The 253470-nt window shown below is 47.2% G+C and overlaps 4 protein-coding genes, 1 long non-coding RNA gene and 1 other non-coding gene across 19 annotated transcripts; 4 read left to right on the forward strand and 2 right to left on the reverse strand.

Annotated features, from left to right (window-relative positions):
* Positions 1-1272: 1272 nt before the first annotated feature.
* On the forward strand, positions 1273-163548 carry enox2 (ecto-NOX disulfide-thiol exchanger 2). 4 transcript variants are annotated; one of them, XM_072717311.1, is made up of 16 exons: positions 1273-1403; positions 61480-61572; positions 97655-97798; positions 125043-125174; positions 133021-133176; positions 138031-138237; positions 139327-139560; positions 141032-141244; positions 146838-146944; positions 149368-149482; positions 151674-151867; positions 153569-153709; positions 155751-155807; positions 156543-156648; positions 158890-158975; positions 159846-163548. In XM_072717311.1, the coding sequence occupies exons 2-16, from the start codon at positions 61539-61541 to the stop codon at positions 159975-159977; spliced, it is 2058 nt and encodes a 685-aa protein (XP_072573412.1). In that variant the 5' UTR covers positions 1273-1403; positions 61480-61538; the 3' UTR covers positions 159978-163548. The 4 variants fall into 4 exon arrangements, with proteins under 4 accessions (XP_072573412.1, XP_023650645.1, XP_023650646.1 ...); XM_023794877.2 differs by lacking the exon at positions 1273-1403 and adding an exon at positions 27822-28157; XM_023794878.2 differs by lacking the exons at positions 1273-1403; positions 61480-61572 and adding an exon at positions 71658-71791.
* Positions 65155-72735, reverse strand: LOC111835006 (uncharacterized). Of its 5 annotated transcripts, XR_011993555.1 has the most exons (9): positions 71809-72735; positions 69091-71710; positions 68959-69011; positions 68614-68636; positions 67465-67615; positions 67150-67218; positions 66247-66320; positions 65872-66079; positions 65155-65655 (listed from the first exon to the last, which is right to left on the reverse strand). It is a non-coding gene; the product is annotated as an uncharacterized lncRNA (long non-coding RNA). The 5 variants fall into 5 exon arrangements; XR_002836132.2 differs by having other exon boundaries at positions 67465-71089; positions 71563-71710; XR_002836131.2 differs by having other exon boundaries at positions 67465-69214; positions 70740-71710.
* Positions 163549-167080: 3532 nt separating the features above from the next.
* On the forward strand, positions 167081-188430 carry LOC111835023 (ATP-binding cassette sub-family C member 5). Of its 4 annotated transcripts, none has more exons than XM_023794908.2 (29): positions 167081-167391; positions 168517-168702; positions 169405-169560; positions 171403-171550; positions 174331-174564; positions 174962-175135; positions 175366-175513; positions 175886-176034; positions 176134-176241; positions 176642-177001; positions 177084-177155; positions 177238-177362; positions 177506-177578; positions 178725-178928; positions 179066-179191; positions 179442-179592; positions 179900-180084; positions 180329-180475; positions 182265-182394; positions 182608-182761; positions 183789-183917; positions 184036-184222; positions 184525-184614; positions 185169-185361; positions 185442-185601; positions 185691-185769; positions 185857-185970; positions 186318-186482; positions 186587-188430. In XM_023794908.2, coding segments are annotated over exons 1-29 (4257 nt in total). In that variant the 5' UTR covers positions 167081-167389; the 3' UTR covers positions 186695-188430. The 4 variants fall into 4 exon arrangements, with proteins under 4 accessions (XP_023650676.2, XP_023650677.2, XP_023650679.2 ...); XM_023794909.2 differs by lacking the exon at positions 186587-188430 and adding an exon at positions 186194-186216 and having other exon boundaries at positions 186318-186452; XM_023794910.2 differs by lacking the exon at positions 167081-167391 and adding an exon at positions 170010-170049 and having other exon boundaries at positions 168564-168702.
* A 9573-nt stretch (positions 188431-198003) lies between these two features.
* mars2 (methionyl-tRNA synthetase 2, mitochondrial) lies at positions 198004-201462 on the reverse strand. Its single transcript, XM_023794853.2, has 3 exons — positions 200685-201462; positions 200086-200420; positions 198004-199669 (listed from the first exon to the last, which is right to left on the reverse strand). The coding sequence occupies exons 1-3, from the start codon at positions 200953-200955 to the stop codon at positions 198473-198475; spliced, it is 1803 nt and encodes a 600-aa protein (XP_023650621.1). The 5' UTR covers positions 200956-201462; the 3' UTR covers positions 198004-198472.
* A 2710-nt stretch (positions 201463-204172) lies between these two features.
* On the forward strand, positions 204173-204244 carry trnae-uuc (transfer RNA glutamic acid (anticodon UUC)). Its single transcript has one exon. It is a non-coding gene; the product is annotated as a tRNA-Glu (tRNA).
* Positions 204245-205380: 1136 nt separating this feature from the next.
* On the forward strand, positions 205381-243359 carry LOC111835029 (ETS-related transcription factor Elf-1-like). Of its 4 annotated transcripts, none has more exons than XM_023794921.2 (9): positions 205381-205535; positions 234240-234625; positions 236848-237019; positions 237159-237266; positions 237605-237763; positions 238104-238190; positions 238825-239017; positions 239108-239431; positions 240383-243359. In XM_023794921.2, exons 2-9 carry the CDS (start codon positions 234554-234556, stop codon positions 241107-241109), a joined length of 1842 nt encoding a protein of 613 aa, XP_023650689.1. In that variant the 5' UTR covers positions 205381-205535; positions 234240-234553; the 3' UTR covers positions 241110-243359. The 4 variants fall into 4 exon arrangements, with proteins under 4 accessions (XP_023650689.1, XP_023650690.1, XP_023650687.1 ...); XM_023794922.2 differs by having other exon boundaries at positions 205382-205535; positions 234243-234625; XM_023794919.2 differs by lacking the exon at positions 205381-205535 and adding an exon at positions 217727-218027.
* The last annotated feature ends 10111 nt before the right edge of the window (positions 243360-253470 follow it).

Here is a 253470-nt window from a genome sequence, read left to right on the forward strand (position 1 = left end):
CTTAAACTCTTCTTTTCATGTTCTGTAAACCATTCCTGAACAATTTTTGCAGTGTGACAGGGTCTATTATCCTGAAAGAGGCCACAGCAATTGTGGAATACTGTTGTGAAGAAGTGGTATACTTGGTCTGCAGCAATGTTTAGGTCAGTGGTACGCGTCAAAGTAACATCCACATGAATGCCAGGACCCCAGGTGGGATCAGGGCAGAAAGACTAATCTTCGCTCCCCACATGCATCAGTGAGCCTTGGGTGCCTATTACCCTGTCACTGGTTGACCAGTTGGCTTTCTTTAGATCACTTTTGGTAGGAACTGACCACAAGACCTGCCATTTCAGAAATGTTCTGACCCCCTTATCAAAATTGCTCAGATCCTTATACTTGCTCACTTTTCCTGCTTCCAAGAACTGACTTCACTTGCCTATCATATAATTGCACCCTTGACAGGTGTCATTTCAATGAGATAATCAGCATTATTCACTTATTCAACTGGTAGTCGTTTTAATATTATGGCTAATCAGTGTATGTAGTCAGGCTTAACTTTACAGCCCAAATACAGAAATTTTCCTGCCTTATTTTGTCTCTGATGATGACCTCGCTTACTGATTGATGATGGACTGGCGTATGTGATTTTCTTTTATCTCTCCCATTAATGTAGCGATGGTAAATCCCACTAACATGGGTTTTCTGGCATCTCATTGCTAATTTGATGTTTCATTTAGCTCATTTCATCAGGAGATAGGTTTTTGGGCAGCCATTTGACAATCGCAGCGTACTTGTTGGTGATTACAGGCAACTTTAATTTATAAACCTGTACTGTTTTACAAACTTTGCAGTGTATTTAAGGGTGCCTTTATGAGTGGCCTAGTTGGGAGTTACTGAATTGCTCTTTCCAAAATCTCTAACCAACTACATTTATTTGTGTATACAATTGAAAAACAAGTTTGGCAAGTCCCTGAAGCAGTTGGGGTTACGGGGAAATCTCTGTCAAGCAGATAATTTGAACTGGTGACCTTCTGTTCACTGGCATAGAGTCCAAATCCACTGAGGTCTTTGCATGCCCTATAATCTTTAACATGCGTGTCACAGATGCCTTCTTTAACTGAGCTCTCAGACGTGCCTGTCTGAACACCATCGCACCATCAGCACCGACCCCTGACTCTGAAAAGAAAACCGCGAGTAACGATTTAACTCGCCACTGGATGGCGCCAGGGTCCGCCGTACCAGGCGGAAGGTGCTTCGAGATCGTGACGTCCTCCAGTTTCCCACAATTCCGGAAGGGGCGCGCGCACGAGCTCGCTCTCGTTAGCGCCACTGCCGCCTCGTCGACCGATTGCTTAGTAACCGTCAAGGAGGCGGACGCAGTGGGAGAGAGAGAGAGATTCAGTCCCGGAGGAGTGGTCGGGGTAAGTAGTCCAGCATTTGGGGGTCCTTTGCCGGACAGCCGTCGCCGTGACGAGGTTGGAGGGGTTACAAAGTTTCATTTGGAAGGCTAGCCTGCTTTCGGGGAACAGACGTCGCTAAGTGGTTTGTGTGAGGTGCCGTGGTTGTGCTGACACTGTTTGGTTTTATTTTGATACACGAGTATGTACGTAACCTCATTGCCTCCAGAAAACTCCGACCGGTCCTCCGAGCAGCCGTTCGCCAGGTGTAACCCGCCGGTCCTCCGACGCTTCCCAGCTAGCTGTCACGGGGCGGCCGCCGCCAACTTTCTGTACGGCTCTCCGCTAGCGCGTGAAAACGTGATGAGGACTGTACGGCTGCACGCGACGGAGAACGAGTCAGTGCAGGAAGAGCCGCCGCCGCCGCGCGCCCTTCCAGAAGACGCAGTTTCGGGATCCAACTTCGGTGTTTTTAACATGCGCTTCCCGAGCTGACCGCGGAAGAGGGCGCCCAAGGTTCGCTTTTGAGGACCTGTCACTCCTGGATGAGAGGGCGGCCGAGTCTGTCCCTGGTCCGATCCGGTCCGTCTTTGGTGTGTGTGTGTGTGTGTGTGTGTGTGTGTGTGTGTGTGTTACGTCTCAGAATCTCAGTGCAGTTACAATGAACATCATCGTGTTGTTTAATTAACGTGCTTATTCGTCTTTCTATGTCATTTAACGCACTGGCTATGTCCGTTCTGCGTTTAACGCGACTAATTCACGGTTTTCTCTACTGTTTTAATTAATTGACTTTGGATAAAAGCTTTTGACGTGTAAATGTAACCTTTTGTAACTCTTTACCACGTTTTATTTGGTGAAAAAAAGCTGTAGTGTGATACATGTGATTTACCAGATGACCTGGTGGTCTAATTAAATTTAGAGTTTGCGTTTTGAACTGATGCTGTATGAAATCCTGAATGTTTTTCCCACTTTGGGATTTTCTTTCGGCGAACGTGCTTCAACCCGACGGTAATCACCGTCATCATCGTCAGATAACGGACCACGTTGGGTCGGTTGATCGTCCGCTAATCACAAATGTGCTGTGATACTAAAACCTTAGTGTAACCTAAATGCTGGAATGACATTTCTGACCCAGTGTTTGTGGTACTTAAAGCAGTCATACAAAATCTGAACGTTTCTTTTAGTTGTTTCAATTGACTTATTTTGTAAAATATTTTGCCCGAGTTTGACACCAAATCAAACATTATTTATTTTACCGAACACCCTAACGTATAATCGACACGTTAGCCGTCCAAAATACCAATTTTCTCAGTTCCCGCTGATTAATGGATCTATCGACGGCGCGAGTTCACTGTCGACGATACCTACGGTTTAACTGCAATGAAAATGACTCAAGCTACACCTTGCTTGATTTTGAGCCCGAACGCTTTAATATTGAAGGGCACTTGTATTTCATAATTCAGGATAATCAGCATATGCATTAGCAGGATTTAAATGTTTTGATAAGATCTATATTTTTGTATTTGCACCAGTACCCGGCGTAGTCTCTGTGCTCTAATAGTCGGAATACCGTCAGATTGAAATTTATTTCCCCCTCGATATGAAGTTGAATATAAGGGAAAGACAGCCTTGTCTTTTAGATGTGGGAGGGAGTACCAAAAATTAAACTTGGACTGTTCTCCTCAGATCTGTACTGTTTTTTTGAGTTTGGGTTTATGGCTAATCCAGATAATAAACATGTTATATTTACTTGTATACATATGTTTACACATATTTAAATGTGAGGCATTGAGCCAGAGAGTACCAGTATTAGACTGTTGAAGCTAGGTCACTAGGAGAAGATGTATCTCAGATGTGGGGTGGGGTGGGGGGCACTTATCCAAGCAAATAAATGATTACATGATTTGTCTCGTGAATTGTTGTTTTTTTTTTTTTAAATGGCAGTGAACTAACTTCATAGCTAGGGCCAGTCTTTCACTATGTGACAGTCTAGAAAATGGGACGCAGTAGAGGAAGAGCTGCCGGATTTTTGGAGGCTGCCATAAAATCAAAAACAATCAGATTTTCGTCTGTCGCAAGTAATACATTGGAAAAAAAAGTCAAAAAGTGTGAAATGAAGCCAACAAAAACCAACGAGGACCCTTGAACTTAAACTAGCTGGATTACTTCAGCATGGTGTCACGCTCAGAAGGCAGGCGAGCCGGGGGAAGCAGGCAAGATGAGCCAGTCAGACGGGAAACCGGGGTTTATTGAGGGATCCGGGCAGACATCGGACATGACAACATGACACTACACAATGACCGATCTGGGAGACAGTGGGAGACGCAGACTAATATACACAAGACTAGCCAGAAATAACAGGACACAGGTGATCACAATTAGGGATTAACATGAGGGTAATGAGGTGGGCGTGACACACACAAGGATCGTACGGAGCTGGGCGTGCCAGACCCCCCCCCCCCCCCCCAAAAGGCGGGCACGCCTGAGGGGAGGCGACGGACGAGACAAGGGAGCCAGACCTGAAAGACAAAAAAGGAGACCATCAACGAGGCACAGGAAACAGGACGGAGACACAAAACAGGCACAAAGGCCAGGACAAGACCCGACACAGAACGGGAAACGCCGACAGACGGACCAGGAAAGGAGAAGGGGAGAAAGGCGGAACAAAAGGGCCAGGAGTGAACGGAGGCACAACAGGAGGCGAAGGAGCAGAAACAGGAGGGACGAAGGGACGAGGAGCAGACAGGGGAGACCAGACAGGCACGGACGGGGGAGAAAGGGGAGCCCGAGGGAACCCAGACGGGCTGCGGCCGGATGGGCCGCAGGCGAGAGGTAGGAGGGAGCAGGAGGGGACCACACAGGGGCCAAGGGAACGGGTCGAGGGAGAGACGCAGGGGACACGGAGGGAGCAGGAGGGACCACCGGTGCAGGCAGGCAGGAGGGGGCAGCCGCGGCAGGGGGCAGCCGGGGAAGGCGCCGTCTGACGCCCCGCCGCAGCAGGGGAGCCCAGAGGCGGCCGACACGGAGGCGGGACCGAGGACCGGCACCGAGGCACCAGGGGGGGACCCGGAGGAGACCGCCGACCCAGAGCCGGAGGACCCGCAGGCAGCCACCGAGCGACGGCCAGGGGGCGCACGGGCGAGCCAGGGGGCAGGGCGGGCGGGATCTGGGCCCGACGCCTGTGTTCCCTCCCCTTACAGGACACGGAAAGGCGGGGTCCTGGGGGGTATCGGCCTCGCCGGGGCAAGGGCGAGGGAGTCATAAAGGAGGTCCCCGAGGGGTCGCACTCGAGCTCCTCCTCCTCCAAGGAGGAAGGAGCGGTGATCAGGCTGGCTGGGACCTCCTCGGGGACTGGGACTGGAGTCAGGGCCTCCAGTGAGGCAGCAGGCGTGGCCGCGGGTGGTGGCGCGGGCGTGGCGGGCGGTGCAGCCGGAGCCGCGGGCGTGGCGGGCGGTGCAGCCGGAGCCGCGGGCGTGGCGGGCGGTGCAGCCGGAGCCGCGGGCGTGGCGGGCGGTGCAGCCGGAGCCGCGGGCGAGCCGGGCAGGACGGGTGCCTCGGTGGGCACCTTGGGCGTGCGGCCAGCAGAGAGCGTCTCAGCGGGCGCCGCCGACACGTGGCCATCAGGAAGCGCCTCAGCGGGCGCCGCCGACACGTGGCCATCAGGGGGCACCGCAGCAGGGCAGAGCGGCGGCAGCTGCAGGGACCGCAGGCAGGTCCGGAGTTGCCCCTTTAAGGGTTTTAGGGATCCGGGGAATAGCGTCCCTTACTGCGCATATCCCGTCCTGGCCCAGGCGCGCCGACTGGTAGTGATAAGGAGGTCCACGCCCCGGTTGGCCAGAGCCATGGCTACGGGGTCCTCCTGGACCTTGGGCTGGGACCGCCAACACACGATCTCTTGCAGCAGACCGAGCCGGTGGTGCTCGGTCTGCTGCGTCGTGCCTTTGGGGAGATCGGTTATTATGTCACGTTCAGAAGGCAGGCGAGCCGGGGAAGCAGGCGAGATGAGCCAGTCAGACAGGAAACCGGGGTTTATTGAGGGATCCGGGCAGACATCGGACATGACAACATGACACTACACAATGACCGATCTGGGAGACAGTGGGAGACGCGGACTAATATACACAAGACTAGCCAGAAATAAGAGGACACAGGTGATCACAATCAGGGATTAACATGAGGTAATAAGGTGGGCGTGGCACACACGAGGATCGTACGGAGCTGGGTGTGACACATGGCTTGTATTGTTCAAATAAACAAAACTTGTAGACAGTTGAAGGCCTAGAAAGGTGAATGTTATTTTTTTGGCGATATTAAGCATTTATTGTTTCTGTATATATATACCTCGTTTGTGTGGCCATATTGATTACTAGCAGCACCTGACTGAAAATTTGCATGTGCTGCATCATGAAGGCTTCTCTTCTCGTTGCCCTCACGGACATTTTCATCCAGCCCAAGTCCAGACGATGATAAGCACCATTAAAGGCTCCCCGTGAAAATGACCTTAAAATAAGTGGGGAGACAGCCCGAATTGTCACGGAGGTGTCAGCCTTCAATGGCTGCGCTGCCTCTTAGCCTCACGTTCTCCATTAAAGCTGCCGCTGGAGCTGACTCTTTTGCATAATTTTCACCAGATATACTTCTCAAATTTTTATCTCAGGCTGAATGCATTCAGTTTCTTAGGTGACACAATTAGCTGTTCAGAGGCTGTCGTAACGTGCAAGCGTAGCATTTGTATGCCTCAAGTCCCCCAGGCTAGTTGCAGAAACCTTCTGTTTGGCTGGCCCCATGTTCTGCCATTTTTTGCTGCTTTGCCAGAATTTTCTACATAGGCAAAATGTTCAGGTATATCGGTCAGTTTTTCCTTTGTTGCCAAAATATCCTTCCCATAGTTTTGAATGGACATTGGATTTATTATATCAAAATAACGTTCCTGTATTATTAAAGATGGTAGCAGTTTTTTTTACATGTAGTTTTATGCTACCAGAAATTGCTCCCTATAGTTTTCAGTCTGGTAGCAGTTTTTTTTCCACACGTATTTATAGGCAGGAGATTCTGCCAGCATAAAAGTGCATGTGAAAAACTGCTAATCACACTGAAATCTATAGGCAGTAGATTCTGGCACCATAAGTTTTCAGTGAGGTAGCAGTTTTTTACACACAGTTTTATGCTGCCAGAATCTGCTACCGATAGTTTTCAGTTGGGTAGCAGTTTTTATAAGGAAATTTAACACCACGATAAGAATGTAATGTCATAAAATGATCATCGTTGGTGAAGTAGTTATTAGCTTCCTAAGCTTTTAAGTGTTGTTTTTGCTGAATTTTATATGCTGTAGTTTCAAGACTTGTCCAAAATATACAAGGATTAACTTCACAATATTGATATTGTGTCAAGAAGAGATATTAAGCTTACCAAATTATGTGTTTTGGGGCCAAAAATATTTTGCGTGTTTGTAAAATAGTAATGAAAGTAAAGTAACCTAAAAATGTTTTTCCTCTTGAAGCCAAGCTTCTATAGTTCCTATCAGTACCCCAAATATATAGCTGAATGGCTTTAATCATAACAGACTCTTAAGAAACAGACACATAAGAAATGTCAACTTTTTACCTCTTATATTTGGGTGTGGGCGACCTATTTTCAACATTAAAAAAAAAACTGTACAAATACTTATTTTTTTAAGCAGACTAACTTGCCTTCTCATTTTCTGTAAAAAGGTGAACAGGTGAAACTTAAGGTTCAATGTGTGCCTTCCTTATATGTGTGTGTCTGTGTGTTGTCTTGGAGTGTCTGTGTATGTGTATATATGGGTTGGTTTTTAGAATTTTAGAATTAGAATTAGGTGATCAGTGGTCATTGTTAACACACCACAGCACACAGTGCGCAACAACGAAATGTGTCCTCTGCATTTAACCCATATGTGACTTTCATGACATAGCAAGGGGCAGCTAATTCAGTGTCCGGGGAGCAGTGCTTGGGGGCGGTACCTTGCTCAGGGTACCTCAGTGATGCCTTGCTGGTCGGGGATTCGAACCTGCAATCTTTCAATTACAAGTGCGCTTCCTTAACCATGAAGCCACATTATGTGCACCATGTATCCTCGTAATGTGATAGAACGTCTTTCTTCCTCAATTTTATAAAAATCTTTGAATATTTTAAACAAAAAAACATGCAGGCAGGTTTAAATAAAAACTGAACAAAGTTTATTTTTCTCAACATTTGTCACAAAAAGTGGACAAGTGTTTCTTGTATTTGGCACATTTGAAATGTGCCCACCTACTCCAGAGGTCACCCTGCACGTAAAGGACAGTAAGAGTAATACATCATCTGAAACAATGAAACAAACCTTTATGACAATCTTTTGAGAAATGTAATATTTTTATCTATTTAAAAATAAGTGAGGTTGGGACAGACATTTTATGAAGTCATAATAAAGTGTGTAAACCGTTTGTGCCATTAAAATATTTTCATTACAAGGATCAGATACATTTTTAGGAGTTGTTAATGTGTAAATTAAATCAAGGCTGTAAGGTTTGGAAATCTTTGTTTAAAAAGCTTAAGATGTTTAAAGTAGGAACTGAATAATTTGTATGGGAATATGAGTTCTTACCATTTCAATCGTTTTCGTCAGCATTCCCTTCCAACACAGAGCAAACCACACAGTAGTCCTATTTATTCCCTAGGCTAGATAGTCGTGGAATAATAACTTTCTTTCACCAGTAAAAAAACAACTCTGCCTTGAACTTGTAAAACGTGGACACCTAGAATTCGCTGTCCAAGCACATTGTAATGTATGGGTCCAAGCAACTGGAGGAGGTCGGGCGAACCAATCAGATATCTTGATTCCGCCTCTAGTTGCTCTACAATGATGCATTATCTGGTTTTGTTAGTATGTTGAAACAGCCATTCAAACAAGCGCCACTATATTCACTTACCTGAGACTGCCTGGTCCTTTACTGGTCCACAGAACATGATTCAGAGAGAGAACCAATAATTGTTTCTTCTGCCCTCAGAACTTTATTGTGCAAGTAAAACTTCTATGAGCAAAACAAATGCACAAGTACCGACGGATTTAATGGTAAAATGTGGTTCCATATTTACAGACTTTGGAGTCTGTAAGAATATAAACACAAATACCAACAAAATATGAATAACGTTTATGATAATACTCGTTAAAACTAACATAGAAACCTCCACTTCTGCTAAACATTCAAGAGTAGCAAAAACTTTCAGCGTAATGTTCATTTACGCATGCGCTGTAATGTTTGGAAGCAGTTTTTGCCGGTTAGGAAAAATGGCAGAACACGCATACTGCACGTCTTAAAGAGCTATACATGATTATTACAAAAGCTCTCTACTGTGTGCATGTCAGTCCAATCGATATGCATTTTATTAAACTGCCTCCCCCACTGCCCTTGACAGAGAATCAGATATGCCCATTACAGGCTTGTTGGACCTGAAGATTTGACCTTGCTCACTTGTTCAGTATCTGCAGTTAACAAATTTTGTTTCTTACTTTGACCCTGATGCACGGCCCATCTCGGTATAACTTGTGTTTTGTGATGGCTTTTTTTCTCTCTCCGGGGAACTCTTTATCGCGGTCTTAAAGTAAAGTTGGAAGACTCCCATGTTTAGTTGTGACATTGTTTAGCGTCGTTGAATGAATATGGATGTGCTTCTGCGTTAATCCCGCTGCATTATGGTTGTTTACCCAGTTTTTAGATTACACTTTGAATGTTAGTCAAGTTTCCCAACAACCACTGTTCCGCATGTTAAATGGAAGTGTTTATATATCCTGTATATTAAATTGTGTTTCCTCGGATTATTTTTCTTCGGCACTGTGTACAGCGCGGCTTTAAACTTGTATTGAAAGTGAACGCTGCTTCCCCGTGTGCACTTTTTCTTATTTTTAAATGGTGATGTGTAGTTGTTTGTGTGTTCCTTTTTTTTGGTTGTTGTTGGTTATTATGTTACTCTTTAAAAATATGATATTTCACACGATCAATGTTTACAGTCAGATCTGACAAAATGTATATCTATAAATAAATGCACTGTCTAATTCTTTAAATAAATCTAAGCTTTAATGCTTACATGACTGATGTAGCCTGTCGGTATCACCTCTGCACTTGGCAAACACGGTCTGTACTAAAGCAGAGTGAATTAGATCCAGTCTTCCATTAATGCAAATAATTTTTATCAATTTGTGGGAGGGAAAGCGGGAGGGGGAGAGAGGGAGAGGGAGACCAAATTAAGAAATTGGATACCTGTCTCCTTTACCCATACTAGATTAGACGATCACTTGTAGGCGCAGCCCCTTCTCGGCTGTCCTGCCTGCAGACAGTTCCTCCAGGCAAAGTCCTCTTGTTTCTGTAGTCAGTAGTTCTTTTGGAAGGGATCAAATTTTAATTGTCTAATAACATACAGCTGCACTCAGCTATATGAAAAAACAGTGAAATAGAATTTAGCAAGCAAAGAGCTCTCTACCATCTTTTTGTGAATGGTAAATTAACTGTAAAATGACTACACTCAATTTATTACAATCTTAACATCTGTATTGTACATTGAGTGATTTTTAATATGGTTATACCCTCCTCCACCAATCACCACTTTACTGTGAGGGAGAGGTTTGTTTGGCACTGTGATCCAAGGAGCTATATTGTCAGGGACAGTTGCCCCTGGTAGGGTCTCCCAAGGCAAATTGGTCCTATGTGAGAGGCCAGAGTCAAGTCAAGTGGGTCTTTATTGTCATACAATCTATGTACAATCCATAGAATACAATGGCACAAAATTCAGATTCAGAAGACTCCTATGATGGAAAAGAATAAGGACGTACCATGCAACCTTGCCCGGATTAGGGAGACCAAGGCCTCTCCCTGGAGCCAGACCTGGGGGGAGCTCGCAGGCGAGTGCCTGTTGTTCAGCTCTCTACCCATGGACCCCAGCTGGGCAAAGCTCGAAAGAGTTTCCTGGGTCTGCCCTCCTGTGGACCCACCACTTAAAAGAGGGGGCCATGGGAGGTTGCATGCTACAGTAGGCAAAGGCCTGGGCAGACCAATCGTTGATCGTTGAAACTGGCTTTAGGAACATGGAATGTAAACTATCCGGTAGAAAAGGAGCCTGAACTAGTGTGGGAGGTAGAGTAATACCGTTTAGATCAGTGTCGGGTATTAATGAGGGCAAAGGGCAAAAATGCCGCAAGAAATCTCAGAATGCCCCTAAAAACTGTGATCAAGGGGCAAAAATTGCCCCAAGGTTTCAAGAGAAGAAAAATACATGTACAGTTACATTAAGCCATTATTTTATTTATATTAATTTAATTTATTTTCCATTTCTGCCTATAACACACATTTGTATTAAACAGTGCTGTTGTTCACCCCATGTAAGTACATAAGTTAATATAACATGTAGCAGTATCTCTGCACTGCTGTTTAATGTTCTTATGATACTTGGCTTTTTCCAGTTTTATTTTTTAATAAAGTTCATTCAAAAACAAATAAGCCAATCTTTGCTAGGGGAGTGGCTATGGATCATCTGATTATCCATGGCCTTGCCACCCATTCAACAACAACATTTTCAGTCACCCAAGTCTGGGCAGTATATCGAATTTTTGTGGTACATTGATATATTTTCAAAACTAGTTATATGATGACACCGTCCTGTTTATATCAATACACCCTTTATTGCATGTTAAAACCAATAGTATTGTTTCATGGGTGTAAAAAATGCAAGTGCTTTGTTGTATCGTTGTACAGACTCCCGAAATTCACAGCTAAAGTCAAACCATTCAGTAAGCATCTCAAGAGGTAGTTGGTGGAGTAAAAAAATAATTGGTACTTGTTTCATTTCATTTTAAAACATTGCCAAACGGCTCACAGTTTTAATATATCATAGTTTACAATATTTGATTTTTGTTGAAGGGACTGGTTTGCATTCACAGTTGTACAATGCTGCCTTTTATTTTCCCAAATATTTTTAATAAACCTTCAGCAGTTTCCATGATGGGTGTTATAAAATACACCGTTAAATAGTATTTCAAAGACTGTGATGAAGTTTTCACTTCATCTATAAATTAATTCATGATACATATACAAAGGCTCTTAAGAGCCTAAACAGAGCCTAAATAGAACTGTTTTCTGCTTTCTTTCACACATACAGATGACTGCACAGTTGTCTTTGAAACAGCAGTAGTATGCATTTTGTTTACTCATGATGGCACAAAGTAGTGATTGCTGTATGCATTTTAATCTGGGTGCATTTCACATTAAAAACAGAAACTTTATGCATTAATGACTATTTTTAAGTGCCCCCAAATTTTTGGAAATGCCCCCATATTTTAGACAGTGGGGAGCAAAAGTTGCCCCCTAAATATTTCTTTAATTTCCTACACTGGAGTAGAAATAGTTGGGTTCACCTCAACACATAGCACGGGAACCAAGCTTTTGGAATGGGGCTGGACTTGCCCTAGGTGGAGGTACCGGGCAGGTGTGAGTCTACTCATAGCCCCCTGGTTTGGTGCCAGTATCTTGGAGTTCACCCCAGTGAAGGATTGCATCCCTTTGACTTTGTTTGGGGACAGGATCTGACTGTTTTCTATGCTTATGCACTGAACATTTGTTCAGAGTATTGACCGCCTTGGATACTTTGGGTGGGGTCCTGAAAGGTACCCCCTGTGGGCACTCCATTGTTCTTTTGAGAGACTTCAATGCTTATGTGGGTAATGACCGTGAAACCTGGAGGCGTGTAAGTGGGCAGGACATTCCGCCCAATCATCTGACCTTGAGTGGTGCTTTGTTATCAGACTTCTGTGCTAGTCAGTTTGACCATTTTCAAGCATAAGGGTGTTCATAAGTGCACCTGGGACCATGATACCCTAGGCTATAGATAAATGTTTGATTTTGTAGTCGTATTATCAGATTTGTGGCCGTATTTATGGTACTCTGGGGAAGAAAAGAACCGAGCTGTCATCTGATCACCATTTGATGGCGAGTTGGATCAGATGATGGGGAAAAATGCCAGACAGGCCTGGCAGACCAAAACATATAGTGTGGGTGTGCTGGGAGCAATCTGACAGAGGCTCCTGTCTGAGAGATCTTTAACTCGCATCCTGGCAGAACTTCTTACATTTTGAGGGAGACTAGAGTCATTAAGCCCAGGTGGCTCATATTCCGTGCCTCCATTGCTGAGGCGGTTATGGCCATAAGGTTGTTGGTGCCTATTGTGGCGGCAGTCCCTGAACTAGGTGATGGACACCAGCAGTAAATGGAGCTGTCAGGCTGAAAAAGGAGGCCTTCCGAGCTTGGTTAGCTTGTGGAACTCCAGAGGCAGCTGACAGGTACTGGCAGACCAAGCTTAGTGTAGCATTGACAGTTCCAGAAGCATAAACTTCAGTGTCAGTGGAGTTTGGTGAAGCCATAGAAACTTTCAGTGACTTTGAAGAAATTCTGTCAGGTGACTCAGGAGGGGGAAGCAGGGTTTTCCCCTTGCTGTTTACACAGGGATGGAGTGTTGATGAACTCAATTGGTGTATATAGTCAGATGGTAAAAGGAACACTTTGAGGACCTACTGAATCCTGCTGACATGCCCTTCTGGTAGGAAATAGAATCATTGCCCATTTCTAAGTAGGGATGGCTGATTCCAACACACAACTGCCGATACAGATTCTGATACAAGAGCTCTTTTTACTTTAATATTTTAATATAAGTATATATTGTATATATAATTATTTTTAAACTAGTAAATACAGATGAAAAAATGTACAATTAAAAAATCTCTAATTAGGCTACTAGAAACATGTATTATGTTACTGTTCCACTTCATTTGTACATCTTGTTTTAAGCATTTTTAAGGCATTTGCAGTTCAATTTTAATATCTTCCATGCGAGTATTTGTATGGAGTATACGCAAGTGGCAAATACTTAAAATGCCCCACAATTTTTCTCCCACTGGCAACAGCGGAACACTCTGCTGCAATCACAGCCCATCCTGTATCACAAACTTTAGTGAATGCGCAAAACCACCCAAGCTAGCGTCTCCCAAATCATTCATTGCTTTTTTCATATTACTGGCATTGTCTTGTACAATTGTGCGCTCTGTGTTTATTGGGATTTTCCACTTGTCTGCGAATCGCTGTGCTACTAGTTGCTGTTAAAAGTGTAAAATACTTCCAGATTGTCACTCTCTTATTGATGTTCTTATGCTCCTCCTACTGCAAAGGATATGCGCATGATGACACAGCAGGCGGAAGTCACTGCACTCACACCAAAAGAGTGGCAGCATTAGCGTTCAGCTTGAATGCCACAAAAACACATCTAAATTGGGAGAGAGCTGCCATGCGATTGATTGTACAAATGGATTTGACATAACATGGGAGCTACTTTTTTGAGACTGCCAAAACCTAAATATGTAAGTATCGGACGTGGATGTCACGTATGGCTGGTACCCAATCCGTCCAATAGGTCTGGATCGGCTCCGATCTGAATATCGCATCAGTGCAACTCTATTACTAAGTCTGAAGTCACTGAAGTAGTAAAATTCCTCAGTGGTAAGGCCCCAGGGGTGGATGACATTCCTGAAGACTGGATGATGATGTGCTGTTTTTGGTGACACAGCACTTCAACATTGCTTGGAGAATGGGGGCAGTGCCTCTGGACTGGCAGACGTGCCATTAGGTCCCTGTATAACTGGAGCGAGAATTTGGTTTGCATTACCGGTAGTAAGTCAGGTTGTTCTTGGTGGGTGTTTGACTCTGCCAGGGCTACCCTTTGCCACCGATTCAGTTTTATAATTTTTATGGACAGAATTTTTAGCTGCACTGAAAGGATGGAGGGTGTCCAGTACGGTGACCTCAGGATAATATCTTTGCTTTTTTTGCATAGAATGTGGTCCTATGTGCTTCATCAAGTAGTGATGTCTAGCGTGCACTGAGGTGGTTTACAGCCAGGTGTGAAGTGGCCAGGATGAGGACCAAGACCTCTAATTTGGAGGCCATGGTTCTCAACCAGACAAGGATGGATTACTCCCTCTAGGATGGAGATTAGTTAGTGCTTCAAGTGGAGGAGTTTAAGTATCTTGAGGTCTTGTTTACAAGTGAGGGGAAAATGGAGCAGGAGATTGACAGGTGTGTCAGTGTAGCAGTTACAGTGCCTTTGTTTGGGACAAAGATACATTTTCCCATGATTTACCCCGCTGCTCCTCAGTTTAAAAGTTTACATTAAAGCAATTCTGACTAGATTAAAGTGCACATTCCTGACTTTAATATAAAGTTATTTGCATACATTTCTGTTTCACCATGTAGAAATTACATTTTTTTTTACATAGTCACCCTCATTTCAGGGCACCCTAATTTTTGGGACAACAAAAAGGTAGGTGTATTAAAGCAGTCATGTTTAGTACTTTGTTGCATATCTTTTGCATGCAATGACTGCTTGCAAAGTCTGCGATACTCAGCACCTGGTTACGTCTGTGTATCTTCTCTGGTGATGCTCTGCCAAGCCTATCCTGCACCACCTTCAGCTCCTGCTTGTTCCAGGGGCTTGTCCCTTTCAGTTTCTTCTTCAGCATATGGAAGACATGCTCAATTGCATTTAAATCAGGTGACTGGCTTGGCCATTCAAGAATTTTCCATTTTTTTTACTGCCTTAGCAGGATGTTTGGGATCATTATCTTGTTGCATGACAAAGTGCCATCCAATGAATTTGGAGGCATTTACTGGAATGTGATCAGATAAGATGTTTCTTTACACCTTAGAATTCATTGTGCAACTGCCATCAGCAGTTAAATCATCAATGAAGATAAGTGTGCCAGTACCTGTGGCAGCCATACTGTACATGCTCAAGCCACAACACCCCCACCACCATGTTTAACAGATGAGCTGGTATGCTTTGGATCTTGGACAGTTCCTTTTCGCCTCCACAGTTTCCTCTTGCCATCACTCTGATACAGGTTAATCTTGGTCTCGTCTGTCCATAAGACCTTTTTCCAGAATACTGCAGGCTCTTTTAAGTACTTTTCCCAAACTGTAATCTGGCCATCCTGTTTTTGTGGGTAACTAGTTGTTTTCATCTTGCAGTGTAGCCTCTGAATTTCTGTTCATGAAGTCATCTGTGGGTATTAGTCTCTGACAAAGACATACCTGCCTCCTGTTTCTGATCTGTTGGTCAGGCGTTTGGGGATTTTTCTTTAACATAGTGAGGATTCTTCTGCCATCAGCAGTGGAGGTCTTCCTTGGCCTATCAGTCCATTTGCGATTACTGTGCTCACCAGTGCATTCTCTCTTCTTATTGATATTCAAGACAGTTGATTTTGGTAATCCTAAAGTTTACCCAATGTCTCTAATGGTTTTATTCTTGTTTTTCTGCCTTATAATAGCTTCTTTGACTTTCATTGGCACAGCTCTTCTCTTCATGTTTAACAATGGCAACTACAGACTCCAAATGGTAGAAGCAAGCCTAAGTATCTTATGCCTCCTCTAATGAAGCAATGAAACACACCAGAGCAATCACAAACACATGTGAAGCCAATGGTCCCAAACGTTATGGTGCCCTGAAATGAGTGAGAATTTGTATAAAAAGTGTTATAAAAATATGGTGAAAATGAAATGTATGCAATTAACTTTTTATTAAAGTCTGGAATGTACACTTTAATCAAGTCAGAATTGTTTGATTTAAAATTTTAAACAGGAGCAGAGGGGTAAATCAAGGAAAAATGTATCTTTGTCCCAAACATTAGGGAGGGCACTGTATGTGGAAGTTGTACCAGTTTGTTATGGTGAAGAGAAAGCTGTTGGATTGCAAAACTTTAGATTTACTTGTCACCTATGATCATGACCTTTGGTATTGACAGAAAGAATGAGAATGCAGATATAAGGGGTGAGAATATGCTTCCTTGGTTTAGCCTTGGGGATAGGGTGAGGAGCTCACACATTTGGGATGGGCTCAGAGTAGAGTCGCTGTGCTCAGAATAGAGCTGCAGCTCTTGCACATTGAAAGGAACCAGCTGAATTGGTTTGTGCATCTGGTTAGGATGCTTCCTAAGTGCCTTCCTGGGCAGGTGTTTTGGGCATGTCCAAATGGGAGGAGACCCTGTGGCAGACCTAGGACACACTGGAGAGATTTTATCTCTTTGCTGACCTAAGAACACTTTGGTATCTCTCTGGAAGACGTGGCTGGAGAGGGAAGTCTAGAAACCTCTTCTTAGATTGCAGTTTCCGCAACCCAGGTACAGATGAGTGGAGGAGAATGGATGGATGGATGATTATACCTTGAGTTTGGAGCAGATTGTGCTATTGAAGTCAAATAGCTTAGTGGTTGAAGAACAGCTAATGTGTGGGCTCCAGATGAACATGCCTATGAGCTCTGAGTGTTTGCATGGGCCTGACAGTGGGTTTAGGTATTGCCTTCTGATTAGTGATGAGTCACTCCACATTTCAGGGTTGACCTCCTGAGGGAATATATATGAAAAACACATCCAAGGAATTTCAATAAGAACAGCCAAAACTAACTTTCTTTTATTCTTTAACTTTGAATTAAATTTTGGTTACATTTTCCCCTTTATAGATCCAGGTTTACAATGGTGCTTAAGGCTCAGATTAATAAATTGCTGTCCTAGTTGGAGGTCTATCAGTGCATGACTGTGATGTGGTTGCGGGGATTGTGTCCACTCACTAATTTTAGATGCACCCTAAGTCATTTTAACTTAAATATACCTGAAAAAAATTCATTACTGATAACTCCATGAAAGCTGCGTTTCCCTGCTACCGTTGCTGTCATCTTCATCATCAATGATGACAAGCTTTGTGATGTCTTGTGGTATGGCTTGTGTGACAGGCTACAGTGAGGTGAAATAAACAGATCAAAATCATCAGTAGTAATTTATTTCTAGGTATTCTGCTTCTGGCAATACTGTCTTGTGTCTTCTAATAAAGATATGACACCACAACACACATGCTGCAGTCACACAGAAGGGCACTGCTGGAAATCATTGGGTTGAGTGTGACCCACGCCAAATTTACCACTCTGCCGGGTATGCTGTCCCAGCTGTCAGATGCGGCATCCGTGGTTCACTGGGGACTCAGACAATGTTTCCCCCAAAAACTCGGCATGTTCTTCATTACAAGGGATTATGGGACGTGCCAGGCCAAGCGATGCCGTTTGTGTTCCCAAGTCATGTTCATTTTGGAAGGCTTTTTGTCATTTAGGCTGCCGGGGTCTGGTTGGAGGTTTCAGCTAACTGACAGCATCTGACAACCATCAATGCTCTTTTGTGGTCATTTTTGTTCTGATACATTTCAGATGGATGTTTTTGAAGAGAGAAAAAAATAATATGTATATATATTTATATATATTAATATATATATAAATATTTATATATATATAAATATAGCATCCTTGTTTTAACATCTGACACTGTTTCTGTACTAAACCCAGATCATGATATCACCAATATGATAAGAAATTATCACCATCCTAATTAGTAATTATAATCACATCTGTGAAATGTGGGATTTCTTGATTTTTTTTTTTTTTTGCTGATTAATACATTGGAAACAGGAATGCATGTTCAAGTGTTTCTTTTAAGTAGCAATCCCCGATTATTGATACCAGTCCTAACACACAGTAGCACATCAGTTCACAATTTGTCAGCCCCTTGAATTATAACCCTGCAAGTGAACATAATCTTTTTCAACTGCTTATAGTTGTCTCAAGTGATCTCAAGTTTATATTTATCTCAAGTGCCTTTCTTTTTAATGATATAACTGGTCTCTGTGAAAAATGTCTCGGATATTTTTTTTCCTTTCCCTTGCAATCACCAGATTCCCAGCTCGTGTAGGCATATTGCTTTTTGATTAAAAGTGTGTTCAGTCTGAGATTAAAGACTGCCAATTCGCTACACATCTGCTCCTCTGCACATCGGTTTGAGATGCATGCAGCAAAAACCCTCTTAATTATCGTGAGCGATGGCTGAGGAATGAGAGACTTTAAAGGTAAATTGGAGGCTAAATATTTTGAATCTTGAAACGTGGGTCCATTGGCTGTGTTAAATTTCTGTCCTCTTTTTTGAAAGAGAAATAAAAACTGATTCCAGTTGCTGCATTGGTGCAGTTCTTAAAAATATTTATTCACACATTTACAAAGTAAATTGGTTCATAGTAAACTAGGGGAACAATATGAACAATGTAAATGTTTTATAGTACTGAATGTTTAACTGCAACATTTCTTTGTTAAAAACCACATCCAGTGGCTACAAGAGGGAGCTTTTATTCTAGGATTTGAACCTGCAAGTCAACAGTCCAGGACTTTTTACGAATAGTATGCAAAGCAGCTAGGCTGAAGGAGGGTTTCTGTTCCCCAAACATTTATTCTGAAAGCTAGGGAAATGGGCTCATTAACAAACAACCCAAAAATATGCACTCGGATAGTGTGGTGAAGTGAACTCTGCAGGCTGCTATCTCCCCTAAATGAGCATGAGTTAAAAATATAATGTGCTAATGGAGTAAGTGATGCCTGAACGAGCCTTGCATCGATTTTAAATTCAAGTTACACGGACTGATGTAACCTTGATACAAAGATTAGCAGACCATTGGTTGGGTGAGCGGCATTGATTTTTTTTATTTTTTTTTTCCTTTTTATTTTGCACTTCTTTCGATGTCGGAAAGGCCCGTCCTCAGCAATTCCTTTCCTTTCTTGTCAATTTACTACAATTACCTTGACCTTTTTGTTCTGTGTCCAGGCTTTACGTTCTGATGATGAGTATAACTCTGAAAGGGTTATTGAATCTAAGAGGAGTGATTATGTGCTGTGTGGAATTCCTCCAAGCGTCTATCGACAAGACATGCCTTGAAGACAATGCAGGTATCGACGCTGCTGATTTGGACCCAAATGTGGGTGTCTGGTCCCCGTCAGGCATCCCATTAATCTCACTTCCTGCCATGCTGTTACGTGTTTTCACCTTCAAAACACTCCCTTTCCTCATTAGGTTTGCACTCTTCTGCCTGAGTCTTTTTGGAGTGGGGAGCTGCGTGAGAAGCAGTATGAATTACCAGAGTTTGGGGGGAAAAAAACCCACAACATATCTTTAGTGAATCAAGTGGAAAGTTTTGTCTCCTAGCAACAGGGAGAGAATGATATCGCCCTTGAGCAATATAGGCACTAGGCAGTGCAGAGGTCTCACTCCATGAACTGACAAGCACATGTTTACATGTAGTCAAAGTTTAAACAATTCAGACAGTCCCGAGTGAATTGAAGATGCAATTGCTCCTTTGTGGATATTTATTCTTTCCGTTACTGTTGTTGTTATTGCTCCAGTAGCCTGCTTCTTGTGTTTTTGTAATTTTATTTAGGTTTTTTAATTTATCATGGAAGGTGTCACTGTGTGTGATCTTAAGATTTTGTTTTGTTTGTGTTCTCATTCAGCTTCAGATTCAGTTTGTGTTCTCATTTTATCCCTGTTCAGTGGATCCTTGAAAGAGTCACTTATAGTCAATGGAATTTTGTCTGTGTCATTTTCAGAAGCGAATCCTTTCTTGGCGGCTTTGATCATTTCAAATGGGAGCCTTAACAAACACCTCTAAATGAGCTTGAAAGTCCAACTGATGGCCATAATACCCTATGGGAAGTGAAATACTCTATTTTTTTGTGAAACAAGCAGAAAACTGCAAGGAATGCTTCAGTCTGTCTAGAGAGTTGATTATGCTTCCCTCTGTACTTTCAGAGCTAAGGTCATTTTTTGCCAGATGTTTCCTAGCATGTATCTCCCTGTGTCCTCTTCTCTCGCAAGCAATGGTGTGCTGAAGGCTTAAGGGATTTGCAGGACTGGACACTGTTAGCAGCCATCCTTCCGAAGCCAGCTTCCTCTGTGTCCTACTGATGCTTGCTGCTCTCTCAAGCCATCGCTGTGCAGCCTTTCCTTGCTGGCTCCATCAGCATTCTTTCATCTCCTCCCCTCCATGTTTTTGTGTGGCTTAATTCACCCCATCCCCCACAGTTTTTTTTTTTTGTCTCTTGCCTAACTGCAAAAGGGTGGAGTACAAAGACCATTTTCCCAACCAGATGGAATGAACTGAAATCACCCCGCAGAGGAATGTAAATCAGGTCTATTACTAGGTGTGTTTGTGGGACATGGTTGCTGTGTAATTTGAGGAGTTCCATTTGCCCTTTGATTCTCAATATTAAACTCTCCACAGAGTATGTGTACTAATTCCTGTTACAGTATGTATCTTGGCAGTCTTTTCAGTAATTAGCAGAAGCACTTTCTTTCCTGTAATCTGGCTAATTATTTGATTGCACATTTAATCTTAGCATGAAAACACTTAATGTCTTACTCAGGTTTATTATTTTTCAGTTTTCGGACAGTATCAATGAAGATACGCAGAGCCCTAGCAGGGTTTTATCACATTTTCCCTCCTGGACTCTTAATCTGCAGATTGGGTTTGTTTGTTTCCAGGGAGGCACAAAGCAGTCATAATCCTTTGCCGCTGATGTTAAGGATTTCATCCTGTGGATTACACACATCGCTTGATGCTACTCTTGTGCTTTTGAGCAAGTTGCCAGCTAATGAATTTGGATCACAAACCATCGTCACATCAAGCGGTTAAACAAATGTATAGCTCTTCTGTTTTGCCTCCTTTCCCTGGCTGCAAGAAAATAGATGTAATATTTTCTGTCTGCGTGAAGAAGATAAGGTAATCACTGGAGTGTGGATGGTGTTGTGAGAGGGAAGGGGAGCGGCTGTAAATGGTGAGAGGCTTCTGCCATTGACAACACCCCCCACACAACCTGACCCACACACACACACACACACTCAGTGTGCCGTGCATGAGCTCTGAGATTCTTCTTGATGAATTAAAGAGTCTTCAGGCTGAAAGTAAAATCGGACAGCTTTATCTGAGTTCATAGCAAAGTGCTTTCATGGAGATGTTATGCTGATTTTATTGTTGCCATGGCTGGCAATTTGCTTCAGCTTTTTTTTTTTCTCTGAAGCTCACTTTTCTTGATGGAATTGCATGAGATACATCCTTATCCTTTCACTATTGTGTAAGCGCTTGAAAAGCATACAAAATGAAAACCCTGTTCACATTCTCTATTTGTGGTACAAAGACTCAAAACCTGTGCTTCGGCGCTCAGTTTGCTATAACTAATGCATTTTATCTCACGGGTTTTTTCAGGGCATGGAGTGTTTCTGAGTTAGCTGTAAAGTCCCAGAGGCATTCGGAACACCTCACCTTCAGATTAAGCATTCACCGCGTTGGCTACCATCTGTATTGTCACCTCGGCAACCTCCAGTTGGCTATACACACTGAAATAATTTGACCTTAAATTTCTCATTTCGGGATGTTCATGTCTTCTAATCAAACATTGTAGCTATGTGCTCCTCCATATCGTTTGAATGCTGTGTTCTGGGGATAGGCTGTGGCTGACCTGGTTATCCACATGGCCCCCTGTCATTCTGTCTCGTTAGAATTCAGGTGCCTTTAATGCTGAGATGTTTGCCACTGGCACATGCCTCCATGCTGGTATAATGGAATGTAAATGTCATTGAGACCCAGGGGAAAAGTTGTAGGAAAAGGTAACAATTTGATAGTAGTGGTTCAGCTGACCAACCCCCCCTCCCCTCTCTAAAACTGATGCCTCATACTTTGATGAGGACACCAAAGCACAAGTTGTGCCTGCAAGCTGAAATCTGGCAGCTTATTAGCCAGAGTGCTGTCTGTCCCCTAATAAATTTGAGCCGCAGCTGTGTAATTTTCCTTGAAATCACCTGCGTTTCCTGCCACAGTCTGGATTGGCCTTTTGATGCCAGTCATGGGAGAGAACATCAGTGCATTCTGAACTGAATCTGCGTGCTTTTTGGAGTTTAAAACCACCAGAGCAGTGGATACTTTTTTCTTTTTCCCCAGTCTCGTAACTATACCAAAATCCTGTTCCAAAAAGCATGGTTCTTGGGAGCTGATGGATATTTTGTTGCACTGGGGAAACTGAATCTTACCTCACTGCTTCCATGAGAAGCTGGACATTAGGAATGGTGAAACGAAGTGTTTGTCTGTTTTGTGTTTAGTGTTTGGTTTTTGAGTGCTGCCCAGAAGTGGCAGAGATCAAAATTGGTTCAACCTGGCCCTCAGCTGGGATGGGACTATGGAACCGAGCAGCAGTAATGAACTCATTACCAGACCTCGATTGGAGTCGTTTAATTTATAGATCAGACCCAGCAGTGTGCAGAAAGGCATTTTACTGTTTGTATTACCAATGAAAGATGAAGCGCTGCTTTGCAGCAGCCAGAAGCCAAGATGATTACATTTTTGACAGGTAAGGATCGTAAATAATGCTAGAATTAGGTTTTTGGACAATGGGAACTTCTGTGTTTGGTTAGAAATGCAAGCTTTTCTCTGGTTTGATTATGCTCTTATGTTGGATCTTCTGTTTCCCTGGAAACACTGGCGTTAGTGCCTTCCTTGTGGCATGGGGGGACGGCGAGAACGGTATGCTGGCCTGGCGGAGTGTTAATTTTCCTGTGCGCATGCTGTTCCTTGTTTGCGTATTCCCACGGAGTGAAATTTGAACCCACTGATCTCGCACAGCCTTAGCTGAGTTATGTCTGTCTTACTACAATTACTACAATTACCGTGACCTTTTTGTTCTGTGTCCTGCCAGTGAGTGGCTGTTGAGATTGTGGTGGTAGTTTCACCTGGAGAGAAGCCCAGCAGAGACTGGGCTCAGCTCAACAGGGCAGGCACCATAAGGTCAGCCTGAGTTGCGTGCATGCGCGTGAGTCTCACGCCTGCAGGTTCCGCTTCATTAGTCTGTCTGATTGATCCGTGCAGCAGCCCATGTTGATGACCTTGCTGTGCAGAAATAACGGACAGCTCTCCGAGGCCACATCTCTCTCCCTCTGTAAGGTTTTGCTCATTTGTAAGGACCAGGAACTGGAAATGTCACATTTTTATGGAGTCCACAGTTGCTCCACAAAATGCAGGGTCCAGAATGACCAAAAGCAGTGCTTTAGTAAGACTGTATTTCTGGAATTTAAAGGTGGTAGGGAGCATATCAATCCATTGATGATTTTAATCATTATTAATAAGTGCATGTGTGCCTGTTTTTTGTTTTTTTACAAGGACAACCTCAGATTTACAAAAATCTGTGAATGCAATCAAAAAAACTTAAAAAAGCCAAAAGGTTTCATATTTTGTTTGGTTACTTATGGCTAAGGTTAGGGCTGGGTTGTCATAGTTGGGATAGGGTTAAGCTCATAGAAATAAATAATAAATAGTAATAAATAATAATAGTCCCTATAAAGATATGAATATGTGGTCTTTGTGTGCATGTGTGTTGGGGGGTGGGGGGGGGGTGTACTTCTTAATTTGTGATTTGCAGTTTTATCGTTTCATTCTCTGAGTGGAGAATGTGAACCTAAGGACTGTTGGCTGAAGTCCAGGCTCACAACAGCTCTGGGCTGATGCCAGACCAGGGATGTAAAAGTACGGGCAGCAGTCACGCCTGAAAAGTCCTCAAAAGTAATACATGCCCTGAAAACATCCATTTTATAGCCTATTGAACAATTGTTTGGGGGGGGGGAGTTGTTGGTACACCATGCAACACTGTACTGCTCACTACTACTGTCACAGAAATGGCAATAACCCAAAACGAGTCAGTGTTTTTCCAGTCTGCTGCTCACTCGGCTCTCCCTCTGTGTGTTACCGATGGTAGGCATGACATTAAAATGACAATGGCCTAATTGTGTGCTGCCTCTATTTCCATTATAGCCTCTTGCTCGTGTATGTATGATATGGCAAAATAGCTTTCTAATTTAAATACTCCATGTTGCATAGTAGTTTCTGAAGCTGGCCTACGGACTGAGTCTGTATGATTGCAGGAATCCTGAGGCTTCAGGCCTCCTGAAGAACGAGTACATTTCTTTTTCTTTTTATGCTCTATTTTCACAAGCGATTAATACGGAAAATGGACAATTTTATGGTTTATTTTATTGCAAATTATGATTTTTACTATGCCCTTTCCTTTCATTATAGTAAACATGATTATACTGTTTACCACAGTGCTGCACTAAAGTCAGATTAACCCACCCCAACATCTGTCCGTTTACAGGAAGCAAAACTCAGCAGCCTTTCTGTGCCGCAGCAGGAATTATCTGTGACCAAGCAAAGCGGCCTGCGGGGTGGAGACTCTGGTTTTCTCCTCAGGAGCGTGCATGTGTATGCCGGCATTAAGTGGACATTTGCACTTAATGTGGGTGGAAGTTGAAGAACCACGGCATCCATCCTTCGCTTCCAAGGAGGATGGACCCTATTAGCTGGAGGAGTGGTCTGCAAGAGCAGGTTATACATTATAAATGATTTGATTTTTCACCATTGGGTGTGTCAGACCTTATGTCAGCCAGTGCTCCTAGAACCCCCTCCCCACCTCACACACATTTACACACAGCTTCTTTCATCTGAACCGTTATTCAGCACTTATCATTTTAAATATATCACTTTTTTTCTTTTTTTTACATTTTTCCCCTTCAGTGGCAGAGCTCTGTTATGCAGCAGGCTGATCAGACTGTTCAGTGATCGTTTCTGCTTCAGGCGCGTAACACACAGCAGAAAGTCTCAAACATGATTGTAATCGCAGACAGTGGCATCTGGAGATGCACAGAAAAGGTCAGGGGGGATGTGAGGGGGCCTCCTGTCTGGAAGGCGGTTAAGGAAAGTGCCCATTGTCGCAGGCATTTGCGAGAGAACGAGATGCCGGCCAAGACGGCATGCCGAACATTCTTCTTGAAGCTTGGACCCCTACTGTCGCTAAACGAATCTGAAGTCTGCACGAGCGCATCTGTGGCAACGCTGCGTGCAGCAGCTCGTCAAGAGACATGCTGCATGCGACGTGCTTGTGAGGTGGGAGCCTGCTCTGTCTGCTGCATCACGAGGCTGTCAGCGTGAAATCATCTCAGTGTTACCTTGGAAATGTTTTGCTTTTCTCCCTTCTTTTAAGAGACTTTTCTGCAGTAGGAATGTAAATAAATAAAAGTAAACATATTTTATTTGACTCTCAACAGTGTTCTCCTGGCCTAAAATGAATGGACAATTTGGATAGTCTGTCTGTGTGTATGGGAGTGTATTACGAAGACATTAGCATTACGCATTACTGTAGCATTACGCATTACTGTAGCATTACGCATTACTGTAGCATTACGCATTACTGTAGCATTATGCTTTTTATCTCTGTATGAAAGCCTGCTGACGTCTGTATCGCCTGTCCTAGCTGCCAGTCATACTTTTGTTGGCTTGTTTTAACATAAGCCCTGACATTAGAGGAAATCTCCTTCAATGGTGTGGTGCTGTCGGACCCAGTTAGGCCGCAGGCTTATCCTGCCTGCCCTGGTCTCTTGGAGCTCATTAGAGAGGCACTCCCCTCTTTGTCAGTGGTCGGGATATGATCATGCCATTTTAACTCCCCTGCAGTACTTGTGCATGCCAGTGCAATGACTGAAGCCTGTATCTGTCTCTTGGATCAGTCCTGTTCTTCTTGCATGCCTGCTGATGTTCCACATACTTGGTGAGGCGGGTGATGCACCTGCTACCGTGTCTGTTCCTTAATCCTACAAAATGCTAAATGCATATTACACCACCACCAAAGTCTGTTTTTTTTTCTTCTTGTAAATCAGGTGTTATTACACTGATAACAGATAATAACATGTTTTGGCTAATGGAGAGATTGTATTATTACTTTTGTTTGAGTTTCTCTGATGTGGGATGCAGTCGCTTTAAAAGGTAGCATTGGTGATTTTTAAAACCTACTGTTGTGATGTGATGTTGCTCTATCTGTGCCGTTGAGGCACCAGCTGTCAAAGTTTTAATGGTGATCGGTCTGCTTCTCTGTAGGATCTCATCAAAAGATCTGCAAATTTATAACCCATAGTTTGCTTCATCCCTATCTCTTGAAGTCTGATGACCGTGCCCCCTTAATCATTCATAAATGATTATAAATTAATTCCTAAATAATGAAGCTGAACTAATGATTTGAGTGTAAACATGCTTGTCCATTTTCAGTTTAGTGTAAATCCACGGCATCTTGTGCATGCACAGTGCTCAGCCTTGTCATTAAACCTGGTGACAAAGGTTGCTGGTTTATGCCCCTTGGTAGCACTGAGTTGAGCCAATGACTGATTGCTGCAGTAAACCCATTCATTAAACCAGTGTCCTCTTGAGTAAGAGGCTTAGCCAAACTAACTGGTGGACATAGAGGCAAGCTGATTGGTATGACTACATAGCAGCTCGAGTCAATGACTGCTTTCTCATCCAGTTGAGGTAGCCCTCCCCTCTGTTTTATTGATGGAGAGATTATGGGAGGCCAGCCTTGATTTATGTCGGGTCTTTTGGACTCGCTTTGAAAAAGGCAGTGTGTCCCACACCCTGGAATGTGGAAGAAGATGAGCTCAGCCCTGTATGGAAAGTTACCCTCTCTGTAAAGTGACACATAACCGAATGTAAGACTAGGTTACTCAGGTCCTTGCGATGCTGCTGATTTGTCAAATATCGTTCGCTCTCTCTCTCGGCTCCTGTCATAAAAATCATTGAAGAACATATATGGGAGCAGTTTGCTTTATGAACGACTGGGAGAAAACTCAAGCGTGCGTATGCTGCCTCCGCTCTTTCCATTTTGTCTCGAGTGTCATGGGCGCTTATGTAGCTGTCAAAAGGCCATCCAATGTCAGATGTCGGCTGGTTTGACCGCATGACCTTGGTAATTACAGCCAGAGCCTCAGGTCTGCGTTTGATGGATCTAAACAGAGCCACAAACTTACAGAGCAAACAAACTGCACAGCATTTACAGACCTCCCCCCTCTTGCAGTCTGACGTCCCCGCTAGACTGATGCAATAAGCTGTCCTATCAAAGCTGACTGGTTTCTGATTTGAGATGAAGCCTGAAAGCCGGTAAAGTAAATGAATTTCATGCCCCGGCAACCTTGAAATCGCAGGGCCTGCGTAGGCAGCTGCACCATCTGAGCCCCTTACCAGGGGTTAAATGGCACCACCCCCCCAGCATCACGTTAAGCCAAACCAACTGCTTTTGAACACTAAAGTGACATGACACGTGCCTCGGTTGGTCTGAAATGCGTACTGCGAGCATAAGAGTGTGGTAGCAGATCTTCCTGATGGAATGTACTATTGACGGTTTGTGTTTCTTGTGGACGCTGAGTCCACGGAGTCCCATGACAGCATGCATACTTTTGGAATTGGAACCATTTTACCGGGTCAAGTGCTGAGCCGTGCAATAAAAGCCTCCTGTCTTGGCAATGGGATCGCCCCTGGTCTCACATGTCCACGCTTCCTAGCTGACGAACAACTAACATGTCTGTACCGCTGTCCATAACCTGCATCCTCAGCTATCTGGCGTCACAAATTGATTTTCTTTCCAACTCAGGATTGGTGGCCTGTGGGGTGACAAACTGCAGAAGCATGTGGCAGAGTGTGGTCATGTTACAGCAAGGTGGTGTTTTTGCCTCCATGTTTTCAGCAAACTGGTTCCAGACCAGCCTGGCATGACACACCCATATGGTGGCTGAAAGGTAGATGGGGACAAAAAATCACATGAGCTCATGGAAGGGACTGCTTTCCTGCCTCCTCCTGAATCCCCTGAAACTCATTGCCTCCCCATTCTCATGGCCTTGCATATCCTCACCATCACCTGGTGTGTTTGGAAGTTAATTTTCTCAAGTTTTTATTTCTTGCATTACTCATGGATGTGCACTACCAATTTGGGACATCACTGTGGAGAGCACTGACATCCTGGAAGGTGGGTATGCTGGTAGAACTGTCTCTGTTCCTTCACCTAATGCCGATTTAATAGGTGTTGAATGCGATGGCTTTATCTCCTCTAGGGTTGTGTGATCCTTATTTAGATACTGTCACATGGTGGCTGTCCTTGGTCGTGTATTGACCATCATCGATTGGACAGGCTGCTTAAAGGGTAAATGAGGTGCTGGGAAATATGTGTCGCAGACGCAGACCATCAGAATTGTATGTGTTTTTCCATGCTAGTTGCTCACTCGCAAATTAAATTGTCACTTTTGGAAGCAAATAATGAAACGTGTATGACTATTCAAAACTCTTTCCATTCTTATTAAGGTGAATTTAAGAAAAGGCACAGTATACTTAGAAGACAAGTTTTGAATAAAAGAGAGATGGGTGATTCATATTCCTTGTGTATTTGTTTGAATCTATGTTCTCCTGGCACTGCAAGATGTCAGTGTTGTTTATGGGCACTGTAATTAGACATCAACACAACTGAAAAAACTGTACAAGGCAGCTGAATGTGTGTGTTCGTTTCTGCTGTGTTCTGCTTCTGTTGAAATCCTCAAGGTTTAATTTGTTGGAAATAAAATAATGTCATAGATCCCCAGCTGGACAAACCAATGAGGTTTTAATGATGGTGGCTTGGGGAGGCTGCTGGGCTGACCTAGGAGAGGATGCTGGCTAGGCTGAAGTGATGCTGCATAAGCATGCAGTGATTTTCATCTGGTAGTGCTGGTGTTCTTGACCTCGTGTTGCAGTCGATGCTGTGACTGATGTGAGTCCTTCTTGTTTGATATGTCCCTGCGACAGTGTTTTTTTTTTTTGTTACCCTTTCTCAATTAACTCTGAACAACTTGTGGGAATGAATAGTGTTCATCCCTTTCGCCCTTGGGGCAAGGACAGGTTCAGCTGATGTATGTGTGATTGTTTAGCCACTGTATAGATCCAGAGTGGGTATGAGGTCACCGGTGGGAGAGGATTGGGCTTCATGAATTTGGGCACAGCTGAAGCTGCTAATTGCTGGGGAAATTACTGCAAGGTCTCCCAGCCAGTACATCTCTGTGTAGGTGCATAATTTAAACCAGGGGTGGCCAGACTTATCCGCAAAGGGCCGGTGTGTATGTGGGTTTTCGCTGCAACTCCCTAATTAGATTACTAATTAGAGGACTGATTGGCTAAAGAGTCCTCACACCTGGGTTTGAACAGCTGACCTACAGGTTATCCCAAAAACCTGCATACACACCGGCCCTTTGCGGATAAGATTGGCCACCCCTGATTTAAACCAACCTCTAGGTCTCCATTCAGCATCTTTAAAACATAAAAAAGTGCTTGAACCTTAGAACAGGGGTTTTTAATCTGGGGTCTTTGGAGTAGAAGGGACACAAACCACTCGGGTCAGAACTGAAAAAAAAACTTGAGGAACCCACAGTTCTTATTTACGTAGTGGCATATTAGTGGTAGGGGTTCCTTAAATGTGGTCCCTTTTCATTTGGGGGTCCTTGGTTTATGAAAATGAAAATTCCTACCATAGATTAATCATACTGTTTTGTCTAAAACCTTTCTGGATGCGTTCTAGCTCAGACCAGTCTCAGCAAGGCCCAACGACATTTCGCCTACTGCGATGTGAGCCCCGGGTATCATTATGCCTGTCGCCCTGTCATGTTTAAAAGCTCGCGTCTGGCCTGAAACACATCCGCTGGACCCTCTGAGGATTCTCAGGCTCCGTCCTGTCAAGAAGCCCGCCCCAGCGTCTGGCTTTCTCCCCCCCACTCAGGGGGTGTTGTCCAGTGCTGCTCTTCAGCCCGCTAAGATAAACGAGTGGCACGTCGCCGCGGTCACTGCAGGCCATTGTGTCTCTGCTCAAACAGGGAAACATTGAGATGCCTCTTTAATCAACAATCTCACAGCCCTGTTGGTTAAATGGTTCTCTTTCCATTTAACTGTGGGCCCGAGGACATTGGAGCAACACTTTTCTAAAGTTTATTTTCCCTTTTTCATTTGCATATTAAGCCTTGTATTTTAAAGCATCTGTTGTCCCTGTTATGGGCACTGATTCTGTTTTTAATTCTGATTTAGTGTGGTGTAGCCATGGTATCATATTCGGGGCTCATCAGCTAGCTGGCCAGCAGTTAGGAGTTTGGGAGTCCAGGTTTGCTGGGTTGGTAGTAGTGAACACTGAGAGCCATGAATGGAGCTCTCTGCAGTTACCACTTCCCAAATGATATGGGCTTATGTGTATGATGAAGGAAATGGTGTGATAGCAACTGTGGTGCTGCATCACATGGACAGCATTAATATGCTATGTTACATCTGTAATTTGTATAAACTGCTGCACATAGATCATTACTAGGTGGACATGCTGTTTATGTTAGTCAGTGTGTTCTGACTGACATGATTTTCATGTGACTGCTGTATTTTGTGCATGAAGTTTAGCAAACATATCATTAATTTCATGAATCGGCAAAGGAATCTAGTGATCCAGGGTGCTAGGTAGGTTCTGGAGGCTGGGAGCACAGTCCAGCAATTGGATCCTCCTGAACACCATGTACACCTTGTCCATTCAAAAATCTCTGAAGACATTCTTGTGGTGTCCAAACCTTCCTGGTGTTATGGTGGCACTTGTTCATTCCAGCTTTTCTTCTCAGAGGCTCCACTTTCCCTTTTCCAGAGCAAAAAGCCAAGTTATTCAGTGTCTGCCTAGAAAGCATGAATAGGAATTGTAAAGCCTTGATTTGCTTCAAGAATCATAATGAAACACAGTCAGCACTTTGAATCCAGATATCGTCTTGCTGAACGTTTCTTATAGGTACCTTAACAATGCTAGAAATCTTTACAGATAGGAAGTTGTTCTGTGGCCATTTGCATTACATTGTCTCATTAGTACAGGTGTTGCTGCTCTTCCAGGCAGGATCACCTGCCCATTTGCCCGCTGTTTCAGAGCTGGCATCTAAATGCTGCCTGAATATCAGTCAGCGACGCCCCTCCATCTGTGGCTGCTGAAAGCTCGTAATGCATCTGCTGTCTCTTTTCAAAGCCAACATCATTTTTTGGTGTTTTAAAATGAATACAGTTTCATATAATTGGTTTGGTTGTCTAAATAAATTATTTTCTTTTATCAAAGTTATTTCTATTTAACTGTTAATTACATTGTTGGGGAAAATGGTATAAATTTCCCCTATTGAAGTTGATGAATATATTAATTACTCATTCCCAATAATTATTTCAATAGCACAAAGTCATTTATAAATTAGGTTCACTGTTGTAGCCATGCAGTACCTACTAAACCCATTACTGCTGGATCAATTAATGCTGAAATTTGAATGTGTGTGTGTGTCTATACAGTTTTCTGGGAGAGGCAGCTCCTCTGTAGCCGTCTTATCGATCAAGCTTTGCACCAGAAAATAACTTCTCTACAGCTGAGTTAAAGCGTGTAAATTATGTAGAAGGAAAAAGCTGTATTGTCCGCCAGCGCAGAGCTGAAATTGACTGTTGGAAGGGCCCCCCCCCCCCCCCCCCCCCCCCCCCCGCCCCGCACATTCATACACATGTTTATCTTGCCCAGCTGGAGTGATTTCATTAAGCAATTACACACACATGCAGGCCAGATGCCTGGCAGGGAAGGTGATCAGCAGCGCAAGGCCCTAATAAAAGGACGCTATGCTAATCAGCTAGGAAATGAAATCATCTTTCTTGTAGCATGCTTGTGCATTTTTGTGCTGTTTCATAAATGCGTGTGTGTCACGAGTCTGCCTGCCAGATGGATCGCTGGCTGACCTGGGGCCAGCATCTCCCATAGCCATCCTCCCCACACAGTTATTGGCATAGGAATCACCCTGTTTTCGATCAATGGTGGCAGCAGGTGTGTTTGTTCTGGGTGGATTCTCGAGAGAAACTCTTTAGGCCCAACTCAGGCTGTTTTCAACTCCCTGACCAGTTACTAAGAGGTTGTTTGAGCAGCCGAACTTACTGTCCTGCTACCTACATCTGAACAACCTTTATGAAAGTGCATTTATGTTATTTGTATTATATGCTTAGACACAGTTGACATCCTTTCAGTCTAGTTTTACAACCATATACTGTATGTTAGTGAAATGTAAAACTTAATGTAAGTGAAATGTTTTGACTTCAGCAGCCTTTCCCCAAAAATATGAACCACAGAGATTTGCTTCGTAAACATCTACAGCGAAGAATGATGTACAACAGTTTTGAGAGACTTGGCTGTCAGACTAAGTGACCCCAAGTGATACCAACACAGTTTTCCATATGCTCTCGTCCTGGGTGGTGAACTGGTGGCCATTTTGTCTGGGTGGGAGCAATCATCCATGTGGAAATCGCATGTATTTGTCCTCCGAGATCCACCCCTCATCCATGTGGAAATCGCATGTATTTGTCCTCTGAGATCCACCCCTCATGCATGTGGAAATCGCATGTATTTGTCCTCTGAGATTACCACCCCCCCAGGGTTGGGGTGGGAGGGGGGTATTATTGACACAGCACACACTGTGATGGAGAATCGTTGATTTATTATAATACTGACTGGAGCAATGGTGAAATTGAACTCCCCCTTCCTCTCTTCTTCTCCTCAGCCCTGGTGAATGTCTGGACTGGGCAGCCTACTTCCCACTGGTATTGGGGTTGGGGGGTTGAGGGTGGCTCATGGTTTCATATCAGCACAGGGTAAACGATCTGCTGCTGGATGAAATGGTAGACTCTGCCCCCACACTGCCTTCTCGCGTGCCGCAGGGGGGCAGGACAGAGCCACAGTACAACTGGATGTTTAAATTACCTGGCCTTTTCATCGTCTGAAGTAGGTTAGTTTTTCCTGCTCTCCGGTGTGCGTGGCTATATCCCGTGGCAGTGTATCTTAAAATTGTGTTTCTTATCTGTTGCATTCATGTCTTAGGCCAGCTCTGTGTAGCTGTGAGCTGTTAGCTGCTCCCATCTGATATTCTAGTCTGTTCTTCATCATGGTTTTTTTTTTTTTTGAGGGCAGGCTTAAAAAAATACCTCTTCTCATTTAAAGTTAACCTTATTCTTCAATAAATTTCTGTTCCATTCATTCCTTCTACCAGGAGTCATTTATTATGAATGGCTGAAGAACAGGGTCATTAAGGAATATTCCCATTGTAAATATGGGGGAATTTATTGTCATGTCTTGCTAAAATACATGCAGTGCCCTAAATGTTTCAGAGTTGTTGAACTGGTCCCCTTTGACTTTGATGGATGTTTGATGACATGCTGTTGTCTGTCATTATGGTGTATGTTAACAAACCAAGCAGGGAGCATTTATCCAAAGTTACCATCCATCTTTAGCTTTAAATGCTTAAATTTGAGCTTTTTAGGTTTCCGCAAAGGCCATTGCTTGGATGATGATTTTATTGACTTTGAAATGCCCATATAATGTTACCATATAACGGCCCCCGGGTTTGGTGGTTTTTAGTTTGATGGGCTTGTAAGTCGGGGTTTAATTCAGGGGAGCTCTGTTCTGGATTATAGGTGGGCCTGGTCTCAGACTTTGTCCCCCCCCTCTCCCACACCCCCCAATATGCACTTTGCATGTCTCACCAGTGAAATATGACCATATGAAAGACAACTTACTAGAATCTAAGTCTATTTGTTAATAAAACAGATCTAAGGATTATTATTTAATACTTCTGTGATGTTTAAGCCTTGTGAGAACAGCCTTGATCAGCAGAGCGAATTCTTGCTCATGTTTGTCATGTGGCTAATGAGTGAGAGCCTGTGAGGTGATTTGTTTGTGCCCCCGCCTTGCCATAATTAGGCCATTGGAAAAAAAGGAAAAATACTCCTTAAAAATTTAATTAAATTTCTTTTTTAAAATCCCATTTGATGGGGGTGGAGCAAATTGGCTTTCCTTTAAAATAAACCCATAAACTTACAATGCATAAATCAGCTTCTCTGATGAATTCCAGGCTGATGAATGCACTTAAAGGGACATGTAAATGTCAGGCACGTGAATGTGGAATGAGTCGTACAACAGAGAATTTGTAACATTTTGCATTGCTAACAAGTAAGTCCTTTTGTTGGCTGTTCTTTCTGCGATTAGAACCCGTCTTTCTTGATCTCTGTTAAAACAGTTAAGCAGAAGCATCATATTTTCTGATCATATTCTCTCACTGTCTTTTTTTTTCTCTCTTGTTGACGGGTGAAAAATGATATACTTGGAAACATTTGCAGTACTTGTGAATAGTACTTTCCAAATGGAGATGGACTGGGAGTGTTTGAAGTCAGGCTGGTGTTCCTGTATTGAGCCTTGCGCACTACTCTGGACTTGTTCGGGCCAAGCGAGATGTCAGTGATCTTGTGAGAAAGTGCTCAATAGCACTGCATGACGCATGTCACTGCCCAGTGTGGGTTAATCTTGAGAAATTTGTTAAATTCCATCTTACATATTGTCGCTGTGTTCCCCAGTTTTATAAATGGACATACTGCACAGCACTGTGATGCTTCTTTCCTTAACACATGCACTGATGCCTTCAAAGGATATCACTGGAATAAATTCCTGTTTCGTGATCGGGGCAAAAAAGGTATCACACTCAAGTCACTTTGGGTTTCTCCGCAGAAGGAGTTTAATATGTAAAGCATCGCATGTAATGTGTTATCAATTGATATTGCTAACTATGGCAATTAACCAGGCTAGAATTGGATTTCCTGATTAGTCGGATTATTTGTCGGATTTACGGTAGTTTGTAAGTGAACGAAGATAAAGACCATTTAAACTGAGGTACATTAAATACAACAAGTTGTCCAGCTAAGCAAAAAATCTTGCTTTTTGATAAGGGGCCATGGTATTGCACTTCTGTGGCAGATGGAATGCATCCGACTCGTGTTCAAGATCTTTAATAAACATGTTAAGTGCATATATATTCCCTTTTTTCTTGAGTTTGTTTGCTCATGCAAAGCGAAATGCGATTTATATAGATTAAAAATGAATGATATTTAATCGTGATTAATCGAAATTAATCCACAGCAACCCTGTGATTAATCTGATTACAAAATTTTATCGTTTGACAGCACTATTTTTTAGCAATGGAATATTTGTTGTAACCAATTTAAATTTCTTCAATGATACCAGATTTCTAACTGTGATGAAGCCTAAGGCAAACAGTAAAATGCATGCAAGTGCAGGATTGACTTTTCCCCCCAAGTTATGTTAAAGCAAATGTAACTGAAGCATCTTCCCCTTACACACCACACTGCAAAACTCCCCTTATCTTTCCTTTTTCACTGGCGCCAAGGGGTGAATGTGAGATCATTTCACTTGAATAACCATTCCATTTAGACCCCCAAACAGCCCCATGTGGCTAAATGTGTGGAGGCCATTTGTCATCAGGACAGTATTACTGTGGGATTTCATTTTTATTATTTTTTTAAACTCCCTGTTTCCTGTTCTGCATTCTGTCAGACCAACTGGATGTGCCTGTCTGGAATTTTGCTTTAAATGCAGGGTGCAGGGGCTGAAGATAAGGTACAGGTAGGTTTTTCTGGAGGCTGGTGAATTAGGTTTAGGTGATGCTGATGTATTGGATACAGGTGGGGCTGGCAGCTTGGGTATAGGCTGGTTTTTATGGGAGCTGGTGGATTGGGTACATGTGGGGCTGGCATCTTATGTATGGGTCGGTTTTGGAAGCAGAAGAGAGCAGTATAATGTAAGCGCTTCATGTCATTTAGGCCTGTTCATAGCATAAATGGACCCTTTTAGTATAATGATTTGGAGTGGTTGAGATGCATCTCATTGCAGTCGGATTGCCAGGTGTTATGTTGGCAAAGCTCTATCCATTGTAAAGCCGCTCGACTACAGATGTTGACACCTCAGCTGTCGTCGTCCTTCGTCCCTCGCTCACCCAGCAATGCTCTGACTGGGTTTTCTGGGGCGTTGTTTCTAAATGCCTCGTTGATGTTCTCACTTTCCAGACTGAGCGTGTCCATGTTACACGATAACACACATCTAACTCACGCACAGATTAAATTTTTCCCATCCTTGGATTACACCTCATTGTTTTGCTGATTTCATTTTCATTTCTACATTACATTTTTAGTGCCTTTTCCACCTGAAAACCTTATTTCTGTAATTGGGCTCTGGTACCATATGTTTTAACCTTACCTTTTGGTAAATTTTTTCTTGGACTTTTGCAGTGTGAAATCACTTGCAATGAGGTCTGAGGTGATATCCTAATTGTCTTATTTTCTTGGTTAATTCTGGCACTCTGATAGCCTTGCTGTCTTTGAAATATGTTTACAGAAATACATGGATTTGCATGGAAGAACATTCACAGTACACTACGATGCATTTTTTTCCCCTATTCTCATAGTTATGTTATGCTAATTGGATTCTAGCACCTCAAGCCTGAATTTAACTTCTTTCCACAGGGGGTTTGGGAGAACATGGTGTTTTATTCACAACTGTGGCCTGTACGATCGAATTTGGCCGCAGCATTTTGGAACATAAGCTCCTGGTGTGACTTGCCACGGTAGTGCAGGGGTGCTGGGAGTGACGTGTATGCCTGGAGTGCTTTCAGACTGTATGGGTTTTCAAATTTGAGAAGTGGAACAATGCTAGCTTTTGATTCAGAAAAACAATGAATGAAGTTTACAATTTCTTTTCCTCGCTTACAATGTCTTTGTTGGCAGAAGGAGGGGCAAGGCCTTTTGTAAAACTGGATCTCCATTCTGACTGCTTGAAATCCAATATTCCTTCCCTTGGATTAGAAAATAAACATGGTACCTCTCAAACAGAAGTTTGGCTTTTCAATAAGAGTGCTGTGGTTTGCCTGGAGGATTCATCTGGGTCTCTGCTTCAGGCGAATGAAAAATCAGTGTGTTATCTACCACCCAGGCACCGGGGGGCACTGGTGGACCTCCCGCCTGCTCCCTGGGCTTTGCCAATTGTCTCCTACTTAGTGGACCCCATCCCATGTTAGGATCTCTGAGCCTAGTGTTTTAGCAACAGATTGCCAAGCATTTCTTGGTCTGAAATGGATCAGCCATTCACACACCATTGACTGTGCCTGTGTCAGATCACATTTTGATTCAGTGACCAGTTAGCCGTCAGTCAGTCGAAAGTCAGTGTAGTGCCATGGAGTCTTATGGCCTGCTTTTTGCTGGGGTGCTTTTTTTATCTTTATTTAGAGTAAATTTTTCTTGCACCTAAACAGCATAAAGTCAGAACTTTATATTCAGTGAAAAATGCTTTGGAAGATGCAGAGTAGCTCTCAGGAGATGACCTACCTGTTGGTGTCTTCAAACAGGTTCTGCACTCATTCTCCAGCCTTGTTCTCTTCAAAGGAGTCTGAAAATGCAGGCAACTTAGGTGGGTGACAGTCGGTGTCGGTTTCATGGGCTTTTCTTCACTCGGGGTGTGAGGCATTAAACCGAGCTGGCGAGGCCTCGTCCTCCTCTCTGAGCTGGTTGCCCTCCGGAATTGGTTCCTCCGTGCGGTACCCTCAAGGGAGAAGAGAAAAATTGAATTTCTCCGCCGGTGCCGCTTGAGGCGGGTGAGCGGCTTCGTACTGCGAGATCTGTGATGCTAAAACTGAGGTAAAAATAAATAAATTAAAATTACGACGAAGTGCCAAGAAAGAGGTTTCGTCAAAGGTACATATATATTTTTGGTGAGGGGGGATGTGGTTTTCAGCTCTCTGCCGAGTTCTTCTGCTCTTGATTTCAGGCCTTTCTTGAAAGTGAGTAAATAACTATCTGAAAGTTTTGCTGCTTCTAAGAGAGAAACAATTAAGAACGGATGACATAATCCCTCCCACAGTTCTCACACAATCTGGGATGCATTGTTCAGCCTATTAGATCGCTTTCCTGGTGATGCTTGGCAAGGCACCGTGGCAGAGAAGCATCGATGCCAAACTTGTGAAGCGACTGCCTGCTCGGAGTGCATTCCAAACATTCCAGCTAAAGCAAAGAAATAGTCATGGTGAAACAGGCACAAGTCAAGGGTTCAGAGGATGGAGACGGGATGCTTACGGCTGCCGTTTCAGATGACATCCAAAGTAACATGGAAATAGACATTGCTACAAACAGGTTGGAATTTTATAGTGGACACCTAGGCTTATCAGCTCAGTTATTATGGCAAAATATGCCAAATATTGGAGTCTTTTTTTTTATCCTTAAAATTCTTGTTTGGGCTCATGTTCTTAAAAGGCAACATGCAAAATGGCATTAGTCCAGGTTCTGCACAGACCCCCAGCAGCAAGCTCGTCATCTGTGATTTACCGCCCTGGGTATAAATAGTCCGGCAGGAGTGTGGAGGCAGGTGATGTGCACACACTCAAACCCACCCCACCCCCATGTGCCCAGGAAGGAGGCCAATGTCACTGGCATTGGACTGCTCATGGAAAGGGCACCCAGGACTTTTCGAGCGTTTTGCCCCAGACCTGTGGGGCACCATGCACAATTCCTGAGTGAGTTAAGGAGCAATCCACAATACTTCAGGTTTGTTCCCTCCCTTCCTGGGATCTTTTCCCGTCAGGTTTGGAAAGACTGCTTGGTGCCATGTTAAAGGTCACTATAAGTAACCCGAGCCAGCCGTTTCAGTATATCGATTTGCTGTCCTTGCCATTTTGTTTGTGCATTTAATACTGCCCAAGGTGTCCGTGAGTGCTGTGGGAAAAAAAATGCTCTGAAAGCTGTTTGCTGTCATTTTTGTTTAATGTGTTTTTTTTCTTAAGCCGTTATTGCAGGCTACATAATCTGCATCATTTAATAAAAAGTTTGACTGATTTATGCAGCTTGGTATATCTCACACAGCTTGAGCAGCTGGTTAAATGTTTCATCAGCAGCCCCCATCCCTGATTTTGAACCTTAAGCTATTTGGTCAGAAGCACGGCTGGGCTGAATACTGTTGCCATGGGAAACCAGGAGAACAGGGAAGAATCATCCAGTTGGTGTCTGGATGTTCTGGAGGTTCTGGTGGAAGAGTGTCTGCAGGGTTCTGCTTGGTAGAGAAAAGGGCAGTAAGGATTCTGCAGTAGCCTGCCAGGTCACCACCTCAGCAGGGCAGCAGAGCATTAGGGATTTCCCATTTTGTTCATTGTCCCACCCCCCACCACCCATCCCCCTTAGTATTAGCAGGCCACACCATCACCTTGGCAACAGCGGCAGATCTTTGATTCCGACAGGCTGTGCCCACTGGACCAGGTGCTCATAAAACGATCTGGCCAAATGATGCTTTGCTTCAATCAAGGAGCTGAAAAGGCCTAAAGTGGCCAAGGCACAACATTTAAATGATTATTTTTAAATGTGCTGAGACTTCTGCTAAAACAGCTGTATGTGCAAGTGTGTCTGCTGGGGAGCTTCCCTGCAGAAGATTCCAGTATGTAGTTTTCACAACTAATTCTCTTTATGCAGACCACCAGCCTGCAAGTGCTTTATTTACTGACTCAATTGGGTTCTGCATCTTAAGTGAATATCTTCCTAAGTATAATGATTTAATGAGTCCTAATCACATTTTTAAAGAGAGGTGCGTTTTCTTCTTCACCACCACTCTGAACATCTGAATTATTGATGAAAATGAACAATTTCTTGTTAAACACTTTAGGATGAGAGGCAGGATTTGGGGGATGGAAGGAAATGCTCGGCCTGCAACGGCATGTATGGTAAGATATATATATATGTGAGGGTCTCTCATTCAGCTATACAGTTAGAAACCCCTGCCAGCTGAGTGTTGTGTTTCTTTGCAGTTAAGTTTACTATAAGCCGGACATACATAGAATAAACAGGTCATATAGATAGAATTTTATTTGTTTGTATGGGTACATTACCGTTCAAAGATGCCAGTGCGATAGACCCTAAAAAGGGAATGAATAAATGAATCACATGAAAGTGTATGACAGAGTGCTGGTTATACAAATGAGGGGAAAAAAAAAACCCTGTAAAAAATTAAAGAATTTAGTACAGGTGGGTCAGAATAGTCCCTGAGTGTTGAGGAGGTATTCTCCGAGCTAGGTGGGCTTAGGGAGATAGGTAACATGGAACAATCCATGGCAGCGGGCACAAGCAAGCATCTGACGCACATAGCTGAGTATCCTGGGAAGAGGAGCCTGCCTGGAGGTGAACCTCAGCTGTACTAGCTGTCTGCTGAGAGGAAAAGCTTCATTAATCAGAATGGAGCATAATTTGGATGCCTACAAGGAATCTGGACTTGTGCATATGACAGATCAAGCTTTGCTCAACTGCTTGATCAGTTTACCATTCTCCTCCACCTTGATATTATTCCCCCTGCCCCAGCAAACAGCACCAAAAAATAAGACACTGGTTACAGTAGACTGGTAAACTCTTTACTGGTTAGCAGCATGTGCCCGAGGGCTAGAAAATGATAGAGGCAAATAGGAGACAGCATATATGATTCAACAGCATGTACAGGCAACAAGCAAGGATTTCCCACATAGGGTTTCAGTTGGAGCTCTTCACAGCTTCACATGAAAAAGGTGAAGTGAAAAGCTAACAAGCAGCACTCCAAATGGGAAATTGTCATCCTCATTGGCCTCAGGGCGGTAGTTTGGAGTGGGGGGTGGGGGGCAAATTTAGTGTATGTATGCTGGCTCACACTGATCTGTAATGTGTCATACTATGCAGCTGGATTGCACACTGACCTGGGGGTCCATACAGCCGCAGGTGATGACTTACCGCTCGAGGTGTTCCTGTTCTAACCAGCGCTTGTAGCAAGAGAGAAGGCACTTTGCTGGAAGTCCCCCAGGAAATGCCCTGAAAAGGGAGGCTGTCGCTGGCATACAGACAGGGGAAGCTTGTTGGCTCTGTGATATGGCCTTGTTTTATAAGTATTTATTTACTGCTTGCTTTTGTGCCCATCAAATTAATCTAATCACCGTATGGCGAGGAGGCAGTGAGCAGGAGCTGTGGCTTCACTCGGAGCGCTGAGGGCGTTTCAGTCCACGGGCTGCTTAATGGCCTCGGACGGCGGTACCGTGGAGGTCCTCCAGCCAGCAGGCCCGGGCCACAATCTGGAGTGGGCTCACAGCCACGTCAGGCCCAAGGAAAGACAGGAGGGACGGATCAGAGAGGGCCTTCGCATATGCTTTTGGTCCGGTTCTTGCTGGTGATAAATCTGTTCGTGTGTGTGATGCCAGCAGCAGGCTTTTGTGTTATGAATTTCTTGCAGGCCTGTATGGTTTTACTCCATCTGACCATGGTTTTTCACAAAGGAGGCCGTGTTGAGGCTTTGTTGGAGAATGGGCCGCCATGAACGGCTCTGTCCTTGGATTTGCTGGGACAGTGTGGCATGACTAAAGACTGGTTTTCACTTCATACCATCCATGATCTTGAATGTTCTTACTTCATACCAACGCACCAGGCAACCACACACCTTGACACCAGGTCTGGGGTGGTGGTGTAGAGCAAAGAGGCTCTGAAAAGTCACATGTGTGATATGTAGAATGGATGTTATAGGTATGTTACAAAAAAATGAGACAGTAAAATCAGGGAGAGTGTAAAGAAACATAAATTTTGATACCAAAACCACCCCTCTATGTTCAGTATTAAGGAAGTTATGACAGTTTTAATATTCGGGGAATGGCTATACTTCCATGTATTGTCTTTGCATTAGAATAAAACAAAAGCTGTGATCAACAAAAGTGAATGTTCAATAACTTCCTTGTGGGTTGAGATAACTGAATTAAACTTTCAACACATACAGAGAAAGTTAAAGAGAATCAGATAAGACACTAAACAATTAAGTTGGATATCTATTTCTCCTTTTAATTAGTTAATTAGTGTGACGGACAAGGCTAAAGATGCAAAAACGCAGTGACCGCCATGACACTCAGTCAATCAGACAGGCGATTTTCGGAACGGTAACTCACTGTCTCGGATTCATTTGATTTTGATGAAACTTCACCAGTTAACAGAAAACACAATAGAAAGAGCGTCCAATTAGCTTTTGTTATTGTCCAAAGCATAGATTTTGGTTTAGAACAGGTTGAACTTGATGAAAATATTCGGCGCAAGCAAAAATGACAAACCATATGATCAAATTGAAAAATTCGAATTCGAGGCTGAAGAGGGGAATCCTAAGTATGTCATAACAAGGAATCTCGCAGAAATAGCCGATCACAGACAGCGCACTGCCCATTTTACCTTGGGGTTACCCTGTAATGCACCTATATCGCATAGCAGTGGCGATCGTACAAAATGGCGGCCGAGATTCCCGTGGATTGTAACATACCTAGATGTTATAAATCTGAATTTTACACAAAACTAATTGTGTACTATATACTTCGAGTGCGAGGACAGTGTTGTTATTAAAAATAAAAAATAAAAAAACATTTGTGGACTGAATATGAAAATAAAATAAGAACTAAAACTTAACATTGATTCCGAAACCAACTGAAATGAAATAAAAACAATTGTCAAATACTTCCCGTTACTGTTTTTAAATAATATTAGCTAAAGTAATGATTTGTTTGTTTTTGGCCCTCTCCTGCAATGCACTCGAACCACAGAAATAGCCAATGGCGTTACATTGTTACACTCTATAGAGGCCAAAGCCCTGCAAAGTTGCTTCTATCGCTAGAAATAAGATTACTTAAACCTAAAGTAACATATGCCAAAACATACATGGAGTGTTGCAGTACAAACATGTTTTATTTTAGTTTTTAGCCTTTATAATCCTGTAGAAAGGAATAATATAAATGTCATAATTTTTCAATAATATTTCCGGATTTTCTCAGTCAACCACGCTTCAAATCCGCTGGCCATTTTTGTCGTTATTCTGATAACAGAGTGTAGAAAAGGTGTTTGTATACTATTTTTGGTCTGATTACTTTCTCACTTCCTGCTATTTTATCTCTGACCAATGAGCCTTAGCAGAGCCATGGCGTTGTAATAATTTTCGAAGTGTTGTGTGGTGCCCAAGGCCAGCCCCTATTATACCACAGTTCCCACGCATGTAGTTACACTGCTATATGTGTGTGAAGTAAAAAACAGCCCTTAGTCTCACACTTAGTTCCTCTTTACCACATTTTCCTTAGTTTACCCCTAAGAAAGTTGTACAGAGACAACAATGGGAGAAAGATACAGTCATACCTTTCTGGACCGGGTACGCAGAGCATTGTTTTTAACTGGATAGTACATGAGAACTACATCAGCCTTGCTGCCTCTACACGGTGCTCTTCTAAGGTGAGATCAGGAGAATGGTTCTTCTTAACCTCTGATCTCTGCCTTGAGAGGTTTTTCAAGCCTCTTTCTTCAAAAGAAAGGCATTATTCATTATTAGACCTAAAATAAGCCTGGCTTCTACAGAACACGCCATCATAGAGTCTGCTTGTGCTCCGTGCTCCTACTGTGGTCCCACAGGAGGCTAACAGAACCTTTGGGAAATAGAGAATATTTTGTGGGAGACACGGTACTTTGCTCTCACGCCTTGGAGGGTGGAGCGAAGCTTGGCGGTGCAGAGGCCGAGGAGTGTGCATGTGCTCCTTGTTTCCGGGTGACTGTCTTCCCAGGCTAATGTTTGCTAGCAGGCCATGGCATGGAGCTGGGGAGCCAGCCTGATGTGAAAACAATCTGAAGTGCAGAGTGTGATTTTTCCCTTCTCTACATTCCGGTCCAGCGGCGCCCAGACAGGCAGACGGATTTGCTAACAGGTTGTTGTGTAACCTTGGTGTCAGCAGCCATGCTGCCCACTTTGCAACCGCAGGCACATCACTGTCGATGAAGTTAATGGCTGCAGGTACTGCAATCAGCCCCGGTGATTGCACTTTATAATGTGAGCAAATTTGTATTCCCTGTGTCAGCTCTAAACAATGAATAATTTATAGTTTACTTAAAGCAAAGGCTCCACTTTGAAAGGCCTGAAAATTTTGTGTAGGAATGAAGTTTGAGGTAGAGCGATGCCATTTAAAGTGACATTATTGGTGTACATAAGGGCCACTAGTATCATGGGGTATGTTATGAATGTATTTAAGCAGATATCAAGACATACTGGAATGGATTTAGGTGGAATATAATTGGTATGTATTTTTGTATATTGTATAATGCTTGAACACTTTTTATGTTCAAGCCAACTTCAGGCAACCATTTGACCAATACTAGAACATTTAGAAAGGGCAATTTGAGAGTTTGAAAATTCTTGTCTTTCTCTGGAAGTGCCACAGCTGTTGTACCCTTGAGTGTAGTGCTTGGCCCGGTAGGTTTTCAGCATGTGTAAATGGAGGCTCATATAGCTGGGTGGCCCTGTGATAAATCACTTTAACAGCTAATGGCAGCAAGCTTGACCCTGGACAAATCGCGTCTTTGTAATTGTGACTGGGCCCCCCCCCCCCCCGACAGACGAGGCCAGTCGCTAATGGCCAAAGCTGCTTTCAGTGCTGCTCTCCCGCAGTTTCTCTTCAGTAGCAAAAAAGTAGGCAGGGTGTCTCCATACAGACCTGCAACCTGTCTCAGGTCTCGAGTCTCTCTGCAGTGGCTTTAGTGAACCTGTCAGGGACTGCTAGTAAATATTGCTCATAAACCCAGCTGAGTAGATGAAGCTGGAGTGTGTAATGGCTGAGCAGGCTTCCACTAACACGCCTGCTTGCACAGGATGTGCTTTCTCTCCTTCGTCTGTCAAGGACGCTGACTTCTTGTTTCACAAGACTCGGTACAATTAAGCCGGAGCCTGGCAACGTCTGAAGTATGTCCAGAGTCGCTTTAGGAAGCGGCCAGGTCCGCCCCACCTGTCAAGCCGGAGAATTGAGCCTCGGCTCGCTGCTGCCCGCTTAAGTGGCCGTCGTTCCGCTGTGTAATGGGGTTATTGGTGCTGACGCCTCAGGCAACGTGCTTTACAGCAGAGTGGAGCTAGTGGGCAAATCGTTAAATCTCAGAGAGCACTGTTAGTCGGACCCGGGGTTCTGGTCTGCTCACCGGTTTACCGTGTGCCTCGTGCTGAGTCGTGTTGGCAGGTAGGGGTGAAGCCAGTCGTGCCCAAGTCCACACACTGCTGGTCTGTCTCTGTGGCAGCACATTGTACTGGGAGCAGAGCCTGACGTCGCCGAGACTCCCCTCTCCATACTGCATTAAGTGTCATGAAATAGTCATGCAGTACGCACTCCCACTGAATAAATAATTGATCTTGCCTTTGATTTAATTTTTAATTAATTGCTTTATATTTGTTACATGCAGCTGACCTGTGGACTCAGCAAAGTGTTTTTTTCTGTTGTGTTTGTCTTGCTTGTGTGTTTGATTGTCAGCACTTTGTGTTAATTTTGAGGAAAACATCCCTGCCAGATCCTTGATCTGCCTTATCCCAGGCTCATAACGGCTCTGATGCCTGTACATTTTATACTTATGCCATTCGAGAAGGAGGCACATTCCTGCTCAGCCTGGGACCCATCCGCTTCTCACACTTACCTTTTTTGTCTTTAATAATTTCTCTCGAGACCCCCCTTAAACCGTTTACATGCTTCTGCAAATTAGCAGCAAAATACCTTGTTCAACAGTCCGACACAACAGTTTTCTCAAGTTTGACTCAGCTGCCTGTTTGTTCATGGTGCCTTAAACAGCATGCCTACTATTGGTGGCCTTAGGTAGGACATGGAATCTTGAACGCTGTCATTGGAGGGCTGTAGTCACGGATACTGCTTTGTATACTAAGGAATGCAATTGTAACCATTTTCTGGGCCTGATGTATGTTTTCTGGGGATGTAGCTTGGGTTTAATTCATGGGCTGCACAATGGAGTCCTCCTTGTGGCCCTAAGTGGCAGTTTTGTGACGGCTATACTGTCTGCTGGCCTAATTTACAGCTGGCGCTCCACTCGAGTGGTTTAGCGTCGCTTTAATTTAGTTTAGTTCTTTATAATTCTTGCAGAGTTCTCTGTGAGTCACATCTCTAATGTGCTGCTGGCCGTGCTTGTGTGCTGGCATGCCTTGCCTTCTGCGTGTCAGTGGCTCAGCCAGGGATGCCGCTGATGGCACGCGGGGTCAGGATCCACCTCAGGGGCTCGCAAAAGCCTGCTCGCCCTCGTCGTGTTTTCTCTTTTCTTTGTGTGCTGATTCACCACGTGCCCCACTGACTGACCGATGGTTTTATTTTTAGCGACAATTCTGGTTTTGTAACCATTCCATCAAATTGCTCTGAATCCCGATTCTGTCCTTGAAGTTATGAAGAGCAAGAGGGAGACTGTTTGACACAGTAATTGGTTAATCCCCGTGGGCTAATTAGCTCAACGTAGGGCTGTTTATCCTGGCCGCTTCATCTGGCAAGTTCTGGAGGTAATGTCTCCCCTTTGTTAGGGTGTGAGTGGGAAGGGAGAGACGGACGGACGGACGGACGGACGGATGGATGGATGATTGATGGATGGATGGATACAGTATATAAGACTAGATTAGATTAAAATCTATTATATTAGATTAGATTAGATAGAAATCAAATAAATTTGCCTGTTATGCTGCCTCTTTTGACAAGCCTTGGGAGCGTGTTCCTCACTGTCCGCAGGGAGTGAGCTATGTTGCACAGAGGGCTGTGGTGTGATTTCGCCCATGCTATGAGACTTTATTTGTATTGATCTGAAACATAATCCAAACTGTTCTAACACGCATACAGACGATGTCGTTTTGGTGGTGTGGGCAGGCAGCCATGGAAAGCGGCAGTTAAACACCAGGCTGCGTCCCCTAATGGAGTCGGAATAGTTCCTTGTGCATCCCTGGCTTACAGCCTTCCAAGGATATTATGTCTCTCTGTTATTTCTGCCAAGAAGATTTATAGCAATTTATGGGATGCTTTTCGCTTTTATTATTCTACTTCTGCAGTGTCTGGGGCAGCACGTTTTGTGGCGATTAGCAAGGGCTCCTACTGCTGTACCCATGAGAACGGTACTTAAAATGAATAGTGCCACTGTAAGTGCTGGCCTTTTTGGATGGGTGAAGGGTACTCCTGTGTTGTCTAGCTATAGGATTGGGAGTGTTTTTGTCATTGGCCTAAGATTTTTCAACATTTCAGATCTAAAGTGTGAAACTCACCCTGCCAGAGATGGCCCTGTAGAAATGTGTCACATGACATCACACCTGAAGCTTATTGATTACCTGTAGGCTTGGTTCACAAATATCAGCATCTTTTCTCTGCTCAAAAAATCTTAACCTTTGTGAGAGGCCCTTTGATTTTCCAATTTAAACAGTCCTTGCGCCTGCCTAGATGTCAGCTGCCTTCCGAATGCCACCTTTCAGATGGATTTGCGGGTTTTCAGGGATTTTCCTATCTGTACTTGTATTTATGGCATCTTGCAGTTAGGTCTTGAAGTAACTCCAAACACATCTTTATTGTACTTGGGAAGGTCTTTCGTTTCCACGTAAATCAACCTGATTCCATAGAGTTGTTTTTCTGGACGTTTTCAGGGATGGCTTCACAGAAGCATTTCTATTATCTGCACTTCATTCAGAACGTGCGGCCTTGTCAGAATGGGGCACCGTGCACTTTGTTCCCATGGTGTTCCGCCTCTTCCTGTGCTAACAGGGCCCAGGTAATGGGCCTTGCTTACACTTCTGAGAATAGATGGATGGCGCATGGAAACTGGAAACCCTCATAATTAACCTTTTCCAGATTTAGCTGTTTCCCCCTCTCTTCTATTGGTTTGTGCCATGGGTATAATTATTGCTCTTACCTATCCAGTAATGGGTAATACAATTTCGTTTTTACCTTTAAATCATTTTTCATTTACAATTCAGTAGAGGGAGCATAAAATCAGCTCAGTATAGCATTGTAGCTTGGACTTTATCGCTGTATTTCCATCCCCTGGTCTGTCTTCCCACCAAACGTGTGTGTGTGTGTTTATTTTTTCCTGGGAGGATGTAATGAAGCTCTTCCCTGAAAGCCTTCCCTGAGCACACGCTACTCAGCATCACAAAGCCCTGTGATCTTCTGCCAGCTGAATAGCAGCAGATCTTGTTCAGATGCTTTTCAGCAACCCCCCCCCCCCATGTCACTGTGGGTCCTTGAGTGCCTTGCACCTTCGGTTCCTCCCGCTTTCATCTTATTCATTGGTTCTGATTTAATTACGGTGCGACTTACCCATTTCGCCTCATTGGAAACACACAGATTACACGCCTGTCAGAAGCCATGTAAACATTTTGCGCTTAAATATTATCAACAAATTGTCACATGGGGAATCCAAACAGGTTTGAGGGATAATATTGCTTATTGAACACGTCAATCTTCTCTACTAACCTTCTACCATCCCACTAATCTGCAGTCATCCTCTATTTGTCTCTGAGGGCCGTGTCCATGCACCTGGTTCCCAGGGCTTGGGTACACTGCTGTCCCGTTAAGACAGGCGATGGCAGCATCATCTGTGAGGTTATTCATTTGTAATTAGCATAAATGATCAGGGAAGTGTCTGGGTGGATATGTACGTGTGCTGTTTGCAGGAGTGAGCGGCAAATCAGCCGTAGAAAGCTAGCGTAACAGGCTTGTTGGCCGGTGGTGAATGAGCAGAGTCAGCGTGAACCACGAGTATCAAACAGTCTTCTGCATGTGGCCTGTACCCTCATCCGGTGGTAGTGTGTCATGGCAATGACAGTGACATACAGGGATAACACCTGTTAGAGTGGGAAGCTTTGCATGTGCCTGACGGCTTGCGTGTGTGTGTGTGTGTTTCTGTGTGTGTGTTGAAGAAACTCAATTTTATAAGAATCTGTGAATGTAATAAAAAAAAAAGGTTAGGGCTGGGTGTCAGGTAAGGTTGTCATAGCTGGGATTTTGGTTATAGAAATGAATGGACAGATAAACTGATTAGGTATCTGTGTGCGCGTGTGCATTAGGGTGGGGTGAAAACATCAACATTTTCAATAGCAATTTCCAATAGTGTGGAAAAGTTATCACTGGACCTCGTTATTAAACGTGCAAAATATCTTTGAAATAGGTTAATATTTTCAGGCTCCGCAACGCGATCAAAGATTTCACCTGTCACATCAATGCACAGATCCATGCTACGTATCATCCATATCATAATGCAATGTAAAACTGTTCCAATTTAATACAAGAACCTAACAATCGGTCAGTGACAATGAGTAAGTGAGAAACGACTCATTCAGAAATGTGGCGCTCAGGAGCATGTTTACACTGACATACTGGCAATATACACTATCCATTATCTATACCACAGGAGCATGCTTACACTGACATACTGGCAAGATACACTATCCATTATCTATACCACAGGAACATGCCTACACTGACATACTGGCAATATACACTATCCATTATCTATACCACAGGAACATGCCTACACTGACATACTGGCAATATACACTATCCATTATCTATACCACAGGAGCATGCTTACACTGACATACTGGCAATACACACTATCCATTATCTATACCACAGGAGCATGCCTACACTGACATACTGGCAATATACACTATCCATTATCTATACCACAGGAGCATGCTTACACTGACATACTGGCAATATACACTATCCATTATCTATACCACAGGAGCATGCTTACACTGACATACTGGCAATATACACTATCTATTATCTATACCACAGGAGCATGCTTCCACTGACATACCGGCAATATACACTATCCATTATCTATACCACAGGAGCATGCTTACACTGACATACTGGCAATATACACTATCCATTATCTATACCACAGGAGCATGCTTACACTGACATACCGGCAATATACACTATCTATTATCTATACCACAGGAGCATGCTTCCACTGACATACCGGCAATATACACTATCCATTATCTATACCACAGGAGCATGCTTACACTGACATACTGGCAATATACACTATCCATTATCTATACCACAGGAGCATGCTTACACTGACATACCGGCAATATACACTATCTATTATCTATACCACAGGAGCATGCTTCCACTGACATACCGGCAATATACACTATCCATTATCTATACCACAGGAGCATGCTTACACTGACATACTGGCAATATACACTATCCATTATCTATACCACAGGAGCATGCTTACACTGACATACTGGCAAGATACACTATCCATTATCTATACCACAGGAGCATGCCTACACTGACATACTGGCAATACACACTATCCATTATCTATACCACAGGAGCATGCCTACACTGACATACTGGCAATATACACTATCCTTTATCTATACCACAGGAACATGCCTACACTGACATACTGGCAAGATACACTATCCATTATCTATACCACAGGAGCATGCCTACACTGACATACTGGCAATACACACTATCCATTATCTATACCACAGGAGCATGCCTACACTGACATACTGGCAATATACACTATCCTTTATCTATACCACAGGAGCATGCCTACACTGACATACTGGCAATATACACTATCCATTATCTATACCACAGGAGCATGCTTACACTGACATACTGGCAAGATACACTATCCATTATCTATACCACAGGAGCATGCCTACACTGACATACTGGCAATATACACTATCCATTATCTATACCACAGGAGCATGCTTACACTGACATACTGGAAAGATACACTATCCATTATCTATACCACAGGAGCATGCCTACACTGACATACTGGCAATACACACTATCCATTATCTATACCACAGGAGCATGCCTACACTGACATACTGGCAATATACACTATCCTTTATCTATACCACAGGAGCATGCCTACACTGACATACTGGCAATATACACTATCCATTATCTATACCACAGGAGCATGCCTACACTGACATACTGGCAATATACACTATCCATTATCTATACCACAGGAACATGCCTACACTGACATACTGGCAATATACACTATCCATTATCTATACCACAGGAGCATGCTTACACTGACATACTGGCAATATACACTATCCATTATCTATACCACAGGAGCATGCCTACACTGACATACTGGCAATATACACTATCCATTATCTATACCACAGGAGCATGCCTACACTGACATACTGGCAATATACACTATCCATTATCTATACCACAGGAGCATGCCTACACTGACATACTGGGAATATACACTATCCATTATCTATACCACAGGAGCATGCTTACACTGACATACTGGCAAGATACACTATCCATTATCTATACCACAGGAGCATGCCTACACTGACATACTGGCAATACACACTATCCATTATCTATACCACAGGAGCATGCCTACACTGACATACTGGCAATATACACTATCCTTTATCTATACCACAGGAGCATGCCTACACTGACATACTGGCAAGATACACTATCCATTATCTATACCACAGGAGCATGCCTACACTGACATACTGGCAATACACACTATCCATTATCTATACCACAGGAGCATGCCTACACTGACATACTGGCAATATACACTATCCTTTATCTATACCACAGGAGCATGCCTACACTGACATACTGGCAATATACACTATCCATTATCTATACCACAGGAGCATGCTTACACTGACATACTGGCAAGATACACTATCCATTATCTATACCACAGGAGCATGCCTACACTGACATACTGGCAATATACACTATCCATTATCTATACCACAGGAGCATGCCTACACTGACATACTGGCAATATACACTATCCATTATCTATACCACAGGAGCATGCTTACACTGACATACTGGCAAGATACACTATCCATTATCTATACCACAGGAGCATGCCTACACTGACATACTGGCAATACACACTATCCATTATCTATACCACAGGAGCATGCCTACACTGACATACTGGCAATATACACTATCCTTTATCTATACCACAGGAGCATGCCTACACTGACATACTGGCAATATACACTATCTATTATCTATACCACAGGAGCATGCTTACACTGACATACTGGCAATATACACTATCCATTATCTATACCACAGGAGCATGCTTACACTGACATACTGGCAATATACACTATCCATTATCTATACCACAGGAACATGCCTACACTGACATACTGGCAATATACACTATCCATTATCTATACCGCTTTATCCATCTGGGTCTTACCAAAAATATTGGGACACCCCTCCAAATCATTGAATTCAGGTGTCCCAATATTTTTGGTAATATAGTGTATCTAACCATTTTGACTGTCATGCTTAATACTTTTCATTTTGGTGGCACTGAGGAACAATTTTACATTGCATTATGATATGGATGATACGTACTGTAGCGTGGATCTGCGCATTGATGTGACAGGTGATTAATCGTAATGCACGTAGAGCTGCAGAGCGATGTAATGTATGTGTATGGCTGATACCCAGTAAAAATCTGCGCTACCTGAACGTTGGTATTTTGTAGTGATTATCATGTTGTGAAAGTGCACAAACACAACACCGATGAGCATACAGTAGATAATGGATAGTGTATATTTCCCATTGATGTGACAGGTGAAAACTTCGATCGCATTGCGGAACCTGAAAATATTAACCTATTTTAAAGATATTTTGCACGTTTAATAACGAGATCCAGTGACAACTTTTCCGCACTATTGGAAATTTTGATTTTTTCACCCCACCCTAGTGTGCATGCATGAGTTCTCTGGTTGCATGTCAGTCACAATGGAGGACCAATGAGCAGACCTATCAGCCTTGAACTCACTCAGGTAGGGAGATTTGCAGTTGAGAATGAGGTGGATACATCTAGGATTAGTGGCTGTTGTCTGTGGTTTCACTGAGATTTGTGGCCTTGGAGCACGAGTGTAAGTGGAGATTTGGAGCTGGAGTTCCCCCAACCCACCTCCCAGTGGTGGCCAATGGCCAGCTTGGGGCTGTGTTGAAATGGCCATATTATCGGATGGCAGCAGATTCAGCTTTTTGGTGTCAGTGAGTTCAATACACATGGGTTTTTAAAGCCAGTGTATGTTTGAGACTGACAGTTTACTTGGGATCTATATTGAGAAAATGGTGCCTTTGCCATTGCAGGATTTTCTGCCTGCGTGAATATGGTTCTCATTAAAATAGATTTAATCAGTACTTATCCCTCATATGACATACATGCAGAGCTATTAACTAGCTGTGCAACATGCACTTAATAGTGTGATGAGTGTGAAATGTCACATGATGACTTATGGATGTTTTAGGATGGAAATCTCCATGCCTGTGTCACTATGAAGGATGTACACATAGAACTGGGTAAGGTCGTCACCATGGCTTTTCAGAGGCGCTAGGAAAAGTACATATCGAGGGGACTGCTTTGAGCCGTGTTTCTGTGTTCCTCCTCCCTTTTTGTTTGCACACCCGTCTAGGCTTGATCTGCTTGATACACCTGGACCTCATGCTATCGATTTTTCCGTACAGAGCACCCTGTGCCAGGTGTCAGCACAGCAGGGGCTTAATCGGATCTCATTTTATCTGGAACGGCCTGCTTTTGCCTGAGCAGTTTTGTGCAATTAATTAGAACAGAGTTGGGGAGACTTCTGATTAAATGTCCATAATTGTATTGATTGCCCCCCACCCCTCCCCCTTTAATTTCTTGTACTCCCTGGCAACATTGACAGCTGTCGCACGAGTACCAGGAACAAAGCAGGATGGCGGTGTGTGAGACAAACTCTCTGGGATGATAGGGATGGGTGACACCGGTGGCTATGGAAACTAAGAGCCTGTGATTGGCCGTGACGCCATCCCCTACCGAGGCCCAGCTGAGTGCCGTCAATGGAGCCAGCGACCAGATGGCCTTCACTCTCATTCTCTTTTTTGTCCAGTGGTTATTATCCAGCAACATTTGCTGTGGGCACTTGTTCATTCGGCACTGTGCATCCTGCACACACCTCCTCCCCCCCCTCAGTTGCACTTAGTAAGAATGGGGGAATGGATGCTGGAAGCATCTACCTTGTTCGGCTGATTATCTAAGGTGCTCCACGATAAGGGAGGTGCTCATTTACCCTGGCATGTGGTCGAAGTGGTGCCAGCAGAGGTGGGTTTTCTCTCTTCTCAGTTTCCCGCCACCGATGCTAGAGGTGCCCTTGTGTCTGTTCTGAAGGGGCCCCGCTTTGCACTCAAATGTTTTGTTTACTTTTTTTTTTTTTTTTAAACAACCACTAAATGTTGGTTGAAGTAAAAGCTAATTCTTAAGTCTTTCAGCTGTCTCCGCCGCTCTTTGCATTTGGAGAAACGCTCCCAGTGCCTGCTCACTGTTTTAGATTCAGAGTGCCAGCCCTGTTTGTTGTGGTATGCTATTACTGGGCTCGTCTCCACCTTCCTGTATATGCACTTTTTTTCCTGCTTTGAAAAATCAGATTCAACCTGGACTCAGTTTCTAATCTGACGCTTCGCTTAACAGAAGTGCCAGTTTCTCAGAAAGACAGAGGAATTACGCTGCGTCCTGGGAGTGAGCCTAGGCTTATGAAATCTTTCAGGGGCCGAACCAGCACGCTCCACTTCAGGCTTATCAATATGAGCTCACAATCTTTGCTGAGGAATTATATCATGAATAGAGTTCATAAAAAAAGAACTGCAAGGAAATGGCAGAAATTCATCAGCCATGCTTACCTTTTTGTGAGTAACGCTCATTCTGTCAGGCTCATGAGGTCATACTTCCTAAATAAATCTTTATGCAAGGTTGTCCTACTGACCCATAGTTCATTTCAGCTAGATAAGAAGTCTTACGCTTTATTTGTAGTTGGTGAACACCAGAGGTAATTTCTGGGCTTTATGTGTTAACGGGATTTATGCAGCACCTCATGCATCTCCTGTCATTAATAATAATTTGCATGTTTGTGGCTTCCTGGTTGGAATTTTGGGTAATTTGACCTCTGTAAGTTACCTGGCGGAGTGGTGGGGGTGATAAAGGCCCACCGCGATAATGAGTAAATAAGGACAGAAGGTGTTTAAGTCCCCTTCACTGCTGTTGTCCTCATCGCCCACGGTGGGTATGCAGCCTCGAGCCCCAGTCATGTGCCTCATTTGTCGACGTAAATTGTCTTAAAGCAGCGGTAATCATCTGTGGTCCTGGTGGGCCATGGCACACGCTAAATTGGCCCAGCTAATGTAATAATTAGCTCAATCGAGCACTTAAGTGCTGTAGAAGATGCCCGTGAGAATCAAGCGGGCATGAGAATCTCTGTACCAAAGCTTTTCTTCTGTCAGGCTGCCATGCGCCTGACTAAGTGTGTGTGCGTGTAGGTCTTTGACTGTGACTGGGTGTGTGAGTGTGTGTGCATGTGATAAAATCCTATTATTTTGGCCTTATGGGGACATTTTTTTGGTCAGTATTATAACAAATCTGACTGCAATCAAAAAACTAAAAATGCCAGAAGTTTTGCATTTTGTTTTGTTACTTATGGTTAAAGTTTGTGCTGGGTAGGGGTAGGTGATCATATTGAGGATTAGGATTATGCCCATGGAAATGAATGGTGAGTCCTCACAATGATAGGAATATATGAACTGTGCACAAGTGTGTGCCTGTATGTTTGTGTATGTACGAGTGTGTAAGACGGAGAGCAGCGCCTTTACCCGTATCGGTGTTTTATGACTGCTTTTCCCCCTGCCTGTAACAGCTCTGGAGGCAGCCTAAATTGAAGCCGGCTGTCTCTTACTCACAAGGAAGCAGTTTTGGCTCAGCTAGCAGCCGCCTTCCATTATGTGGCCTAGCAGTACCAGCTTTGGCACTTTGGCTTCTGTTACTTGCCGTTTTATTCTCTAAATAGGCTGCCCAAACCAAGCCTGGCTCTAAGTCGCAGATGCTGCTGTAAGTATGTGTGTGTGTGCATGTGTGTATTAAAATTCAACTGAATCTGATTTGGCTGTGTATAGTGTATATACACTTATACAATGCCCCGTATTTGTGTGTGTTTAAATATGCGTAACACACATTATAAGCCTCAGTACATCTGGTTCTTGGTCCTTCCAGAGATCCTGAGTCACAGCTGCTCGTCTTGTCATCACAGGCATAACATGCTCCTTCAGTAGCACATTGACATCAGGATGCTGATGCTGCCTGCTCACTAATTTGGGTTGTGGAGGAGAAAGGAGATATGGTCACGCAGCCCATAAATGGAGTGATGGAGATCTTATCCTGTATGAACCCCTGGTGTGCTTTTACTCAGCTATAGTCTTGGTGTTGTAGCATAAGGCTGGTTTGTGTGATTTCTCTGAAGTTCTCCTGAGAATCTGTGGGCCCTTTCCCTGCGTCACTGTCACATCTGACACTCTTTCCTCAGAATTTTTGTTGTAGTGGCCTTCTTAAGCAAATTAGTAATACAAAGTTAATTAGGCATGCCTTTAATCATTCTCTGGCCCTAAAGTAATTTGTTAATTGAAGCAACGAGTGTAGATGAATGCTAATTCATCTCACTAAATTAAGGGGCATGTCAGTGGATTGGAGTGCTGACAAAACACTGCTTTAATTTGATTTCTCTCTAGTGAAAAACAGACGTCTGGTGTCATTGGCTGAAGAAGTCACTCAGTAAGTGCTAATAAGAAATGAACTCAAAACGTTAAAACCAGTGCATTCACCTTACTTCTGGGAGGCTGGAAGTGTGGGGAGATATTGTGGTAAGTTGGGGGTGTACCAGCTAGTTAGGTACCTAGACCATTCATTTGCTTTAGGGAGAACTGGCTCTCACGCTTGATCCTAAACCCCATAAACTTTCTCATCAGTGGATGCCTGTTATACTTTCCTGTGTGTTACCCTTGTGTTGAGACCTACATGACTGTGTCTTTTTTTTCATTTCCCTCATGATTTGTTAAGACCATCTCTGCTCTCAGCCCCCTTCCCCATGTCACATGGGTCTGTTCACCATCCTCACTGAAGGTCGTGTGCCGTTGAGTAAATGCATGTTGTCCACTTTCTCACGTGGTACCACCTTTAAATGTTTTGTTCTCTTTGGTTAACAAAAATGGTGCCCAGTTGACATAGACCTTTCAGTTAGGCCCTCAATTGTTTTACTTCTCGTCCAATCACCTTGGTTCAGAGGTGCTTGTCTAATTAGCTGGAGCATTCTTGATGCATCAGAACTCATTTGGTTGGTGCTGCTGATTCGATGATTGAGTTGCATAATTGCGCTCAAACAGCACTTTCCATTTATCTCAGACATACATATAAATGCACATAATTATCAAGCAAGCCTTTTGACAAAATGAAGCAGGGATTACATCATGGAAATACATTCAGTTACCATGACACTCGCAGAAAGGTGTTCTTCACCCAATTAAAGCTGAGTGAACTGTGGTGTTTTTTTTATTACAGGACAGGCTCAGGGTAAATTTCAGGAACCTACAATCCATTTTCAAATTGAAAGGTCAAGCATGTGTTACTAAAAAGTAATGTTACAGTGTCTAGGGTGTCACATTTAATAAAGCTATGTGTGCACATTTTCGAGGCCTGGCTGGAATGGCAATGAGGTGCTGTTGACAGCGGTAAAGCAAAGTCATAGCGGCAGGGGCAGCAGCTCTTCACAGCGGGAGAATTGTACAACCCCTGCACCTCCTGACCTGAGATGGTGGAGTCCAGCATCTCATAAGTTTACTTGATCAGTAGCCAATGCACACAGAATCATGGTGATTTCACCCATGTCCAGGGTGACAGAAGACTTACATTTGTGCTAACACCTTTCTGCTCACCTGGAGCTCAAATTTATTTTTTGAAACATTTTTTTAATAGCAGAAGCTAAGTAAATTGTGGAATGTATGTTTTTTATTTAACAGGCTGCCATGGATTGAGAAGACAGTTATTAGAAGATGTCATCCCATGACTAGTTAGGGTGCATTTGCCAAGCAGTGGAGAGCAGCCTTGCTTCCCACTGTACTCACAGTCCTGACCCAGTCTGAACTAGTCTGACCTCGACTACAGTGCCAGACATGATTCTGACCATGGTCTTGTGCATCTCCTGCACAAGGGTAGATCTAAGGGGTGGCCATGTCTACCTACTAAATACGTGGCCATCCCAGTTGCTACTCTACACCAGAAAATAAAAATGAAATCTGGAGCACTTAATTCTGTAAATCAGAGCTTCCAAACCACAACGTGTCTCCCTCTCCCAGGTAGTAAAGTATTACCCAATTGTCACCCCTGTTAAACCTTTGGGTCTATTTGTCCACCGTATTATACCAGGTCCTGCACATAGCTCAGTCTTTCTGTGCATATTGCATTGCATCTGTGCAGAAGGTGGCCGTGTTGGGTCAAAACAACCTGACCAGTGGAACACACTGTCGAGGTGTTGGCAGGCTTTTCATCAGATTTTACAATATAGGAGCTTTAAACAGGTCAACACGCTGTTGAAATCCTGACAGACATCGTATTTTACTTAGAGCTTGTCCTTGCATAAAATCAGATGGGAGGTGTTGTCGCACTTTGTGAAAATGAATCAGACAGGGTGAAAATGTATTCCTTTCTCATGATGATAATCGTATGTATTGAAAAATGTGCAATGGACTGATCTGGCATTTGCAGTGATTTATGATAATGCTCTCCTCTAAAGTCTGCCTCAGACCGCTACAAACATTTTTACAGCTTACGTCTTAAAGGTCTGGCCCACCCACTCACACGCAGGAAATGCAGAGAAGTTGCCAGAATGATGGCATACGTGCTTGAAGTTAGGTTATTGCTATCTGCTCACCCTCACGCTGAAATAAAGAGGGATTCGTGCTGTTTGGTTGTGCAGTAAGTGCAGGTCTCTTTTAATCTTCCATTCTGAGCGTCTTTATTGCCGCCTAGCCAGCTACCTTTATTTCAGAGTCATTTTAACAGTGCGGGGAATTTGAGGGTCAGACAGCTTATGTTTGGGCTGGTTCCTGCTGGCAATATCTTACCTTGTACCGCAGCTTTCTTTGCAAGGCACACACTTTCCAAAGGGTTGAGTGCCGGGTCGCACTGCAGCATGAGCCATTTCCAATCTTGTTTTCTAGCTTTATATTAAAAGGATCACAGAGTAAATCTGTTATGTGTGACTGACTGGCTTGCTAGTCAGCCAAGCCGCAGTGCTGTTTTTGTTTTAGAGCATCCATTGAATAATCCTATTATTAATTAACTGTTTAATCTTGAAAGTATTATGCATTGATACAGTTCAGCTCTGTGCCTCTGAAATATACGATGGCTCATCCTCTATTGAATTATCTCGAACATGGTTTTGGTTGATCAGGTACGTTTGGATGACAGATGATCTGGCCTGTTCTACCGGTTTTCATCTTCCAGGATGAACTAGACAATGCAGCTAAATTTTAACTGGATCTTCATCTGTTTCATTGATTGACTTGCTGTGCCATTTAGCTGTTGTGAAATGTAAATACAATCAGAGTGTTATTTTCCACACTTTCAGGCTACATTAGTGACTCAGTCTCTCAACTCGGTTTGTTTTTAGTTTTTCTTCTGAATAACGGTGCTGATAGAATCTAGCAATGGCATGACAGATTGACTTGAACCAATTAACACTACAATTAACACTACAAACATTACTTGTAGGAATGTATATTCACAGGGTGCTGTGTTTGTGTGCACTGAAACCGAGCTCAACAGTCTATAATGCTCAGCTCTTCAAGGAATTTTCTAGATCACCTGTTTTTTGCATTTACTGTATAACTTGCATGGCAGGTGAGATTCTGTGGTCAGCTATCTAACCCTAAGTGTTCTTCCTGACCTGGATGACTCTGCTCCTCTTGTTAAGGCCATTTAAAGGCACCAGACAACCAGGAAGAGGTCAGGGGTCCTCAGACCACAGCTGTGATGCTGACGCTCTTCAGCTGGGGGTCACAGAAGGCGAAGCTTTGCCAAACTTATTTTCCCTCTCCACCTCAGGGGGGCAGTTATGTGAAATGGGGGGAGACAGTGTGCCGGCTTGGGTCACAGAGGGTGGTCACACTAAAGGTGGCTGGAATGGTGTAGCTCTTCACAGCCTACCTTAGACATTCTCATGCTTGCAGGAACTGCTGTGGTTGGTGGAAGACATAGGGTGCATCCTAAATCCCCGACTTACTCGACCGTGAATGCGGTGTGTACTATATGTATGTATGAGAATAGTATGCACACACTTCGACACACTGCAGGCACCATTTTACATATTACTTGACCCAGATGTTTTCCAATGATGTAGCCTGACCTCTGCAAAAGTTAAACTGTTTAAAAACTATCAATGAAAAAAATACATATTTATGTCAGCTAATGTAACTGGGCATTGTTTTCTACTTAAATTTGTACAGAGATGCCATTTTCCCTACTATCTTTCTGAGCAAGTGATGCTCTTCACTGCATCAGTGGCCTTGTGGGATAGCGTAGCGTCCATTGATTGCACACTTTATTTCACGTCACTCAGGTACTGTTGGCTACTGTCTGACTCATACTGAGGATTCGGACATACTGGTCATGTCACATACTGTATTTTACCTACTACGTAGAAAACAAGTATGTGATTTCTGACGTACCCCTAGGCTTTATTCTGAGGTCACAGCAGGCGTTCCATTACAGCAGAAACGTTAAGCTTTCAGCAAGGATCGATTTAAAATGTAAGGTTTTAATAATTAATGATCAACCCTGTCACTAAGAATCTGTATTAATAAGAAGCCTCTGGCAAGTGTGATTCAGTCTGTCCCAGTGCTGTTGAGATGACAGTTGGACAGGAAACATCTCTCTTGTTGTGAACCACGGCAGTCATTGTCAGTATAGGAAGAATCCATCACTTCTTTTCTGGTAAGCTCTGCTTTTTAAAACCACAGGCAGGTCTGGACCATTTGATTGAAGAGGTAAAGCACTTGTCTCCTCCTCGACGCTGATTAGCAGACTGACATTTCATGCTCTACCCTGTGGTGCCTGAGTACGGAGTAGAGAGTTCCAAATCTGCTCAACCCTCCCAGCAAGGCTGCCACAGCACACCAGAGACACGTTTTCAGGATGCTTCAAAGGACCAGTTAGATCTGCTTTGGTTTACAGCTCTTTAGGATTTTGAACTTCTGTGTAATGCATTTTGGTGTCCTTTATGTGCCTGTATTTACCATCCCTGTTTTTTTGCATTTTGTTTTTCCCTCAAAGGCATCCCTCCAAACAGGGCTGCTAATTGTACAGCTAATGAAACCCACCTCCTTATCCACAAAGCTACTGCTTATGATGTTCTTCTGTTTATGTCTCTGGAGCCCTTTCGGTTACCTTTCCGTTAGTGGCTTATTTACACCTTCAATTGCATCATAATAACAGCTACTCCAGATAGAGTAGCTGTGATAGAGTGAAACATTCTTCATCTTCTGATTGGCTGGGATTCACCAAAGCTGGTTAAGCTGATATACAGATATAAGGGTCCCCTCACATAGAGCGGAGATGCTGAGGTGGAGTCGATGAGGAGCAGGACCCTCCCCGTCATGGTTGCGTGGTTGATAAGATCAGTTTGTTCTCTTTCTATTTCCTCCTGGCAGAGCTCAGACGTTCAGAGGAGCCAGGAGCAGGCACCACGCCATCTCCAACACCACTGCCGATGTACAAGGACTACAGACCAGGCCGTGGTGGAGGTAAGTATATTTTTTCCTTTTCTTCTTCTGGGTGTGGGAGGGCAGTCTTTGCTTGGTCTCAGTGGCTGCCAGTTGGGGTCTTTGGCATCTTCACTTGATACATGTGCTGCTCTTGATAAAGCTGTTGAGGTAAGCTGGCATTCCTTCTCCCAAAATGTCACTTCATGACACTCAACGGCTGTCAAGCCATAGCAGAGCACCGCCTTTGTCTTGTTTACTGACCTTCTACCTCATTTGGGCTTGAAGGAGGTCTGAGTGGTTTGTTTCAAGTCTCCACCCACCCACCACTGGCCTATTAATGTCACAGACGCCCTTCGTCCTCTTTCCTTGACTCATTATGGATCCTTTCCAAGCAGCGCTCCACCTGCCCACAAGACCATGTTCTGTGCATCTCAATACCCTTGGGGGGTCGGGTGCTGTAGGTTTCAGGCACTGAGAGAGAGATAAAGTCACTGTTTCTAGTAATTTTTTATTTACAGGGAACCATGTTCTTGTTGATAGGGCAAAGATAACTCGTAGAGTACGCCCATGTCTGTCATGTGACATCGGAGGGAATGTTTGCATCCTCGAGCTATCAGCACGCCCTCACATTCAAGCAGGAGGAATTATTGTGTTTTGGATGCTGTATGTCATTTCCAGTGCTCGTGCCATTCTCTCGTCTGCCTGGGTTCAGACTGGGGGGGGGGGGGGGTAGGGGCTTTAGTGGTGCAGGTTGGCGAACCAGTGAAATGAGCATGGTTCATTCTGAGGTCAGTAGAATAACACTCATACGGTCCTTTGTGGGTCAGGGCCTGCAAAATGATTTTACAGTCAGGTGTTCTCTCTCTTGACCTGGTGTGCAACTAAGGTTGCTTGCCCACAGGTGCCCTCATTGACTGGCGCAGCCCGAGGTGGTCCACCTTCACCGCCAGAGCATCTGGGAATGGTGTACCATGTCTAGAGTGCCAACAAATTATGGGCACTATGTGACATCCAGTTGCCTCTCCATGTGTGGAGTAATTACGGTCATTGACAAACGAGGACGCTCATCGACAAGGTCTAGCACAGGGGTGGCCAATCTTATCCGCAAAGGGCCGCTGTGTATGCGGGTTTTCGCTGAAACTCCCTAATTAGATTACTAATTAGAGGACTGATTGGCTGAAGAGTCCTCACACCTGGGTTTGAACAGCTGACCTAAAGGTTATCCCAAAAACCATACACACACCGACCCTTTCCGGATAAGATTGGCCACCCTTGGTCTAGCAGAAGCACGCTATCTTCATGACCTTAGGCTTTCTGCTTAATAACCGTACTATAATCTCCTTCCTCAAATACCAGAGGCCCTTCACGCTTCCAGTCAACTGCACTGACGATTTTGTATCTGAGCAGGGAGCAAAAGACCCGATCCTTAATGAATCTGGAGTGTTTGGTCCAAGATCAGCGTATGGAGCTTTGAGGAAGGAGCAAGACTCGCCTGGAAACAGAACAACTTTTTTTTTTTTTTTTTATTAAATCTCAAGCCTGAAAGCTTGTAAATGAATCATTTTCTGTTATCAGATATGATGGCTGTTTGCAAGACCTGATCCCCAGACACATGCCAGGCTGTTCTTTGCTTTTCGTAATTCGGTTGTAACTTCTCTGAAGAGGCATTTGTTTTCCTGCGGTACTTGTGGTAAGTGGGCAGATTAGGCTACCTCCAGTAAGATCTGAGAATAGCCGTATTTCGGCTCTTGGGGCCCTTTGAAAGGCAGGCTCTCCATTTGTCGGTGCATATGGCACAGGTGTGGTTGGGAACAAGGCTTCCACGCAGCCCGGTGCAGCCAACTGGCTGCCAGCCATGTGATTTGATGGGCGACACGTGCAATCCTGCTTCCTGTCTTTAGCTAGCGTTAGCACTGACCCCACCTTTCTCTTGCCTTTCCTTACCATGTGGTTTCCCAGCCTCCTGTCTTTGGCTATCACTGACCCCGCCTTTCTCTCACCCTTCCTTACCATGTGGTTTCCCAGCCTCCTGTCTTTGGCTATCACTGACCCCGCCTTTCTCTTGCCTTTCCTTACCATGTGGTTTCCCAGCCTCCTGTCTTTGGCTATCACTGACCCCGCCTTTCTCTTGCCTTTCCTTACCATGTGGTTTCCCAGCCTCCTGTCTTTGGCTATCACTGACCCCGCCTTTCTCTTGCCTTTCCTTACCATGTGGTTTCCCAGCCTCCTGTCTTTGGCTATCACTGACCCCGCCTTTCTCTCACCCTTCCTGACTATGTGGTGTCCCAGGTTCAGTGAGTTTACAATATCCTGCAGACAGTATGTAGAGAACCTGTATGAATATTCAGAATCATTGACCTCCCTGAGGACCAGCTTGCCTGGGCTGCCTCTGTTCCTGGGTCATTCAGGGGACACTGGAGAGGACCTGTTCGAAGTCCTGTTCCACAAGATCCCCCCCCCCCCTCCTCCCACCCCCTCACCCCAGACATTAGTATTAGACATTTTTAGTATTTAAGTTGACAAAACATGAGGTACTGGGTCCAAGGAAAGTAGAGTTAATGAGAAACAGCCTGTATGGGAAAAACTGAGTGATGATGTTCCACATACTCATGTGATATGTCTGCTTCCTGTCTGATGGCTTGTTCTATACAGTACATACAGCCTCAAGCTGCACCATTATTCGATTTTCCTATCAGGAAAATTGTCAAACAGAAGATGGTGTGTGCGTGTGTGTGTGTGATTTGACACCTCCGTGTTAATCTAAAATTACAATCATGTCTGTTTAAACTGTTTAAATGGTTTACCTGTTTTACTGGGTTAAAGTGTTGTTTGGACTGTTTCACTTTGTACAAGTTTTTTCCCCTCATTTTGAACAATGGCAACATCTGTTGTTCATAATGCAGTGTGATTATCATGCTTCTCATAACTGGCAGTCTGTGTTATTCTGAAGTGAGAATGAGTGATGTTCACACACGTTTCACTGGCTTTCAGATGACTCGCCACTGTGCCGTAGTTGGCCGATGCTTGTCAGTGGTGGTTGAAGACGCCAAGATGGAAAACATACTTGCTTACGTTTTTTGGATGCTCCCTGTAGTGTTTTTATGTAAAGCAACATTTCGTCTTGTCATCTCGGTCAACCAGAGGAAGTAGTGTGTGCATGTATGCGTGAGTTATGTATATATTACATTGTGGGGACTAAATGTCCCTACAATGTGATAAAAAGCTGTTATTTTGATGTTATGGAACCATTCTTCAGTCCCTACAAGGGGAAACTCAATTTTATATAAAATCTGTGACTTCAATCAAAAACTTAATTTATGGATAAGGTTAGGGCTGGGTAGGGGCAAAGGTTGTCATTGTCACGATTAGGGTTTTTCCCTTAGAAATCATTGGACAGTCCCCACAAAGATATGAATACAATCGCATGTGCGTGCGTGTGTGTTGTGTGTTGTGTGTTACATCATTAGGTCTTCCCTAGAATGAAGACGGCCCAGGATATACATTGTATATTGCTATTTGTGTTTAACTTGAGACATCTACATTTTCCACTTGTGTCTTCAACATTGAGAGCTTGTGAAGCACAGAAATAGATGAAAAATGTATCAGACAGGCAGGAAGCGTGTAAATAATGCTTGGTACCACTTCTTGAATTGGGTTGCGCACATCAGCCTGCGCCCAAGCCGCTCCGTGCCCGATATGCCACCACGCCTGCTCCGCTCTGCGGTTTTTCTCATTTGTGAGCCTAATCTCTTATTTAATATCTCAGGAAGTTTAATAAATTCCCCGTAGTGAATAATAAATGCATTGAGCAGCATCTCCAAGTCAGAATGACTCTGTTTTCAGAATACCATCAGTGAACCCACCGGCCACACGACATGATATTTATTAATGGCGTTATCGTCATCATATCATACACAGTTCAGAGGGAAGGGCCCTGCTGACCTCTGTTGATGGTGCTCCGGAGGGGGAACCGGTCTGTTTCAAACACGTCAGCATCCTGAGGAGACTCCCATTAAGCAGAGAGAGAAACGTGAGCTCCTTTGCGTCTCCCATCTGTCTCCAATCTCCTTTTCTGACATTGGGAGCGTTGTGAGATTGGTGAGGGGAGCAGTGCCTGGCATACTGAGAGACAGAAGTAAATCAGAATGAAACACACACTTGAGATAAAGGTCCAGAGCCTTTTATGTAATTAACAGAAGGATTTTAACATTTTTTCCCCTCCAGCTATGCTAAATTATTAAATGTTGTGTAATTGTGTTTAAACACTCATCTTCACGCAATGACAAGTAACTTGTCTTGTGAGAAGTTTTTTGCGCAGGATTGTTAAAAATAGCTTACCGCTGAGGGCCCTTGGAGTTGATTTGCAGCGTGGAAATCCACCCTGCTGTTCCTCCGTGTTAAAAGTCGGTGTTGTTTCGTTACTCCTCCTTTGTGGGAGCTGCTAGTGACGGGTTTGAAGAGTTCTTGCATTCAAAGTTATGCTTTGCCTCAGGGTCCAGAGCTCAGACATGTAAGTCACATGTTTCGGTGCCTCGAGGAGCGATCTCTGTATGCATGGTGGGGGGGGGGGGGGTGTTTGCACGGCTGTCATTCACTCTCTACCAAGTTTTCCGCTCTGCTGATGACGCGCTTTAGGCTGCCGTTTGCATTTCGTATTGTTAGGCTGCGGGGTGCAGGGTGGGAGGTTTAAACTGGCAGAAGAAATACACATACTCAAAGGAAGACCTCTGGCTTGCCTGTAGAAGAAGGGAGCGTCTGTATGCTGTCGCTCAGGGATGTGGAAAGACCTGCAGTGGGTTGATATTAAAAAGAAAATATGCACACATTTGTACATTTGTGAACTATGTTCTACCTACACACATATACACTCACCTAAAGGATTATTATGAACACCATACTAATACGGTGTTTGACCCCCTTTCACCTTCAGAACTGCCTGTGTGTATACACACACTCACCTAAAGGATTATTAGGAACACCTGTTCAATTTCTCATTAATGCAATTATCTAATCAACCAATCACATGGCAGTTGCTTCAATGCATTTAGGGGTGTGGTCCTGGTCAAGACAATCTCCTGAACTGAATATATATATATTACTGCCTTACATAGGACATAAACAACCACGAAGCATTTGCACAATGTGAGAATTTGTGATAGCACTATTTGTATAGAGGTGTCCAGAGCTTGGCCAGATAGAGGGTGATACTTATCCACTGTTAGGTCTTCAGAAACCCCATTAGCTATCCGTCAAGACCAAGAAAGACAAATGACACAGAATCAATGGCCTTCGATGGACAACATTCTGCCCACGGAAAGCAAAGGGAGTTCATTAAGCAGCCCCAGACCCTTTAGCCCTGGCATTTATACTCGATCTCTGCTCAAATAGTAAGTTTATATTGATTTCGCAGTGGAACTTTACAAATACCATAGCAGTTCATCGAAACCCTTGCCAGTTTTCTGGCCAGTTGAACCTTTAAATACCAGCTCCTCTCAATCTTTGACAGCATGATTTCTGAGTCTGATGTTCTTGGACAATGCCCAGATTTCACCCCAGATAATTACAGGATCTCCTTGTCTTTCAACATTCACTTCAGTACACCACGCAAACCGTCACCTCCACAGTTGAAGCTGCTTGATCCCCATATGGACCGATTTCCAGGTACCTTCTGCTACTTCTTAGTGCCTGTGTGTGAAACGTTTCCAGGGGGAGCAAATCAGGGATGCAAAATAGGACACAGTGTAGAGTTGATGCTCAAGGTACCCATCCCCCCCTCCCCCGCCCCGTTTCCAGCAGAGTCTTCCCAAATTAGCAAGCTTCACAAGGACGAGCAGTTTTCCCAGGGGAGTCTCTGAAAGCTGCTCCTGAACCCAGTGGACATCCTGTCAAATTTGCGAACGCTCGTTTCCCAGGCTTTGTCCCCGGATTTACCTGCCATCTTGCTGTCCATTTCATCTGGGTTCAAGCTTGGAGCACCTTGCGGGTAGCGGCTGATGAATCCATCACTCGTGTGGAGCTGATTGCTTCTGGCCTGTGATTGAAGGCCAACCCTTCGGCTGGACTCAGGCCTGGATTTCATGCTCTGGGAAGAAGAGGTGGTGCAGTATGAGAGGAAAATACATATTAATAATTATTTTATGTGATTAAAGCTCAAATTTACTTCATGCTTCATGCTTGTTTTGAAGCCGCCTTGGTCTTCTGCTCCCAAAAGCAATTTGTCATCACTTACCAGAAGTAGTTTTCCATCATCTGCTAGTGAATCAAGTGAAATTAGTCTTCAGTTTATAAGTCCTTTCTTAACACGCATGTCTTTTAGCAGCAGAAGCCATTGTAGCATGTAGAAATAGATAAGGCAAGTATCTCCTCTCAGCCAGGCATGAACTGAATGGGAGTTCAGGGTGACTTTGTATCTAATTCATTCTGCTTCACCAAAACTGACAATCAGAATCAGTCTCAAATGCATGAGCTTTATTTATGAGCAATCTCCAAACTGTGTCGATGGAGAGACCGTCCTGCCAGCCATTTCTGTGACTGTGGCATGGCACTCATTGCTAAATAGATATTATGTAGTAATCCTCCAGAGTTCCATCTGATAGCATGGGGCAGCAGTGGTTACCTAGGCATGGTTGAGGAGGTGCATCCTTAGAACCAGAGCTCACAGCAGCACACAACTCTGCTCCTGTTTTTTTTTTCTTGCTTCTTTCTGGTTTCTGTCATGCTCAGATGTGCTAACATTGGCGTGGCTGTTCTGTGTGAGAGTACATGTATGCGTGCCATGTGCTAGTCTCACACGCTCTGTGACTTGCTGCTGTACGTGTGTTGCTATGATTTCCATTAGCTCCTTCCTAAGACAAGCTGCCAGTTCCCCTGTTTGTTCAGTGGTGTTGGAGTATGAAATCTCCCACAATTCAGTGGCTGACTATAAACATGCCAGTTGGATGTTCAAGGACATGTTTTTTTTTATTGAGCAAGCAGGGCTAGCAGGCATGTGTGACATATTTAGCTATTTTAATAGCTTTAGGCTTTAAAAAATCAGTGCAGGGAATGTTGTAATGGCAGTGACAGAGAGAAGGTGCTCACCTTTCATTGCTTGCTGGTCTTTACTGTAAAACACAACCACAATAACATTTTTAAAAAGGCAGAAGTGTTTGACTTTATGCAAGCTGCATTCCTCACGAGATTCTCGTGATCGGTTGCTCTATGGCTGGCAAGGGCTTTTGTGTTAATGAGGTTACGAGTGAATAGCTCCACTGCCTACTGTAACTGCGCGTTTTATGGGCACGGCCTGGCCTCTCAGGTGCCTTGCTTGTACAGCCAGCACGACTCAAGCCCAGTGCCACCGGATTCCTGTTGGCCATCCTTTAATTATCTCACAAGCAGGCGCAGAGCTGGCCTCTGGTTAGGGATGAGTCTCATTTCTCTTACGCTTTTGCTGTTAGAGATCGTCTTCAGCTCAGGAGGAACCCAAGTTGTTTTTCCTGCACGTAACAAAAAGCTAAACAATACAAGTCGAGAGGCTTAACAGCAGCAGACAGTTTCTCTGACATCATGTCTTACAGAGCAGAGGTGCTTGTTGGTGTTGGGTGATGCCGATGTCAAATATCATATGTCTTTCCTCTCCAGGCCTGGGGTAAGACTTTCATAGGGGAACATCAATTCGAATGTTTCATTGTCTTCATCTCTGCAGATTGATGGACATTTAATATGCTGTCAAGTTCGTTTTTCTTTTTCCCTGCCATGTTTTACAGTCTTTATCAAATGTATAAGAGAAAACATTATCTTCAATTTGTCATAGATATAGTATTTGGATTGTATGGAAATAATTTCCTATTTTATGGATGGATGGTGAATCAATCAAGCCATACATAATCTTGGAATACTGTGTAGTTAATGTTTTATCGAGCATGCAAGCAGAATTACAATTACAGTAAACAGGCTTCATAGTAATGGTTTATAAATACATAGTAACTTAGTGACAGCACTTAAAATATTTTTACCAATTTACACATGTAGCTCCCAGCACTGTGCATTTTCATAGTCTTATCTCCATAATCCTGCACTAAACCCAAGTCAGTGGGATTGAGATTGTATCCAATCATAATTGGATAACTTTTTTCCTAAAGTGAGCACTTTACAAACAAAAAAAGAAAATGGAGGAAAAAAACATCCTTGCCACTGGGAAAGACCAAGAGCAGAGCGATCTGATTGGATTATATATGATATGCGTCCAATGGATGGAGGAGAGGCCTTTGAGGGCCTTGTGTCAGAAGATATGCTTTCATACTGGCTTGGTAAAGTAACAGGGCCAAGGTGCGTCAGATATGCAGACAGTCTGTCCAGTGCAGATTTAATGCAACCAGGTGTATGTATGTTGGTAAAAGTCACCGGTCACTGAGGTTAATGATACTTAATGAGGTTGCTTGAGCTGCATGATAGCAGGTAGCTGCAAAGACCAAGCAGTGACTGGGTTTTAGTTCCTAAAAAAGAAGGGGGGGTTCAAACTGTTCCCTGAGCCTAAAAAAGCAATTGTTTGATAATCCTTAATATAGAAAATGCCTTATTTAATCATTTAATTGAACAAAGTGTCATCCGTTGGATATATAAAACAAGTACAGCAATATCTTTCTCAGAAGGTAAGCAGCCATGCTTATGAGTGTTGGACCTTTTAAGACCTGACCACAGGCCTGACTGGATTTTTTCATAGTCCTTTTTCAAACTTGCAAATGAAAATGATGTTGATAGATGTCCATTTGGCATTATAAAAGTGAAGGTGCACACTGAATCACTGAGTTTTACTATCATGTTTTTTCTGATAAAGAATAATTTGAGCCTTCTTGCTACTGACCCCCATCGGCTAAAACCAGGCAGCATATGATAGACCTTAGTACTCAAATGCAAAATGATCTACTTTTGACTTGAGTTCAATATGAATGTATTGAAATAATTTCCCACTTGCACAGCTTTATCTTTGCGGATTCGTGTATTTTTAAAGGTACTGTAATCTACACCGGACTGTCGCTCAGGGAACTGAACTGTGATTGAGAGTCGTCAGTCGGTCACTAGCATCATAATCGCCCTCTGCTGGTAGCTCCCGGAACTCTGACCCATGTTTTGTGCCAAGCACTGCGGTGTGGGTATTGTTGCTCGTCTGACTAACTGCCTCGGTCTGAATCTACCACTGTCTAGTAGGGTTATATTAGTCTCACCTCTCAGCTCTTTCCTTTGTGCGCATTATACCGCATCCCGATTTCCTTTCAAGTGGTAGAAATAAGAGATGAGAATGCACCGTTACCCCACCGGTTCATTTTCAGTCAGATCAGCGATTATCTTGGAGTTCAACAACTATCTCCTTGTTTGGTTCCACATCAGCGGCTGCTGGTTTCTCAGTTAAACTTAGAAATGGGTCTGGGACGATTCTGCGAATGACTTTTTTTCCTCCGAAAGTCAAATCGCGAGGGCTGCCAGGCAGGAGAACAGGGTATTTTCTTTATAATATCCTTCGTTGTTCCCTCAGGTAATTTCTCTTGCATCTCTGTGGATTTTTTCAGCGTTGCCTCTGCAAACAATGCAGCAGAATCCTTTAGTCTAATACGGAGAATTCAATAAATCATCAGTGATTCCTCTATTCTGTAGTCTTATTCGGGGTTTCTAGGTAATTAAGCTGTATTTTATTGCACTATTATGACGTTCATTAGATGACGGTGAAGTTCACATCTCAGTTGTATGTGAGGTTCTGCACAATGTGTACCCCTTTCTGTCGGAATTTCTCGTAATTATTGCCGTCTAACATATGCACACTACTAGAGCTGAGATTTGCAGGAAGCTTTTGGCCACACTTACTCCCGAGTGGTCACAGATCAACTCCCTGCTAATTACTTAAGCCAGCGTCAATCTCGGTCCCCTCGGAGTCTGGCCTCGGAACAGCACCTCGGTGACTGTGACGGCGATAGCGCACACGTGTGTCCCCGCAAAGATATACGTACCTAATCTGTGTGTGTGTGTGTGTGTGTGCGTGTACACGATTATTACTGAGCCGGTCCCTCCTCCATCCGTCCTGCCTGATGTAGCTCAGAGCGCAGGAGGAACGGGCGGCAGCACAACTCTCGACGTCTTCGGGACTCTCTCTCTCTCGCTCGCTTCCCCCCTCGCTCCCTCCTTCCTCCTCCGACGGCTGGCACTGCATTCACATTGGTGGGATTACAGAAGGCAGGAGTTAATCTTTCGGATCCGAGGACAATGTTTGTCGTGCAGTACACAGGTATGGGATAACTTTACCGCACGGCGTCTCGCTTCCAGTTGCTTCACCGTCGTCTTTGTCTCGATCCCTCACCCTCTTTCGCCTCCTTTTTTATTTTTATTTTTTACTGATGACTCGGTTTCAAAGCTATCTAGTCCACCTTCGTGGACCAATGGGACCACTACTCATGAATAGTTAATTGTCCTGGCAGAAGCAGTTACTTTATTTATTCATCGGTGCGGATCGGATGTCGCCGTGTGGAGCGGAACCAGCGGTGGTTCCAGTTATCGTGTTAAGATACCGTGCGCTGTAATGCGCCTCAGTATCACTCCGAAAATTAAACCCTTCAAAGTACGAGAGGTTTGCACGGTTTACAAAGACAGTATGTAGAGCCCACGGACAGTCTTCCTAAATAATCCGACAGACGTTATTCAGTGATACGGTGTCTTGTGTTTCATGTGGATCTGGCTTGAAAGCGGTCCGCCGCCCGCTGTGTTTACAGGGTGCCATGCACGCCTCTGCTCCAGCCTCGCTCTATTTTCAGTTTAATCGCTTCTTTCCAACACCCAATCGATCACCTGGAGGCCATCCGATCTTCGGTTTGGTTTTCTTGCGTTTATCTTTCCTGTCGTCAAGCGCTGGATGAGCTGCTCCTCTGGTAGCAGGACCTCGTCGGTGGCCGTAGCCCCGAGGAGCCGCGCCGGGTCCCTTTTTAATGTGTCCGGCAGAGACTCCGGTGAATCACCGCTTTATCCGCTTGGCTTGCCGTTTTATGAATGCCGGCTTTGAAGCTCCCTCACCCACTGACCGCGGCTGACAGCATTTCCACGCCGGTCATGGAATGAAGTTTCACTGCTGTCACTGTGTCCCGCTGTCCTCTTTACTTTCCTTTGTGTGTGTGTGTGTGTATGTTATTAAAAACTGCGTACATGCTCTAATTTGTTGTATCAACTGTCTGGTTTTTAATTCTGTGTTTGCTTTTAAAGGATGTGTGTGTAATTTATTTTTAAAAGGTTGTCCCCTCTAATGTGAGTTTTTTTGTGTGTGCTGGTTTATGTACACTGTGTGTTTGTCAGTTTTCCCATTTGCTTTCACCCCCCCCCCCAAAAAAAAGTAAATGTCATAAATATCATCCACAATTGGCACTAGCTGAACAGTACATTTATTCACAATCAAAGGATAGTTAACAGAATTTATGTGAATTTAATGACAAGGTTCCAGACATTGTTATGATGTGCTAAAATGAACAGTGGTAGTGGTCTGAATGTAGAGGGATAATCATCTTATTAAAATGCCCACTGATTACCCAGCAGGATATTTTAATCCAATATTTTGAGGGGAAATAGTGGAGCTAATGGGCCCACCTTGAGCTATCGCTGCACATTCATGACCCTGGAATCCTCTGTAATTGGGTGTCTTAAATTTGCTTGAACAGAGCTTCACACAGAGCTTTCTATGATTACAAGGGTGCTGCAGTTTCAGCTGTTGTTTATTTTTTGTCTCCGCTTTGTTTTTAAACCCACAGGGATGAATAAAGTACAACTTGTACTATTTCAGTGCTGTTTATTCCTGGCTGTTTGTGGCATGTCGCATTCTGCCCCCCTTCAGCCATTAGCACAGCCTTGCTGTTACAGAGCTGTCTCTACACCTCTCTGCTGTCCCCTAATCTTTTCCCGAGGGTGGGAGTCCTGGGAACCCGGTCGGGCCTGTCTCCCTGTTCTTGGGGAGGGGTCACTGTGGGGTGGCTGTTGGACTGACAGACGGCAGTGGGGGTACCCCTGTGGAGCAGATGCTGGTGTGTTGGTTATTATTATTATTATTATTATTATTATTATTATTATTATTATTATTATTATTATAGCCAGCTAGCTGAGTAGTGTAAATTCCAGTCAGCCCGGTTTAGGGTTTGGCACTGCTAACTTACTTAGAGAGCTAGTTATCGGCACTCACATGACTGGTGTAGTGCAGCTGGCATTAAAGAGCGCTCAGCAGCCTTAACCCTGGCATGTGGTGGCGCTCCAGCAGTAAGCCGAGCCACGGGTCACTCTCACGGCCCCGGAAGGCACACGCGGGCAAGCATGTCACCCGGGGCTTTTATTCATTTACAGGTACGCCTTGAGTTTCCTTGGTTACGGGTTCCTCGGTCCTCGTCATATCTCAGTTCTGAATGTGTGGTCATTAGCTGGCTTTACTGCTGGGGGTGGTAAAAGGAGAGGGAGGGCTAATAATGCACTGCTTTCGCCAGCAGCTCAGGGGATGGGAAAAAACAGCAACTGACATCTCATCAATACTAGCCATGCCTTTCTGGAGACTAATTACCAGCAGATAACCAGAGATTGGATTGCTTCACTGATACCTGTTCAGGACGAGTTGCCTTTTTCAGTCTGCTTTGTTGTTCTAGTAGCCCTCTGGTACTAACAGAGCTCTGTCTTCACTGTCAAATCAGCTTGACCAAATGGGCAGGGCTGGCTGCTTCATGGCCGTTTACGGCTCCTCAGTACTGGCGCCACTGCTGAGAGGGCCACTTTGGCATCAGGCTTCCGGGATGCGATGCCCAAACCATCCAGTCCCCACCTCCGAGGTCAGCCCTGAACACTGCAGTTAGCGTCTTTAAATGTCCACTGTGCCTTCAGGCCTGTCCGAGCCTGTCACGCTAATGTTTAATTGCCGGATAAAGTGCTTTTTTATAGGATTATGTCTGTTAAGGGTATTCCAGCATCAGGCTGTGCCGTGCTGGCTGGCTGTGAGCGTCAAGCACGCTCTGCTGGTTTCTCTGAAAGCCGTTTTCTGATTGTCACTTAACGTTTGTCGTTTTCATTACACCATATTGTCAGTCCTCTTATTTGTTTTTTCCCTTCGTGGCAAAGTGACGGCTTTGGCTCCGCGCTCACCTCCAGCTTCCTGGACCGAGCACATCTGAAGTCACTGGGTAGAACGAGTTGGTTTTGGCCTGGGCGTCTGAGGGTTGGCGTCCAGAGCCGGGTTTACTGCCTCCACGCAGAGCCGCCTGCGATGAGAGCCGCGTTGTCCCAGCCTGGGGAAAGAGAACAAGCACCGTTTTATCCCTCACAAGAAGAGAGCCATTTGGGCTCTGCCAAGCCTTTTTCTGTCCTGGGTTTATCCAGAACCAATTAAAGCTTGCTGTGGGTAAAGGAGGCAGAAGAGCTGGGTGGGGGGGTTATGACATTCTGTTAATTTCCTATCTGCTACGTGGTCGCTGGTCGTCAAGAGTTACCCAGTTATTCAGTTTTACTTCCTATGTTGCAAACAGCCCAGTGATTCTATGTTTGTATCTGGTTTCCCAATATAAATGCTTATTTATATTTCCCCTTCTGACTTTGGCCGGAGATTGAGTGGTTGGTCATTATAGGAGCTGAAAAGGAACAAATTGCTAGTTTTATTTCCAAAAGTTTCCCAGTAAAGGCGAACAAGTGGAAGCGCCCAGCAGCCAGTGGGGTTTGGCGGCCTTGAGTGCAGTCTGGTGGCTTGAGATTATGACTGGGAATCAAGTGGCCGTGACATCTGGGGACAGCAGAAGGATGAGAAGCCGCCGCATGCACCCATCCGCTGTCACCCTCCGGGTCATGGGATGGGGCAAAGGCACAGTTTGGGGCAGCATGCCAACTGATGGTGGTGGAACTGCTCTATTTCCCACACGGTTGCCAGCCTCCAGGCAGGGTTCTCCTGTTGAACCTTTGAATGCAATGTTTAACCTGAATTTCACAGTAAATAAGTCCAGCTGTCTGCAGGGCCGGGTGGGCCGGCTCCAATGGTACCGTGACAGTTGGCGTCCTGGCTAGAATACCAGCTCCTCTCCCGTAGGCTGCCGCACCAGATTTTCCCTCTGACCAAAGATCCCATGCCATCCTCTAAATTTGTCAGCTGCAAGCCACATCTGTGGAAAGTTCTGGTGATGCTGCCCCTGGCATTACAGGCAGACAGCAGAAAGCGCAGTAACCACCGCCTGCATTCCAGTGGGTTTTTTGATGGGGAAGCCTGAGCTTCCAGCACGCAGGCTGCAGGGATCCCCGAGGAGGGGGGGGACTCCTCCGTTGGAATCGGGCCGTAATTTAGTGCATCGCTTGCAGAGCATGCAGGCCCCCGGGGAGATGAAGTCAAACAGCCATTTTTATTGTTATACACACACACACACACACACACACACACACACACACATACACATACACACACACACACACTTCCTGGAAGCTGCCGTACACAGGGTGTGATGAATCACTGCGGGGGTGCTGGGTCTCTCCTTCCTTAGGGCAGAAGGTCTGGAACGCTGTGTTTTTACCAGGAGCTGTGGAAGTGGAGCGTCGAGGGCCCGGGTTTGGGATATCCCCTATCGGATCCTGGCTTCGAATGCGCAGCCACACGCATGCATGCAAGCTTACAGCCTTCACCCCGGCTCCCCGTACCCAGCGGAATGGCGGGCTCCTTCAGCGAATGCCAAATCCCAAACTGTGGGAAACCAGAGCATGGGGCCCAGTCTCATCCTGGGGGAATATGGGTACTGGGAGCCACACGTGGCCAGTCTGTCTGAGTTTGCTTTTCCACCCTGTCAAGCAGCACCCAGCAAAGGGCAGTTGTGTCCCCCCAGGGGCCCGAAGATCCTGCTTCTCAGATTCTGTGAACCCCATGTCTTTTGGGTGTTTCACAGGCGTCCAGTTCTGGGCCAGCCACAGGGCGGGGATGGTAATTTTCCATCTGTGCTGGGAGGGTTGCAGGCCTTTGAGTCCCTTCCGTGGGTTTCCGTACCTATTTGGCACACAAACACGCACATAAGGCCTCATAGTTCTCCCAGGACGCCTCCGCTTCCGTAAATATCGAGGGCCAGTATAAGCTGTCCAGTATGCGATCGGAACCACACCTGCGTCAAAAGCGGCATTGTCCCCGCCAAGCGGCTCAGACCAGGCCCAGCCTCCCACGGTCCACACAGCCGGCCGCTGTGCCGAGAGGCCACCATAAACAGCTGGCCTGCCTTCAGAGTTTCAGCATTCGCCTCCAGCACAGACCCACCCCTCTCATTATGTAGCCTCACGTCACTGAGGACGTCTGTTAGCTGAAGTTCAACGACTCAGAGAGGTTCTTTAGGTTTGGTTCTCCAGTGTCTCCTGAAATGTATTTTATTGTAAATGTAATTAAACCGTCTCTACCCTTGGTTTCTTTGGGGGCCGTAAGAGGTGCATGAACTCTGTAGCAAAACCTAGGGGAATGCCAGCTGGGCATCAGGAATGGCACAAGAGGTCCGGGCACTGCCATCCTCCTCCTCTACCCCTAACTGCAGGGGGTGTCTCAACATAGAAAGCTAATAAAGACCAGAGATAGAGAAGCTGTGGAGGAGACTTAAGGAGGAGGGCAGGTAGGAGGACAGGCAGACTTTTTCTCTCTCTGATGGCTCCTGGTGTCCAGTGCTGCTCCACACACTTCCTCCAAGTCTCACTTTGGTGATCCGCAGATGGGGGGAGCAGTCAAATTGGAGAAAGGCTTTTGCAGCAGTGATTACTCCTACAGGCTGCTTCCTGTGCCTTCCCCCTCCCCCCCTTGGCCTGTTCGCAGGGCTCCGTCTGCATGCTCGCGTCACGCACTGCCTTACTGCGGTGCGACAAGCTACCTCTTCGGCAGGTGAGGGGGCATAAACAGATGAGCTGAGGGCTCCCCGGCCCCCCCGCAGGTCCGCCATGGGATTTCACAGTAACCCAGCTGGTCATCGGCTTTCCCGCTGCCCCGGGAAGCCAACCTGGTGGTCTGGTGCAGACCTGGCGGCAGTGTGTCTGTTGGACCCAAACCTTGATGTGGTTTATCAAAGTTCTTCTGAAGATGAGCAGATCTAAGGTGGAGTCCAGCAGAAGTGGCCAGCAGAAGTGGCCAGCAGCAGGTGACCTTCCTGTCCTGGGGACAGTGGACGCCTGCTCTCCCCGCCTACGGGGGGCTCTGCACCCCCAGAGAGGAACTTGTCTGCTTGGTTGACCAAGGCCCGTGATGGTGGTGTCCGCCGGAGAGCCCCCACCGCCTCCTGATCTGCACCACGACCAATATTTAGCTGGATTATGGTGCCCTTGTGTTGCATGCCTTCCTGGTCACATGACAGGTGAACAAATGGACAATAATGTGGAATTTAACACACCTCCCAAGACAATCTCTGCTGTATTAAATCACCACATTACTCTAACGGCCGTGTGTTATTATTACCATTTACTGAAATAGTGTTATCAGGTCACTATTTATAATAAAACATTTTTATGTCCGGTATTTATTGCTGATATGAGCCGTCTGCCTTTGTTCTCAGCCCACCGCTTTGTATTTAAATATTTCTTTACTTTGGAGACACATTTTCTTTATTCCTCTGTAATTTTATTGTCCCAAGACATGCAGGCTGTTTGCCAGCCACAGGGGGCTGCTGTCACTGTCAGCCTATGGCTTTCCTCATTGGCATTGTGGGCGGGGCAGAGGCGGGGTCTAAGCCGCTACGATCGGCAAGCGCTACTTCACATCATCGCATTGAACACAACCATTACAGAGGGGAAATAATTGGATCCACAAATCAGTGCCTGGATACAGGTTTACGGCTTCCTGCTGCTTTATGGCTCCGTATTTCATGGTCCGCTGGGGCAGCTGTTGGGCGGCTTTTGATGCTCTTGCCGCAGGCGTGGACCGGCAGGGGGGCAGCCCCCGATCTGAAGGGCCGGCGGTAAAATAAATCGCCATTATGTGCCGAGTCCAAGTGACGTGCATCTGCGTGTCCGATGGAGTGTGCACATGCTCACTCTGCACCTGTGCTGTCACGTCTGTAGATCACACGTGCCTCTCTTGCCATTTGGTTTTTTGGCTCATTTGGCGCGTTCATACCCCAGTGGATCTCATTGAGTCGAAAAGGTCCCAAAAATGAATGAACTGTCAATGGGGGGGCAAACTGGGGGCAAAGAGGAACAGCCAATTGATGGGCCCAAATCGCGACTTGCAGAGGCCTCTCTGTGCGCAAGATGCAGGCGTGCTCTGGGTGTAAGAGTGCACTGCACCTCCCTCTCCACCTTGATTTCTGAAGGATGTGGTAATTTCTCCTGGATTTCTGCCTTTAGCCCTCCTCCTCTCTGCAGAGCGCACAGTGGGGATGTGGGGGCAGGATAGATTTTCCGCAGCTGAGGAGGGCATATCCTGCTGCCCTGCTACCCGCTGCCTGCTGAGCCGCCATATGCAGGACGTCCAGCGGTGTATGGCAGCCGTGCCGGGCTCGGGTCCAGGATAGCTGGTGCGCTTTGTGACCCGCCGGTGCCTCCAGGCCCCGCGGCCTCCCTGAGCCCATCCGTCAGGCTGGTGCGGCCCGTCTCCGAGAAGCATAACACGGCCCACCAGTTGCCCCTCCCCCACATCGTGAATAAGAGCAGTGATGGTCCTAGACAAAAGCCACTGAGTGTGGAGAGGTGATGTGGGGCAAGTGATGTAGAGCCCCACCGATTGCAGGTACACCAAGTGCCTTATCTGACACTCTACTGGGGGGGTGGCGTGAGTCCCAGAGGGACAGCGGAAGGGGAAACACGGAATTCCCATTCGTTTGTTTACTTACGGACTACATGGCCGTTCCACTGTCTGACACATTAAATTAGTTTTTTCCCCCTTCAAAGGAATGAGAACCGTGTCGGTCACGCCTGTGGGGGGGCAGTAATATATGGATTAATGTCAATAGAAGGGAGCGGCGTTTCATGTTGGTAAATCCTCCAACATCCTGGTAATTTAGTTTTCCTCTTGTGTCAGAGAAGCTTTATACAGCTAAACTAAGGTCACCGTTCCTTGCGGTTTTGTTCATGGACTATGCCAGCATATGTGTGGAGTGGAGTGTGCTCTGTTTGGGGGAGAAAGAAAGAAAGTGAAAGCAAGGTCATTAACTCAATCCCTGTAATCGTACACCCCAAATCGGTGAGAGTCAGCTGTGTATTGCCCTGTGCGGTCCAGAGTTATTAAACTCGCGAGCTTCCTGACAATGTTCGGCATGACGCCCAAATAAAATATTTAAGCAAGCCTCTACGCATTAGGGGTACATCAAGACATGGGGATTTTAATTTTATTTTCACTGTCGCCACTCATGATAGATCAAAGGAGCCCTTAAAGGCTGTGACTTGTGCCAGGCCGTGGAGATCTGCGTGGCGGGCGTGTGGGAATCCTCTCTTTATCTTTGATTAGCGGTATGATTCTACCTCATGGCTGTTTCTGCTAACGAGGTGCCATTTTTAATGTTGAGAACATCTGGCTTTGCCATAAAACGGGCTGTACCATAAAAAGACGGTCTGCTCTATCTGGACTCCCCGGCTCGTCCAACTGGTCTTCCTGAGGCTCTGATTGGGGCTTAATTAAACATCCAGGTTGGAAGCATCTGGACTTGAGATAACTGATAGACACCCCCACTACTCCCCAGGAGGTACATCTCTTTGTTTTTGGTTGTTAAGGGCACCCACCAGGTCACTGGTTCAGCTAACATCCTGCAGGTCTCTTAGCAGCTGGAGCTTTTGCTCTCTCATGGTTCACTTGACTCCTCAGGGCGAGAAATGCACGGACCCCTTGGCAAGAACCAGTGAGCTGCAGCGCACACTCCAGACCTGCAGCCCCAGTGAGTGGTGGGCCCATAGGACGAGAGAGTCACGCTGATGCTTCCTGGAGTGCAGTTTTAAATGGGGTTTGCGCTGGTAAGTTTCTGGATGCACAAATGGATGTGGCATTCTGTCTGAGGACGGAAGGCGGCTTAATGGAGGCAGGGTGAGGCATCCGTCAAGGCTGGGGGCTTGGAGACAGAGTGCTGTTTCTTCCCTGCAAAAGAGGAGGAGAGGGAAGAAAAATGCATTAAGCTTCTCAGAGCTTTTACTACCACGCCACTCACGCCAGCCCCCGCCGCCGCCGACCTCCAGCGCAAGTCCGCAGCCGGCCAGGCTGCTGGGGCAGCCGCAGCCCCATGTCACTCTCCACCCTCCCACCGTAGCAGTCTTCCTGTCCCGCTTAAAGGAATTAAACTGTAATGTGGGACAGCAGGAGACACTGTGCCACCTCTGCATCCCCTGTACCTGCCCTGTCAGCGTGGGTGGTGTGTGACGTGTCAGGACGTGGGGGGGGGGGGGGTACTAACAGGCCTGCAGTCTTAGCGTAGTTCGCTCATGCTTGCTGTCCCGGCAGATTGCCCCCGCACGTCTCAGATCTGCCCCATGGACTACGCGTTGGGGGTGCGGTGGGGGGGGGTTACAGCTGTCAGGCGGTGAAAGGCTTCAGCTGCCGCTCCCCCTCAATTCCTGTCCGACGTGCGGCTGAGCTGCAGAGCCCAACACAGATTATTCACTGCGTCGTCCTGTACGACACCATTATTAATGGGCGGTCCATGGAGTAGCTGCAGGCCGCCCCGTTAACGGACAGTACCCTCTGTCTGAACCCGGCCAGGCATCTACTCCGCATAGCTGCAAGCCTCCTTTTTTTATTTTTAATTTTTTTTATTTTTCCTGGGTCTCCTATATGCGGGTGTGGCGCAGAATCTTGCGACCGATGGGTCCAGATCCTCCCGATGCAGAGATAAGCCAGCAAAAGGGGGCTGCTTTCCTGTCCATGAAAGCTTATGATAACAGCACTGCTGACATGATTATGAATGATTATGTGATTCCACACTGGCTACGGGCTGCAGACCAAACTGGTAAATTGTCACAGAAGGAAATTAAGGCCAAGTAAAGCGGCTGTTTCTGGTATAATTACCCAACTGTATCTCACTTATGTTTGTTTATGCCACGTTATAAATGAATTACTACAGTATCAGTTCTGGGTGATTTAAAAGAGCCATGTTAAAACACGAGTAGGCTGGCTCCGGAGAAGCTCGCTAATTTCCATTATGATCTGCCTCACATTGAAGCTGTTGAAAGACCATTTCAGTTGTGTTGTGGCTAAACATAGAGTGTTTTTTTCAGTCTCCCCAAGCTGCAGGAAAAGAAATGAGAACAGAGATGATGATGATGTGGAAGGTTCTTTCATAATGTATATAATCCCATTTCTTTTCTCCTTTCTTTTGTGATGATTTGTGTGTGTGTGTGTGTGTGTGTGTGTGTGTGCGTGCGTGCGTGCGTTTGTATTTACCACATTGTGGGGACACTGTGGCAAAGCCTGTTACTTTTTAGTATCTGGGGATGTTTTTTTCCGGTCCCTCTGTGCGTGTGTGTGCTCCAAGGGCCTCTGTGTGGAAGTCACACAAACAGAGCTCGTTTAAAGCCATGAGTCAGTGTGTCTTCTCTAAGCGGAATAGAGCTCATTGCACGCTTCCCATCCCAATCTCAGGCAGCCATCGTGAGTCGTGGGATAGAGTCAGTCAGCTGCGGGTGGCGGTGCTGCACCTTGCAGTTCCCATACCCGTCACCTCCTGTCAGGGCCCCTGAGTGGCTACGCAAGTGCAGCATTTGACCACCGAGAGAAGGCCACTCCCACTCCTCAGCTTCATGTCCAAGTGCTCCTTCCCACCTTCAAGCATGCGATATTTGGAGCCGCTTTGTGGGGCCGATGAGTGACACCTCGGTAATGGGCCCCTGGGGCGTAGGGCCCCCCATATGGACCGGGCCAGGTGGCCGTCAGATTGGCAGCAGCTGGCCCGGAGATGGGAGAGGTGGCACCTCTCACCCATCCCTGCCATGCTGCGTGGTCTCGAAGACAGAGCAGAATGTCCATGCCGCCAGCCTTTGGAGTAGTTGCTCTTTCTGGGAGTAGGGTCTGGAGACAGGCTTCTTGGCATGGCCCCTCACCCCCACCCCAAGTGAAGACCTCGCCCAGCAGTCTGTGCAAACTCAACAGGCGTCTGCGGCGTCTGCTTTTCTAAGCAGCCCGTTTGTCATTGCTAATTATCTTATGGAGCTTATGCTGGCATCAGTGTTGAAAGCAAAGCTGAGGAGGAGCTCGCTGCTGAAGTCCTTCCCCATCAGCGGTTAATGCAAAGGCTACAAGGAGCTTGTTTTTAAAGTCACTGCTCTCAGGTGTTCTGATTTGATGCCGATTAGTATATCCATCCCCCAGAATTACATGGGGCAAAGGAGTCCATAATGGTCCCTGATTGGGAACATTTTGTAATTCCCCCACAGGCAGAAATGCTCTAGAAATCGACCCCCCCCCATCGGTAACAGATGACCCTTACGCTTGAAACTGCGCTCCCTGCGTGGGGCTGCCATGCCTGATGCGGTTGCCCAGTGCTCGCCGTGCCCCTTCCCTACTGTCTGCACACTGGAGCGACCTGCTCTTTTACCCACTTCCTCCTCTCCCCCTCCAGGTTACAGTTGACTTTTGCTCTTCTGAGATGATTTTGCTTTCTGTTGCCTTCCATTAACTTGCCGAGCCACGTTTCCTACGCAGCAGCCTGCCGCACACCCCTCTCCGGTTGCCTTGTCGCCCCACCGTAGGCACACATACGGTTCGAAAGTTTCCTGTTTGTGCATTAGCTGCTGGTGTTTTAATTTATGGGCAGCCAAAGGTGCCATTGCCCCGGCCTATTTATGGAAAGTCATGCTGGCTCTGTGAAATTTCTGGGCCCGTGCCCACCTTTGTAAGCCATGCGACCCGTGGCAGGCTGTGATGGAGCCGCGCTCGTACTCCCTCAGGCTCACTGCTGGTTTAGTCATTATCTGTAACTAAATAGTTTTGAAACTTATATGGTTTGTGGTTAAGTCCGGATATTAATCCATGACATGGAGGAGTTGTGGAACACCCATCTCGCTATGGCTTAAAAAGGTATTAAACACCATGCAGGGTGCGTTTGGCAGAGCGCATGCCTGCAGCCGCCCTTCTGAGGAGGCTCCACAGCTGGGAAAATCAATTAGAGGAGACGCGGGTCTCCATCTCCTTTCCTTCTAAAGAGGCGAGTCGGGAGAGCTGACCATTGGCTGTTAATCTCCGCACGATGCCGGCTGTCTTGTCAGACAGCTGCCGCCGTGGTGGACAGCAGCCGCATTTTATTACCCCATAAAGCTCGGGGAGAAACAGGCCTTACATTTGCATAGCGAGCCGCATTGATCTGAGCAGACTAATTTCCACGCCGCACTCGCTGGAAAGCAAGGGAGAGGACTCTGCAGCTTTGCCCGGGGACTGTTCAGACTTTTCGAATCACCTGTCATTCCCTCCGTACTGCAGCTCAGTGCCGCGAAGGGAACGGGATTCATTTGTACTGAACCAGCTGTCACTGAGGGAATTAAGGAGGCTTTAAAAGAATATCAATGCACTTTGTAATTTAGTTGGGCCTTTTGCTGGCTGATAGCAGTCTTCAGGCAGGTAGACATCAATCAGGACTGGAAAGGTAATCTCGTGCTCTCCCTTCTTTACCGTCGTCACCGTGCTGATTTGCAGGACGAAAATCTCAGCTTTAGCAATTTCTGTCATTTGGAGAATCACGATTTTTATCCCATGTTTCAGCACAGGTTTTCTTCAAGCAGCGGCCCTGGTGGGGGTCGTCACAAGCATTCCCCACTGGCTGATAAGTTAGGAGTTAGGGGCAGGCATTCTGATGATTTTATATCATGATTGATCTTGAAGATGTCCACGATCTAATTTTTATGCAATTTCATTTCATGCATGATCTTTTATATCCTCCTAATGCTTCCAAACTGGACGTAAAACGATGTCCAGTAGTAATGTCACTACCTGGCCCGTACCACACTTCCTCATCCGCCATCCCAATAGCTGACATTGAGTTGCTTTTGAAATATGTCACACATGAAAGAGACCCTGTGATAGACACACATGATAACACATGATATAACATGGCCAATCAGCACAGCCATCTAGTAGGAAGTCATTCTGTTGGTTTGTGAACGTAGCATGGGTCCAGGGTGACTGCCTGATCCATTTTCTTAGCTTGTCATTTTAAGTGTTATCTCTGGTTGTCCATTTCCAGTTTTTGGGTCAGCACTATTACCTAGGTATCCCATAAGCATGCACTCAGACACAAGTGCAGGTGCTATGCAGAACTTTTAAAAAACAAACAGAGAGCACAAAGAATCCAAAATCAGAATATCTGGCTGAATCCCATTCTGGGCTGACAAGCAGTCCGTAAGATGAAAGTGATGGAGTGAAAAGAGATATTAACAGGATCAGGATGGGTCGTGAAAATAAACAAAGTTGTACCGAATCGGCACCATCGTAAAAAATGCTGTGAAGTGTAAATGCTGTGCATGCGTAGACGTGCGAGGTGCAAATTGCACAGTCAGATATTTCACAAAACAAAGTTATCTGTAAACTTCGTCAGGCCACAGTCAGCACTTCCAGAGGCTCCCCATTGCTTCTGTGAAGAGCTTTGGATGTCTTGAAAAGCACTATGAAAATGCACCTTTCATTTATTCATAACACTACAGATCTATTCAACCACCTTAAAAGGATGCATCCAGCATAACATAAAATTTAACTCAGGATTTAATTCTCATTTTGAAAACAGTGTCTTTAACTCAATATAGTGTTTTAAATGGTACTAATAGATAAGTCATTAGGCTTGTTTGAGTCTGGGTCTTGACAGTGCTTTTCTCGATTGGGAAGAAAAATTGTAATTTAAATTGAGATTTGTGATTTTGTGTTATAAAGGTCACAATATGATTTTTTTTGGGGGGAAATCCGCCACCCTAGAGGTGACCTGGGGCTCCTTGTGTATTAAGGGGAGACCAGCAGTGAGAGTGGTGGTGGAGACCTGGGGCTCCTTGTGTATGAAGGAGAGACCAGCAGTGACAGTGCTGGAGGAGACCTGGGGCTCCTGAAGGAGAGACCAGCAGTGACAGTGCTGGAGGAGACCTGGGGCTCCTGAAGGAGAGACCAGCAGTGAGAGTGGTTTTGTTGTAAAATGAAAAGAACTTGAAACCTTTCTTCTAGCCAGCCAAGAGTGGCATGGCCTCGCTGTGGGGGAGGGTGGAGGGTCTTGGGAAATGAGGGGTCAGTAACTGGTTATCATCTATTCCGAAAGACAAAAGAATATCCCAAGCACATAAAACTCCCAAATTGCTTCAGACAACGGCTTGCGGTAATCCACAAGACATTCCCGGTTGCACAACACCTCTGCCCTTTGCATTTCATTTTCAGCGCCTGTATTTGCTTGCTGTTGAGTCTTTGGTACCAGTGTCTAAGCCGACCCTGAAAGTGTCCAAAGCCTTAGTCTACTTTTTTGCATTGTCTTTGCTCTCCCATAATCTTTATCTAATCACACTTTTGATACTCTTTTTCTAGGAGCATGTCTTGTTGTTCGCCTCCCTCTCAAGGCAGAACTTGTCCATGGTCTAGGAAGGGGTTGTAGCCAAACCTACCTTTACTTGTTTTAATATTTTTCCCCTCTTTAACAAGGCCGTCTTGCGACAAGGAGACAAAGTGCCAACAGCTGGGAATTCAGCACTGCTTTATCTGAGCTAACAGATGGTCATCTGACCTTGGGAAGCCCATGCTCTGTGCTCCTGCCTGTGATCTGTTCCTCTGGGTGAAGGAGGTGTGTGCGGGGTGGCAGGGCATCTGGGTGCTCAGGAGCTGCAGCTGGATTTGTTTGGCTGCTGGATCTCCTGAACCCTGATTATGTTTCATTTGCCAAGACATTGTTCAGCGTGTCTTTAAAGCTTGTGTTGTTATCTCCTCTGGCTTACAGCAACAAGCACCAGTTTTTTAGCAGACTATAGAATGAATATCCATCTAACCGACACTGTTTTTATGACATTTCATTAGAGAATGTAGACTAGACATGATTAAAGCATCCTCCATCTTCAAACTCTGGATTAGCCACTGTCTAGCCTCATGCAACATTTTGATCCTCTGATGAGGTGCAGAGTGAAGACCATGTTTGTTCAAAGCAGCTGTGCTCCGTTTTCTCTGCAGTGTCCCAGACTCACCTACTTGTGGCCTCCTAGTTGTCCAAGCCTTCCACAAAACCGGTCCCCATCTCCTCTCTGTGGACTGAGCGGTCTTTAAGGCATTTTGTCTTTTTTACTACTTACTGTTACTTGGTTTTTACTGTTAATTTTCTCTGCCCCAAGTGATGTGCTTTAATACTGAGTTCTTAACAAGTTTGCTGCTTTGGTCTAATCAGTCATCTGTTGTTCTGTCATGACTGTTAACAGCCAAACTAACACTCTTCATATGTTTGTATGTTTGGGTCCCCTGTCTGACAGAACCACAAATTAATACTTGGTGTTGAGTAAGTGATGTGGGAGTAGAGTGACCAGGAGAGATGTTGCGCCCATCATTTGTGGAATAACCCCCAGGAGTACACAGTATGTTTGGCATACCCCCTGCTAGCAGTTTGCCGTCTGTCTGTCAGGTCTTGTGGCCTCTTCAGCTAGTCTGATCGGTGCCACTAAGCCAGCGCTGTGGAAGACTGCCAAAAAACATGTCCCCTACCGTTAGCCGGACGCATCCCATGATGAAGGAATGTGACAGCAGCCATCGATTGATGCCTGCGTGCGCTGTGAGTGCTCACGCTGTACCACCGGGAACAGAATGCCCGGGTAAATATAGACAGAAATTAGGCGTTTGGCAGCACCGTCTTGCCTTTCCAGGCTTTCAGCTGCATCTTGAAATAGCTTTAAAACCGAACACCATTTCGAACAGTTGAGTGCCTACTGAATGCTCTTCACTGCGCATTCACTAGGGTGTGCTTTGCCATCTAGAGGTTTTTGCAGTTGTTCTCGCTGCTTCTTGACATGGAATGATTACGTGTTGATGGGCGGCTAACACCTACACTGGGGGTCACATAGGTGCAAGGTACATAAGTACACAAGGCAAATGGATTCCAGACCGAAATATACTCCAGCGTGTGTCTTCTGTCTCTGTTAGGGAAGACTCTGTGTGATACTTGGCCTTCCTTGTAAACTGTCCCCTAACTCCCTCTGATCTGACGTTTGTCACAGAAGGCACGGTACATTTCTGGCCTCTTTATTAGAGCCATGTTGTCCTGAAAATTAAACTTCCTTGCTTGTCTCCCAGATTTGTCAAGCCACAGTTTCAAACTGTGCTACAAAGGGGGAACTGAACACCAGCATCTCTCAATCTGGCGCAGATACCGGCGCAGAATGAGTGGAGCAGCGGCCCACGCTGATGCAAGGCCGGCAAGAATCTTTGCAAGGCTCTGCCTGACTAAAGATCCTCATTTGTCGCCCATTCATCCTTCCGTCTTCTGAGTCACATGTGTGGGATTAGTAGAGATTAATTAGAGTAAACGCTAATCACGTTTCCTCGCCGTTTGTGACACCGACAATGGCTGCGGAAATCTGGCGGCTTTTCGTATCATAGCCCCGACCCAGATCCGCTTTTTAGTTTTTTTATTCGTCTGTCGGGGAGGAAAATGCATTTTAAGAAAACAGATCAATGGGATAAATAGACCATGAAATTTTTGTAGGGTAAGAAGGAACACCAGCGCTCGTCGTTTTTGAAGGATTCAAACTCGCCGAGGAGGCCTAATGGTTCTTGGGCTGCTGGTAGGAGAGAGGAAGGGCAATTCAAGGGAATGGTGCTTCAGGGAAAGTTCCATATCCAGGGCAGCATGAGACAGATGCGGCCCACAGCTCAAGCCAGCACTCCTTTGCATCTAAACGCCGATTCCCACAATGCCTGTGCGACATAAAAGTGGCGTGTTCTCTCTAAGTGGAAATGCTTTCTGGGTGTTTCTCTATTCGTCTTGTCTCTTCCAGTCTTTCTGGGCTAAATGAAGGTAGCATTTAGGTCATATTTCATTTACGCAGCACAGTTCACCAGGGGGCACAGCCAAGCTGTCGGGGAAATTTTGGTCTCCTTTTTATATGAGGCTCTGGTAACTTAGAGCATCTGGACCTAAACTCACAACCAACAAAGCAATAGAGCAAAGGTGTCACTTAGCTTAACGGTTAGGAAGTTGTGAGGAAGAAGGGGTATGGCAGGTGTTCTTTTGTGAGAAGTTCTTACGTATGCTGTGTATCTCATTTTAAACAAGAACAAAGGGGGAGCATTGAGACCAGCCCTTCTCTGGTCTTTCAAAGTTCAGTTTCAGGAAGACAGGTCATCATGATCTTGACAAGAAGGCCATCAAAATACACAGTTGGCCAGTATGTTTTTATTTCCTCTCCACGTCCTTGCTAATGTTCCTATATTAATTTCTTGTCACTTTCACTTTGTCCCCTTTTCACTCTAACCAGATTCAAAATGATTACATTAACAATAAAACCAGCTCTCGTCCATGTTTCGTAATTGAGCTGATGTGATTTTTTTTTCTGTGGGTGTAATAAATAAATGTCGCTTGTGTTTACACCCGAGGCACTTCCAGCTCCTGGGCGAGAAGGCGCTGTGCGGGTCGTCACATGGGACACACAGTGTTCAGCGGTGCACCCTGGGAAATGACACTCAAGGAAAACGGATTTTACGGCAGCCTGTGGCGCGTGGGGGCTCTCGAATTCAATCAGTCCAATTTATTTAGTGTGTTTTTCCAAGCAAGTTTGTTGCAAAGTACTTCACAGTTATTTACAATAAATCTTTGGTAGGGAGTTAAATGGGAAGAAAAGGCACTCTAAATATGTGATTTTCTGTCATTCTTTGAATAGGAATCTTGGAAAATAGTGTCTGCAAAAAGTGAATGAATAAGAATAACAAATGGGAAAGGGTGTATGAATACATGTTACTTGAGAGAGAGGGTGATGGGAGATGGGATGGTGCCCTGGTCTGGTGCGGGGAGCCATTTATACCCTTCTGAAGGCTGGGTGCCTGGGTCCAGCTCAGGGCCAGAGACCCCCACCAGTAGGTGGTATGGAGAGCAGAACGAAGAGCCTGATGTTGAGTGCGGTGTGGATAAATGGATTATATGGGGGTGGGGTCATGGCAGCAAAATGAAAGGTGAGGGGCGGGAGACACACACAGCCATGAGGGAGAGCTGAAGCGGGCAATTTGCAGAGGAGCTAATAGGGCACAGACCTACTGTAACTGCTTAGCTCTCACCTGGCTGTGCTGAGGTCCATTCCCCACTGTGCAAGAGAGTGAATAGGCAGCGTTTAAACCCAGAGTGCGGCTGACCGCTTGGTCCTCACCTGGCTGTGCTGAGGTCCATTCCCTACCGTATGAGAGAGACAATGGGCAGCGGTTAAACACAGAGTATGGCTGACCGCTTAGCTCTGACACGGCTGTGCTGAGGTCTGTTCCCCACTGTGCGAGATAGTGAATGGACAGAGGATAAACATGGAGTGCCTAACTTGAGCAGCTGGACTGCGATATAAAACAGAAGCTGTGTGTCGCAAGCCTCCTCCTCTTATTGCATTTTTAATTTTTTGCGGTGAGATGAACCTGTAATTAAACAATCATGCTGGAGTATGTGGGAGACACTAATCCCTGGGATATGTTAGAAGGAGACTCTTTAAGGCTCCAAAGGTGAGCAGCAGTGTTTTATCTTATAAAATCCAGAATCTGGGGCAGCCTGACAGTGATCACATTCTGTCCACTCAAAGAAGTGACATGTGTGCGCTTGGGTCACAGGAATGGCACTGCACAGAGGCTGCGGTGACCTTTTCCCTCTTCCAGCCTTTGTGAGTGGAAGCTGGAAGTTTCCTCTTACTCCCCGGCTGTTGTGTTCCTGGAAAGATCTGGGGACTTTGACAGTGTAAGCTGATTAGACTGCAAACGAAAGATTCATTAGTTTTGTTTAATGGAATTGAAATGAGTGGTCGGGAGATTTAAATAAATTAACCTTCACCAAATCCCTGCGGGGCTGCAGGGGGTGACAGACGGGGTGAGCTGGAATTTTCTCCTTGTCACTGATATAATGAATACCGATTACATTATTTTCACACGGCCCGCGTTGTCATTTAACCCCGGGCTCCCACCAGAGCGTGATGCTGCCGGATCATCGCTGACGGGGCTGCATTGCTCGCATTTCCTGCGCCCGTGAGGCATATGCGTTTACCGCAACATTGCCATCTGTGCCGTACAGCAAGAAATATGGATAAGTTTTCCACAGTTTTGGGTTAGGATGAGCACTTATTAGTCCCGAGGGAATCACATTTGGCTAAGTTGAGGGGATGTAGAAATAAATTCCTTTGCAGTGGGAATTGCTATGTGTGTGTGTGTATGTGTGTGTGTGTGTGCGCGAGCGAGCGAGCGGGTTTACCTATGTTTACCCTACATGTGCGTGTGTGTGTGTGTGTGTCTGGATTATATTTATATTACATTGTGGGGACCAAATATTCCCCACAGTGTGATTAAAAACCTCTTAATTTGACATTGTTGGGACCATTTTTCAAGTCCCCACAAAGATCTGTGAATGCAATCAAAAACCTAAAAATGCCAAAAGTCTCATATTTGGGTTGGTTACTTGTGGTTAAGGTTAGGGCTGGGTAGGGGTTAAGGGTGTCATGTTGGGATTAGAGTTTTCCCCTTAGAAATTATTGGAGAGTCCCCACAAAGATATAATTACAAACCTGTGTGTGTGTGTGCACGCGTCCGTGCGCACTTGTAGTTATGTACGCGTTTATTCTGTGAATTGTTTCCTCCAAGGACCATTTGTTTCAGGTCAAATGAGATGTAATCACTCTTGCTTATACCTGTCTTAGTTTGCTGCCTGTTTTTTTTTTTTTGTGTTTGTGTTTGTGTGTGTGTGTGTGTCTGTGTGTGTGCGTGCGTGCGTGTGTGCGCGTGTGCGAGCGCGTGTTTGGTGGGGGCTTGGTGAACCTAGCGGGAGTGTTTGCATGCCCTCATTCATCCTCGCTTCACGGGGCTGCCACGTGGCTCTCGACACGTAGCAATATACTGGCATCTGCACCATTTGCCTGTGAGCCGGGGTGGGTGGGGCAAGCTGGGGCTGGTTGGTGCCATGATGCCACACATGGCTATCTGTCTGTCCACAGTGACAGCAGCAAGGCCTGTCCTGAGCCTCTCTGGCTGCCCCGGCACACCTACAGGCTCTCAAACCTAGGAGCTGAGGTAGCCCGGGGACACATCAGAATTCATGTCCTTCCAAAGGGCGGTTTCCGTTCCTGCCCCCTTCTGGTACAGTCCTGCTGGGTATATGCCAGACACTCTGCAGCACATATTGTCCATACATGAGAATGTCAACCTGGGATCTCTAGTTAGCATTGGTAAATACTTCTTGGAGGGCACTGCCTTTCTCCTGGGCCCCCAAGACCTGAGACCATTGTCTTTTGCCTTCTTTGAGGGCACCTCCTTTCTCCTGGACCCCAAGACTGGAGACTGCTGTCTTTTGCCTCCTTTGAGGGCACCTCTATTCCCTAGGGCCCCTGAGACCAGAAACCGCTGTCATGCACCTCCTTTCCCCAGGGCCTCTGAGGCGACCGCTGTCCAGCGCCTCCTTTCCCCGGGGTGTCGCTGGACCAATCCCCTCCCCTTCCCGCTATGTTTGCCCCTTTAATGGGGATTCCTCTCTGTCTGCTTATTCATCTATGTGAAAAGCCTCCCGTAATTTCAGTAAGCCTGGCCGAATTGGGTGCTAAACCCCAGCTTATCTCACGTCTGCCTGAGGGTGATGGATGGCAGGAGACAAGGGGACATGCTTCAGCTGCACTCTGTCCGTGTGTGTGGCGGGGGGGAGGGGGGCTACTTCTGCCCACGTGTCCCAGGGCAGGTGTTCTGAAGTCCCTCCTGGGGTCTGCCTGTGTGAAGTCGCCTTGTTCTGCTCACCTAGGTTAGACTCCGCTGCTGATTAACATGTGGCATTTTATCGGGAGTCTCCTTCTGCCTGGAGGCAGTGGCTGGACCCCCCTCGCCACCGGCAGCCTTGGGGGCCCATGCCAGTTCGGTGTCTCGGCTTAAATGTGCCTTTATATTTGCTCATTAACATTCAGCACGTTCCCCAAGAGGTGGAGTGCCCCCCCACCTGGCACAAACGGAGTTGTGCCGGCATCCCAGCCAGCATGCCGCACGCCATTTAAATTTATCCTGCTATAAATATGCCCATATAGAGTGAGAAGCCAGGCTAGGGGGACACTCCAGGTCTTGGACTGTTTGGCATAAGTCTGCTTACGCGATAAGCCGTCACCTGTCTTGGGGGGGGGGGGGGTTCACGTGCCTGCCCCACTATTCCGTGCCCTGCCCCACTATTCCGTGCCCTGCCCCCTCACCACCTTTTGCAGCCTGTGTGCTCAGGCTTCTTTGCCGCCTCCACAGGCATTTACGGAATACAAATTGTCACCTTGGCTAATTTTGGAATGAGCACTGCCAGCATGCCGGATGAGGAGGTCATTGCAGTCGGATGGGGGTGGGGGTGTTATCTGACCTTGGGGACGTGTCAAGTAGCGCGGCATCATGGGGGTGAAGTTTGGGTGGGGGAGACACCAGGGAGGGCACTGGCTGGTTGGTGTGCTGGCTGGCTGGTTCATCAGTTGCATGGACTGTTGGTGTGTCCTCCTCCCACCTGGCTTTGCCGTAAAGCTCTAGTGCTCCAGGCAGCCATTTCTCCAGCCTGGTTTCAGCTTAGCAGATACTGCAGTCATATATAACAGCAGGAAATTCCTGCATCTGGACTGAGTCAATTCCGGAAGGTGCTTCTTCTCCAGCGCAGTGCTGAAAATCCAGCCCGCATTATTTTGTCATATCTGCTCATAGACGTTATTTCTCAGTGTCACCAGCATAAACCCGTTACTTGGCGAAGACCCCCAAATCCCCTCCCCAGGACAGTTGCAGCCCTCACATGATAGGAGGAGCAGGTAAGGGTGTTGACACATTCACTGTCAGAGAGGCTGGAAAAATGTGGTCTGAACCAATGGCAGTGCACACCCTGGTGGCCTTTTGAGGGGTAACTTTGGCAGCATCTGTAGACAGGAATTCGGAATCTGTGGGAGGATGCGAGGGGGGGGGGGGCGGGACTTTGGAGATGGGGGCTTTCTGTGGTCCACACTGGGCAGTGGAACAGAGCGCTGGGGCGGCTGGATGCTCCCACGCTCAAGTTTTCTAAGAGGAACACAGAACGGGGATTTAAGGTCTCCCTTGGTGCATGCTGCACGGCTTTAATGCTTAACTTTGACTTAGTGTTTCTGGTTTGCACAGCCTTTATTTAATGAAGGTGGTGGTTAAGGAACTTTCTGGACCAGGCCGCTCTGATGCTTTAGAATGTTGCATGTGCAGGGGCACGCGAGCCCTGCCATTGCAGTAACGGAAAGTAATGGAGACACCACAGACATCCTGCCTGTTGGATTGATTTTAGATTCTTTGGATGTTTGTGTGTGAAAGAGGGTAGGCGGTATTCTCTGTGTACACATAACCTTTTGTATGCTTGTGTGTGTTGTCCACTATATTCTTTCGGTAATGAGACAGATTCATAGAGCAAGAGGGGGCCTCCTCACTCCCCATTGTCAATGGTGGTCATTGGATATCAGTTAATCTCCCTGCGCAAGGTGCTGTCACACACAGATGCTTCTTTCTGGACTGTGTTTGAGATCACGGGCTCAGTGAGTCATAGAGTGCATGTGCTGTTTCATGGCAATGCAGAGGTTGGAGGAGGAAGGTAAATGTGCCAGTCAGGGTCCAGCTGGGGCCTGTCTTCACCAATCAGAAGCCAGCTGGGCCTCGTGACTTACGAGATTAATATAAACCTCGACCTTCTTTCCAGGGTAGCATTTTCCTGGGCTTATGGCCACATCAAACCCGCCACTCCCATTTTCGGGGTTCCCCCTGACCCACACAGGCTTCTTGTTTCCTCTGGGCTGGGACCAGCCTTGGTACCATCTGCCCTGCATGGGAAGCATCCAGCATCTTCCAGCTGGCTGTAGCGTGTGTTTCCCTGACCTTTGGGGCATGCTTGGATGCTCCTGAACTTAGTTTGGTAGGGTCTCGGTTGGTGGTGTGTGTTCTGGTGTCCAGGTGCTCCTCAGCCCATAGACAGGGCCCATAGAATCCCTGGACCCCAGAGCTCTGTCCTGTAGCTATAACAGTATGGAGCAGGGGCACCTTTGGGCAGGTGCAGAGGTCTCTGGATAGGAGCGGGGTGAAACTCAAAGCGTTATTAGCTCTGTGCGGTCCCAAGTACGCAGCATGCACGATGCTACGGTAACCATATTAATTACAGCATTGTGCGTAGGAAGCCGGCCTTCCCATCTGAGATATCCTGCATTGCCCCCACATCCCATCCCTTCATGTATGTGCATACTAAGCCACGATTCCTTCCACATTCTCCTGCACACACATTCGCTGTGTACCTACCCCCATGCCATCCCTGCCTCTATGCCTTCACCACCCCTTTGCCATCCCAGCTCTGCCCTGATCCCTAAGGTTCCGTTTAATGGCCACCGTCTTGCATATCTGTTTATTTTCTGCCCATCTGGGGACTCTCAGCTCAGTGCAAACGTACTGTGCTTTCCTGCCCCAGGCCTGAACAGATGTGGTGAGACTCTCCCAGTTGCCCGTTGGATCGGCCAAGCGGATCTGCCACCCTGTGTGCTGGGTTTTTGTGTCCTCTGATTCCTCCCAGGCAGCGGCAGAGCATTTAGGGTTCACGTCCCAAGAAGCAGCAGCTGTAGTGCTGTGAGGTACCCAACAGCCATAGACACAGGACAGTAAGCGGAGGGCATGTGTGTGAGTCACAAACCCATGATGACAGGGTTTCTGTTCCCTGGCACTGAGGGCATCGCCTCTCTTCACCTTTCGCATTTTGTCACCTTGAATTATTCACGCTTCCAAATGTGACGCATTATGACATTTTCTCGTTTATCCAGCTGAAGTTCAGGTCGGGATATTGCAACAACCATCCTGGGACGCGAACCAGCGGCCTTTAGGTTACAGACATGCTCCCCCAGCTGCCCCACCACCATCATAACAGATAAGCATGCTGCGGTATTATGTGCTCAGATGTCACGGTGGGTCTGCTGGGAGGAAGGCGTGTTTTGGGGGGGGGGGGGGGGGGGGGATGGCTGTCCTCTGTGTCAGGAATGAGGGGGTAGGGGGGTGGGTGAGTGTGCGTGGGAGGACACCCAGCGCTGTAAGGAGAGGAGGCTCAGTCCCAGATGCACACTCCTGCTTTCTTAGCCTGGGGGCAAAGGCTCATGTGACTGGCTCTCCTTCAGCCAGACTGTGGCCTCTTGGTTAGGGGGGGGGGGGGGTTTTAGAAGGTCCCTGAAAAATAAAGTCTTTTTAGCACCCAGTTTAAAATCCCTGGATTTTGGCCGGCAGTCTGACGTGGGAGAAACTGTGTCCCAGGTTCCCTTGGCAGGGTTGATGCCATTTAGAATTCCAGGCGGCGTCGGCTTGCGGTGGCGGGGCAGCGGGAAACGGAGACGCTATATCGTGCTGTGATGAAAGTGTGGTGGAGGCATGGAGTGAGGGAGACGGCACAGCTCGCCGATGCAAACGTAGGAGGCTTCTCCTAATGGTCGAGTGTGGGGAAGGCATCCGGGAGAGAGCCAGCCAGCCGGCTGCCGTCAGAGCCCCGCCCGGCACGGCACGGCCGCGTAGCCATGGCTCCCGTCACTGCTGCCATGCAGTGGTGCAGTAAATCCCGCCCCTTTACCTCAAAGAGCTTTTTTTTTTTAAAACTGCGATCCTCTGGAGGATGTCTGACCAGCTTAGCGGTGGTCCAGTTAACGAGCTCCGTGCAGGTGTACAGATGTGAAACTACTGACGTAAGTCAACCAGCCTCAGAGTCTAAGATGGCTGTGTCGCCGATGGCCCAGAATTCCCCCAGTGCTTTTCTGTTCCTGATCAGCCTGACATTGAGGTATATTTTGAATATTTAATCTAGTAGCTAAATGTCAATGACTGCTGTGTCCTTATAAATCTGGCCATCCAGTTCACAGCCGCTTTGTCTGGCCATATTTTCTGGAGGAAGAATATTCATAATTATGCCAAGCTTATTTTTGCTTTGTCCCTCGCAGTGGTGTCAGGTGAGATGTTTCCGGACTGCTTACGGCCTCTGTCCGCCTCTCTCAGGTCATTGGATGGCTTTGTCTCCCAGGGTTTACAGGTCACTCATATTCTGCTGGCAGCCAGAGCTATCAGACGATGGTCTCAATGTCCCCGATAAACACAAATCCCTGGGGTCCTGATCACCTACAGGGTAGGATATCTTATTTGGATCAGCCTGAGAGCACCTGTACCATGTGACCACGTTTGGGGGGAAGTCCCCTCAGCTGAAGCTGTGGGGTGGGGGAGCCCTGCCCTGAGGGCTGCAATCTGTGAGACTCCTGAGAATGAGGAGATCTCCACTCCGGTGATGTGGGGGGGAGGGGTTTCAGTGACATTTTGTGAATCCATTGTTGTGTTTCCCTTAGAAAAATAAACAGAAGGAAAACAAGCATAAATGTGGAGGAGTGATGAATATTTTATTAGCCTGGGCTGGCTGATTCCCCACCCTTTTCTGAATTATAAATAACACTTCTCTTCAGGAGCTGAAAATGACTGATATGTGAGGCTTAACATGCCTTTAATTTGTTCATTATTTCCGGGGACTTTTGGGCGATATCCACAATATTGTTATTATATTCATAATTCATAGTGTTCTGTCTTTATTACTTTACGTTGTAGAGGAGTGTATATTCCGGGTGCAGGAATAAGCGCACTCTCAGAAATTGATTGTTGGCTAGGAGCAGTTCGGCAGTCCCGCCCGTTTCGGCGGCAGAGCCTGCAGGCAGTTTAGATGGCGGGATTTTATTAACTCTGTGTAGGGGCTTAATGGGGAGAGTTTCGGCTCATGATCTCGTCATTTTGTGCTTTTCCCAGGCTCTATATTCCAGGCTGAGATTGTTGCATTTTAACCATATCACCAATAAATGCTCGTTCATCCAGCCCTATCAAATTACTCCTCTGTCCTGCTCCAGCCCAGAGACCTGCATAGAAACACTGCACATTCGCCTCCACCGGGCTGCCGGCCATCTCCTCCTGTGCAGCACCGTGTTCTGTGCCGTTATTCCTTTCTCTTATGTGCTGGTCCCATCTGACACGTGATCCCTCGTGTTCACCCTGCAGGATTGAACCCGCTGTCGTTCGACCCAGCCACCAACAATGAGCCCCTGCAGTTCAGCGGCTCTGGCGGGCCCCTGGTGACCGACTGTCCGCTGGAGAACGGCACCGAGAATGGCAAGAAGAGGAAGAGACCCAGCCTGGCCACAGGTAAGATGGGCAGACTGACCCGCACAGTTAAAGGCACGGCTTATGTGGCACTAACATTATTACAGTCCCCCACCCAAAGAAAAGTTTTCTTGATTAATTTACTGTAGATGAGCAGCCAATTACAGACTGATATTCTCCAGGGTGATGAATGTCCCTCATGGTCATGGGTCCATACATGGATGATAATGATGGAGAAATATACTGTAATTAAGAGCACATTAAGGGGAGCAGCTATTCCACTGACAGGGGGTGATGTCCCCTACGTCCTTGCTATAATGATATGCCATTAATTGTTGGTGTTATTGAACCTCCGACAGCCCACTTCAGGTCACGCCTTTTTTTATTTTGATATCTTTTCTGCCGTCAATTTCTGTGTCCTCTCTCTGCCTTGGACTCAGTGAGTAAGGTCTGAAGATGGGAAACAGGCTGCTTTGTGGGGTCCCCTTTAGTCAGGCCAAGACTGGCCACGATCTGACCTTCATTATAGCCATGATCTTTTTTTGATCTTCTTTTGCTTAGCCAATGCTATATTTCAGGCTAATTTTACAGGAGTTGGAGGATTCTGCATTTCCCCCACTAACTGTGGCACTGTGTGATTACTGAAGCAGTTTTGGTAAATTCCCTGTCAGAGTGTGTTATGGTGTCGCTTTTTACAGGGCAGGGAATGATTAAACCGCAGCAGTGATACTAATAATAGGGCTGTCAGTTTGGGCAAACTGTCATAAGCCATCAGTGATCAGCCACACTGTCAGGGAGGTGGGAGCTGGGGTGTAATTTGCTCGGCTGTGATTGGCCAGATGGACGTAGGGGGCGGTGAGGGTGGGGTAGCATTACTTGTTACAGGTGTTTTAAATGCGCCGAGAGCAGCTGGCACCTCAGCGGGTGACTGTGCAGCAGAGGCCGCTGCAGACAGGTCATGGGCGTCGCCGTGGCCCTGTTGAATCACAGACGTGTGCACATGAAAGAGGTGTAGGGTTTGGAGGTGGAGACAGAGCGCACGCTCGCGTGTGGATCAAAGCCAGCCGCCTGGCAGATATCATCCTGTCATGAAGAAAACAGCAAGAGGCCTTAGCGGGGGGTGGATGGAGGCCTGCACGCCGTGTCGTGTTAATATCCACGTCGACCGTTACGTACATGCAGCTGTCACATCGCAAGGACCATCAATAAGTCTGAAACATTTTTACTCCATCTTCGGAAACAAGCTTTGCAATTTTAATGATTGGGGAGAGAACCGAACAAGAACTGGTCATCAAAAAACATTCTTCTTCCGCTGTATGGAAACATTTTGGATTCCACAGAGACCAAAGCAAGTGATTTGTCGACACTACTCGAGGCAGCAAGCGAAAGATATTCTATTTATGCTGTTGCGAATAATTTAATATCTACACTTAGGTTGTCAGGGTCGTTGTTAAAAATGTTCTTGAAATTCATGTTCTGTGAAATTCGTTCTTATTAAAATTCCTAATAAAAACTTGTATTTTTTTTTGTTTTTTTTTTACTTTGCCAGGAGGGACGTCTTGATTTTCGGCCGAGTCTTAAAGTTCAGCTGTTAGTTAAGCGGAATGTGAAGGAACTACTGACTTGCCTTCCCCACTCTGTCGACGAATAAGATACTCTGTTGGCAGATAAGTTTTATTTGGCTATAGTTTATTTTGGGTATATTACTCCTTTTTTGTTTTTAAAATTTTGCAATGTTTATATCAAAAATGTCAAATATCATAATGTGAAGTTTTACTATATTGTGAAACCCTAGATGGAGCCCAGTGTTATGGCTGTTTCCTGACACTGCTGCCACCATCCCCCCCCCCCCCCCCCAACCAAAGAAATATAACTGCCAGAAGGCATGATGGGAAAAGGTACCCTCCCTACAGCTCTTTTGAAGATGGTGCTCGCGCTGCTACTAGCGAAGAGGAGCCGTGTATGAAAATAACATCTTCATTAAGGATTTATTCTCTGCCGAAAGTGGCGGAGACTCCGGATTGCAAACACACGGCGTATCATAACTCAGAGCGGCTCTGTGTCTTTGTTAAGGTGCTGGGAAATATCCCATTACTGGTCCGTAAAATTCATCTCCCTTAATGGAAAAAAGACCGTTTTTAGCATCTGGTAAACAACACATTACTACATCTTAATGTACCTCTTAATGTACGGCAATGCAAGACATCGTACAGCTCCTGCAAGCGGGTAGGAGGGTGAGCGGGCGGGCACAGGGGCATTGACTAATTAAGAGCTGCCGATTTACCCTCGTTAAGGAAACTTAATGAATGGACTCATCTCATTATGTTTGCAGCTCAATTAGCTTCTCTCCTCTCCCACCCCCAAACTGCAGATCCCACCTCCTGCTGTTGGCTGAGCCTATAACGTGGACCGTAGTGAGCAGGCTGGCTTTGCTATTGGCCTAGAGGCCTGGACGCATTTCCTCTGTGAGCAACGCACACAACGACACTGATCGGTGCCTATTAACTTGACAGCCCCTGAACAATTATTTGCTGGAGCAAATAATTTAAATTGCCCTGGCAAGTTGCGAATGGGCCCACGTTGTTTAACATATGGGAATTGTTCACATGATTAGATTTCTGCCCCCTCCCCGTGCCATCGGAGCAGCAGTCCCCAAACCAACGACTCATGTTGGCCCATTTGCATGGGTGAAACAAAATCTTAATAAAATTGTAAATGCAAAATTAATGCACTGTTATCCCACAGCCTGAGGCTGCATGGAATATTCTGGAATGCTGCCCCTTTTAGATTAGCGTCAAGGCCCACGTTTCTCTGTTATCCCCCCGATAACAGTGACAAAGCCACATGTCGGAGCTCCACCTTCCTGCCCCCAACCCCCTGCTGAGTGGCATCATCCAGCATGACAGTTACAGGCACCATCAACAATGAAATCATGTAGAACCTTCTGAGGGTGGGGGCTGTCAGCGCCTGCCGACTAAGGCTTCTGATCCATCCCGGCTGGACCTCCCTGCCCTTGTCACGGGTCATGTGCGTGTGCAAGATCACCAATATTAGCGAGACTGGCTAATGGGTCACTGCTGTCTGAAAGAAGGGGGTGATGTGACCCCGGGGGCAGTTTCCTCCATTTTCCATCTCAGACGCAAACCTCAGCTTCTCCTCTTGAGGTCTTCAGTTCAGAAACCATTTGGTGATGAGGCAGGGTGCCGGGTTGAGCAGCACGTCACACGGCCTCCCACTCAGCTGAGGTGCACAGGGCTGAGCCGCGGGCGGCTCGGCTGTGGTGATTTCCCAGGTGGGCGGCGACGGCTGGGGATGATTTGATTGTGCTCGCACATGCAGAGTATGCAGAAAGTCTGCTGGTGAAGGCCCTGCGCTTGTGGGAAGGCATTGGGTGTGTAAAGTCCCAAATAAATAAAAAAAAACACGATGGAATCCGCTTCTCCGGCACTCAGCCACAGAGATGAAGATGAGAAGCGACCAAGCCTGCAAACGAGGGTAAGCAGTTCCTAAAAAAGCGCCTCGTTAACAGAGCACATTTAGGGTCCCTGCAGCTGCTGTCACCAGGCCATCATTTGGGGGGGGGGGCACTTGGGAGGGGTGTAGCAGGCAGGGTGTTGACCTTCTGCAGCCGCTGTGTGTGTTTTCCCCTCCTGTTTATGATACTGGGGAGTAAAGCCTGAAAAACAGATTCATCCATAAGGGATGCCAGCTTTCGAAATGAAAGTGGCTGTTTGCTCTAAACTTCCCCATGTTGTGTTTGAATATTTTTGATAGGGTGGAGCCATGCATATGTGTTTATGAGTGTTTGTTTAGAACAGATGTTGTGGGAAAGTACACACAAGGAAAATGACCTGAGATTTAAAACAAAATCTTCTTTAGAATACACATAACATGCAGTGTTATGCTTTCATTTGTTTCTGAGTTCAGGGTCAGTGATTCTAGTAAAATGAAAGTGGAGTCAGATAGACGATTCTGCAAGGTAGTTGTGTGGAGTGGGGTGGGGTGGAGGGGGTACACATTAATTTAGTCCCTGGTAGAAAACTGTGCTTCGACATGGTGTTTTGTCTCACAGGAGGGTTTGGGGGTTGGATGGGGGGCTTTTACACAGTCATGCCAGCCCATTTGGAGTTATTCGGCCCTGTTAGACTGACGGCTTAATGATGGCTTGCTGCCCCCATTTCTCCTGATTCTGAGGAGGGGGACAGCTTGGTGAGGCAGGGAGCTGGAGGATTATATCACTCCTCTCTGCTTGGGGGCAGGATGCTCCAAGCTTCAGCTGACTGCGTCTCTGAGAGTGTGCCCCAACCAGGTTTGGCTGCACTCGTGAGGTTTCTAAAAATGTCGTATCTGAGCTGCACATGTGCGCACGCATGCACGTCTATACACTCATAGCCTTGTCTTGGTCATATCTGCCAACATTTAGGGTTCAAAATATGGGATTAAGTTGATAACCAGATTTGTTTATGCAGCCTTCCATCAACTTGCATTCGCATTTGCGACTAAGACCACTGGATGCAAGTCAGTTTGGGAGTATCTCTCCAACACATATACATTCCTGTACACATACTGTGTTACGAGTTCGATATGGACAGTGGGTGATTATACGGCTGGCAGTGCTGCCCGTTCTCCTGCACTTATTACACTAAGTGATACACCCGCTAACGTCCCATCTCATCCGTATTCTGGCATCTCCCAATCTGTGTACAGTGGTACCTCAGAACTCGAACCTAATCCGTTCAGAACTCGGGTTCGAATCCTAAAAAGTTCGAGTTATGATTGAATTTTCCCCATAAGAAATAATGGAAAACCAATTCATTGGCCAGCCGTATAATTTTGTCACACCGCATGCAGGACGAACAAGCAGGGAGCGCAGAATCAGGGTCAGGCAGACGGAAATCCAAGAACAGGGTTTACTGCTGGCAAACAAGGCACAACACGGAGTAGACTTCAATGACAGGACTGGGGGAACATACTTTAATGCGGACTTAAATACACATGACTAATTAGAAATAACAAGAAACAGTTGATGACATCGGGATATCACATGAGGTTAACGAGGGGGGCGTGGCAGATAGGAGGATCGTACGAGCCGGGCGTGACAAATTTGTATAGTAAGAAAATAAATTTATCCAAACAATTTGCAATGGCTACCAAAATGATATAAAGTACAGTGTATTACCTGATATTTTCAATAAAAAGCACTATCACCAACAAACGATGCTATCACAGCGAATGCGAGGCTGAGACTGAAGCATTACCCTTTGTTTACGCTGAGAGATGTGCCGCGTGACTCATTTCCCAAGACCATCTGTTTCGAGATCAAGACAAGAGCAAGACTCATCCAACCCAAGACCAAGTCAAGACCAAGATTCATCCCAACCAAGACCAAGACACAATCAGAATTTAGATTTTTTTTTTGATAGAGTGGACCCTTATTGGTGCTATATTTTCACCTATTGTTGAAAAAAATTAATGTTCACATACTCTAAACAATAATGCATAAAAAACACACATAATATAACAATATCACATACACAAAGCCCTCCCCCAGCTCCCTGACAGCAATAGTAAATTACAGCCCTAACAGTCAACACTAAACAAACACTACCAACAATGTCCAAAACAGTCCAGTATAACAGGGGCAGCTGATGATGGATGAGTGATGGAAATACCTGGTGGTCAGCTCTCCGAAAGGAACGTATCAGTTCTTGATGCAGCGTGAGATGACTGGGAGCAGGGCCGTAGCCAGGGTTTGAAAAATGGTGAGTGGGTTGGGGGGGTGGGTCTCATCAATCACATATTACATACAGGAGGCTTTTTTTTCTCGGGAAGGGTTCATATCAGTTAATGATAGTTTAGGTTATAGCAAGTTATATGGAGCTATTATATGAATGTGCTTTACTGGATGAATTTAGGTCTATATCATAAGAACTTTTCAGAGCAGTAAAATATTATTGGTATGACGCGTGTAATTTTAAGGATATTTGTAACCATATATATAAAAATAGAAATGAAAGTGAAATATCTTAATATCAACACACCATTACAAGTAAACATCAAATGCACTTGCTTTGATATCCAAATTTGGCTTTGACATGTTTCTATGACAGTATTATTGATTCCATCCCCTTCACAAGATGTTTATTTTTTATTATTATTACTGTTATTAGTGACATCATGTCAAATGTTAGTTACCCTAATCTATTAGGTATAATGCGAAAGAATTCCATCCTTTAACATGGCCAGAGTAGCCTAGCCTACGTTTATATTTAACATGTTTAATACAATTATTTTTACTCCACATGCTATAGCAGCTCTCTGTTTTGGAATTTTTTTTTACAGATTATGATCGTTGTTTTGTCTTACCGAATGATATACAGCCTGCACACCCTCCCTCACAATCCTGCATGATCACGCACACAATGTGAATTCAAACTGCACGTGTGCGGCTCAGGAGTCAGCATCCTCTATCATGCTGATACTGAATGCTCTAGCTCTCTGTCACACACACACAGCAGACACTATTAATATCACATTCGAACTGAATTAAGAATACATTTGGCCTGCAGACATTTTCAGCTGCTGATTTTTTTTTATTCAGGTGAATATTTAGCTTCAAATTTTATAATTAGCTGTTTAAAAAATTACATACTACATCCCTGATTGGGAGTGCTTCCCAGACCAAGACATATCCACTCAAGAGAAACTCAAACGGACAAGCAGGCACATGACAGCACATACATCTCGATGGAAACTGTAACCCAAGGTCGTCGAGTTGTAATCCAATTGAGAGGGAGTGGAGGACGAACGCGACCTTCCCGGCATCTTTAAAGGGCCCGCTTACTCAAAATCTCTTCCCAGCAGCCCCAGTGGCCTCTGAAGCTGTCCAATAGCGTTATCCCGCCAGGGCAGCTGGGAGATGTGGTACATTTTAAGTAGCGCCGCTACAAGAGCACAGCGCGGGAAAATTAATTTCCGCTTAGTGAGGGGAAAGAAGTATATTTGCATATTGATTCATATAATATGTTTTGTAATATTTCGAGACCTATGGCCAATACCAAGGCAAGATCAAGACAAAATGGGCCAAGACCGAGCTGAGGCCGAGATCAGGTCAAGCGGTCTCGGGACCAAGACCGGATCATCGAGAACTACAACTCTGCTATGGACCTCGGATATAAATATGATCAGACTTGACTTAATCATTTTTAGTTCTTTTTTTGTTGTGACACACCATTCAGCAATCAATTGGCCTGCCAGCCAGCACAGAGAGCAGCTGCGCACACCCCTTGAATTGGGTTGTGGGTTGCCAGATGGGTTGAAATGCAGTGAGTGCATGTGTGTCTGGATTGTGTTTTATACACAATCTGGCAACTTGGGTAATGTCAGACAAGCATAAAAAATCCGTGTATGACGATTATTTATAATGAAGTTTGCGAGACATGCAAATTACAGGAGTTTCCCGGGAGAAACAACAAAACAGGAGGGTGCTGGGAGATGGCCTTGGAATATAGGAGAATCCTGGGAAAGACGGGAGTGTTGGCAGGTGTGGTCTCACTGGCTTAATGGACAACATCCCAGCATGGCCCCAGGCCTATAGCTATTGGACAAAGTCTCCGGCCAGCCACCATCTTGCCTGCCGGATCCCTCTGGCCTTGTCTGTGGAGCCCGTGGGCAACGTCTCTGTCATGCCGGAAATACTTGGAGCGTTTAGACCAAGACGGGCGGGGATCCCATTTCATCCCGGGGGCACCAGGGTTGCTTCCACCTCATGCTTCACTTCCCTTCTCATCTGGACCTGCATCATGTTCATTAAAACCAGCAGGGGTACCCCCCCCCCCCCCCACAAGCACACTCCCTTAATCTCGTTCCACTCTTGATGCACATTCTGTGCTTGGGGCCTGACGCCCCCCCCCCCCCAACACCGCGCCGTGTGAGCACGCTCTGACCTGAATATCTGAGCGTCTGATCCGAGCCCGCCAGAGGCCACGCCGGCTTTTCATTCGACAAGCCCTCCCCCACTGCCGCCTCCACCCCCACTGTTGCTGGATCGTGTCTTATGGGACAAAGATAGGCTCCTGTTTTCTTTCCACCCTTTGTTTCGCAGCACAATGAGTGCAGGCGGTGTTGCAAACAGCCGCACAGGCCGTACTTCTGCCAGGTAAACAGTTAGTCTTCTGCAGACACCCTGCCCCCCTGCCCAGCTAGCCTCTGCCCCCCTGCCCAGCTAGCCCCTGCCCCCCTGCCCAGCTAGCCTCTGCCCCCCTGCCCAGCTAGCCTCTGCCCCCCTGCCCAGCTAGCCTCTGCCCCCCTGCCCAGCTAGCCTCTGCCCCCCTGCCCAGCTAGCCTCTGCCCCCCTGCCCAGCTAGCCTCTGCCCCCCTGCCCAGCTAGCCTCTGCCCCCCTGCCCAGCTAGCCCCTGCCCCCCTGCCCAGCTAGCCTCTGCCCCCCTGCCCAGCTAGCCCCTGCCCCCCTGCCCAGCTAGCCTCTGCCCCCCTGCCCAGCTAGCCTCTGCCCCCCTGCCCAGCTAGCCTCTGCCCCCCTGCCCCCCTGCCCAGCTAGCCTCTGCCCCCCTGCCCCCCTGCCCAGCTAGCCTCTGCCCCCCTGCCCCCCTGCCCAGCTAGCCTCTGCCCTCTGCGTCTCTCCTCACACTCTGCTTCTCTTTGGATTCGGCCTCAAGCACGTCTGCCTATAGACGATCCTCTAAGCTTTGTTTGTGGAGACACCAATGATTGTGCAGCATCGGGGAGAAGAATACGACCAGGGACGTGGGCGCGGGGGACGTGGTGGGATGTGGCAGGATGTTCCAGGATGTTCTGATGCTTCTCAAAAGGCACTTTGAAATGTGGTCTGTTAAGCGCTCTTCCTGTTATTATAATGTATTACAGTGAAATTGCCTTCGCTTTCTCCCCACTTTCCATTCCTACTGTTTTTCTGCTCCTGTGTTGTTAGTGTCCAGCTCCGGGCTGATTTTGCTGGTGCGGCAAGACAGAGGAGCGAATTGCACTCCAGGAATATACTGATGTAGTGTGTGTGTGCGTGTGTGTGTGTGTGTGTGTGCGTGTGCGTGTGTGTGTGTGCGTGTGTGCACGTGTGTATTTGTGGGCAGGTATATATTTCATTTTGGGAAGCAAATGTGCCCACTATTAAAAACCTGTTATTTTGACCTTTTGGGGACATTTTTCTGCTGCCAACAAAGGGAAACTTAGTTTTTTTTTTTAAATCTGTGACTGCGTTAAAAAAGCTAAAAATATCAGAAGTCTTGTATTTTGTCCAATCATTTATGGTCAAGGTTAGGGTGGGTAGGGGTTAAGGTTGTCATTATTGGGATTGGGGTATGCCCATAGAATTGAATGGACAGTCCACACAAAGATATCAGTGCAAATTTGTGTGTGTGTTTGTGTGTGTGTACGCGTGCATGTGCATGCAAATTGTGTGTACACGTGTGTATATGTTTGTGTGGGTAGGCAAACTACTTCTGAGCAGTGCATCTCCTGAGAGCAGCTGTGTTAATGTTAGCTTTAGTAAACCATGTGAGAGTTACTCCATGCTGGATTATTGCATGATGGCACGTCCGCTCGCCCTGTGACCTTTCCCCCAACACACAGACCCCTGACGGCCGCCTCTAATTGTAGGTGACATTTAAATAACCACAAGCTATTAGCGCTTGACCAGCTCAGAGCCACATGGGCAGCCAAACCACCTACCTCTCAGAACAGGCCACCTCCTCAGAATGTCCCAGTGAGGTAAAAGCATGGGGTTCTCCTAATAGGAAGGCCCCTGGACTTTATCCATTTAGAACGCAGGGGCTGTGTAGCCAGTGGGAAGAGTGGTCCGCCCCCTTTCTCCAGGGATTCTGCCAATGGGGTGAGCCTGGGGCACCACAGGCTTAGCTATGCATCGTACCCATTGTAATGAGGCACTATGCCCTTCTGCATTGTGTCAGGACTCTCCCCACAGCAAGGCCCCGGGCGCCTTTCTACTAGAACAGGAGCTCTTGTTTTTGCACACCACTGCGGGTCTCAGAAACCCAGCATTACGAGGGCGCTTTGCCGTGCTGCTGTACCCCGACACCACACACGCGCATGACAGCTCGCCCAGTGGGAAACTGGGATTGTTGCCTTTCATGACACAGACAGTGTCCCTTGACAGGGCATTGCGTGTTAATTAATGCGAGCACAAAAGGGAAATCGATCTGCTCCAGAGCAGAAAAGAAGATCCTCTCGTAACTGTCACTTGTCTCCCCTGATTTTATTTTTCACATGTATTTCTCTTCTTTTTACGGATTTCACCAGCAGCGTCAGAAACCCGCATCTCCCATGACGTCAAGAGAAGGGGGGCATTCGCGTAAAGTGTGAATCTCCCCCTGGCTCCTTCTGTCCTTTCGTTCCCCTGCCTCGCTCATCTGCGTCTCTCTGCCCAATCGCTGTCTCTCCTTCCCTAATATTTTTTTTCCTAAAAGAGAGATGAGGATTCTTTAAAGGTCTCTCCACTTTTCCTGGAAACAAATTGCCATGACATCAGAGATCTGAGAAGCCGTTCCACTCTTCCTGTACAGCAGAGGTTGGCTGGACCTCAGAAACAGACATGGACGGAATGAATGTGGCGCATGTCGTGCTATTTTCCGAAATGTCATTGTCCCTGCCTGTGTCTTTGCTTCTGTATGCTCAACCAAGATCGCAGATGCCTCATTCCAACTTGGCTTTTGCTCTTTATGGTCATCACTTTTGATGTTGTCAGTCGTCCCACTCTGTACCCTGTGTCACACGAAGCACTGCGCCCTCCTGATACACGTGCTGTACACCCTGTGTCACACGAAGCACTGCGCCCTCCTGATACACGTGCTGTACACCCTGTGTCACACGAAGCACTGCGCCCTCCTGATACACGTGCTGTACACCCTGTGTCACACGAAGCACTGCGCCCTCCTGATACACGAACACAGATGACAGTCCTGTTTTTGTTCTTCTACATGTGTTACCTCAGTATATCCACTTTGGTTGATTGGGGAAGTTTTCCGAAATTATGGACATTTTGAAGACAAGTGAACCTGCGTTCTGCAGCCTCATGTGCCACTTTTCGTTTTCTCTGGCAATACTGTTCTTTCACCCAAATACCACCACACCTTGGCATCAAACCATTTTGAGCCAGTTTGTCTTCATGAGACAGACGGATGATGACATGCAAATGGGGATCTCACGATATTTGGGGGAGAAAGGTCACTTCAAGGTCAGCACCTCTAATGTCAGTGATCACAATGAAAGTGCATTATCCAGCCTTGGCTCTCAGCTGCATCAGCCTTTGGGTCCTGGTACAGATCTGTGCAGGCAAGCAGAAAATTACTGTAGATTAGTGCCATTTCTTAACTGATTTTCTTGGGCGGGTCATTGAAGCATTTGAAAACTTTTGTCTCGAGTGTGGAGCGAAACTCAAGCCCTGAACTGTATTGGGTTTGCATGATACTGGAGGGGGACCCAGTTTTAGCCATTATATGAAATGTAACTCAGATTGGTGGAGGGGGGTTAACATGGTAATAACGGTCATCACCAGAGATTGTGGTCCCTCACTTCATCACTGGTGACGATCCGTTTAAATAACCCACCATCTCACCCTCCATAACATGGGCAGCCCGTCCTTCTTTCTCTCTCTCTCTAATTGAAATCTATCGGCATGGTGAGTAGTCATCAGACAACCAAGTGTGATAGGATAATGGTGATATTAGCTGTTATAAAACAGAGGAACAAATGGGGAACTGAACCATTATGGAATATAGAGTGGCAGATAGAGAGTGGGATGGGCCAAATGTCGTCTTTTCTCTGTCCGTCTCTGTCTCTCATGTTAAGTGTGTCACCATCTCCCCCCCACCCTCCCTGACCTGTGGGCTGATCTTTAAGACAGCGTGGTTTTTCTCGTCTTCTTTGAACAATCAGGACAAGCCTTTCTGCACTTAAAGCAGCCTGTTCTGTGCAGGTGCCACTGGCACAAGGACCCCGTCTCCCATTGAAATCTGTTTTCTTAGGCCAGCGGATAGTTCTTCTTTTTCTCTGGAAATTTTAATATGAAATATTTTGGAATGTGTGAGGGTTGGCTTCCTGGGAAATAAGTGAACCCCTTTACAGCCAAACAGTGAGCGTGATCTAAAGCAGAATGATGGAGTCATACCTCGGCCGACTTCTTTCTTGGGGAATTCTTAGGAAACTTCTCTTACAAGATAATTAATATTAGTTGGCAAAGCTGTATTCTCTTTGGCCTTCTGGGGCTGTCTACTGTTAAAGGATTTGAAAAAGCAATTTCCTTTAAGCAAAAACAGGCTTTATTTGTTTAAACATTTTAATTAAGAGACTTCAGTAGAATGCATGCTAATTAATTTAAATTAAAATTGCAGCATAAATTAGGGCGAGGTGCATCGTGTGAGCGCGGTGTACCTGACGCACTAATAAGATGTCCCCTTATGAGTCTGCGTGTCCGCACAGGGTTGGGTATGGCCGTCATGCTCCGAGGCCTCCAGCCACAGTCCCAGAGTTATTAGTGAGAAGTGCTTCTTAGCCCTCTACTCTGCTGGCTCCGCTCTCTTCAGCTTTGCTCAGCACTCTACATTTGTCTACAAACACAGAAGCGTTTGCATCCCGACCTTCCGCCTGCCGTCAGCTTGGTCTTTCTGGTTGCTGGGAAGTTCGGACAGCATGGTTTGCAATGGTAAGCGGAACCATATGACATGAGGATTCCGGGTCGCAGAGGAACAGAAACAGAAAACAAATGTTTCCAACCCAGCCCAGAGGAAATGTAGGAAGTCAGAAATTGGTCGGGTTGTGAATAGAACTTCACTGGGGTTGTGCTGGAATCCTACATTTCTGTTTATTAGAGCCTCAGTTTGCCCTGGTGTAGACTCAGTCCTTTATGGGGAGGACTTCATATCAAGATTAGCAGGAAGATTTTGGAGAGAAGGGCAGAGAATAAGCATTGTTACTCACTGCCCAAAAAGCACAAACAACAGAGAGCACAATTGGATATATCTCACCGACTGCAAGGAACATGATCCAGAGACAACAGCATTATCTCCAATGAAAAACCCGGTCAAGGAATGTAAGGAACATGGTCCAGAGAGAACAAAGATATTCCCAGGGAAGCACTCGGACATGGATTGCAAGGAGCATGCCTGTGGAGTGCCCGTCATTTGGGCATGTGTGCCTTAATGGTGTGTAAGTGATGGCCTATTAGCTCAGCCAGTGCTGGTCTAATGAAATGATTCTGTGACATTTCTCATGGGCTTGGTTTGGCTTCTGTGAAGCTGCTTCCACCATAGTTGAGCTGGAATGGATGGCTGTGAGGTGTGATCCCAGCTCTGGAACCCCCATCACCCGAGAAGGGAATGCAGGCCTGCACAGGACTCCCTCCCTACCCCCCTTCCCCTGTTAATTTATTTTTAATACTGCAGGAGCTCTGAGGGTCAAACAGACTGACAGAGCAGCTGTGGCTGTTTCATCTCCCTGATAAATAAGAAATAATGGCCTTAGGATCCAGCTGCTAATTGGAAGAGTACAGAGCATTCCTGTCTTTAAATGGCCAGGGTGATTTGTGTGGGGACTTCCTCAGAACTCCCCCCCCCCAAAGAAAAAATTCTACTATCCTGTTAAACACTGCCATAGTTGTGATGTTTGAGAACATCTGAAGGTTACTGAGCTGGTGGAACAGAGAAAACATTCTCCCCACCTTCTAACAACTGGGGATAGGACTGTCAGCTGAGATGATGCTAGAGGCTGGACCTCGGGAAACAGATCCAGTCTGCACTTGGGTGTTGTTACAGTATGTCAAAGCTGGAGCATTTCGATCTCAGTACAGTCCATCCTCGGTCCAGTTTCCTTTCTGCCAATTGGTTTTGTGCCTTGCCCTCAGCACTCTCTGCTCTTGGGTCATTTGCATGAAAAATCATGGCTAGATGCCTCTCCACCTGACTTATGGGTAGATATTTTCACTCAACTGGTTCAGTTATATTTGCATAGTTGAGGCTAGTGGACTTAGCCCGATGCCCACTGAGACTGCTGCGATTGAAAATGATGCAATAGCAGACAAAAGTGCACGTCTGCTTTGCCTGTCAGCAAGCTACTCTCAGTCTGTGTCCACGTGACAGCGGACCAGAACATTACAGGACGCTGCTTTGGGTTGTCTTTGGAGGAGGGACGGGCAGCAGAACTGCGTTGTTACTCACCATTACTCAGTGTTCACCATAGAAATGTATATCAAGGACATATTCACATGCTCTCACATGCAGACACGTAACGGGAAAGGGAATGGAATATGAAGAGGCAGTTGATGTACGTGATGGGTAGAATCGTGCCATGGACTTAATGCATGTTTAAGGAAATGTTGCCCATCAGTACTTCAGCAAGTGTCTCTGTAGACCTAGACAGGCTGACTTTTCTATGCTGTGTTTCTAACAGCCTTGCGTAAAATTTCTCACATCCCGACATTTAATCTTTTTAATGGCAAGCAATTTGAGAACAATTTTGAAGTACTGACAAGCTCAGTGCAGGGATGGAGGGGGGAAATCATTTAGTATTAAACAGATCTATTATTGTAACATGCTACCAAATATCAAAACCTGAAGGAAACCAAGGCCAGACGAACACTGCAGAATTTTCCTGAGAGTGTTACCTAACCTTATGAGTGTGGTGCTTTTCTATGCCAGCTTTGGTGCAGGATTTGCAGTGACTGTACTTTCAGAGCTGTGCTGGTCCTGTCCCTGATTTGAAGGCAGGCTACAGTTAATTAGACACTTCACTCACTGATAGTGCCAGTTGTATCTCCAGAACAAAGAGTGCAGACACTTCAGTCTTTGTTTTTCCCAGCTGTAGACTGACAAGTACATAATCAAAAGAGTATGAATGTAATGTGGAAGAGCCATATTTTTTAGGTGTCACAGTCAAGACTCACATGAGAATTGTTGGGTTTTTTTTCTTCTTTGTTTGTTTTTTTCTTTCTCACAGAACATGAGCTGGGGTCCTGTCTGGAATTTTTGCACGTTATAATGACAGATTTCCACAGTGTGAAAGAGCCCTTCTCAGAGTTCAAGGAACAACTGATGAATTGATTGTGCTGAAACATCTTTTCTTAGCTTGACACCACACATATCCTGGGAAGGTGGATTCAGGATCATTATTTTACCTTCGGGCCTTGGGTGTCTCTGTAGAACCTGGGATCTCTCAATGGAGCCTGAGATGTTTCCAGTGTGGCATGCCTCTGTGAAGCTTGGAGCCTCGAGGTCCTTGAATTGCACTGTGGATCTTGAGAGCTTTCAGGCTTGGATCTCCTTGCTAAACATCGCTGTTCTCAGAGGATGTGAGTAATGGAATGACGGCTTTAAGGCATGATGCTTCCAACCCTCCATGGATTCCGACTCTTCTGGGGTAAAAAATGGCCGCGGTTATTGTTTTCCCCTCTTTCTTTGTTGCCTTGTTGAAGCGATACATCAAGGCCAGCAGGTAGCTGTTGTTCTTACAGTAGATATGCTTTTATTTAGTTTCTTCTAAGGCTGTTTTTGAAGCAGTATTTTAATCTTTTTTTTCAGCAGTATATCTTTAAAAATGCTTTTTTTGATTTATTGTCTTAAGAGAAATACTGCTAGCAGTGTACAAACAGTGCAAGGGCATACTTTCTCAAGTAGTTCCTTTTAAACTCCACAAACATACATCAGACATTTTTATCTGCACATTTGGTTTGTCGCCTTTTAATTGACTCTGATTGACATGGGCTTTCTTTTTCATTATAATTGAAAAAATCCTTGTACGGCTGAAAAGGTATTCCAGATAATAATGAAACAATTACCTTCCATCTGTAGGATTTGTAGCAACAAGATGAAACGCACTGTTTGCCACAGATTGCTGCAAATGATTAAATTAAAGCAACACCAGAGAGGTTTGTGGGGCCAACAGGAGCTTGTGAGGTTCTGGTCCAATTGGGTCCATCTGGACGTGGCAGGCAGCCTGCCTGCCTGCCTCCCATTTGACTGTCTCTGCAGGAAGGAACCGGGCTTGGCCTGCACGCCTCGGATGGCTCATTCCAAGCCCCAGACATGGCAGTTTCACTGTGACCCAGTTCCAGAACTATGTCACCTCACACCAGTGTTGAATGGGAGTTGGGAGATGAAGTGACGTCCACCTTTATGGAGAACCTCCAAAGATGGAACATGTGACTGAGCTGCTGTGCCACTAGGCTGAGAGAGATGTTCCTGCGGCAGTGAGTGCTGGATAGCGGCAAGCAAGGAGCATACGACTGGGGATGGGATGAGGGCCAAAGAAAATCCATAAGAAAACAACAGCAGCAGATGTGTAAGGGCTTATCAGGAAATGCTTGTTCTCCCTCTGAATCAGCAGTGCAGATACTGACTTTAGGCATTTCGTCTCAAAAAATCTTTTATTCATGGTTCTTTTTGGGTGAAATGGGCAGTGAATGACAGTGGATGGTAAATCCCTACCATTTCATTTGGGGCGAGTGACAGCGTGAGGTGAATTGCTACTATTTCATTGGCTTTGTTGGGTTAAATGGGTAATGAGTGATAGCAGACAGTAAATCCTTACCATATCTTTGGCTCTCGTTGGGTTAAAAGGCCAGTCAGTGTCAGTATCAGGTGAATTGCCACTATTTCATTGGCTTGCATTGGGCTAAATGGGCATTGAATGACTGCAGACGGTAAATCCCTACCATTTCATTGGCTCTCGTCCGGTTGAACGGCTGGTGAGTGACAGCGTATGGTGAATTTCTGCAGTTTCATTGAATTAAATGGGCAGTGAGTGACCGCAGACAGGGAATCCTTACAATTTCATTGGCCCTTGCTGGGTTAAATGGGCAGTAAGTGATAATGTGTGGTGAATCCCTACCATTTCATTGGCTCTCGTTGGGTTAAATAAGCAGCTAGTGACAGCGTGTGGTGAATCCCTACCATGTCATTGGCTCCCGTTGGGTTAAATGGACAGTGAGTGACAGCAGACAGTAAATCTCTGCTGCTACAGGTTTCATAGCTTGTTTTTCTCCCATCGCTATCCATAAGTGTGACACTCATCCATTATCAGTATAGAAGGCGAGTGAACGAGTGAAACATACGAGTGCTTTTGAAAAGGATTTAAAGGTACGAAAGTCTATCAGTCAGCGGGGTGCTGTCTTTGAAGACAGGTCTTTATCACCAGAGCAGAACCAAATTAGCATTTCAGGGCGGCCAGCTGGGTGGTGAGCTCATCTTAATCGCAGTAAAGAGCTCTCCCACTGCCCAGGGAAAGCCGATTCCTTGGAGGGTGGGTGAACGGGAGACAGGAAGGCATCCTGGTATTGGCTTTGAAGTACTATGGTGGTAGAGTTGACGCACAGGTCAGTGGTGGAGGTGCATGTGTGGTGGGAACAGAAAGTGGAATGAGGGACTTTGCGTGTTTATCTGCACAAACATGCCTTTATGATGCGGCACCATCCCCATCCCCATCCCCCACACCTGTGGTTGGAGGAGGAGGACAACCACCTTTATGTTAAACTGCATTACATACGAGCAGTTCTTACTCAACATGACCTCACTATATTGAATTGTATAAATGCATCAACTGTCTTATTGGATCTGACTCGTCATACTTTAAAAATCTCACTGATGAAATCTATGCCTTCTCTTTCTGATCTCAGTAAATTAGTTGACATGAAAGTAGCCAAAAAAACATATATATTTTTGTGACAAGTGGGGGGAGGTGGGGCTCAGTCTCTGGGGTCTGCTTCTCTCACTTCATTTGCTTTGATACTGCAAACGCGATTGAGGCGTTTTTTCCACCCCGTTTACTCTCCTTGTGGGTCTCATCCCCCTCGCTGCTAATTACCAGAGCACATATCACTTGTCCATGCCTCCTCTCAGTGTGACACACTGCAAATTGCCAGGTCTGTGAAAGTGACGCGTTGGCATCACCATGTAGCGTGCCAGCCAGCCAGGCAATACACAACAGAGTGCTTCTCCCTCACAGGTGTTTGGATGGGAAACAGCGCCAAGCAGATTTAAAATAAGCTTCTTTTGACTTTTTTATGTTGAACTCGCCATTTGTAAGATGACAGGGGGAGCGGCTGCATTTCCCAGCATAGAAAAAGGGTACTCTGTTTGGCTGGGAGCGCCACGTATGCTGCGGGTCAGGCCATGGAACTGCCAAACCCCGTATTCGGAAGCGATCGCGTGACAGCGAGGGAAATGTGACATTCCATGCAGCTGAACTGGAACAGAAAACTAATTATTAGCCTTGGACTGGGATTTGTAAACAAGCCACGGCTGGATAGCAGCCCCCACAGTCTCTGTGAGGTGCCGTCTGTTCGAGGTATTAGTCGTTTGTTTCTGCGTGTCCTGACTGCAGTTTGGACTGAGATCTTTAAACCTGTGCCCGTTGTCTCCTTGACAACGTGGGCTTCCAGCTTCCTGCTGATAGCAGTTAAACGCATAGTTAACACACAAAATTTTATCAGCATCATGGTTTCCATTTAGCTGCTTGGCAGGTGCACTTATCCGAGTGTGTATCTGTAGTCTAGCAGATCTGTGTATTTTGCTATAAGTAATTTAGGTGTGCTGCTCGAAGGCACTGAAGCGTCTTTGAAAACCTGCTGGTCCTGGTCTGTATTTATAGCTATGATGAGATGATTTATCTTCCTTGTAAACTCAGTAAGGGAGTGAATACTGTCAGGCTGTTTTTAGGGTGCTTTTAAGAGATCTGTGCAATGTATACACTTCCACTTTTGGTCCACACAATGTGGTAAATACAAACCCACACATACACTGCATCTCTAAAATAAACTGCAATTTAGACACACCAGTCCACATAAGGAGCGTGTCCTTTAGAGAGAAGTGGGGCACCCCAAGGAACCCCACCCCCCCCCCCCCCAAAAAAAAAAAAAAACACAGAGGGACAGAAATTGAACCCTCAACCCAGTAGGTGTGAAGCCATATTGCTGCCTGTTTGACATCCGTACCACCCAAAGGCATTTCTTTCTCAAGCATTACCATACCAGCAGCCCAACATCTGCCTTTAGCAATCAGTTGCTCTGGCCATGTTTGCTTCACTTTGTCCACTTTGGATGACTTTCCGGTTACTGGCATCTGCAGGGGATCCTCTGTTTCTACAGCCCTTTATTAGGTCATAGGCAGCAGTCTTAAATATTGACAAACAAGTCCTGGGGCCGTAAGCCAAAATGATAGTCTGGTGGAAGACTGTGAAGGATTGGTTAATCACCAGATAATCACGTTGTTTCTTCTGGTTCTAGCTCCACCGGTTATCCACATCATTATTGATGATGTTTGGGGTGTATCGATCTACCTGGGTACTTGGAAGTAGCCTGTAATGACCACAACCTGTTTCACCTCAACTTACACGCAAGCAGATTCAGGGGTGTCTCCTGTCTGAAGAATCTACAGGAGACAGCGTCAAATTCACGCTCTGGAGGTCTCTTATCTGCCTGCCTGTCAGGGAGCCACTCCTGATATCGCCACAGCACCTACAGAATGACAGCTGGAAATCCAGAATGTTTTTTTCTTTTTCTGACAACTAGGTGTAAAGAGTAGGTCATGTACTTAGGTTTTATCAGAAAAAAAATATTGCTTGAAAAAGAAAAAGAATCAGATGTCTTTTAAGAAAAGACTTTTCCCTTAATATGTCATCTCTTTTTGGTCGTCAAGTCCCAAGACATCCCTGGCTGTCTTTTGAAAATCCTGGTATTCTAAGGAATCAATACAGGAACGAGCCTACAGTCATGTTTCGCTGCAGTGTGTATCCGGGGAGGCGAGAATCTGCTCAGGAGAAGATAAAGCCACAAACTCTCAATGCTGTCGGAGGTGGTGGCGCTCTCGCTTTCAGGTTTGAATGATGGACACTCTGTACAATGAGCTCTTTTTAATGATTGTAATTCTCAGCCCAGCTCTGCTGTGTAAACGATTCTTCCTTCTCCTGACAAGCCATTGAGTCTGGATTTCGGTGCCGCATTAGAAGGGAATCTAATTACAGGCGACTTCAAAAGGTTACTGCTAATTTCAGACAAACCGCTTATCTAATTTAAGCTGCAGTGTTATATCAAGGAAAACACTGTTGACCTCCTCTCTAAATACACGAGGCTGGCGTGCCATGAGCGGTGCATTTGTGGTGCGTTTAGAGATGGAGCGCTCTCTTCTCCGCCCTGTGCACTTGGTGGTCCCGTGTCGCTGATGGTGAGGGCCATGTGGCTTTGTGTCTTCACGTTGGGGAGTAGAGATAGAGATGTTTTCCACAAAGTGGGGAGTTAAGATGTGAAGGCATGTCCCTTAGGCCATGTGCTTGGGGCAAATCCCTTTGTTCCTCATAACTGGAGGAAGGGCCCTTTAACTGGGTGGGGGGAATGATTCCAGGGTGGAGTGAGCCTCAGGTTCACCACACCTGTCCTCCATGATGGATAGATAGATCATGGGTTCTTGTGTCAGGGAAAAACTCCAGAGGGCCGTCCAGCAGGGGATGCCGAGCTGTGGGATTCCCAGGCAGGAGGACCTGCTCGTGGGCCTCTGCAGAGAGGATCTCCGACATGCTGCTTTCATTACCCGTAATCCTAAATGAGCTGATCTGTTATCTGCCGCATCCCGAGGCTCCTCTCCCTGCGGTTTGCCAAATAAACCTGGAGATCTTGAAAATGAGGAACCAGAGGAGCTAAGTGAAATGAGGCGGTTAACCCGTGCGCCTATATGAGGTCTGCGCTGCATTTGCGTGCATGTCTGCGTTAGCGTCTGAGTGTGCGCATATGTCTACATGCACATCTGGGTGAGCGTCTGCATGAGCATCTGCATGAGTGTCTGCTGCGTCTGCGTGCTTGTGTGGTGTATTGAATTTTTTGGGGATTTTCTCCTTGCCTCCCCAGGTAATCTTAGCCAGTCCAATACTTTCCCCATGATCTTCTCCCCCATCCCACCCCCATTTATGTATGCTGACTTTTCCCCACGGGGGTGTTGGAGTCCTTGGTTTGAAGTCTGTTAGCCTGGCTTACATTTCACCATGTCGTGCAGGGAATGGAGACCCTGTGACTTCATTCATAAACGGTCACCCATCCATGGCTCATAGTCACACTGGGGGAGTTCCGGGCTGTGCAGATAGAATATGCCTTTGGGGTTGTCAAACGCTCCAGCATTAGACGTCCAGATTACATTTGGTAACCTCATTACTTCATGTCTAAATTAAGAAAAGCAAACAAAAGGCATTGGCAGTCTCCCTGAAGTGTATGCAGAGAAGAATACACTAATGCTTTATTTTCACCCCCTTCCTCCTCTCCCCTCAGTTTCTGTTGGCTGCTTTCATTGTGGCTTTTAAATCTCAGACGTGCGTGTGCACGCTGCCTCCATGACATCCCATAATTGGGCTATCAGCCATTAAGACCTTGTACCTCGCAGGATAAATTTCCTTGAGCGCTCCTCAGCATTCTGAACCGCCCGCAGCTACGCTCCATCACCGCGGCTTTATTCTCCCATCCGGCGTCGCGGGTGAAAGCGGCCAGAAATGGCCGTCGTCTGGTGTCAGCTTGAGGCGGGAGTGAGGGAGCCCTGAAGGCTGTCCGCAGGCTGCTTCCGGCCGGTGTCATCTGACCCATCATCGCTGGGGCCGTGCGGGGGAGGGCCGCCGCCGCGGGCCGTCTCGTCTCCCGCTGACAGAAGGGGAGGTGTATTTATAGGGCAGAATGTGGGCTCTCCCTGGCAGCTTCCTCATCACATGACAGAGATGCTTAGCATGTCACCTGATTATGCGGCGCTTACTGAAGCAGCGGGTGTCACTGGTGTTGCTTGATAATACCACAACACGGCTACTTCTAAGGTTTCTGCTGGCAGCCTCTTCAGACGTTCCCATCTTTAACTGACACAGCGCCACCTGGTTAAGGGTTCGGACTCGTCTGGTCGGCCGTCAGAGCACCCGCTCGCTCCCCTGAGCCCTGACATCCATATGAAGCCCACTCTGGCATGGCATGGCGATGCTGATTTATTCTCTCTCTGCCTCCTTGTTCCTGCGGCAGTTTGCCATTCAGGCGAACGCTCCTTCCAGCCAGCTCCTTTGATCAAGTGCAAAGGCAAGCGTGGGAAGCCGTGTGAGACCGGGTCCTTCAAGGTCGTTTGCAGAGGGCATCGTGCAGCAGAAATCCCTGCTTGAAGTCACCGTGGGTTGACCTGTACGCTTATCTGACCTTCAACCGTGTTGCTTTGTCTTCCCGGAAATTCCACACACACCGCCTGCAGTGGGTACTAATGTGGTTGCTGTTAGTGATGGGGGTGTTTGAGGTACTAATACTGGCCATTGAAGCAGGCAGGATTCCCCATCAGCTGTCATCGTTGACAGAAAAACAGGATTGATATCTGTGGCCACTGCTTAAAGTCCCCTAAAACGTGGCCCCACAGATGGGCGGGGATCGGTTAATGAGCTGGGAGGCGTTTCATCTGGATAGTCAGCGTGGTGGAGCAACAACAGGGTCGCGTGGCGGCAACATGAAAACAAGACCGTAATTACTCAACACAGAGAGGCAGAATAAGGAGAGGTAGCAGCATTAACCCCTAATTACCGGAGTCAGGCCAGAGCTGTGCAGCGACTTAGCCTGTTTCCTGATGAGTAGTCGATGGGGAGCATACCCTGACACTGCAGATCCAGCGACATTTGGATCCACAGAGGGGGTGTCCTGTGGTGACGAGGACTTCGAATTAAGATTTCAGGCTGTCACTGGAGCTGAATTCTCTGTAGTCTCCCTTGTATGTATAATCAGGGATTCCAGAAGATGACCGATGTGTGGATGGCAGTGGTGGAAAAAGTACTCAATTTTCATACTTAAGTAAGTGTACAGATACGAAACCAAAATGTTACTAAAATAAAAGTCATTGAGTAAGATGCTACTTAAGTAAAAGTTAAAAATACTTGGTTTTAATAGTACTTAAGTAAAAAGTACTATACATTCAAATTTATTGATCTTACAAAAAGCAGCCAATTCTTTTAAATTCATTCAAAACAGACCCTTCCAGTACAAATTAACAGAATTATTTTTTTCATTCCTTAGAAAACAAAATATCAATCTGCAGGTCAGATTTTAATATGGATTATAAACATTTTACATGCCATTACTTTGAAACTTCTTATAAGTAGTGGATGAGCTGATGAAAACCCTTGTCCTCTTCTACAGAAATTGGCTGATCAGTCAATGCAGTCATCACCATTTTTTCAGTAGTATTGTTTAAAATATCGAACGGCAATATTGGTATGCTAACCGATACATCTTGCATTCTTACGTATTGTTTGTTCTTCCTAATGACAGTATGTAATGCAAATTAATAATAAGAAACAAATATAGCTGCAAGCAGCAATGGGGGGGGCCAAGCAAACTATCAGAGCATAGTTGCCATGGAAGCTCCATGTCATTTTGTCAAGGGTACGGCTGTATGCAGTCACAGCAACTTTCATGTCCGTTGACCAAAGATTGGCCAAAATATGAGCTCACTAGCTGTTTGCCCGTTTCACTGCTGATTTTGATTGGCTGCAACGGACAAATGGTTATGAAAATTAAATATCCGTCTGATAAATTTCATAAGACTTTGTCTGAAGGTCATCTGTACAAAATTTGGTTGACAAGACTTGTGAAAACCGAAAACTTTTTTTTTTTTTAAATCCAAAGCAGTCAACATAAATTTGATTGACATGATCTCTTGAGATGTCACCAGATATAACAAGCACTTGTATAAGGCCAACACATCAAAAGATATTAGGAAAAATGTGTTTTTGCTTATTTCAGCTCCCATCAGTGGTAAAATGAATTTTGCACATCCCCGGGAAGTGATCGTGTGTCCTTATACCAAGTGTGATGTCAAAACATCAAACCATTCTTAAGATACGCCTTTCCTGTTTGGCCGCCTCATCACCAAATTCACATTGATGACAGTGAACAGGTTCGAAAATCTGAAATCCATTTGATAACTATTATGAGGCTTGGTCTGAAGATCATCTGTGCTAAATTTGGTGAAGATTTGAGGACAGTTAATTTTTTTTTACTTTTAAATTAAAATCCAATGTGGTGGCCACATCAATTAGGTTGACATGACAAATTAACCTGTGTTGACCTTAGGCCCTTGCATGGCATTACCTGGCACAATAATCACTTTCTTGTAAGGCAAACATATCAATAGTTATTAGCTAAAATACATTTTTGCAGTGCCCCTTAGTAATTAAATGAGACACAACCTTTTGGACTTTCTGAGGTTATGTTCAAAGTTTGATTTTGATGCATCAAAGTGTTGCTGAAATATGACTTCACTTCCTGATTGGTGGCTTTGCCATTGAATTTCATTGCACAACAGCGGCCATATCGTTTGCCTTACAAGTACAATAGTTTGAATAACTTTTGGTTAAAATGCTCTGTAAATGATTCATACCAAATTTGGTTGTGAAAGGATCAAGCCTCTAGGACTAGTTTGCAAAAAATCGTGATTCATATCTTACCCAGAATCATGTAGATGCAATAGTATATATTTTTTAATTGAGTAAAGATCGTGCAGAATGTATAGGAGTTAAAAGTTGCTATTTAGCTCAGAAATGTAGTGAAGTGAAAGCAGAAGTCACAGCAACTTAAAACACTCAAGTAAAGTACAAATCTGGTTTAAAAAAATAATTTTATATATATATATATATATATATTTTTTTTTTTTTTTTTTTAAAAGTACGCCTTTGGTGGTTGGTACCACAGATGACATGTTTAACAAGCTAGCTCATGTTGGTCCAGGGAGCACTGTGACATATCACTGTGAGGTCTTCCACAGTCCTCTGTACATGTGCTGAAGTTTGTCCTTGATATTATGGTGCCTGTCCTTCCTGTAAAAGTGGCTAGTAAAAGCTGGAAAATGAGCCCCCAGTTTCTTGTATCTCATTCCCCAGGCAGGAACACTCTGGTGTGTAATAACGGTCCACAGAGGTGTGGGTAATGTTTGAAATGACACTTAGTTGGTCCTCACTGAGCATCGTGAGCTGTTTAGCCTGTCCGTGTACATTTTCCCCATTCTGTCTCACTTATTGTAATATGCTTTTCAGTGCCTCGAAGGAGAGGTTGGGGCTGCCCTCAGCGAGCGGTTCAGGCCTTGATAATCTTGCAATCCGGCATGAAGTACACGTTGGTGCTCTTGACAGAGAAACCCTCCTCCAGCCACTACTACCCTCACTCTTCCAGGATGGAAGGGAATAATTGCCATTGCAGCATGAATATCTATTGTCTCATTCCTGGAAACCTTGTAAAGCTCTAAGCTTAATCGGAGTCTTTATCGCTTGTCATTTCCATCCATTTTTCCAATTATTGGTTTAATAATGGCCTGTCTTAAAGGCAGCCAATCATAATGCAGTATGCTCACACTGTGGGCACTAATAGCGTCATGGTGTGAGGTGCAGTCTGTAAGCAGTCTTCAGGCCTGTTTGGCTGGCCTCTTTGGATCACTGTCCCTGAATCCCACACAGGCTTTGCCATGTTCTCTCTGTGACTCCAAAGGACCCGTTTATCACCTCGCTAATGGTGCTCTGGTATATTTTTGCTGGTCCACTTTAACTTAAGACTCTTCAATAAACAGCAGGGTTGCCTGGGGAATGGGTCTTGAACTGACAACCTTTTGATCTGAAGTCTGGGACAGTCACTCCACCTGCTGGCTGGCCACTTGTCCCTCAGATGGAATGGTGAAGTATGTCAGATAGCTGTTGTATTTTTTACGTGGGTCCTTTAGAGACTTCTAACTCTTCCAGGCTCTGAACAAGAGAGTTTTAGCAGCTGACTGATCTTTGAAGTAGCATGTGGGCGATGTAGGCTTCAGTGCTTAGAGTTTGTTATAGGGATGTCTGGAATAAGGCCCTGGTGGTCGTTATGTCTGAAATGGCTTTATTTATGTTAGCTTTAGAGCTCACCAGAGCAGCCTGGGGGAACTTTTGTTCCATAACTTTGTTCAATAACCTGCAGTTAGCTGGACATTTTGGTCTCAGTCCTTTTGTTCAGTGTTGATACCCTGGAACTGCAGTTAGCTGGACATTTTAATCTCACTCCCTTTGTTCAGTGTTGATGCCCTGGGACTGCAGTTAGCTGGACATTTTGGTCTCAGTCCTTTTTGTTCAGTGTTGATGCCCTGGATCACCAGTTAGCTGGACATTTTGGTCTCAGTCTTTTTGTTCAGTGTAGATGCTCTGGATCTGCTGTTAGCTGGATATTTCATTCTCTGTCCATTCAGTGTTCAGTGTTTATGCCTCTGATCATTTTTCCATCCTACACTCATGAATAAACAGAGTTAAGCAGAATGAGAAGAGATTACTAAATAACTGTTTGGGTCTAGGACTGTGGCGTGCACTGATGCATGGTGCTATACACATGGTATAGATAATGTCAACCATTCTAACAAGGCTCACAAGAAAAATAACGAGGTACAGTAAAAGAAAAATGTAAAAAGAGCAGACACGATGTCCTGCCATGCAGATGTTTACAGATGCAAATGACCTTGCAGACTGGTACACAAAGTGTTCTCGGGCTGCTTCCTCAGAGCAAGGCACCCCACATAGTCAAAATCTTGGCTAGACCCAAGGTCATAGGGTTATAAATTAGGATAAGGACCACAATAGATCATGAGGAAATGTTGTAGTGACCCTTCACACACATCTGTGATTTGGGCCCAAGAAATACGCTGTAACCCTGGTTTAATTACAGTGAATAATGGTTAATCACAAAGTTAGTCTGATCATTAATAAAGCCCCAAACCGTAATTGATTAGTCTTCAGATTATTGATAAAAATGCAGTATTCCACATTGCCACCTTGTTATAAAAAGGCTTTTAGCCTTTTTAAGTAGATTGATGTTCTAGGGTTCTGTGTAACACAGTGGGTTAAGAATCTTATTTTGAAGATCGAGGGTTTGGGTCCTTGGGAAAGGCCCTTAACCTTCGCTGCCCTAGGGGCACTGAATGTTGACTGACCCAGTGCTCTGACCCCTGTATATACATGTTTCTGTGTAATGGGATATATGAAAAACTGCCCAGTTTCCCTACCGGGCTGGTACGTCTCAAATCTTCAAATCTTTATGGACTTTTCACCTGTCAGTCCATGTTTATCCTGCGAAATAAAACCATGGCATCTTCTGGGAGTCGATTCTGGAAGCTGGCTACTTAAGTCTGACGCCGTCCACCGAGGTGGTGAAATTTCAGTATGTGCACTGTGTGGAATGTTAGAAGTGCTTAACGGCGATGACAGATGGTGTGACCTTTAACCTGTGACCTCTTCGTCATTTCTCTACAGAGGGAATTCGCAGCATGACCATGGAGTCCAGCCAGATGGGCATGCCGATGTCTGACCCCAACGCCTGGGCCACCGCCATGAACAACCTAGGGATGGCACCCATGAACATGCCTGGGCAACCTCTCATGTCAGGTACTGACTCCTCATTCATAATTGTTAATGGCAGGTATTGGTCATTGTCTCATGAAAACTGGCATAATCACGCCTTCATGGGTTTTATAGCCCTCAGGTAAGGTATTCCCAACCCATTTTGCAGATTTTGGGGTCACTTCTGAGCCATTCGAACTATATAGCATCCACAACAAGTGGCTACATGACAGCCCATGGAAAAGCATGTTGATCAAGGGGAATCATGGGACAAATTTGGGCCAATCAAGTGCAGATGCCACAGCCAATGGTTACTTAGCAGTGTGACTCTGCACTGCGCTCCAATAGGTCTCTGGGCTGGGGAGCGGTGCCAGTGGCCCCCTGCCCCCTGCTGTCCTTCACCTCTGCTTTGGCTGCTCTCATAGCCTGATCAAGGTGCTTGCATACAGCTGGGTGTGTGAGATGAACCTCTGAGGACACTCACCTGTTGAGGGGAGGAGATGCCCTCCCCCCGAGAATGGGCCAACTTGCCCTCTCACTTTAGCTATGACAGGAGACCACATTCAGGAAAATATTCAGAATTGGGCAGGGGGTGGGGGGTTGAAATAACTATTTATTTTACTGCTCAATTTCATTAAAAGCTTGTGGGCATTTATCATTTTTACATCAGATTTACACAGCGTGTCAATATTCCACCTGCCGTGATTCATGTGGGCATCTACATTTCTCCCAACGCTCTCCTCGTCCATCTATAAATCACCCCCTTTATGCTGAAACTCGGGATTCATCCCCCCCCCCCCCACCTCACCAGAGCTCACATCTCCTTGAAAGAGGAAGGAAGTTTGCTGTTGAGCTCATGGTCCCTCCCCAACCATCTCTTTCCATAGCTAGTGCGTCATGTATTGCAGTCTTCTGTGTGCAGTGTAACCCCCCCCAGGAGGTTAAAAAACCTGTCCGTGGCCCCCTCTGTGTCTGTGTGGCTTTTTGCCAATGCTCTGCTGTCCCTCCCTTTTGTGCTCTCGTGACATTCTCATGCTATTACACTGATACCAGCACAGAAACACATTTTTCTGCCAGAAGCTTCACCTGAGGACCCGGAGGACTGGAACACGGATCCCTCTCACCCTCATGTCATCTGAGCCGTTCACCCTGATTAAAGACACAGATTAATGTATCAGTTCTCGGGCTGGCCACCAGTCATTCTATGTACATCTTCGGGCTTGGCTCAGGTTGGGCTAATTATGTGCGATTAATTTTTTTTATGCGCAAATTGCTCTATACACCTGCTAGAGCCGTTGCTCATTTGCGCTTTCCATACCACCCAAACTTGCAGTTTCCATATACACGTATGACGGATGGGTTCGGGTTCTAGATTTGCGAGTACTATTCGGGATGGGTCAGGTTCGGTCTTAAGGTCTTGGATATGAGCTGGGCTTGGGCTTTGATTAAAGGCCCATACAAGACTAACACAGAAACAGCATGTCTGTTTCCTACATTGTCACCAAACAGGCCCCGTTTGTCACCGGTATCACACTGCCCTGGGTGTGAAATTATGAGTGTGTTTGTGTGTGTGTGTGTCTTTGTTTGTGTTTGTGTATATGTGTGTGTTCCATCTTTTCAAGGCTAAATTTATTTTAATGGTGTCAGGGGCCTCAGGCTCGCCGGCTGTATCCTGCAGGGGGTCCTGGTTGTAGAATGTTGCCCTGGACCCCTGGCTTACCGCTTGAATGTCCCGGCAGCTGTATAAACAGGAACTTTCCAAAGAGCCCGTCAAAACTGCTCCTGCTTTTTGGCCGCTGAGCAGGAAGCAGAACCAGAACAAAGTCCCCGGCGACTGCAGTGGACTGCAAATAGAATCAGATTTTTTCTTTTTCTGAATCAGGGTCACACACACTGTGATGTGACATCACACTGCACCCACGTGCCTTGTTATTGCTGTCATGGTGGGAGCAGCGAGAGGCCGGTCCAGTCTGCTGGACCATCATAACTGACCCCGTGTGGCTCGGGTTCTGCGTTGGCGCTGGCCCGGGGCCTCGGGATGTTTGATTGGCTGCGCCCTGTAACGGAGTCCTCTGTGGGGTTTCCTGCTCAGCTTCAGACGCAGCTGGAGCCCGCACCGTGACCGAGGCGATTTTCACACTGTCGCTTTTCGGATTGACGGCCGCCGCTGCTTCTCGCTCTCTCACTCTCTCTCTCTCATGCATTCACTTTCCTCCCCTTTGTTTTCTGCCCTCGCACCCCTTCAGGCTTTCAGCTCAGCTGTGTCCGGCCACCAGCGCTTTTTACACGCTGGGGCGTCCACTCCGCGTAGCAGACCGAGCTGTTTGCTATCGACCAACGAGACTGAATCAGAGCCTGAACCGTGTCCAGCTGCCAGGTTTACCCGTGTCACCCTTCGACATGCTGGCCAGCGACGGGTCTCCTGTTTTGGCATGCACAATGCGATATGAAAAGCAGGCGCGCAGGCTGCACCTCAGGGCAGCCGTTAGCATGCAGTGAAGACTCGTGCAGGCCCCTGCTGTGTGGTTTTGTTTTCGATCCTATCCACGGCCGGATGGGTTTGGGAAAACATCTCAGCACCTCTGACATTTCATGTTTGAGTCTTTCCAAGAGTCCTTGCGACCAGAGAATTACCATGTGTGTTTGATCATTCTCAGCTGTTTTAAAGGACGTTTTCTTTGGCTATTGATGGCTGAATGGCATTAAAGCCTGGGCTGTTTAGCTGTTTCTGATGCATTTCTTTTAAATGGTGTGGAAAGATGTATCTTGGATAATTTATCAGGGACAGATCGCAGCCTGGATGAAGGCCCTGGCATTTTAAAAAGCCTGACTGGATCTATTTAGGCCCATTTTTAAATGCTAGGCCCTGTGCCGAGAGAGATGTGTCACCATTAGTCTGATGTGAAACGATGCATCCTGTGGATTCAAAGGGAATACAGGCAGAGCCTTAGTGTTTGCTTCCTACATCCTGGTTATGCGCCGGCTTCTGTGACAGTATTCAGCAGGTCCTGAGCTCAGAGGAAATCTCTATGTCCTGGAATTGATCAGCATAATAAAGACAGGAGATTTCATCCTTAAGCAAAGGAAATGACAGTGGTTAATGTAGAACATTAAAATTCATGTTCAGCTGCATGCAGTGATTGAAAAGTAAAACTGGTTTAGACCTGTTTCTGGAGTAGTAGTGCCCTGAACATACCGGGTCAGTCAGAGGAGCAGCAACAGAATCAGGGGCTTGGTGGGGATTGTGTGGCATGCAGCCTGGGGCACAGGCCACCCTTTCTCTGTGTTCTCTAAAAAGGGTGTTGAATTCCCCAGATAATTCAGTTTGCAGGCTATCCCATGAGCCCGCCCTGCTGTGTACTGGCTCTGCCGTGAGCCCGCCCTGCCGTGTACTGGCTCTGCCGTGAGCCCGCCCTGCCGTGTACTGGCTCTGCCGTGAGCCCGCCCTGCCGTGAGCCCGCCCTGCAATGTACTGGCTCTGCCGTGAGCCCGCCCTGCCGTGAGCCCGCCCTGCCGTGTACTGGCTCTGCCGTGAGCCCGCCCTGCCGTGTACTGGCTCTGCCGTGAGCCCGCCCTGCCGTGTACTGGCTCTGCCGTGAGCCCGCCCTGCCGTGAGCCCGCCCTGCGGTGTACTGGCTCTGCCGTGAGCCCGCCCTGCCGTGAGCCCGCCCTGCTGTGTACTGGCTCTGCCGTGAGCCCGCCCTGCCGTGAGCCCGCCCTGCCGTGTACTGGCTCTGCCGTGAGCCTGTCTGTGTCCCAGGCTTCACTTTGCTCTCAAGCTGCATGATTTAACATCATTGCCAGATGCCCATTTATTTTTTTGTGTGCAATTCTTGACTGTGGAGAAGGTTCGGCATACCATATATCACCAGCGACACACGCCACAAACTGTGTCCACAACAAGCTTATCAGGGGCTCCTGGCTCCCAGAGACCCTCGACCCCACTAAACTGCAGCACACACCTTCCTAAGCCAAACAAACTGCACAACTTTCTGAACGAAATAAGCAACACAACTTTCCTTTCTTCTGCTCGATTGACACCCATGCTTACACCTAGGAGTTAGTTCAGGGATGTTTTCAGGCAGTGCTGAAGATATGTACTGAAGGAATGCACAGAGCAGAAGCCATGCCAGTGTGCAGCGGGGATCGCCCCTCTCCGCATGTCTGCAGTGGGCACTGCCCACCACCTCTCCCCATGTACCATGAGATCGGGGCCAGATTGGCGCAGCAATCTTTCAACTCAAGCTGCATGTTCCCAGGCAGTCTCCTTGATTTGCTGGAGTTTTTTGCAGGATATAGCAGGAGCATCCCAGCGGGCAGTGGATAACAGGGAGGGGATCCACTGTTGTACCTTTGAGCTGAGTACTTAACCTGAAAGCTGTATAAATGTGTTTGAAAGTCTGAGTTACTTTGCAAAAAAGCTGCTGCTAACTATGCCCCAGAAATCAAGGGCTGGTTGTGGGCCAGCTTCTGAGGCCGGGGGGATGGGGGGTGGTTTCCAGGTCCTCCAAGCAGCCCCAGTCAGCATGTTTCAGCAGGATGTGACCATCATTCTCTCTGTGGGTCTCAATAGTGGGCACATGAGAGCGACCACATTGCAGCCAGCCAGGCATTCTCCATAATGCAGGTGTCTTTTTAATGTAAGAGTATATCTGAAATGTTTGCACTCTTTGTCTCAGTTCTCCTTCGCTTGCACTGCCTTCTCCGTCCCTCCCTTCTTCACCGGCGCGGCCCTCTCCCTTTCTTCTTCACCGGCGCGGCCCTCTCCCTTCCTTCTTCACCGGCGCGGCCCTCTCCCTCCCTTCTTCACCGGCGCGGCCCTCTCCCTCCCTTCTTCACCGGCGCGGCCCTCTCCCTCCCTTCTTCACCGGCGCGGCCCTCTCCCTCCCTTCTTCACCGGCGCGGCCCTCTCCCTCCCTTCTTCACCGGCGCGGCCCTCTCCCTCCCTTCTTCACCGGCGCGGCCCTCTCCCTCCCTTCTTCACCGGCGCGGCCCTCTCCCTCCCTTCTTCACCGGCGCGGCCCTCTCCCTGCCTTCTTCACCGGCGCGGCCCTCTCCCTGCCTTCTTCACCGGCGCGGCCCTCTCCCTGCCTTCTTCACCGCCGCGGCCCTCTCCCTCCCTTCTTCACCGGCGCGGCTCTCTCCCTCCCTTCTTCACCGGCGCGACCCTCTCCCTCCCTTCTTCACCGGCGCGACCCTCTCCCTGCCTTCTTCACCGCCGCGGCCCTCTCCCTCCCTTCTTCACCGGCGCAGTTCTCTCCCTCCCTTCTTCAGTTCAGCAACTGCCTCTTTAAACCAGTAGCCCCCCTCCCTCCCCCTCTGCCCTTCCTCTTGCAGTTTCCAACATTTGTGACGCTGGACGTTACATAATTCATAAAGCGCTCACGGTTTCGCATCTGTTCAGTTCCCACACAGCCCTGCCTTTAATAAAGTTGTTTTTTTCTCTGTCTCCCGGAAACCCTTACCTTTAAATCTGTTTTGCCATAAATGCCCATAAAGTCATTTACCCAAATGATCCTCAAGTTTCTGGCCCAGTTGCTAAAATGGCTGATAATCCCAGTTTTGGATGGGTGTTTTGATGATGGCTCAATTCATGATTACAGCCATGTGAAGACCAGCATCTTGAACACATTCAAGAAAATTGCTAAATTTATCATTGTCCTTATGGGCCTTTATTTTTACCATGGTTTTGTTCTGTGCCCACACGCATGACGCTGTGCCACTTACACGCCACCACAGAGCTCTCAATGGAAGGTGCTGGAAAGACGGGCCGTTTCCATGCAACAGTGGCAGTAGCTGTCCTCCAGCCGCGGATGCAGACGAGATTATTCGCCCGACGCCAACATCTCCATTCGCCTGGCGGCAGTGAAACTTTATCGGAATTCCTGTTCTTCATCCAACACTGGCCTTGGGGACAAAGAGCTCACGGTTGATGGGATCCATGAGCTGCAGATTGACCCCCATCCCCATCCGGGATGATTCGTGCTCCTGACCAGACAGCCCGTATGACTGTGGCAGCAACCGTGGGTTCAGAAAGCACACTGACTGCTGCTTTCACAGCTTTAATTGGTGGAGGGTTCCGCCCCCCCTGGACTCAGCAGAGGCCTGCTTGGGCTTCTGGGGCCCGTCTGATAATGAGGCCCTTGTCTCTCTGGTGATCCTGCCCTCTTAACAGAGCTCAGGATGTGCCCCCCACAGGCCGAACGCGCTGTCCGGGTTCCGCTCTGATGCAGCGAAACGCTTTATCTGCAGGCTGATGGTCTCTCCTGTAGCTGGTGCTCCTTGGCCAGCTGGATAGGGAGTGACTTTCAGCTCTGTGTTCATCACCTGATCCCTGGCACATTTCTGAGGCTTAGTGGGGTATCAGAGCACTTGGGAGAAGAGCTGGCATTCAGATGAACAGAACCTCCCCCCCCCATGCAGACACCCAGGGACCTGTACACTTCGTGTAATTTTTTTTTTTTTGTGCCCCCCATGCTTTAAATTTTCTTCCGAACCATTGACTGATTGCCAGCTTGTAATTACATTCAGGGAACCCCCAGGAAGCAGATTGTTATACAGAACCGTGGAGAGGCTACACTGAACATCTCCTCAAAGGGGGGATTTCGGGGGGACATGCACAGATGCCACACAGGCAGCAAAGGCCGCTTTAGATTAGGCCCTCATCCACTGTCACATTCACCACCACCACCCCCCAGCTCTTTAATGATTATTTTTTACAATAAATAGATAAATAACGGACATCGAGCTATCCTGTTGATTCCCAGCCTCCAGAGACCCTTTACTTGCTTCATGCGGGTGGTCTGTCCGGTGCATGTTGTCAGTGCGCTTTAAGTGGAAATTGCTGATTTAACACCTGTCCTTTTCATCGGATGCAGCGGTGCCCATTAAATTGAGTAAATGTCTTTTTTATGTGCATGTGGCCCCTCGCTGGGAGCACGGCACCAGGCCAGGCCGAGAGGGAGCCCTGCTGTGGAACCCCAGTCCCCCGGCATCCAGGCAGACCTTCACCCCCCACAGCAGTTCCTAGGCAATCACACACACAGGAGTTCACTTGCATCCTGTCTCCTTGCATTTTTCAGTCATGGTAGCGGTGGCAGCCATCGGACACAAATCTCTTTGTGTGGTCACGCACAGCATTAACTCCACATTCCTGCCACCGAGGGGCGCCGTCTGTTCTCCAGCCCCCGTCTCTTCCAGCAGCCCAGCTTTCCACACACCGCGTGAGGCTTGGTTTGCAGCCCTGCTCCCGTCCGAGATCTATATTTCTCCTATGTAGTGTTTGCTCAGTGAGGGCTCCATACCCTGTGCTGTGAATAGTGCATGTTGCACGATGTGAGGCTTCTACTGTCTACTGTCACCCAACCCCCCCCCCCCCCCCTCCGCCAATGTGATCTAGCACTCATCAGTCCTCACTTGTATTGCCGACATGCTCCTGTCTCCACGCTGGACGACGGACGGCTCGTATCCCTATGTCTCGTTAGGATGAGCGAAGCTGCTGAGCTCTCGCCACCACACGGACGGGGGTGTTGTTTTCACGTCAGACTGCCTGCCTTGGCGGCTGCAGGTCCCAATCGATCCCCGTAAATCAAAGACCACGGCTGTCAAATATAAAATGCACAGAGTTACCACAGAGAGCAGGAGCCAGGGAACACGGTGCATATTTAAACCCCTTTCAGCTGGGTGTACCCACCCCCGTGACCCGGAGCAGGATAAGCTGTTAGGAGATGGATGTATGTATGCATGGGGGGAAATTTATTTGCTGGTCAAAATCAGGGTTTAGATTTGAGTTACCCCAACATGAAATTAAAGTATGTTTTAAATAAATGTATTTGTCAAAGTGAGACCTGTTTTAATCACCTCTACCCCCCCTCCCCCACGTCTGCTGCAGATTTTGACCCCAGCCTCAGCATGATGGCGGGTATCGCCCCCATGAACCCCATGATGCCAGGCCTTGGCATTGTGCCCCCGCCCATCACGCAGGACATGCCTGTCGTCAAGGAGATCATTCACTGCAAGAGCTGCACCCTGTTCCCGCCCAACCCGAGTAAGTGCTGTGGTCAAGGTGATCGTATGTGAACATGAATACACACGATCAACAGAAATCAGCATGAACACACACAAGCAGAGACACACAAATGAACATGAATACACACAATCAACAGAAATCAGCATGAACGCACACAAGCAGACACACACAAATGAACATGAATACACACAATCAACAGAAATCAGCGTGAACACACACTTTCAACAGAAATCAGCATGAACACACACAAACAGAGACACACAAATGAACATGAATACACAGACAAACTGACATGAACATAAATACACACAAGCAGAGACACACAAATGAAAATACACATATGCATGAATACACACTGACAAAAAATAATGTAAATACAAGTGACAAGAAGATGAATACACCCTCACAAAAAGTAACACACAAACATAAATACACATGCCTAAAGAAATGAACATACATACAATGATCATGATACAGACGAAGACAATGAACAACAAAGGTTTGTTTTTTGATCTGTGTCGCGTTTTGAAGATGCTTGTGAAGGCTTTTGTCAGAGTGGTATATTCACTGTGCACACGCTCCACTCTGGCCCGTACCGAGCACAAAAGCTATGTGCTCATGTCACGGTCCCTTTAAGCATTGATTAACCCCCCCAGCTATGGTGAATGCCCATATCGAACCGGCAGCAGAGCCGCCGGGTCTCTTACAGGACCCGGGTCCGGGCCGGCGCCGTGCCGCAGGGATATCGACTTGACATTAAAATTCTGACAGGTTATAAAGTCCACGGCATGGCAGGGATGGGGGTGTGGCCTCGGGGACGTGCCCTCCCAGCCTCTGCCCATTTGCATTCCTGACTCGTCAGACATGTGGCACGGGAGCAGTCAGGTGGTTCCTATAATCGGAGTACTGACCTCTGTGAAGTCGTAGTGTGAAAATAGCTGCCCCCCCCCCCCCAAGCCCCAACCTGAGCTAGGAAACACCCATAATGGTGCCCGGCTCCAGCCATGCATGCCACTCTGAATGCCCGTTGTTGTCATGGTTACCATGCACACCATCCCGGGGCACCCGGCTCCCGCTTCCAGTTCAGAGGCTGTATAATCTGGACCACATGACCTGCATGAGCCATCCAATCACAGGCCTGCTCTTTGGCCCTGGCTTTGGGTTCCCGTGTGTGACAGCACTCCGGGGTGATTGCTGCATGTAGTTGCTAATTCAGCCGTCACGCGAACCATCAAGTTCCTCATTTGTAGCAGTAATTAGCATCACCGGCACCAGGGTTCCTCGCTGGGGCGGTTTTGTGATTTTATCCTTCTTCTCCTCGATTATGGGCTGTGTTTATTAACGAGCTCTCACTGCCACCATGTTTTCTGTCCATGGCTCTTTTAAAGTGTCCTCTGATCAGTGCTATGAACAGCCCTGTCGGTGGGCCAGGCGACACTAGGGGGGTGGTGGAGGGGGGGGGGAGCATGATTAATCGTAGCACTGTCACACTGCCATCCAGGTGGCCCCCGCTGCCAGCGGGGTTCCTCTTCAAACCCCTTAAACATTACAGGAAAGGCATCGGCGCCCCCTCACACGGCACCTCCCGCTGGGTCCTACGTCAGAACACGGGGTGGCGCCTAACTGCATGTGGCACCAAAGGAGCGCATGTGGGGAGCAGAGAGACGGCATTTCATGACAAAACAAAGCCGAGTAGGAGACACCTCCATGGGGACCCGAGCGCCGTGCTGCAGGAGCACGGCATCGCGGGATGGGTGATGTCAGACAGGAGCCCCCCCAGGACCTCACGGTGCAGAGGCTCCAGCAGCCGGTGCTGGAGGCCCATCTGGACAGCTCTCCCCGATCTGCCTGGGGAGCGCCGTTGGCGTGGATATTAACATGGCAATCAGCATGCGGCATCTGATCGGCGCTCTCCAGGTGCTTAATAACCCTGACTTTTAACCTGAAAGCAGATGATTTCCTCCCAGGAGGGGCCGCCTGTTGTACCCTTGAAAGGGTACTTAGCCTCAGTCATTGGAGTAACATACAAATGAGATTTGGGTGTAAGTGTAAGTTCCTCTGGATCAGAGCGAGCTGGGAGTCCCTTTCTCCCTGCGAAGGCGTCCTGGGGACCGACGCCTCTGTTCCTGCTGTTTGTTTGGGCCTCCTTCCGTGGGACCCCCCTCCCCTCCAGGGCAGAGGAGACCTCCCTACTGCTGAGGCTGTGAATGCGTTGCTCGCAGTTCTTTGGAGCCCCAGCATAATTCCTGGGCCCACAGAAGGCTGCTCATCCCGCCGCCTGCTCTTCACCTGGCCTCCGGGGGTAAATCAGCACTGACCCGCCATCCCAGGCTGTCGTTTCAGAGAAAGCCGTTTGACAGCCCCCCCGCTGCCTGAAGTGGCACCTCCGCACTGGGGCTGGCAGATGACCCCCCCTCCCCACGCATGCATCTGCCATTGGGGGGGCCCAGCACAGATGGTGCCCATCACCCAGCGCCCGTCCTCAGCCTGACCCCTGCCCTCTCCTTAGTGACCTTTCTGTCCCCCTTGGCCCGGTCCTGTCTTTGGCACCACTGCTTGGCTGCAACTCACCTGCCCCCCCTCCGCTTGTCTTTACTGGCTTGCCCATGAGGGGGCGGGACTTGGCAAGGAGAAGGGGAAATGGGTCGAGGTATTTTCAGATCATGCATCTCATATGACTGGTGAACCCCTCAGCTGCTGTCACCGGTCTAACCGTGCCCCCAGCAACCAGTCCTGGAAATAAGGCCCCTGGAGATTTTATTTGCTCGCTGGCACATAGACGGCAACAGCAAGTCAGATAAATCTGAATCAGTAACTTGTGGCTATTGGGCGCTGCCTGCCAGGCTGCGGTAAGGCGTGCTATTGGGCGCTGCCTGCCAGGCTGCGGTAAGGCGTGCTATTGGGCGCTGCCTGCCAGGCTGCGGTAAGGCGTGCTATTGGGCGCTGCCTGCCAGGCTGCGGTAAGGCGTCCTATTGGGCGCTGCCTGCCAGGCTGCGGTAAGACGTGCTATTGGGCGCTGCCTGCCAGGCTGCGGTAAGGCGTGCTATTGGGCGCTGCCTGCCAGGCTGCGGTAAGGCGTCCTATTGGGCGCTGCCTGCCAGGCTGCGGTAAGACGTGCTATTGGGCGCTGCCTGCCAGGCTGCGGTAAGGCGTGCTATTGGGCGCTGCCTGCCAGGCTGCGGTAAGGCGTGCTATTGGGCGCTGCCTGCCAGGCTGCGGTAAGGCGTGCTATTGGGCGCTGCCTGCCAGGCTGCGGTAAGGCGTGCTATTGGGCGCTGCCTGCCAGGCTGCGGTAAGGCGTGCTATTGGGCGCTGCCTGCCAGGCTGCGGTAAGGCGTGCTATTGGGTGCTGCCTGCCAGGCTGCGGTAAGGCGTCCTATTGGGCGCTGCCTGCCAGGCTGCGGTAAGGCGTGCTATTGGGCGCTGCCTGCCAGGCTACGGTAAGGCGTCCTATTGGGCGCTGCCTGCCAGGCTGCGGTAAGGCGTGCTATTGGGCGCTGCCTGCCAGGCTGCGGTAAGGCGTGCTATTGGGCGCTGCCTGCCAGGCTGCGGTAAGGCGTGCTATTGGGCGCTGCCTGCCAGGCTGCGGTAAGGCGTGCTATTGGGTGCTGCCTGCCAGGCTGCGGTAAGGCGTGCTATTGGGCGCTGCCTGCCAGGCTGCGGTAAGGCGTGCTATTGGGTGCTGCCTGCCAGGCTGCGGTAAGGCGTGCTATTGGGTGCTGCCTGCCAGGCTGCGGTAAGACGTGCTATTGGGCGCTGCCTGCCAGGCTGCGGTAAGGCGTGCTATTGGGCGCTGCCTGCCAGGCTGCGGTAAGGCGTGCTATTGGGTGCGATAAGCATCGCCGTTGCTGGGAGACACGGGCCGCAGTATAGCCAGCTGGCCATGGGCTCCAGGTGAGCCACACGTTCAGGTCGCGTTGTCCATCTACATCAATCAAACTCAGAATATCCCTGCCGTCCCACACCAGCTCGCACCTTTCCATTCTCCCTCCCTGGCGCTTATGGCCGTACCATATCACTGTCCCCTGGGGGGGGGGGGCATTAAGATAGTTTGCCATTAAGATCACTAGGTCGGTAGCACCTGACTAAATCTCTACCTCCCAGCATAATAAACTTCCTGACCCGGTCAGGCACCAAACAGCAGCTACTAACCTTCTCATTACCTTTGCTGCTGGCATTGAGGGGGGAGGGAGGCTAGACATGCGTCTACAATATTTTGGCATAATATTTATGAGGTTAATGGAGTATCATCACATTATATATTAGACTTTTAGGAATGTCAGATATTATAGAAAGCATGACTCATAAAATTCCTTTTGAAAAAGTTTTTTTATTCTAAACTATTTAGTGCATCAGTTTGCATGTGGTGACAGTGATTTCAAATGAGACTCCTAGCCCTGTCTAATGGCACAGAGCGGGTGGGTGCTAATTAACCTGACATGTTCTTCAACTTCCGGCGTGCGTGGGGGGGGGGGGGCCTTGTCTGTCATCAGGGCCACCTTGACGCAGCCGCTCGTTAAAGCTCTGATTAGCGAGCCGAGCCACCATCCGTCACTCGCTGTCGGAGGGGGTGATTTGCACGGCTGACCACTAAGCAGACACAATGTCCGGCGGGTGCATGCAAGCCGCTGATTGCCAGTGGCAGGGGTCACAGCCCTCCGCCAGTCAGTACTGTGCAATGCCGTTTGTGTGTGTGCGTGTGTGTATGTGTGTGTGTGTGTGTGTGTGTTTTGGGGGAGGGGGGACAGCATGGGCACAGCTACAGGATGGCGTGATTAGCACAAAAAAGCACCTGCCATATTTGAAATCGTGAGCATGTGCAGGATCAAAACGGACATGCTTCCCTTTCTTCTTCCTCTCCCTCACCACAGATCTGCCGCCTCCTGCCACCAGGGAGCGCCCTCCCGGCTGCAAGACGGTGTTTGTGGGAGGCCTGCCAGAGAACGCCACAGAGCAGCTGATTGTGGAGGTGTTCGAGCAGTGCGGTGATATCGGCGCCATCCGCAAGAGCAAGAAGAACTTCTGCCACATCCGATTCTCCGAGGAGTACATGGTGGACAAGGCACTCTTCCTGTCCGGTGCGTGTGGGGGCAGGGCGTGGCCGACCGCCGTGGCTCGCCACGTGCCATGATGCATGTGGCTCCTTCGGTGCCATGATCAACGCTAATGTATTTGTGAGGCTGCAATGGGAGTACATAATGGTAAATTTATCTCCTTTACCATGAGGATCAGTCTGGATCCCTAAAGCAGCACGCCGCTGCAGATTGAAACTTGTCCCATGCCTCTTATCTCCCCGCTGCACAGTTGCAGTTGTTCTGCCAGCTCTGAAAATGTGCGGTCTGTATGTGGGTCCCAGACAGTACCCACATATCACGCCTCCTCTCGATGGGACGCCAGGCCGTTCCGTAACACTCCAAATGCGTGGTGTGGCACGTGAAATGTTTAACTATGTCTGGGAGCCTTGGAGCCAAGGAGAGCTCAGGCTTTGGGAGCTCATTGCACCCCCCAACCCCCCAGCATCCATTTGCAAGCCGTTTGTCAAGCACGTCAACGCGTCCTCATAATTTAATTTTCAGGATCTACAAAAACACTCTGTCTGTTTTCCACCGGGGAGTCGGTTCAGTGATTGTCAGCAGCCGGCAGGCCCCCCCCGGGGAGCACGTCACGTTGCAGAGACGGCCTTCCAAACATGCCCCTCCCTGAGGCACACGAGCGCTAATTCGCCCACGACCGCGTCGCAAATGAGCTAAAGCACAAAGCAGTGACAGGGGAGGGACTGGAAAGGCCCTGGGGACAGAAGGATGGACAGACAGCTCATTTTCACACATGGACGTGTCTTGAAAAGCGAGCCGTAAGTCCACTAACGAAGGCCATCAGACTGCAGCGCTGTGCAGATCGTGGTCTTTTCCGAATTGGGCACGTCGAGAGTACGGACCATGCAGATTATCATGGTGAGCATGTGTGTTAGATGCCACTTGCCATATGCGCTAAATTAAAACACGGAGCAGGAGGGGAAGGTTGCATCACTGTTTATCGAATTAGAGGCATTGAGAGAGAGGGCAGACGTGCCGGGTGGCACTCCAGTACCATATTAGCCGGGGGGGGGGGGGGGGGGAGCTTTGTGCCGCCCGAACCCACTCAGTCATCTCCACGTCTTACTCCCACAGGATACCGGATCCGGCTAGGCTCCAGCACCGATAAGAAAGACACAGGCCGCCTGCACGTGGACTTTGCTCAAGCCCGAGACGACCTGTACGAGTGGGAATGCCGGCAGCGCATGCTGGCCCGCGAGGAGCGGCACCGGCGCCGCATCGAGGAGGACCGACTGCGGCCGCCTTCGCCGCCACCCATTGTTCACTACTCCGAGCACGAATGTAGTCAGCTAGGCGAGAAGATCAAAGGTGAGTGCTGACCCTCGACTGGCCATGTCCCCTTGCCCTGGCCCTGCCCTCTCCCCTTTGCCCGTCCCCTTCACCCTGTGCCCCCTGCCCCACCCATTCCCTCTGCCCTATCTCTCCTGCCCTCTCCCCTCTGCCCCTCCCTTATCCCCTTCTTCCCAACCCTGTCTCCTTGCCCTGTTCCCCCTGCCCCACCCCTGTTTTCCGCCCCACCCCTACCAGCCTCCTTTATCCATGCTGCCTCTCACACAGTGCTTAAGGTGCCTCATGAGTCATTCTCTGCGATTCGCTGGATCCCTGAGGCTGTTGGCAGCCTCACATTTGCAGTGAGTCTCTGTGCATCAGGACCTGGATATGTGGGGGAGGGAGAGAGGGGGCGGGGGGAACGCCATCCTCATTCCTCTGTCGACATAAAACAAACATCCCACTGGAAACTGATCTGTAAGCGACCCAGAAAAGTTGAGGTACCTGAAGATGGACAGGCGGGATCACGACGTTGTGGCAACATGTGCCGGTCAGCCTGGTAACAAGGACCCGCCATAAATCACTCCACAGGAAACTGCAACACTCTGCAGATTACATGTCAGCGGGAGGGAGGGGCTTTCAGCAGGCAGACTGGAGGCCTGTTCCCCGGACAGGGCTTGCGGTTCTGCCCTTGGGTGAGGTGAACCATCCATTATAAACGCCGTCAGGTCTTATTTGGGATAAACTGACTTCCTCTGGGCAGCAGGAATAAGTTGGAATTATTCCCATCATCGCATGGCTGCCGGAGGTGTGTCATGTGACCAAGCTGCACCAGTAAATGTTAGCTGCGAGCAGTCCCAGGGCTCGAGTGCCACGGAGCAGCTTCCTAGGATCGAGGGCCCATGTGTCATATCCCTGAGCCCGTAGTGTCTCACCCCACTGGGTCTCCGGGCTGCATGAAAGTCGTCCCAGTCGTACGTGTGGTTTTTCCCACTGGATGGACTGATAGACAGCACAGGGCTCAGCAGAAGGTCTTGTCTCGTGTGGGCGGAGAGGTGGGGGTGAACAGCAGGAAACGCTCACTCTTTGACCGCTCGCAGCATCCCTGCAGTTCCCATCCAGAGACTGGGATCCTCGCCAATCAGCTCAGAGCCTCAATACCAGTCCCTGTTGTTTCCATGAACCTGCTAAACTCCAGCCATGGTGGCTGTGTCCAAATTCAGGGGCTGCATCTTTCCAAGTACATGGTCTACAAAGACAAGAAGAAGGACGCATTTCGCGACTGCATTTGAAGGAGCCTTTGAAATGGGACAGCACTGCACTGCTGTGATGCACCCATCCTTGAATGCAGCCTTAGAGGATGCAGCCCCTGAATTCAGACACAGCCATAGAGTATACAGTCTTTACAGCCATACTGGGAGAAGAGAGCCAGCCTCAGCTCTCTAAGGAGGCTTTGTGTGCTCTCATGCCTGCCCCCTCCCCCAGCCTGAAATCGCTTCTCCACCATCAGATGACTCCAAATTCCCAGAGGCCGTCCGGGTGCTGCTGACCTGGGTGGACCGTGGCGAGGTGAACCGCCGCAATGCCAACAACTTCTACTCCATGATCCAGTCGTCCAACAGTCATATACGGCGGCTGATGAACGAGAAGGCAGCACATGAGAAGGAGATGGAGGAGGCCAAGGAGAAGTTTAAGAACGCGCTGGCTGCCATCCTGGTGCAATGTGAGTACCCAGCTCCCTCGGTCAGCCATCAGCACCTCCAGAAGCACATCTCCATCTCATTGTAGGCCTCATCTCTACCTAAGAGCTCAGAAAATTACAGGATTACAGTGAGTTTTCTAATGTGAGGAGTGAACACTAAAATGACCCCCTTGATGGTGGATGCACACAGATGGAAACAGCACCACCTGTAGGAGCATGTGGGTATGACATAGTCTGGGGGTTTATCTTCTTGGGAATGCTTTTCTGTAATGTCACTACTTAAGCATTTAAGCCTGAAGTAACATACACTGCCAAAGGCACAGGTGAGATCTGCTGAGCCAGAGTAATCTCAGGTAATGACTGAGTCTATTGTACCTCCCTCAGAATGAATGTTTGTTTTTTTGTGACCCTTGGCAAGTTAAGTAAGCCACAGTGAAAGGCCTGTGTTCATTCACGCCTTACATTTCTGATGTACATTGACCATCTTCCACATTTTCCTCCATAACATGGCGTAATACATGAAATAAATGGTACACCAGCATTATTTTGGGGGATTATCAGCTTAACGCTGAGGGGAGGAGGTTTGTCAGGGGGAGTGGCAGGTAAGTCCTCCGGGAGTCGCTGGCAAGCCGCGGAGGGCTGCAGGTAGAGTATTTGGGCATCCGTAGGCAAAATGGACCTGCTGTGCATGAACAGTAGGAGGCGCTGATGCAGCTGAACGTAGTGCCTGCCAGTCTGTAAGCGTCCCTATAGCACATTCTGCTAAGAACCAGCGACTGACGGGAAGGATATAAAGACGACTGTAGAGCCAAAGTAAGTAACCTTCCAGGGATGGGAGCAAAGAGGCATCCTGAAGCTGCAGGGCCTTAGGGAGTCACCAGGGGGCAGTGTGCATTCTGTCTACAGCCTACGTCTGACCCTCGTGCAGCCTCAGGGTCTCAAGACCTTTCCACGGGACACGAATCAAAGTGTTGCCACAGCAACGCCCCCTCACCCAGCCCCCAAGTCTTTATCACCGCGATCCACCCAAACAGTCGCCCACAGAGTACCCCCTCCCCCAAGGTGTTGTGTAAACACCGACATCCAGAAAACAAAAGATGTCTACCGTGGGCAGCGTTTCAGTGCTGGAATTTACTGGAATAATGAGATAAGCGTATATGGCCATTCTCCATGTGCTTCATCTCAAGCATCTGTTTGAAGAAAATAAATGAAACACACTCAAGCATTGTTCTTCACATGATGGACATTTTTTCAAAGGACTGTCCATGTAAGAATTATTCACCAATAGCCCAATCAATCTAACCCCAAGAATATGTCCATCTTTTATTGCAGATGGATTTTTATCTCATTACATTATCTTTATTGAAACTCGAATATATTGCATTGGAGATTTCATCAGTGTGATAATTCCCCTTGACAGGTAATAAATGACCTAATTTAACAAGCCAGCACTTTTAGCCATATTTTTCGATTTTTATTTATTTATTAGATTATTATTTTTCTGAGGAGGCCCAGAGCATAGCCAGCAGAGCCTTCCGGTTTGTTCCATAAAGAGAAGTCACCCCTGGCAGAGTGACGTGGACGGCAGCAGGTGTAAGTGTCGCAATGGCGAGTCGCTGGAGCGAGGATGGGCCCTTGCGTGCGGGCAGGCAGGCAGCAGATCGAAGCCCCCGTCCATGCGCTGCCAGATCAGGGGCCCGTTTGACCCCTCTGCCGCTCTGGTCTGTCTGGCCATGGCTTAGACACACGCATATGCACAGTCTTCTGCCTGGTCAACGGTGTCTTTTAACAGGCCAGTGGGGTCAAGGGGTCTGAGCCCTCCTTTCAGTTCCGAGAGGAGAGGAGAGAAGCATTGTGACTGGAGTTCACTGGAGTCCATCGGTAAAACAGATTCGCTATTAAAAGCCTTCCCCATGTGGCACTGAAATACATGGTTTAACCTTTTAGTTAACATCCTGCAATCGCAGCCTAGCGAGCTGGAAGACCAAACCTCCTCCTAAGGTACAACAGCCAAGCTGCTTCAAAGTTTGAACAGCGTCTTTTTCTGCCTCCCTTGAGGTTGTACATCATTCCTGTTGTGTTCACTATCCACTGTAAACCCAATGTGTGAGCCTCAGCCTGTTGGGCTCCTTAACCTAAACCAACCATACAAATTGTAGTGCGTTACACAACAAAGGAGATGCTGCACTGAACACCCTCTGGTTATGTCTGCCCAGACAGTGTGCTCAGCCACAGACTTGAGGCATACTCAGGGTAGATCTGCTTAGACCCTATACTGTATATACTCAGGGTAGATCTGCTTAGACCCTATACTGTATATACTCAGGGTAGATCTGCTTAGTCTCTGTACCTTATAAACTCAGGGTAGATCTGCTAAGACTCTATGCTGTATGTACTCAGGGCAGATCTGTTTGTTTTCTATGCTATTTATACTCAGGGTAGATCTGCTTAGACTCTGTACCTTATAAACTCAGGGTAGATCTGCTAAGACTCTATGCTGTATGTACTCTGGGTAGATCTGCTTAGACTGCTTTATATACTCAGGGTAGATCTGTTTAGATTCTATACTGTATATACTGAGGGCAGATCTGCTTATACTCTATGCTGTATATACTCAGGGTAGATCTACTTAGACTCTGTACTGTATATACTCCAGGCAGGTCTGCTTAGACTCTATGCTGTATATACTCAGGGCAGATCTGCTTAGACTTTGTACTGTATATACTCAGGGCATATCTGGTTACACTCTATACTACATATACTCAGGGAAGATCTGCTTAGACTCTGTACCTTTTATACTCAGGGTAGATCCGCTTACACTCTGTACTGTATATACTCAGGGCATATCTGGTTAGACTCTATACTGTATATACTCAGGGAAGATCTGCTTAGACTCTATGCTGTATGTACTCAGGGTAGATCTACTTACTCTGTACCTTATATACTCAGAGTAGATCTGCTTAGACTCTGTATTGTATCTACTCAGAGTTGTTCTGCTTAAATTCTATACTTTATATCCTCAGAGTGGATCTGCATTGAATTTTGCTTAGATCAGGGGTCTCAAACTCCAGTCCTGGAGGGCCAGAGCCCTACACAGTTTTTGGTTCACCCTCATTTAACACACCTGATTCAACTTCTGTACTAATTACCACACAGCTCTTCAGCTGAATCATTTGTGGTGGAAGGGGGAAAGAAGCTACACAGGGCTCCGGCCCCACAGGACTGGAGTTTGAGACCCCTGGCTTAGATGCTTACAATATACACACACACACACACACACACACTTGGAGTAGACTTGTTTAGACTCTATATATACTAGGAGTAGACTTGCTTAGACTCTATATATACTAGGAATGGATCTGCTTAGACTCTACATATACTCAGAGTACATTTGTTCAGGCTCATTAAATCCTCAGGATCAGAGTAGATGTACCGTGACTCTGTATATGCTCAAGGTAAATTTTCTTATATAGTTTTATATACTTAGGTTCAGAGCAGGTCTGCTGAGACTCAGAACATGTCCACTCAGATTAACAACCTAGAAACAGCTCGCTGTGTGACATGTGTCGTGACTGGGATTATGGTTTTTCCCATAGAAATGAATGGATGGTACCCATTTAGATAGGAAGACTAACTTTGTGTGTGTGTGGTGTGTGTATTTGTGTGTCTGTCTGTCTGTTGGGTGTGTGTGTGTTGGGGGATGTGTGTGTGTGTTGGGGTGTGTGTGTTGGGGGATGTGTGTGTGTGTTGGGGTGTGTGTGTGTGTTGGGGGATGTGTGTGTTTGGGTGTGTGTGTGTGTGTGTGTTGGGGGGTGTGTGTCTGTGTTCGGGGATGTGTGTGTGTGTTTGGGTGTGTGTGTGTGTTGGGGTGTGTGTGTGTTGGGGGATGTGTGTGTGTTGGTGTGTGTGTGTGTGTTGGGGGATGTGTGTGTTTGGGTGTGTGTGCGTGTGTGTGTGTGTTGGGGGATGTGTGTGTGTGTGTGTTGGGGGATGTGTGTGTGTGTGTGTTGGGGGGTGTGCGTGTGTGTATGTTGGGGGATGTGTGTGTGTGTGTGTGTTGGGGGATGTGTGTGTGTGTGTGTGTTGGGGGATGTGTGTGTGTGTGTGTGTTGGGGATGTGTGTGCGTGTCAGTGCTGTGTTTGGGTTCCCAGGGCTGCCTTTCGCCACCACTTGGCACTGTGGGTTCACCTACAAAGCGTCCTGGTGATCTGTGTGTGACTCATGAATGTTTTATTCATGAGGCCGTGCTCCCCACTCAGGTCACCCACAAGAGCCTGTTTTTCTGTGGCACAGGACTAAAATGGCAAGGAGCATCTCTCCTTCTTGCCGCCTGTCTCCCTCCAGCCTCTCAGCCCACCCCACGCCCCCACCTGCCTCCGGCACCCAGATTTCAGGTGTCGCCACAGTGAAATGGCAGTGATATTCATGAGGAAAGCAAACACATCCCGTTTGGTTTTTTGCATCCAGGCACACAAGTCCATCTGCGCATGTTTGGGTTGGATTGGGGTATCCTTTTTTCGGGGAGGGGGGGGGGGGGGGGGGGGGTAAAGCGCAGCACGGGGTGTCAGAGGTGCATTGTAGACAGACTTAATGCTGCACAGAGGAAGCGCTCTCGCTTCGGTCTGCCCAGACATTCCCAGCACAAAAGCCACAGCTTCCCAGCATTTAAAACAGCCCTGATCTGTCCTCTGTCTTCCCTGTTCCCTGGGGATAATTCATCATTCATTTAGAATTAAAAACAAGCACGAAAAAATATTTATACTTGTGCTTTCAGGAGCGGAGGGATTATTCATATTGTGTGTGTGTGGGGGGGGGGGGGGTTGTATTAATGAGATGTCATTAAAGATGTCTGTCTTTTTAATCCGTCCTGTGTGCAGTAATAAGGACAGCCAGTCCTGGAGGTGCTAAAATCCGCTTGACTTCCTGTGTAAATCTCTCACTTAAATCTCTCCAGCATTACTTAATTAGGGATATTTTTACTTATTCAGGTGCTTAGCAGACACAGTTAACCAAATCAATTAAGCTTAAACATTGTAAACGCTGCCTCCCTATCGCCGCCTGTTATTTTACCTGAGTTCGGGTTACATTGATGAAACTTAGCCACAGCGTCCCCCTGAGAGGGCTGTGAATGTAAAGGGTAATTCTGCGTTGGTAGGCTGGCTGTGTGTATCATGCTATGGGGGGGTTACTGCAGCACCTCACATTAACGTGAAAGAGCCAGGGGCACTGTGGAGAGGAAGTGACGGGTGTGTCGTCACAGAGGAACGTGGGGTGGCCAAGGGTGCGTGGCGGGGTGGGGGGGGGGGGATAGCCAGCCTGGTTCTCTTGTGGCACACACCACGTGGCCCGTTTTGGGTGCACTGCAGCGGCCCTCACCTTCGAGGGCGGGGCAAACCCACCCACTCCTAAAAACCGGTCTGCTCCGCCCTCGAGGCTGATCTGGTAGCCAAACAGAGCACAGCACTGTGCTTTAAGAGGGGAGAGGAGTGACAGACGCAAGCCTGAGACTGCCTTCCTGCCTGATTCCACTTTTTTACCCCCTTCTGCCTCTTCCCGCTGGCCCCCCCCCTCTGGACGGTACAAACTGGCGCCGCCCCCCTACTCCCGCCACAGTTGAGCAGATTGTCTCTGTATTCCGCGCTGCTTCCAAACAAAGAGCATGGGACCATTTCTCCAAAGCCCAGCGCAAGAACCTGGACATGTGGCGCAAGCAGGCAGAGGTTGGTATCACTGCTCGCTCTCGCCCCCCCCCCCCCCTCTTTCTTTCTCTCTCCCCCTGCCTCTCTCCCCATCTTCTCTCTCTATCTCTGGCACTTCCTTTTGATATGTTAAAATGTTCTGTCTTCCTCTGTAAAAATGGATTTGTTGATTGTTGTGAGCCTCTCTGCATCCAACTCTATCCTCATGCTCCACCCCGCACCTTCCCTGCCCTCCCCCATTTTCTCTGGGTCCCATCCCTTCTCTTTTTGATAGAGCATTAATTAGAATTTAAACGGGTATTTAAGGTGAGCTGTGCTGTGGGGGGCTCAGGCTCAGTTTGGGGGTGGGGGAGTCGTTCCCGATACAGATGTCCAGAGCCATTGACAGGAAAGGTAATGGTGGAGGTGTCGACTGTGCCCACTTTCCTTCAGGCGCCCCCACAGTGCCCCTCCTCCACAAAAGCATCTCGGATCTCCAGCACCGTGAGGCTCTCTCCTGGCTGGAGGGCCATCCATCTTGAGAGGGAAAATTCTGATTAGCTAATGAATCTTGACAGCATTGGTTTATACTATTTTTTTTCTTTCTATCACACAAATATCAAACTAATTATGCCAAACACTTTTTTTTGGAGGATATTCGGATTTAACGCGTGTTGTCGTTCTAATGGCAATCAGTCTGATCCATCTCTTCTTGCTCTCGGTTTTGGCGTAATTAGCATCCTAATCTCCATCTCATGGTGTGATAAAGACCCCGATTGGAAGGGTATGGCTGCTGCGGCTGAAGCGTGCTGCACAAATCACAGCATCGCTGGTTACCAGCTCCTTGGCTTCCAGCTTGAAAAGCTGCCAGGTGTTAAGGCCGGCTTTTCTGCCTCCGAGCTATGGCTGCGTGCCCCACACCCCAGCACCGACTCACAGCTTTTCCCTTTGCTGACTCACCAGTACAACCTAAATAAGACCCCTAGAGACTCCACATCCACATCACATCTGCTGAGGCCAGTGACATGTGTTCCAAGATCTTCCAGCACAGTAAATATCCCCAATCTGTCCATTGTACCAGCTCACCCAGTAGGGAGGAGCATTTGGGGCTGGGGCTCACACCCCCCCCCCCCCCCCATCATTAAGGTACCAATCATGTCAATCTAGGCTGTCAACGAATATTTTTGTCTAGCAGCAGGAAGGCCTAGCTAGTCAGCGGCCGTTTGTATGAGCAGAGTGCTTTACTCTGCTTTTTGTGGTCTTTGGCACTCCCACGAAACATCTGCGGCTTACCTTTCTCACAACTAACATGAGAGATCCCCTCTTTCCAATCGATTTTGTTTCATTCTGAGCCATGTGGTACTCTCACGCCTGACCTTAGGAGATATGCCAGTGAGCAGAGGATGGAGCAGAAATCAGCACATCCCTCAGACTGAAGTCCTTCACAACTGTCCCACACACACACACACACACACACAGCCCAGTTATCACTGGGGCTGCCACTCACCTGTTCCAAGATCTGGCCGCATCCGCTCGCCAGCTCCCCCTGCAGGCACTCCAGGTGTCAGTGGCACTGCGCAGTCTGCTGACAGAAGGTAAGGTGTGGCGTTTAGACCTGCAGCTCACGCGGAGAAGCGCAGTGGCCGTTTTGCCGGTGGTAGCATCTGCTCAGTGACAGATTCCTGGGTAAGTCCGCTCTCTCGCTCGCTCGCTCGCTCACTCCAGGGTGTCCACCTAGCTGTGGTAAGTAGTATCACCAAAGCCGAGGTCCCCTGCAGGCTGGGAGACGTGGTACGCCTCGGGACAGGGAGCCCTCTCCATCAGAATGAAACAAACACGCATCCCACCCCTTCTAGCGAACGTCTGCTTTGACAAGCTCTTTAGCGGCCGTTTTATACCCTCAGCTAAGAGGAGGGAGCAGCTGCCTTCACCAGTATAGCTTTCTGCAGTGATCTCCCCACCCCTGGGCAGATAGACCCGATGCTGCGAGATTCCGGGCAGATGGCGGTATTTACATGGAGCCTCTTTGTTGTTGCCATGGGAAACGCTTCTCCACCCCACCTCGAGGTCTTTACACTCCATTAAATGGAGAACGGCCTCCCCTCCCCTCTCCTCAAACCTCCGTTTGCGTTTCTGCTCCGACATCTGTTCCCATCTGTGTAAAACAGCTTACAGTGCCCCCTACGGGCAGCGGGGAGATTGGACAAAACAAGTGCAGACTGGAAGCATTCTTAGGGCCCTTTGTGCTACAAAGGCCAGAGCTGGTCTGCATCTGTCTTTCAGAGTATGAATGCTCTACTCCTCAGCCATCACGTTGTCCGTTGTCTTGTAGTGTTACAGGTAGAATCCAGATGTTTGGCCCTCTGATGTTAGAATGGGAAGCAGAACTCCACAGCCACCAGAGACAGCCTGGTTTGTGCCTGTATGTTCATCTTCTCCCGCTGCCTTCCTTTTGCCTCCTGCAGGAGATTCGCAACATCCACAACGAGGAGTTGATGGGAATCCGGCGAGAGGAGGAGATGGAGATGTCAGATGATGACATGGAGGATGTTCCGGAGTGCAAGGACTCTGATGACTCTGGTACAGCGCCTAGCTCCCGACCCCCCACTTTCCCGACATTGGTATCTGAATATGACACACACCCACACATAGTACATGTTCCTCAGAACTGCTGCGACAAACAAGTGATGAGCCCACCACGCATGACAGAGTGCCTCCTGAGAAATCACTTAGTTCATCTTTTTCCCCCACAGGATATGTAAAGTTCACCATATATTGGAGATGTTTCCAATTAACTGGCTTTGCAGCGGTTTCCTTTGCCCTGATTTGCAGAATCACTCACTGTACACGAATGACTTGGAGTAAATCATGAGTATCTTCTAAGAATGTCTAATTAGCTCCCTCTCTGGCGTTTCTTCCTCATTGATTTAATCACACTGGGCTAACCATGTTATGCGGTAATGTCATCCGCTAGGAGGTATTGTCCATATGAGGTGTCCTCTTATTCTTGTTGAGTTATCAAATAGTTTGACAAGCAAATTTGTCATCCGTAACACCTAAGAGCCATCTATAGAGCGGTACTGTCCTCGATTCACCCTTGGAGTGGAGTTGTCTGTGAGTTATCAATAGGAAGATGCTGACCAAGAGTCATCAGTTGAGAGGGGTAATTTATGAGTCATTTATGGAGAGGTGTTGTCCATGAGTCAACTATAGCCAGGTGTTGACCAGGAGTCTTCAGTCGAGAGGTGTTATGTATGAGTCTTCTATGGAGAGGTGTTGTCCAGGAATCACCTGTCAAAAGCTGTTGTCTGTAGGGAGGTGTTGTCTATAGGCAGATGTTGTCCATGAATCATTATCTAACTGTGTTTACATTACTGTCCCATAAGTTGATTTATTTGGAATACAATGAAATAGCTCTCTAATTGTGTGCTGATGGCTAGCTTTTTCCCAACATGTAAATGTTGAGTGTGCGTGAGTGTGTGGCTCCTCCACCATGGAGAACACCCTCCCTGCAGCACGTTTCTGCGCTGGGGCTCGGAGTCACCCCAGGTGATGGTGACGACTGCTGTCACAGAGCCAATCTCGCCTCCGTTTCCTTTCTAACAGGCCTTTAGCGATCCTCCAGGTCTTCAAGTCTGCCAGCGCTCCTTGTTAATATGGAAATGCCATGCAAATTAAATCATTAGTTTACCAGACTTTGGTTCCCGCTCTATTTCATTTGCAACCGCTATAACGATAATCAAGCATTTGAGGAAACGGTGTACCGGCAGCCGATAACATCAGCTGGAGCGCGCAGGTGCCGTGCGGCGACATAAATATTTATCTTAGCGGGTATTTTACACCTGCTGGCTTTTATCTCGACTTCGGTAAGCGGCGGCCTTGTTTTCAAAGCCTCTGTTCCCCTTTACCGCCTCGTCGGCTAAACGCGGCTCCGCTTAGACCTGTGAGGCAGCCCGCTCAGCGCGGCACGACGCGGCAGAGTCACTGGGATAGATATGGAAGCCTCCTTAATGGTCACGGCGCCACTGTCTGAAAATGTTGTGCAGGTCCCCCTACAATAGAACAGCACGCCATTTCCCCGAGGAGAGGCTCCTCAGTAAAGTAGGCCCGTGTCGCATTTGCTGGATGGACCTTTGGGGGCCGGATACAGGACCAGACCAATCGTTACTTAACGTCCTGGCGCTGTTCCACCCGCTGTGGCCGCCTGGTGCGGGAGGCGGGCGTGGTGAAATAACATGCTGCTATAGAGTTCTAATTACACACATTCAGTAACGATTTGGCTGGCACCATGAACCGAACAGAGTTTTTAAATAGTTTCTTTATTTAAGCTCAGTTAATTAGGCTAATGCGTATGCCTGTCGAAAACCAGACCTTATAACCTCACGAAGACTGGAGAGAAGCTTATTTTTAGAGCGTATTCCACTGATTTTCAGTTAAATACAGTGTTTGTTTATATTTGTTTGTTGTTGAAGTCTGTTGTGATCACATGTCATTGTTTAGTCCCCTGCTCTGTCTGTCTGCTACTCCTCTTGCCCTAAACATCCCCGTGTCTCGGCTGATTGTCAGTTCGGCAGGGTTCAATGACGTGAGTAAAGAAAGTCAGGAACAGACAGTTTACAGTAATGAAGATACAGCCAAAAGATGAACATGTTCAGCTGAAAGTGTACTTATGTTACTGCTGGGGCTGCCTGGACTGTGACAGGCTGCTGTCCCATCTCACCTGTCAGCCTCCCTTCTCCTTCTCTCCCTCCCTTGCCCCTTGGCCCGGCAGGCCCCGCAGCCCAGGTTGAGGCCCTCAAGGAGGAGAACGACAGCCTGCGGTGCCAGCTAGATGCCTACAGGAATGAGGTGGAGCTGCTGAAGCAGGAGCAGGGCAAGGCGTCGGTGGCGCCGCGGGGCGAGGAGGAGGCCACACGCCAACAGCAGCTCAGCTTCCTGCAACAGGCCCTGCAGGGCATGCAGAAGGTACCGTGGCGCCCCCTGCAGTCCGGACACTGCCTCTGCAACCCTGTCGCCCGTGGCAACCTCATCATGTCCTGTTTGGTCCCCTCTGTCACTGCAGTCCCCCTTGATCCTGCAGTCATTCATGTTCATGCCACCACCACCCTCGCCATCTCAAGTCTGCAGTCTAGCATGTGGCGCAGACCTGAAAACGCCAGTCATGCTCCATTAGCCCCATTTTGTGTTGACAGAATGTCAGAAGAGGCCAAATCTCTGACATGTGGGCCGCAGGGCAGGGAGGTGCCGCCCCCTTCAGGCGGTTTCATCGCGCGGCCTGTTGGTCTTTTGTATGGATGTCGGTTTATGTGCCTTTGAGTAACTGAGTAGGAGGCATTGTGGGGGGTAGGTGGTGGTTAAAGGGTGACTGGCGAGAGAGATGTTGATCTGCCTGTTATCCTTGCAGATCTGCTCTAGCCCCCCCAAACACCTGACGTAGTGGCCCGTTACCATGGAAATAGGCGTCTAACTCAGCCCGACGAGGCATTCAGCAGGGCGAAGCAGAGGGCAGCATGACTGGCATGGATGGGGGGTGGGGGCGCTCATGGCTTCATTAACCCAGCGCCGCAGGGGCGCGTGTGCTGGCTGTCACCGTCACCCCCGGAATAACCCTGTCCTTTGGCTTCATTTGCCCAATTAGTTGATGTGTAATTGGACCAATTAGTTATTTGTTGCGTGTAGTTCTGCAGATTACAGGCCCTAGAAAATCTTTGTTGTACATAATTATTGGGGGGGATAAAAGTAACTAGCAAAAAGGTGACTAATAATGCATCGCTGTCCAAAACGCCACGGTATGCCTGGGAGAGGCCTGCCCCTAGTGAGGCAAGGCTCTTGGGCTGCTGAGTGCCCTGCCTCCTGCTGGAAGGATGCTGTCAGATCTCGCTCCGCCGCTCACAGCCTGCTGCCGCCGGATTTTGTCTTTCTACTGGCAGCTGTGCGATGGAGCCAGATGCTCGGCAAGGCAGCGAGTGATTTATTCATGCGGGGCACGGCTTAAATAGCAGTGAAAAGGTGAGCCAAGCAGGTAGCTGTGTCTGGAATAGATAAGGGCTCTTTGTGTATTTGATGTTGCGCCGCGCCGAAGCTCACGCCCCAGATAGTGGCAGATAAACATCAGCGAGACGCTCTCGTAATGATGCCGCCGCCGGCCGTGTGGTCCGGCTGCCCCCTCACGCGTCTGTCAGGCTGAAATTGCGGGAAACGGGGCCCCGCTGCAGACGTGCCGGGCCAGGCAGGAATCCTCATCTCCCAGGAAGCATGGGCTTTCGAAAGCCGCTGTGGCCCTGCAATTAACGATTTGATGTTACCCAACAAGAGCCAATAAATTCACAGGCGCGATGTGGGTTAAGCGGGCACTGACTGACAGCACATGTGGGATTAAAGGTCGTCATCCTTCCATCAGGCCTTGTCAACTCCTTTATCAGTGCCGTGGCCCAGTCCTCACAGGTTGATGGGGGCGCTGTGATTGGGTGTCATAGTTCAAGACCCTGGGAATCAGGCAGGCCTGGGGTGTGGGTACAAAGCAGTATGTCTGAAACAACATCAGAAGCTGATGAGCAAATCATTATTCATTCCCTGGAGGTTTGGGGGGGATGTGGTGTTGAGAATTGTGTGTTCATTCAGTTACCGGCACACTCTCTCTCTCTCTCTGTCTCTCTCTTTCTGTAGCAACTGCTGAAGCTGCGTGAGGAGCTGAAGCTGAAGGAGACTGAGCTGGAGAGGAGCAGTGATGAGAAGCAGAAGCTGGAGGGCCAGGTGAAGAGCCTGCAGGAACGTACACTACCCTTCCCCCCGGCACAGTCGCACAGGGTCAGTATCACAGAGACCCCCCCACCCCCACCTGCATTTCCGTAGCTTGTCCTATTATTGTGCTATAGAGCTGACTTGATGGTTTGTTTTGACATCACCCTGCCCTGACAGAATGCGAGAGGCAGCTTTCAGCCATCGCAGGACCACGTGCAGCCACACACACACACACACACACACATGCACAAGCACACCTGCAGGCCCGTCAGCTGAAGGAGGGCAGGCGGGGCTCTGTTCGCGCTCACTTCAAAGTCACACTAATTCCTGCATGTTGTCAGGCATCCTTGCCACGTCTCCCCGTTTCCAGACGAGTCATTATTTTTAGATTACACAGGAGGGCAGGAAGCAGAAACCAGCTGGATCGCAGGGTCCTTCTGATCCACCACACCCGGGGGGGTGTCGTCCGCTGGTATTCCCGGAAGGACGTTGCCCCCGGGTGCCTCTGCTGAGGTTCCCCGCTTCGCCAGCTACCTGAAAGGCCAAACGGTCTTACTGTAAATCACATTTCAGCGATGGAATGAGCTTGAGCAGAACCTGAGCACTAATGGTGATGGTCGCTGCCGCGTCTGGCGTGTCCCTGCCCTGCAGCCCGGATGGTCATCGCACCAAAGACAGGGCTGGGAGGAGGGAGCCTGCAGCCGGAGAGTGCTTCTTGGCCCAGGGGATGGATTGGCCGTGTCTGATTTGTGCACTAATTAAAATGAAATTAGCTCCAAACGAGCTCAGCAGCTCTGACAATATTTCAGAAATAAATCCTCAGATAGTAGGAAGCCGGTCTACTGGAAGCCATTGATTATTCACTACAGCTCCTCCCTTAGTAAGATTTAATGACGTGGCCCCCTTCACCCTTCCTTAGGTCTCATTCCCCCCGCACCTCCTCCCAGTGAAGCAGGTTCTTGTAATGCTGTCCATTGCCATTGGGGGCGCTTGGCCTGTTGCCACACCCCCACCCACCCCTGGGTCTTTCATGAGACAGGCTTCTTGCAGCTGCAGCAGACGCTAATAAAAACTAATGGTGTCTTGGCGTGACCCTGCTTCGCCCCCCGGCCAGATCCGGTCGCTTCCCATCATCTCCGTTTGGCCGCCATCTCCCCCCATCTAGCAGGAGGGGCTGTGTTTTTTCGCTGCAGCTTCGTGTTGACAGAAGAAATTCTGGTCTGAGATAACACTACTTAATTGAGGAGCTGAGAGGCTGTGCTCTAGGGGGGCCCGGGGGGGAAAGGGGGGGGGGGGCAGGGGGCACAGGCTTAGTGGGGGTGGGGGATGGGGCAGGCTTAGTGTGGGGGGGGGTGCGGAGGCTGGCTCAGGGAGCACAGCCTATGGCTGTATGCATGTGGACATGACAAGGGCTATATAATATATATATATATATATATATATATATATATATATATATATATATATATATATATGTGTGTGTGTGTGTGTGTGTGTGTGTGTGTGCATGTGCTTGTCTGCTCATTAAAAGAAGGGAGAGTCCCATCAGACAGAGCTGTGTGTGTGACAGGGACATCATGCCCCCCAGCCTTTGCCCCTGTTAAAAGTACAGCCTATTACAAGCCATTAGCCATTCATGTCTGGCCTATCATTTTCTGTTAGCTGTTTGCACCCGGCCAATCACGATTTGTTAGCTGTCTGCATCCAGCCCATCACGAGCCATTAGTCGTCCTTGCCCAGCCTATCATGAGCCGTTAGTCGTCCGCGCTTCGTGTGAGTCGTGCTTGCTCTCAGTTATTTCTGGCCTCAGCGTCACTCGTCACCTATGATGAATCAGGAGATGGTTTGTCAGTGATTGCCCCCCCTCCCCATCCCCAAGGACTGCTGCTGTCTAAATATCGGGAAGAACACGTATCGTCTTGGGTCTGATGTGTTTGTCATAAGTGTGTTTATTAATGCTCTTGGGAATCTGAATGCCTGATTGTGTTGATCTGTTGTTCGCAATTTTTGTATGCGTGTTCGTGTGTACATGCGTGTGTGCACGTATGTGTGTGAGTGTGTATGTGGGCATGAATGACTGTCCTCACTACTTTTTTTTCATCTGCAGGTAGAAACAGCTGAACGAGATGACAGAGGCAGTGAGGAGAGGGACAATCAATCCAGTGTAAGTGTGAACGCGTGTGTGTGTGTGTGTGCGTACGCTGTCCTCCTTCATTACTGACCTGTGAGGCCAGACAAGGGCCCTAGGCAGACCTAAGATAAATCATGGCTCCGGAGATGGGGGGTGACAGCGTGAAGCTCTGCAGGAAGCCCCTCCCACCAGCCCATCCACAGAGCACTTCACAGGGTCTTTCGGCCAAATCCAGCTGTTTTTGAAGTGAATGAGGTTGTCCGCAGCAGGAGTGCCCCCCGCCCCTAACGGCAGCACACAGCGCTTTCGTTAGCCCCACCCTGCCTGCCTTCAGCCGCATTCCACCAATGGCTCTCTCCTCACAATTCCCTTTTATACCTGTCCGTATGTGTAATTCACCCCCTCACTGCGCGTCTCCTTTAATCTCCTGTTACTTCCCTCCATGTGGTCTGTCAGTCGTCGTTCCCTCCCCCCCCAGCCTGCCTGGACCATGCCAGCCGGCCAAACCATAAGCTGCTGCTTCTGGTCCTCACTGCTGTTTGTCTTCCCTGCGGCTGTACGAATACGATACCGGTCATTTCCTGACCTCCCGCTGTAAGTGAGAGGGAAGCGGGATTGGCTGGCGAGTGCAGAGGCATGCACGCTGGGGGGTGTGCACACTCTGCTCCTCTGAGCGGTAGTTATCAGACGTGTGCATGCGCACGTGAGCATTTGTCTGGCTCTCAGGAGGACGTGACGTCCCTCCATGTCTCTTTGGCGTCCCCGCAGGAAGCAGCTACGACGGCAGTGGTCTCCTGCAGCCAGGAGAAGGAGAATCTTCCAGAGAAGGGACCCCCCAGCCCTGTCAAGTCAGAGAGAGAGGCTCTGCTAGTCGGTAAGTAGCTCTACATACCAGACCGGTCCACCAGCAACAAATTTTTGGATTTCGTCATGCTGCTGAAATATAATGGCATGCGATAAAACACACAAACGCACTAGAATGTCACCCCTTCATAAATACACTCACCCTCCTGTGCTGTTTCATATGTGTTAATTGCTTTGCAAAATAAGTCCTTCATCGCCTCTAAGTCCCCACAATTGTATTTTGGCCCTCTTTCCTCACTGGCACTCGATCATCGTCCTTCCCCACCTCCCCCCACCCCAGGAGGCAGTCTCTCTCTCACACAGACACACACACACACAGACACACACACACACACACACACACACGACAGACGCAAACACAGACTCAGCTTCATCTGATGGATTTCCTCTTCCTGTGATGGGCAGAATGTCATTGGTCATTTGTTTAAGCGTGCTTGCAAAGAGGGAGTTTAGTCATAAGACGTGCACTCCCGTGTCTCACACAGATACACACAATGGTTTGAAATTTGGGGGGTTGGGATCACAACTTAATAACAGGCAAAGATCTGTTTATGGGGGGAGGGGAATCTAGCCAAATTAACTATTGGGGGAGAAACGTCCACCCCCCCACCCCAGTTCCTACATGCCTGCACGTTCTATATCTTACGGCATGGCCCTTGTCATGTGCACATGCATTAAGCCACATATTTATACTATCATATAGTCGGGGGGGGGAGCGGTACAGCCCAGGAATGTGCCAGCCTCTTGTGCGACAGGAGGATGGGCTTTGGCGGAGTGGCAGAACACAGGAAATGGGCGACCCTGCTGTGAGGGAATGATTACACGCCAGAATGATCCCTGTGATTATTTCTGAGGTGCTTAAGTAGCTAATGGGCTGCTCCTTCAAAGTCCAGCGGACCCCATTGCTCATGCCGTCTGAGAACGAGGTCTTGGCGGTTAGTACATCCCCCCTCTGTCAGACTTGCTTAGCTTAGCTTATGTTAGCAGAGCTGGGCATCTGGCTCCGATATGAAGACCTGGGTAGCTCTGGCAGGATGCGGGAGCAAAGCCAGCCAGCAGGGCCTCAGCTGGCCTGCAGGACTAGCTCAGGAACTTTGCCCTTAGCCTGCAGGACTAGCTCAGGAACTTTGCCCTTAGCCTGCAGGACTAGCTCAGGAACTTTGCCCTTAGCCTGCAGGACTAGCTCAGGAACTTTGCCCTTAGCTGGGTGTTTTGTGGTGATCTAATGAAGAACTGGTTATCATTGCACCACACATAGTTGTAAATTTTAGTCAAAATATGACACAGCGGAAGGGACAGTCCGATGAAATCAGTCATCTCTGATATTTACGGTACATTTTCTGTGTGCCGATGGTGAACACATCAACCTCGGGCACTTAACGATCTCAGACAGCGCGAGGGCTGTGGGGGTGGGGGGGGCTTTGCTGCAGTTGAGCCGTGATTATGCAGTCCGTCCACCTCTCTGCCTGTGAAATCCAGCGCCTGTCAGGGTCCGCCAGCCCCGTCAAACGTGTAGAGAGAGAGAGAGAGAGCGAGAACAAGCGAGAACCCACTCACCAAAGTCTCAGCAAATCACTCAGCAGTAAGCAACCCCCCCCCCCCCCCCAGCAGGAGGAACATACTGTGCAGAAGCATGGAGTGAGGCACTTAGAAATGTGGTGCAAGAATGGAAAGCTGGTGCCCCCCCCCCACAGTTTTTATTTGGGTTCACGCTTCTGTGCGTGGAATTCCGTTATCCGCTCTACTGAAACATGAAAGGCTGTCCCACATTCACATGGCTGCTTTACATTGTCTTATCTCTGGTGAGAGAGAGAGTCTCGATACCTTGCATGAGACGAGCAGACCGCCCAGCCGTGGGTCTCTCCCGTCCTGGGGGCATGCGCCCCAGGGCCTGAGCATGTGCGTCTCCATTAGCTCAAAGTGGGGGGCTTGTTGTTTAATAATTAAAATGTATGATTTTCTGATGAAAAGACTTGATTGCTGAAATGAACATCAAAGTAGGAATGAAATACTTCCTCTCTGTCTGAGGGGATCTGGGCAGCAGAGGATGGAGTGCTTCAGGCTTCTCAGCCTCCTGCAGCATTCTCTGCCCTCGCCGCCTCGCTGCTTACTTAATGCTTCTCTATGGCTTTTTGTGTCATGCGAGGGCCCAGGTCTCAGCTGAAATGGATACGGGGAGGGAAAGCCTCGTGTTTGACGGTTATTTGCAGCCCCACGTCCATAACCTCACCCCCGACATCCTCTCCCGCAGGGATCATCTCCACCTTTCTGCACGTGCACCCCTTCGGAGCCAGCATCGAGTACATCTGCTCCTACCTGCAGCGCCTGGACACCAAGGTAGCGACGGCAGGAGCCAGGGGCCGGTGACTGCCTTCATCCTAGCTGTGCTGTTTCAGCGTGATAAGCCCCTATTTCACTGATAGACCCCAACTGCTGTGATGATCTCCAATCTCATACATAAGCCACTGTTCCACTGATAAACCCCTATTCCTTGGATAAACCTCAATCCCAATGATAAGCGCTTATTCCACCGATAAACCCCAATCCCAACGATAAGCGCTTATTCCACTGGTAATCCCCGTTCCCAATAAAAAGTGCCTGTGATCGCACCTGTAAACCAGCATGGTGGAATGGGGGTAGGACTGGGAGTAAATCCAGCACAGGGACACGCTGGCACTTCCTGTGTGGTATGTAGGCGGGGCTGAGGATGGCGTCTGTCGCATCACGCCCTTTGCACGTGCCTGTGAGGGGACTCCAGTGGCAGATACCCAGACACCTGCTAATTAAAACCTCCCTGATGCCATCACCACGGTGACTCATTTTCACGCACAGATGGAGAGTAAACAAACCCTTTGTTGTATGTTTTTTTGTTTTTTTTTACTGAGACTTGAAGCCCCCAGGGACTCCTCAGAATCGGTACATATTCTCCCGCGTCTTTCAAATGCGAATGTGTCCTAGCAGCTTCTAAGCAGTAACTTGCCCCCGCACGCACACACTGACACCTCCCCACCCCCCCTGTAGCCTCTCCTCCCCTGTGCTTTTTCAGTGGAGGGGGTAGCAGCCCCACTCTTTGGCTTCCCCAGTTTCCCCTTTTCTCTGTCTGCACTACTTGCTGTGGTGGACGGTCTTACTGCCTGCCGACGAGCAGCTTGCCTTCTTACTGGCTGCTTCGTCACCTTGACTGGTGTCCTGTCCCCCCCCCCACAGATTGGCACTCTGGAGGTGGAGGCCCTTCTGGGTCGTCTGCCCTGCACCTTCAGACAGGAGCTCACGGGCGTGGGTGCCAGCCTGGAGAAGAGGTGGAAGTTTTGCGGCTTTGAGGGGATCAAGACCGCATAGGGGGCGGGCTGGGGGACATGTGGCTGAGGGGGTGGAGACTGAGGGATGGGGCCACGGAGGCAGGGACGTGGACAGAAACAATTTCACAAGCCCCACTGGCACCCCACTGGCACCCCCCAGGACCGGTGTCCCAGACCTCAGGACCATCTGCACAGGGAGGAGATCGGGAGGGTAACTGCAGGATTGTGGATTCTACAGGAACATAGAAGAACCTGCGGGCTATATTTCTTATTTTGCTGTACAGGATGTTAACTGTTGCTTTAATGCTTTTGTTTATAAATATACTATACAAGTGTAAAAGAAACCGACATTGGGTAAAAACAGAAAAATCTGAAAAAGCTTTCACAGCTTGTTTTTACAGTTGGTACGTACGCTGAGCAGGAAGCTATATGCTGGTCCCAGGGTCACAGCTGTCAGGTGAGGCAGGTGGGGGGACACAGACGAGCCTGTCATTCACATTGCTCTCTGCTGGGGCCGGGGGCTGTGACTGGCCTGTTACCCTCTCACAGAGCAGGACACCCAAAGGGAAGGGCCGGGCCGGATGCGTGCCCCCCCAGCCCAGCCCAGTCCAGCTCACATTTTTTTCTCATCTCTGGAGCCCTTTAGCATCCTCTGTCGTCCAAAGGTCATCTCTGTCTGTCCACGCCTGACGAGGCTGGCACAGTGAGCGATACACTGGAGATCCCGGGCCAGCCGGCCAGTGGGCCCGCAGGGACTCGCACTGCGCGGTGCTGCTCTAAGGACGCTCCCGGCCTTGTGGCATGAAGGAGGCTTGTGCTCCCCACAGCCAGATCATGCACACACCCCTAGGGCTCAGGAGCGATGTGGCCCTTTAGGCAATAATGAAAGTCACTTTTTCAGATGTAGCTAGTGATTGTGAGACCCTGCCACCTTCCCGTCCATGTGCCTGCTTCCCATTCATGTTCCACCATCCCCATGATACCTTCCCGTTCCCGTGCCGTCTCCCTGTCCCTGTGCCTGCTTCCCATTTCTGTTCCACCATCCCCATGATACCTTCCCGTTCCCGTGCCGTCTCCCTGTCCCTGTGTCACCTCCCCATCCCTGTGCCACCTCCCCATTCCTGTTCCACCATCCCCATGATACCTTCCCGTCCCTGTGCCGCCTTCCCGTTTCCGTGCCGTCTCCCCGTCCCTGTGTCACCTCCCCATCCCTGTGCCACCTCCCCATCCCTGTGCCACCTCCCCATCCCTGTGCCTGCTTCCCATTCCTGTTCCACCATCCCCATGCTACCTTCCTGTCCCCATGGCGTGTTCCTGTCCTCATGCCAGCTTCCTATCCCCTTGCTTCATTCATTCATTCCTGTGTGTGTGTATTAGTGTCGTTGGTATCTGATTCTGCCAAGGCTTCAGCCTGGGGAGAACTGTGCCTCCATCCCCCAGTATGGCTTATCACACATGCTAGAATAAAAAGGCGTTTCCACTGCTGCCATTGCTCTGCGTCTGAGCGCAGTACAGAGGAGCTGTACTCGGCAGCCTGCTCTGGCTCTTTCTCTGCTTTTAACCCCCCCACCCACCATCCGTTTTCTCAAAGCTTTGATAACTTCATAAGAGATGAATAAAACACACCATGTGGGCTGAGAGGACTCGACAGAGGCGCTCCAGTGTCCTACTTTGTCATACATTTCTATTCTGAGTCCGTGGCGGCGGCCGGCAGCTTGGACTTCACCTGCTCATGTGACCGGTCCTCCCCAGGGCCCCCCCCCCCCCCCAATAAAACGTGTTGGCTTCGCATTTTCGTAGCTCGAAGTCCCTGTAGGGTTGATTACAGTCAAGCTATGGAAACAAAGTAGAATTTAGTTCTCGTAAGAGTTGGCTATGTGTGAGTACCCAAGTCTTGCATAGGGTTGCAGTTTAGAGTCATTATGTCTTTGCTGCAGTCCCAGGTACCATGTCTGTGGCTCTGCTGTTGACCCCCTCAGGAAACCTGATACTCATTGTTTGTTTAAATCAGGATAGGATTTAGGACAGACTCCCTGAGGAGTTCTGTAAACTGCGGGCCCGTGTGCTGGAAAATGCACCCCTCAGATACTCTCCAGAATGCTGTGGAGGATCACCCGTGGCGTGGGAGAGAGCCCGGCTCTGTAGCTTCTGGATTGCATTGAGGCTCCGCACAGGATTTCCATGGAGATTGTGGAGGGTGCAGATGGAGTTTGTGGGGGGGCTGGAGTGACAGTGACACTAAACAGGCACCCACCCTTGAGACAGAGGCCAGCAGGTCCACAGGGGAGGGGGGCAGTGTCGGTGAAGCGCCAGTTCGATGCACACGGTCATGGTGTCTTGTTTGAAGAAGTACCAGAGACCGCCACATCCACGCCATACGTGGTGGTTTGCGGGTTTGTGGCTGTGAGGTTCACGAGTCTGCAAGTCGATTCCTGAGCAGAACTTAGCCGGTGATGCTCACTGACCCTCACCACACCCAAAGTCTGTCACTAACAAACTCCGTCTGCTCAAGGAGCCACCAAGGGCAAGCATGGCGATGAGGTGGCAGAGTCTCACCAGTGCTGAGATGCATGTCTCTTAAAGTGAGATTTCATTAAAAGGCTTGAATATCCTTTGCAGGTACATTACTTAATGGTTCAATATCTCCCCCTGCTGGCTGAAATAAATGTTTTCTGACACTTGTCCTCACCACCCCCTTATGTGCACTTTCCCTGGCTCCACATATAGCTGTGACTTTTCCGTTACAGGTACTCTGACAGAATGCCAGAATTCACCTTCATACATGCTCTGCCCAACGCACAGAAAGTACATATGCTGAGTCCCAGTGGAACAGCATTCAGTACCACCTGTGAATTTCTCTCAAAGCCATTTTTTTCTACAGAATGTAAAAAATCAGTGCTGTTATAATGCAGTATAGATACCTTTATAATGCATTATAGTGCTTACTATAAGCATTAAGGATGCTTTTTACTGCATTATAAAGGTATATATATATATTGCATTGTAGTTGAGAGCTTCATAAGGCAGTAATAATGCATAATAAACAGCTATAATGTGTTATGCCTTTTATAAATAGTTACAGCTGTGTTTATAATACTTCATGGATGCATTATAACTCATTATGAAGGTTCCTATAAAGCATTATGATGACTGCTTTAAAGTGTTACCGTTTTTATTATTTTTAGAGATTCATCTTCAAAGGGTAGTTGCTCTCAGAAAGAGGTAGAAAATTGCTTTGGTTAAAAAGCAGGAGATGTGAGGAATTTGTCTATCTGAGGATTCTTCTTTTTTTACCTCTATGGATGATAATCCGAGATGAGCTCTCAGCTGACAGCTAAAGAGCCCCTTCTGCCCTGCCCGTTACTCCCTGTAATCGTTGGCCATAATCTCCCCACTGATGCATTCCGGTTTTAAATGCCATCGCCCCCGATGCTCTAGGGACGCTTGGCACTCAGCCTGTCTGAACCCACTGAGTCTCACTCCACGTCTGCGAGGCCTCTGACCTTTCAGATGAGAAAAAGATGAGAGGGAAAAAAAACTTTGTACAGGCAGTGATTATCTGTATTGTTGAAAAATGTATTTTTAGAAATAAAGTGTTTTTTTTTCTGTAAGTTTTCAGAGTCTCTCTGTCTTTCCTGTGCTGTGAATTGATTTGTTCCCAGACAAGATGAACGTTGGCATGTAGGTGACAGTGGGCAGGAGATCTGAAGGGTGACGGAGACACATAGATCACTGGCATTTCTCACGCAGGGTCCACGTTGTTAGAGCATGCTTCACCGTGACCGGGAAGCACTGGCAAACCATTCTGACGCCTGGCCCACTTCTAATAGTTCTGATAAACATGGGGAGAAGGAGAGGGGACCAACCTGCCAACAGAAGCCAGACATACCAGGCACAGTACACAAACAGAGTGTCATTATTAGGCTTGATTGAAAGTCTGGTTGTCAGACTCACTCCCCGAAGATGGATCTGAGATTTTCCAACCGTTGTTCTCAGGTACAGAACACAGCTCTTAGGAAAGCAAGCTGTCGTGACAGACATTCTCGCGTTTGTCAGATATTCACATGTGCTTATCGGTGATATGGAGGCTGGCGCGTGCCTCTGGGAAATGGCTCCATTTGTGCTCTGCATGGATCCTTTGTGCCTCGCTGCAGTTTGGCAGCTAATGCTGCGGCTTGTTTCTCCTTGATATTGAATCACCGAAAAGAAGGGCTGACAGTGGCCTTGGGACACAGGGCCTTCAATCCCAGAGAATGCCTTGGGGTCTCCTGGGACATGGTTATCCTTGTAGGAAGGATGTCTGTCAAAAAAAAAGGCACAAATGGAAGATGTCACAATGGTTCTTCAGTCCTCGCTGGCATCTGACTGTTTTCCCTCTGGGTCCGTCCTGCCCAAGGTGGCCCTCAGACCCCTGAACACAGCATCCAGAGCAAGAGATTCTGAGTGAGATGGAAGCAGATCTCTGTCAGGTTTATGGCCAGCGTCAGTCTTTGCGAGCCAACCGATACCGGGAAATGTGATGGGTATGGCTGCAAGATTCAACACCTGCATTTGGCATACCTGGCAGGCCAGCGACCTCAAGAGCATCTGAATGGGTTTCCATCACTTCAGCTCCTCCTGGAGCATGAGAAAGCAGCCGGTGAGATTGCATTACGGTTTTAGTGTGAATGGCGTGGGGGCAGTGCAAAGATTTATATCACCCTGAGCCCGTCTGCTTCGGAAACTTGGTGTGAAGCAGCCTGTGTGGGAAAACTGCTGCCTTTCCCAAGGGAGCTCAAAGCATCACAGCTGGCCTGCAGTCCAGCTAGGTGTTTGTTGAGAAGATCCTGGGTGAGAATTCACACCCACGGCTGTTGTGTGGGAAATGCAGGGAAAGGTTCCTTGTTTGTGGGGTACATCGCCTTATCAGAATTCAGTGGGAGGCCCTGCACTGCAACATTCCCATTAAAAAATAATACAAGTGATAAATTATTAACATCATAAAAAGTAGCATTGCCAGGGTCAAATGAACATTGTCACCACTTCGGTGTTCCTTGTCTGAAAGTGCCTGCCACCGTCTGTAAAAGGACACCTCTAAAACTAACCTGACAGCTCCTGCTGGGTCTCCTTTGGGTTCGTATTCAAGGCCAGATGTGCAGAGGCGCTTGAAGTGTATACTTCTGCCAGTGCATGTGGCGGCAACTGCATTTTGCTTTCAGTTTCAGAACCGTGAATGACACAGGTAAACGTCCGAAGAGTGTGCCTGTGAGCCACCAGAGGTCACCATAACCTGACTGAGGGGCGCATGAAAGCCGGTGACTCTCCACCAGTCATCAGCGGCCCTGAGTGGTTTTATTTACTCTAGTACAAACTGAGAAACCTATAGATGCCTTGTTAAAGTTTCTGCTTTCAAATGTTAGCAACATCCACTTAGTTACCCCCAAATGACCCTGGAAGTAGTCAAAGTATAAATTCATATTCCATCCCTCTTCTAACTACTTTTCCTGCTTTAGGGTTGTGGCATAAATTTGTATTTTTAGCACTTATTAAATTGAAATTTGGTGAGAATATACACATGTCAAAATCTCAGCCCCTTGTTTGGGAGACACGCTTTACAGTGGGAGAGTTTCAGGCTGGTACCAGTGGTGTCGTACGCCGTCATCGCATCCCGCCTGAATGCTTACTGTTCAGACAGCATTGCTGGTGTGTGAAATCACCCCTGAGCTCCATCCCCTCAGCACGGCTACAGGTCTGTCCTCGGTCCAAAATGGCAGCCCAAGCCGGCCTGCTGCTGCTTCCTGAGTTAACACAGAGGACAGAGTGCAAAAACATCCCAGGTAACAGCACTGAAAACCACAAGTTAACAATTAATCCATTAATATATTGATTTTTGTTTGTATAATACCTCTGAGACTACGGTTTCAGTGTACACCCTGATTGTAAAAGTGCGGAGTCTCCATGTTCTTCCCATGTCGTTGTAGGGTTTCCTCTATTTCCCCCCACAGTGTGTATGTGTGTACGTGTGTGTGTACGTGTGTGTGTGTGTACGTGTGTGTGTACGTGTGTGTGCGCACGATACCTTCGGTGTTGGTTAAGATTTCAAGCTTGTGACTTTGACCACCATACTACCTGTCAATCCTCCACTGTGTGTAGGATTGTATGTATGTGTGTGAAGAATTTCCAAGGAAAAATAATGTATCTCATTTTTGCCACATATTGCTAAACTACCTCAAGAAATGGGTCCCAGAAGAAAAGGGTGCTGGAATGTGGTAACGGAAGTTTGGGATCGAACATGTTTACATGTTTCCTAATGAGCTATTTGTGAGGAAGGAACAGCCTCTGGATTTTCTAAAATATATATAGGCCTGTCAGATTGGACATTCACATAATATGTTTTTGCAGTTTTCGGTTTATTGTGTGAAAGCTTTGGAACACATCAGTAAGTTTGTCGTGTCATTATTCTTGGTCTATCTAAAATTATTTGTAGCATATAGATGGGGGAATATGACAGAGGTAACTGTTAAGGATAACTAAACACCCCTCGGGGGTCTGGTCACATTCATGCTGTGGTGAAGCGTAGGACTGCAGTCTGCCAGGATGATGATGTCCTAACTGGAGACAACAGCTAACAGACTTGCTCTACTGAGCCACTTCATATTACATATTACTTTCGTAATACATATTTGGTACGTCCCTCTACATATTTTTTATGATAAATTTACTAGTTTAATACTACTACTGAAAATAATTATCATAATAATTATTACTAATATCGACAATAATAATGATAATAATCATAATAATAACTATTATTATTATCATTAGTAGTAGTAGTAGTAGTAATTGTTTTACTCACTTATAAATTGAAAGAGATGAGATAACGTCTTTATTTCTGTCCACCCGACCTGAGGTAAGCATTTTCGACTACTTTTAAAAATGTGCTTCCGATTTGTTTCTCTTATGTTGTTTTTGCCTTCGCTCTCTTTGGTTTATGTTTTTTTTATATATCTATTTTCGTTTCCAGATACGGCCGCAAATCAAGCTGTCGCCAGGCCTCGGCGACTCGCACGTGCATGTTCCGTCGCCAGCGTCGCTGGCTCCATGACAACGACGTGGCGCCCCGTCGCCATTGGCTCCCCAAGCGTCACGTGGTGTCACGGCGATTTAGCCGATTCCAAAAGCGGCGAGACGGCGACGGCTTGCGGAGCGCTGCGGAGCGGAGCCGCTAGGACTGAGGTGCCAGCTCAGGCGGCGGGTCCACTTGTCCCGGGACTTTATCTCAAGCTTTAGCGCAAAGTACAATTAAAAAACGCCGGACTATCAGCATGCGCAGAATGTGGCATGAGCGATAAGGAGGTGTCCCTTTGCGATGCCCTTAGAAACGTACAGTTCGGTGGAGTTACTGCACCACAACTTAATAATTCACAAAGCTGAATGCCGAACAAAGTGAAGAGGTCAGAGCACTGATTAATCATGTAAGTGCCCTTTCTTCATTTCTTATGGATACATCACTGTGCTGGGGATCGTCGGTGCTGTCAGTGGCGTTATTGCTGTTGTCAGGCCGCTCATGGGGCCCCCAAGTCGGGAGTCAACCAAAAGCCAAGCTCTTATCTTTCTCCGAATTTTTATGAGACTTGGTCTAAAGCAATTTTGTAAACCAATGTCAGGAGAAGCGAATTACAAGGAACAAACTGTCCAGTGAAAGTAATGCTTTTTGTATGAAAATAACAAACTGTCATACTACATTTCCATTGTATCAAAGGTGTTTATATTTGTAACTGGAGGTCATCTTTCAGAGTAAGTAGCACCCTTTTGGTGTTAAGGGTTGGGGGGTTTGGGGGGCAGAAGGTCATTTAAATATGGTGACTGGATAGTAGTGTGACTCCAATGCCTGCCTGAAGGCCAGCTGTCCTGCTTCTGTGTCCAGCACTGATTCCTCCTGCCACCTCCGTGTACTGGCTCCAATTACCTCTTGTTGACTTTCGTTAGCTGAGGTCTTTGAATCCGGCACAGAGCCCGGCTCGAGATAAACATCCTGCGTGGGAGATTTACATCGTCGCTCTACTGTGCCGTGTGACTTTTGGTGCAGCGGTGGCTATCCCCAGCGCCGCCTGACCCGACTCTGCGTTGCGTATCAATAATAGAAAACGCAGTGTCCCTTCACAGCACCGGTGAGCCGGACTGCACCCCTCTCCGTAGCGCCTGGCGCGGCGCCCAGGGTGATGTACCAGCAGCCAGTGCCAAGCCGCACTGACCTTATCAGAGACGTCAGCACTGCAGGATCGGTGACACTCAGACGTGCAGCCCCCGCCCTCCCTGGCAGGGCCTGCGATTCGATAGATCTGCATGCCAGTGGGCCTCTTTAAATAGATAAGCAGTTTATATTTGTGCTTGGTACACAATTCTTTTGCAAGGACTGCCTCCACCATGAGTCAGCAAATAGAGACGGGCCTCCATGCTGGGGGGGAGGGGGGGCAGGTTGGCCTCGGGGCCTGGGGACTCAAAGCGACACCCAGCACGCACTGGGAAATGACGGAAATAATCAGCAGCTAAATAAGGAAACAATGAGGAACTGTGCCATGTATCCCTCCCCCACGGAGGTCTGCGGCGTTTCCCGATGTCTTGGAGTCCATCGGGCGGGTGGAGGGGCTGTCCATGTCCTTCCCCGAGAACCTGCCCCATCCAGAGGAGGAAGAGGAGGAGGCTGCAGGTGCGAGGGGCCGGCAGAGGAAGAGCCGCTACCATCAGAGCCTGCAGCTGCTGAAACCATTCAGGAGGACAAACAAGTGAGACACTGGGAAGCCAGTGTGGCTGTGGTGTGTGTGTGTGTGTGTGGTGTGTGTGTGTCTCAGGGTGAGGGTGTGAGAGAGCGTGTGTGTGTGTGTGTGTGTGTGTGTCTCAGGGTGAGGGTGTGAGAGAGCGTGTGTGTGTGTGTGTGGCAGTGCATCAGTGTGAGGATGTGAAAGTGTGTGGGTTTGTATTTACCAATTGTCCCCTTAATATTGTAAAACCTGTTACTTTTTAGCGTGTGGGGACATTTTTCAGGTCCCCACAATACAAACTTCACTTTTATAAAAATCTGTGAATGCAGTTGTATTTTGTTGGGTAACTTATGGTTCAGGTTAGGGCTGGGTAGGGGTTAAGGGTGATCATAGTTGGGATAGAAATGAATGGGGAGTCCCCACAAAGATATGAATTTGTGAACTCTGTGTGTGTGGCTGTGGGTGTGTAGGGGAGTTGATAAGGGTTGAGACACATTCCTCATCCAGTGGCAGCAGATAGCTGTTTGAAAGTCCCACTGAACTCCTTCACCATTCACACGGCCTCCATTTCTCTAACAGACCTGCAAAGAATTCTGTTCAATCAGAACCGCACGATTCATCCGCCCCCACTGCCAGCCGCTCTCTCATGTCCGGGCCAGTTCACACTCAGGCGCGCTGTTTTCGTCACTCTGACCCCCCACCACCCTTTCCACCACCTTCCTGCAGGAACCAGCATCCAGTGGACAACGCGGGCCTCTTCTCCTTCATGACCCTGCAGTGGCTGTCCCCGCTGGCCTGGAGGGCCCACAAGAAGTCCATCTTGAGGCTGGAAGACATGTGGGGCCTGTCCTGCCATGAAGCCTCTGAAACCAACTGGCAGAGGTGCGGCTGCTCCGCCAAGGGCTCCCCAGGCTGGGTTTGGGAAGAAGCAGTGCGAGCGGTTAATCACGGCAGAGTCGAGGGCGGCTGGGTCACCATTGGTGTGGCGTTCCCAAGCTTCAGGCGCACGACCGTCATCTTTAGGACGTGGCTTGACCTGGCTGTGGAGGTGGTGTATGTGTATGTAGGGGGGGGGGGGTAGGTATTAATAGCAGGGATTAGAGATTAGAGTGAATGTTCACAAAGGCTCCACAGGAACAGCTTCCGCGGTTCCCATATTTGCAGCCAGTGCCACGACAGCAGCAGCTCCTGGGTGGCGGATGTCAAATGACAAAAGGAGTCGGTTCTCACTTGGATGCTTCTGGGTTTACAGCACAATAAAGGCTGCGAGATGCAGCGTGAGCCGGCGTGTCCTTCCCTACCTTATTTTTACTGCTGTCTGCTGTTTTCAGGCTCATGCTGGAGTGTCACCTTTTCGCCGGTGGCTCTGAGGTACCGCTGAGTGCTTGCACGAACACGGCCATTGACTTTTCACAGTTACCTGTTGATTTAGCTTAGATTTCTGAGGGCCCGTTCTAGGACAAAGTTGGTAGCTGTCAGAATCGTAAAGGGAGAATATTTGGGGGGTGAGAGAAAAGTGTGTGTGTGGGGGGGGGGTGGTTCATTTAGGGTTTGTGTGTCTAGAACCACCATGAGATGTGTCTTCAAAATTCTTGGAACACAGAGATGAAAATTCGGGGACACAGACCAGGCTGAATTAGTCATGATTACGGCACAATATTGTGTTTTATTTTGAACAAAAACCTGCAATTTTCAAACAGCATGAAACCAAAGCCATAATCAATTGATAATTATGTGGGAGGCATCTGTTACTAGATTCTGCATCCGCTTTTGCTTTTCAGACATACTTGCTTCATTGTATCATATATACCGGTAGCCATAAACATGCATTTGCATTTGGCACCAGGACCAGGATTGTGCCTGAAGGTGTGGTGAAATATTTTATTATACAGTACAGTAAGTTTCTTTGCATGTAGCAAAATAGCACAGTACAGGTGCTGTATCTGCTTATTGTAGCTGTCCATCATATATACAGTATACATACTGTGTTACGAGTTCGATATGGACAGTGGGTGATTATACGGCTGGCAGTGCTGCCCGTTCTCCTGCACTTGTTACACTAAAGCGATACACCCGCTAACGTCCCACCTCATCCGTGTTCTGGCATCTCCCAATCTGTGGATATTATTTACTATGGACCTCGGACATAAACGTAATCGGACTTTGCTCGATGGGACGTGAGTGGACAGATACCTGTGTCACACACATATCGGCACCCTGCTCCCTTTTAGTGATTTTATGTTTCACTTTTGACTGCTTGTGAGGCCTCTGCAGCCTGCGCTTGTTACAAAAGCAGAAGGATTATACAGGGTTTAATGTCATGGTAATAAGCGTTAAATGAAAAATACCAGTGAAGTCATGTGGTGACAATCAATCCGTGTGTCTGGAACAGTTGCAGGAATAATAATAGTAATAATAATAATAGCGATGATAGTAATGATAGACGTCTTTATTATGTCTTATTGATGCCTTTATTTGCTGCTTCTGGAGCTGATGCTGGTTATCCTGGGATTCTGAGATTTCTGAATTTCACGCTAAAATGACTTAATTTAAAATGTGACGATATAACTTCTGTGTTGTAACTACTCCGTCCGCTAATAGCTTAATGCTGGAATCTGAGCCGATCTTTAAGAATGCCAGCAGAAAGATGCACTCATCTGTCCTTTTCCAAGGCGAAAGCCTGATCCGTCCACTGCTTTGACGAATTCTCACCCCTGTCACCAGGCTGGAGACCCTGTGGCACGAGGAGCTGAAGGCACAGGGACGAGACGGAGCCTCCCTGGGCCGGGTGTTCTGGAGGTTTTGCCAGACCCGCATGCTGGTGGCCATCTTCACCCTCCTCGTCAGCATGACAGCAGGCTTTGCCGGACCTGTGAGTCTTCAACATATACGTCAATCTCCACCTTGGGGTGGTCAGTTCAAGATCAAAACACACAAACACGAATAAACAGAAATAAAATCAAAGTGGAGGTATAAAGATATATATGGACAGAAGTACATGTCCTCATCATTTTATTCAGACCCTTTGCCACAGGTGTATAAAGTCAAGCCACTAGCCATGCAGGCAGGTTTACAAACATTTGTGACTGAATGGGTCGTTCTGAAGAGCTCAGTGAATTCAAGCCTGGTACAGTCATAGGATGCCGCCTTTGCAATAAGTCAGTTTGTGAAATTTCTTGTCTTCCATAGTCATTCCATGGTCAACTGTATGTGGTATTATTGCAAAGTGGAGGCGTTTAGGAACAACAGAAACTCAGCCTCAAAGTGACAGGCCATGTAAAGTCACAGAACGAGGTCACTGAGTGCTGAGGCACACAGTGTGTAAATGGTGCCAAAGCTCTGTTGACTTGATAACTGCAGGGATCCAAATTTCCTCTGACATTAACCCCAGCATAAAAACTGTGCCCTGGGGCTTCCAGGGCTGAGCAGCTGCATGCAAGTGTCACATCACCAACCGCAGTGCCAAGCATAGGATGTGGTGTAAAGCATTCTGCCACTGGATTCTGGAGCAGTGGAAACATGTTTTGACGAGTGACAAATCATGCTTCTCTGACTGGCTGTCTGATGAATGAGTCTGGGTTTGGTAGGTGCCAGGAGAACTTTACCTGCCTGACCGCATTGTGCCAGCTGTAAAGTTTGGTAGAGGGGGGGTAATGGTATGGGGTTGTTTTTCAGGGGTTGGGCCCCTTAGTTCCAGTGAAAGGAACTCTTAATGCTTCAGCGGGCCAAGACATTTCAGACAAATCTATTCTTTCAACATTGTGGGAACAGTTTGGGGAAGGCCCTTTTCTGTTCCGGCATGACTGTGCCCCAGTGCACAAAGCAAGGTCCATAAAGACATGGTTGGATTTGTTTGGTGTAGAAGGACTTGACCGGCCTGTACAGAGCCCTGACCTCAACCCCATCGAACACCTTTGGGATGAACTAGAACGGAGATTGTGAGCCAGGCCTTCACATCTAGCATTAATGCCTGACCTAGCAAATGCTCTTCTGAATGAATGGGCAAAAATTCTCACAAACTCCAAAATCTTGTTGAAAGCCTTCCCAGAAGAATGGCAGCTGTTATAGCTGCAAATAGGGAACCGACTCCACATTGATGCCCATGGATTTAGAATGGGGTGTCATTAAATTTCCTGTTGATGTAATGAACAGGGGTCCCGGTACTTTTGTCTGTATGGTGTAGCTTTACAATGGAGGTACTGTAGGGACATTCACACTACAGCAGTGTGTCGCATTTAGGTCCTTAGGGCCCCGCAGACATTCCTCATGGAACATCTATGGGGACCCGGAGACTAGGTTGGGAAAATCTACAGTGTCACTGCCCCCCCCCCCATAATAAAACGTAAAAGTAAAGATACCACATGTGAACTAGTACTGCAGAGGAACCGCACATCCCTGAACTTAAGGTTGAGGGTTCCATTGCTAGTAGGGGTTTGGTGTTGTACCTTTAAGTAAGGCATTATTCTGAAATACACTATGAAGAGTTTATGAAGGTCATAGTGTCACTGTATGGGTGCTGTGAAGCTCAGCCGAAGTGCTATTTGCAAAATGTCACAAATGTGATAAATATGTCATTCACAGACTACATTGTCGCGCAATCGTCATGCATGTTATGATTCATAACAGAAGGGGTCGTCACAGAGTACTGCCACATAAACATGGCATTAATTGTACATGGTGGTGTGATGTGTTGCTTATGAAGGTGTAATGGAGCGTCCTTGAAGGAGCTTTTGAGGGGGGTGACCTGGCAATGTAGACTCTTATTATGAAGCAGATCGGGAGGGTAATGTGTAGCGTGTGCCCTGCTGTCTCTCTGAAGGTGTGATGGATTGCTTATAAAGGCGTATTACAGCCCTATAATCTTCATACGTGTCACGAGCTGTTTATGAGGGTGTGATTCATAGCCATGAAGGAGTTACAGAGGCCTAACCCCGGACCTTTCATTAAAACATTAAAAGCGCTGACCTGCCTGTCCCAAGGTGACCTTTCCTCGTCCCGCTGGGCTCAGCAAATTCCCCTTTTATCTTGGCCGGTGTCGACGTGCTTCCTGCAGCTGATTTTAATAACGGGTAGTAAAAAGCACCGCTGAACAATGCCAGGCTCCAGCATCGTTCTTGATTAGTTGGTTGTTTGAGAAGCTTGTTTGCGCAAGAAGGGCGGCTTTGCGTAACCGGGATGTGCTGCAGCTTCCCAAGGCCCGCCCTGGGAGGGACGCTGCAGTCGACCAGGTAGGGAGGGGATCTCCTTCGTACAACAGCGCCACCTGGCTTTTCCTTCAGCACGATGCGACGTTTGTCCACGTTCTTGTTAGATTTTGAGTTTCCTTGCTATTTCGCCTCCCTTGTCTGATCTCCGTCCCTCGTGAAAGCTGCTGCTGCCGTCTTCACCGTCCTCCCGTGACTCCTGTGCTACTTCATTTTCTTCTTTGCTCCCTGGTCTTGCTATGTACTGTAATGTAGTGACTGTTTGTGGCCAATAGGGGGCCCCCCTAACCTTAGTTTGAGTGGTGGTAAACACCGCCACTGCCCCTGCTCATACCCCTTGGGTTTTCTCTCCTTTGACCTCCTGATCCATGTCTCCTGGTCCTCCTGCCCTCTGATACCTGATTTCCCCCCTCACCCTGCAATTGCCCCCCTGCCCCTGGACCCACAGGCCCTCCTGGTACGAGCCCTCCTGGAGTACTCCCAGCGCTCTGAGTCTCACTTGCTGTACGGATTCGCCCTGGTGGGCGGTCTCATCCTGGTGGAGGTGACCCGCTCCTGGGCCCTGGCTATGATGTGGGCCGTCAACTACCGTACCGGCACTCGCCTGCGGGGGGCAGCACTCACCCTCGCCTACCAGAAAGCCCTGCGGATGCGGAGCACCAGGGATATGAATGCTGGAGAGGTAATGGGTACCAGCCTCCATATATCTGTCTTACTCGTTGTGTATCTTTATAACTTCCTGTTTCTGTTTGCATATTTTAATGCTTTATTTGAAGACGCCCCATATAAGGCCAGTGCAGCCATGATGAATGGCTCTTGATGTTCAGCCTCTTGTATAGAAACGGCTTTAAAAAGTGACATTTTCATGTGCTGATGATGGATGGCTGATGTGTGACGTGTCGATGATGGATTATAGGAGTAACCTTTCTTGAAGTTATACAGTAAACAGTTAATTAAAGAGTTTTTTTTGAGACAGTGGTCATTAATGTAAGTGATTGAGAGCCAGTTACCGCAGATGTGGTCTCTGAAAGCTGACTGCACTTCTGAAGCACCATCTTCATGCTGCCTCTGGTCCTTAGTTGGTGAACGTCTGTTCCAGCGACGGGCACCGGCTCTATGAGGCTGCCACGGCGGGCTGCCTCCTCGCAGGGGGGCCCCTGGTAGTGCTCATGGGCTTGGGCTACACCACCTGCTTCCTGGGGCCCACGGCGCTGATGGGATCGGCCATCTTTGTCTTGTTCTGTCCCTCCATGGTGCGTCGTCTCCACCTTCATCACGAATCCCGCCCCCCTCTCCCTCTCCGAAGGCTGTGGAGGCGATTCCCCCCACGCTGCCTCCTGTTTACTGCCGCCTTCATCCTCATCTGTCTCTGTCGTCTCATTCATGCCCCGCTCTCCTCGCTCTTCTCTTTTTCCTTAAACGTCTCTCTCTCTCTCTCTCTCTCTCTCGCTCTCTCTCTCTCCCCATTTCTCGCTCGCCACAGATGCTGGCCTCCCGTCTGACAGCCTATTTCCGGAAAAGGTGCGTGTCCGTGACAGACCAGCGCGTCCGGCTCATGAACGAGATCCTCAGCTCTATCAAATCCATCAAGATGTACTGCTGGGAGTCCACCTTCGCCCGCCGCGTCCAGCGTGAGCCGCCACCAAACCCCCCCACTCACTGGCCCGTGTTCCCCTTAATGCCTTTGCCTTCGTGGCTATCTGGGAAAGTGGTTAGGCACTTAATGACCGCTCCGCTGCCATTTATCTCAGTTCAGAGCGGCTTAAGCTCCATTCATCATCCGCAAGGACCTTTCTATGTACATCTGCACTCCTGTTGTGTGTAAGATAACACCCTACCCAGATTACTCAGGAATAGCATGTGAGCAGTTAAATCCATTCATGTTATCGATTAGTTATGTCTGACTGGACCCGATCCGAAGGAGTCGGCTGGTAGAGCACAGACCTTCGTGCATATTTTCTCATCCCGATGGCCAGCTCTCTCTCTCCCTGTGTCGTTCTCAGAGGTGCGGACAGAGGAGCGTCGGATACTGGAATGGGCGGGGTATGTGCAGAGCCTGACGGTGGGTGTGGCCCCCGTTGTCGTGGTGATCGCCAGTGTGTGTACATTCACCCTCCACATGGCCCTGGGCTATGACCTCACAGCTGCTCAGGTATACCCCAGCACATTGTCCTTGGGATCCCCCATCCATCCCCAAAAGACTAATTGAGTGCCATCATAACCTAACCCCCCTGTCTGCTTCCTCTCTCAGGCGTTTACAATTGTTGCTGTCTTCAACTCCATGACATTTGCACTCAAGGTCATGCCCCTGGCAGTACGCTCTTTGTCCGAAGGCGCCGTTGCAGTGAAGAGGTTCCAGGTGAGGGGGGTGGGGGGAAAGCAACCATGCTAACAGACACCATCAGCCTGCATCTGTAGCAGTAGCTGTACCTGTGTCTGTGTCTCTCTATGTGTCAGTACCAGTATCTGTACCTGTTTCTATGTCAGTGTCTATGTCTGTGCCTCTGCCCATGTCTGTGCCTATGTCAGCTCCTGTGTCTGTGCCTCTTCCCATGTCTGTGCCTATGTCAGCTCCTGTGTCTGTGCCTCTGCCTGTATCTGTGCTTCTGTCCATGTCTGCGCCTATGTCAGTGTCTATGTCTGTGCCTCTACCCTTGTCTGTGCTCGTGTCATGTCTGTGCCTGTGCCACTGTGTCTGCGCCCATGTCAGTTGCTGTGTCTGTGCCTGTCTTTGACCCGAGTCCCACGCTGTCATGCAGAGGCTGCTGATGCTAGAGGACCGGGAGCTGGTGTCAGAAAAGCTGGAGGATCTGAGAAATGCGGTGGAGTTCCGGGACGCCTCCTTGGTGTGGGAGTCACCTCGCAGTAAGGGGCGAGCTGGGGTGGCAACGCCTTGCACACCCCGCAGGACGGGGGGCATGGAGCGCGTTCTGCGTAAGGAGATGCTGAGCCTGTACATCCTGTCGGAGGAGGGCAAGGGAGGTGCTGAGGAGCAGAATGGTGAGCATCTGCTCACCCACATGGAGCAGGACAGCCCCCAGAACACCGTCTCCTCAGCTGGTGGCTTCCGGCCTCCTGTACAGAGGACACTGCATCGCATCGACCTCCGCATTAAGAAGGTGCGTGTCCCACTGTGAGACACATCTCATTCCACCGCTATGCCTGACCTATGTAACATCGCTGGCTGCTCTTCACCAACAGGGGGAGCTGGTGGGCATCTGCGGCAGTGTGGGAAGTGGGAAGAGCTCGCTGCTGTCCGCTCTGCTAGGCCAGGTATGGAAATGTAGAATGGAGGCCCCAGGCCCCTCTCTGTGGGCCCCAGTCTCAGGTCTGCGGCTGCTCTCCCCACCTCCAGATGAAGCTGCTTGGAGGCTCGGTCGCGGTCGGAGGGGGGCTCGCGTACGTCGCCCAGCAGGCCTGGATCCTCAACGACTCCCTGAGGGAGAACATTCTGTTTGGGAAGGAGTATGAAGAAGAGAGGCAAGACCCTCTGCGTCTGGGGACGAGGTGGGAGGGATCCAGGGATTTTCTGTGTCTGGGGATGATCCGGGGAATTTCTGAGACTCATCACCTGTCTGTCTGGTGCTTCTCCATCAATCTCCACTGTCTTTCTGTCTCTTTAGGTACAGAGCTGTGCTGGAATCCTGCTGTTTATACCCTGACATTGCTGAGCTGCCCTATGGAGACATGACTGAGGTGACCGCGTCAGTGTCAGCTGTATATCCACATGACCGTGGTGACCGCGTCAGTGTGACCTGTATATCCACATGACCGTGGTGACCGCGTCAGTGTGACCTGTATATCCACATGACCGTGGTGACCGCGTCAGTGTGACCTGTATATCCACATGACCGTGGCGACCGCGTCAGTGTGACCTGTATATCCACATGACCGTGGCGACCGCGTCAGTGTGAGCTGTATATCCACATGACCGTGGTGACCGAGTCAGTGTGAGCTGTATATCCACATGACCGTGGTGACCGAGTCAGTGTGAGCTGTATATCCACATGACCGTGGTGACCGAGTCAGTGTGAGCTGTATATCCACATGACCGTGGTGACCGAGTCAGTGTGAGCTGTATATCCACATGACCGTGGCGACCGAGTCAGTGTGAGCTGTATATCCACATGACCGTGGTGACCGCGTCAGTGTGACCTGTATATCCACATGACCGTGGTGACCGCGTCAGTGTGAGCTGTATATCCACATGACCGTGGTGACCGCGTCAGTGTGACCTGTATATCCACATGACCGTGGCGACCGCGTCAGTGTGACCTGTATATCCACATGACCGTGGTGACCGCGTCAGTGTGAGCTGTATATCCACATGACCGTGGTGACCGCGTCAGTGTGACCTGTATATCCACATGACCGTGGTGACCGAGTCAGTGTGAGCTGTATATCCACATGACCGTGGTGACCGTGTCAGTGTGAGCTGTATATCCACATGACCGTGGTGACCGAGTCAGTGTGAGCTGTATATCCACATGACCGTGGTGACCGCGTCAGTGTGAGCTGTATATCCACATGACCGTGGTGACCGCGTCAGTGTGACCTGTATATCCACATGACCGTGGTGACCGAGTCAGTGTGAGCTGTATATCCACATGACCGTGGTGACCGCGTCAGTGTGAGCTGTATATCCACATGACCGTGGTGACCGCGTCAGTGTGACCTGTATATCCACATGACCGTGGTGACTGTGTCAGTGTGAGCTGTGTATCTACCTGACCGTGGTGACTGTGTCAGTGTGAGCTGTATATCCACATGACCGTGGTGACTGTGTCAGTGTGAGCTGTGTATCTACCTGACCTTGGTGACCATGGCAGAATCTCATTCCAGATTGGTGAACGTGGCACCAACTTGAGTGGAGGCCAGCGCCAGCGCATCAGTCTGGCCAGGGCGCTATACAGCGAGCGGCCGGTTCTGCTGCTGGACGACCCGCTCAGCGCCGTGGACCCTCACGTGGGGGCGCACCTCTTCCATAGTGCCATCCGCGGGGCAGCTGGGAGCAGGACCGTGCTCTTCGTGACCCACCAGCTACAGGTGAGGCAGAGGGCACCGAGGGGCTGGATGGATGTCAAAGCTTCAGGTGTCTAACCTGAGGGTTGTTCATTTGAGTCCCAACGGTGGTCGTAACAGGCATTTCCAATGGCACTGTTTCTGCATATCTGCCACTGTAGTACCTGGCTGAATGCGACGAGGTGGTTCTGATGAAGGACGGACAGTTGTTCAAGCAAGGCAGTCATGTCCAGCTCATGGGCATGGAGAATGAGTACACTGCACTCTTCAGCTGCACTCAGCACAAGGTGAGCGAGCAGGGCCACCCGCATGGGTGATGGATTAGCATGTATCTGTATGTAGCTACACAGGACAGCCTGGCCGGTCACTCTGCCCCTCAGTTCTCTGCTTGTACATAATCCATCAGCTCTGTGGAGGATACCGGCTATGCACCGTTAATGCATGTGGCTCCTTTACGTGTTTATGTGCCGTTGCGTTATCAGACTGTCTGTCAGCGACGGCACTTTAATGGCTGACGGTCGCTTGCCTCTTCCCCAGCCGGGTCTGTCACCCACCATCCCCCCATCCGCAATGCAGACCCTGGAGCTCAAGAACCTGAAGAACAAGCAGAACAACACCAAGAAGCTCAGGCAGGGGGCGCCGTCCAGTGCTAGCAGAAGAGCTGCCCCCATGGACGGCCAGAAAGGGGGTGAGATAGGGTCACACTGTTGACTCATCTTCAGCATTTGGGGCTGCAGTCTCACCTCTGCTGTGTGTGTGTGTGTAGTTTGCGAATTCTTGCTGGTTTCCTCCAGAGACATGCGGTTAGGCTAATTGGTGTCTCCAAGGTGACCGTGGTGTACAGGTATCTGTGCCATGAATCACACCTGCATCCCATCCTGGGTGCACCCCAGCCTGATGAATGAGAAAAAGATGATCAAGTACCTAGGGCTGATCTATTTACCCATGATGCCTCACAAGGCCCCTGACCTCTGACCTTCCGAAATCCACCGTAGTTCAACTTATGACAGCGGAAGAGCGAAGCGCTGGTGCCGTGTCCTGGTCCGTCTACTGGACCTACATCCAAGCCGCCGGTGGCCCACTGGCCTTCGCCCTCAACATCTTCCTCTTCCTCACCACCACGGGCAGCATCGCATTCAGCAACTGGTGGCTCAGCCACTGGATCCAGCAGGGCAGCGGCGTAAGTCTTGGGAGGGGCTGACGATGGTGCTGCCTTCCTGCTGCAATAATGTGTGATTGTGTCTGATTGTCTGTCAGTCAGAGTCAGACGAGGGGGATCTATAAACTTAATTAAAACACGGATCAACAGAAGGGCAGATGCAGAGAGAAAGTCTTTCCTGTTACTGAATAATGTGCCGTGAGTGGAAACAAGCCTATAGCTTTTTCAGGACTGGCCTCACCTGGGCATCGCTGTCTGTCCCCAGAACATCTCTGTGGTTATGGGCAATGAGACCACAGTCAGCGACAGCATGAGGCTCAACCCCCACACGCAATACTACTCTGCCATCTACGCTCTGTCCATGGGGGCGGCGCTATTGCTGAAGACTGTGCGTGGGGCAATTTTCGTCAAGGTACAGTCGTCAAGACCCATCCCACATATGGTCTGTGGTTCCGCAATTATCCACTGAGTCTCAATTCTGCTCTTGCATTTTTTCCCCCAAATAGAGGTTGTATAAATAGGTCCATGTCGGGTGCCTGGGGGGATGCTGTCCTGGGCTTTGCTTACCCGTTGCTGGCACAAGAGGCAGGCAAACAGCGTCCGCTCGGCACCACCCGCAAATCCCGCTCGGCACGGGTCGCCGAGCGTCTGGGGGCCATTTAAGGCAGCTGTCTGGTAATTGCTGTGAGCCTGTTACCGCAGTACTCGCTGTAGCCTGCAGACAGCATATCCCTGCCCCCTGAAAATTAGAGATGGTCCCAGGATTCCTTGCGGCGCTTGTTTCTAAGCCCCAGAGCTTGTGTGTGCGGCTTGGGCTGTTACAGAAAGCCCTGGTTTGTTTTCTTGTCGTCCAGTGAAAGACGGCTGTTGGCTTTCTGACTGTGACTCGGTCAGGAAAGATTCTGGCCCATAAAGGTCGTGAGTCTGTTTCCCTCATTAAAACGAAAAATCCCATCTGTAATTTGCTCACCTACCATCTGCTGTGTTTGCCAAGACTCTGAAAATGACTCATCTGCTTTTTCCTGGGTGAGATGTGAAAGACAGGGAATTCTCACTAATTGGTCTGATAACGAAATGTGTAGAAAATATCTCCTGTACTGAAAAGTTTCAGTGTTTTTTACCCAGATAACTTAGAAATGTGTTTGCACAAACAGTGTGCATGTTGACTAATTTTTTTGTAACAGGTTCTGTGTTTGGCAAGTCAGTAGAAAATATTTTCCCTGTCATTGCAAAGATGCCTACACTGATTTTCACCAACTTTCATATCTGTGTGTGTGTGTATGCGTGCGTATATAAAATATATGTATGCAAGTATGCATGTATGTATATATGTATGCATACATAATTCTGCTTGATGTGCAATTCAGCATCAAGCCTTATTTTTTTTATAAAACTGTGAAACTATATAATGAGTTTGCAGCGTGAGAAAGCGACAGTGTCTGCTTTCTGATGAATATTAGCGGGGATTCGTGCTGTAATATGTGTAAAATGCTGACGGTTTATAATCACTTTGGAAACTGATGTTTATCTGTGATGGCATGTCATCGTCTCTGCTGAGAGTAATGTGTTTGCTGTCTGAGTCATGTCCATTTGTAAGGGTTGTGACACGTGCGTATCGGTATGTCCGAGTGACTCTTTTTTTGTGTGTGACGTCTGTCTGTATCCCCATATCCCTGAGTGTGTCTATCTGTCTGCTGTTTTTGAGAGTGTGCCCGTGTTTGTGTGTCTGTCTATGTGTGTGTGATGTCTGTTCATGAATGTGTGTATGTGTGTGACATCTGTCCCTGCGACATGTTATACCTGTGTGTATATCTGAGTGTGTGTGTGACTCTACGGCTGTCTGCTTGGTTTTTGTGTGCTGTTCGTCTGTTTGTGTGAAGTCTGTCAGTCCATGTCACTATGTGTGTGACGTCTGTCTGTCTGTTCACATCCCTGAGTGTGTGTGACGTCTGTCTTTGTCCGTAAGTGTGAGACATCTCTCTGTCTGTGTCACTGATTGTGTGCGACATGTCTGTGTCCTTGTGTGATTTCTATGTTTGTCTGTGTCCCTGAACGTGTGACGTCTGTCTGTGTCCCTGAGTGTGTATGACATCAGTCTGTGTCCCTGTGTGACGTCTGTTTGTTGGAGTCTGTGTCCCTGAGTGTGTGTGACATCTGTATGTGTCCCTGTGTGACATCTGTCTATATGTCGCCCCCCCCAGTGCACCCTCCAAGCTGCCTCCGCCCTGCACGACAAGCTTTTCCAGAAGCTGGTTCACAGTCCCATGGCCTTTTTCGACACCACCCCCCTGGGTCGCATTCTCACCCGCTTCTCCAGGGACATAGACGAAGGTGAGAGGCCGCTGCCCTCTTTCACACCAGTGCCACGTGCTCCCTTTGTGAGGGACCTTCTGTGGACGCTCGAGGGAGCTGATTCCCCCATATTTATCCAGCTGTGTTAATGGGTGTAGAATTATGTAGCAGCAGAATTATAAGGTCTCGAAATAGTTTTTGGGTAACATTATCTGCATGGGCCGCTGGATAAAAAGCATGTCCTTCCCACAGTGGACGTGCGTCTGGCCATGCAGATGGAGATGCTGCTCCAGAACCTGACGCTGGTGATGTTCTGCCTGGGCATGGTCAGTGTGATCTTCCCCTGGTTCCTCCTGTCCATCGTGCCCCTGGGGACCTTCCTCTACCTGGTCACACGTGTTACTAGGTGAGGTCTGGATGGCACCTGGCCAACTTCAGTCTTTAGTTAAAGTCTTTATCTGATACATTTTCTAGTGGTTACTCTGCTTGTCTGAGTGCGTTCAGAGGCGGGCGCGTTGGAGGAGATGTTTCATGAAGTGCTATAATCCGTGTTCTCTGTTGGACCTCTGTTTGTTCAGTCTTAGTAGCTTTCTCTGAATATACAAACTGCTTCGGAGCTAAAACAGAAGGTTAATTTTGCACAGGCGGGGAGAAGAGCGCTTTATTTGAGCCCTTAAGTGCTGTTATTTCCTCCTCCATATGTCACAGCTGTCGTTCGAAACCGCGAGGATGCGCTGAAAGCCTGCCGCTCCTGTGCCGGCCGCGGTAACGCGATGCGTCCAATCAGGACCAGCTCAGATTGCCGCGGTGCTCTACCCAGCCAGCTAATTAGCCACCGTTCTCTCGCCAGGGGTCTCTGCGGCCAGCGTGTCTGCGAGGCTTTCAGCCAAAGTGCTCCCGCGTAAACATGTTTTGTGTCCCCTAATCATCCTGGGGGGGAAAGACGGAGCCGGGGTTCGCTGCTCCTGCTTTTCATGCCCCCATTCTGTCGACCGGGGGGATCACAGCAGGGACACACAAGTAACGTCATGAATAATGTCTGAAATGGCGTGTAAGACACTGAGGAGGGTTCTAGTCTTAGGGGTGTCTGTTTGAATAAGGCATCTCCTGTCTCAATGGGGCTGCGAATATGGCAAGCAGATGCTTTGAGAACTGGGAACAGACATTACCATGGGGAGCTTGTTTAGGGGTTCCACAGATAAGCAGTACATCCATAGGTCTGGCAAAAAAGCATGGATGGATGGATGGATGGATACTACTTCTTCTCACATAAGTTATCACTTAATTTTGAAACTAATGCTTTTTTATTATGGAAATACCGCAAAAGGCACATGTGTATGCAGCAGAAACAGCCTGTAGGTACTGGGAGAATTGGGAGTCTCCGTTGTATAGGCCGTGTGCCTGAGTGTCTGTGCATTTCATCATCCCGGCAGAGTTCTGCTTCGCGAGCTGAAGCGGCTGGACAACATCAGCCAATCGCCTTTCACCTCACACATAACCAGCAGCCTCCAGGGCCTACCCACTATTCACGCCTACAGCAGGGGGCCGGACTTCCTGAACAGGTGCAGCATCCTCTCTTACACATGCGCAAGTGTCTCTGCTGTTAAGAACACACAATAAGGTTGCTAGATACTGGTATGTGGATAGTCGCCTTCTTCTCATGGGCGGCCCCCACCTCAGGTACCAGGCCCTGCTGGACACCAACCAGGCCCCCCACTACCTGTTCAACTGCGCAATGCGCTGGCTGGCTGTGAGGCTGGACCTCATCAGCATCTCCTTGGTGACGGCTGTGGCCTTGCTCATTGTCCTCACACACGGGCAGATCCTGCCAGCCTATGCGGGCCTCGCTATTTCCTACGTCATCCAGGTATTCTCTTTCAGCTGCCCCACAGTATATAGCCAGCCGGTGGAGTACTGGTGGAAGTACTGTATATTCCAGCAGATCCCTGCTTTTGTACCTTTGAGAAATACCCTTAAAGTAAAATCCCTTCTTTAAATGTGCAGCTTTTCCAATATGTAACAAGTGGCATTGAACTGATTGTGTAAATATCTTGCTGATTTGATAGAGAAAAGTATGAGCCAATCAAATCACTCTTGATAAACACACCTACTGCCTATGTATAAAATGATTGGTTGATGCAGCTTGACATGACCCCCCTCCCTTTCCAGCTGACTGGTCTGTTCCAGTTCACCGTGCGCCTCCTCTCTGAGACCGAAGCTCGCTTTACATCTGTGGAACGGATCAATCATTACATAACGGTGGGGTTACTGGGGTCAGGGGTGGATGGGGCATTTGGTCAAAGAGATGGAGACAAAGTGTCCCTCACATAGTGTATTACAGTTACACTGCACATGGCAAGTGATGCCATATGTCCACTGCACATGATGGTAGAGCTGATGGAATAACATACAGCATCCAGTGAAATCTGCAGGAGAGCAGATGGAATGACAAATAGCATCCAGTGAAACCAGCAGTACCGCTAACGGAATAACATTAGTGGTATGAGGTAATGCAGTAATATATTGCAATGCACTGCACACAGAGCTGGCACACATTACGGTAACATACAATGGTTAATATCAGAGAGTACCAGAGTAATAAATAAACAGGAATGCATCAAGGCATCGTGCATGGCCCAGTCCCCCATGACTGGGTATGTCCCAGCCAGCCGGGGGTGAGTCACGGCTTTGGAATTTTCCAACGAATGTGAACAGATTCCCGAAATAAGGTCTTCAAAAGAAGCAGGAACTTCCTTTTTTCATAATCTGGAAAACAACAGCACACACCTTATGGAATATCCCACCCCTCACAGAACCTGGACACAGAAGGTCCCCGACACAGCAGTCCGGCATCCTGCCCTGACCCCTGCTGGCCACAGGAGGGTCGCATCTGTTTTAAGGATGTCCAGATGCGCTACCGTGACGACCTGCCGTTGGTACTCAAGAAGCTCTCGTTCAGCATTCGGCCAAAGGAGACCATCGGCATCGTGGGCCGTACCGGGTCAGGTAGAGACCTTGGGTTTCTTCACTCTCTCCCAAGTCCACATGATCTATGAGCTTAACTCAGATTCTGATGTTCCGTCTAGGGAAGTCCTCCCTGGGAATTGCGCTCTTCAGACTAGCAGAGCTGGCGGGTGGTTCCATCACAGTAGATGGCATGGACATCGCCCAGATTGGCCTGGAGGACCTCCGGAGCAGGCTGTCAATCATCCCTCAGGATCCCATGCTTTTCATAGGTTCCATCAGGTAGTGCCCACCCATGCAGCCTCACCAACCTGACTCCATCTGACATCTCCTGAGTCCCGCAGCCCTTTGACATAGTTCTTTGTGCACAGGCTGAACCTGGACCCCTCTGGCCGGCATACAGATGCTGAGATCTGGGAGGCCCTGGAAAAGACCCATATGAAGGACACGGTAAAGCCAGGGTGAAGCTCTTCAGCTAATGGCTTTGTGACTCTGTGACTTTAATAATAGCACGACTTGTTGGTCCTGTGTGCTTAGATCAGCCTGCTGCCTGAGACATTGAGCACCGAGGTGACAGAGAACGGGGAGAATTTCTCCATGGGGGAGCGACAGCTGCTGTGTGTGGCCAGAGCCCTCTTGAGATGTAGTAAGGTAAAGACCAACCTCTGGTTCCTCCTGAGATGCAGGGAGGTAAGATGAACCTTTCATTCCCTCCAAGATGTGGGGAGGAAAAGATGAACCCTTATGCTGCATTGCTGCAAAATTACATAGCAGTGCCATCTAGTGTTTAAATTTAGTTATGAGGTTTAAGATAGCAATCATTAACCAGAAGGATTAGAATTCGTGGGATATGAGGTGATGTAATTCTTTTCAGGTACTGGTGTATTCATGATAACGGTAAGTTTAATAATCTGCGCCGAAGTCTTGGCGTTAAGCTGCAGAAGCAGTCAGTGCTTCATATCAAAGCCAATATACTTTACCTGTTTGATTCTCCTTAGATCCTGCTTCTAGATGAGGCGACGGCAGCCATTGACACAGAGACAGAGCTGCTGCTCCAGGACACCATCCGGCTGGGCTTTGAGGGCTGCACCACCCTAGTGATTGCCCATCGCCTCAACACTGTGCTGGGCTGTAACAGGATCATGGTGCTGGATCAAGGAGAGGTAGGGCTGTTATTAGTAGCCGCAACGTCTTTAGTACCCTGGGTAGAGGTGCTAAGAGCATTTATGACCCCCCCCCCCCCCATTCTGTGTTTTTGCTCTGTTAGATTGTGGAGTTTGACTCCCCCTCTGCTCTCCTGGCCAATGAGAACTCGCAGTTCCATGCCCTGATTGCAGCAGCAGAAGGACGGGCCAATTCTACAGACCTCGTCTGAAGGAGGGTGGCCTGCTCCATGCCGGTGCCATTCCCAGCTCACCTGATTCCTGGGGGGGAAAAACAGGAAAACAAATAACAAAAAATGGAGGGAATCAAAACTGATGTCCGGTTGGTTATTATTTTAAGTGGAGCGTCCATATTAGGTTGGCATTTGCAGTACTATTTGTTCAATGCTTGAAGTCCCCTGCAAAAGTGCTGATGTTCTCAGAAACTCAAGATAAAGACTGAAGTAACACAAATGGCCATAGGTGCTCTGTGGGAGACTTTCAGGAACCAGTTCTTGAGAACCAGGCAAACTGCTGCATGGTGGAACCTCAGGTACCTCCAAAGAAAAGGCTGAAGTTTCAGATGGCCAGAGAGATTCTGCCTCTCTGCGTAGCTTATGAAAACTTCACAGTGACACTTTGACTCCAGCTGGGGTCTGTTTTTGTTGTTATGTGTTTATTAACCTATATTGATAGGGGACGTGCTCTCCACGTTTTATTAGTGGAACTGGAATGTGTGTAAGTTAGCCCTAAAAGGCATTTGTCTGATTCCTGGTCAGAATTGTGTCTGAGAGGCCATGGTGTGATATTTCCAATCAGACCCACTGCAAAACCAAAGGAGCAGAGTTCATTCTGAACATTTTGCATCTATATTGAGTTGTTTGAGTGAATTGTTATCTATCTTAGTGAAAATTTACGGCTTTAAGTCACCCTGGATAAGGGAGTCTACTATATTATATGACAGCAAAGAATTATGAGAAGTAGGAAGTGTTTAAGTGCTAATATCTACTCCGCAGAATTACGCAGAAACGGCTTGAAGGCATATTACTCATTTACGGGCACCAGGCAACAACATAATCAAAAGGCATAAGACACAGCAGTATATCAGACAGAATGCTAGAGAAATCAGGGTAATATTCTGGGTCAGTCTGCCAAACGTTCATAAAGTCCTGACCCATTACCTTGTGTTTTTTCATGACTCTGTTGGACCCCGTTTGCTTTCCTTGGAGTCATAATAGTCATATAATCTTTGTCTCAGTGAAAGCTGGACCTTGGCTGTTCGTGTGTGGTGGGTTTGCTAACTCAGGGTTGCGGTGTTTTATTTCGCAAAATTTGAATCTATACAAGTTGTTCTCGGATGCCTTTTCAATCCATGGACACAAATCAAGATCGACAGCCTACCAGGAGACAAAGTTATCCTTGAAAAAACTAACACAACCTTGCCCATTATCTCCAGTGATAAACTATCAGTAACAAACTGATATAAATTTGTTCTGTGGGAAGGTCATTTTTATTAAAATGCTTTCTCTGATTGTAAATTACTTAATACAAGGTAACATAGGTAGATAGTAATTAAATTCGGCGATTGCTGTTTGCGCTGCATGATATCTATGTACACAGCCTCACAGCACCGTTAATTCACCAGACAAGAAATGCAATCAAACTCTGAACAGAGAAATATCGATCTGACTAGCATCATCAGGGACTCCTCTGATCAGACTAAACAGCTTTGCTGTGTAACCAAAATGCAGATGCAAAAAATCACTGCAACTATAGAGGGTTTAGATGGGCCTTAACAAAGACTGCTGATCGCTTACCAGTAGCAATATGAGAAACCCGACAAGAGATTGTGTTTTGCACAGATTTGCTTTATTTTAAAGAGTTCGGATATTATTGTGCAGTATTCGAAGCCTTTTTTATCACTGTATGCATACAATGGTTTCTCAATAAAATATTTTTATACATAAAAGGCCTGCATTAACTTTATTTTGGGTTCATGTGATCAGAAGAGGTGTAACTATTGTTCCGTAGCCTTTACTGTATAAGTTTGTGGGTTTCAATCACATTTGACAACATTATTATCAGTCAGTCTCCACAATGTCTTCAATCAAACGGTATTTCAGCTAAGGATTTGCCATTACTAATGAGAAATCAGATTCTCCTGTTTAGCATATACTTCAACTATTTAAACAACACTTTCCATGGCGAACACACTGCTAGTAATATAGCCCGTGGGCAGTTTATCTCTACTACACAAATCATTAGATTAAATACACAGGCTAATATGTTAAATGTTCTGCCCATTAAACCTTGTAATTGGGTGCTATATAAAACTAATGTGTAATATGAATCATCGTAACATGAAATGATACTGTAGGCAAAGAAACGGTTATTTTATTATTATTATTATTATTATTATTATTATCTGAAAAACAAGACTGTCACGCCAAATGCATGAGAATTGTATGTGAGATGATGGAAGACATCCACACGCCTTCCGTCCATGTTAGACTTGATCGTCTTAAATAAACACATGCTAGTTGACTGTGACTCCTTCAACGTCCTTAACGTTTTTTCATAAGCTACAATAGCTGTAATTTATTCAAGTAAGCAAAACTTTATAGCCCAAGAACTGCCACCCCATTGGGACATTAAGTAGGATTATTAAATTTCCATTTCAAAGTTAAACCACTTTTTCTGTCAGATACAGTATCAAGTCCAAAGCGGCAACAACAACATCTGCTGATCTTTTTATTTGCAGACGTGACTGTGAGCCTCAAATTTATTGACTTAATGATTTGATTCTATGGTAAAGTCACGCCTGTTTTATATGAACCGCTAGATGCTGTATTACACGTTTCACTCGTTTGTTCACATTTTCATGGTATGAAAAGTTACCATACAGACGCGCTTTGCTGCACAGTAATGTACTGTACTTTCAGCTGGAGAAGCTTCTCACAGTCACTGTTGTGGTAGAATTGCACAATACAATAGAGATGTGTGGCTATGTGGGTTTGGACTGTGACCAGAATGTTGCAGGTTCAAATCCCAGGACCAGCAGACTGATTATAGTACTATTGGGCCATTGAGGAAGGCCTTAACACTCACTCCCTTGAGAAAAAATAAGATCCAGGAGCACTGGATGAACGACCAACCCTGTGCACAGACGCCAAGTTTCTGTCTGACCTGTAGGTGTGTGTCTCATAGGACAGTAAGATGGGATATGCAAAAATCCAAGATTTCCTATGTGTACCTCTACGAATGTCAAATAAAATATTATTATACACTGTATTGACTGTAGGCGTAGTGTAAAATACAGGTTGACATCTCTCTCTCTTGATAAACTCACTTATGAGTTGAATTATTGTCACACATTGTCACACTGAGCATCATGATAAGCAGCTAAAAGATGGATGAATGGATGTTTGAGTGCATTAGCATAGTACCACATACTGATTATGTTAGCTAACTGATAAAAGCTTTAATATTATCTATGACGGATTGCATTTGAACCCCCCCCCCCCCCCACATCAGTGCACATGTTAGCTAAGGCCCCAAAACAGACATGATTCATACTCTTTTTTAGCAGGCACCTGTTGATATGACTTTTTCACCATTAGAAAGGGTTCCTTAATAATCCTGTTTCAAGGGTTGACAATACATTCAATATTCTGGGTAAGTTTGACATTTTAAATGCACCAGGGCTCATACTTTGATATATAACATCCTCGTAAAACTAAAGCATTGTACTATCATATAGATGCCACCCCCACAGAATATCTCCTGCGCCTTCAGAATCTATTCAGCTCCAGCTCTCCACAGTTAGCCTGTCTTGATCCAGCCAAAAATCGCTGGAAAAATCACTTTTTACAATTGAATAATAATTACAGAGAGACCAATGCCTGATTACAAAGGGATTCTGTTCCGTATTTCGGAAAGGAAACATTATTTATTATTTTCAGATAATTAACATTGGTGTATTTTTTGATTTATTGCGGGAACATTTACTATTTGTGAGGTGGCATGGTAATGCAGTGGTTAGCACTGTTACCTCACACCTCTGGGACCCGGGTTTGAGCCTCTGCTATGGCTTCGTGTGTGTAGACTTTGCATGTTGTCACTGTGGGGTCTCCTCCAGATACTCTGGTTTCCCCCCCCCCCCCACAGTCCAAAAGCAAGCTGAGGTTAATTGGAGTCACCAAATTGCTCTTAGGTGAGAATGGTGTGTGAGTGTGCCCTGTGATGGGTTGGCGCCCCTCCCTGGGTGGTTGCCTGCCTTGTGTGTGTAGTCTCTAGCATAGGCTCTGGACCCCCCATTACAGAAAATGGATGGATGGCATCATCATTTGACTTTTATAGATTAAAAGAGGTGAATGAAAAAGACAAGAATCATTTAATTATACCGATAAAAAATATTAATTTTATTTTTTACAAATTAGAGCTTTAGTGGTAAGACTCTTTTGGTGTCGTGGGTAAGGAAACCTGATACACAAAGACAGTCGCACTCTGATAAAATTCAAATTATAGCTTGTTTATTCAAGGTCTGTTTGTGAAATGCATTTACCCTATGGCATTTGTTAATTTTTTTATATGTATGTGTGTTTCCTTTTCATGTTTTTCTTTCGGGAAATGCACTTGCTGTTCTGTGTAGATGTTTCTAGAATATTGTGCTTTTTCAGTTAATGCATCTACTGTTTGTGCAGAAATGTTTTCTAAAATGTTGTATTTTCAGCTAATGCAAACTTGTTCTCTGGAGTATCTGTTACCTGGGTTTTGAAATTATTTTGTCCCCTGCATGTTCAGTTTTAAAATTTGGAAATTGTTCTTTGAAACATTATTTTGCTCAATAGGATGAAAGTATTACGAACCAAAACACGGAAGACCAAGAGATTGAAACACTAACCTTTGGGGAGTGTAATTTCACTGTGATTACAAAGTCACAATGTCTACCATAAACCACCATACTGGTGAATATCGCACCATACTGGACTGTGAGATTTATGTTTTATTTCATTTTTTAAACATGCTGTGGGTGATGCGGGTATTGACTAAAAGTCAGACCGTGCTATAAATCTTACTCGGGCTCTCCTGTACGATGACCTAATGCAAGGAGGAGACTACAGCTGGTCTGTAGGAAGCTGTTCTCCTTCATGGAAACTCTCAGCTCTCATCAGTCATATTGTTGGCAGTGGTATGTGTCACACGTTCCTCTCCACCAGCTCTCAGGGTTTGAGATCTGATGACAGGATGGATTTCTGAGATGTCTGATAGCTGCCGTGACCCACAGATTCCCCATTGACAGCGATTCCTTCTTGGTTCCCGCATGTCATCGAGATTCCCAGTGCACAAGCTTCAAAGGGTCCATAATGCGTGTCAGCAAAGGCAGGCCTTGCTGATTTATGCTGGGGAGGACGTCGCATTTTACAGCCCGCCCCCTGTAGTACGCCGGAGCATCATTAGTAAGAGCATGTCATCTGCAGGCAGTCGTATCACACGTCTCTCTTTTATGCTCACAGATATCAAACGTTACTGCTCTGCTGTAATCAAGCCCGCAGCCTGCAGGGATACTAGATTAAAACAGCAGGGGAAGCATTTGTGTCGCCCAAGCCTCCCTTGTTTCTGGCCTTGTCGTTTATGCATGATTTTATGCTCTTCATAGGTGATATTTCTGCTGATATACATTACATGGGGAGCGCCTGTAGGGGGCGCTCCAAGCCACTTACTGCCATGCCGCTGTCAGCCCTCATACGAAAGGAGTGGGTCCCCCCCCCCCTTTCCCTGTGTGTGAATTGACTCACTTATTATGAAGCAGGACTTTGAAAATAACAAGGAGCATTCAGGCTATGAACATTTTGGTGCTGAAAGCCAGATGTGGCCCATGGAACTGGACCCATGGAACTGGGCCCATGACCCCTGAGCATGTGATCATTACAATAAAAAATACGGGTAAAATTTTATGTTCAGGTCCCACAAATAATTGAATATAGGTCTTTTAAAGCAATAGACATTACACATAGGGTTGCAAAGGGCTGGAAAATTTCTGGAAATTTTCCTGAAACTTTCCGTTCCATGGGAAGTTAAGCTGGGGAATTCTGGAAATATTCCACATTAGAAACTTTCCATGGGAATTAACGGGAAAGTATGGGAATTAACAAGAATATTCCTAGAATTTTGCAACCCTAATTACACATATTGAAAATTAAAATGCTGCTTCCTGTTTGGACCAATATGGGAAGTGATTTGCCCCTTATTTCGGGATTGCCACCCCCCTGTTTGGCAAATTGTATCACCGACCGTGTGGACTGATCCTGGGGGGTGGCATCCTGTATTTCTTGTTGTAGCTTTCATGGAACATGAGAATAATGATCAGGAATGGCCCCTGCTGACATAGTGACGCTTGGATTTGGCCCAGGCCTGGACTGCGGGGACGAGCCTGCAGGTTCCGGCCAGGCAAACATGAACCTACTCTACCTCTCACATTTTTATAAAACATGTCCACAAGCCTGTTCTCATCTGTGACCTCACTGAATGCATCATCCTGGTTCATAGGCTCGCCTGCTTGCATCAGATCCAGGGGCGGGGCCACCGCCCCAGGGCCCTCCCCACAGCCATAAGAGAACCCTTCCATATACTACAATGTTTCTCAACCCAGTCCTCAGCGAACCCCAGCCAGTCCACGTTTTTGCTTCCTCTCAGCTCCCAAGCCACCAGCTATTCGGTGTTCCTGATTGGCTGGGAGCTGGGAGGGAGCAAACACGTGGACTGGCTGGGATTCGCTGAGGACTGGGTTGAGAAACACTGATATACTATAAATACACACAAAGCTACACTAATATAATTTCTTTGAAGCTCTTAACAGCTAGAATATATTACTCGCATTTCAATTGTGACTTGCGATTTTATATAGCTATCATTTTTTGGTATACATTCTTATTATGGTGGGTCTATGGTGTAATTTTTAATTAAAAATAAATAAAAAAAAAATCTGTAAAAATCCGTACAACAAACATAAAATATAATACATAGTAATGTTTTAAAGTCAAACTAAGCTGTTCCTTTTGTATTTAATGGTTTTGAGGAAATTGCAAAAAAAACCTGCAGTGCATGATGGGTGGGATCTAAAGAAAAAAAAAACTTTGAGCAAGTTCTGTTCTAATAGGCTACACTGTAATTTTTGCAACAGAAATGGATGAGATGGGCAGGCAGCTGGAGGTGGAATTATTGTCCTTGGTAAAACTCTGACGGTCTCCACACTGGTAATAACGTTGTTTTCTAGGCATAGCCAAACAAGTCTCCTCCTGTCTGAAAAGGCGTAGAAAACGCAATTTAGCCACTAAAACTTTACAGTTTTTGTGAGGGACAGTCGCATTCTCTCGTTAAGTTTTTTGTGTTCTTGCACCCACACTTAAAAACTCGTTTCAGCGCCGCCACATATACGTACGGGGGGGGGGGCGATCGGTGTTTTGCCCCGGGGCCTTGTGTGCAGTTGTTCCGCCACTGATCGGATCCCACGTTTCACTCTTTCTCTCTAAAAGATGTAAAGTCTATATTATATTTACTTAATTGCTGAGGATGGAGTTCAGTTCTTTAATTAAAACAATGTCTCTCTATCCTACATCCCTTTATCTTCCCAGTTCCCTCCACGTGCTGCTGTTCCATATGTGTCCCTCACATCTATATAACTGTTTTGCAGAAAATGTGGACCTTGTTGCGGGATAGAGCTCCTGCCAAACTCGGGCCTGAGCTGTGCTGGTATCTGTGCTGTGTCTGTGCTCGTCTCTGTAAACTACATCACTGGTGACATGGCCTCCTGCTGTTACCCGCTTGGCTTAGCAGAGACGTTTATCCAAGGTCACCTTTTCCTTCTGCCGACTGAAGCTGCTTCTGCCAGATTGCCTGATGTCTGGTTGGCTGTGAGGGACGAGCACTGCAAAGTGTGAATTTTCAAGCTGGCGTGCGTCAGGAGATCGCCTCATTGGCTTGGGCGCTTCACAGGTGGCGTGATGGGTCCTCGTGAAGCTGAATCCAGACGATGTGACTCAGATCGTGTGTGTCTGCCAGGAAAATGCGAAGTGGGCAGTGTGACTTAATGTGGGAGAGTCACAGGCTGCTGCTGGACATAGGTATATTAACACGGTCAGAAGACCCCCCATAATTTTCTACAATGTTGTTGTTGTTGTTGTTGACTGGGAGGGAGGGTTTAGCAGAGGTCCTTGGGTTTCAGCCCGGGAAAGCCTGTGTATTACAGTGACCCTGCTGGTGGGGGCGGGGAGGCTCCTTATTGGTGGATGTGAGGTGGCAGGCGGGCCTATGGCTTTGGCTGCACACCTGAGAGGCTCTGAGCCATTGGGTCTCTGCCCATTATGGTGGCACTGTCAGCACTAGTGACGACTGGCCACACCCCCAGCCCCCAGGACCATCTGGTGACACACACCCTTGGGCCTTGGGAGAGCCAGTACTCCCCTGGTGATGGGCTGAACCGCCTCCCAAGTATGGCATCTCACAACGTCCCTACAAAACTCCCACCTCCGCTCTGGTGGCATCGCCGTTGCCGGGCAGCAGCACATTCCAGACGTGGGTTTGATTGCCTGGATGCTTGTTTACTCTTCATACGAGGGTCATACAGAGAGCAGAGCCCACAGATGTCTTATTTTTGTGTTTTCATGAGGATGCAGCGGTGTGGGGCATGACCATTTATCCTGAACATCAAAGGCTTGCCACCAGCCCTGGGCCCCTCTGCCAGCAGGGGGTCCTGTGCTGAGGAGGAAAACTGCGCTGTAGCCTTGAGTTTTGACCTGAGTTTTTTTTTTTAAGCAAATACCCAGGTATATGAATTGATAACTGTGTAAAAGTGAACCATAGAAAAAGCTAGATGGGGAAAAAAAACGCTTAGGGCACATCTGTAAAAACTACATGACTGACTGAATGCAGATTTCCTGCCTAATTAGCTCCCTAATTTTGATCAATCTGACATTTCTGTAAGGGGTCATTATTTCGCCATGTGTTCACACCTCAGTGAAATGGTGGATCATGAGGAAAATTGATTATGATAAACAGCAGAGATAATTAGCTAATAATTGGAGCGATTAAGCAGAGTGAGTGGATTCAGGGGAGATCCAGCTGATACTGAATTGAGTTTGACACTCATGGGTTCAGACTTACCAGCAGACATGAGTAATATGGTGCGAGTAATTATATGGTAATACTTCTGCGAGGGCAGTAGGTGGTGTAGCAATTTAGGACCTGCCAATGTAAACCAACAAGTTCCTATAGCATGGGCCTAGCTCTTACACGCTCCTCCAGTAATTATGTTGCTATGAGAAAAGTCACCTGACATGTCCCTTTGGGGGTCAATTTGACCCCAGGGTAGGTGTGAGAGCTAGCTGTTGTAACCTTGCACAGGGAGTCCAAAATTAATTACTGCATTGCTAAACTGCCCCATTGAAGAAGGTTATCCAGATGTGAGGTGCAATGTCAAAACCGCAGCAGTCTTAGTACCTAAAGATAGAGCCAGGCACACCTGCAGGATGCTGGTACTGGTCCAAAGCCAGCCCCCAGGATTCATGCTGCCATGCTCATTTCCAGTGAGCGGTATCTGGACAAGCTTCCTGAACTGTGATTGGTGCAGTGGTTCTACAAGATCACATGGCTGCTGCATTGTAAACTGCTTCATTAAGATGTGAAGCTTGCCTGCGGATGGTAAATAACCGTGTAAGCGGATCTCTGTTTATATACACAGCTCCAAGCATGGAGGAGTGCCACCAAACCCGCCAGAGGGCTTTAAAGCAGGTGCAGAACACAGGGGCTCATATGACATCACAGACAATCACGTGACCTCCCGTAAAATCCTGCCAGGATTGTCATCTCCATAGAAACAGCCGCCTTGGACACCGAAGACCATCTGTTGGCAGGTATGCATCGTCACGGTAACTCCTGCGGTGGGCTGCTAGTTAGCAGTCTGGTGGGGGTGGTTCCCGTCAGAGGATCCCGTGCTGGTCCTCATCCAGGCCTAGGGCTCTGCCCGCTCTGGCGTGTGGCTGCCTTACTGTGTGCCTGGCATTTTCGCGGCATTTATGCCATCTGTACAAGGTGTCTTTTTATATAAGGGGTCCATTTAAACTGTGTTTAATGCATATTATTTATTTTTGATCAATAAACGGCATATTTTTTATTAGCAAAGACACACCTCAAAAAAATCACCATCAGTTCAATCCCCTCTGTAATTAGGGTGTCACAGTCCTTGGTACCGGGTCATAGATATTGGATCTGTTTTGGATATTCTTACTGGTTTACGGTTAAGGTTCAGTAAGGATCCCATTAACTCACACTGATCTGTAATGTGATATGCACCAGTGTTTCCCGAGACAGTCCACATTTTTGCTCCCTCCCAGCTCCCAGTATGACTGTCTGGGGTCCCCGAGGCCCCCGTTTTGAAACAGATACACTCCATAGCCACCTTCGACACAGAGGGTGTCACTCACCTACCATTTCTGCCATCGCTAACCTTGTATACTACAGGCCCAGATTCCAGCAAATCTGTCCTGAGCCAGACGGCCTTCCAAAGGGGCGATGGACTCCTCACCCCCCCATGACCCACGCGGCAGTGCTGGAGACAGGTGCCTGCTGTCTGAGGTCCCCCCAGATCGTCGTCAGCAGCTGTGCATCATGGCAGAGATCAGGGGTAGGCTATGCCCTGCTGATCGACAGGCTTAAAGGGGCGGCCCCAGGGGCTTGTGGGATTGACAGGAAGAGCGAGACTGAAATTGTGTTTTGTGGGTATAATCATTACTACTGGACTCTACATGTAGTTATGAATTATATATGGGAGTATTGAGCATAAAATATGTATGAACATTTGTAAATACAGCCTGATACCAGAGCTAATTATTAGTTTACATTGATGCACTAATATTTGGATGGATCCATCGTCACAAGAGAACATATCAAGCTTTTGAGAGATACAAAGGAAGGTCAGCTTCTTGTGTTTGAACATACTGGATGTATTTATGGTGGATTATATCAGTGCCCCCCCCCCAACTGGCACGCTGGGCAGCGGCTCTGAGGGAGAGATGTCACTCCCCCTACCTCAGCCCCCTTAACATTACATGGCCAAACAAAATTGTCATGATGCTTCTTACGTAGAAATACGTAAGACACACTTTCACCCAGGCACATGTCACTCGCAAGGCCACACGGATAATGAGCAGATACTGGACACATTGCGGTCGAACATCCTGGTACGAGCACTCGTGTGTCTGTATCCGAGTGCGAACTTACCTGCAGCTGTGTGAGATCACCCAGCCCATAACCTGGCACCGTCAGGCTTAAGATGAAGGGAGTTCAAACAAAATGGGGGTGTCAGTCAATCACGAGTCCAGAGCACATACGCTTTGGACTGTCGATGAACGAGAGGCTGATAATCCTCTCACCTGCTGAATTACGCCAAATCGACTTCACAACAGGGGATTTGGGGAATCAGAAGAGAGAGAGACACTCTGTGGGAAAGGTGATGTTTTAAAGGAGCACAAGACAAATGAGAATCTGTATTAGTTCAGTTTTTAATGAGTTGAACCCAGTATGATAGAATGAACCCCATATAATAATGATTGCTAATTTAGAGTATTAAATTAAAGTTTAGTCTGGTCCTTACCTCTGATATAGAGATTAGTGCCAATTATTGTTTTATTCAGCAAGTGAAAGACCATTATAATAATAAGGCTGTGATATTTTATGAGTTTTAAGTAATTCCAGCCTATGAACGAGAACCTGTTCAGGGTTGTTAAACAATCAATGCTTCTTTTAGTCTCTGCTGCCACCCTGTGGTCGATGAGTGACATTGCAAGCTGATAAACCCAAGCATTGAGTCTAATTAATGTACAGAAAAGAAACAGAATACTCAACCAGCCCCTTTTTAATCAGAAAATAAGTTTAATAAATTAATTGCTAGTTTTTATAAAAAGGGATTAAGACAGTGAAAGGGAAAAATAACCCAACCACTTCAAACCTTTCCTTTATCGTTGTTTAGACGAGGCTGTTTTCTTTCTGCTTTTGGAGTCAGCCTTGCTGGCCTTCGGTCTGTCCAGCCGGGGGAAGAACAGCCCCGTCTCGGGGCCCAGGGCTCTCCCCTCAAAGGGGCAGGCGTCCCCCCGATGCCGGGCCAAGAAGCAGAGGTTCCCCCACGCCCGCTCTTCAGGCCACACCCCCAGCCGTGACAGGAGCTTGTCCGCCAGCAGGGGCACCGCAGGCTGCAGGAGGATGCCATAGATCCTGAGGCACTCCAGGGAGATGTGCAGGATGGTGTCCAGCCAGGAGCGGTCGCTGGGGGTGCCGCGGTCCAGCTTCCACGGTGTGTGCCGCTGGAAAAAGCCGTTGGTGTGCCGCACACACGCCGCCACTGCCTCCAGGGCTTTATAGGCCTGCAGCGATTCGTAGTGCTGGGCCACCAGCCCGGGCAGCGCCTCCACCGACTCCAGCATGCCGTAGTCCTCGGGCACCGCCCTTCGCCCCACACCAGCCGCCCCCTCCCTCGGGAAAGATGTGGCACAGAAGCGGGGGTACACCTGCTCGGGATTGAGCGAGAGGGCTGTGCAGCGGTTTAAGAGCCCCCCGAGGGCGTCAGCCAGCTCGCTGTTCACCAGCTTCACGGCTTTATCCTCGTAGAAGTCACAGTCGGAGTCCGGCACGCCCTGCCGGAGAAGGAAGTAGCGCAGGCCATCTGTCGTGAGAAGCCCGGATGTCTCCAGGGGGTTCACCACGTTCCCGCGGCTCTTGGACATCTTCTGTCCCTCCACGGTCCAGTGGGAGTGCACAAGGATCACCCGGGGGAGGGGCAGCCCGGCCGCTAGCAGAAAAGCCGGCCAGTAGATGGCGTGGAACTTCAGGATGTCTTTGCCGATGACGTGACGAGCCGCGGCCCACCAGCGAGGGTGCTGCTCCGGGTAGCCAGCCGCCGTCAGGTAGTTCACCAAGGCATCAAGCCAGACGTAAACCGTCTGCTCGGGGTCCCCAGGCACCGGCACGCCCCACTGCAGGCGCCCCCGCTGGCGTGACACAGACAGATCAGGCAGGTCGTCCTGCAGCCATTGGAGGACGACGTGCCGGAAGCGTTCTGGCTGGATGGCCCCGGGGGTCTCGGCCAGCCAGCGCTGCAGTGCGCATCGGAACGCCGACAACCGGAACATGTAGTTCTTCTCCTCCATCCACTCCACCTGCCCGTGAGAAAAGCAGGAAAGTCCTCTACAGCAGCAGCACCTTTGCATAGTTTTCAAAAATTCATGTTTTGTGCACGTGTGAGAGAAGACCTAGAAAGTATAGCTTTATTTGCCATTTATACAAGAACAGGTACATTAATATGTGTTTATTTTCACACATCCCATCATGCTCTCTGTTTTAAGGGTCTGAGTGCAGGGTCAGTCATCCATCCATTTTTTTTTGGGGGGGGGGGGGGGGGGTTAAAGGCCTTGCCAAAGGGCGGTATCAAAGATGTGGCCATTCTGCCGAGTACAGGATTTGAACCGGCTACCTTCTGTTCACAGGCATGGCGACCTACCTTGCTGAACCACACACCTCCTTAGTGGCTGCGGCCCTGCCGATGAAGGTGATTCACACCAGGATCTTATCTTACCTTGTGGCCGCTCTCGAGTGAAACCTTGATGGCTGTTCCGTCAGAGTCGGTGCTGTCACCGACCTGGGTCGGCGTGAGGAAGCTCTCATCCTGTGTGGAGTACCAGCCTTGGTAAGTGCCCTTGTAGATGTGGCCTCCCCGCTGCAGCACAGCCCAGAACTGCTCCACGGCATGGCGGTGCCTCTCGTCTGTTGTCCTGATGAAGTCCGTGTAGGAGATGTCACACTTTTCAAAGAGGTGCCTGAACTGTCCCGACACCTCAGTGCAGAAAGTCAGAGGGTCCTCTCCCGCACAGGCCGCCGCCTGCTGGATTTTTAACCCATGCTCATCAGTGCCTGAAAAGCACAGAGACCTACGGTTAACCACTGCACTGACAAGAACAAGTTTTAAGCTTTATTGTCACATGTATTCAGAGAAAATTCTTATGCCACAGCTGCAAGGGAGCGGACAAGTGCATGGGGGGGAAACCGGACAAACAGCAGTGCGATAAATTTAGTGCAAGACGGAACAAGGCACTACAAGGACAAGCGGACAATAAATAAATATTAAATGGGTGAGGCAAATAATCACACTTATTATAAGCAGCTTACGTTACTCACCAGTGGAGAACTTGGATGTGATCCCACGTATGAGCTTGTACCTGTGCAAATAGTCAGCTATGACTGCGGAATACAAGTGTCCGATGTGGGGAGCGGCGTTGACGTAGAAAATCGGGGTGGTGATGAAGTGAAGCTCGTCGGAAAGCGTTGTGCAGCCTGAAGCACAAGGTCGGATCGGACTCCGTGGAAAGCCGCTGCCCTTAGCCACACGCGCGGGGGTCCATGCTGCAGTCTTTAAAGTGCGTACGGTGAAAACATTCCGCAGCACCATGGTAAAACAGTTCAGTGTTATGAGAGCAATTCGCCTTTCATTTAATTAAACGTGATGATGAAACACCACGGTCCAAAAAAGTGTGATTCCACTCCCCTTTCCAGTCCATGCGACGGTAAAGTCTTACTTCCGTTTGTCGTGACGACATGCCCTTACCAAATCACACGCAAAAACGTTTTAGTGTCCCCACCTTTTTTAAGATAACTACCAATTATATCTTAGGAAGACGTGATTGATATTTACGCCGTCCAATCAAATCCTCAGATATTGACTGAGTCATATGTGACTGGATGCTCTCCGAGAATGCCTGTTGCCTGATAAACATACAGCAAATTCTGACAGATATTGTGCTCAAAACGAAGTTTTACCACGGATATAATATTTAAAAAACTTACACTACATAGTTTTTTATTTTTATTATTTTTGTCGTCAATACGTTCGTGTTAACGATCCCTGGTTCTGAAACTTAAATGTCGTTTTAAAAATTCTGCAAAAAATAACATGTCACCATGAAACAATGAAAACCACCATAACAGCCAGAGTCTGAAAATTTTTTATTGGTAAAAAGCAGTATGATATCGGAGACTTTTCTTCCTTTACTAAATAAAATTACTTTATTGTTCCCTACTGCAGTTGCCGACTATGTGTTTATATGCATCGGTGATTTCCTTGATATTTGCAAGTTACCCTGCGAATTCATCTTCGAATTCTCAATTTGCTGTGTGTGCGCCAGTTTTCTGAGAAGTGTAATCATGGTGTCAGTGAGTATTGTGCATTTATATATATATATATATATATATATATATATATATATATATATATATATATATATATATATATATATATATATATATATATATATATATATATATATATATATATATATACACACACACACATCACGATACATTACGATGTTCATGTGGTACACAACTGCACTTTAGATGGATTGGACTGAAAAATACATAAAGTGACAGAACCCCAACATGCACTGTTCAGCCATATCATTGAAGCCACCTGTCTAATATTGTGACCTGCAGAGGTATGGACTCCGCAAGACCTCTGAAGGTGTCCTGTGGTATCTCACACCAAGACGTTAGCAGCAGATCTTTGAAGTCCTCCAAGTTGTGAGGTGGGGCCTCCATGGATCGGACAGGTGCTCGATCGGATTGAGAATTTGGAGGCCAAATCAACACCTTGAACTCTTTTTTCATGTGCCTCAAACCATTCTTGAAAAATTTTCTCATAATGGCAGGGCACATTATCCCGCTGAACAAGGCCACTGCCATCGGAGAATACTGTTCCCACGAAGGAGTTTACTTGGCCTGTAACAATGCTTAGGTAGGTGGTATGCATAAAAGTAACATCCATGTGAATGCCAGGACCCAATGTTTCCCAACAGAACATTGCCCAGAGCATCACACTGCCTTCCCGAACTTCCTTTCTTCCCATAGTGCATCCTGGTGCCATCTCTTCCCCAGGTAAACGATGCACATGCACCCGGCCGTCCACATGAAATAGCAGAAAATATGACTCATCTGAGCAGGCCACCTTCTTCCATTGCTCCATGGTCTAGTTCTGATGCTTTCATGCCCATTGTAGGCACTTTCAGCCGTGGACAGGGGTCAGCAGGGGCACTCTGACTGGTCTCTGGTTACGCATCCTTATACGCAGAAATCTGAGATGGATTGTATGTTCTGATACCTTTCAATCATAGCCAGCATGAACTTTTTCAGCAGTTTGTACTACAGTACCTCTCCTGTGGAATCAGACAGTCTAGCCTTCGCTCCCAACATACATTAATGAGGCTTGGGCACCCATGACCCCATCATCAGTTCATCGGTTGGCCTTCCTTGGACCACCATTGGTAGATACTGACCACTGCATACTGGGAACACCCCACATGACCTGCCATTTTGGCGATGCTCTGACCCAGTCATCCAGCCATCCAGCCATCACAATATGGGCCTTGTCAAAGTCACTCAGATCCTTACCCTTGCCCATTTTCCCAGCTTCCAACACATCAACTTCCAGACCTGACTCTTCTTGACCTTCTTTGACAGGTGCCATTGTAACGAGATAATCAATGCTATTCACTTCACCTGTCAGTGGTTTGAATGTTATAGCTCAGGGGTCTCCAACTCCGGTCCTGGAGAGCTTCTATCCAGTAGGTTTTCTGTCCTACTTGGCTTCTGATGAGCCACACCTGCTCCTGGTATTTACCTGAAAACAGGTGTGACTCATCAGAAGTCGGGTAGGATAGAAAACCTACTGGATGGTAGCGCTCCAGCACCGGAGTTGGAGACCCCTATTATAGCTGATCACTGTGTAGTGAGCTGTAGATATGTTTAAGCGATTCAGGTGTAACAGTACTCACAAATGCATGCTGCCTTTGAAGTGTTGAAAGATGCTGTCAGTGCTGGGCCGGAACTTCATATCACCCATATGGTTTTGACACCATCTGCAAAAATAATGAGTTAACCTACAATATATCAGTCAGCTCAATGAACCTGTGATACCAAAATGTCTCACCAAAAGCAACAAGTTGAAAATGACAGGAAATAAAATGCTACCCTATAGATTCTGGATTCAGTATACCTTATTCAATCAATATTCAGTATAGATTAGTCATTTTTCTTAAACTAGCCTCTGTGCTTCTCTTGTGCATATCCTTGTTCATTTTTAACATTCATTGACTTTCAGGAACTTGCTATCTGTATACTCATGCCACATTGGCTGAATCCTCAGCGTTTAAAGCCCTGGGGCTGTCTGAAGTCATGAAGTATGACCCTACATGGTCAGTCAGTATGAACATGAGGATTTGCTCATTATTTTTTGTTTTTGGATTGGCCTTATAATAAAGCACATAATACACAATTAAACCAGGGACCTGTGTCACAAAGCAGGGTTTCTTGCTTAGCCAGATAACTTGTTGGATTTAAGGCAGTCTGGGATAAATGTAAATGGACAAAGATAAAGTCCATTTAAACTGGGATACCTAAAACCCAAACAAGTTATCTGGCTACGCAAGCAATCCGGCTCCTGTATACGATAACCCTTTGTATATCCCACCGTTGCTAGATGGCAATCTGATGTTGTTTGGGGTTAAGGCGTTAAAATACAAATTCCTTCATTTCTATTAAAAGTATTAAAATTATGTTTGAGAGAAAAAAAATATATATATATTACAGTTATATAGTACACGTTATTCATCAGTTCCCATATGGTCTAGCGGTTAGGATTCCTGGTTTTCACCCAGGCGGCCCGGGTTCGACTCCCGGTATGGGAATTACAGTTTTATTTTTCTCCTGCAAAATATACATCTAGTCATGTCGGACAACAAAGCAACAAATTCTTACCTCAACTTTTTACTATAAAATGCTTGTTAAAGTTAAAGTGTTAAAAGGGGCAATAACATAGCTGTTCGCTGGTCATATGTTTGCGATTCAGTAGTATATACATCACCAGACGTGACCTAATTATATGCTGACTGAGACAAAACATTATTATAGTGTTTTAATTATTTTGTTTACGATAAGGGGAGGCAATTACCGGACATAGCTTACAACTATTCAGAAATTCCGATCATCGTTCTAAGTAAATCTAAACGGGCGGGGTCCAAAGTGTTGATAAAATGAGGGATCGTCTCTAAGTTATTATTCTGAACATTACCGCACAACATTTAAAATAACGATGCATCAACGTTCCACCGCTATTACTCAGTGATCTAAATATTACTGAAAATCTCCAGTATTCAAGTTTATATATTAAATATGTTCATACAGATGTATTTAGAGGGGGCAGACGTGCTGACAGTATTCTCCCCAGAATCACATCATTGAATAACACATTTTTGCCCTTAGCAGTTTTATCCGTAGACTGATCATCATCAGTCATCCTTTTGCTGTAATTACTGTTTGCACAAACCAACATTTTTAAATGATTAAAGAGAGGACATCGCGTGTGTGTTGGTGAAAATATAAGATAAATAAATAAATAAATAAATCACGGTCCCTTGAAATGAAAGTAATAGCGACAGCGTAGCCTTTATGACAACCTTGCAAATCCTGACAGCCATTAAATGATTTATTAAAAGAATACGATTCATTTGATCTCATCCTAATCTCAGATATGGACATACCTTTTTGTTTTTAAATCCCAAACATTTGTATACCAACGTACATTCTGCTGCGATGTACTTTTTAGAGTTATTCAACAATGGTCAGAACTTATAAAACTATATTAAAACTGCCTGTATTGGATTTAGCTGTTTAAATTGCTCTTCCCAGGTTTAAAAAATAAACTGGTTAGCCAGATAAAACAAATTGTTCCCATTCGTCGATTTCGTTTCGCCAAACTGTATGTAATTTAGCAAGCGTCCCTAACTGGATGTTGGACAATGTCAAGGGAAAAATGTGACTCATCCACACCGGGCCAATCAATTGAGGACTGTGTGAGGAAAACCCCATATACTCAAGTAGCTGGAAACATTGGAATACCAGTAACAAGCCAAAAAAGTGAAAAAGAAGAAAAAGTTATTCAGTCGACTAACTAAGGTTTTCCAGTTTGCATACTTAATGGTAAGAGATTATTTTACTATTTCACTTATCTTTCTGGGATAATGCCAGTAATTTACGTGAACATATACTGCTGATTGACTACATTCAGTGCAATAACAGCATACAGCAACTAAGTAAACCAGCTTACAAGTGACACAAATTAACCGGGTTTGCGATTTTAAATTTGAACAACGACCTAAAAACCTGCGTTACATGACAGAGGTAAGGCTTCTTTATTAACGTATTTGAAAACTGTATGATGCGTACTGTATAATAATAATTTGTGAGTTAGATGCAGGTTATTCGTCTCACAGTGGCGTATCTGGTATTATCATACCACAGTTCGGCATATAACTACGTATCTAATTACTACACAACTAATAACAGTTTAAACGTCTCAGAAGAATGGTGTTTTCAGGGAAACAGACATAACGAGTTCTGAAGCAAACCACTTTTAACATGGACTTTGTCAACCGCAGAAATGCGTTTTTCTTCTAGTTGTGCTACACTGCATATTTTGAATAATGCCTTAGTAATTGACGCCCATGGGGTGACATCGTGGCATTTACTTTGTATTTGACTGGCATGTAATACATGACTGGCATGTAATACTTCAGAAGTTTGTCCGGTGGTATAGTAATACATTTTAACGCATGATGGCTCTAGGCGTGATCATTGTGGCTCCGCCCCCGATACGAACACGTGACCTGTGCGTGTGAACGCGGTGCGGGGCGGGACATGGCGTGGCGGCACGCGCTCGCACCCCGGGCTGTGGCGGCATGCGGGGTGCGCTTGAACCCCTGCTTTGCTTGTCGTTAGTAGCCTCTGAAAGCCACTGAAGTGAAAAGCGGAAAAACCAAGTTTCCCGTAAATTTACAGACCTCCCTCAACATTTTTTAAAACGAAGGCATTACGTAAATGTAGATATCATGAATGTTGTGTTTTGAAAAGTTTTCAGTAACAAATTACTTCTTCCTGTGGTCACTGATGTTTTTGGAAAAAGCATGTAATCTGGGGTGTTTGTAAGCTCCTTTTAGAAAGTCAAAAATGTGTTTCCTTTTCCCGATCCCTTGATTTGCTCACTGTAGGCAGTTCAGTCTTTGGTCTGATGTTTATACATTTGTGGCTTAAGGTTCTGCCTTCATGAGAGTCACAGAAATCCCCCCACCCCACCCTTCTGCTAGTCATGTTGGTCCTCTGTGGGGGGGGCAGTTCATTTTTGTGCTTGTGTGGGTTGTTGACCTCTCTGGGACTTGCTCCAGGCCCATGCACAGCAGAGAGAGGCTGGTTCCACTAACCCACCCACACCCATCCTCAGTCTCCCCTTCTCTTCAGTCTCCTCTTCCCCTCCCCTCCCCTCCTGATGGCCAGCAGATAATTAGAAATGTTGGTCTTCTGAAACCAATTATCTCCCACAAGAGCTTCTAAATATACCCCTGTGCAGTTGTGTTAGCCTGGGGCCCGCTGTGGGCTGGGCTGGGCCGGGCCCCACCGGCAAGCCCCTCGACGTGTCTCCTCAGGTCCTCCCGGTGCTTCCAGCAGTCAGGTGGGGAGACTCTGCTCCCCCTTTGAACTTTTCACCAGAGGGGGTCGCTCTGCACAAAAGGGCCTTGAGTCAGCCCCCCTCTGCCCTGCGATTATTATTCTGGGGAGGGGAGGAGGGGTCCCCATCCTGCAGGTAGGTCCTAAGACGTGGGCTCCAGGCTCTGGGCTGATGGAGGCCCAGGGCACAGCATGTGACCATGATGTCACAGTCAGTGCTGCACTGTGACACCGGATTCCACGCCCTTCTGAACACAACGGCCTTTTTTGTGCTCAGTTTATTTTGTGCCTCCGTCAAAACCGATGCCCCCCCTTGGGGCTTCTTTAAGTCATCTGACTGCTGACACAATGACCTCCTTTCCAGTGGGGTTTTGGTGAGAATTAAGATGCGTTATGTATTATTAAGCTGCGTGTGTGTGGGTGTGTGTGAGTCAGTCTGCTAGCTGAACGCGGCGCACATGTCAGCACCCCGTTTCTGAGGTTGACGCGGTCTTGCGGAGCAGGAAAAGCAGGGGGGAAGGGGCTGGTTTCGAGGGCTGGCTCTGACGAGCAGGGGGGCGGGTTCAAGCCGGGCCATGGGGCAGTGAATTCTGAGGAGAGTCACAAAGTAGGGCCGTGGAGCGAGCAAAAGCGGAACGGGGCTAGCTCTCTGCAGCTGTGGAGTCGCGATCAGTTTCGGGAACCGGTGCAAAGATGGCGCTGTGCCTCTTTGTCTCCTAGCTGTAGAGCAGTTCATGTTTGTTCGTTTGTGAGGGTGTTCAGCAGCATGTTTTTGTGTGATGTTGTTCCGTGGTGTGTTGGTATGTGATGGTGTTTGGCAACATGTTAGTGTGTGATGGTGTTCAGAAGCATGTTATTCTTGGTGTTCAGCAGCATGTTCATGAGTGAGGGTGTTCAGCAGTGTGTTTGTGTGTGACGGTGTTCAGCAGTGTGTTTGTGTTCAGCAGCATCTTCACTTCTTATCTCGGCTGCCATAAGCTTCCCACGGTGGTAAAATGTGCTCTACATGAGCGCCATGAACTCCCGCCAAGTGGCCTTTTATATTTTCCTCCCTACTGTCATGTTTTTATACGCTCTCTTTCACGTAATAAAGACTTCAGGCCAAATCTTCAGCGTGACTCAGGGTCTGCAGTCCAGGTCCTGCTTCAGCCTGGGCCCGTGGGGACTCTCAGGCATCCATGTGACTGTTTGTGAAATGGAAAGTGTGCACTGGCAGCACTTCCCGATTTCGGAGAGAATCGCTCCTTCTTCAGGGGGCTGGCTTCTGTGGAAGGGCTGTGGGGACCGTTTGTGTGAGGTTCCCCATTTAAGCTGTGCAGGTTTCCGCATGGTCACCTGGACTGCTGACAGATGACCTCATCTGGTGGCACGCAGTCACCTGACTCTTGAAGGAGGGAAATTCCAAATTATAACGAAGGTCTGAGACTGCCTTTTCACTATGAGGAAATGTGTCAAAGGCACACACATACACACACACACACACACACACACACACACACAAAAAATTTAAAATTCCACCGAGTAAATGATTTATACCTTGTGACTTTCAGCCACTGCAGCCTTTAAACCATATTCAGGTTTTGGTTGTCTTAAAAAAAATCTGTCTTCTTGCTTCAATAATGCATGAAGAAGTCCAGAAAACACCTGATTGCATAAAACTACTTGGGTCTGTTTGGTGAAACGATTAAAAACATGAGTCTTAAAGCTTGTATATCTGACCACAGGCTAAAGTCAGAAGAACATAACGATGGAACATAAAAAAAAAATGAGGGAGATATCCATCCATTTCCTGAAACCACTTATCCTGTTCAGGGTTGTGGGGGGTCCAGAGCCTATGGGCTCATTCAGAGAACAAACTGGGATGGGACAGTAAGCCATCGCAGGGCTCACTCACACACACAGGATGGGGCACCAAGCCATCGCAGGGCTCACTCACACACACAGGATGGGGCACCAAGCCATCGCAGGGCTCACTCACACACACAGGATGGGGCACCAAGCCATCGCAGGGCTCACTCACAGACACAGTGTGTGTGTGTGTGAGAGATAGTTTATATAAGTTGAATTATTCACTTTTTAGTTTTAGTCATATTTTACCACCTAGAAAGGCATTTTACACTAAATACCTATAACAGTCCCATAAGAATCCCTCGCATCGTTTTTACCAGTTTCTTGCAGTTTATTGGATCAGAAAATTATTAAATGAGCTTTATTGGAGGGGAAAAACTGCATTTTAAGGTACATCTATCAGTCATTCTGTGTTTTTTTCCCAAATATTTGGTATATTGTTTCCAGTCTGTCTAGCTGTAGTATGTCAATTATGAAAATTTAAGATGATCTGATTTCTAATAGGATTGTGATTGAAAATGAACTTAAAGGGTATAAAAAGTCTTTGCACTGCCTGAGACGGGTGCAGGGAGGCTGGCAGGCAGGCAGCGGTGATGGCTGCGTGGTTAGAAACACCGTCCTCCTCTGCCTGCGCATGCAGCTGCAGCTTACTGCGTTTGTTCTGCTATTTTCTTGTGAAATTTGGAGGTCTGGAAGCAGAGTTCTTACATCATTTCCCCTGCGCTTCATATTGGCGTAAAGCCTGAAATGTTACATGCCACCTGGGTCAGTAAGGTTTAGTTAAGAGAGTACTTTGGTTTTCTTTTAATAAATTGTCTTCCAATGTCCATTTTAATGTAATGTAAAGGTTGCCCCAGAGGTTCATGGTGTCATAACAATCCTCTTCTGATAGCCTGGGGGAATCTGGACTGGCCTATCCTGGGGATGCTTGGGTCATAATGGGCCACAAGTTCACATGTACACAATCACGCCCTACACTATCTCTCTCTCTCTCTCTCTCTCTCTCTCTCCCCTCTCCCTGTCTCTCTGTACTCAACCCCCTGATAATCGTGCTTCTGCTTAATGAAGGTTCCTAACGTTCAGAAACTGGTGTGGCAAACGATGACTATCTGAAGTTTCCTTGGGAGCGTATCGGCATCTTAGTGGTCCGGCTGGGCTGTATCTCCACTGCAGCCTGCTTCCTGGACATATGACTCATTCTCTGCCCCTTGTTGTTTTTGTACGCTGGTAAATTAAAACTGCCACAGATTTGGACATTATTCTTTTTCAGTCACATTTAAGGGATCGTGAGTGTGAATTCCGTTCAGCTAACTAATTAGTGAGCTTCCTTATTACCATTGTATCACATTTGTATGCAAGGATGATGCCGCTAATTGAAGGGCTAGCTATGCGCCAGTGTTTAATAACCATTTGCCGTGTCAGTGGTTTGTTAATCGGCATATAGATCCTTGATTCACAGCAAAGAGCAGCAGTGCTGGCGGTCTTCAGTGGCGGGGCTGAGCTGTAGGGAAATGGGGAAGTCGTGTGTTTTTATTTTGTAATATAATTACTTCTGTGTTTACTGCTAACTGTAACAGGGCTGTCGGATGGACTTCCTCCCCCTGACGGCGCCACAGACTGCAGTGCATTTTCACTTCAGTTTCGACTCGCTGCAAAATGGCCGGCCACTGGGCCTTCTGACAATCCCACACTCCCTATCCTGAAACCTAATGGGGAACCCCACTCCCCCCCCCTTTCCGTTCAGACCCACGCCATTCGGGTGACACGTCAGTGTGGTTACCTTCGTTTCAGGGTAGAGAAATGACGAGCCCGTGTCATCCCTAGGCAAGAACGGCACGGTACGTGGGGCTGTGAGGCACCTGTCCTTAGGCCATGAGTAGTGGGTGTTTATGGCCATGAAGGGAAGGTGTCATGTCACATGCTGCAAGGGAAATGCATGCATTTCCATCGCTGAATTCTCAAGGGACCCGCTCGACTTCATTTTCACGCCAGCTGTGGGCTCCAACGCTGCAGGCGCTGTGCTAATTTTTGTCTGTTTTGATTTGTTGTAGTATCACAGCTCTTAAATACTTTGCCGAAGCATGTCTCTGCATATTGTTGCCTCATATGGTGCTAAAGATGTGAAAACAGGCTATTTCAGATGAATTGCATAAAATAGCAGGACTGTGTCTCTCAGATGGGGCCATTTCTCAGCTAAATGATCCCTCTTGGATTTATCCTTTTCTAAAAGGCACATGCTGGAAAAATTGGACCCCAGTGTTTGCTGCTCTAAACGTTGGCCTTTTCCAAGAGTTTTTGCACAGCCAGAGCCTTCTGACTTTGTGGAAAGTGGAACATGGTGAGCTTTGCAGTGCACTGGAATGAAAAGGAGCAGCCAATATGTGGCCAGATGACCTTTTAGAATGTCTAGTGTCAAAAAGAATGTCAGTCTGGTGGGAGGGGTTTTGAGTTCCAGGTGCATTATGAGACTATGGTTCAGGGGCTGATCAGATGATGACAAGCGAAGCCCTCGAGACAGGAGGGTGGGGCTCTGTGCTCCTGTGAGTGCATGACGCTTACTGTGTTTGCTGAGTCTGCATGCTGAGTTAGACATGCATCAGAGCTCATCCACATCACGCAGCACCTGGCATGAACGTCGCAAACCAGTGACTGTTAAAAGGTAACGTCAGCACCTCCACTACCTAAAGATGCTTAAGTTCAAGCTGCCTCCCAAGATCCTGGAGGCCTTCTATGCCTGCACCACGGAGAGCATCCTGACTGGGAGCATCTCCACCTGGTTTAGGAGCTGCACCAAGCAGGACAACACAGCCCTGCGCAGGGTGTGACTTCCTGAGCCGGCAGTCTTGGGGTGTATCACAGTAACCAACCCCCCCCCCCCCCCCCATCAGCAAACCTTAACAGGAAATACCAGAATAGTTTTGCTTTTTAAAATACCGTCAAAATGCCATACACCATATGTATGTATGTATAATGTCTGGATGGTATGCTAGTATGGTAGTACCTTGGAACACAAACTTAATCCGTTCCAGAAGGCTGGTCCAGTTGCGATTTATTCGAGGTCCAAATCGAATTTCCCCATAATAAATAATGTAAATTAACTTAATTTGTTCCAGATCCCCAAATGATTGTTTACTTAAACTTATCTACCTACCTAACTAATGATAAAAAGCATTAACAATAAATATAAAATTAATACACATATGAAAGAACACACATACAAAGCAATGAACACGAGATAAATGACCATTTATTAGCACTTTACCTGTATTGAGGTTGGCTGACAGCAAACTGGAAGAGGCAGGTGGAGAGCAGGAGGGATGGAGGGGTTATCGTTTGGAAGGGGAGAGGCGTCTCGATCTGTACAAGGTTTAGTAAGTCTGTTTTGGTTTGTGGTGTTCCGAGTTTTCGGAAAATGCTGTAGCCTGAAAATCGTGCGGGACGATGACGGGAAGCTGCCATCTGTCATTGAGCGTGATGACCGTGGCCTGGGCTATCAGCCTCTGCTCGGAGTCATGTGACACCCTGGTAATTCCTTGAAATTTTGTTTCAGGGTTGTTGTTCTGTTGCTGGTTTGTATGGAAGATTTATTTTTTGTAGGGAAATAGAAATCGGACCTGAGAGACAAGCATCACTGGTAACAATCTCATTATCTGTGCTAAGAAAATTAGCTTTAAATGTGGCTGCATGCCAGCCAGTGGCACGTTTCCCAAAAGCATATTTGCTAGCAGCTTTAGCAACTTCCATAGTTGGACAAAACAACTGGACAGATCCATCTCTGTAAATTTGCTAATGGGGGGCTTTTGAGAAACGGCCCCCCAGACTGTGTTTTGTGGTAAAATATCTAGAAAGCTGTTTGTGACCTTTTGTGAGGTGAATAATTGGAGGTGTTTTTTTAGTTGGGGGGTGGCCGGGGTAACTCTCAGTGCCTTGGGGGGTGGCCGGTGGGCAGAGTGTGGCTCAGCGGGTTCAGACGCTGCACCCATGACGGGAATGTCGGCAGAGTCATGTCACATTTAGGGCCCCCAGCAAGGCCCTTAACCCCCAGCTGCCCCAGGGACCGTCTGGCCCTGCTTTCTCTATTGAACGCCGCTTCGGGTAAAAGCGTTTACTAAACAAAGGTCATTTTTAAAAACGGCAAAGGAAGGCAGGGGGTTGCTTGTTATGACGAAAACAAACCTCTTAGTTTGTGTTGCCCGCTGACGCGGCGTAGTCTCGGCCTCAGCGGCCATAAGGGAAAGGCGGCGCTTCGGTTTCGTCAGCAGCGTCTCATGGCTGTCAGCTGTGGGCGATCGAAGGCTCCTGTTCTTTTTCAGCTTTCTGTGCCTGTGCGATGGGGGGGGGGGGGGTGTGCACAGAGCATGCTGTCTGTGCCGTGGGGTGTTCTGTGAAATTCCTGGTCCATCATTCATCACCTTTTTTCTCCTCGCCTCACATTATGCTGGGATCAGGCTTTGTAACACAATTCGTTTCTTTTCTCTCTCTTTTTCCCCTCCCATTTTTCAGTGGGGGGTGGTTCTGTTGATGCCGCTGGCCGGCTCTCCGCCTCTGGGACGTTCATTAATCTGAGACGGATAGGCTTGGAATCATCTCCCGCCTCCCTATTCGCAGTGGAATTGGTGCACGGGTCAGTACACATGCTCTGCTGGACCCAGTGAGTCCAGAACCAGAGCATTGTGTCCTGATGGCACGTTATGGCGCTGTAGGGCGCGGCGTGTCGTGGTGAAAGGGGCCCCACATGCCCACTAGCGTCTTTGAAAAAGGCGATTTGGGGAGTGTTATCCCTGGTGTGATCTCTGCGTGATGTCCACTCCCTCTTTCAGAGATGGGCAATATTTCAATTAAATGTATTTAAAATATGTATTTAATTACTTTTGAGTGTTTTGTAATTTGTATTTCGCTGGTGGACTTTTTTTTTTAAGAACCTTCATCACCAGGCTTACGGACTCTTAAATATAGCCTGTCACTGTCTTTGGCTAGATGCAGATAAATCACATGACACATCCTGTTGGACTCAACTTGCTCACTGTGAACTGTTTTCCCATGACCAGAAATCCAATGAAAGAAACTGCTTTGGTACTCTGTGCAAATTTCCTCAAGGTAAAGTATGTAGTAAGATATACTATCAGATGTTGCTTATTGAATGTCAGCATAGGACAGATAAACAGCGCGATTAGCAAACAGCAGTGCTGTACTCCAGAACTTTTAAATTGACTTGCTAGCCAGCTAGTCGCATTCTAGTTAATTTCAACAGGCATGCTCAGGCAGTGGCATCTTGTGGTTTGTCATATATGGAAGACTTCTTTAGCGATAAATCAGTCTAGCTACCTTTGTTCCTAAGGACAAAATGAATCTCTAGCAGCTCCATGTGGGCGTTTTTATAGCCAGTGAGCCTGTCTAAAAGGGAGAACAGTCTAGTGAACCTGACGTTGCATGTTAGCTGTACGCATCACAGCCACTGGTCCCATTTTTTTTGAGCATATATCTAAAAAACAGTTTCTTCTTTCGGTTTGTGCGTGTTTGGCATCGTGCTGTAACACAAACCGGGAAATTCACACCTTCTAGCAAGGGCGTAATGGTACTGAAATGAGACCAAAACGGCGAAACGAATGTTCATGATCTCATGTCGCGGTTCCAGAAGATGGAATCGCGATATTCCCCCCTCCCCGCCCCCCCCCCCCTTGCTGCAGGTGCAGCCTGTTGAGCTTTTATTATGTTACTAATGTTGCAAAACTCAATTTTCATTTCACAGTTAACACTATTAAATACGTAAGTCACAATATTATTATTCTATTCGCAGTTATGGAAAGCTGTAAATTTTGTAAATAGTGTGGCACCTTAGAACACAAATTTAATCTGTTCCAGAAGGCTGGTCGAGTTGTGATTTGGTCGAGGTCCAAGTCAAATTTCCCCATAATAAATAATGTAAATGAATTTAATTTGTTCCAGACCCCCAAATGATTGCCTATTTAAACTTAACTACCTATCTAACTAATGATAAAAAAAAGCATTAACAATCAATATAAAACTAATTCACACATGAAAGAACACACATACAAATCAATGAACACGAGATAAATGACCATTTATTAGCACTTTACCTGTATTGAGGTTGGCTGACAGCAAACTGGAAGAGGCAGGTGGAGAGGAGGAGGGATGGAGGGGTTATTGTTTGGAAGGGGAGAGGCGTCTCGATCTGTACAAGGTTTAGTAAGTCTGTTTTGGTTTGGGGTGTTCCGAGTTTTCAGTCCAGTTGCAGTTAAATTTTCCTTGACTGACCCGTTCAAGATCTGTATTGGTAGAGTTGAACGCATTTCGACTCATATAAGTTTTAGCAAGAATGGTTGAGTTCCAAGATTTCGGTCAAGTCAAAAAAATTCAACGTATCCGTTCGACGTCCGAGTTGGTCGAGTAAAGAGGCATTCGAGTTCTAAGGTTCTACTTCGTTACACATTACTTGGGCTGTAATGGTATATGCATTTGTCGTGTACTGTTACTATACATGTATTTTTGCATTTTGAAATTACAAGTTACTTGCATTTTAATTAATACATTTTCTCACACCAATTTTGTATTTTATTTTGTTACATTTGATGAACAAGTATGTGTAATTTGGTACGGTATGTGTAAACAAATTTCTTTTTGATGTATTTGTGCCCATCTCTGTGTTCTTTCTGCTTGTCTGATACACCGTTTTTGGGGTTGGGGTCATGTCCCAATTGTTGGTGGCTTTGAACATGAGCTTTCACTGATGATGTTGGGTCAGATGTGTCTGTAGCCTCTCCTCCTGTCCATCATCAGAAACTGTGGACCTGTTGGTCACGCTCAGCTACCTTTTTTGTTGTAGCTTTCTGTTTTTTTTTTATGTATATATAAATAAATCTTGGATCGATTTATGCTGCCTGAGAGACTGCTGTGGGTGGATGCCAGCATATGGCATGGCTGTCATCTGCGTGTGATTAAATATTCCTGGCCTCATTAAGGTCCTCTGGTTCATAGCCATACAGAAGAGGAAGTGCTGCACTGCTGTGTGTTGTGGGTGGAGGTTTCTGAGGTGTGCAGCCTGTGTGGGGTGATTGTAAATGGGGGGGGGGGTTCATGGACCATGGTAGAAAGCACCTGGCCTCGGGCAGTAAATTGCCCAGGATGCGCTACATGAGCATTCTCCTGGCACTGCAGGTGGGCAGCTCAACCTTAGCACATGCCACATGTCCTGGTACCTCATGCGTTCCAGATTACAGACCTGCACTTCCTGTTTCTTAGCTGGACTGTAAGATAAAGATAATGGCAGCCAATCACCCCAGCTCCTTATGCCCGAATGTCAGCCATACTAGAGAGTGACGGGGGCTTGTGCTGCCATTAATTAATTCCCCCCCCCCCAAAAGTGGGCGTATAGGAGGTTTTCTTTTTTTTTTTTTTACATCACGGGGGGGGAGGTTTTGCTGTGGTCACAATCTCCCTGATGCTTTTGCTTCATAAATGAATCTGATTTATTTGATTTAATTTGGTTCAGTTGTAAAAAAAAATCTTGATTATTTTCTTATGCATGATTATGCTGTGTTTCTCTGTTCTCTGTATAAATGTGAATGTGTAGTCCAACCAATCCTTGAGCTCCGCCTGATAGCAAACAGCAACTCCCATAATGCTTTGGTTCTAGCTGTGGTTGACTGCATTTGTGGCGGGCGGAAAGAACAGATATTCACATAAATGTATGAGGGGGCGGGGGCGGGGGGGGAGAGAGAGGGAGGGTGCAGATAGAAGAGCGAAGAAGAGAAGTGAGTAACAACTTTTTTACTGAGACTGATGGAAAGCTCACAAGATAGTGGAATTTTGTGAATCTCTTTTCAGGTTACTGTGTAAATTGAGGATTTGTTTGTAATTTTAAATTGCTGTTCTTTATCCAGTAGAAAACAATTTTTTTCTCAACTTTGTGAGAGAAATGAATTTAGCATTTTTCAAAATATATGATGAACTGAGTGAAAGAGCAGCTGTCCCACACTAATTCTGGGAAGTATGTTCACTTATCTTTACACCAGGACAGCAGAGTAGCTCTGGCACATTGACCCAGGGTAACAGTTTGGGGGTGTGAGCCCACAGCCCCTGTCATGTGAGTGAGAAGCCCACTGGAGCAGCTTTGCGACACGGACATGGAGAGCCGGCAGCTGATTGGACAGCTAGATCATGTCGGGTGACCCCGACGGCTGCCCTGTCGCTCAGTTTGCCAAGACCTGTTCAGATTCTTGCATTCTTTCATCTCCCACTCAGACTAAGCCCACACGTCTTATCGGGCCGTCTCGTCGCCTGCGGGGTGCGTTCCTGTCCAAGCTGACATCACCTCTTTTCAGAGTGATCATTCCTTACCAGAAAGACAAGTGGACATTTAATGTTTCTCTTACACGGTTTTAGCAGGAGTTCATGCCATGTGTCGTGTGCTGAATCCCTCCACGTTAAGGTGCTGAGCCCAGGTGTGTCGGGCCTGTCGGACTGCTCTGCATGATGACAGGGCCCTGAGTCGCTTCAGCAGAAATCAAAATAAAAGTCCTGCGCTGATCCTTCCAGTAGGTCCAGGTGTTGCTGCTGGATACCTTGTCCCAGGCTGCTCCGCCTCCCTCACCTCCCCCTCCCTCCCCCTCTCCTGCCCCAGCAACCCTCCATCACAACAAGCGCTCACCTGAATAAATTTGCATATTGGACCCGCCGAGGCCTGTGATTGGCCAAGCGTGGGAGTTTCTGGGCCCCCCCTCTGGGGCCTCTCCTCCAATGGCTTTTGGGCCTCTGACTCACTAAGAGAGTGCAAGTTGCTTCATCTGACTTCTCCATTTTTTTTTTTTAGATAGGCGACCTCAGCCACTGCCTGTTTCTCGTTTTTGTTTTATCTGATAGCACGGCAGAGGGAGAGGTCAGGTGCCGTCATTCCAGGCAGGGAATATGCCCTTTTGCTCAGCCTAGGCACACCCTGCTCTTCGAGGACTGGGCTCTCCGCTCTGCTACCTGTTCTGCCTTTTTTTTTTTCCTTATTTTTTTCCCTTGGCTCTCTGAACTCCACATTCACGAGTTTCCGTTGTTTTTTTGTTTTAATTCCTCCCATTAACATGATGACCGAAACGAAGTCCGTGTTTCTCTGAGGTTAGTAATCTTCACATCTGCGTTTGGTTCCTTTACATGCTTGCTCATTTGCTAGTTTGAGGAACTTTAAAGTCGTTTATTGCTTGAACATAAACTAAGACCTGTAAAAAACTCGCTTTCTTTGGTCGGATAAGTAAAATTTTAGTTTTTTTTTTTGACATGAGGATTTTGAGTAAAATTATTATTTAGCCCGCTTTTGGATTTGGAATTGGAACAGATATGACTGAAGAGGGTAGGATGTGTTTTGCAGAAGTTAGCTCGGCAGGATCCGTTTCGGGGTATGACAGTATGCTTCGTTTTGAGTGTGAGGTGAAGTCAAAACAAGTGCGTTTGCTCTGTGTGAAATGGCAGTATTTTGGAAATGTGGTTCCCTGTCCGATCTGTACCTGCTCTCTCTCTGTGCTGACCCTGGGTCTGTGAGTTTGGAAGCAAATCGCGTGCAGAAATGTGACGATACCCAACTTGTATATCAGAGTGTTTGTTCCATCAAGACAAGATTTTTTTTTTTGTTTTTTTGTTTTTTTGTTTTTTTTGTGCGTGTGTGACTTGTTGCCTAATATGGGGTGTTTAAGCTGGGCGGGGCGCGCTCTATTTCGCAAGCCCCCTTGCTAAGCCTCGCTGGCGGTTTAGAGTGTCTTACGGTGTGGAGTTACAGGTAATTAGTTTTCACGGCACTTATGAGCCTCCCCAAGCCCATGCCGGGACACAGTCTGCGGCCACCGCATGCCGGGGTCGCTCTCGCAGTTGCTTGTTCACTTTCCGCGGACGCACTCGTCCCCCCGCCCTCCGTGGGCCGCAGTTTCGGGTTCGCTTATCGAGGGCCTCGGTGTCATTTTGGCGGGGGCTTGACGGGCGCCTGTTGTTTTCAAGGTCTGCCCTGCGCGGCATAACACAGCAGTACCGCATGACGGCCAGCGCCGCGCCGCGCCGCGCCCTGCTCTGCCCCCAACCTTCCCGCTCACATTTGCATAATTTATGTCTCTGACACATTTATGGACACAAATGGACTTTGGTCTGGGCCACTGCGCCTTTTGAGAACATTGAAACCACTAACATCATTCCGAGGAGGCTGATTTTGGAAAATGGATAAGAATCGGATGAAAGAACGGGTATCCCGACATCGGAGATAAAAGCTTCCATCTGCTTTCCTGCTTTCTTCATCCTCTTTGATCTTTTTTTTTGTCAGGTTCAGTCCAGCCACTTTGTTGCCATGCCGGCTAGTGTGGTTTGAGTGCCTGAATTTCAGCCATTTTCACACGTGTAAGCATCAGGAAGGTGCCCTGGGCTTCCGCTTAATGCCGTCAGACTCGTTGCCTCATGCACGCTATCCCTGATTGCACGCTAACGAGTTTCTTACCCCCCCCCCCCGCTGCTCTTCTTGGTCTTCCCCTGTACAGAGTGGTACGCTGGTCTTTATAGTAATTAAAAAAGAAAAACAAGCCATAAAACTGACTGAAAGAATATTTCACTGGGAAAATAAAAGTGTTTCTTGGCCATTTGAGATGACTAAGGAATACTGTTTTGGAGGGGGAGGGGGGGCAGTGTTTTATTCTCTGGTTGCCTGTCCTCAGCCAGTTAGGCCAGTCACTTGAGTTCATGCTCTTTTATGAGTATGTCCCTCTGTTGGTGTCATCATCTCCATGAGTGGGGGAATTCTGGACTTGGTTGCTAAACACCTGTGTGGCAGGGTTGGATCTACAATAAAGCTGCTGGAATGGACATTTTGGTTTGGGTTTAATTAGGGTCCATCAGTCACAAATATCCCAGAAGTGTGTGCTATCTCTGCTGGGTCGGGCTTTTGGGAAGCTTTTTGGAGCGATGAGCTTCAGACGAGTCTGCTTACGGTTCCTCATGCCTGACCTTCTCCCCATGCTCCTCAGTCTTGGGGGTGCGGGTCTGGTCACATGGTAATGCTGACAGGCAGGTTTTCCTACACGCTTCCCAGCCTGCTTACTCTTCTGCTTCATCCATCTTGTTTCTAAACCCCCCCCCACCAACCCAAGTCCCCCTTGTCTTTCATGCTCTATTTGCCCCACCATAGCTTGGGGGCACTAGCAGGTGTGTCTGCCTGAAGTCTAATTCCCTGTCTTCCTGCCCCCCCCCCCCTCCAAATTGCGACCCTGGTGTGTCTCCTGTTTATACCTCGTCCCCATTGAGATGCTGAATGAGATCAACGTTTTTCCTCCGTCAGCATGTTGGATGTCGGTGAAACAGGCAAAAAAATAATAAAAAGTTTAGCGTGAGGGCTCATGCTCATCTCGGAATGACTGGAAGGGAAGCACGTGGCCTGCTAGCTCTTCTCTGTCTTCCCTCCAGTTTCTCAGGCACCGTGGACGGCCATTTTTTTTTTGTTGCTGGTTAATGTACACCGAGGTCATTTGCGTCTTTTTTTCATATGACCCTCGTCGTTTCCATGGGGAGCACGCTGGAAGCCTTCCCCCAGTCCCCCCCGTGGTGCCCTGTTAATCGTCCGGTGTGACGTTTTCGTCGCTCACTGTGAGCCCATGCATTACATTCACACGTTAATGCAGGTTCGATACAGGTCAGCGAGACACTTTTTTTTTTTCAGGTTTCCTTGGTAACAGTATCTGGCTTTTTAAGGACTTTGCCTAACAAGGCAAATAGTGTGAATAAATGCTAATAATACCAGGCAAATGGGGGGGGGGGGGGAGGGGTTTGTGTGTAAACAGGGCCTGCCTGCTCTGTTTTCCCTTTGCATCGGTGGGGGGTGTGGACGAAGTGGTGCGAAGTGGGGCACATTCTCTTCAATTAGCGGCAAATACCCCCCCCTAAGTTTTCTCATGTCCTCCCCGTATTTCCCAATGTCCAACGGTGCCTGTGTGCCTTACGAGGGTCAAAGGTAACCTGTTCGTGGCATGGGCTCATGCTGATTTTCAGATAAGGGACCCTGGGAGTCCGCTTGGGGGGGGGGGCGGCATACCTGTCCTGCACAAAGGAGAACCCCCCATGCCTTTTCTGGGCGACACGATGGTAAGATGGCGGTACGTTCCCCACGTCAAAAGACAGAGCGTTTTCTTACAGGGGAAGAGGGTTCATGTGGCAAAGACTTTTAGCTTTTTTATTCTTACCTCTTCTGGTACGTGGCCAGAATTTGCAGGTACATCGGCGGTTGAGTGCTTATAGGAGGCCTTTGGCCTACTTAACTAACTTAACTGCTGTACTTTATCCTAACTGAGGTTAGCACGCCTGGGCAGGGGGTGCTGGTGGTGGTGGTTTGGTTGGCCTTGGGCCCTCAGAGGAGTTTTTTTGTTCTCTAGCTGCCGCAGACGTTCCTGTTTCCTCTGTCTGGCTTTTTGTTTTTTACCTCCCTGGATGTTTGAGCACAGCTGCTGCGAGCTCTGCGTGTGCGTCTGCATGTGCGTGTGCGTCTGCATGTGCGTGTGCGTCTGCATGTGCGTGTGCATGTGCAGTCGCCGAGTGGTTTTGGGGTTGCCGTGTTGGGGAGGACTTTCTCTATAAGAGAAATTCCACAGCAGATAATGTCTTAGGCCGATGTCTGGGTGTGAGGAGGTCTCTCACACCCTTCCCCCCCCCCCCCCGCCCCCGCCCTTTCTGGGCTTTGACTTTGTCCTTTTTATGGCCGCCAAACGCCTCTCTGCTCAGGGGCGTCTCCCCTTTAACTTGTGACACACCCGACATTACCAGCCTTTTTGGGGGGGGGGGGGCTCTGAACAGAACATGGAGCCAGGGACCCCCAGGTGGGCACTTCGGGCCCCCGGGCTGTGCCCCCCCCCCCCCCCCCCCCCCTGGGACCACCTCCCCAGCTTTTCTGTTTTCCATCTGTTTACTTGCTGGGGCTGTTACAGTAATAAAACATGTCCGCCGCTCCCAGTAACATCACTTGCTTCCTCCAGTAACCAGTACTGGCTTTGTGTGTTTGTACCAGCCAGCCTTCTGGGCCATTTCTCTCCATATGGGGCTGTTATGAGGAACAGCTAACAGCTTTTACATGTTCCAGAAAATTAGTTGTCAGCAGAAGCACAGCAAACAGTACGAGGGAGATTCAGAAATAACCAGGAGGATCCCTGGCTGGTATGATCACTGCTTTCTCAGACTTCCCTGCTTGTATCCATACGTATGATCTGGCATATCCCTCCACTTCAGAGGATTCCAAATGAATTTCAGCCTCTGAGATGGGCACACTTGTGAAATGGCCTGACCCTCTGGTTCCGTTCACATTTGCGTTCGTGATAATGTCGTGTGTTTGTTTGCTGGTGTACATTTTTTTTTTTGCCAGTGTTCTGGGAACGTTTTGAGATTAATCCCAGGAAGGCAGACCTCATGGGAATCTTCTGGCAAAGTAAAACTCCTCTTTTTGAAGCTAATCAGCTTGTTTTTGCTTTGTTATAAACTTTGATCTGTTTTGATGCAGTGGAATTCAAATATGGGCTGATATATGGCATTAACGTGTGAATCACACCATAACTTGTGTTGTGTGATGTATTTATTACATTGTGGGGGCAAAATGTCGCAAAAATGTGGTTAAAAATCTTTTATTTTGATGTTGTGGGGACCAACTTTTTAAGTACCCAAGGGGAAACTTAATTTTATACAAATCTGGCACTGCAATCAAAAAACTAAAAATGCCAACAGTCTTGTATTTGGTTTGGTTACTTATGCTTAAGGTTAGGGCTGGGTAGGGGTTAAGGGTGTCATTGTTGCGATTAGGATTTTTCCCATAGAAATGAATGGACTTTTCCCCACAAAGTTATGAATATAAACGTGTGTGTGTGCGTGTGTGAACGTGTGTGTTTGCAGGTCTCAGCTCCTAAAGGGATCCCATTCTTCCTTCAGGAGGGCTTCCCACATTGGGCTGATGAACGCCTGGTCTTGGTGCAATTCCTCCACGTGCTCCCTGAAAGGGGCCTGCGGTGCATGCTGGGATTGCCCTCACAGAGCAGGCACAATGCTGGGTTTTGTGTGACCTGCAGGGTGTGTGCCAGCAGTGTGTTTGTGGGGGTGGGAGCCAAGGTACACAGCTCCAAAAGTGACCTGCTTCCTGCCTCTTTCTCCTTTGGGGGCGGGGGCTTCAGCGGTCATTACGATGCGTGATGTGTGTGAGCTGGGGGACGCCCTTTTCATTGCAGCCGGTATTTAATGTAAATAATGAAGGTGTGCTGCAAGGCGGATGTGTGGATTACCACAGTAAGCCGAATGCATTCCAGCATCCCGGTTACATTCCTCAGGATTTTCGGGAAACCTCATGAACGCTAAATAACAACTGCGGACCACTGGTCCAGAAAAGCAGACACGATGTCAACGAGGTCAAATGAATCCAACATATGTCAAAGCGTCACTCCACAAGCCCAGGCAGAAATCCGCTCGTTCAGACAGTCGGACAGTAGGTGCACTCCACCTGGTAAGACATCTTCCAGGTTCCCAGATCGATCTTCAGATTTGTTTCTTTTTGTTTGTCTTTATTATTTATTTTATTTTTACTAGTCTCCGAAAGAGCGCACACGGAGTTGCTGCTGAAATGATAAACTTTATGTGTAGTATCTGAAATTACCTCATTGGTAGTCATTCCAAACTTTGCAGCTGTGTTGTTGAAATGGCCTTTAAGCCAAAACAGAACAACGCTGCAGAAGGAAAACACTGCGGGGAAGACGGAATGAAGCGCTGCATGTCCTTGCTTCTGCCGGACTCCTCACTGCCCGTCCTGCTCCTGCCACCTGTTTCTTCGGGTCCCCGCTCTCCCCTCTTCTCACTCTTCCACCTCTTACTCGAAACGTTCGCGTCGCATGTTTTCATGCATACCGCAGTCCGGAACAGATTCCCAGCTCCGCGCAGGCCCCTCCCCTCCTACAGAACCCAAAAATAACGTCACGAGGATTAATCACGTAGCATACGAGGGTATTTTTTGTTACCCGGTGCTGAGCGCGCAGAATGAAAAAAGGAGCCCAAAAAACGAATGTAAGCAGGTTTTGCTTTGAAGCCCGTAACACCTGCTCCAGGCTAGGAACCAACCCATTTGTGAGGGAGACCGAGTCCTTTGGTCGGGCTGTGGAACAGTTACGTAAGAATAACGAGGGGACAGGCAAACCATGAAGAAATATCTTATTATATGGGAAAAATTGGTAACATACTTTAAGCGAATGTCTTTCAGGGTGCTTGATATTTTTCGGTGTTTTACGCGGGTGTGCTTCTGTGGTACAGAAATGTGAAAAGCACGCCCGCCACAGTGACATTTGCATTTGTTGAATATATTCAAAATCTCCATGCCGCTGCTCCTGTGGCAGGCAAGATGCCAACGCGTGCTTGTTGCCATCTTGTCTCTACCCGTGTTTTTACACGTACAGGAAGTTCCTCACTTTTTCTATTTGAAATATGAGCTCTGAAAAGTGAGGTTGATTTTAATTTGAATAAGCTTTCAGATCTTAATCAAGTGTCTTTTCACATCACAATGGTTCCTAAAATGTCGGTCCTATTAGAAGGCTGTAGGATTGGCCTTTAATTTTAAAGTCCTGGCAGATAAAACTATTTTTGTGGTTATCTTCTTTCTCTCGATCTCTCTCTTTTTTTTTTGTTAACCGTGGGTTTTTTTTTTTTTAAAGCTTTGTTCATTTTCTTTTTTCAAAATCCTGCTTTGGTTGACTTACTGCTTGTAGATGATGGTACTTCGAAAACTGTGACAAGCTGTGGTGGGCCTTGAATAGTTCTTAGACTTTACTTGTTCCACTTTTAACAACTAGTGGAGAGTGGATCATGCATGCATTGAGAGCAAGTTTGAACCTCTTACTTTCTCATGTCGCTCTCCTAGTTAGTGTGAGCATGGACAGGCAGAACCTCGCTGTTTAGCTGGTCTTGCCCCATAAGCTCAGGTTTTTCACCAGCAGCCTTACAAAGCAAATTTACAGCCCTGAAAGTCGGCCCGTTGGGCGTTTGCCGTATCGCCTGAACGTGCTTGACAAACGTTTCTCCAGAACACTGTTGCCTGGCGACAGCCACTCCTTGTTTGTCTACGATTTGCCCAGGACCTTGGGGGCATTTTCAGACAGACTCCTCCTCCAAGGACCCTGGTTGTAGTGGCCTTGTGCTCTCTAAACTGTAGGCATGATCTGCCAAACGAAGTCCAGCTGATCAGATCGGTTTGTTTCACCTGTTTTATAGACTTAAGGCTCAGGTTCCATAGGCGACAGATCAGAATGACTGTGCATTAGATGTGGTGTAAGTCATGTAGCTGCAGTATCTAACCTTACTGGGGTATTTTAGATTATTATTTCCATCTGATGAAGCAGTGATTCTCTGAGGCCACACTGCCATTTTGCTCTTTCTCACTGTAGCTGGGAAGAACATTGCAGGGCAGAAATATTTTAACTGTAATATTTCATGTTTTTCTAAGCACTTCTCACCTATGCTAGATTTACTTCCATGCAAGCAGGAGCAAATGAGACCCCCAGGTACAGTAACCCCAGAGGACATGTATGTTTACCCTGCACCATGGAAGTACCTGGACATGTGACATGGCGTCGGTGGTCTAGGTCAGCGTTTCCCAGGCCGGTGTCTCAAGGACCCATAAACAGTCCATGTTTTTGCTGCCTCCCAGCACCCAGTAAGACTCTCTGGCAGAGAGGTGTCCTTGTCATTTGCTCTGAAGGGAGTCACATGACCGTTGGCTAGCAGCAGGAGACAGAAACAGGAGCAGCGTCGGATTGCATTGGCCATGTCTTCTACCGCTAATATAGGCCTACTGATGGTAGCAGGATCTCCGAGGACCTTCACTTAATGTCGGCTTTTGGAACGTTAGCAATATTCCTCCTATTTCTTGTTGGTTTAAGGTTGCAAAGGGAGAAATCTGTGATAAATGAGGCTTCAGGTCAGTGAGATTGCATGTCATCTGTCACTGCTTGGGATCATCCAATGGGAACCAATGATCTAACCAGGAGGGGTTCGTATGAGACGACTGACCCACCATGATAGTGGCTTCTGCGATATACACTGGGGAATGTTGTGATTTGCTCAAAATTCTTTTTTATTCTAATGGAACAAGCTCTGATTGTGGTATTCATAATGTACCGATGTCATGGGACAACCAGCTTTATTGAATGTGTCCTTATGTCATGATCACCTGACCTTTAGCCCAATTGGTGGTGATTTGATGGTTTCTGGTTCATTGACACAGCTGCAGGGCACAGGGATGCTGACTTTTTGTCAGGAGGCTGAGATGTTCCCCAGCCGAACATGAATGAATCTGTCATTCTGACATTTTCCGGCACGTCTGGCACCCAGGTGTAGATGTCCTGCCATCAACACAGACCTCTCACTAGCCTGGAATTGCACCATGTGATGATGACAGCAAATGTCATGTTAAGCCCTCATATGAAATGAAGACGGTGATATCCTAGCCTTGCCTTTTACTGTAGGTATGTGTTTCATTGCACAAAATTTACCTTGAAACCAAGTGTGTCACTCTTTTCGAAAGCAGACTGAAGAAGAGTTGGATGAGCCAGTGGTCTGAATAGTCCCAGCACATTGTAAAACATGGTTAAATAATGGTTGAGTCACTGTTTACAGCAAAGCTCCTCTTTGATGGGAATGATTTCTATGTTGGGAGTCTGACCAGGTGATTTCGAGGCTTATTCACTGTTCTGTTGCTACCTCTTTGCTAATAGTGTTGTCTTGAGTTTTAGTTACAACATCTTTCTAGATGATTGCATCGGTGTTGATCTGCAATTGGTGTTCTTAGGACGACTTAACTCTTCTCACTGACTTCTGCTATCTTTAGAATTGTCTAAGAATGAAAGACAAGCCCACGTTAACTAAACTCAGTAAAAATGCTGTCTGTCACAGCGATTGGATGCTTCAGTGTTGCTGCATGCTGAAGAGTAAGTAATGTCCTTTTTCTGAATGTGGAGTCGGCACTGAGGTCCATGCACAGACCGTCTTGTGTATGGTCCGCCTTGGTTGACCACTTAGGGCTTGGCTTTTGGCAGGATAATGGCTTAGATCATTCTCCCATTAGAGTGTGGCTACCAGACGCATGCCGGGGGCTGCCGGTGAATCCTTCTAATCCTTCTGATACTTGGAAAAGACAGTTTGTTTTAATTGCATCTTCACTGCACAAGTACAGTTTACCAGCGTTGTTGGTGATAGTAAATTGGTTAGAGCCGCCAGTCCGTCACTCGAGGCACGGTGGACCTCGTCCGGGAGCCAAAATCACGAAGAGAGCTTCGGTTCGCTTGGGTTTCCAGTGTCTGAGAGGTTACTATGCATGGCTGCGTGAATTCGGGGCTTGTGTTGCGCAGCCAGCCCATGCTCAGACATGTCATCGGGGGAATGAGTGTAAACAGGCTTTTGCATCTGGGCTGGATGACTTGGGATGGGGGCTGGGCTGACGGTGGGGGGACAGGGGGGGGGGACGGGGGCGGTAAGTGCTGCTCAGCAGGAAAAGCCAGAACCAAGCAGAGAGCAGTCATAGTGCGTGTTTCAGCAGTGCCTGCCGGTAATACGAGGAATTGGTAATTAGCATTGCCATGGTGACGTGCATTCAAATGTTACTTATTAAGGGATATTGTGTGACCCGACGCTTCTCTCAGTCAATGTGCTGTTGAGACTCACTTTCGTTATAAAGCAAAACATGACAGGGGGAGTGAAAGAGGTGGACCTGGAGATGGCTCTTACTGCCGGATCCTTAAACCTTGTACTTCTAATTAATTACTCTGGTGGAATATCCAGCTGTCAAAATTGATACTGCTTTAAGAAGCACCAAAATAATACTACCTGAACATTATGTATGTTTGTTGTTTGATTCCTGTAGTATCTATACTGGAAAGACACATTTGAAGTATTTCTTCTTTCAGATGGTGTGGACTTTATTACTGTGGTAATAATGTTTCGTACTCTGTAAACGACTTCTTCAACGATAAAAATCTGCCACATTGGTCGTGCCTCTATGTTGGCGCAAGATCCTGAAATGTGTAACAATCGGTTTGTAAAGCATGGGGGGGAAAAAAGCAGTCCCTGATTATTGTGCCGTTGTGTTTTTATGGCTCCTTGAGCATGGAGCAGCCTCTGACAGGGAGCCAAGGAGTTTCTCGAGAGTCAGATATGGGATGGAGCTGAATGAGCTGCCTTCTTCCAGTCTGGTCTTGCACCAGATCAAGCTCATCCCAGCAGCCAAAACAACACGGCTGTCTTCAAACCAAAGCATTTGAAGTATTCCAGGGAGCTGGGATTTGCCCAGTCTTGAGGAGGTGGCCACGTACATATTTTCAGAGCGCTGCAAGGATCTTACATTTAGTAACGAGGTCTCGTTCCGTCAAACTCTGTTGGACTTGTATGCTTCTTTTCTGCTGTGTAGATAGCCCAGGTCAAATCCTGTGACTTAGGCCTTAAGAAGCTCATGAGGTCTCAGGCCCAATCCCTGGCAAGGTGTTACGGTTTCATCAGGGTCCATACCTGTGCCACAGCATATCTTAGGCCTTCTTTAATATTTGCCTTTTCTGAGGGTATTACCAGGGGTGGTGTTCATTGTATGGCATGACTGCAGAGTTCATTGTTTTTGTACTGAACCAGCCAGGCGCTCTGCAGCCTACACTGAGTTTCCTGCTGGTGCACATTAGCATGACGAATCTTTCCGCCACTAGGGTGTAATTGGGTGGCTGGAACAGCCGGATGAAGCAGGTGAAGGCGACATCGGAGGGAGGTTTGCATGTGACCATGAGGCGCCCGTGTCCGTTTTGGCTTGATGGCAGGTTTGTGACAGCTGGGGACATCGCAGACCACCGGCTCCATTTGTAGAAAGGTGTTTGTGTGCATGTGGTTCTGGGTATTGCTTTTTGTTGAGTCTTTCTGAGCAATTTCCTGTCCTGTTTTCACAATCTGATTAGCTCTTCCTATCTTGAGAGTGTGGCCAGTCACCGCATGGTAGAGGTGGTGGTGGGGGGGGGGGGGAACATGTCGCTGACATGGCCCTTGGTCAAAGCTGATGTATGCATATTAATATCCATTCATTGCTGGCATCTTCTCCTGCTGTGTCTCTAGATAAGTCTGGGCAAAGGCGGGGAGGGCGGTGGGGGGGGGGGGGGGGGTGTCATTTGCTGGAGAAAGGAAGTGAGCTGAGCCTTCTGGTCCCACGGTCTTTCGTTTCCCCATCAGCTGGCTCTGGCTGTCCGTTACGGGCTGGGTGTTGTGAACTCCTCGCATCTGACTTGTGCATTTCAGCAGATTCTTAGAGTACTACATTTACCGGAAGCAGCCTGCAGTTGTATGGTATCTCTCGATATAGACTGACCGCTGAAAATTCACTTTGGAGATAAACACTAAGCAGAGATGTTGCAGGAACTTATTCTGGCGCTTCTGAGAACTGCAGTGAAAACCACGACAGAGGGGTGTGTATGCGCGGGGGGTGAGGGGGGGGGGTGGTTGATTGCGATGACGGGATCAGCATCTCTGTCTCTCAAACAGGAAGCGGGTCTGGGAGGGGCTGGGGGCCTTGTGAATACTGTGGGTGTGATCTCACGGTGTGTCTGTACCTATTCAGCAGCGCCATGCAGGGTAGCCTGATCTTACACTGTGTCAGAGGCTAGTTCATTGCAATATATGTTTCACTTTTCCCCATTTTATATGTAACGTGTTTTGTTATGATTCCTCCGTCTTCCTGTCCAGAATGTTCCCCAGCCTTGTGCGCAGTGCTGCCTGGTCTACAAGCCCACCCCCCTACCCATGACCCTGTACTGAATAATTGATGATGGATGTTATAAGCATTTTATATGGATGATGCTTCCTTTTTCTAACGGTTATTTGAAGTTGATTTAAAAAAAAAAAAAAATTATCAGTCAGCCTCTTCAGTCTCACCGAAATGTTTGTCCAACAAAAGAGGCTGAATAATGTCAAGGCAGGTGAATGAGGAAAAAAGTGAAATCCATCCTGTGATGCAGTTCTGGGGAGTTGAGGGGGGGGGTGCATGTGACTGAGAGAGAAAAGAAAAGAAAGAGGGAGGGAGGGAGGGCGAGAGTTTCCACTGTTGCTGTAGAAGAGAGAAGTGCTGGCTGGCTGTGGTCTAACAGTCAGGAAGTCACAGAAACGGTGGCTCTGTGATGCATTTCCTGTGAGCGCTGGATTCACAGGTCACTTTGTGGCTCCCCCCAATTTTGTATTTCTGTTTTATTTTTGTCTTCCTTTTTTCTGAACTTGCAGCAAACAGGCCTGCTTAACTTTGATAAGGTGGCGGACTAAGCTCTCGACGTTGACAGAAAGCGCTGACATTTTACCGAAGATGGTGGTTTTTAGTTTTTTTTTTTTTGCCGAAGAATCCAGGGCTCCGCTTTTCAGTTCGTGTGTGAGGGCTGAACTGTATAAAAGCGTACAGGTGGTGATGTAACAAAAGGACAGTTAGTGTTTGGCTGAGTTCTAGATAGTTCCTCTGTTTCTTCATGCTCAGACATCAAGAGTTTCCTGATTAAACTCGTTAGCCTTGCGTAGGAAGGGAAACCTTAGTTAGTGGCAGGGGACCATGCGGTGTACTGGTGTTGTGTCGTTTGAAGTACCAATACAAAGCCATCTTCAGCTATATGATGCACAGCTCACGCACTGAGCTGAAATGTCTGTCTCATTGGTCGCAGTGCAAGGAAACCATAATAAATAGAATATAATTATTTAGGACATTAAAACATGACGTGATGTAACATGGACACAAGACAGGAAAACATAGTTAAAATACTGTAAAGTTGTACACATGAGTTTCAGACAGAGGTATTTCATTTTCGGGTGGTGACCTTGAGAGCATCCCTCAATCAAGTAAATGTGAGCCTATGTCCGTCGCTTTGGGTGACATCGCCCGCGGTAGCTGCTTACCTGGGTGTGCGGGCGTGTCTCAGATGGGCTGAGTCTGCTCTCTCAGCCCGGCATGCCCTAACCCACTCCCCCCCCCAACCCTACCCCACCAGCTTCAGAACGGAGAAGGACGAGACCCGTGAAGTTCAGTCGAGGCGTAAATGCCGCCTGTCCTCCTGCTGGCTCCGGCCTTCGTCGGCAGCTGTGCCGTAGCTCTCTGCTGGCAGCTTTCCCTTCCTTTCGCACGTTACTCCTTCTGCTTTCAGTCAGCGTTTCTTTGGCATCCCGCTACACCATGAGGTTAATTGTACTCATACAGCCCGAGCTCTTCGGAGGTTTCTCACAACCAGAATCGTGCCCTAAACGTCTTTCTTTTATAGGTAGAATCTTAGTACCTCAAACATAGCAGATGGGTGCAAGACTCACTGATTTATGCCCAATGGTCTTTGGGATTCTTAATAAAACTTATTAGCTTCTTTAGACGGAAACTCCAAGCAAATGTGAAAATTCCACATGGGCATTTGGTTTGGAGGAGAACCTGGTCCTTCGTAGACTTCCGGGTCTCTGGATGGCTAGATGTAGTCTCTCATTAAAGTCGTGTCAATATTTAGGTAGTCCATGAGTAATGAAGTGTGGTTTTTACTGCTGCCTACAGATGGGATTCTATGGCTGCTTTCAGAAGTCCCCAGATAATGGCCTGTAAATGAATGATGCTCATTTGAGCCAATGTAAATCAGCAGGCATTAGAGTGGCCTGTTTTATTTGTGGTCCTTTCTGGCATATCGTATTACGAAAGATGTGGCATATCTGAGTGGTATGATATATAATGGGGGGGGGGGGTAAGATGACCTAGCCAAATGTAATCTATTTCTTCCGCCTCCTGACAAGCACACAAGCTTGTTTTGATTTTTAGCCATTTTAAACGCCCATCAGAGGCAACACTCCGGGAGCTGGTGATATACCGGACTGATCATAACGACCAGGCATGGAGCCGGCGGTGCATCGCAGAGCCGCTGAACACGAGGAGTCACAAGACCGCGGCTAGACAGCAAGTGGCAGCTGATTCTGCATGACCGTCGTGAGGACGCTGTCTTTGTGTTTTTGTTTTTGAGCATCGACACTAAGTGGTTTCCAGTTCCTCTTGGGCTTTAGCTTACGGTGTGGCTAATAGTTTAGCTAAGTGCTGTTTCCCTGTAAATCAGGAGCTGTGTTGCCTCCCATATAACCTAAGAACAAAGAAAAGGCCCAGGAATGCTCAGCCTCCTGTGTCCATCCCCGCCGGTTCCGCCTGAGGAAAATGAACGTACTGAGGAATAGCAGGAATGCCACAGCATGCCGGGAAGGAGTCCTCTGCTCCTTTCCTCCTTCATGCAGTCATTAGATCAAGAGCTATTTTGAGAGCACTCTCTCCCTTAAAAAGTGCTGACACCACTTAGCCCATGATCTCACTATTTGTTACTGGAAGAGAAGGTTAAAAAAACACAAAAGACTCTTGCCGGCCTGCCTTTTGGTTATTCTGAATGGTGCAGTGGATAGTCAGGTGCTTAAGCAGTCATACTCGTTCCTGAAATGTTTTAGGTTGAAGTCTCAGGGAGAGCCCTTCTGTTACACCCAAGGGGAAGACTCTCAACGGGAATTCTCGGTTAGATTATGAAGCGATATAAAAAAGGTAATTTAACACAATTACATTGTCTTTCTTCAGTAATTGTGTCTTGTGAGCACACTGATCAGCAATTACTGCTTAGTACTTTTTGGTTCTTTAAAAAACAAAAAACCGATCCCCATATTTCTCTCTTCGTGAGGGCACGGTGACTCTGTGTTTACCTATTTACTTGGGTGAACTTCCCAAGCACACCCCACAGAACTGCCATTTCTCCAATGTGGTGAAAGTTTGTGATTTCAGCGTGGTCCATGTGATCAGAATGGTGAAGCCAAGTGTCCAATCACACCTGTATGTGCGATCATATGTTCGCTATTGGCTGAACAGGCAGAAGCGAGTGATTAGAGAGTTGTGACATGCTAGTCATCCACCCTCTGCAAATTCAGTCCCTGTGCTGTGTGTGCGCTTATAGGGACCTGATAGGGACCAAGTGCTATTAAATTTTCCTTATTTGGAGCTGGGAAATGAAAGGGAAAGGTCTTGTTTTTCTGCAGAAGAATGTCAATGTTCAACTTAAAACTGTGTGCTTTCTCAGAGCACAGGGCCAGAGGAAGCGCTTGTTTAGTGTAGTATGAATGGATGCACTTTATAGGCTGGTGTAGCAGAAGTATCAAGTGACAGGTGGGTGTCATACCAGCCATGTCCTCAGAGGGCTCTCCGTGTGCTTGGAGGAGATCAAGGTCCTTCAAATACAGCACTGGTTCAGGGAGAGGACCCAGAAGCAGGCGGAGAGTGTGGAGGAGGGCAGGGGCTGGGATCCGCATAGCTGCTCCAGATGTTTGTCCCTGGCCTCGGGGTCTGTGGGCATGGTGACGGCTCTCTGGGAATGGCCCAGCGTTGCGTAATGGAAGCGCGACCCACCCACTTCTCTTCTGGGAGGCCCTTCAAAAGCCGAAGCCCTCACGCTGCAGGGAAAAGGAAGCCGTAGATGTGCCTGGCTGGCCGCCCCCTCCATTCCATGCCCGGCTCCCGCCCAATCCCCCCCACCACCCGGCCACCAGCAAACCGCCCCCCCCCCCCGACACAGTCCAACCTGGAATGCAGGCTCGTTTGCAGAACAGCCATATCGGCGAAAAGGGCCGCACCCAGTTTCATGAAAAGCCAAGATGTACCCGTATGTCCCCCCTTTCATCTGCCACCCCCTTCACTCCCCCATCGGAGGAGGATCGTGCCGCCAACATAGTTATACCCTAACACCTCTTTGTTTAGGAACAACTTGAGGCGCAGATTAGCATTTTCCTCCAGTCCAGTACACCTTCAATCTATGCTGGGCCATTAGCCTGTTAGCCATGAACACCATGACTGGGAAAACCGGCCTCTGCCCTCTCTTCTTTCACCTTAACGTTGCGCGTTCAGGGACACGTGACTTGTTATTAGTAATCAGAAACGCATTAAAACCTGTGCTGTAATCACGCTTTTTTTCCCCTCTCTTTCTGAAATAAATGCTTGTGGCATGTTCTTTCAGATACATAAACAACTTTTTTTGTTATTTTGATGGAAAAAAGGGGTATAAAAATTGAAAGGGAGAGAGGGTGCTGTAAAATTTCCCATAACCATTGTGGCATTTGGGTATTTTGAGCACCAGAAGTAAGAGCAGTATAGCAAGGCTTGCGTCTGAGGCACTGTTTTTGTTGAGTGTGACTGGCACTCCCCCACAGAGTGGGTTTTTTCCCAGGGTTAATTCTCAGAATAAATCAGCCAAAGACACTCAACTAGGTGTTTTTCCTAAAAGCAACCTTTTCCATCTCCTTTCTCAGCAGGTTTGAAACACAGAGGAACTTCATGCTGAAGCCAGCGGCCTGACCTCACCAGTGACTCAGCACACCGACAGACTCCTCATCTTTCGGCTGTCGTGTAAAAAGTCGCCGACCCTCCAACATAAACGAGAAAAGCCTGACAGGTCCAGGGACTCGAAAAGGAACCAGGCTGCCCCATTGGTTCCCCTCTTTGTTTGGAAACTACCAAACCTTCACTGCTCTGTTCCTCTGTGACGGTTCCTGGTTCTGCTGAACACTCTTCGAGGGGGGAGGCCCTCTCTCTCTGCTTTTTTTTTTCCTACACCCTTTTCGCCATGACAACTGTAGTCCAGCACAATGACTTAGTTTTTGACTTTGCCAGCAACGGAATGGATGAAATCCACCAGGTACAGTTTGCCTTTTAAAAGTCGGATATTCTTTTTCTCCTTTACTTTTGTACTAAATTGGACATTGTTAGCCTTGATATACGTCCACGGTAAGAGCAGAGGCTGGACAGGCCTTCTGTAGAGGTTTAAACTCCTGGCTGCGATTACCGAAATGCTCCTGGGATTGGCTTGAATGTTCAACCGACTGGGGTGTTTGCTTCCCTTCACCAAGATTTTATGGGGGGGAGGGTGAGAGCTCAGGAAGAACCAGCCAGACAGGGTGTCGGTCTAGGAAAGCGCAAGCCGAGATGAGCGTGAATATGTTTGTGTTGGGTGCTTTTGTTCGCTGTTTGTTTTGTACATCTGCGTCTGCGTCCGTGAGCGCAGGTGCCTGCTCTGCACTCGCAGGCGCCTGCCGCCTCCATCCTGTACAGCCGGCTCGCGAGCGTGTTTCTGGCTGGACAGGTTGACGCCGTCCCTGCCCCGCCCCGCCCTTTGCTCGCCTTCACCTCCCTGGTCTAACCTGACAAACCTGTCACAGTTCGGGGAAGACGGCTCCCTGCATTTGAACAAAGCCTTTTGTTGGGATAAACTCATCGCGTTCCACTCGATCCTGTCCAGTGCCCACTCGTTTATTCGAGAGAGGATCGCACCCCTGAATGTCAGGCGTCCCAAAGCAGCTGTTAATTATAGATCCGATAGCTCATTGCATTGAGGTGCAAACCTGCTCCGTCTGATGGCTGTCATTTAGAAAAAGGTTCTTCTTTTTTTCCTGCGAGTGTCTTCAGGATGCAGAACCTCCACAGGATGGTCCGATAGTACAGAGAATTTTAGATGCTGAGTTTTTGAAGCCAGTACTTAACTCCACTGAAAAGACATGTAGCTCAGTCTCTGATCTTCTATTACGGGCCAGAAACAGGAGCTGATTGCCCTGCCTTCTCCACCAGCTCCTTTATACAGACCATCCCACGCTTTCTCCTGTATGACCGAGACTCTGGTTCTCTACGGTCTTATCTACATTTATCTGTACTTCCTAATATTTTCTGTGTCGGTTTATTGTTTTGTTTTGCATCTGAAGAGTTGGGCCAGGGGCTCCAGTGAGCAGGCAAAGAGGAACAGGGAGGTGCGTATGAGGGCCTGTTATTCTCAGAACCAGGACAGGGAACTAGGAGGTCCAAATTCCCCAAGATTATCTGTTGTTTCCCTAACGAAGATACCGTACAATAGAGCTCGCAGAACAGCTAACGAGAAAAACTACATCTCTCCCTGTCACGTTTACCATGTAATTATGTGAGGAATTCAGTGCTCCCCCCGAGGACACAGTCTTTATCGTGTTTGTATCACACACGGTTAATGCTAACCTTTATTCCATAAACGTACAACTGCTGAAAAGTTTTTTGCCCCCTTGCCATTATTGGCGAGAGGCAGTATGAGCCTAACACTGTGTTTCAGTGGAAGTATGTTATGAAGCAGGGGATGACGCAAGGATTTATACTAACGCGAGTATAGTAAGATGGCCTCTGCTGTGTGACTGTCTCAGGTTCTCGTCATTGCATGTTGCCCATCAGGTGGCTTGCCATTTTATGACTTCTGGAGCCCCATTCAAAAAGGCACTTTGCCCCCCCCTTTCCCCCCTCAGATGTTCAGATGTTTGAAAAACGAAGTAAATAGCTAGTGAGTAGAGTCGGACGATGGTAGCTCTAGATAGACCTTATTCAGGGCTGTGTGATAATTACTGAAGTAAATATCAGTATGTAAAGACAGTGTATTATCCGTGTTTATCAGCTGGGATCAGGTGATTAATTAAGTAACCAGAGCTGGCGTCTGCCCAACAAACTGGTGAAAATATATTAGATAAACTACACTGGTAAAGTTTATGCTGGCCCTCTAGGTTTGTCACCTAGGCAAAAGCAGCGAATATGCTGCCATCTTCTGGACATTGCCCACAACTGTCCCTTTTAACGTCGCGTAACTGCTGCATTGCGCGTCATTACACAACCAGCAGATGAATGGCAGCTGTTGGCTAATATGTGTTCATGTCAGAACGCTTTCAGTGATGCCGTGATGAACTTCAGTAACGTTTCCTGTGATGCTGATCATCTCGGAGGGTATGGGGCAGCAGGGCACTCAGGAGGCCCCTCTGAAGCGCTGAGTGTGACGGTGTGATTCCTGGTGGCCCTGGTGCCGCCGGCCTATAGCCCGGGGGCTCTGTTCCGTAATGCTGCTCTGGCTCCTCCCCCCAGCTGGATGACCCGTCCGTGTTCCCTGCGGTCATCGTGGAGCAGGTGCCCGCCACAGACCTCATGCAGGTGTACTCTGGGCTGGAGTCGGAAGAGGTGCCCAACGGCATCATCGCCGACCCTCCCCTGGACGTGGCCGAGGAGCAGATCATGCCTGGTGACGTCGTGCTGTCCGGTAAGGGGGCGGGGCTCTGGTTGGCCTCACTCTGATTGGTGACAGGGATCCCTCCAGCCAAGTATGAGGATACGCTTGCCGTAGATGCGAGGCAGACATTCTTAGGCGTGCTGATCGACCATCCTGTCTGTCCGCACAGCTCGACCTTCAGGCTCGGACCCTGGGGACAGCATGGAGACTGTGGAGGCAGCGGAAGCCCTGCTGAACATGGAGTCGCCCAACAACATCTTGGACGAGCAGCGCATGAGTAAGATCAGCAGCTGGGCGGGGTGTGGAGGGAGCAGCAGTTCGTATTTAGTCAGGGTACTGGTCAAGCTCCATGAGGACCCCCCCCAATCATAAGCGTAGTCCCCCCCCCCGCCCCCGACCCTGACTATTAATCCACAGATCTACCAGGGTGACGAACGGATATTAGGACATATGCATAGGATATACTGTAACCAAGAGATGGTCACATGGTAGCCAGGACTTCTGGCTGAATAAATATATGAAATATAATGCTGGAAAATAAATGCAAAAAAGAACAGCTTTTGATTACCATATGAGCAACAACGAATAATATCAATTTGTTTTGACACTGTCTAGTCAACACCTACAACAACCTTTTGGAACCTGAACTCAGCTACATATCACTGCGAGCAGAGCAGCTGTCTGGCAGCAACATAGACATGTCACTGGATGAGGAATCGTCGATGGATGAGACCCCACGCAAGAATCCCACCAAGCCACAAAAAAAGCACAAAGGTACATGCAGTCCCACCTCCACCAGCAGGGGGCAGTGTCATATCACCATCGGCAGATTTATTCTGGTCATGCAACACTCCCATTGTAGCCCTAATGTCTGTTTTTATCCTACACGTGTCCCTCCCTCCTATTCCAAGGCTGATCCATCTGTGAATTAGATTAAACGAAGAAAAATAAATATTTGTAGCCGCTTATTAGTATTGTATATGAAGTAAATGCCAAATCCTTATTTTACGTGTCATTTAGCGAACAGTGTTTGAATTAAATTTTAATTAAGTTTTGTTGACCCACTTTGAGAGCTAAACCAGGGCTCCCCCACCCCCCCGTCTTATCGCTCCAGCGGTTCGCAAACCCCGGGCAACACGCTCCTGCTCCCCTATCTCCACCCCCAGCCTGCCGCTGAAGAAGAGGAGCAAGGAGGGAAAAGGTGAGCTGGCATTCGGGGTCCGAGGGGGTGGGACTTGGTCGGCCTCCTCCATTCACCTCCTCCCTCGCCTCCTCTGCTGGGATAGAATAGGAAGCCGCTCTCTGTCCGGTGGGGCCGGTCTCAGGGTCAGGTAATTGATGGCGGGCCCTCGACGCGCTGTGCTTGCTGGGGACGCACAACTGATTGCTGGCTGCAGGGCCTGCTCCCCCTCCCCACGCCCTCCCTGGTCCTCGTTCGCCCCCCGCTCGTTGCAGGGGGGAGCGCTCCCTGCACCGTATCCATCACCCTGCCGCGGCAGCTGGGCCGCGCGTGGCCGCTGGCAGCGTTTCTGTTTTAACCACTTGCAGCCGGACTGCTTGCCCGGCTGTCAAAGAAGACGAATCTACTGCCAGAGCCACGTAGTCGCCCGTCAGCGGGCCGCGTGCGGCCGGGGGCTCGTCCGGCCGGCCAGATCGATTAGCTTGAGTTATGACGGCCAATGCTGTAATTGTACCTCAGTGTTATTTTCGTTTCTTAAATAAAACCTGTAATAGAGGATGACTTATGGTTGGTAGTTAAGTTTTTACAAGGTGTCCTAGTTGAGGGTATGAGAGTCATTAATAAGCAAGTATGTCTTCCCTCCCCCTCAACCCAGGCAACACCATCTACCTATGGGAGTTTCTGCTCGCCCTACTGCAAGACAAAAACACCTGCCCCAAGTACATCAAGTGGACGGAGAGGGAGAAGGGCATCTTTAAACTCGTGGACTCCAAGGCTGTGTCCAAACTCTGGGGGAAGCACAAGAATAAGCCAGACATGAACTATGAGACCATGGGAAGGGCTCTCAGGTAGGAATGTCTGCTGGCTTGTGTTACCCTTTAGCTTTACAGTGTTGGAAAGGGGCCACTATGACGGCGATGTCACCCACCTTCATGCAGGTATTACTACCAGAGGGGCATTCTGGCCAAGGTGGAGGGCCAGCGTCTGGTGTACCAGTTCAAGGAGATGCCGTCGGACCTGGTGGTGATCGACGACGAAGATGACCAATGTCTGGACTCCGCTCCCCCGTCGAGAGGCCTGTCCCGTGGGGCGTCCCGGTCTGGAAAGGGCTCGGCGCTCATGAAACCCGTGAAACGGGAAGCCAGCCCCGCCGTGGTGTACCCGGGCGTGGTGGAGAAGCCGTCCGGGCAGCTGCTCCAGGCGGTCCACATGCTGCCATCAGGCCAGTCCTTGGAGGGCCCCACTCCTTCACACACCATAAGGTGAGACGCCCATGGTCGTCCTTCCACGCCATGTGTCCCGCCTTCCGATTCATAGGGTGACCAGGGACAGGTTTGTTATAACTGGGGCCCCATTCAAAAATTCAACCCCGCCCCCTTAGGCATTTCAGGAACTAAATAAATAGCTAACAAATAGAGTCAGAGGATGGTAGCTAGCTAGCTGGTTAGCAGAACATGCTGATTCAGCATCTCCAAAATAATAATAATAAAAAAAAGGTATTTATTTAATATTTAGTGTAGTGACTGTTTGTGGCCAACAGGGGGCCTCACACGAATGTGTGGCTTGAATGGTGGTAAACACTGCCGCTGAGGGTGACACCAGCAGATGAATGTAGGAAATATGGAAACCATTGCAGGCATGTTTACGCATACACGTTCCTGTGAGGTGTGGTAATGACAGGCAAATAGCCCCATAAACTTATAAATCCTGCCGTTCCTCAGACTCACTGGACCTGGAAAGTCAGATGATAACCACCTACTCAAAGACATCCACCTCTGTTATTAAAGGCTGTCACAGTCTGCAGATAGAACAATAGTCTCTCGGTCTAGTGGTCTCTCTGCTAAAGTACTACGGCGGCTGTATTATGAAGCTAATCTTCCCTGAGCTTGAAGTAATTCTCAGTGCGTTTTTAGACGTCTCACTTATTTTTCCCTGGCTGGTGAGTAAATTGTAGTCTTCATGGTTTCCCTGCCTCAGACTAAGCTGGCACAGAGCTCAGCAGTCTGGCACAGGAGCTGTTTAGTGTTGTCCCGCGCTGTGCTTCCGTTATTGTCTGGGTTCATGACGCCACGCGGCTAATCTGGGAACTGGGCCAATGAGCTTGGCACAGGTCATTTGTAAATGGGATTTCATGGGGCAACATCATCAGCTGTGTTTCTCTGAGTTACAACTGATGCCCCCCCCCACCCCCATCTGTTTCCCCGCGGTCACAGAGCCCTGAACGGTCCCACCACGGTCCCTGTGGTCCTTACGTCGACGGCTCAGGGAGGGGGCACGGTCACCCTGCAGACAGTGCCGCTGACCACCATGCTCGCCAACAGCGACTCCAGCCACAGCTCCCCGCAGAGGGTCATCCTGCACACCGTGCCCTCCTCCACGGCCGGGGGCAAGGATGTGCTGACCTTCCAGACCGCCGGATTGACCGCGAGCGCCGCCAGCCTGTCCGACTGCCTCCAAACACAGCAGCTGCTGGTCACCGGCTTAAGTACCTCCAGTGGGGGGGTCATCAGCACCGCCGGCCAGTGCAACGGCCTCCCGCGCCTGGTCACCCTGAGCCCCGGAGGGCAGCCCGTGGTGACTCAGCAGCCTGGCACAGTAATCGCCACCGTGCTGAAGCCCGGCGAGCTCCGCGGTCTGCAGGTGAAGGAGGAGGCGCTGGACCCCCAGTATCTGCAGTCCCTGGTGAACAGCGACCCCGCAGCCTGCATCAGCTACGGGGAGCGGGAGGCCGAGTGCGGTCACAGGACGGTCATTATCAGCGGCGGCCAGGAGGGGGCGCTGAATGGACACTCTGAGCAGGGCGAGGGGCCGAGCAGCAGTCCGGGTGAGGGTCTGACTCCCGTGGTGGAGCTAGAGGAACTGGAGGAGACAAAGGTGCTGGATGTGTCAGAGGTACACCTCATCCCGGTTCAGGTAAAAACTGAGCCCGTGGAGACATAGAGGAACCCTGCAGCCCCATGGAGAGAGGACGCTTTTGGATGTGTACAAACAGGAAATCCATCCTCTAACAGCTTTAACTTTTAAGTGATCAGGTTGGCTCTCTCTCATAACAGGGGATTCAAGATTCATTGCTCAAAACTGTGAGCCAAGACTTGGCCCGGGACTTTTGTTTACTCAGAAAAAATGTGCCTAAATTTGAACAGCAAGGGATTACAATTTCTTTTTAATTTTTAATGCAATGCATGATGGAAGAATCCCCAAACCCTCAGGGCCCCCGTCGCTGAGCCCTGACACACTGCCCTACCTGGAAAACAGCCATCACAGAAGCAGGTACCGAGGACCCCACGCAATGTGTCAGCTGGACGTCCTGTTTCTGCCCGCACTGCTACACGGACAGCCTGCAGGCCCAGCTTCCTGACAGTAACCTAACAAGCACAAAGGCCGCTCTCAGATTAGTGTCACGGGGCTAGTGCATCCCATGCACGTTCGTCATCCAGCGGAAGGACAGTAAAAGAGTCTGTTTTTTTCCTGTCCCTCCCACTATGTCTGTCCTTGTGAGGTGGGAAATAAAAAGGCATTATGTAACCAGATGAAATTCAAAGAGACCAGAGCTAAACGTGGGGCAGACGAACTGCAGCAACGGTTGTAGTAAGACTCAAGAAGAGTATTTTCGATCGGAAAGGCTGCTGTGTTGTGGGGGAAAGAGACACGCAGACCTCAGCCATCCCTCGAACCCGACTCCCCCCAGGAAATCACTGCATCACAAATCCGTAGCTTCACTTCAGCTACTTGTGGCCTTATAGCTTTCAGTTGCCATGGAAATGGGCATTCCCCATGCTTCGAGACAATCCAGTAACAGCCATGTGTGTATATAGCTGCATACCATGTCAAGAGAAATTTTTGATAAAAAAGTGATATTTTCTGCTTTTGAAGTTATGTATGTAAGCCTTAAATTGTTTATATGGAAAAAAGAATGAAACCTAAAATATTAAACTATGCTATAGAGAAGAACATTTAGGCCAGAAATGTATTTATTTATTTTTAGAAATGCAAAAAGGCAGTTTTATCAAAATTTACGAATGCAGATGTGAGGGAATATATACAAAATATATTAACGTAAATGAGATTTGTTTGAACCTTAATGTTTGAACGTTTTTTAGCATTCCATGTAATATCAGCTGAGTTTTAAAATTTTCTTACTTTTTCGATAAGAATGGAAAATCCAGAGCTTTGTTTTTTGTGAACTTGGGTCATTTTTTTCTTTCCTATGCATCCTTTCTTCCTCTCGCATTCCCTGTAAATATCGACTGTGGTGTGTAATTATTTTACGTGTCCTGAACATGCTTTTGACCCTCCCCTCAGCTGCTGTGCAACCTCCCCGTCTCCCCCCCCCCATTTACCAGCCTTCCAGAGGTTCACCCCACTGAGTTGCTTAGGGGCCTCGTGCTGAACCTCATGTAATGACTGTTTGTGGCCAGCAGGGGATGGTTTGAGTGAGTTGGAGGAATTTAAGCTAAAAGCTGCTAAATCGAGAAGGGGATGGGGTGCATCTGCATGCCTGGCTCCGTGTGCAGCCCCCATCGCAGCTGGAGGTGTTTATCCGGTGTGTCAGCTGTTACGAGGAGCCTGTCGAGGCCGCGGCCGTTTTAATCGTAAGGATCTGTGGCAGGGCCCTCGTGTGTGAGTGAACCTGTATTGATCCAGATCTCAATTTGTGCTAAATTGGTGGCAGGGTCTGGAGTAGCCTTTGGAAACAACATCAGCAGTGACCTCACTCTTATTGCCAGCAGCACCTCGTGAGGGTGGGGGGTGGTGTGGGGGGGGGGGGGGGGGTGAGTCAGCACTGAGGAAAATGACTGGTTCTTTTGTTGACCGTCGAGCCTCATACATGTCTGGATAAGACGTGTAAATATCGACTTGCTGTCACATTTCATGCTATATTGGAATATGCTGTGGTCGTGGCCCGTATTGCAGACTGCCGTGTCAAACGTACGTTGCTTGGTAGCGAAAGCAAACGGGGAGGTGTGGGCTGTGGGGGAGGGGGGCAGTGCCTCGCAGCGCCCACGCCAGCACCACAAGATCCAGGCCGGGGCGGCTCGGCCCCCCTTTTCTGTCGCTGTGTTTTCATGCATTTCATTTTTCTTTCTTTTTTTTTGTTTTAATGTTTGGCCAAGCTTTCCTTCATAGAAACCATTTTTTTAAGAAAAAGCAAATGTAATAAATGTCTTTTGATCCAAAGCAAAGCAAAAACGGCTGCTGAGCATTTTATTCGCGCTGGAGCGAGGCGGCGACCATCCCTGCACCTTCCCCAGCTCTGCAGGCTGGTGGTTTACACCAAAAGACCCTTTGGTCCTTGTTCTTCCTTGCTGTGGTACCTCTTAAACTCCAGAACTCCAGCTGTGTAAATGGGGAGAAACTGTAAGCTGTTTAGATATGTGGGACACTGGTATCACCTCTGTGAGGTAAGCGTGCACTCACTGCATCCTGCAGTGTAGATCACAGTTGCGTTTGGTCTGCATCATTCACAGACCGTGAGCCTTTAGCCTTGGAGCGATTTCACGGCAACTGTGCAGCGCCTGTGGGACACTTGTGGTGGAGGTCCAACCCACCCTGGTGGCACAGGTTCATTGGTGGCATGCAAGGAGGGCAAAGTATGCTGGGACGTGCGTCGGAGGGGCACCGAATTCGACACTGGGCGAGACGCCAAGGCCAAATAAGGGGAGATTAAAATATTAAGTTTAAAGGAAGATTCTAAGAATATTAATAAACCGAAGGATGAAATAATGATGCAGAGCTGTCACCGAGGTCACCTGCTCCCAGGCTGCTGGCTGCCCCCCGCCGCGTGAGCGAGACTCGCCGTCAAGCAGGCAGGTCTGGGCCATCTGTTCGCCCGCATGTCGCTGGCGGGGCGGGGCGCAGAAGGGCGGGGCGGGGAATGCAGAAGAGAACCGGGAATATGCCGCAGTGTGGCCCCGTGTGGCCCCGGGGACAAATCGACCTGCCGGAGGACAAAGAGGCGGATGGTCATGTGTAGGTAAACACATGCATCGATGCATACGTGTGTCATGGCTAAATGCGAGGTGGGTGGAAGGGAGGGGAGCAAGTGAATTGGGGACCAAACTTTGATGGATGCTATTCCTGTGGCTTTCTCTGCACAGTTTAGCTGCCTGACACTGGATTTGAGGTGTTGAGCACCATTATGTTTTAAAAAATATTAAATAAATGAAGCAGGTGAGTGAGGCGGAGGCTAGGAAATGCGGGGAGGGCCGGTGTGGCTGCACAGACTGCTCCTGTCTCTGTCTGGCTGCAGCAGCTGCGCATGAATACATTAGTGTGCAAGTTGGCGTGCAGCTGAGGCGGCGGTGCCTGTCAGCGGCTCCTGCTGCACGTGGGTCTGGGCCGAGCCTGCGGCGGAAGTCTATTCGGGGAGTCGTCTGGCAGCTGGGCCTGGCCGCCCCCCCCCCACTGCCACCACCAGCGCAGCTGTGCATCGCACAATGGCCCACGGAACGGGCCAGAACCCGTGAGACAGATGGAAAAAAAGGACTGCTTAGCTTAGAGCCACGTTTCCCCGTCGGCAGCCTGGCAATACTAGAGGCCGGCAGAGTTCGCATCGCAATATGGCCGTCGCCACGTTCCAAATCGTGGCGGAAATGACCAAATAACATCTGTGGTCGAACGTGCCTTTCGAAAGGCGAGCGGCTGACAGGCGAGCGGCCTGTGTTTGGTCTATGGCTGGGTCAGGCTGAATCTGATCCCTGGTCAGTAACTGCTTTCGGAACAGTCCCGCAGAAATGCCTGTTTTTGCATGACCCTGCATTCGAATGCCCTTGTGGCGCGGCCGCTCACGGCGGGGCTCGGTAAGAAACAGCATCTAGCACCCTGCTGCTCGCCCCCTGTGTCAGGAGCCGATGCCACGGTCGCACCAGACCAACGAAGCCTTAATTCAGCCCTGGTTCTCCTGCACTACACTGTTGTGCAGGCAAGATGTCCATCATCCGGATTGCCAAGCAACAAGCTAGCAGTAGTTGCCAGCTCATTTGGCTTTTAATGGGTAAACGAAAGCGATGTATACCACCGGCAATGTTGCGTGTGCGTCAGCAGTTATACAAACCGTGGTTTTTTTTGAGGGAATCGGAGTGGATGACTGGCCTGATTTCCAGAAATGATAATTAGGTAAAGTGCTACGCTATTGGTCACTGACTTGACAGGAATATATGCTTTGCAAATAATTTTATTAGATAAGTCAAAGACACGATATTCCACTGACAGTACTCCCTGAATGTCTGTAGATGGCAGTAGTTGTACAGCTCAGAATTCACCCTGAAGTGAACCGGGACGAAAATCCCTCTGAACATCAAATGCACTTAGCGTCTCCATGATGGTGTACACTCAGCTGCCCCCAGGAAAACTGCAACCTGCAAAAATAAAGGAAAGAATGAATGCATAAAATCGCTGTAAACAACAAACAAATGAACCGCATGTAACAACTGCAGCACTGGATTTCGTCTGTGGCTCGCACCCCATTTACAGAGCTGTCCCCAAAACAGCAGAGCTCTCTTGCTGTATACCCAGGACCAGCAGGTATTTCATTTGACTATAAACCATTTTGGCTATTTTAAAGTCAATCGTGGTGTCACGTGGCCAACCCTTTAACCGCTAAGGCACCTGTTGTCCCAGATTGGCTTTTCCAGTTACCAGTTGCCAGGTTGGGCGATTTTGAAAATACAGTTGCGGTTAAATATTAGGAGGTCGCGGGTTGCGCGTTTTTGGGCTGCTTTCCTAATGTTCTGTAAATGACTAAAATTATTATTAATTATTATGAATGCAAGTGGCTCCTAATGCTGAGCAATACTGAATCGCTAGCCACCGAAAATCAGAGACAGACGTACAGGGAAAGCAGGGTTAATTGCCAACTCTTACGCATCTGGCGTGACGCTCACGCTTTCAGATTCTCACGCAAGCAGTCTTATGGCAAATCTATACTATTCCGCTATAAACCTAAAATTAGCTACATCAGAAGCATTGGGGTAGTTTGAAAACCCTACAGATTACAGGGTACTAAAACTGTTACATACAGGTAAATTCGCGTGCAGACTTGTCTCGAATTGAAAATTTCACGCCAGCCAGCTGCCCAAAGTTGGCGACCCTTGCGAGGAGAGTAGCCTACGTCCATCTACGTGACATCATTGTGTTAACTGTGGTTTTTAAAATGAACATTCGAATGTGATCAGCATGCACAGTACTGGGGATTTCAAATACTGGACTAGTTTCAGCTTCCGTTGGGCGGATTTTAAGCAGACCATGGGCTGGACCTGACATCACTGGGAAAAGCCCCCGTTAAGTTACGCTCATCGTGGAGCGTGCGGTGAGAACCTGTTGTGTGAATCAGGTCAGACCACCAGTGTCTCCATGCTGAAAAGGAACCCCACCTCCATCCTACTATTTATTATTATCATGCATTTGTTGAGCATCGGCTTTCTAAGGAAATAAAAGCAGCACATTGAAAACTATAGATCACTCCGACTATGTAAACTGAAATACTATAATTAAACAATGAAATGTTACATGGTAGTAGGTCAATAATAATAAACTCACTATTACAGCAGTGCAAAACAACCAAATAGGAATACGCAAGTCTGATTTACTATAAACCAAGGCAAGGAATTTCGTCTGATTTTGAATTTGTACTTGTTGGTGTTCAAGTCAGGCTTTAATCTTAAATGGTAATGTGTTGAAACCATTGAAGCCCCGGGCAGCAGCTTCCAGTATGATTACTCTCTAAATGAAAGTGCTGATTGTCCAAATTTAGTGTTACGTCTTGCTATGCCAAGCTAAGGAAGCCGGGGTAAATTCTGTGGAACGGCGGAGGCAGATAATTGCAGCGCCAGTGATTTACTGCGAGGGCTTGTTATCAAGCTTCGCTTATACTTCAGCGTGTGCAGCGTACAGCGGCGGTGGGGGCTGTGCTTGTCAGGATTCAATGTTTTTTTTTGTTTTTTTTTTTAAATAGTTCAAGTTACTTTATTTCACTTTGATTTTGTAGCAATCTATTCTAGAACATTTAATTATAAACAAATCTAAATTCTGATGTGCCATTCTATATAGCAGTGGCAGAACAGTTTTATTTTATTAAAACCGCGTTGGCATCCATTATAACAAACATAAAAATAAATACGAGCGCATTTTTCATGAGCAGCAAGTCTTTTATTTGCTGCCATATCAAATGCTAACTGGTGTTTAGTAAATATAGAAAGTGGAGTAGGAAAGACTAACACTGTAAGGAGAACATGTGAAATCTAGCGTGATAATAAGAAAAATGCAATGTTGGCACAGTAATCCCCCGTGTTAAAGTGTCTCATCCTCCTGTTTTTTCCTCTCAATTCAATTAATTACCGATGATCCACTGTGAGATACACTTCCACTCGTACGCCAGCCAAATTCTTCATACTGTTCATCTTGCCCTGTTACTGCGCTTTACCGTTTGGTCACTTTAATGACGTGCAAGGTTCAGGTAGATTTATCCAGAAGAGTAGATATAGCGGATCATCCTCATTAATTGTCGACTGTTTTATATACCGCGTTCGCCAATTTTATGATCTAGTGACATAATAATTGCCAATAGCTCTGCAACTGTGATGCAATTACATAGATGAATAGATTTAACGTCCTTAAACAACACGCAGAGGGTCTTTGATTGCTCGTCCCCAAATTTTATGGTATCTAGTTAACAGCCTTGTTCGATTTCTGCAATCTAAATACTGCACCGAAATCTGGAGTGACTGCAGGGGAGAAGGAGTTAAACTATTTATGAGCAGACATCACAACGTTTAAAATATACATTTCTCAAGAGGCATTTTACTGCATGGGGTCATGTCATTGCTCCTCCCATCACTCCACCTGTTACTGTAGGCGGACAGTTTTATTGATTAAAATGAAATAGGCTCTTAAACGGAATACTTTGACCTCCTCTCAAGTAAAACATATCAAGCCCGTCTTCCGTGTTTTACTGCATTAGTTCTTTTTTAATTTGTGTCACTCATTTATTATGCATATATTTAGATTATACTTTCTTAGACATATTTAAAAATTTAAGTTGTACATACGGCACTGTGCAAAAGTCTTAGGCAGTCCATGGAAATTACGTTTAGTATCTTCATACACTAATAAAACCAAGAAATTATGTCTGTGAAAGTGTGTGAAGTCATCCCAAGACTGGCAGTAAACACCCAATATAACCCAGGGTCGCTAACTTTGGGCAGCTGGCTGGAGTTAGAATTTCAATTCGAGACAAGTCTGCACACGCATATACATGTATGTACTGTAACAGTTTTATTGACTTGGAAATATTCTGTAGGGTTTGTAAACTGTGCCAACGCTTTCGATGTCATTAATTTTAGGTTTATAAAGGAATAATATATTTGCCGTAAGATTTCTTACGTCAAAGCGTGTCACACCAGATGCGTGAGACTTGGCAACCCTGTAACCAGAAACCTTGCGGAACTAGAACGCCTCTTAACTCGGACGTCGAAGGGGTCTGTTGGGTGTTTTTTAAACTTGTACCTCTACCGAAATCTTGGAACTCGACTGCTCCTGCTTAAACGTGTTTGGGCCTCACACAAAGGCAGTCAGACATACTGGGATGTTGATGCCTATCAATCGCTCTCAGTCTCGCAGTAACCCTCGACCAAGTGCTCCATGCGAAAGTTTTTTTTCCCGTGTTCGGTGTGATTTTTTTGCGCTTTATCTGCAGTACGTATACATTTAGTCATAGCTGAGTAATCATGGTCCCTAAGAAAGTAAGAAGTGATAACAGCAAACCAAAGAGGAAAGTACTGAGAGTAACTGTAGAATTTAAAAAGTAAATTACAGCTAGATTTTTAGGTGGTGCACGTGTCAGAGTATGGGATTGTCATTTATTATATGTTTATTGCTTTTGTATGTGAGCTTTTTAATGAATGTATTAGTTTTATATTGATTGTTAATGCTTTTTATCATTAGTTAGGTAGGGGTAGACACGTTAAAATAGGGAATCATTTTGGGGGTCTGGAGGGGATTAAATTCATTTACATTATTTATTATGGGGAAATTTGACTTGGACCTCGACCAAATAACAACTCGACCAGCCTTCTGGAACGAATTAAATTCGTGTTCAAAGGTACTACTGTATTTGTTGACTGGACCGCTAGCATATGGTGTTTGGCTAATCAATACGTCATTCAATTATTTAACTAATGAAGTTAATTTAGCAAGCTGGCGATGAAATTTAACAAACATGTGGAATGATTCGTGTGCCCCTGAGGAGATGGTTGAGAACCGAAGCTGTGTTCTTCTAGCCATCCAAGAAAATATCAGTAACTTTTTGCAAAATAGAAGAAACTCTAGTTAGGATACTTTGTATTCAGTGCTGGGGAAGTTACTCTCAGTAATTTAACCGACACTGTTTGTATTATATTACTGTTCATTTGCATATATTCTAAAGTTAATTTTTTGCTTTGCACATATATACTTACTACCCAGATAAAAACCTTAAAACATTTTCTTTGACTGCTTAAGACTTTTGCATAGTACAGCATATACATTGGAAACATTTATATGCGAAACAACGATTCGTAAGGAATGGGGAAGACTTTGCGCATGCGCAAACTCAAACATAAAAAGGTTTAGTGACGTATTAATCGGATTAAGGTTTAATTGCGGCGTCTGTATCTTCATTTTGATAATTAACACTTTAGAGAGTATTCCACCACAGAATAAAAAAGTAGGAGCTATTTGACATTATACAAGTTGTATGAACAGTAAAAGGTGCCAAAAAGTCTGCCAAGCGGGATTATCAAAGGGCAGTTTGCGTGCTATGATTTACACCCAAGCTGCCACAAAAAAGAAAAATTTTATTAGTTTGTTGCAAGAAAATATCGCTTTCGACACATTAGTTTATCCCTTCTCCTCCATTAGGTAATTAATGTTTATTACCTACCCGTGCCGTATTAGCTTTAAAAGGTTACCATGGTATTTACTTATAGGTTGCTATTTACTCACTTGCATACATGCAGTGCTTGTTTACTTGATAAGGTAATTAGCGGTAGCTTGACTAGCTAATATAGCTAAGCTTGTGTTGAGTATCGGCATCTGGCTTATTATTAAATGTCTTTTTACAGTAAACATCATATTACCATTAAAGATCACTGACATCGTGGCATTCAACGGGTGGGAATCACCCTCCAGATGCCTTCATTAGCTACCCAGCTAACGGTGCTAGCCTGCCTACGCCAGCGTTTCTCTCTCCCTCTCAAACCTTTTGACGTTAAACTATAAAATGGTCCTATTTGGGGTTGCTGGGGGTCCCGGAGCCCATCTTGCAGGTGTTAATACCTAAAAGGAAAGTCCTTGTGCGCTTGGTGTTGATATGACCGCATCTTCATATTGAGTTAATCCTATGGACCAATAGCAGAGCCAGAAATCATGGCGTGGGGGGGCTGGCGGAAAATTAGGTTCTTCCGATGTACAGTATCTAACCACACACATACCTGTCAGATGCAATCGTTTGATGGCACTGTATCGCTGGCTGTGAACGCTGGAGGGGTGCGCCCGGGACCACCTGGCCTTCCTGTGTTGCCGTGGTAGCCGTGGACTGTTGCAATATAAGTGGAGTTTATTGTGGTGACGCAACATAATAGTCTCTGAAATCTGCTGGGAGGGGGGGAGGGTGGTGTATTTGTATCTTTGAATATTGAAAAAAATGTTTAATAAATTACTGAATTTCTGAGCTTCTTTTGAAAGCTGTCACAAAATAAGGATTTATCCTGCGGGTAGCAAGCTAATTACATACTGAGAAAAATTCCCTGGAAGAAGTCTTCATAAGGGTTTGTTGTATTTGTACGGGAACACTGCTGTGCAGGTGTAAAGCATAATAACCTCTAATTATTTGGCCCTTGTTTTGTTTTCTGGAAAGGTTTTGCTGTAGCACTGGCAGGTTCCTGCAGACAGGCAGCCATTTACACGATTATAGATCTGACTGGCTTTTGGTTTGGCTACCTGCTTGTCCAAATCAAGAGTCCAAATATATTTCATATTTTCTATGGATATGTTTAAATGGTTCTAGTACCACAGATGCAGGTCTTGCAAGTATGGGGCTGTGTTCTGAAAATCTGTCTCCTGTAGCCTGTCATTAATAATCTGTGGGACTGTGGGCATTTCTGTTAGATCATTCCTGCATTTGCTAGCTCAATCATTATTTCAGCATTGTAGTAGAATCAATTGTGTATTTTTCTTTCATTAATTTGATTAATTTTCCTTTTGTGGTTTTGTTTCATTCATTGACTACCCAACATCAGTGATTAAACACAGGGCAAAATGAGCTCAAACTACCACTGCACGCCCTTCTGCCAGCGAGGAGGGTGAGCGCCGTGTATTTGAAGTTAAATAGCCAAAATGTTTACGCCGTATTACAAGCGGCATGGTAAAAGATGCGTAAGCTGGAGAGAACTTCACCAGAAGAACTTGGTGATGCCACGCCATCATCAATTATCACCTACCTCATTCCCTGCTGTGTGTTTGGTTCTTTTGTTTTGACCCTTCTTAGATGCTCTACCTGACCTGCTGTGAACAGTTGTTTGGTGTTAGATGTCTCCTGCTATGAGGTGTCTGAGAGCTGGGGGCTCCAATGCAGCAGGGTCAACTCAAAGCTTCGCATTTTGGAAGTGTCAAGGTTACTGTATTATTCTGATATTTTATGTGATAGAAAAAGAATACCATTTGATTGAATTTTTATCTTTAAAGAGCACAATTGGCATAAGGCTGAGGGGGACACAGAGCGCTCTCTGTATTTCAAGGCTGCATCCTGATTTTTGCTCCCAGTCATTTTAGACCTGATCCAATACTTTTTATTTTTGTATATGTACATTATAAAATGACTACCAGTACAGACCAAGGACATTAACATTAATAAAAACGAATCCAGCTTAAGATGTGCTTAAATGGATCAGTTCTGCATAGTCTTCCTTTAAGCGTCTATTTTAACAAAATACCAAAGTAAACAAATTAGCCTCTAATAAAAAGCCCCTCAATGAAAGTATTGACCTCAGCGAAAATGTCCCACAAATATCTGGTAAAAAGTACCTCCAGTTAGAAATTATGTAAGTAATTATGTAAGTAACTGTAACATTTTCAAGGAATAGAAATGCACATCAAAAGTGTGATAATCAGTGGATTGCTACATTGTCTAACACTGAAACAAGCTGGTCATCTAAAGCAATGAATTCAATTATCATCTCGTTTGCCATGCCACTGTCTCGAGGAAGTTTCTCTCTCCTTTTGAAAGTATCCCCCCGTGTTTTCTGTTTTAGCGTCTCCGCCTGACTGATCCGTGTGAACTCGCTATACACCACTGAGCACCTTCCTTTCTGCTCATGTTGAAAGCGGCTCCGTTGCCGCTGCCTTGCGAAACACCGGCATTGCAAATATTGCAGGTGGCTGTTGGGCTGCTTTCATTTTCCATTTTAGAATATTTCCACACTGCAGAAGTTTGGTGTAATTTAAGTGCTCATGGTAACTTTTTCAGTGTTTCTTCCCTGCAATACTTTTAAACTCACTGTCACCAGTTGTGATGTTCATTTATGTCACATCTATACAGCACCACAGGCATAGGGAAACTGGGAAAACTAACCTAAAACTGAACTGGTATTTTATTGGATTTTATGTATCCAATACTGATATACAGAGGTGGAGATTTCAGGTCCAGAGAGTATAAATCCAGACCAAGATTTTGATTCAACCAACCAGTTCATTATAAAGAGTCACAGTCACACAGTACAGTACCTTACAGATAGTTTTGCACGGGTATTCACTGTTGAGGACACTAGTAATTTACCAGTTCTTATTACTAATCCAACATCGTCTATAACTAATATATATATAACTGAAGCTGATGTTTTGCAAAGCCTAGCTAAGCTCAAAATAAATAAATCACAGGGCCCTGATGGCATCTTACCTATAGTGTTAAAAGAGATGAGGGATATTATTTGCCGACCCTTAACTTTACTGTTTCAAAAATCCTTATCTGAAGGTGTGGTACCTTCTGATTGGAAGCATGCCAACATAACGCCCATTTTCAAAAAAAGGGGATAGAAGTAATTTGTCAAACTATAGGCCAATCAGTCTAACTTGTATAACTGGTAAAGTTATGGAGGCTATAATCAAAGAGAAAATGGTAGATTACCTGGACTCAAATAACATTTTGAGGGATAGCCAGCATGGATTTAGGAGAGGTAGGTCCTGTTTAACAAATCTGTTGGAGTTTTTTGAGGAAGCTACTCAGGACGTTGATGATAAGAAGGCCTATGATGTCATCTACTTAGATTTC

This window comes from Paramormyrops kingsleyae, chromosome 10 (genome assembly GCF_048594095.1).
Source record: "Paramormyrops kingsleyae isolate MSU_618 chromosome 10, PKINGS_0.4, whole genome shotgun sequence".
Lineage (NCBI taxonomy): Eukaryota > Metazoa > Chordata > Actinopteri > Osteoglossiformes > Mormyridae > Paramormyrops > Paramormyrops kingsleyae.

Bases quoted from the DNA above. Each gene is read 5' to 3' on its own strand.
- enox2 (XM_072717311.1), top strand. From the start codon at position 61,539: ATGTACAAGGACTACAGACCAGGCCGTGGTGGAG. The intron at 61,573-97,654 runs GTAAGTATATTT...TTCACCCTGCAG, and splicing joins CAGACCAGGCCGTGGTGGAG to GATTGAACCCGCTGTCGTTC. The intron at 158,976-159,845 runs GTAGCGACGGCA...CCCCCCCCACAG, and splicing joins TGCAGCGCCTGGACACCAAG to ATTGGCACTCTGGAGGTGGA.
- mars2 (XM_023794853.2), bottom strand. From the start codon at position 200,955: ATGGTGCTGCGGAATGTTTTCACCGTACGCACTTTAAAGACTGCAGCA. The intron at 200,421-200,684 runs GTGAGTAACGTA...TGTGCTTTTCAG, and splicing joins CACATCCAAGTTCTCCACTG to GCACTGATGAGCATGGGTTA. The intron at 199,670-200,085 runs GTAAGATAAGAT...TCTCACGGGCAG, and splicing joins CACTCGAGAGCGGCCACAAG to GTGGAGTGGATGGAGGAGAA.
- LOC111835023 (XM_023794908.2), top strand. The intron at 184,615-185,168 runs GTGGGGTTACTG...CACCCCTCACAG, and splicing joins GGATCAATCATTACATAACG to AACCTGGACACAGAAGGTCC. The intron at 185,770-185,856 runs GTAAAGCCAGGG...CTGTGTGCTTAG, and splicing joins AGACCCATATGAAGGACACG to ATCAGCCTGCTGCCTGAGAC.
- LOC111835029 (XM_023794921.2), top strand. From the start codon at position 234,554: ATGACAACTGTAGTCCAGCACAATGACTTAGTTTTTGACTTTGCCAGC. The intron at 234,626-236,847 runs GTACAGTTTGCC...TCCTCCCCCCAG, and splicing joins GAATGGATGAAATCCACCAG to CTGGATGACCCGTCCGTGTT. The intron at 237,764-238,103 runs GTACATGCAGTC...TTATCGCTCCAG, and splicing joins GCCACAAAAAAAGCACAAAG to CGGTTCGCAAACCCCGGGCA.